We start from the raw sequence: 288,358 nt of genomic DNA, 5'->3' as shown, positions 1-288,358 counted from the left end.
ACTGTATTATTGTTGTCTAATGTCAGGCAAGACACCACCAGGATTCTGACAAATACAGGAAAACTAGACAGAGTCTAGTCAATGTTTCCTTTAAAGATAAACATATTATGAAAAGTGAGGACACTGACAAACATCCATGAATCATATAGTTTCTGAAGTTGTTATATTAATAGTATTTGACCTAATTAAATACTAATTTAATTCATTCAAATTAAATCCAAATTTAACTGAAAGAAAGCTGAGTATATCATCTGATTTGGTGACTTTTCCCAGGAAATTTTACAATAGTAGCATATCAAAAAAACCTAATTATTTCTAGCATCTCTCTTTTTATAAGGTGAAAGAACAAATCTTTTGTGATTTTCTAGAGGCCATCTGGGAAATCTCAAAATAGATCTCAGTGTTTTATCCTGAAACATTCTTTTTTCCCTTCTGTATTTCTATATTTGGATCTGATTTGAAGAAGGCAAAATCAAAAAGGTTGTTAGAGGCAACTTGGACATTTGATTAAAATGGATAATAGTTATCCATTTAATCAAAATAGCTATAATTTTAAAAAATGGAAGGTAACATGATTGTAAAGAGCATGTAAGTTCTTTCATAACTGAGATATGTGAATTTGTGAAGGTTCTGTGTGCCTGACCATCAGGTAACCTTTAACAAAAGGGACTTGAACAGGCTCCTATCTGCATCAGTTGCTGTGGCTCTTGCCAAGTGAATTGTGTGGCATATTCCTAACAGCCTCACCCCAAATGATGGATGGAGCCATGGGGTAACTGAATATAAGGGAGGCTAAACACTATGGGGAGAGTTGGCATGAATCACTTCCCAGTACAGGCACTCTATTTGGATGGTTGCCACCTGACTCAGCCAAATTCTCTATTTTAGGAAGTATAAGTTTGAGAGCAGATCTCTGAAACTAAGGTATAAGCCAAACAGCCCAGAGCTTTTGTTCTGGTTCCCCAGTAGGTTTGTTACATTTCTCACTCTTAGCAGCACTGGACCCAGAGTGACTGGGCTCTTAGGGCTTCCCTTGTCACTCCACCAATCCTGTGCATCTTTGTACGACTTCCACATATCGAAGGGAATCTTTGCAATCACATAAAAACTTGACTGATACAGAAATTAGGATTAAGAGTGAAGTCACAAGAGCCCTTCAGTGGAGGCATGAACTGGACTGGATTAAAATTAACTAGGTGGAGGAAAGTGAGAAGATCTACATCCTGGGGTGAAAGGCTGGCAGGTCTGCGGTTTATCACAGCAAAGCCATTCGTTTGGCTCTCATGCTGCTGTCTCAGGATCCGAGAGAAATGCCCACCACAGAGGAGGCTTCGAAGCAATGGTGGGTGCCATTTCACAGGCAGTGGGGACGTCTGTGGGTAAGGACAAGTAGGCTGTTTCTAATGGCTCAGAGTAACTTCAGCTGGTAGAGGAACGCCTTCTGGTCCAAGGGTGCACCGCTCCAGGCAGCTAAAGAAATTGGCCCCATTCAGCAAGGACTATTTCCCTGTGGTTTGTCTTCTTGCAGACAGTTGCAGAATGAGATCAGAAACTGATTAGATTCAGAACTTAAGTGGAAGCTGAATTCCTAGACACAAGTGTCTGTGGTCAGTATTATGATCCTAATTGGCAAAAACAGGAATTGCGAGAACTAGATGATAACCTGAAGTCTTGGGTGATCCACGGTTTAGAAAATTCCAAACATAGCTGGAGATACTCCATATAGCTCCTCAGTTGCTCCCATTTGTGTAAGATGTAAAAATCCACCCCAATATAAGGTGTTAACTTGTGACTCCAAGGTAAATATAGATTTATCTTAGATGCTATGTAAACTGCAGACCCTGGAATTGAAAAATTAATTCAGAATTCATTGCAGGCCTGTTGAGAGAGAGAGAGAGAGAGAGAGAGATCACCAGATTCCAGGGGGGATGTGTGGACCTGGGCATTAAGATCATCTGATAAAGGTAGAGTGACTGTATATACAAGGTGATTTTAAAGGTCTAACACTGACAGCTAATGATTTTAATACTTGCTTGTCTGACCCGAGCTTTCTTTTATGTGGGTTATATGTAGAGCTATTTCCTATATTAGAAATTAGTGAGCATAGTTTCAATCTTGTGGACCCCAGTAAGAGGTCTTAGGGATCCCAAGGGATCTCCAGACTACAGTTTGAGAAGCTTTGGGGTTTCCTGAGATACCATTATGTATTGTCTATGATAAACTAGAGTTTTTGTGTACAAACACACTCGGAGTCTTCAGGAGTGCCCCCTCACAGTTGGAACAGAGCCACCACGTACCTTGAGGCCCACATTTACACTGTGTCCAGCTATGTTGGCATCACATTTTGAAGTAGTTCAAATAGGTAAGTGCCTGGAAAGTGCAGGGAAGTACAAGGCGGCTGAACTGCCGAGAAACTGGGCCCTGGCAATCAGAACCACCTTCATGGCAGAGAGGGGAGTTACTGCATGGATCCCAATTCATTAGCTGGAAAAGTATTTGAAAATAGTCAGTGAAAAAAATTCCAAGTCCAGAAATCTAATTGAATTACATGCCCATTTCAGATCTCAATAATGCTGTAATGTAGCCCTTACCTACAGATACTAGACAGCTAATGGAGTTAGCAGAGCTTCAACTAAATATAAGCCCTGATTCTCCTGAAACAAGAAATAAAGCTTGTTTTTAATATGATTTTGCATAGGGCATTCTCTGTATTATTAATATTTAAAATATAGAAACACCGTTAAGTAAAAAACTGACACGAAGATAAAACTTTTTATTGTTAAATACAACATTGACAACTTAGTTTCCATAAAACATTATCACATTAAACTAATGTGACTGTTTTATTTTGATTAATTTTGCCATTTTGTTTATATTTAACCTAGAAAAATGATTTGAGCTTTATAGCTGAGTAAGAACTGTAGGCATAAGGAGTTTATACTTTTTACTTGTGCATATTCATGTGAGATTATAATAAAAATAATTAAACTCAACACTGGGAGCCCATGAGGATTTTTCACCCTCTTGAATGTGTACACACACTACTGAAGTGAGGTAGCGAAGGGAATTTAAAATTTGCTAGAAAAAGGCATGGTAGTTGGTAGCTATTTGTGGGTTGGGATGCTCCCTGATGGTGCCCCAAGAGTTTCTCTTTCACTAAAAGCAAATATTCAGTGGATGCAATGGGCCCTGCAGGATTTGAATGCAGCTCATAGTCAACAGTGGGCTTAGAGAGATTCGGAGATGGGCGGGCACAGTGGTGGCTGTTGTAGAAGTGGAGAAGTCAGGTGGGGTGTAATCCAGTGGCTTGAGAGCAGTGACTTATCTGTGATGTTGCTGCTCTGAATGAAACGTTGGATGACTCAGGGCTGAGCCTGCCTAACCTTTGTGAGGGCCAGGCAAGAGTTCAACCACAAACACAAGCAGCTGAACAACACGCTTCCTATCTCCCTTCCCTGACAAATGTATCTTCATAATGATTAAACGGAAAAAACTTGTAATGCTGAAGGTTTCTAAGTTGACAAAATACCAAAGATGACTGAACATTATTATTACATATGTTGGGAGCTCTGTTGATGGGCCTGTGGTGTTTGGATGAGTAATAAATAAGGCATTCATAATTCATCAGTTATCGTTCTTTAAATAAAATTTGTTTTTTGCCTTTATTCTAGTAAAGTTACTAATTATGTAGCTTTGCTGAAGATTTTCATGGAATTTGTGTTTGAGGGAAAGTATGATCTAACACCATATTGTCTAGTATGAGAGCCACTAGCTAAATGTGGCTTTTTAAATTTAAACTAATTATAATGATATAAAATTAAAAAATAATTTCCTCATTTGCACCAGTCACAGTTCAGATGCTCAGTAGTCACATGTGACCAGTGGTTAAGTTACCATATTAAAGCATAGATATGGAACACTTCCACCATTATATAAAGTTCTATTACACAGCTCTGATCTAAAGGATAACAACATAAAGGTAGTCATACGTAAATTATTCAAACTTGGGTATATTTAATAAAAATATAATTACATGTAAAATGAAAAAACTAAAATTAATTTTCCATATATTTTCAATGTTGTATTTTCTAGAATATTCAAAATTATTTAAATTAAAGGACAAAATACAGATTATAATGAACAGAATATCAGTGTTTTAAAGGGAAGATTTTGCCTCAGGCAGTCCAGCTCCCGTTAAAGCTCTTTGCCGCTAGGCTGGGCAGCCTCTCACGAAAGCCCAGCAGCAATTTTCTTCTAGACTTCCTCTGGTGGGAACATGACAGGTGAATCCTCCCACCTCTCCCCAGGCAGCATAACAGAGAACTTAAACAATGGCCTCTGGAGCCACACAAGGCTGGGCTTGCATCTCCGCTCTTCTACTTACTTAGCAATATTTAGACTATTTGGGCCTCCATTTCTTCATATAAATAGATCTTTCTACTACATAAACAGTAAATAAACAGTTCTTTTCCGCTGCTGCTAATAATTGAAGATGAAGCTAAAATCCCAAGCCACTCCAAGAAGATCCAACTGTATCCTACGATTTTCATTATCACTCTAGATCTAAAAAGTCAGTACTAAATACTGTCATCTTAGGCAACATTCCATCTAAGAGTGCCCCAGCCAAGAAGGCCACGAATTCTTGAAAGAGTAGGAATCAAAACCAATTTGTGCAAATCTCTGAAACTATGAATTGGAACACAAAAAGAAGAAATGGAAGCCTAGCACTCCTGGAGATAGATACTTCATTATGCAAGAAGCTCCAAAGGAAGCATTTCATAAGTTCATCAATGTGTCTTCTTTTATATGAGGGCTTCTGTCATGCAAATGTTCCCTAGCTTTCAAAGCAGCTTCTGTCACTGTGGTGACAGTGGCACAAGGTACACACACATCTTCCCAGTGTTTGAACACAGTGGCCCTTTGTTTCAAGAATACAGGGCAAGAGAAGTGGACACCTACTTCCCTGTGTTCATCATTGGAATAGATGTTTAGGGTCAGGGTGACGCTGTGATGGTATGAGAACCAGCCGCATGCTTCTTTATGCTCGTGATATGTGGGGCCCACTAACCCATGGGACCAGGGTAGGCACCCTCCTGCTCAGGGCCAGTGGTGGTTCTGTGCCAGGGAATTGGGGTGGGCGGTTGGAGTTTTTCCTCTCACAGTACTGACCTCTTCCAATATTTTTTTTCTGGTTCTCTACACTCAGGCCCAGCTTATCTGGAAACTTCAGTGCCTGAGGAATGGACACCAGTTGCAACATTTGGAGTTTCAAAATTTACTTATTGAGTTATTTAAAAAATACATAGCCAGGCACTATACTTTATACATGTTCATTGACCTAATTCTCATAATAGCTCTGTGAAGTCCTAGTATTACCCTAATTTTATATATGAGGAAACTGAGGTACAGAAAGAGTAAGTAACTTATCCAAGATCAATTAGCTTTGTACACAGAGAGACCAGGATTCAAACCCAAGCTGTTGCCTCTGAGTTCATGATCTTAACCACCTTACCAATTTGTTCCTCTTTATACAATGATTATTTCTTTCCCATTAAAAAAACTTTATGTTTTGATAGGTAATGTATTCCTATAGTTTTAAAAAAGGCAAAATGATATTAAAAGGTATTCATTCAGTGCTGGGACAACTGGATATCGAGATGCAAAAGAATAAAGTTGCACCTCCCTACTTCACAGTAAATGCAAAAACTAACCTAAAATGGATCCATGATTTAAATAAAAGATCTAAAGCTTTAAAATCTTAGAAGAATGTAAGGGAAAATCTCCATGTCCTTGGATTTGGCAATGGGTTCTTAGATATGACAAAAGAAGCATGAGCAGCAAAAGGAAAAAAAATAAACCGAACTTCATCAAAATTTAAAATTTGTGTACATCAAAAAGCTTTATCAAGAAAATGAAGAATTCTGGTTTCCCACCTACCATGTAAGAAGCTTGGAAGTCACCAGTCTGTTCTAACAAGTAAAAAGGTTGTTAACGTTAAGGAAAGTTTTCAACAAACTGAAGAATTAACTCTTCATATCCGGAACAGAAGTTGGACTAAGCTGAACATTCTTAGACACAGTCTGAGGAAGTACCAGGGCTGGGAACAAGGCTGCAGGAAAGGAGGGCCAGATGGCCAGGGGCACTCGTAGGACCAAAGCCTTCATGGGGAAGGAGACATGCTCATGTAGGAACACAGTAAAACCCCAAACACAAGGGTTCACTGACTTTGTTTGCCAAATCTTTCATTTTAAGTAGCTAGAGACAATATAATAACTGCATTCAAATGGCATGTATTGTGGACCTACAAGTGTTCCTACTGAGCAAAGCTTTGTGGAGTATACAAAGGTGATCTCTGCCCCCAAAGGGGTAAACGTCCTAACTTTAAGGTGCTATCTGCCCAGAGGTCTGACTGGTGTTGCCCACAGGGAGCTCCAGCCTTTTTATGTTAACACCAAAAATGGGAATTCTGTGTGAAAATTTGAGGATGTCACCAGCCTTGTGCCCAGGATAGTCCCATGTTTCTCCCCTTGTGCAAAGCCCCATCCTGAGAGAACAGCTGTGTCCACAACGCCTGATTTGCAAAGCCCTCCGTCCTTGTATGGGCAGAACTATGGTTCTGAACCTGAGCACAGAGGGTCTTTTCTTCCTACGCAGAGACTACTGGTGTTCTCCTAGTTGCCCATCTGGGGAGTGAAAAGAAAGAGCCCCAGACAGGGCCCCCCAGCAGACCCCAGGCAGAAAGGTTGTCCTCAAGGCAGAAGCACAGCAAACACAAGAGATGCCTGCCTCCCCCGGCTCAGGATCAAGCCCAGGCTGAGTTATTGCCTGCAGTTTTCCTGCAAAAGGCCACTATCTTCATTCTTTCCCTGCCACCCCCACTCCCTGGCTGCACAAGCTATTTTTAAATCCCCTTGGCAACCGGAGGACACAGGCCGGGCCCCCTGTGACACTGCAGTCACCAGAGGCTGAGTGGAAAGTCTGGGGAAGGGCCTGCCTCTCCCCTCCTGACTGGACTAATGGTCTCCCAGTACAAAAAGACCCAAGTTCCCTGCCCTACCTCTACCTCCCTTCCTAACCTGGCCATCATCAGTTTATTCTGAGAAAACTTCTCAGACTCTTAGGACACCCATAATAGCGTTCAGAAACTTGAGCTAGAGCTGCAGCTGCTGGGACAGGGATGAGCTGGGTGGGGGCGGCACTAGCTGTGGGGGTGGCACTAGTGGTGGAGGCTTTTTACTAACACCTTGAGCCAGCAATTCTTTTGTCAGTGATAAGCACTCCTCAGTGGCCCCCTTCTCTTTTGTACCCCACTACTTTGCTGAGTTCTTGTCCCCTGGTCCTTTCCCTTTGCTCACACCCTGTGATGGCCCAGCTCGTGGTGCCAATGTCTGGGAAACCAAGACGTTCCTCTAGTTCCAGCAGGTCCTGCTATGGACTGAATGCTTGTGTGTCCCCAAACCTCCTATGTGGAAGGCCTAATCCCCAAGGTGGTGGAATTTGGAGGTGGGGGCCGTTGGCAGGTAATTATGTTTAGATGAGTTCATGACAGTAGGGACCTCATGATGAGATAAGTGCCCTGATAAGAAGAGATCAGAGAGTTTGCTCTGTTTCCATCCAGGCTGTGAGGACTCCGCAAGAAGGCAGTCATCTAAACCAGCAAGAAGGCCCTCACCAGGAACCCATGCCTGCTGGCACCCTGATCTCAGACTTCCAGCCTCCAGAACTGTGAAAAGTGAATGCTTATAATTTAAGCCACTTTCTATGGTATTTTTGTTCCATCAACCCAACCCATTAAGGCAAATCCCTTGTGCTGGTGCTTGGCTATGAGAAATGATGCTGGCTTGGGGACCAACATGAATTACAGTGAGCCAAACACCCAAAAGGCCTCTCCCACCCTCATAATGGTGCCTGAAAGCTGCTCGTAGAGATTCATTCCTCTGGGTCCTGAGGAATGTGAACCTCATAATTCCTCAATGAAAGGAATTACTATTTAAGCAAAAAGCACTTGTCCCTCAGAAGGGCTTAGATTGACCACAGGAGAGTAAAGATGGAGGAAGGGATGACAAATAAATCATTTGCTTGACATAAGTAAATGCAGATCTCCTCCTGCAATTTTTAGCTCTAACTGATACCAAATTTGTAAACACGATCATCCATGCTAGATGAGTGAAATCTTAATGCATGGCCAAATCTTACACCATACTCCAAAAAGATGTTTTATAAGAGCAGTGAGCTCTGAGAGCACACATACATGTGCTGAGTGGGGCCCTTTGGTAGCATTTACTCTTTAAAGGAATTATATGTTTTTTCTGCATTTTCACACTACCCTATCTGGGCCTTTTCCCTTAACCTCCCTTATATGTCCCTTAGCTGAGCTGAATTCCCTCTTACTTTGGTAAAAGCATCATCATTCACATCGAGGTGCATAAGAAGCAGGAGTTCAGGACCTTGGCAGTCTGAAAATACACTTGTGGTTTGGATTAATTTTCTTTTTCTATTTTTAATCCTCTTGGATATTTACACAGGACTTTCCTCCTCTGGGGTTCCTATTGCTTGTCAGCTGTGACCTGTTCTTATTCCCAGCATCTCCTAGAGGCAGCAAATGAGCACCTGCTGTACCACTCAGGCCCAAGGAGAATCCTTCCTCGACAGTCTGCACAAGATTCCTCCGAACTAAGAGGCCCTGGCTCACCATCCTGGGCAACCTTGGGGTAGTCTCTTCCCTCTTTACCCATCTCACTTGTCATCTTGCACTATGTTGCTTTTTAAAAACTTCCTGTTTGGTTGGGTACCTGTGTCACTTACGACCACTGTCTGAGAACAGGCAGGATAACTGAAATAGTTGACAGTCAGGAGAGAACGGACCCTGCAGTTCTGGAGCAAGGCCTTCAGAGCCAGGCATTCGCCCCTTAGGTGCTGCAGTGGGCAGAGCTCTGGGTTCCCAGTGGATGAGCCTGGGCAGATGGGGTAGTTGGTGGCACCCAAGAGGGCTCAGGCAGCAGTTCCGTACCCAAATGGTACAGAAATCTTTTCCATATTTTCAACTGGGGCAGCTCTGCCTGTGTATGTCCGCTGACTATCAGCCCTGCCAAAGAGTAAGGCCTGGAAGTCTTAGTATCTATTGATACCCTGAATGAGAACAAAGGTGATTTACTCAATTGGTTTGCTGGGTTTATACAGATCATGAGTAAATGAGAAGGAATCTTACAAACGTTTCCCCTTCAAAGAGGATCACAGTAGCCATTCTAAGTCTTTTGCCTTTGGCCCCCAAATTTATGTCAATCCTTCTTGTGCCTCCTTAAGCTGAAATCAGTTTGTATCTGCTTCCCTTCTTCGCCTCCTCTTTTCTGGGAACACAGCCAACTGAGGCTTAGAATTAGACTTAGAATGCGATGGGAGTAGACCGGGGTCTGTTACTTTATACTACTCCATGTTCTTAGCACAGTCAAGGATGAGGACACACAGGAAAGACATACTTTGTTTTCAGAAACTTCATTTTTACCGAAAGAAGTCATAGAGAGATGGCTGTCAAGACAGCTATGAGTTCAAGGTCAGCACTCCAGAAAACCAGCCGAGCAGAGCCACCAAGATGGGACCCATCCGAGATGGTGTTCTTTGCAGCCACTTCCACCACTAACCGAGCGCTGCCCACCCCCCAATGCCTTAAGCCCTTCTGGGACCATCAGGGTTTTCTTAAAAGGATTCCAAGCAAGGATTATTTTGACCGCTTAATTCATTCAGTGAGTCTAATTACAGTAATCACAATTACCTTGCAAAAGCCTGAATATGCACTGGGTTATCTTTGTTGTGAGTTCCAAGTGACTATACCACCAAATTGTTGGCTTCTGCTGCTTCTGTTCATGTAGCCTCATCATTTCCTCACAGCATTTTTACAAATGAAATTTCAAATTTCATTTGTATTGTTAGTTGCCTGAAATATCATATTCTTTTACATTCTGAGTGAGACTGTAATAATTCACGTGGGTGCTCATTATAACTATCTACATATTTCCATGGGGTCAAGAGGGTGATTAACACAGGAATGTCCACATAATGAGCAGGACACTTAAGATTTGTTTTCTCTGGACAGACAGTGGAACCACCACTGCAAGGAGGGGCTAGCACCTTGGAGCTGACTGCTCATTTTGTTAGGAGACGGACCTGGAGAAGTACATCTGCAAAAACCATTTTCCCCAAATGTATATTTTCAACTTGACAAACTGTAGCTTCTCTGACAGTATGAGATTCCTAAGAATTCAACATAAATGTTACTATTTTTTATGATCTGGTACAATGTGAAAGAAAATTTGTTTGCCTATTGGCTTCCTGAGATCAAGATAACAGGTAACCTTCCATGATATCACCCTGAAAATATCTGATTCCTTTTAATCAATGGGTGATTGAGCCCAAAAGCTTATTAGCTAATTCTTATATGAAATTGCTGAAATTATCATTCTTGATCTCTTCCTGGGGTAAAGAGAGTGGTAGCTTTAGGATCTTACTGTATATGTACTTTTTAGCTTCTCTGGTCTTCCTCTACATTCTGGCATTTTTGCAAACAAGCATCAGTACATTCTCCTCAGAATGTTAATACTTCTGTAGCTAATCATATTCCATGGGAAGCCTTTTTATTTCTAGATCGAGCCTCTTTTTTTTGTCTGACCTCATGTGGCAGCATTTCCTCCCCCTACATAAATCCTTCAGCTTAATTATGTCTTCCTTAACATTCAGCAGCCAGGATTCAGCTCACTGTTGCCTAGTCTGGAGGCCCCTGTGGTTTTATCAGATAATGTTTCTGAACCATATTCCATTTGGTGGTAACCCATATCCCATTGAGAGATGTTGCCCCAGCCTATTTTACTCTTTTTGACTACTCAAGCTCTTAGAGTCTAGAGATTACTCTTTTCGTACTGCCAAAGTTGCTGTCCTTGGTCTAACTTTTCCTTTGTCAGCCCTTCACCTTATAAATGTAATTCTGCTTACCTGAACTATCCAGCTTTATACGGATACACAGGGTTTGTTCCCATTGGATTTATACTCACAAATCAGATGCTCAGTTTCATTCTTTTCCACATGACACATAAAAATGTTAACTTAGGCCAATCCCTTCCTTGGATCTTTGTTCTTTCTACTTTATCACCCAGAAAAGGGTCCCTTTTTTATACTTTTTACTTCCTATCTCTTAGGCATGTCCCTGGACAATATGGAGAGAAACTGAATTATCACCGATATGGGGAAAATACTGTAATAAACTTTGGGCAGAATATTGTTATAAGAGTTATTGAAAATATCCATCATGCTCACTAATTTCCTCGTGAATGCGCTTTACCCCTCTGAAAGTATAGTGTATTAAGTCTGCCTTAATTTTAATTTATGAGATATGTCCTTTTATTCCTTTTCTACCCATGTGTTACGTTTACCTAAGGCTTCAATAATGACATATTGTAATCTAGCACCTATCAAATTCACCTGATGTGACTGCAACTTTTGATGTTTCAGTGTTATAGCACGATATTTCAATTTCTTGCTTTTTTTTTTCCCTGAAAGGAAGACATAGAGCACCTGGTACAAGTTTCTCACTTGAAAGATGTATAAACTGAGGTCCAGAATGCTGAAGTGACTTGATTAAAGGTGCAAAATGAGTTGTCTCCAAGATAAAGATTCTCACTAGCCTTCTAGCATTTCAATATGTCCAGTTAGACATTCAGGTGCCTGTCATTTATAAGCAAGCATCCAAACATTCTGGCTTGGCATTTCTGCCATGTCCCTTATGGGCCAGTTGTCCAAAGAGAAGGGTCAGTTACTCAGTCATCTCCATTTTAGCCTGTCATATAGCTTCTTCCTGAATACTCCAGCAGGCTCTTGACATGAATGATGAAATGATTGATTTTATGCTTGGAAAGATGACATGCAGCTTGTTTCTGCATCACATTATAGTTTTTATTGATATATGTTCCTTCTACACCAGATGACAAACATCTTAAGGACAATGGTCATTCATGGGGAGTATCTTGAATTCTAGCAGGCACTTGAGAAACACTTGAATACTGAATAATTAAAGGGCTTACCAAGGACACATAGGTAAACACCTTGTATTAGCTATATGTCTACTTAACTGTCTAATAAACCTGTGTTACAGGTCATTCAAAAGTGGTTTTGGCAATCAGACAGCCAAATGATGAAAAATGAGCAACTTGATCAATTCCTAGCATCATATATGAAAAAAAACTCAAAATGGATCATAGCCCTAAATATAAAATCTAAAACTATAAAATTTCTAGAAGAAAACAAAAGAAAAACTTTGTGGCCTTAGGTTAGAAGATTTATTAACTATAACACCAAAAGTAGGATTCATAAAAGAAACAATGATTAATTTGGACATTATCAAAATTAAAACATCTGCCCCCAAAAGATACTCCTAAGAGAACAAAAAAGATAAGACACGAAATGGGAGAACATATTTGCAAAACACGTATTTAATAAAGTCCTTGATTCTGGAATACATAATGAACTCTCCACATAATAAGAAGAAAGCAAGCAACCCAGTTTTTAACACTGACAGAAGATTTTAGCTCTATTCAAAGGAGATATGTGGATGGGAGTAAACACATAAAAACATGCTAAACATCATTAGGTATGAGGGAAATACAAAAGGGTTGCATTTGTATAGCCATGAACCTGGTATCATGTCTTAGATGGCTTAAAAAACAAAAAAATGCTGACAAAGGTGTTGTGCAACCGTATTTTCATATATTCCTGGGAATACAAACTGGTGTGGCCACTTTGGAAAACTACTGGACAGTTTATTTAATAAAGCTAAATATATACTAACAACATGATTCATCAGTCTCACTCCTAAGTATCAAAAGAAGGAGAAGAAGAAAACCTTTGTGTTTATATGAGGGGCAAATTTTTTGCTGTCACTATGAGGGTCTATGGTCAAGTGAGTGGAGTTTGATAGTAATCTTTGCTACAAGATGACAATAAGAGAAAACCTATATTCACATAATAATCATCTGTACTGGAATGTTTACAGTAGTTTTATTCATAATTGCCAAAAACCAGTAACAATGTTCTCTCACCAGTGAATGGACAAGCTCTGGTTCATCCACACAGTGCAGTACTATCAGCAAAATGAAGATACTGACATACACAACAAATTCTGGTAGAGGATTATGGTACGGGAAAGCATCCACATTCACAAAGGCTACATGATAAATGATACATGGCATCAAGGAAAAGGCAATATTTACTAGAGAGAAAACTGATCAGTGGTTGACAAGGGCTGAGAATGGAGGAAGGGGTTGAAAGACCCACAAGGTATTTTGCAGGTGATGAAAATGGTGTGTATCTTGACTATGAAGGTAGTTACACAATTGTACGGATTTGTTAAAATTCACAAAACTGTGCACTGAAAAGGTGAGCTTTCCTTTATATAAATTATATCTTAATAAATTTGATGCTAAAAACAGTATTGTTGGTTTTTCCTTTGTTCTCAGGTTCCTAGATTTTGAGAAGCTTATTTAGATGTTATTAAAATAGGAGCACCAGCACTCGGTGGTGCCCTCCCTCACCCCAGCTGACTACTTCTCTTTGGACTTCGGCAAGGCTCTTCGCCAGGTTCATGGTTATTCAAATATCTGTTAAATAATTCATACAGAAACTGTTTGTGGCATGAATCAGGCCAGCTGGTCTAGTCTTTACTAGGAATATGATTTTCTTAAAAACATGTATATTTTGGTGGCCCAAGACCTTAAACCAACTCACACCACACAAGATGCTTGCTTAACAAACACAAACCTATTAAAGCAACTATCAGATACTGGTTATAAACAAAAAATGTAGCAAAGACATAGATATCTCATATTTGTCTAATAAGCTTTTTGAATAAAGTATGAATTTGTTAATATAGGGGTAGGAAAAATAATAACATTAAAAATGTTGGTAATGCTTAAGTCAAAGTGGTAGAATTATAAATGACTTTTATATTTATAAAAACTCTAAGCATATATAAAAAAGAGCACTGTGTAATGATGTCTTGCCAATGGATTTCAGCCCTGGGCAAGTTCAGTATGGATTCAATGTGACCAAAGAAATTGACAGCAAAACATTCTTGGGGTGAAAGGGTTATACCCAATTTTATTTCCAGGTGGCAGGTCAGTCACTAGAATCCTGTTCACTCAGAGTGAGTCTGCAGGCAGCAAGCCAGTCTCTGCCTCTGGGCCCCTCTCTCTGCACAGCTGTCCTCTGGGCCTCTCTGCACAGTTTTCCCACACAGCCGTCCTCTGGGCCTCTGTCCTCGGCACTGCCACCACTCCAGCCTCTGCTCTGCTCTCCTGCAGCCTTGCCACCATGTCACGTGCAGAGCACTGGGCAGAGCTCTTTATATAGAGTCAACAGCCATGCATTGTCCACAGGTGTGCAGTGAGCTAGTCAACCAGGGCCAGGTGAGAATCCTGGCCATAGGAACTCTCATTTTATTCACAAATGAACTGCTAAAACTGCAACAGTTTTCCTTTGTTTGGGTGTCTTTTATTGCTTTTAATTTCTAAAAGTGTAATGTTTTTATCTATTTAAAATAATACACTTTGGTCATAGAAAATCCTTGAAAATACTAAAGACTCTCATGGGCACAGACATAAGTAAGTAAATATCACCACTTTAAACATTTGTTGCACTAAGTTTCACTTTTTAAGTGCACAATATATAAATATTTTTCACATTCTTTTACAAACACAGACTCATCCTACTTTACAACAAGCTCTTTCCCCTTAATGGTAGTTCCTTATCTCAGATTCCTCCCAGTGTGGGTACCCACTGAAATGGACCCGGCAGCAAGAGACTAATGTTTATTTCTGCAGCCTAATTTGATAAGCAGCCTGTGTGCTAAGCAGTCGGTCTTCTTCCAGTCAGTTTTTCAGGCTAATGCAAGAAAAACGTGTAATTGAGATTAATGTTCCAGCAGTGTTTTCCCAGAGTGTCATCAAATCTCCTAGTGGGGGAAGTGAGAGGGAAGAGGCTCTTTGTAGCTCCTGACTTACCTGTACCAACTTACCATTGATTTGTTTTTTGAGGAAACCCAGCAGCTGAAAAGCCTTGCAGCATTTAAGAACCACCTGGGGTAGCTCCCTTCATTGCTCTGCGGGCTGTTTTGTCCATACCCATAACTCACTCCTGGGGCTCTGGGAGCTATTCATAGAAGCCACCCAGCAAGGATAACCCAGGCCAAGGGGCTCCTTGGTCCTCAGTGCTAGCTCCATTCCAGCTGCGAACTCCAGTGAGCTATGGGGCAGCTCTGGAAACCACCCAGCAACACGTACCTGCCCTTCAGGATTCCTGACCTCTCCCACTTGCAGAGTCTGCCTAGCGTGTGGCCCAGGAGATTAACTGCTTGGGTAGGGGCAGGCTTGAGCACTTATATGATGAGATAGTCCTTAGCAGCAGTGTGCAGGGCAAGAGGGCTTTGAGGAAGGGGACCTTTCAGCAGTCACGGGAACAGTCCAGTTATAGGTTTACTGCAGTGTCAGCCTGGGGAGAACAAGGCACTGCTAGGAGAGAGTTCCTTTCCAGTGGACAAGAAGGACAAGATTTTAGATGTTACCATTATTGTTTTGGTATTATAAAAAATATAATACATGTTCATTGAAGAAAATCTAGAAAATATATAAAAGCAAAAAATGGGGAAGTCACTCATAACTCCACTACTTAGACGTAAGCATTGTTAATAAGTGTGAGGTCTCCTGATCTTCCTCCTCTGTATATGGGAAAGTGGATCTTGCTGTCCACATCAGGTACAACACACTAGGTTATAACTGGCTTTTACTCACTTATTCACAGGGAGAACATCCTTCTTGGTCATTAACTGTTCTACCTTGCTGAGGATGTACAAAGTGGGCACATGATGACTTCAACCGTTCCACTCTCTTCTTTACACTGAGTCCTACTTTTTAGAAAACCACATTCATACAGCTGTCAACTTGTCTCTGATAAAGTACTTCATTGCCCAAAGCCATCTGCCTTTTATAAGAATTTCTTAAAAGCAGAATAATCTCCACACACCTCAGATTAGTCAATAATGGCAGAATATCTGGATAGGAAGATTCTTGGCATTTCTCCCAACCATCTACTGTGTCATCTCTCTGGTGAAGAGGGAATCTGAAGAAAATGGGAACACCTCGGGCCTTTGGTGAGATGTAGAGATGCTGTTTTCCTAGAGCCTGACATGATGGTATAAACTGATCTACTGATGCATTAAGATATGCTGACCATGGAGGAAAACACTTGGTTATGAGGGTGGGGGGACTCATCCACAGCTTGGAGTAACAGTACGATCTGGGATTTGAGGTCACACAGCCAAGGGTTAAAATTCTAGCTCTGTAAATCTCCAGTTGTGTGACCTTGGGGAAGTTATTAGCAACTCCCTCCCTGTGCATTTCCTTACCTATAAAGGTAATAACAACTACTCCCTCACAAGGTTGTTATAAGAAGTAAAATGGGGTAATATATGTAAAATATTTAAGCTGGTGCTGAGCACTCAGCGGTGGGTATTAATTATAACAACATATAGTTTTCGTAAGAGTTTTGGCCTGCAGAGAAGTATACAGAAAATCGAGGAAATTTGATATATGAACATCCTAACTTGCATAACAAAACAAGGCTATTGTTTATATCATAAAGAATAATTTGCTTCATAAAAACTTACTCAGTCAACAAATATATTGGGTGTTTACTATGTGCCAGGTATAATATTAAGTCCTGGGTACATAGAAGTAAGTCAGGCTCTGCCCTCAAGCTCCTTACATTTGGATGGAGGACAGATAATTAACTCCTACTCTCATACTTACAGTCATAGATATAGATATAAAAATAGCATGGAGATATCTACATATAGACACAGGCATAGGCATGGATATTTTCCCCTTGGTGATAGGTATTGTGAAGGAGATAAAATAGGAAATCTGGTAGAGGATAATTGGTGTAGGGAAGCTTTAGCTACAGTAGTAGTGTCTGAGGAGGTGCCATCTGAGCTGCAAACGATGAGGAAACAGCCATGTGAAGATCTGGGGAGAGGACAAACCAAGCAAGAGTTCCATGTGCAGAGCTGCATGGGAGGGCCAAGCATGGGCAGGGGCGAGAAAGCAGGCCAATGTAGCTAGAGCATTGTTGAAGGGGTTCAGAATGGGCTTCCCTACAATGTGTCACTTTGTCATGTGGATTATTTTGAGGAGGAGACAATCAAAACTCAGAAAGAGCTTTTTATCTCCCCCTGCCTAAAAGAATCTAGATCTAGGGTCTGGTCCAGGAAGAGAGCAACCTATCACGAGATAACTACAAGGAGGATGGTCTAGTTGCGGTAAGGGGGTGGGGGAGCTCTGCAGGGCCTGTTTATTCAAATTATTCTGTGTCCCATTGCCTCTGCAGGGCCTGATACACATCTCACCACCAAACACCTGCTTTTCTTATTGACCTGTGAATTACCCTCCTCCCCTTTGAAGGTCCAGAGGGGCCCCATCCCATTCCTTAGCTCAGGGTGGCATTTAAGCCCCAACTGCCCAACTTGCTCTTGGGTTTTGTATTCTTAAAGGGCTCTATAAGGATTTAATTGAATTTGTTTTTCTCCTGCTACTCTGTCTTAGGTCAATTTAATTAACTGACCAGCCAAAAAAATCTAGAAGAGTAAAGGAAAATTTTGTCCTTTTCTACATTGTGAACAAGGCAGGCAATAAGGGGAGACCTAATGGGGGAGGCAGGCCAGGAGCCTGGTCATTTAGAGCAGGAGAAGATAAACATTTTTTATCAAGGGCCACACAGTAAATAGTTTAGGCTTTATGGGCCATACAATCTCTGTTGCAACTCCTTGACTGTCCTGGTAGTAGGAAAGCAGCCACAGAAAATTTACATATGAATGGCTGTGCATGTGGTCCAATAAAATTCTATTTATAGAAACAGATGAGAAGTGGGGGCTTATTTGGTGCAAAGGCAGCAGTATGTCCACTCTAGATTTAGATTCTTGAAGGCCTGAGGGAACTGGACTTTGTTCGAAGCGTGGGTTTTAAGCAGGGGAGTAATAGGATCTGATTTACACTTTCAAAGGCTTGCTGTGTTCTATGGAGGGTACACTGAGGAGGCAAGAGTGGAAGCAGGGACCTGGGAAGGAAGCTACTGAGATGGTCCAGGGAAAGAGGACAAGCAGCACAAAATCAGAGCAGCAGAGCTGTTGAGAAGTGGCCAGATTCTGATTACATATTGGTTTAGAACCAACAAGATTACCAGTAAATTGACTGTGGAAGATGAAGGAAAGAGAGGAATCAAACATGATTTGTAACTCCGGGGAGGGGAAATCCCAGGGCAAAATTTCTTTGAAACTGAAATCAGTCAAAGGGAGAAATAAAGTTTAAAACCAGTTTATTGCTTACAAGCAGCGGTTCCACATCTTTCTCTCTCTCTTGCAGCAGAAGCCAGTGAATCCTCCCCCCACCAACCTCTGGGGTCCAGATAAGCCCTCTATGGCCCATGTAAAATTACCCATTGATATGGAGATGCACTACTTCTCTCCACTCCTTGGAAACACCTGTTGATATGGAGATGCACTAAAGCCAGGTGAGAGATTCTGGAAATACTGCAATTTTACCTACAAGATTTCTGGAGTTTGGCTTTAGCACCTGGGTCAATGATGCTATATATACTGAGATGGGGAAGCTTAGAGAATATTTGGAAGGGAAAAAAAGCAATGGTTCAGTTTTGCCAGTGTGAAGCTTGAGACGCCTATCAGATATGCAGGTGGGCTATCAAGGCAGTGATGTGGGCACATCTAGAACTCACGGAGAGGTCCAGCTCTAGCCAGAAATTTGGGAGTCATCAGAGTACAGGGGATGGGCAACCTCTAGGTTATCTAGGAAGAGGGAAATGAAGGCAAGAGGAGTGAAGGCAGAGGCCTGGCCCCTCTAGTACTTCAAGGTCTGGTAGAGGCCAGGCGGACAGCAGAGGACACTGAGAAGGCACAGCCAGGGACTTGGAAGGGAAGCCAGGTGAGTGTGGGGCCAAGGGATCATACCTGTTTCACAGAGGCCATGGATGACTGCATCCAATCTGGCCGAGTGACTCATTTAAGAGGAAGTTCCTCCAGAGGTTTCACTAGAGAAGTTCCATAATGGCTGAGCATTTAAATGTCCAGAACATTTAAAATATGATTCAACCTACAAAAATACAAAAATTCAATTTACCCACAACTTCTTGGTAACAAATCAACTCAACACATGTTGAGTTACTACCATGACTCACTTATTTACTTAGAAATCATTGGAACAAAGGCAGTTCTGCAAAGTGTCTTAAATTAAGCAGCATACCCTTAGAGAGGAGAGAAGTCAGACAATAATTTTCCCTTACTTGCAAAACTGCAGAGGTAGAGTAAAAAAGCTTGTTTTTAAAATTATGTGTGCCAACCAGAAACAGGCAGGGTAGGGAAAATAGAACCCGTCAGTAATTCACGAAATCCACAGGTGATCTCTTCTTAGGCAAGAGTTTTCAGCTCTGCATTTAGGTTTTAAATTAGATGATGGGAAGAAAAGCTGCCTTAATATGAGCTGCTGCTTCTTTTTCCCTTGTGACTTTTAGGATGCGGGGATTATAGGAAATAAAGTGATTTTAGGGTACAGGGAAAGGAAAAAAGAGCCCAAGGCCTGTAGATGGTCATCAGTCTGTTTGTCAAGAACCGCTGGCCGTGAGGTCTACCACCCTTCCTGCAGCCTGGGAAGGCATCCACCAGGCCAGCAGCTGGCCCCGCTGAGGTAGCTTTTCACATTTTCTGATTTGCATTCAAACCACGGCTATTTCTGACCCAATATCTGGCCATTGGTGCAGGGCTTCATTGCCTCTTGCCACGTCTCAGCATCCCTTTCTCATTTCAATCCCCAACCTCCCTTGACTGACTCTCACCCTCCAGTCTAGTGAGAAGCAGGGAGGCCTCCGGAGGCCAATACGTGAAGGGACTGCCTGCTCTATGAAAAGAATTAGAAAGCTTTCCCCAGCTTTTGCCTCAGAAGGGGAGCCCAGGAAGGCCCCCCAGGGATCAATGAGCTAAAAATAGCCCAAGGCTTGTAAATGAACTGGACCTGCTTCTGCCTCATTCTTAGTTTTCACAGTCATGGGGACATAGGGTGAGGGGCACAACTCCAGCTCTGCTTATTTTTCCTGCCATGCCTGGTGGAGACCAGCACCCCCCTGTTCCCTGCTGCTTGATTGTGGACTAATAATGCCATTTCCACCCTCCAGCTCTCTCATCTCCTGTGAAGCTACAACTCATCCCATCCTGAGATGCTGCTTGGCATTCCTCCTGGAGGAAGTGGGTTTTGAGCTGCATTTCAAAAGAAATGTAATGCCACACTGATGCGCTCTGAATTAACCATCTCGCCTGGATGTCAGGATAAGTCCAATTCCCCATAGCCCCAGCTCTTCTCCCCGAGGACTCTCCTTGCCTGGCATGGTGCACCCAGGAAACAAGGTATTTATCTATCCTCTAATATTTTTTGAACGCCTGCTAGATGCTATACACTATGTAAAATACTGCTGGGTACTATGCCAGATGCTCAGAATTCACAAGTGAAGAAATGTGGTTTATTTGTACTTCCTCATTTGCCCTGGGGGATGTAGAGCAGGGGAAAGGTGTTCCCAGGGCCTTTCAGTGCAGCCCAAGACCAGGCAAGGTCGAGAGCACAGTGAGGAGGAAGCCTAGGCCATCTCCACGGGATCAAGGGAAGAGGATGTTTTCCTTGGGGTCCAAAGCCCTAAGGTTGTCCTTGGCTGCTTCCATCTTACGCTGCATTTGGCATCTAGTAGACAGTCATGAAATGGTGAGAGAGTAGTGGTTAAGAGTATGGGTTTTGCAGTCCAGCAGACCTGGGTTCACATTCCCATTATGACACTTACAGGTACTGTGTAATCTCTCTAGACCTAAATTTTCTCATTTGTTAAACAGAGTTCAAGATAGAATCTTCCTCATAGGGTGGTGGTGAGGACTGACTGAGACAATGTGTCTAAATCAGTTGTTCCCTTGCCTGGACAGAGTAAATAAACAATAAATAGTATTGTTTTAGACTATATTTATAGAAAAGTTGAGGTACAGTAAGGCCACCTGACCAGATGACAACCACTGAAAGGACAGTTTGTTACTCACAGCTCCTAAGAGCAGGGAGTCTGCTAGGCCAAAGGAGGCCACACGGGCAAGCACCAGGCTTGGTCAGGAAGCAGAGGGAGTGAGGAGAAAACAGTGGGCGAGAGCCTTTATTGTGGTTTCCTGGGAAGAACAGGGACAGCAGGGTGCGCAGGCTCAGGATTGTCACCTTTGAGCGACTGCTAGCGGTGCGGCATAGGGGCTGTCCTTGCTTGCATCTGGCCCTGGGATGATTAGGGAAGGTGGACAGTGGCCCAAAATATGGGACCCAGTAAGGGAGTTGGTTGAAGGAATGGGCTCTCCTTGACAGGTTTGCCTTTGAATGGTTACTGACTCTAGGAACTGACTGACCCTGACGGGGCCAGCAAGGCCCCAGACCTCAAAGCACCAGAATGAAGAAAATAAAGGACATGGTTAATACAGGCATCTAGTATTTGTCTATACATATGTAGAGAGTATGAAGTTTAGTCCACAAAATTGGGAAGGTCATGTTACTTTTCTTCTAAATTAAAATCAAATCTGACTTAAGAGACTTGTTTCTAATGGGGTGCAGTAATTCACTGTTTCTGGTGGGGCTCTCTCCTCACTACCTCAGCCCCACCAGGGTATACAGCAAAAGCCTCTTGATTCTTCAGCAGAACAAAAGATTCTAGGAGGCCTCCCTGGCCATCAAATCAGAATAGTTTGTGCTGAGATGGCCACTGACCAGGCCTTCCTAGTTCCTTGGGCCCAGGAAACCCAATGGGGCTGCTACTTTTGTGCCACTTGGTCATGAGGGTCACTGCGGAGGCCAGGAGCCTTCCAGGTGCACCACAAAATCATGCCCCCAAGGCCCAGGTAATGTGCTCAACCGACTGTGAAGGTCCCCAGTGGCAGAACTTAGATGTGGGTAGCAGCTCAGTTGTGACAGGGCCTGGCCCTACCCCTCTCGGTTGCCTCTTTGCTAACAGCTCCCAGAGCTGATCCTCATTCTAACCATCCCCAGTATTTTTTACCTCTGGGTGAGCACTGATGTTTGAGCCCTCCTTGCCATTCTCTCTGCCTAAAATGTACCTTTCTCTCCTTTGTCCACCTAATTGGTATTCACATTAAACTAATATTTACTGAGACCCTGCTCTGAGCCAGAGGGCCTGCATGACTCACTCTACTTGCATTACCTCTACTAATTCTTGTAAAAATCCTATAGGATAGGTACTCTTCTTGATACGCATTTTACAGATGAGAAAAACAAAGCTCAGAAAGGTTAACTGACTTGATTTACAGTCATACAGTTAGCAGAACCCAGCTTTGTCTGACTGGAAAGCTGTTGTTCTGAAAAAACATGTCAGACTGCCTTAGGTCAGTGTTACCTTCTCCAAGAGGTCTTCCTAGATCTCTCCCTCTGCCTTGAACTAAGAGTCTATGGAAAAGAGCCAAGTAGCTGCTCACCAAACTGTTTCCTCTTTTATCTGTGAAGATAGCTCAATATTTCTTGGCCTCCCTTGCAGTTAGGTATGGTCACGTAAGTGGGTTCCAGTTAATGGAATATTAGAAAATTGGTGGAAATGGTAAGGATCACTCCAGGCCAAGGTCATAAAAACCTCCCATGTGTACTCTTTCCACATCTGCAGGCTAGATGCTCCTTGCCCAGAGCAGCATTAAAGGCCACATGTTAAAGGTGGCAGGGCTATTGGCAGCCTGGGTCACAAATGACCGTGTAGAGCAGGTCACCCCTCCTCTAGCACACCTGCCCCATCTTGAGCTGTTGTGTGCGAGATACGTAAACTTCTGTTGTGTTAAGTTCCTTAGTTCATCTGTTTATTTCTTACAGGAGCTGGTGTTGCCTTAACTAATAGCTTCCTTTGAGGCTTTCTTTTATCCAAATGCTTTATAATGATTGTTTTACAAAGGATTCCAGGGCAGTAAACTGAATTAAGTTCCACTGAGTATCAAGGGCAGTTTTAAAGGGAAAAAATTTACAAAAGGCAGCCTGCAGGATATATGTCCAAAGAAGAGAGTGTATAAGTGGATCAAATTTGTGCATTGTAGACTGTTGGCTCATTGATGGCCTACTGGCCTTTGCCAACCGAGCCTGGCCCCAGGCCCATACCCACTCCATGGCTGCTCTAGGAGCTGCCAAGCCACTGAAGCAATGGTTTTTAATTCTAGGACACATAAAAATTACCTGGGGACCTTGTTATAAAAAAAGATTCCTGAGATTCCCAGCCCCAGATTCTAATTTATCAAGTTACCTGTGGGGTCTAGACATTTACACGTTCAGTAAACCTTCCCCATGATCTTGAGACAAGTGGCTGACACAGAGACTAGACGCTTGGATAACTGCTTCTCTGATGCCACCTCTAAGCCCCTGTGGTCCGTTTCCTGCCAGCAAGTCTGGGAGGCAGTCGGGGCCCACAGGCAGCATTCATGGCACCAAGGGCCTTAGACTACCATTCAGCTTCTGGACACCTACTTGCTGCATGATGTGGAAGTCTGTGTACTGGTCTGGAATTTAGTTACCTTATATTTAAGCATTTCTATGGGAAAATGAGCTCCAGTTTAATTACAAGCTAACTTTGGAAATAAAGCCACCCTTAGAGAGAAACTTCTATGCTGATGGACAAGGTTTAGTTGCTGCAACCCGGGACTAGTGTGAGGTTTTCCTCAAGAATCTGAAATAAGAGGGTCCCCGAGTGATGATGCTAAAATCAGCACATGACAGACCATCTGATGGGTGACAGGAGATCCACGGTTCAGAGATAGTCCCACTCTTCAGTCTAGAAGATTTAACTGGCATCCAACTGGATGTATCCATTCACTATTCCCCAAACTTCCATCTTTGTCTCACCTTCAATTCTTGAAATACCTGCCTATCCTCTGTGCCATTATTATGTAATATTTGCCTTTAAATCAACAAACTTCCCAACATACTTCTAAAATTCCAAATATCAAAAATTAAACTCCTGCAGAAGGGGAAAAGTGTGTATATGAAAATTAAGACAAATCCTGGGCCCAGAAAGAAAGTGATTCCCCAAAGTGAGCAGTCAGGGATCCTGCAGACTGAGAGCAGCTGATGGAGAGAGGAGACAGGTCAGCACCTGGGGAAGGGACTCCAGGGACTGGGGGAAGTATGGTGCTCAGCAAGGGGAGCCGTGGTACAGCCAAGCCAAGGGAGGCACAGGCCAGGGAGCTGAGATTACAGCAAGCTTGGGGCTTGAGGGGGGAGGACAAGTTGGAGTACAGGGGGAAGTCAAGGCCCAGGACAGGATGCTGGGCGGCATTAAGGAAAGGGAGGCTGAGATGGGGGAATACAGAGAGCTGAGGGTTCACAGTGGGGTGATGAGGGCAGGTAAAGTGCTGGGGAGCAGGGAGAGGTGTATGTCCCATTCAGTGGGCTGTGGGGGTTATCTTCCTGGGACAGGACTGGAGCGAGGTGGTGCTACCGGAAGCAGGAAGGAGAGATGATGTGTTAGTGGTTGCATTTCACCCTCAGGGAATTACTGCACTAACATACCCGAGGAAAACACCTGTGTCTCCAAAAGGGGCGCTGCTGGCATCTGTAAGAGCGAGGGGCCAAATGCCAGCTAGGCCCATTCCCAGCACTGCTGATGGGGAGCAGAATGAGGGCTTGCCTTGTTCAGTCCTAGAAAGTAAGGTTCATGAGGGTAAGAACCTGTCTGTCTTACTTCCTATCATGTTATCTGTGCCAGAACATGGGCATGGCAGGAGCTCAGAAAGAACTTGAGTGTTCAGAATGAGTGTGTGAGCACATAGGTGTAAGGCAGTAGGTATGCATACCATGAAGATGGCTGAGTCAGACTTGGCCTGACATCAGTAGCCTTTGGGTTCTGAAGAAAAACATCTGCTCGGCTGCCAAGCTCACAAAACCCTTTGGACCAGCCTACCTGAAGGAAGACAAGCCCTCCTGGAGTGGAACAGGCTTCAGTATGTAGGCACAGCCACACATTGCCTTGCGAAGTGCTCACCTGTCTTCTTACTTTAAATATAAATCTTAAGAGACAAATTCATTCTCAGTATTTTGGCAAAACCAGGCTTCTCCATCTGCCAGGTTGATACTAGGCTCTGGACCATGCACGTTGTGAAATAATGGTAATAAAATAGCTAAAAGTATTGAGTGCTTATTATATACCAGGCTTCACATATAGCCTCTGATTTAGTCCTGACCATGGTGAGAGGCTTACCCCACTAGCGGGCTTCAGTTCTTGCCTCAAGCCGCACACGACTGTGGCAACACCTGAAGTCTGGCACCAGGATGCAGACACACACATGCAAGCAGCAGCTGCCTGTCTCCTCACCTCCTGTACTGACACACACTTAGGGACACCCCCTCTGCAGTCTGTCCCCCTAATCCCATGAAAACTTCCTCAGGGTAGTAAAGGAGCAGGACTGGGAGACAGGGACCTGGATTTGACTTTTCTGTCTAAAATTTGCTGACTGTGTAGCTTTAACCAAGTCACCCAGGTTCTCTGAGCCTATTTGTTTAATTGTAAAAAAGAGTTAGAACAACATTTACTCTATGAATGAAAGAACCTTCCACCCTGCCCCCTTTGCAGCTGTTGAAGAAATCGAATAGTGTACACCCAATAACTGTCTACAAAATACCAGCCGCTGTTGTTTACTCACGAGGTACAGTTACATGACCTCAAGTTGTCACTGGGATTGTTTTGCTTCTAAGGACACAGCACCGCCTCCTTTTCCACGTGTTCTGTGCCCTCACTCAGGGCTTGTCCTTCATAGCAGGGCCCAGGGTGGCACCCCATCTCAGTGAGGACTCCATGGGAGATCTGGGCCATGCTGCTCAACACAGGTAAGGACTGCAGGACACCAGGGACAGGGAGGCGAGGAAGGAGACATACTCAATCTGAGGCAATGGTGGGGAAATCAAACTCCCCCTAGAGGAGGCAATTCTTCTAAGTAGTTGACTCCCCTATGAGGCCTCTCCCTCACGTGACCTTAGCTCCAGGTAAAGCTGTCTCTGTGGCAGCTGTGTCTGCTGATGACGTGGGCTATCCTGACTGTCTGACCTGCTCTGGTTACTGGCTGAATTAGAGACCTGGGCTGCTTCCCAAACACTTTAGAACTAGTCCATGATTTCACTTATATGCGGAATCTAACAAAACAAGTGAACAAAACAGACATAGACTCACAGACACTGAGAAGAGACTGGTGGTTGCCAGGGGGGAAGGGGGTGCGAGTGAAATAGGTGAAGGGGATAAAGAGGCACAAAATCTCAACCAAATATAAGTTAGTCACAAGGATGAAAGTACAGCATAGAGAGTATAGTCAATATTCTGTAATATCTATGTTGATAGATAGTAACTCTACTACTTGGGGTGAACATTTAATAATGTAGATAACTGTTGAATCACTGTGTTGTATACTTGAAACCAATATAATATAGTATATCAACCATACTTGAATTAAAAAAAAAAAGAAATAAAAGGCATCCAAAGTAGAAAAAAATAAAAAAGAACTGTCCCAAGTTTCCTGAAATGTTCGGCTCAGAACTGGATCTCCGAGTTGGGCACTCCTCCCAAGCTGGAGGCCCGTGTACCCTCTGGTCAGCTCCCTTCCCTGCCCACAGAGCCAGGGGAGTTCATGCTGCCCCCGGAACGTCCCCAGACCATGGCCCTTGTCTTCAGGGTGGCGGCCTGCCCCTGGAGTGGACGTGGCCATTGCCCCGGAGTGACACCACACGGGTTTGAGCAGAAACGGCAAGCTTCTTAGAAGCTTAACTTCAGCTCTTGATCTCTCTGACTGTTTTTCTTTTTCCACTTAAAGGGCAAAAAAATCTATTGCCAGGCTATTTTAGGTGAACTCACTGAGGAAAAAAAAAAACACGAAAGAAGAAAATCAACGTTGGGACGTCATAGCTATTTTTAGCTGCATCTTCTTCTCCCTCCAGGACTCGGGCTCTGTTTGGGAACCTTGTGTCTTGGTGGTCAGCCAACCTTGTGCTTTTTCACAGCGTAATCCCCTGGCATATGGCAAAGGCTCCTGGTCCTTCTCACTGTTTTTGTGGAAAGGAGTTCGTTGGTGACAGCCTAACCTCTGTTCTGGCTCTCTGCTCAGAGTCCCTGGCCTCAGCAGCTCCGCAGCCTTTTTACTTTGCAAAGCACTTTGTAGTCAGGACCACTGTTCTGCCTCTCCAGGCTTCACACACATCAGAACAGAGTAACTCTTAGCAAATTAATGAGTCTGTGTCCAAATCACATGTCGTTATGAAGAATGGTTCGTTATTTGCTAGCCTAAGAATCCTTATTAATCTAAGAACTAAAGTCATGTGGAAATGCTGTCTGGTCTGGGATCCTTGCTTCTAAATACAAACCCACAAAGTCACATGTACCTGTAATTCAAGTAGAAGGAGATATTTTAGTTTTGTGATGGATCACCATGAAAACAGGGCAGAACAAACAGAAACAGACAGGATTGGAATTCAGACCCAGGGGTTGACCTAGCAGCAGGTGGGACGTAGGTCCAGGGATGCGCAGCATTGGCTAGAATACGGTTCAGTGCTGGGAACAAGTGGGCATGACACAGTCCCAGCAAAGCACCATGGAGAGAACTAATACCTGGTTTCTTATCACCTCTTGCCACTTACTCCCAGAAAGAGCCATCACAAATGATGAAGTCCTGGTCCCTAATTTCTAGCTAGGAGCAGCTGGCATTAGGTATATCTGAGAATCAGATCTCCCACATCAGATATGGATATGGAGATAAGAGTACTCAGAAATGCTGAGTATCTGGCCAGAGGGAACAGTATTTCTTGGGATACATAGACAATTTATTTTTCCTTTCCAAATGGGAGTAGCTTTTTCTCCAAATATAAAAATAATTCATATCACTCTGAAAGTGAAAAGCATCCCAGATGCATCACCCAGAAATAACCCTAGTTACCATTTCAGGGAATAATATCTAGGCACGCACTTAGACACACATGGATTCAATTGCACCTGAACCAGCTCATGCAGTTCTTGGATGGTTTTATCCTGAAGATTTGAGAGCCATTTATCTGCTTTTGACTAAGTAAGACAGGGGACATAGATTACCAGCAAAGGGCAGAGAACAAAGTTTCCTTTTCCTGACACCATCTACTATAGGGCAGTCATGGGAAATTGGCCTCTTTATCTGCAGTTGGTCACTTTCCTTTGGAAACATACCAATCCCAGTTTAGGCCCTCCCTTGTCCTGTCTCAGATAAAACCCTACTCTTTAGCTGGAAGGTAGGACTCTCAACTCACGTTTTTCAGCAGTGGCTAAGAATCCCTCCCTTACTTAGTTACTACAGCGCAAGACAGATACCTCCCCAGAACTGGTCTGAAGGGCGCCAATATTTTTAGAGCCAATGAGCCTGAGGTTGGCCATGATTTAAGGGGCCTATTTGCCTCTAACTCTACTGGCCCTAGAGATGGAGTGGAGTTGCTTCTCTAATTGCTGTCACTCTGACTGCCTCAGCTGTGGCAGAATTTCTGGTCTTGACAAACAACGCTTCCACTTGACAGAAGTCTCATTACTGAATATATTACTGTTGTCCCTCTGTGATCACATTGCCTTGTTTGAACTATTATCTATTGGGATGGGAGTCCTGGGGTCTGATTTTAAGTCTAGACTGCTCTTCTACACAGACTCCTTTCTCCCCTTTATTGATTCTGTTGGGTAAATAAGTGACTCTCTTCTTTGCCTTAAAATACGGATAATAACTGATTATAACTTTTCATTTGTTTTGTTGGAACCAGGATGCAAATAAAGTTCATTCACAGCCATTTGATACTATCTCTTAAGTTCCTTTTAATTCATGGATTTTTTTCTCTCTCTCACCCTCTTCTGATCTTATCTGTCAAATTACTTTTTGAATAATTGGACAGAGTTCCTATAGTCTGGAATTTGCTCCCTGTCTGCCTATGATGCTCTATTTTAATCTGTTACAGGTAGTTTCTTTATTGATGCTCAAACTGGTTTTGTCATTTGTCAGTGAGAGTTTCTCCAGCTTGGCTCCTGATCCTTTTGATACAGCCTCAGTAGTCTTTAATGGCTTCCTTGTTCTCTGTATGATTAGATGTTCTAGGCTTACCTTGTATACTCCCTTCCATAGACCTGTAATCAGTCATTTTCCAAGGAGCCTTTGCGTGGGAAATGGGCTACAATTTTGGCATTAGGGATGCTCACTGCTACTGGTTGGTTGTTGTTTCTAGTCCCTTTGAGCTGATTAGGAAGCATGTGCTTCTACTGTGATGAAATACATCATGCATTCATACAGATACTTCAATTCAAATTCAGGATTACAGGGTTTTAACTTAATGCCATTGCTGTTATATCTGTGCTTCTTTCTCCCATATCAAAATTCCTCATTCTTAACAGTATCAGCATAATTACTCATTTTCTTTATCCCACATACAGCAATCTCACAATAACAATACCATCACTACCACCAACAATATGATTACTGAAAATAGTTTAAGATGTGTGTGTACATGTGTTTCTTTTTGTCTTTACCTGTCTCCCAGTTGGGCTGGAGGTTAAGGCTAAAGTTAGGAAGGAGACAAGTCCACATTTTCTACTATTTTTTTAATTATTGTACTAGCATAAACACATCAAGTATTTATGTTTTAGCTCTGTGTGGTTATGCCATCAACTTGATACACATTTATTTTATTTAGCTTTTGATTTTTAGGTTAGCTTTTTAAAATTAATTTTATTGTATAGTTGTGTAAAATATTTACATTGTTTCAAAGTCATATCTAAAAAACAAGTATGTTCAGAGAAATGTAGATTCTATTTCTGTCACTTCCTTCACACCATAGATAACCTTCATTATTATTTTAATAGTTTACCCATCCATATTTTTAATATAGCTGAGAAAGTATATACTCACTTGAGCCATGTGATAATTACCATTTTTATGAGTCAAAAACAGTCCAATATGGGTAATTTCATTTGGTTCTAAATAAAACCTTCATATGTCTTCTTAAAATCAGTAGTATACCATATATCCTTTCTCCCACCTTGCTTCTTTCACTTAATATATCCTAGAGATGCTTCTATAATACTGACACTATTTCTTGATTTAAAACACTCAGTAAAATATAAGTTACTAGATACTTTCCTAATGTGGTAAAACACATCTAATTCAACCCATGAACGAACTGTATGCTTAAATGGCAAACATTAGACATTTCCCCTAAAGTTAGGAAGAAGACAAGTTCACCTTCACTACTGTTTTGTTTGTTTTTTTTACTATTGTACTAGCCTAAATAATGAGAAAACAGAAAGAACTTAAAGCTATAAAAATAGGAAAGGATGAAAAAAAATTATCACCACTCAGAGATAATATGATTTTATACCTAGGAAATCAAGGGAATCAAAATAAATCAAAAGTTCTGTTTTTGCTTCTATTAAGTAGCAAGGTACAAAAATGACACCAGGTAGAAAATGTAATGAGGGAAAAACTTACTGTATAAAAGCAACCAAAAACATAAAACATTTAGGAATAATCTTAAGAAGTATGTGAGACCTTGATTTTAAAAAAGAACACCACTGAAAGTCACAAAATAAAATTTGAAAAAAATTGAAAAGATGTTTCAGGTTTTACATAGGAAGTCTTATAACTTTAAGATGTTATTTCTTGATCCCAGTACAAATACCAATAGTTGTTTTTTTTTATGTAGAAAAAATGATTATACAGTTCAAATGAAAAATATTTAAACACAGCAAGAATAGTCAGGGTGTAAAAAGCAATGAGGAGGAACTATCCCTACCAAATATTAAATGATAAAATGTCAGTAATTAAAATAGTATGAAATTATCCCATAAACCAAGAGAAAGGATTTCTAGATATAGACCCAAAAATATATGTGGAAATCCATATTGTGATAAAAGTAGTCTCTCAAATTAGTTGGGAAGTTAGGAACTACTGAATGATGTTGGGGCTACTGCTTTTTAGATATCTAGAAAAAAATTAAGTTGAATTCATACTACACAATGTATGCCAGGATAAATTATAAATGGATCATGGATTTAAATTTAAAAATTCAAATACTAGAAGGAAGTCTGGGAAAATTCCTTTAAAACCTTGGAGTTGTGAAGATCTTTAAAATTATACTTCAAAACCCAAAGCTGTAAAAAAAAAAATGGAATGATAAATTAACTACTTTAAAAAGTAAACAGCAAATCTCTGCATGGCAAAACAAAAACAAAAACTATTTTTAATGGCACTAGAAAAAATAATTGCAACTAATATCACAAAGATCTAGTCATCCTAAACAAAGATCTAATAATCCAGGAAATCAGCAAAAAGACCAATAATTCAATAGAAAAAACAAGCTAAGGTTATTGACAAATAGGTCACATGTGAGGAACAAATGAAAATATGTTCAACTTTATTCAAACTCAGAGAAATGCCAATTAAAACTACCTTGAACTACTATTTTCCCCATAACCAGTTTGATATTACACTCTGCAGGGGAGGCTATGAGAAAAGGTGTAACACTCGTACCCTGAAGACAGGAATGGAAGTTGGTATGATGACCATAGAGGGCAATTTGACAATATCTACCAAAATAAAATATTGGACATACACAAATGCATCTTAGAGACATACCTACACAAGTGTAAAATAACACATGCACAGTGCTATTCATTGCATTGGTGTTTGTAATAGTAAATAAATGGAAATAACCCAGATGTCCATCAGCTGGGGACTAGCTAAATAAATTATGGTTTAAAGAGAATGGTGAATATGTCTATGCTCTGATTTGGAAAAAATATTCAAGATACATGAGGCAAAAACAAGGTTAAAATTATAGGTATACTCTAATACCTTTTGTGTGAAAATGGGGGAAGGGGGGAATATATATTTAAATTTGCTCCTGTATGCTAAGGAACTCTGGAAAGCCTTATAAGAAACTGATAGTGGTTTCCTCAAGCAGGGATGGGAATTATGTGGATGATGGGTAGTGCTGGGTGAGTAACTCTTTGCTGCATATATATATTTTTTATAATATTATAAAATTTATAAACCATGTGAATGCATTCAAAAATAATATGAAAAAGAGTAAATTAGCAAGTTTAAAGAAAAGAAGTCCTAGCAAAGCTTAATTTCTGCAGCCTGTCATCATTGCCAGTCTTCAGTGGCAACCTAGTGAATGCAATATTGGCTTACCTCCACAAATGAGCCATGCCATACATAACGTACAGAAACAATTTAAGTTTGTGAAAAATGACATCATTAAGTATTTGGAGAACCTGAGGCACGTTTTTCCAAAGGAAAATCATTAGCTCATTAATTTTCAAAAGTTATTATAGTGTTAGTTAAATATCCTATTACTGAAATAAAGTTAATTTCTGAAAGATAATTGCCAAGAGGAGAACTGGAATAGTGTTAGCCCATCATCTTCTGCTGTACAAAACTCTCTGTGAGAACTTTTTTACTCTCTTGCCATTATTCTACAAGCTGATGAGCTCCAGGAAGTCTCCAGCCCTTTCCGCACAGCTTTACACTCATGACAGTCTGCTGGACGCCTCCCCCCAGATATCCCACAGACACCTCAGATCAACCTGTATGAAACTAAACTCAACACATGGCTCCAGCCTGTTCTCCATCGCTGAGGGCAGGGTCTGCCATCTCCCAGGTTCCCTAATTAGGAACCTGAGGGGGGTCATTTATTCTTCCCCACTTCCTTCTCTTCACCACTCATAAAATCCTGAAGCACTAACCTCTAGGCATGTCTTTATCCCTTGAAAAATATCCTTTCACCACTACCATGACCTCCAACCCATTCCAACCCTCTCTTATGCCATTGCAACAGCCACCTAAGTGGCCTTCTGTAGCCTGGCTCCCCTGCAATCCATCCTCCACATTGGTGTTGGAATAACCCCTAAAGAAAGTAAGTCTCATTTTGCCACCTCCCTATTAAAACCTTCAGTGTTTCCCCATAGTGTATAGGCTGAGGTCCAAATTTCTAGTGTAGACTCTAGGTGAGAGTGACTATACACTCATGTGTCCCCAGAACAGTTCCTGTTTACTCCTGCTTTCTTGAGGCCCCAGCTTGGCTAGTGCACTTTCTCATTTTCAAAGTATCCTGGTTTAGACAATAAATCATTTGGTCTCCCTGACCAGAAGGCCTTCCACAATCCAGCTCTTGCCTACCTGACCAGCTTCATCTCTTACCACTTTCATGTTCCAGTAATGCCAAGCTGCTGATCACCCACCACTGTTGCTCACCTCTGGGCCTTTCCTCCTATTGTCTCTTCTCTCTGGAGTGTGTCACAATCTTCGCTCTCCTGTACACTCCATCTTGTTTACTCCTGCTCATTCTTTGAAACTCAGCTCAGCATCATTCTTCCATAAAATTATTCTTGGCTGTCCTCCTCCTCCTCTCATTTATTCTTTCTCTCTCTCTTTCTCTCTCACTTTCTCTCTCCCTGTCACACACACACACACACACATACACAGTCAGTTTCATTTCCCTGTATCTCTGTTCTGTCTTTAGAGAGCTCTATTAATGAACTTAGTAGCTTGCATTATAATTATCTATCTCCAGGTCTGCCTCCCATCACTAAGCTGTAGATTTCTTAAGAGCAGGCATTGGGTCTTAAATGTCTGTACCTCCTCAGAACTTGCAAAGATCCTACATTCCAGGCACAGCATGCCACAAGAGCAAAAGCACATTGGTAGAAATAATCTGGGTGTATTTGAGGAACAGAAAGAAGGTTTATGTGGCTGGAGCATAGCAATGGGAAGAGCAAAGTACAGGATGAGGTCACAGTTGGAAGCAGCAGCCAGACCATGTAAGGGGCTTATGGCATAATTAGATGCCTTGACCACCCAGACTATAGAGCAGGAAACATGGGATTTGAAATCCAAGAGACTGAATCTTTCTTTGTTTTTTATAGAAGTATCATTGATATACAATCTTATGATGGTTTCACATGAACAACAATGTGGTTTCAACCTTCACCCACATTTTCAAGACCTCATCTCCACCCCCACAGCAGTCACTGTCTGTCGGCATAGTAAGATGCTATAGAGTCACTACTCAACAGACTTGAATTTGACAATTAGCTTTCCTACTTACTTAACATGGATAATTTTTTGAACTGTCTCAGTTCCTTACTTATAAAATGAACACCATAAAACTGTGCTGACAAATGAACAAATAAGGTATGTTAACCACCTAGCATAGTGTGTGGCGTGTCAGAGATGTTCACTAAGTAGGAGATACCATTATTTTCCAGCAGAAATGGAAGGAAGGGAGTCAATTTTCATAAGTCCTGAGTGTGGAGTCAACATCCTCAAGGATTAGAGAACTTCCTGTGATCCAAAAGGGCTAAGAGGTGGCAGCAAATGGGAGATTGCAAGGTCAGTAAGGTGTTGCAGGGTCACAAAGTTCTACAAAAGCAATCCCATATTCCGATAGCCAGTATGTTCCCACACAGTCCATCTCAAGCCCTGATCAGAAATGCATCCGTCAGTAATGAGCTAACTCTTCAAGGGTAATTTTGATTTTCATCATGAGAAGCAATAAGACAATAGAGCTCATTTGAAGAATATCACCATATATCTGCTTTTGCAGGCACATGTCTTTTCTGAATCATGTGGGATCCTCGAGCGAACCTTCACCAGTGCTCATGACTTCTCACTCTGCACAGACACTTCATCACAAGTTATCAAGTTATCTCTGAAAGCAAGACATTTTCTTAAGCCAGACCCAACTTAGCATTTCAGATATTGCTCAGTATCCAAGAGCCCCTCTCCCTCTTCCACAGCTTTCATTAGGTCAGGAAGGAGTGATGCCAACATTTATAACAACTGGTATAGCAGAGGCACATGATGGCCAGTCAGAGAGGACAGTGACCATAGCACAGGGGTGGCCAGAGTCCTGAGGCCCCTGATGCCTGAGCCATAGCCTTTTACTTGCTAGATTGTGAGGATGTCAGGGTGGCTGGGGTGCTGTGATGTTACTCAAGTGGCAATTTACCAATTGATCAACATTTTTTAAAATTAAAATAAAATAATTATTTTATTATATTATATATATATATACAATCTTATGAAGGTTTAACATGAGCAACATTGTGGTTACTGCATTCACTCATATTACTAAGTACACCCCATGCACCCCATTGCAGTCACTGTCCATCAGCATAGTAAGATGCTATAGAGTCACTACTTGTCTTCTCCATACTGTACTGCCTTCCCCGTGACCCTCCTACATTATGTGTGCTAGTCATAATGCCCCTTAATCCCCTTCTGCCTCCCTCCCAACCCATCCTCCTACCCCCTTCCCTTTGGTAACTGCTAGTCTCTTCTTGGAGTCTGTGAGTCTGCTGATGTTTTGTTCCTTCGGTTTTGCTTTGTTGTTGTACTCCACAGATGAGTGAAATCATTTGGTACTTGTCTTTCTCCACCTGGCTTATTTCACTGAGCATAATACCCTCTAGCTCCATCCACGTTGTTGCAAATGGTAGGATTTGTTTTCTTCTTATGGCTGAATAATACTCCATTGTGTACATGTACCACATCTTCTTTATCCATTCATCTACTGAAGAAGGACACTTAGCTTGCTTCCACTTCTTGGCTATTGTAAATAGTGCTGTGATAAACATAGGGGTACATATGTCTTTTTCAACCTGGGCTGCTGCATTCTTAGAGTAAATTTCTAGGAGTGGAATTCCTGGGTCAAATGGTATTTCTATTTTGAGTTTTTGAGGAACCTCCATACTGCTTTCCACAATGGTTGAACTAATTTACATTCCCGCCAGCGGTGTAGGAGGGTTCCCCTTTCTCCACAACCTCGCCAACATTTGTTGTTGTTTGACTTTTGGATGGTGGTGATCCTTACTGGTGTAAGGTGATATCTCATTGTGGTTTTAATTTGCATTTCTCTGATAATTAGCGATGTGGAGCATCTTTTCATGTGTCTGTTGGCCATCTGAATTTCTTCTTTGAAGAACTGTCTCTTCATATCCTCTGCCCATTTGTTAATCGGGTTATTTGCTTTTTGTTTGTTGAAGCAACAAGCAAACAACAAACATATATTTTGGATGTCAACCCTTTATCAGATCTGTCACTTATGAACATATTCTCCCATACTGCAGGATGCCTTTTTGTTCTATTGGAGGTGTTCTTTGCTGTACAGAAGCTTTTCAGCTTGATATAGTCCCACTTGTTCATTTTTGCTTTTGTTTCCCTTGCCCAGGAGGATATGTTCATGAAGAAGTCACTCATGTTTATGTCCAGTAGATTTTTGCCTATGTTTTTTTCTAAGAGTTTTATGGTTTCATGACTTACATTCAGGTCTTTGATCCATTTCGAATTTACTTTTGTGTATGGAGTTAGACAGTGATTCAGTTTCATTCTCTTACATGTAGCTGTCCAGTTTTGCCAACACCAGCTGTTGAAGAGACTGTCATTTCCCCATTGTATGTCCATGGCTCCTTTCTTGTATATTAATTGACCATATATGTTTGGGTTAATATCTGGACTCTCTATTCTGTTCCACTGGTCTGTGGCTCTGTTCTTGTGCCAGTACCAAATTGTCTTGATTACTGTGGCTTTGTAGAAGAGCTTGAAGTTGGGAAGTGAGAATCCCCCCTGCTTTATTCTTCCTTCTCAGGATTGCTTTGGCTATTCGGGGTCTTTTGTGGTTTCATGTGAGTTTTAAAACTATTTGTTCCAGTTTGTAGAAGAATGTTGTTGGTATTTTGATAGGCATTGCATTGAATCTGTAGATTGCTTTAGGCAGGATGGCCATTTTGACAATATTAATTCTTCTTAGCCAAGAGTATGGAATAAGTTTCCATTTGTTGGTATCCTCTTTAATTTCTCTTAATACTGTCTTGTAGTTTTCAGGGTATAGGTCTTTCACTTCTTTGGTTACGTCTATTCCTAGGTATTTTATTCTTTCTGATGCAATTGTGAATGGAATTGTTTTCCAGATTTCTCTTTCTGTTAGTTCATCTTTAGTGTGTAGGAAGGCAACAGATATCTGTGTATTAATTTTGTATCCTGCAACTTTGCTGAATTTAGATATTAGTTGTAGTAGTTTTGGAATGGAGTCTTTAGGGCTTTTTATGTACAATATCATGTCATCTGCAAATAGTGACTGTTTGACTTCTTCTTTACCAATCTGGATGCCTTGTATTTCTTTGTTTTGCCTGATTGCTGTAGCTAGGACCTCCAGTACGATGTTGAATAACAGTGGGGAGAGTGGGGGAAAGTTGTGTTTTTCTAGAAAGCTTTCCATTTCTTCTAGGTTATCCAATTCGTTAGCATATAATTTTTCATAGTGTTCTGTAATAATTCTTTGTATTTCCATGGTGTCTGTAGTGATTTTTCCTTTCTCATTTCTGATTCTGTTTATGTGTGTTGACTCTCTTTTTGTTTTAATAAGTCTGGCTCGGGGTTTATCTATTTTGTTTATTTTCTCAAACAACCAGCTCTTGCTTCCATTAATTCTTTCTATTGTTTTATTCTTCTCAATTTTATTTATTTCTGTTCTATTCTTTATTATGTTTCTCTTTCTACTGACTTTGGGCCTCATTTGTTCTTCTTCCAGTTTCATTAATTGTGAATTTAGACTGTTCATTTGGGATTGTTCTTCCTTCTTTAAATAGGCCTGAATTGCTGTATACTTTCCTCTTAGAACTGCCTTTGCTGTGTCCCACAGAAGTTGGGGCATTGAGTTGTTGTTTTTATTTGTCTCCATTTATTGCTTGATCTCTATTTTAATTTGGTCATTGATACATTGATTATTTAGGAACATGTTGTTAAGCCTCCATGTGTTTATGGCTTTTTGTTTTCTTTGCATAATTTATTTCTAGTTTCATGCCTTTGTGATCTGAGAAGTTGGGTAGTATACAATTTCAATCTTTTGAATTACTGAGGCTCTTTTTGTGGCCTAGTATGTGATCTATTCTGGAAATGTTCCATGTGCACTTGAGAAGAATGTGTATCCTGTTGCTTTTGGGTGGAGTGTTCTGTAGATGTCTCTTAGGTCCATCTGTTCTAATGTGTTGTTCAGTGCCTCTGTCTCTTTACTTATTTTCTGTCTGGTTGATCTGTCCTTTGGAGTGACTAATGTGTTGAAGGCTCCTTAAATGAATGCATTGCATTCTACTTCCCCCCTTAATTCTGTTAGTATTTGTTGCACATATTTGGGTGCTCCTATGTTGGGTGCATAGATATTTAGAATGGTCATATCCTCGTGTTGGACTGACCACTTTATCATTATATAATGTTCTTTGTCTCTTGTTACTTTCTTTGTTTTGAAGTCTATTTTATTTGATACAAATATTGCAATTCCTGCTTTTTTCTCCCTATTGTTTGTATGAAATATCTTTTTCCATCCCTTCATTTTCAGTCTGTGTATGTCTTTGGGTTTCAAGTGAGTCTCTTGTAGGCAGCATATAGATGGGTCTTGCTTTTTTATCCATTCTGCCACTCTATGTCTTTTGATTGGTGCATTCAGACCATTTACACTTAGGGTGATTATTGATAGGTGTGTACTTATTGCCATTGCAGGCTTCGGGTTTGTGGTTATCAAAGGCTCAAGGACAGCTTATTTACTGTCTAACAGTCTAATTTAACTTTCTTATTACACTATTATAAACAAAATCTGAAGATTCTTTTTTTTCTCCATTCTTTTTCTTCCTCCTCTACTCTTTATATGTTAAGTGTTATATTCTGTACTCTTTGTGTATGCCTTGACTTTGTGGTTAGCTGATTTAATTTTGCATTTGGTTAGTAATTAATTGGTCTATCTCCTTTACTGTGGTTTTATTTTCTCTGGTAACAGCTATTTAGCCTTAGGAGCACTTCCATCTAGAGCAGTCCCTTTAAAACACACTGTAGAGATGGTTTGTGGGAGGTAAATTTCCTCAACTTTTGCTTATCTGGAAATTATTTAATCCCTCCTTTAAATTTAAATGATAATCTTACTGGGTAGAGTATTCTTGGTTGTAGGCTCTTCTGTTTCACTGCATTAAATATATCATGCCACTCACTTCTGGCCTGTAAGGTTTCTACTGAGAAGTCTGATGATAGCCTGACAGGTTTTCCTTTGCAGGTGATCTTTTTTTCTCTCTCTGGCTGCTTTTAGTATTCTGTCCTTGTCATTGATCTTTGCCATTTCAATTATTATGTCTTTGTGTTGTCTTCCTTGGGTCCCTTGTGTTGGGAGATCTTTGTACTTCCATGGCCTTAAAGACTATTTCCTTCCCCAGACTGGGGAAATTTTCAGCAATCATTTCCTCAAAGAGACTTTCTATCCCCTTTTCTCTCTCTTCTTCCTCTAATACCCCTATAATGGTAATTCTTATCATTCTGTTTGGATTGGTCACACAGTTCTCTTATTATTCTTTCATTCCTAGTGATCCTTTTTTCTCTCTGTGCCTCACCTTCTTTGAATTCCTGCTCTCTAATTTATGTTTCACTTTCCGTCCCCTCTACCTCATCTAATCTGCTTTTAAATCCCTCCATTGTATGTTTAATTTCAGATACTGTATTTTTCAAAATTTCTCTCTCTTTCTTGAAGTCCTCCCTGAGATCTTGGATATTTTTCTGTAGCTACATGAGCATATTTATGATTTTTATTTTGAAATCTTTATCGAGAAGATTGGTGATTTCAGTTTCACTTAGCCCTCTTTCTGGTGTTTGTGGGATTTTGGTTTGTACAAGGTTCTTTTGACATTTCATATTTGTAATGAATAATATGGAATAATAACTTTGTGTAGGCAGTGCCCTCTAGTGCCCAGAAGCTCTACTCTCTGGAGCTGCCCAGCAACTGGAGCAATGGTAGTGGTCACAGGTGAATGGCACTAAGGTCTGTCAGGTGGAAAGAACACTTTCCTGCTCCCCAGTTGCAGAGCCTGCCTCCACTGCCGTCACTGGACCAAGCATGCAGGGAGGAACCTCTGCATTAAGACCTTGTAGCTGCCATAGGTGGGGCTGCCCTCCGATTGGCCTGGTGTGATGGCAGGGGCAGCAGGTTTGTGAACTGGCACCTTCCAGGAGGATGGAGTGGCAGACTGCATATTGCAGTGGGGGCCCTCAGTGCTGCATTGCCAGCCAGGGGGATGGAGCACCTGAAGCTGCTGAAAGTTTCCAATCTGCTGGGCTGAGTGTGCCAGGATGATTTTGTCTACCTGTCCATTTTCCTGAGAGCAGCTCTGTGTAATCCTTCCCCTTTAGCATCCCTCTCACTACTGGGATATCTTTCAAAGTGCCCACCTTTATTTTATCCCAGAGCAGCCGGTTGTGGGTACCTGTTCTCCACCAGTGACTTGAACCTCAGTCTCTCCAAGTATGCTCTCTGTCCTTGCTTTCCAACCCAATGAATCTCCAGAGAGCGCCATGTAATGTGTGTTCATGCTCCCAGAGCAGATTTCCAGGGGTGGGTGTTTAGCAGTCCTGGGCTTCTACTCCCCCCACTCCATTTCTCTTCCTTCCACTGGTGAGTTGGGGTTGCAGGAGGGCTTGGGTCCCACCGGATTGTGCCTTTCCTACTGTACCCTTTTCCATGAGGTCTTCTCTTTTTCCCATATGTAGGCAGTCTGTTGCAGTCTTCTTTCTGGTCACTCTTTCAGGATTAGTTGTATTTGCTGTATTTTCATGTTATATGTGGTTTGGGGAGAGATTTGTGCCTCGCTTCTCATGCCGTCATCTTTTTCCACCTCCACCTTGATCCTAATTCCAACTGGTTAACATTCAAACAGCCAGCTCAGCCTTTCCAGGGTGTACCTGCTCATAACATCTAGGCACAGGTGGGTTTGTTCATCTGCAGGAACTTTAGTCTGCATGATCATTGCTTCATTTCCCCCAAACCCATGCCATCTCCATCCAGAGTAGGCAAAATGAGCCCGCAAAGCAGCTTGTAGTGGTTGATAGGATTCTAGAGGGTACAGCAGGACCATGCTCCAGATCTGGGCTTTGCTTATTACCACCTGTGTCACATGCGGCAAGGTAACTCCCTCATCCATAATATGCAATGGCCATGCTCCCTTAGTAGAGACAGTGTGAGAACCACATAAAATAAGACATATAAATTGCCAGGCACAAGGCCCAGTACATAGTAGGTACTCAATATATGGCATCATACCTCCAAAGGGAAGTGGAAACACAAAGCTGTCCTCAGTGACTTTCATTCCAGAAGGCCCAGTGCCATCTACCCTGGGGCTGACTGCTGGGGAAGTGATTCTGGGCAGGATGATGGGGGAGGACAGCTATTCAGATCTGGCTGCAGCAGCCTCCTGAGTTCTTCCCTCCCAGCCCCAGAGGTAGACACCCACAAAATCTGATTTTTGCAGTCCCTTTGGAGGAGGATTGCAAAGCAGCAGTGCAAATAGTGTCAGGACAGAGAGCATTGCTGGAGGACTCACTGCCAAGCACAGAAGGCACTGGGGAGATGAGAGGGTTGGGGGAGTTGGCCCGGCCTTTTCACGACCCAGTCTTCCTTCCCTTATGCTCCCCACTGTTTGGGCAGTTTAATACTGTTGCCATGGGAACCCCCTGCATGGTGGAAAGAACAGAAACCAGTAGTCTGAAGACATGGATTTGAGTCCTGGCTCTGCTGTTTTCTGGCCATGCTATTTCATGCCCCCCCCACTCTCCTTCCCCCATATCATTTGCTTCCTGAAAAATAGGAATACCGTACCCGCCCCACCGACCTCATAGATTTTGCAAATTTAGCTTTGCAAATACGTACATGAAAGCAATTTGCGTAATGTACTCTCCAAACAGTTCTGTAACATGATTGTGTTTGTTTAATGTAACCTGAGTTTCCCCAGACCTGCCGGCCAGTGGGTGCCATTAGCAGTGACTACCCATGCTTCACCAGCTGCTGCCCTTGCACTGCCAGCTAGGTCCTGGCATCTGTAAAGAGCCTCTTAAGGACTTGTTTCCTGGGGATAGCCACTGGGCACCTCACACAACCTGATCCCACAGGCATAGCCTCTGCACCTCAGTTTCTCCTGGGCATGCCTTATCCTCTCCTGCTGTGAAGCTTCCCCTATGGGCATGCTGCCCATGTCCAAGGATCTCCTGCTCTACCCCCACCCCATGTCACATACTGTGCCTTGTGTGCCAACAGAGCCTTGCACAGGAGCAGCTTCTGCAGGCCCTCTTTCCCTGGGGCTTAGACCCAACTGCCCTGTTCATTACTTCACTCCTGGCAGTGGAGCCTTCAGCAAAAACCTTCCTTCTCCCTGATACCAAAGACAGGTAATTTCACAAAAATTAAATCTTTCAGGTACTATCCATAAGCTAACCAGACTTACTCAGAGAAATTTATTTCTACTTTTAGGGTAAAGGTTGTATGCTTATAATAATAATCACCATTTTTATTATTGCAAGTAGCAATATCCCCATCTGTGGTTCCTGAATTTAGTTGGAGTGATCCTCGTGGTGGCTCACCACATTCCCCAAACAGGACCTGGGAGGCAGCCCTTCTAGATCCCTCTGAAGAGAATCTAGGCAGATGAGCTCTGGCTGAAGCAATGATGGAAAAGGACATTCATGTCTTAAGGTTCCCCATGGAACAGTTAAACTGAAATTTAAAGGGAGTGGGATAAATATTCCAGAGAAGCCCAGTTACCAGAATGATTTCATATAAGACATGGTTGCTCAAACCACAGGTCATATCTCATTAGTGTGTCATGAAATCAGTTTAGTGGGTTGTGACCAGCATTTTAAAAGATGAAGTATGATAGAATAGAAATATTAAAGTACTTTACACAAACTGAGGGTAAGAATTGTTTTGTGATATTTTTTTCCTACTTTATCATACACAGAGATTGAACTATATGAAATTACCACTCTCTAGGTCAGAGCAATCAAATATCTGCAGTTTCATATAGTTCACCTTACTAGGATATTGTTTATTTGGCCATATGTAACAATTTCTTCCTATGAATCACAATTTTAAAAACTTGAAGAAGGCAATGGATTTTGGAGTCAGAACATTTGCATCTAGATTCCAGGAGAGCTCTTTACTAGCTCTTTCAGCTTTGTTTCCTTTATGCATAATGGGGATGATCAGCCCAGCTGATGGAACCAATGTCAAGAATTGTGGGAAAGAATGCATGTGCTCCTGAATAGCCAAAGCAATCCGGAGAAGGAAAAATAAAGCAGGGGGGAGCTCACTTCCCAACTTCGAGCTCTACTACAAAGCCACAGTAATCAAGACAATTTGGTACTGGCACAAGAACAGAGCCACAGACCAGTGGAACAGAATAGAGAGTCCAGATATTGACCCAAACATATATGGTCAATTAATATACAAGAAAGGAGCCATGGACATACAATGGGGAAATGACAGCCTCTTCAACAGCTGGTGTTGGCAAAACTGGTCAGCTACATGCAAGAGAATGAAACTGGATCACTCTCTAACCCCATACACAAAAGTAAATTCGAAATGGATCAAAGACCTGAATGTAAGTCATGAAACCATAAAACTCTTAGAAAAAAACATAGGCAAAAATCTCTTGGACATAAACATGAGTGACTTCTTCATGAACATATCTCCCTGGGCAAGGGAAACAAAAGCAAAAGTGAACAAGTGGGACTATATCAAGCTGAAAAGCTTCTGTACAGCAAAGAACACCTCCAATAGAACAAAAAGGCATCCTGCAGTATGGGAGAATATGTTCATAAGTGACAGATCTGATAAAGGGTTGACATCCAAAATATATGTTTGTTGTTTGCTTGTTGCTTCAACAAACAAAAAGCAAATAACCCGATTAACAAATGGGCAGAGGATATGAAGAGACAGCTCTTCAAAGAAGAAATTCAGATGGCCAACAGACACATGAAAAGATGCTCCACATCGCTAATTATCAGAGAAATGCAAATTAAAACCACAATGAGATATCACCTTACACCAGTAAGGATCACCACCATCCAAAAGTCAAACAACAACAAATGCTGGCGAGGTTGTGGAGAAAGGGGAACCCTCCTACACCGCTGGCGGGAATGTAAATTAGTTCAACCATTGTGGAAAGCAGTATGGAGGTTCCTCAAAAACTCAAAATAGAAATACCATTTGACCCAGGAATTCCACTCCTAGAAATTTACTCTAAGAATGCAGCAGCCCAGGTTGAAAAAGACATATGTACCCCTATGTTTATCACAGCACTATTTACAATAGCCAAGAAGTGGAAGCAAGCTAAGTGTCCTTCTTCAGTAGATGAATGGATAAAGAAGATGTGGTACATGTACACAATGGAATATTATTCAGCCATAAGAAGAAAACAAATCCTACCATTTGCAACAAGATGGATGGAGTTAGAGGGTATTGTGCTCAGTGAAATAAGTCAGGCAAAGAAGGACAAATATCAAATGATTTCACTCATCTGTGGAGTATAAGAACAAGTAAAAAACTGAAGGAGCAAAACAGCAGCAGACACACAGAACCCAAGAATGGGAAAGGGACTGGGGAGGATGGGTGGGAAGGGTGGGTTAAGAGGGAAAAGGGGCATTACTATTAGCACACATAATGTAGGGGGTTGGGCACACGGAGGGCTGTACAACACAGAGAAGACAAGTAGTGATTCTATAGCATATTACTACGCTGATGGACAGTGACTGTAATGGGGTTGTTGGGGGGACTTGGTGATGGGGGGAGTCTAGTAAACATAATATTCCTCATGTAATTATAGATTAATGATACAAAAAAAAATAAAATAATAAAAAAGAATGCATGTGCTGGCACATAGTACATACTTGCTTAGTATCAGCTGAATCTGGGGAGAACAGTAGATTCCAAGCATATGCCCCTCAGGACTCTTTATCTACAAATGTTAAACCCAATGCAGAGCAGGGAGAACAAAACAATGGGAGTCCAGGAGTTGGGTGGCTGCAGGCATGACTGGATGCAGAGATTCAGTTGGTGTCACCAAGTCTGTCTCTCCCTCCACCTCTTAGTTCTGCTAGCCTTTAAGGACAGGGTTCTCTTAGGAGAAGGATTGGGGAGCATTGTTGCACATGATTCAGGTCTATCTCACCCAACAATGATCTTGTAAGTGTGCCTCTGGGAAGACTGACCCAGACTGGTGGGTGTGCTGTCCCATGAGCGTGCCTCTGTGAGAGAGAGAGGGATGAAGCCACCTGGGGTCCCTCCCACCCCTGTGGCCAGAAGGTGGGAAGCTGGACCTGTTGGTCCCAGCACAGACGTGAGGGGATAGTGGGGGAGTGGGGCAATTCCCAAAAGAAGGGGAAGTTGTTATCGGCAGAAGCAGAGGAAGGAAAGAACCTCGAGTGGACCACCTCAACAAGATGGTTCAGAGAATCTGAAGTGCCTGCAGAGGGCACCAGAAACAATATTTTTTGTTACAGGTGTCTAAAATGTCTGTCCACAGCAGGGATGGTGAGCAAGTGAAACTGGTTATCTACAGGGCAGCCCACATGCTCTTGTATGGTTTTCTGAGCCACAGGGATAAAGGCCTCAATGCTGAAATGGGACAACTGAAAGACAGGAGCCATTCCTAAAGAGCATGCCCATGACCAAGAGGCCAGGGAAGAGATGGAAGTCAAGAAGCTTTAGGACTGCCTGGAAATGTACAATGCCCCCAAGAGTACACCAGGCAAAGGAGCAAGTGGGAAAACCTGAGAGGAGTGGACACGGTAAGACCTGGTCAGAGAGAGCAAATGGAGGCTGCATTTCAGTTACAGATCATAAAACTGGCCCCAGGAAAAACACAGTAAGCCCCAACTTGTACAGTTCAGATCTGTGGAAACATTGTTTGGCTAAAAGAAGAACATCTGACACATTCACACTTTGCCTTGATGGATATTTTATCTCACAAGGAGTAAAAGAAGTAGCAGATAAGCTTTTCTAGGCAAAATTCCAACCAATGAGGAAGCTGTGATGGTGAGGGAGGGGGTGGGTGGAGAGGAACTTTGGGAAAAAGCTTCCAAGCTGTCTCACAGCCAATTTGTGATGATAGGGGAGGAGACACTGGACATAGTCAAAGATCCCCCTGGACCTGGGATAGGCAGATGCCAAGCCTTCACAAAGAAAGGGTGGGATTTTATGGCTAGAGGAAGGCTGCAGAGGATTGGCAAGCTCTCAAAAGGACAGTTCTGCTGGTGCCAGAACAAAGGGTCCTCCTGAAGAGAAAACATGGTGGTATCTTAGAAAGACAAAAATGGTAGAAAATTCACATAAAAGATTAGCTTACTGGTTACAGTGGAACCAAGATTTTAAAAAATCATTTTTGCCTTCTCGTGAGTTCCCCAAGTATCTATAATCAACCAGTGGCAATGCTGACCCCCTGCACGCACACACACATACATACACACATGTGCGTGCGTGCATGCAAACTCCTATGCTGGTTCTCCAACAACTAGAGTTCTCTATTTCCATAACTCTCTCTTTTTACACTTTTAAAACTTGGGCAGTCACTATTTTATCATCACCTTACGGTTGCCATGCAATATTTGGAATATATTTATGCTAAAATAATGCTTTTAATCTGAAAATCAAATTTAACTGGGCATATGTAACATCTTTCTATGTTGACAGATAGTAACTGCACTGTTTGGGGTGAGGATTTAATAACGTGGGTAGCTGGTGAACCACTATGTTGTATACTGAAAACTAATATAAGATTGTTTATCAAGTATACTTAAATTTAAAAAAAATTTAACTGGTATCCTTTTTTGTGTGTGTGGGAGGGGAGGGGTTTTGGTGGGGTGGGGGGCTGTAGTGCTAAATCTGTGACCCTCACTCCAGCCTCGCCCTGGTGCACATCTCTGGGAGGCTCCAGTATTGGACAGGACACTTAATGAGTGAGGCCAGGGGTAGGGAAGCACCTCCAGGTCTTCAAGTCCTCACACTCTGAGCTGGGGCCGGAGCTTCTAGGCCTACCTCCCTTCCTTGGCAGTCCTCTGCACCTGAGCATAGTCACTCGCCTGCCAGGAGCAGGTGCTTCTCCGTGCTATTCAGCCACAACACTCCCTATAGAATAACTTATTTTCTTGCTCACAAACAAACAAGTGGTATGAGAAGGCTCTTGCTCCTCTCACACAGCAGGGTGCTGTTGCTTTTATCTCCCCCCTTGGAGCTTTCTTCTCTGGGAACTCCAGCCTTTCCATTACTCTGAGCGTCTCAGATCAGTTTGTGATCTGGAAGTTTTGGGATGCCAGGGCTCTTTTCTTTTCATTCATTCATTCATTCATTCATTCATATATCCATCCATTCCTTCATTCATCCAACAAACATTTATTGGGTCTTCCATGCTAGACACTGGAGATGCAACCAAATAAGACATTGCCAACAAGTCATCAGACTCATGCCAGGTCCTTTCACCTTAGTGGTGTCAAGGATTTAGGGCATCAGGTTTTCAAGGTCTTGACTAATGTATGGATAAGGCACATCAGTAACTCAATTTAAGGGGACTAGGAAAGAAAGAGTTTACATACATAAATCCTCCCTGGGACCATTGACACCTTCCCCCACTGCTCCCTGTCACACAAAATTAGAGAAAACACTGGGAAATGTCAGAGGTAGCAAAGGCCACAGAAGATCTCCCAACCTGTCTTACTTGTACTTCCTAAGGACTATATTGGTATCACTAGGGATCTGCCTAGGGTTGTGCCCAGGAAGCAGGTTTGATGAGAAATAATAAGGGTACATTGAGCTTTAAAGATAACTAACTGCCCTTAAATCCATTCTGTCATCTAGTCCTAACATGGCAATGAGCTAGTCAGGGATACCATTCCCATTTTACAGATGAGAAGACAGGCTTGGAGAGGTTAAGTCTTCTGCCCACCGCAAATAAATAATGAACTGGACCTTCATTGTTTACCTCCAAGTCTGTGGCTTTTTCATTACAGCCCGTCTAGTGAGTCCAAATGGCCCCAGAACCACAGGGAAGATAGCAGCCCAGGGCACACTCAGAACACAGGGTGTGCATGCAGAATGGCAGGACTACTGGGGGCAGGATGAAGCTGGGTGTGTTCATTTTCTATTGTTGTAGTAACAAATTACCACAAACTCGGTGCTTTAAAAACAATAGAAATTTATTCTCTCACAGTTTGGGAGGCCAGATGTCCAAAATCAGTATTAGTGGGCAGAAATCAATGTGCTGAAGGGCTGCACTCCCCCTGAAGGCTCCAGGGGAGAATCTGTTCCTCATCTCCAGATTCTGGCATCACTTAGCTTGGGCTTGTATCACTCGCTCTGGTCTCCAAGGCCAGCATCTTCAAATGGTCTTCTTGTCTGGGTCAGCTCTCCCTCTGCCTCTCACTTATAAGTATATATGTGATTGCATGTAGGACCCATCTGATAGTCCCAAATAATCACTTCAACTCAGAATCCTTAACTTAATCATACCTGCAAAGCCCCTTTTTCTAAATAAGGTAAGCTTTACAGGTTCCAGGGATTTGGACCTGGTATCACTGAGAGATAGCATACCTTGGACTAGGGGCTTGCACATTAGTGACCTGTTCCACCCTTTGGTAACTGCATGGTAAACATGTGGGAATGAACAGGAAACATGGTATTGTGACAAAAGAATTTTGGGAGGACTACACAGATGAGGGTAGGACTGAGACAGCCTTCTGCAAGTAGCAGTTTGTTTATTGATTCTGTCTTTAAATCTGCTGCCTTTTCCCATGGTCCTGCAGAGTTAGCTCATGTCCCCAGACTCCTAACCTCCTCTCTGTCCATCCCAGTCCTGGGAAAAGGCTGGTCCTGAAAACCTGGGATGTCAGAGCTGCACAGATCACCTTGGTGTCTCCACTTCCTCCTTTACCACTGACAGCCTGAGGTCGAAGTGAAATCAGACTTGCTGAGCCATCCTCAGAAACCAGTACTTCCAGATACTTGAGTCTGTGTTTCTTAGGAGGCAGCACACTATCCCCCAAGGAGGCTTCAGGTCAGGGACACAGGCTCAGGGCAGGAGGAACCAGGACTGATTGAATATGTGGAAAGCATCCTTTTATGCTCTTTTGGAGCCTGGCTATGGTTCTTCCTGATCATCCTCTCTGGGTCTCTCAACCATTTCCTTTCATTGTCCATCTCTTCTCCCCACCTGATTCCGCGTCTGCCTCCACTTCTTCCCCTCTCAGCCCTTAGCCCTAGGTCCTTATCGCCCTGGCACGATTACTTCCCTCTTGCTCGCGCCTCCCCGGTTATCCTCCCTTCTCAGCCCACCCTGTTCTGGCATCCTTGGCAGTAACTCTTTGTCAATTTCAAGGCCAACATGATGAAATAGAGAAGCATAGTGGCTTCTAGAGGCAAATAATTCTTTTTTGGAGGTGGGGTGGGGTCTAGTTTAAGGCCTCTAAAACTAAGAGAGATAATGAGGAAGGAAGTGGGGTTATGAGAGAGGGAGGTTTGCCTTTGCTTGTCTGTTTGTGGGTGTCATTAGCATGAATTTTCTTGTCACCAGGATGATGAGTGGATATCTAGACATCTACTTATATAATTGCTCAGTTGAAGCTTATGTATATGAGAAAAACAGACCCCCAAAGTTAGGACATCCATTACTTGGATGGCCAGACTGAGGCTTCTCCATTGTACCAATGTTCCAATATCATATTAGCCATGTGACCTCGGGATTTGCTTTCTCATCTTTGAAAATCACAGAGATAGTATCTACTTCACAGGGTTTTTGTAAAGCACAAAAGAGATAATTCCTGTGAAATCCTCTTGCAAATTAGTGCCAGTTGACAGTCAATAAATATTTGTGGAACTGATGTCTGGGTCACTTCCCTTGTGAAGATTTTTCTAACCTCCTATTTCCAGGAGACCCCTCTTTCCTTAGTGTACCCTTTACACCCTTTGTGCCCCTGTCCTAGAACCTATAGTACTTCATTACTCTTCTCAGTCCCCACCTGCCCCACTCCGCCCCTCTCTCAGGCTCTAAGCCTCTCCAGGACAGAGACACCCTTACTCATCTTTGTAACCCCAGTGCCTAACTCAGTGACTGGCTCAGGGAAGATGCCCTATAAATATTGGTTGAATTGATTTGAAGCAGTGAGGCTTTCTGAATGAGTCTTTCAGGCCAAGATTGTTTTGGATTTATCATGCCAGTTGTTGCCTCCTTGTATTTATTAAGATCGATGGCAAAACCCATTGGAAGGCATCTCACCCTAGAAGCCCCAGGAGAGCCTGTTGGCTCTAGTCACTCCAGGCAGAAGGGCCTTATTAAGAGAGATCAAACTGTTTACTATGCTGGCAGTGCCCAGACTTGCTTCCCTCCCAGGCTGCATGGTTTGAGGCTCAAGCGAAAGTCATGTACCTCCCCACCGTTCCCAAAGGGGCTGCCTCATGGATTCACTTTCCCTGGGGACAGTCTTCTCTGGCTGCAAGCAGTCTTTCAAAGGCTTCAGGTGGGCCTGCCTGTCTGTGGTGGATGGCAGTGCAGTCTAGGGAGCCACACCTAGACAGGAAGAGTCCTGGTTCCTGGAGGTGCCAGAGGCCAGTATCTAAGAATGTCTGTGGGACCTTGTCAGGAAGAAGTACCACATGTGGTATAACTGGGGAAAGAATAATCTGATGTGGAAGCCCCGTAGAAGGAGTTGCAAAGACATAGTTGTGAGTCTCTGAAATAGGTCACAGAAGGAAGTAGGGAACTGGCTGAATGGTTACTAATAACTAAAGCTGATTACCAGGTACTGGGAAACTACTAATGTGCTAGGCACAGCCATATACTTCGTCTTTTAAATCATCATGGCAACCTATGTAGCAGACTTACACAAAAAGACATTGAGATTCAAAGGACTGAGTGACTTGCTTAAGTTCACACAATAAGCAAGTGGCAGAAATGGGGTCAAACCCAGGCAGTGGGCCCCAGTCTTCTGCTCCTACCATGCTCCACTACCAATATGGGAATGGAGGGCATGTGCTGTAACATCTCTTTATGTTATGTTCAGCATGTGCTGTGGAGGCATGGGCCCACCTGATTTGGGGGTCCATGCTAAGTAGAGAGGCATGGCACACTGCATATCTTGTAAAGAAACAATCCTCTTACTGTCTCCCTTATGGCTGATTTCTGGCTCTGTACCCGTGCTGTGTCATTGTATTGTACTGGGATGGGGATTCCTTCTCATTCATTATTTAACACTATTCATTGTAGCTATTGTGGCCTCAAATAGGGCCTCCTCTTAGAGTTGAGAAATGTGGCCTTTCTCAAGTCAGCCACTATATGAAGAGATAGGACCTGATATGGGAAACTGAGAAAGTGAGAGAGGAGATTCTTTTTTCCACTTGAGGTCTTTCCTTCACTCTCAGACAAGGCATCAAAGAGCATGAATTTCTAAGGTGTGGCTCTCAGATGATAGGTAGTACACAGCATAAAAGACTGAATGAAAAGCAAAGCCACAAACTGAAGAAGACCAAGCCATAACCATATCTCAAGAACCAGAGTATCTAGTACAAATTACTCACTAAGCTTATTTTCCTGATACTATCTCTGAACACTGCATGAAGGCTTATTTAAATACCCTACGTAGTCTGACCTCTTCTCTAAAGAGGAATTTTTAAGAGAAAGATTGTGATTAGGGCATTAAAGAGAAGTGGTGGCCTCAGGTCATCATGCAAAGTGACCCTTTAGAAACAAGAGTTGTATTGTTTTACTGCCTCTCTCCACATGGAGAGTCTTCCTGCCTGGCCAGCCTTGCCGTGAATATCACTTAGGATTCTTTTGGCCACAAGAAACAGAACATATTGAATCTAATTGGCATGATGTAACTGATGTGACCAGAGGCCCAGAGCAGAGCAGCCCCAGGCATGATATAAACCATGAGCAATGATGGCATCAAACACACAGGTTCTCTCTGCTGCCCCACTCAGTGGCCCTCTGTGCCGGCTTCTACCAAAGCTGGTTTCCCTTGTGGTTTTAAGATGCCTGCTATCATAATCAGGGCTACATGCATCCTGTGCATATCAAGAAGTATGATGCTTCTTCAACCATGACTAGATTTCTCAGTATGAACGAAACATTTTCCATATTCCCACACACAGTCCAGTTATAACAGATGCCCTTTGGAATACCACAACCCAGTAATGGGTGGATGCCTAAATAAAATCAGGATTTAGCTGGGAAGTTCAGTTGGCAACCAACAGAATCTACTTCAGAGAAGCTCGGTGTTATTTTATCAAGAAAAATGGCAATTTCCTTCAAACTGGCCTTTCCTTCTGTGATTGGCTAGAATTTGGGGGCCTTGTAGCCAGGCTGGGAGCCAAGTGGAGTGGCAGGGACATTGTTGCCAGGTACACACAGTGCCTAAGAAGCCTTGAGCACATAGATGTTTACGGCTTATTTATGTCTAATCTCTGAGTCACTCTCCAGAGTTTCAAGGACTGTAGCTGCAAGGGCTGTCCCAGTCCTCATGGAGGCAACCAAGATACAGAAGAAATCCTTAAAATTGAGTCTCTGGAGAACTGCCAGGTACCAGCATATGCTGTTGTCTTGTGCAAACCTGCCCACGCAAAGACTTTGCCTGTGGCTGTCTTTACAGCCTGTGGTCCTAGGAAATTGTATTTGTGGTCTGACAATGTTGGCTGGGCCCTCTGCTTCCTGGAGCAGCTTTGTCAAAGCTTTGAGTTGACTCTTGAAGTTAACATGGCTTGAACAAACTGAAGGGCTTCTACACTTGTACCCCCAGCTCTCATTTCCATCACTAAATGCTCATTTCCTAAGCACTTCCAAAGAATCAGGCACTAAGATGGAGTGATATATGCATCCTCTTCCACCTTCTTGCTCTAGAGATTATTTCTCACCCTACTTGAGGAATAAAGGGTCATATTAAAGTAGACACATTAGTGAGTCTGTGATTTGGGTGGTACCACTGGGAGCATGGGTGGTGACAAACAGAGGAGTGAATGGAGTATGAACTACATATGCTTTTGGGGGAAAGAGTGCCATGGAGCATAATAAATGGCTGGAGTCATTATGGGTCAAGCTCCGCTAAGCCAGCTTGAAAATATTACTTGCCAAGGGAAGCCAGTAAGCCATACCAGTTAATACAGACAATACAGAGTAGGGGTTTCCTCTGTCAAGTACCCCATATGTCACTTCTGACAAGTGAGAGAGCTGTTAAAATCAAACAGGTGTTTGGCCTGGTATTGATCTGGGGACCCCTGACAGCTGCTGTCTAGGCCATGCTCTGTGACTCTTCACCTGGTGCGCTCTCACTCCAGAAAGGCAAGCACATACTGACTTTCTTCACTGGTTTCTCAGTGGCTAAGTTAGTGGCAAAGCCACCAGCGCTGTGTAACCAGCCCAGATCAGGATGGGGGAGGTGGGCATGTGGCCCATTAAGCCCAAACTCCATTCTGTATATACCAGTTTTTAAAGACAAACAGCATGAGCTTCTGCAGAAACTGTATGAGTGTGTGAGGTGCATGTGAGTGTGTATGTACCTACCAGAGGAAATGTATTAGAGTGCATGGACCTGATGTTACCATGAGGACTCTTTCCACAGAAGCCTCACCAATTCTGCCAGGCCTCACAGCCCTGTTTTCTGGCTCCCTGCAAGTGGAGAGTACAGGCTTTGTCTGGCGGGATTCCAACCTGGCAGGCCCCAGAACCAAGCAGCACCTGAGTGGGGTGGGCCAGGACAGAGTGATGGACTCCATGCTGCTCACAGTGATGAGCTGTGCCACAGCAACCTGGGCAGGTGTTTGGTGTCCTGGGAAGGAACCTACCCTCTGCCAGGACTGGGCCTGGGCTGCACTGTGTTCACTGGCTCCTCAGGCTTTGGGGTGTTCACCTCACCCTGCATCTTAATGTGTGAAACCATCACTACCACCACCACTTCACCCTTGTCCCTGCCTCCTCTGTACCACCTCCCCATCCATCTCTAATCACTATCACTGCTGCTACCACACCCGATCCCCTACACTCCTCTCCCACCAGCACCTTCCTCTCCAACCACCACTACCACCACTTCCACCATCACTGGCCACCATCATCTCCTCTGCCAGCATTGCTTCAGCCACCACCCTCACCTCCACTGCTATCACCATCACCCCCTCCACCCACTCCATTGCTACCATCATGCCATCTCCTCTTCCACTACTGTTGTCATCATTGTCCCCACCTCCATCCCAACTGCCTCCACTCCCTCCACTATTACCAACGCCTCCAGCAGGACCATTACTACCATGTAATCTGGCTGCTTACAGCATAAGCCTGGGCACTGCTGGAGTCTCCTCACTTCTTACTATTTCTTACAACAGTTTCTCCCTTTGTAAAAATTCTCACAGTCTAAATCTCCAAGCACAAACGAGAACACTTCAGTTTAGGTACTGGAACTTGAATCCATGAATCAGGGTTTGGAGTACATGACCTACAAATACTCTTCCACCTCCAGGCTTCCTTGGTAGGTGTGTGTGTTGTGTCTGACTCTGTGTGCACACCCATCCATGCCCACATGCAAGGGGGTAGCCAGTTCAGTCTAGCATTCGTCTTCCTGTGAGTATTTCTGATAGAATATAGATTTAGAATGTGCAGAAGGAGACGAGGCACAGTGACCCACTGTGCACGGGTAAGCCCTCCAAGCTCACAGCATTCATCACTGCCTTGTAAACCAGAGATGGAGTGCAGGAATTTAGGCTCATGGCAAAGCTTGGGGGCTGCATGGCATGAAGAGTCATCATAGAGAACTAGGAAAGACTTCTGTTGAAGACCCATCAGGCCTCTTACTCCCTGAACCACCTTAAGTGAGTCACTTTCATCTCCCTTAACTTCAATTTCCTCTCTCTGTAAGTGGGGGCAATTTTACCCACTTCCTACTATTCCTGAGGGGATTAAAGGAAAAGACAATATGTGGTAATACCTGATGCCAGGCCTGGAACTCAGGGCTGTTGGTTCCTTCCTTCCTCTCGCCTCTGCCCAGAGACCCTGCAGGTTCCGCTGGGGGACCCTTTCTTGATCCAGTCCTCTGAGACAGTGGGCTTCCTGTTCCCAGTTCTATCTCAACAGCTCTGAAGAAGGAACACAGTGATCCTGTAAAATGTCACTGAATCAGAAGCTCCCAGCTTTGCCAACAATCTGGGGAGAGGACTGCAGAGTAGCTACAGGGAGTGAGAGGGCAATCTTGGGCTTGAGCTCCCCAGTGGGAATGGGCTCTAGGGCTTCCATTTTTCCACCTCTTCAGTAGGGGAACTCATCACACCACACACACACACACACACACACACACACACACACACACACACACACAAACACAAACACAAACACACACATGCCAACCCCATTGTGGGGCAGTGAACAAGGACAAGAAGCGAATGGGGTCAGAGCCCCCAGTAGCCCAGAACTAGTGCCCATGAGCTCTGATTGATTCATGGCCCACATCCAAATGACTGCCCAGACAGCACCTCCCACTGCAGCCTTCACAGTCAGAGTATACAGAGGAGCAGGCTGATGGCCTCCCTGTGGAAAGGGTTCTGATGGAAACATCAGGTCCATGCACTCTAATACATTCCCTCTGGTAGGTACATACACATTCATATACACATTCTGACTGTCAGAGTCTCTTGCCAACCTTTGGTCCAGGTTTTTCTCTCCATCCCATTGGTTGGTGGGGCCTCTGGATGGGAACTGCCTGGCCAGGGGCCCATGGAAGCACAGGCTGGGACTCAGGGAGCCACTGAGGGATAATGACGTGGTGACAAGGACCTCACTTCTAAGCCAGCTGTTAGCACTGTCCTCAAAAGCCCAGGGTCAGCTCTAGAATCAGAGCCAGGGAGAGAACTGCATCTGCCTCTTCAGCAGCCATGGCACTTCCTGGGAAGCGTCTTATTTTCTTTTTAGCTCACAAGATTCTGCATGGGAACAAATTCCAACAAACCGTGGGATTCATGTGTTGCATACACTAAAGCTGGAGACTTCACTAATATGCTGAGCCCTGGATTTGATCCCTGTTATACCCCATACTAGCTAGGTGACTTGGGGCAAGGGACTTACCATCTTTCTTTATGCCTTGCTATCTTAATCTGTAAAAATAGTAATAAATAACAATGTCTGTTTAAGAGGGTTGTTGGGAATTTAAATGAGGATTATTTCTGGCTCTTGAAGACTCCCAGTGTTCTGCAAATGTCAGTGAGTGCTGCTCTTACTACAACTTCCTCATCCACTACCACAATCACTGTCTGCAGCAAAGCTTGCCAGAAGAGTTCATTCCAAACCCCAGAGTTAGAATTAGTTTTTGTTACCATTTAGTTAGCACCTACATGAACACACTACTTGGTACCTTTGCTGACATTTATTAGTCTAACTCTCACAATTTGCCTGTGCAGTAAGTCATATCATTTCCCACGTATTTATGGATGAGAAACTGAGGGGTTTCCTAAGGTCCCAAGGAAAATGGGGGCAGGCAAGGGAACTTGGCATATTTTTGACCTAGGCATTTATCTAGTTATTTATGCCTTGTTTCATTCAAAAGAAGAGTCAAGGGCATCTGCAAGTCATCCACGTGCGAGGTAGCAGGGTGCCTTAGAAGGTACAAATGCAAAAAAATCGATGAGCCCTGGGCTGGAATCCCAGCTCCTCACTAGCCAAGTGAGTTGGGGATTATATAAAATTCCATGAGCTTCAGTTTCCACATCTATGAATTAGCTATACACACTGAAAGATAGTTATCATTATTGCCATTGTTCTGATGAGTAAGTCAAGATTCAGAGATGGTGACACTAAGTTTCCAAAACTATTAGGTAAACAAATAACAGAATCAGATACTGGCCCCAGGTTGATTTGATTTCAAATCTCTTCCCACAATTCTGAGCTATCAAATGGTGCCCTTCCCACATGCAAAGCTGGAATTCGGACATGGAACGGTGTTTCCTATGACATCACGGTACTGCTGGTTTTTTGGGCCATTGGTCTTAAAGGGGAAAAAATCAAAGACATTCTGACTTCCCCATTTGCACTTGCCTCCTCCCAAATGACTAAAGATCTCAAGCCCTTAAGAATAATAAAAAATAATACTGCCTTCAAAGTGAGGAGGGAGAAGATGGGCTACAGCCCAGACTTTAGCTTCATACTGATTTGATTTCCCTTCATCCCCTATTCCATGGACCGCGGCAGTCTGGCATTTGTCCCAACACACCATGGGGAAATGTTCTCCTAAGATCATCAATCATCTCATGGTGGTCAAATTATAGGCTTTTAAAATATTTCCATCATTTAGTACCAAATGCATACTGACAGTCTGCTCCACAAAGGCACTGTGATAGGTGAGTCAACATTTATAAAGGTGCCAGGCCTCAAACAGATTACAGTCTGTGTGGGAATAACAAGAAATATAACCAGAATGGAGGGCAGAGTATGAGACACGGGAGCACAGACAGCTTCAAGTGTCATCCTCACCCATCATCTCTCCCACCCGTCTTCACCTCCCCATCATTGTGTGATCTTTCCATTCCCATGAATGAAGCTACCTCCCTGGGAACCACTCCCCATTCAGTTTCTCGGCCCAGGCCTCTCTCCCTAATCAAGGCCTAATCACTCAGCTGCCACTTTGATGGCCTTCAGAACCATCACGTTCAGAGCTACACTTCCCGTCTTCCTGCCACCAGCAATACCTTTCTGGTGAAAAGGCATCATTGTCCACTCTTAACACTTTTCTCTCCCTCATCACCCAAATTGAATCAGTCTCCAAAATCCTTTCAGATCCTCCTCCTGGATAGTCCTTGCATATTTTCTGTTCTCCATAGTTAGATGGTTTAATCCAGGCCACCCTGTCTCTTGACAGATCATTCAGTCAGCCTCCCAGCTGATCTCCTTACACCACTTCAGCCCACCTCTCATCTGCAACCACACTTTATCAGAGTGATCATTTTAAAAGCCAAATCTGGTCTTGTACTTCCATGTATAGAATCCCCTTCACCTTCAGCATAAAATCAAAACTCTGTAGCCTGACCCACAAGGCTCCTCCAAGTCTGACCTGCTCTTCCCTCTCCCTCCTCCCCTTCTCCCACTCCCCGTTCCATTAAGGCCCATAATCAGGGTGACTGAGTATGTTCTCATCCAAACCAGAATACTTATGAGAGTGAAAGGAGGCCCTAGTCATAATCATACTATGATAAACTAGGATTCCCCAGGGCACACTGAGACGTATAATCATCTAATCCATAATGGCAGACACAGACCCCAAATCTACGTACATTTTTCTCTCTTCCCAAGAGCTAACTGGCAACTTCTCTCTGTGTCTCTTGGCTCAGATTTTTAGAGACAGAGAATTCGTTTCTCCCAGCTCATCTTTTCAAGGCAAACCCAACTTACAGGCCCTGGCTGGTCTGCAGACTGGTGGGCTGTCCTACGCCAGCTGTCAGGCGGGCGGCCCCACAGCACAGCACAGGTCACTCACTGAAGCAACACCTGTGGTTCTTAATAGAGGCTTGACTGACATGGAACCACGACGGACAGGACCCGCTCATCTCCAGGACCCGCATCAAATGTTTGAAGGTGGGCCAGCCCCCTACCTGATTCTGTCCATGGCTCAGCCCACGGCCCTGTGTGTAGCCTGAGGGTTCAGTGGAGCTTATGGGGGCCACGTGGAGCTTTGCCTTTGTTTTACTTTTGGGCTTATCTGTAAAGCTTAATGTGAACAAAGGATTGTATAGTTAAAAAATATTTGGACACAACTACCTTTGATTTCTTGAATCAGAGCCCATGTTGTGTTCATTGGTGTTTAGAATAGACCATAGCGAACAGTGGCATCAATAAAAGTTAGATGAATAAACGTATTATTACATTCAAGTTCCTTCATCACCCTGGCCACTCTCCTCTAAAGGCACTGGCCTCTAGGTCACCTGGGTCTTCATATACACTTTAATGACCTCCCCACTTCCTTGGGAACACTTGCCAGGAAGTGATGGGCCTGACCCAGATGCCACCCAGGCCCCAGCCAGTTCCTCCTCCATCTCCAGCCATACTGCACCACCCCTCCCAACACAGCCAACCCTTAGCTTGCTAATTTGGAGGATGTCCTTTCTCCCCAGCTGAATTTTCTTTTCTCTCCCTTTCAAATCCTGCTGCGCTGTTATTCAGTAATGGAAACAGCAGAAATCACTTTAGAAAGGAAGCCAGCTGGTTCATTAGTCTGATTAAACTCAAGCAATAGGATCTGAGCACAGTTCATATGATGAATGGTATGCCTTCTCCTTGGCCACAGTGAATTTTGTGATGATTATGAATATTGAGGCTCAGTCACCCCTCATATCTGCAAAATCATGTGGGTCTGAGAGAAAGGACAGAGCTACGGCAAGATAATGTCAGGACTTTCTGAGTAGAAGTGGTTCAGTCTTCCCACTCTCTCCCATTGTAGGTCTGGCTGATCTACAAATTGAGTCTGTTGGAAAGATCCTGTCTATAAGATAGCCAGACTTGTTTTTAAAATCAGATTTCGCCACTTACGAGCTGTGTGTTTCAAAGCTCTTCACCTAAAAGAGGGTATAAAAATATGTAAGTTTTAAGGGCATCACAGGGCAAATTAATACTTAAATCTCCAAATATAGTGGTTGAGAATGTCTGGAGTACAGGCAAGAGTGGACAGAAGTGAGAAACAAGTTGGAACAAGGTAAGCAGGGCCAAATCACAAAGGGTCTTAGAGGTTGGGCAAAGGAGTTTATGATTTTATATTGTAAGTATGGGGAATATTATAAAATAAAATTACTGGAGAGTGATGTGATTAGACCTCATTTTGGGAAGCTCACTCTGGCAGCAGGGCAGAAGAAGGTATGAACTGGACAGGCATTGGATTGGTGGCATGGAGAATGGCCAGACGGTTATCCCAGGAGAAGTGATAGAGTCTAAGCAAAGGCAAAAAGTGGAATAACAAGGACTCTGGCTATCTGGCAGCAGATTTGGAAATCAGTAAGGAAGAAAAAAAAAATGTCATTGCTAAGGGACTGAAAATGGAAAAGGGTACCAAAGAGGGGAAGTCCTGGCTCATCCCAAGGTTTCTGGGTTAGATGGCTTTGCAGAGAGTGGGAGCCAATCTCTATGGAAAAAAACACAAATGGAGAAGCACACTTGTGAGACGTGAGAAGACAAACTGAGTATGGGGCATGTTAAGTCAGAGGCAATATTTCAAATGTTCCATTTAATGGCATGGAATCCAATCTGCTGTGGGTACACTACTAGACAGACCCTGTCTGGAGAGCTCACCTCCCCAGGCCCTATTTCTAGGAAGATAAATGGCCAAACTAGCCAACACCAGTCCGTTTATATCTCTAGTCTGAAAGTTTTCCTGGCAAGTGCTTTTGGAGGCTGTAGCAGCCTTGGCTGGGTCTAGAAATGCTTCCAACTTTTCTATCAAGAAATCTCATTTATTGTGCGGAACACCAAAACCTACCATTTCTTATTTTGCCCTTCTCCTCCAAGTATGTTTCATGTGAATATATCTTTTCTCTGCTGGTTCCAGATGTGGGAGGGGGAGGGTAGCAGCTTCAACTGGAGGGAACAGCAATATATCTGTGCCCCTTCAGAAAAAGGTCAAAGATGACCCCAGGTGATTGGTGCTCCTAAAGGAAATCATGTTGTTGGGAAGAGTGTCAGGGCAAAGCAGATAGACCACTGTAAGCAGGGACAATAACAAAAGACCAAAAGATGACAAACACCCTATGTACAAAGGAATCCCAAAAGTAATCTGCAATGGGAGAGAAAAAGAACGTGAACCTTAGAGTTGCCTGCAAGGGATGGCCTGGTGTAATGGAAAGAGCACAGGTTTCGGGGCTCCCCAGGCTTGGGTTCAAAGCTCAGGTATAAGCCAAGTCATGGTGGCTCCCTGAGGCTCAGTTTCTTTATCTGTACAATATTTGGAACAATACCTGAAAGGATCAGGATGAGAATTGGCCCTCCCCTCCAGTGCTGGGGAGGCAGTGAATTAAGTTTGGTAGTTGTTAACGCCATGATTGCCTCCATCCCCTCCCTCCAGCTGTCCTCGGGCTGCTTCTCTCTGCTTTGCAACCACAGACACAATCCTGCCCCTGTGGGCACCAGACTTGAGGGACACCCTCTGGTCAGATGCCCACTGCCCAGGAGGACACTAAAGGGCATTCCCTCAACACATCTTCACCCAAGCAGCTCTACAGGCCCCTCTTGGTTTGTGAAAAAGTGGGGTTTGGGCTCAGCTTCTCTGGAGTTTGAAGATATCTGGTGATTATGAAGACACACGGTTAGGGGAAAAGAGCCTGGGTCCTGGTGTCTGGCATAACGGTGTCACTGTCACTGACACTCCGGCTGTGTGACTTGCGCAGCTCACCTAATTCCTATGAGCGTCAGTCTCCTTGTCTCTTCCTTGGCCTGCCCTGAAGAGCTATGAATTGGTACAACCCATGAATGAATGCAGGCACACAGCAGAGAGGGGAGGCACACAGCAGAGAGCGCAGGCACACAGCTGAGAGAGCACGGGCACACAGTGGAGAGAGTGCGGGCATACCGAACGTGGACACACACCAGAGAGGGTGTGGGCACACAGCAGACATGTGCATGTGCTCTCCTCTCCCTTCATGTCCTCTCAATATTGAGATTCTGGAGATTAGAAATTAAGCATAAAACTGCATAGGACTAAATTATACCAATCAATCTTTTAAATTACTATTAAATGTAATTGTCAGCAGAAGAGAACAGAAAAACAAGCACCCAGAATCTAACAAAATAAGCTGACTCTGCCTTTGTGGATTGATGGCAAACTGGCTGAGCTCCTATTCTTCCTTTTTTTTTTTTTTTTTTTGATGCTTCAGAGATGAGGGAACACCATTACCCAGGCTGCAGAAGAAAATGTCTCAATGTATTTGTTTTGGGTTTAATCCTTTCAAATGCAAGAAACAGATAGTCATCTAGGACAAAGTAGCCCAGTGACACTTTGTGGTTATACAGCAGCTCAGCTTTTGGAATTCCATTCCCATTTATCCCCCTACAGCAAGGGGGCTTACAGCATATTTCTCTTGTTTATTTCTATATTAAAAAATCATGAAAAGATTATGGAGTTGAAGTCTAAATTTCTATATAACTTAATGATCAAACATGAGGGCAGTAAAGAAATCTGAAGCTTTTAGTGGTGTGCCTCGAGACCTGAGGAGGAGGAAGACACCAGTTCACTCCCCGGTGACGGCGGCACTCTAGGGGAACACTGGAGAAGAGCAGCCTCTTCCTTCCCTCCCTATCCTTAGAGCCACCGTCAGGAACAGCTCGCTGATTCTCAGCACAGGGACATGCTCATACTCCTAGAGACCCAGTGTGGCTTCTGTTGACAGAGCCAAAGAAGGGCAGGGGTCACCGTGAGGGTCCCCAGGGAGTGTTTACCTAGGTGCCAGGGAGAGGTAGGGGTGGGAAGGCAGACTATCCACGTGTTAGAACTGGAAGCTGAATTGTATCTCTTCCTTGCCCCTGTTAGTTTCTACCATGGCATGAGATGTGGGGTGCAGGAACGATGTGCCACTAGACATCTGACAACCAGCTCTGATGGGAGTCAGGTAGGGGTGCCTGATTTATACCAACTGTAGATTACTGTGGTGTAAATGCTCCCACCATGGCTGATTCCATACTACCCACATGACGTCACGAATGCAAAACTGGGAAGAGGTGCACATCATTGTCTCCAGCACACCACAGGGTAGGGCTCTGGGACCACCACTGCCTACAATTGTCAAGAGGTCCCACATGCTACAGAAGAGCACTGGAAGGCTCCAACTTGCCTTCAAAACACACATAAGACCTTGCCACCTGCTTCTGAGAAGTCTCCCTCCTGCCCTACCCTGGCTGGACACCCTATGCCCCTCTTTCCTAGATCACTTGTGAGGCCATGATGTCTTCATTTGTCCACACATCAGTCCTTCCATTAAACCCATTTTCATTTCCATATCCCCGGTGCCTAGCAGAATGCCTAGGAAAAGTAGGCTTATAAGGAACACTGGGTAAACATTTACTGGATGGACACCAGAATGAATGATGAGCAAATGTTCCGGGAGGTGGGATGCTGCCACCAAGCATCTGCAAAGATGCCATATAAAAAAAATGCCATACACATATTCTTACATGTACCAGGACCAACAAGAGGAAGGGAAATAGACTTAGGGTCTCTTTGAAAAATAAAGAGAGATCCTGGCCCCTACAAAATAGAATTCAGAGTCCTCCCTGTCTTGTGCCTCTAAGTTAGCATCTCCTGCCCTTCATTCGCTTCAAAACTGGCTCTAGTCTATTCCTCCTGCCTCTAGCTCTGTTTCCACACCCCAGCACAGGGAAAAGGAGTTTATGCTATCACCACAAATACTGAAGGAAATTGCCTGGTGTGCATTGCATAGCCCAACAGAGGTTGGGATCACTCAAAGTAATGAAGGTCACAGTCCTGAGTAACTCTTTGCAGTATATAAATGAACAAAAAGAACTTCTGGTGGGTGCTTCAGGATTTCTCTCTCATCCCTCCTCCACTGACTCTTGACTCTCTCCCCTTTAGGCATTAACCCCACGGCACCCTTCTCACCACCAACTACTTGCCTGTGTGTTCTGTAAATTTTGCTCCACCTGTTAGACTTTGAGCCTATCAAGGACAGAGAGTGAGATTCCTGTCTGAATCCCCATTGCCTAGCACAGCATCTGGTACATTGGAGGTCCCCAAGAATGTTTGTTAAATGAACAAATTCAGAAATGATGAAAAAAGGTCCTCTTCCTACACCTTTAATTTATATGTTCCAAACTGGCAAAATTCCCAGGAACATCTAGAAACAATTTGCAGATCAAGTAAGCTACAGAGTGAGCCAGAGTTCTGTGAGAAGGCAATTTGGGAAAACTGAGTCTGTCTTCCTCCCCATCTACATCCTTCTAGAGCCAATTGTAAAAATCTTTTTCTCAGAGACAAATAGCTACCAAAACTTTAAAATACAGACAGTTCCCTACTTAGGAACATGTTGTGTTCTGAAAGTCTATTTATGAAATTGTTGTTTGAAATTCAGAATACACTTTCTCACAGAACCATGTTAAGAAGAGTAACTGACAATGTAGGTCTAACTTGAGACATTAGCACAGGAAAATAATAGGAAGCAATGAAGCTACACTGTGAAGGCAACTTTTTCTTTTAAGCATCATAAAATAGACATATGGAATGTGTCAAACTGCATAGTAGCCTTTGGACAAGGGAGAATACTAGGAAGCAATGAAATGAAATTTTAAATGGTTTCTTTTTATTTATTATGGGTGCAGCTATTTGAGAAAAAGCCAGGTTTATTTGGAACAGTCACTGAAGTTAAAAGGAAATCCCTCAGGGGAACTTAGCACAGGCTGTGGTGCTCAGACTTCTGGGTCCAGAGACTAGTTTAAAATTCAGATTTCTGGCCTTTGGATTCAGTGGGTCCTGGATAGAGCCCAGGAATATGCTTTTTAACAAGCATTCAGGAGAGGCAGACCCAGGAGATTAGAGGACCACACCTAGAGACTTGCAAGCCTGGAGAGGAGGCCACCTCACCTCTACTGGGCTGAAGCCTCATCTCCTGGGACTTTCTCCAGTTGGTATAGAGCCATGCTCCTCCGTTTGCCACCTGTTCCTTTCACTGATGGGAGAAGGTGGCAGTGACTACCTGTCACTCCATGGGATACATATGGATCAGGGATTTACCATCAAGAGTATAGATCGAGAGATGGAAAACATTCCATCATTTACTCATCAAACATTTAGGGCTCAGGTTCAGTTGGTATGCTGGTGACTAAAATAGCAAAACATTTTGTACCTCTTGGAAAATAGCCTCTGCCCTGGTATTTCCCAACTCAACACTCCCCTGCCAGGAGCAGCTCCGATTGAATTATCTGTAGAATGGGATTGATAACATCTCCTTTGTAGAATTAGTGTGTGTGTGTAAAGTGCTAAATATATGTGTTTAATAGATGGTTATTTATTTCTATTACTATATTGCTGTACAACTACTTGGAGAATCAAGACAAAGACATTAACAAAAAATACAGCCAGGAAGCAATAAACAGTTTTATATAATTGAGGTCAATTTGTTCACAAGTGTTACAGAATGAAAATTAGAGCCTGGTGTGGAAGAAGCTCCCTTAGAGGAAGGGAGACAGAGACGGTGCACACGGAGGCTCTGGTCTCTGACACTGACCGCACCGCTTGAGCAATCAACATCTGTGTAAAATGAGGCTGGTGGCACTGTCCTCACATGGCTTCTGGAGGAGTGGCTGGCTCATGGTAGGTGCTCAGTGAATAGCTCTTTAGAAGATTTTAAAAATAAGAATAAACCTTCCCTCAGTGGTAGAATCTCAGAGCCAATAGTGACATTTAGTGTCTTTTAAAAATTCAATCCAATGTTATTGATGCCTGAGTATGTACAATACACCATGGGTCAGAGGAAGATGATTAAGATACGGTCTAAAGAAGGTCAGCTCTGGTCCTAGGGATGGGGCAGAGTAGGGAGTGTGAGGCACACACAGATAACCATTATTGAGGTAGCCTGTTTAAATACTAGAATAAACTATACACAAGTTTCAATAGGAGTACAGGAGAGAGGAATAAAAAACTTCAGTGGGTAGCTTCAGAGGTGGCACTATAGAAGGAGCAAGAGAGAAAAAAAGGCAGCTCTCCTGGCCACCAGAGCAGCCCAAGTAGGATACAGAGAAGGGTGGGTGCAGTGTGTGCTTGGCTGATGAAGCCAGTCCACCATGTACCAGATCCTTGCAAGACTCATGGAAGTGTGAGTGGATGAGTAAGTAGGGACTGCAACATGGAGGGCCTTGAATGCCCTTTAGGAAACAGCAACTTGATTCTGAAACCATAATAACAATAACCCTATTAATTGAGAACTTGCTACGTGACTGACACTGTGCTAAATGTTTTATAAGTATTTCTCCTATACCCTGCAGAAACCTATGCTTGATAAGTATTCCTATGGCTACCTCGTGGATGAGGAATCTGAGACCTTGAAAGCTTTTAAGCCAAGGGATGGCTCAGGCTTTATACTTTCAGAAAGAAATTCTGGCAGCAGCAAACAGAAAGAATGGGTGAGAAAAATGCCAGCACTTAGGGGCTCCCTTCATTTTTAACATATTTTGACGGTTTCTCCCCTCCAGATTGGTTAACAAGAGAGAAGAAGTGACCAATATTTCTAAGAATGTACTGATCCCTCTCAAAAGTTCTGGAGTTGGGCAGGCTTTGAAGCATAGGGCCATTTATGGAATTAGAACCTTTTTCTCCTTGTGGTTTTTCCCAGGGGTCCCCAGGAAAGCTTCCCCCCCACCAGTGGCAACAGTGAAGAAGTCCACAGCAGTGTCTCCTGACCAGGCATAGCAGAAAACAGATCCAGAGTGATGTGAATGATCCAAAATTAGTCTCTTTACAAGCTCATTAAAGCAGTAAGTTTAGCATCCATTGCCCAAAATATATCAGGAAGGCAAAGGCTTTTCTCTTTCTCCCTGCTTCTCAGACTTCCTTTTTTCCACCATCCCTTTCCTGATAGGCAATAATCAAAGTAGGATCTTGGATGGCTGGGTGTCTCCTTCATTTTCAAGTAAACTCAGTCAAAGTACCTGAGAATTACACTGTGAGCAACTCGAGTGACATTGCAGAGTTCTAGGCAGGGGGAACATTTGCAGCCTGTGAGTCAGTCCTGAGGTCCACTAGCTCCTTTATTAAGTTTTCAGGTTAAAATATTACTATCCTTAGGAGCATGGAGACAGTTGCTGACCTAAATTGTTGCTTCCTAGGAAGCAGACAAGTGAATAAGTAATATAATTGGGTTTTTTTTTCTCTTAACAGACTGTCTTAGGGGAGCAGACTATTTTTAATAATAATCTTTTTTGCATAGCACTTCTATATATACCAAGCATTTTTACATATGCTTCTTCATTTTATCATTATCCCACCCAGTTTTACAATCCTCATTTTACAGAAGAGGAAACTGAGGCTTACAGACACAGACCCAGGTCTTTCAACTCCATCTAAATGGTCTGTTTATTGCTCTTAACTTCATGGCTTCTCTTTTGTGCTTTTCCCCCCAAGCCTATCAGTTGGCATCATGGGAATTTTCCCAGCTTGTCTTGTGAGGGGTCCCACCCTAGTGATGGGACAGTTCTTAAAAATTGTTCAGTTGACAGTACTTAACAGAGTATCAGAGCCAGAAAGGGTATCAGAGATCAATTTCCAAACTCCTTGTTTTACCACAAAGAAAACTGAGGCCCACAGAGGGAGCAGCCTGCCTACATTCCCAGGGCTGGACCACAAATCTGGTTTGTGACAAGACTGGGACCAGGAGCTGAGCTTCCTATTTCTTCTGTCCCCATCCCACAGTCTCACAATCTCTTTCAAGCACAACCTTCACAATCAAAGCCAAGAGGAAAGTTAAGGTTGGGACTTGGCTAATATCAGTCCCCTACCTATACTTGTTTCATAAAATGGAAAGATTCTATTCATTATGAAATATTAGGTTGAAGGCAGTGTGGAAACAATCTGGTGCGATCTTTTCGTTTTGTAGATGAGAGAAGTGAGTCCCAGAAAGGTGAACTGCGTCCCCGAGCAAGGATTTGAGCCCAGGTCTCCTGGTCCCCAGTCACTGACCCACCACTGCGACCTCAGCTGTGCAGTGTCACAAGCTGTTCATGCAGCTTGCCAGAGATAGTTTGACTTAAAAATTTCCAGACACAGGTGCCTGACTCAGCCCTGGCTTTGCCTTGGCAATGGAGAACAGGCATCAGCTGCCAGCTTGGATGATGTGTTCCCAGAGCAACATGGCAAGCGTGAGCTGCCAACATTAAAGTCTCAGAGAATGTAAAGTGTCAAGCCAGTTAAACATCCAAAAATGCCCTGTCTCTCAGAAACAAGGGTGACTCACCAGAGCACTTGGGCTATGACTGGGAATGGCATTAGAGTGGTCACAGGAGCTAAAAGTCCAGGCTCAGAGGCCTCCAGCTTCCCTGTATCCATCCCTTTGTTCTCAACTCTGTTCTCTAATCCAGAGCCAACACACGCTCCTCTCGGAAGCCCAGATGTCCTCACACCTGAAACCTTCCTTGACTGTTCAAGCCCAGAGAAGTTCTTCCTTCTCACACTCTAGGAATCTTCCCTGTGTAATTTAGCACTTGATTTTCTATTGTCTTTTGTTGCTTCTTAATTGTTTTTTTTTTTTTTTTTAATAATTATTTTTTATTGAAGGGTAGTTGACACACAGTATTACATTACATGAGTTTCAAGTGTACAACACAGTGGTAGAACATTTATATACATAATTCTAGGTTCCAGCTATCACCCTACCAGGCTGTTACAATATCTTGACTATATTCCTTATGCTATACATTACATCCCGGTTACTAATTTATTTTACCATTGGAAGTCTGTCCTTTTTTTTTTTTTTTTTTTGTGAGGGCATCTCTCATATTTATTGATCAAATGGTTGTTAACGACAATAAAATTCTGTATAGGGGAGTCAATGCTCAATGCACAATCATTATTCCACCCCAAGCCTAATTTTTGTCAGTCTCCAATCTTCTGAGGCATAACAAACAAGTTTTTACATGTAGAACAAATTCTTACATAATGAATAAGTTACATAGTGAACAGTACAAGGGCAGTCATCACAGAAACTTTCGGTTTTGCTCATGCATTATGAACTATAAACAGTCAGTTCAAATATGAATACTCATTTGGTTTTTATACTTGATTTATATGTGGATACCACATTTCTCTCTTTATTATTATTATTTTTAATAAAATGCTGAAGTGGTAGGTAGATACAAGATAAAGGTAGAAAACATAGTTTAGTGTTGTAAGAGAGCACATGTAGATGATCAGGTGTGTGCCTGTAGACTATGTGTTAATCCAAGCTAGACAAGGGCAATAAAACATCCACGTATGCAGAAGATTTCTCTCAGAACGGGGGGGTGAGGTTCTAAGCCTCACCTCTGTTGATCCCCATTTTCTCACCTGATGGCCCCCCTGCGACTGTGCCTGTCTTAGGTTGTTCCTCCCTTGAGGAATCTTACCCGTCTCTGGCTAACCAGTCATCTTCCGGGGCCATACAGGGAAATGTGAAGTTGGTAAGTGAGAGAGAAGCCTTATTGTTTGAAAAAGTTAGCTTTTTACTTCTTTGCATATTTATGCCTGCTTCTTAATTGTTTTGCATGTTTGTTTTATAGCCAATGGGATTGTGGAGTTCTGAGGGGACAAAGTAAGCTTCCTCCTCTGCACCCCATAGGACATCTTGGAGTGTCAGCAAAGAGCAGAGATACACTCAGGCTCATAGCTACTCCTGACTTCAAGACTCTTTCACTTTACCCTTGCTTTGCACACACAGCAAATATTCAGTAAATCTGCAATTGCTCACTGTTGCTTCATCAGCCAAAGTTCCACAGCCAGGGTCTCTGTCAGCCCAGCTCAAGCCAAGCCTCTGTGCAAATTAGAGAAAAGCCACCCCTTCCTGCAGGCAGATGGGGCTCTGCCAGGCTGCATGGCTGGGCTAGTGGAGTGTGGGCTGGACTTCAGCCCTTTGGCTGGGCTCCCTGTGAGTGAGCCACCTGCACTACCTGGGCTCTGGCTCCTCGTGAGGGCAGCAACAAGATCTCTCCCTGCTCTCCCTTCTGGCGGGAAGGCTTCGCTTGGGAAAGCTGGCATCAGAGGCTTGCCAGCTTGTTTCCCAGCCCCTTTTCTGTCAAAACCAAACCCAAACAACCAAAAATGCATGTGACAGCTCCTCGGTACTCAGAGCCTGAAGTCTACACTGCTGGCAGGGACCCTGGGGGCCTTCCATAATATGATCCCGGACCTTCCTTTCTCCTCCCGATCGCCCAGATCTCACCATGGGTTGTCCTCCTTTAGTGTTCTGTTTTTCCTCAGCGTGGAGTGCCCTTGTCCTCTGGTCTTTGTGTCAGACCCCTCCTCACCTTTCAAGTCCCTCACAAGCCTTACACACTCCGTGTCTCCAGCCACCTAACTGTGCGTGATGCCTCATCCCTTCCCAGTGCTCCCTGCCTTCCACACAGCTTCCGCCTTTATTACAACCCTTTCTTCCCATGGTATTAGCATGGAACTTAGTGGCCTCTCTTCACTCAGGCTTCTCTGTAACTCACCCTGCATCAACCCAGATGCTGAACTCAGCAGCACCCTCAGTTCCCCAAAGGCATCAACTCACAAACAAATTGGGGAACAATACTGCCTTTACAAATGATTTATTTCATAGGAAGGGTGAAGAGTGGGGACTTCATACACCCCCACCCCAGCCTCAGCAAACTATTTACCAATCTTTGCAAGCACACCCGTCCTCCAAATCCTTGCGTGACAGTCCTGTTCTGGGAGTTTCTCTCATTACTCTTCCTCAATGCATGCCCAGGAAGGTTGCATCTCTGCACTATATCTCTGTGTGCTTTCCTCATTCCTCCCATCCAGTTTATTTCCTTACTGTTCTAGTTCAATACTGCCTCACCCACTACCTGCAGGCATGCAACTCCAAATCCATCTCGATGTTCAGCCCAATATAGATGCTCCCTCAGTTTCACCTTCTTTAGAAGGAGTCAGAAGTGGATTGAACCGGAATTTTTTTTTATGACATGTATGTGTTTTCCTCCACCTAACAGAGGATAATAGTTCAGAAAGCAAGGATTATGTCTTCTACATTCATCCAACCTAGCACAGCAAAGCTATGCAAAGTGAGCCTGTGACCAGCCTTCTTCTCTACTGGGTACAGGGGCAGCTCTAAGCCTTTCTGTCTCTTGCCTTTCCTTTCTTCCCAAGTAAGGCCCAGGACTAGGGTCAGGGGAAAGTGCTTGAAGACATTGTAGGAGCTTAGTAGGTAGCTGTGAAATGGTGAGTCAGTAAGTGAAAGGGGAACAAAAAATGATAAAAGAATAACATTGACAGCATCCTCACCAGGATTATTTCAGTCCAGCTGAAGGAAACTTTGAGCAACAACCCAGGGTGACAGAATGAATCCTGAATGGTAAGATGAACTGTGAACATGGGGTTCTGGTACTGGCTCGGCCTTCATTGCCAGGTGGAACCCTGGGGAAATGTTTGAGCCTCAGGTTCTCATCTGTCCCATTAGTCTGCCTGTAGATGGTCCAATATGGACACTGACCATCAGGGTCCTCGGGGCTGCTTGACATTCATGTTTGAGACTTCGTCCCCAAATGCCCAGGCACCCAGGACCCCTTGGTGCCTCTATATCTGCAGAAAGCTTTCCTTGGCTGCAGTCCTGACCTGGGGAAACTGGTAAACTCCACATATTTTACAGATGAGAGTCCACACTTCCAATGACTCTAAAGTGGTGTGAAATGGACAGAAGTCATCCCCTGATATGACATGCCTGAGACAGTGTCACCACCACCACCACCCCTTGCAGGATGTACTTCATGGAAAGAGAAGCAACAAGTCACAGTGCCTTGGCCAATGTTGGCCTTCATCCCTTGCCCCTCACCCCCAGCTTCGTTCCTGTATTTTTCCACATTTTGAAAATACAAAGTGGTCTGTTTGCTGTGAAGTAAAACAGTCCATGTTCACCTGAATGCAAAAAAAGAGAGGAAATTAACAACCCTCAGTCCTGAGACCTGATCCAGAGATCAGAGCCCAATTCTGGTGATCTGTGATGGTCCCCATTATACCTGTGGAGGGGGAAATATTTTCAAGTTTAGCACTCTCCAATCCCTAGCCACCAGGGTGAGAGCTGTCAGAAATATGCCCCTGGGCAAGGGCAGTGATTGGAGGCTATAGAGACATGGAGCTCCTGGAAAACGGAAAGAACTTGCCGATTTTTTATTTTTATTTTTTGTCTGATTTGGTCAAGGTATTAAGGCAGCCTACACCCTGGTTGGATACGGAAATGCCCGGTGGGTATTTTATTTGCCAAACAGTTGTCCTCCGTCTCGGAGTGAGCTGGTCTCTGTGCCTGCCGAGCTCACCACTGCTGCACCCTCTCCTAACCCCTAAACCTTGAACAACTCCTCCCAAACTGAAGCCCTATCTGTGAGACGTGCCCAAACGATGCCCGCGCCCAAGTCACACCAAAAGGGCGCGGGTGCCAAAGGAGCCGATCAGCATTCGTGTGCGCGCGCGTGTTTGTGTGTGGCGCGTGTGTGCGCGCGCACGGGTGTGTGGCGTGGGCGGGCTCTGCGCCCGGGGGCAGGGCTCGCGGTGAGAGTGGCAGCTGGACCTACCAAGCGGCTAGGGGCAGGGCGCCGCAGTGCCGTAGTAGCGGACGGCCGCTACAGACTGCTTTTGAGCCGTGGCGACCGAGCAGGCAGAAGACCCCGGCGCTGCCTAACCCCAGCCGGGCCACCCGGGCTTGCTGGCGCCCGCTCTGGCTGCCATCTCCCTCTCTGAGAGGGCTGAGGGAGCGGGAAGACGCCCGGACGACAGCTTTGGTCCCCTCTCTGTCTCTCGGTTCCTCTTTCCTCCCAAGTAAGGGAATAAGCTCCGAGGAAGGAGCGCTCCGGGAAACCGCGCAACCAAGTGTTGCATGACGAGGTAAGACAGTGGCCGGCGCAGCGGAGAGGGTCTCCGGCTGGGGGACGCGGGCTGCAGCAACTTGAAATTTAGGGCAAACGGGAGGCAGTACTGTGGCCAGAGGAAGCGGCTGCAGCCGAGGCCACTGCGCCCACCCTGACGGTGCCACTTGCCCCAAAGCCCCTGCAGAAGGAGATGCCCCTCTGGAAGGGTGAGGGCACGGGAGCGGCACAGGGTGGGGCATCGGCTCCCTCTTCGATTGGGAGGGCCTTCCAAACCGCAAAGGTGTGCGGGCGGGAGGCCGCTTTGCTCCAAGCAGTTTGCTGAAGCAACTGGTCAGATTTCTCCCCGCCTAGACTTACCTTGGCTTTTTGGTATCCAGTTCGCGCTCCAGGGTGCACAGGGCCGCAAGCAGTGGGGGATAGTTTTCCTAACGTCTGGCCGCCAAAGCTTCTGGCCGTCCCACAGGGTTCCAGGACTTTGGGGCAGTCCACGAAGCCCCGGAGCTCAGAGCCTAAAGGGCAACTGAAGAGAACAGAGACACCTTGGCAAAAATAAGCTAGGAAAGGAGAGGAAGATCAGGGAGAGAATGTAAACCTGACCTGTTTAGTCTCGGGGTCACAAGATGTGTGTGTGTGTGTGTGTGTGTGTGTGTGTGTGTGTGTGTGTGTGTGTGTCTACAGCGGTGCGCGTCTAGTATCACCTGTTGGGCTTTGAAAACTCCAACAGTCCACTTCACCCTTCCTAGTCTGGGATTTTCTTCCTCAGGACAAGTGGACTAGAATTTGGGGAGGGGGCTGCGGAGTTTGAGAAAGCCCTGCAGGAGATTGTGCTGCGCCGCCCCCTTCCCCGCCAACGCTGCAGTGGAAAGCACGGGACTGGAGCGAGGAGGCATCTAGCAGTTGTGAGCTATGCAGCTGCGGAACTCAGAGTTCCGGGCACGGCTCCTTCCCCTCCCCACCTACCCCCTCAAGAGGGTCTGCGGTAGCGCGCCTTGAGAGGTGGCTGCGCCGCAGTGGCGCGCGCGAGAGGCCGATCCGCTCGCGCGCTGAAGGCAGACGGGCAGGCACGGCGGTCTCCGCCGGCCCCTCCAGCTTCATTAGCATATGATAACCTAGCAGTGCGGAGGAGGACCCGCGAGGGCTGTTTGTCATTCTGTCATTTAGCGGGCTTGGGAGATCGCACCTTGGGTCTTGGAGGTGTGGCCCCGAGGAGTCACCGGTGAGCGGCAGCGGTCAGGACACAGGACCAGGAACTGCCCCTAAGGTTCGAATGCGGGGGACGACTTTGTTTTTTCAGTGCCTGGGATTCTTTGTCTAAAATACAACCCACAGAGCCACTTGCTGGATCCTAGTTGTCAATGAAGGACATTAGATCACAGGGGGCAAATGCCTTCACTGTTTGGTCACGTGTACACGCGCGCGCGCGCGCGCGAACTAACACACACACCCCTTTGTGCTTTATGCCCTTCTCATTCCAGGGACAAGTCCTAACGTGGAAAGGGACGAAGTCTTTTGCCGTTTTAAAAAGGGCTGAATCTGCCAGCCATTCTGTTTAAAATATAAACTGTACTAACTAAATAATGCGGCTGCAACCAAGCTAACTTCCTGTTGCACCGATGATTTGTCTTTTCTTTGCCAATCACCTTGTACGTTTATGTAAAGCACTGTAGGCGTTATCACAGGTATTTTCCTAGGATGGGCTTGGGGTGGGTAGCAAGTAGATTAATCTTTACCACCTTACTCTTTTATGTCAGTCTTTGGTTCAGATCAACCAAGAAAGGGGAAAAAATGATAAACATGAGAGCACCTTGGAATCTAGTCTCTCAGAGACAGGAGACACTAAGGGCATCTGTTCCAACTTCCCCCAACTGGCAAAGCCCCTTCAACAAGCAGTGGAGGATTCTGCCAACCCCGTTATCCCAGAGGTCTCCACCCTGAGCTTGTGAGGCCAGAGGAAGAACCCCTAAAGCATCAGGGCTTCCCTCTCCTCCTCATCCCTGGGGGAGGAGGCCTCCCCCAGCTCTTCCCCTGCAGGGGAAGGGGGAAGAGGAAGGGGAAGTATTGTCTTGTTGTGGTAAAACTATTTTTAAAAAATACCTTATTGTATTATATCACCGTGATATCTTCTTTTAGTATAAAAATAATTCATGTTTAATGTAGAAAATTTGGGATGTTGAGGAAAGTATGCAGAGAATCAAACTACCTGCAATTCCACCACACAGTTTCCACACTGTTAATATATTGGCATATTTCCTTTCCATCTAGTTTTATGCCTTGAAATCATACAATTTAAAGAGAGCCAACATTTATCCAATACCTAATAAATATACTTTGCAAGTATGAAGTATTTTATATTCAGTGTGTCATTTAATCCTCAGAAGATTCTCTGAGGCAGGACCACAGACTTCAGTTGACTTGCCCAAGTCACACAGCTAGCCAGTGGCAGAGCCAAGATTAAAACCCAGGTTTCTGACTACTGGGTAATTAGTTGCTTAGCCTCTCTAGCTACTATCCTCTTTTTTCCATAGCAAAAGTCCTTCATGAACATCATTTTCATGGCTGCATATTATTATGCTGTTACTGATTCAAAGTGCTTCCTGTCTCTAGCAACTACAAATAACTGCACGACATCCCTGGTCAAAATCTTTGCTGCACACATGTCCCAGTACTTCCTCTGGATAGATTCCCAGAAATAGAATCACTGGGCCAAAGGACATGAATGTTTCAAGACTCCTGATATATATGACAAGCTGCTTTTTGAAAAGGCTAATGTATACTTCCATCCACCAGAGGCAACTCTACCACAGTCAAATCAGGGACTCTAATAAGGACTCAAACAGACCAGAGACTCACATGAGCAAGCCAGACCGCATGAGCATCCTCCTGGCCTCATAGAGAAGGAATCACACATATCATCCAGCTTTATACACACACAGGGTGATTATGGAAACCATACAGTATAAAGCTGTACCTGCTTTTATCTGAATGTGTGTCACTTGCAGAATTCTCTGGCTAGACATTACATATTAACTTTGAACAATGAAACTATTGCCTGAATATGTAAGTGGACATAAGATCCCACTGCTCCACACATGTGATTAGAATAGCCCTCTCTCCTATGAATGTGCATCACTACTCCACCCAGCTTCAGCCAGCCCAACCAATCAATGACGGCTTCTTCACATACTGGCCATATTCATAGAGCTGTTCATTCACACCAAGTATTGGAATTCCACAACCAAACCACAGTGGGCGTTGATGTCACCTGATATGTAACAGAGTTCATCTGCCCACAACGCCATTCCCCACACCCCACAACCTGCAATCACTCAAGGTTAGTGACTACTAATAAAACAATAAAAAATACACATTATCATAAAATGTCTACAGGTGAAGAAAGTGTGGCTGCAGGAGAGAAACTGGATTAGACAATACAGAAAGACACAAAGGGAAATTTTTCCAAGAAAACAAATTGGTCCTAGCTATGAGTTTCCCCCAAGGCCATGTTTGCCTTGTAGCCACCTCTGCCATCCACACTGAACTTGGTCACCCTGGAGTACAGTCTGTTGTTGCAATGGAGTATCAACTGAGCCCCCACTATGAGATCTACTTAGTCAAGGTTTGGCTCAGGTCTATTCCAATCATCCTTCTTAGAAGCCTTTCCCAACTGCTCCTCTGAGTTATGGTGCACACATAGTGCCTGTGTATATGCTCACCTTGGGGCAGTGAGCTTACTTAGCTTTACAAGCCCCATTAAACTGTGAGCTCCCTGAAGGTCCAGCTGGTGTTACACCTGAGGTGGACCTTATGCACAACAGACTTTGAAATGTGATGAATGACAATGAAGATAATTTTGCAGGTAATGCACTGAGTGCTTCATGTGCATTTCCCTTTTGATGCATCTTTTTTTTCTCCTCAGTCAGGTCAGTCTCAGAAATGGAACTGAAAGGTGTCCAGAACTGTGCTGTTTTCACCGGGAGCAATTGCTATTTACATTTAATTCTTTGAAATTAACTCAAACTTAAAATTCAGCTCCCCAGTCATGCCAGTCAGATTTCTAGTGCTTAATTGCTGCATATGGCTTTGGTCTACCATACTGGAGAATGCACATAAAGAACATGTCCATCATTGCAGAAAGTTCAACTGAGCAGTGCTTAGCTTGTAAGCTTGTGCAGGCAGGGGATGTGAATCTTGTTTTCTACCATATTCCCTGCAACCAGCACAGTGCCTGGCCCAGAGGAAGATGAGGGAGAGAAAGAAAGAGGAGGGATGGTGGTAATAAATGGAGAAGTAATATTAGCTCTACCATTTATTGGGCCCCTACTTGGTGCCCCACATTGTGCTTTATTTGGTACATGCTTTGTCTCACTTAATATCCACATCACTATGAGCCTGAGAGTCACAGAAACGGAAACTGAGTCTCAGAAAGTTTAAATAAGTGGTCATAAAGTGAGCGGAGAGGCTATATTTTAACTTAGGCCCCTATGATTTCAAAACCTATTCTTTTAGGCCTTTTGCTTTAGTACCTCAATCAATGTCATATGTAGTAGTGGAGTTGTGAATTGCCATCATATTCTTCCCAGGAAATCAGAGAAAGGGTGCTTTTAAAGGATTCCCAAGTGAAATAATTGGTACAACTTATGAATGCTAATGGCTTTAAAGAGCGCAAAATTTTGCTTAGGAGGCTCAAGAGGCTTTATCCCTGGATGGGTGTGGTAGGGAGGAAGGAACCCCTGTAGTGTGGCCTGTCCAGAGGGACATGACCTAGAAGAGCAGGTCAGTCAACCACTACTGCAATGGTTCTCCTAAAGGAGGGCCTTCACCAGCTTTGGGAGACACACTGACTTGCCCAGGATCTCACAGCCAATTCGTGATGTAATGTGGCTTCCAACTCCCTGGTCAGTGCCCTTTCCAAGGCTCCAACCTATCTCATAGGCCTCTGGCTCCAATTCCTCACTATCATTATCACTCCCTCTCTACTTGTCTTTAATTTCTTTATTCTTAAAGAATAAAATACAAAATTTCAAGGGAAGCCTAACAAGCATCAAGTAGAGTAAGATTATCACCTCCTTCCATCTACATTTCATATTTCTGTTAAAATTCTGTAAAGTTGAATTAGGAATCTATACCAGGAATACCTGTTGAGCTTAACACCAACTAGAAAAATCCAACTTTTTTTAGCTTGCTCTTGAACTGTACCACATGGCCCACACCCCCATGCTTATACTGATGCTATCCCAGACCCAAATACAGAGCCCTTGCATTTATTCCCATATTTATCTTGTTCAGTTCAGTCTATCCTGCCAGCCTGCCCAAATAGTTCTGGCTTTGATTATGTTGTCTGGTGTAGTTATTGTCCTTTCCATCTGGCTTCCCATCATCCCCAGGTCTGATGAGTGTGACCTCTTCAACTAAGTCATCAATAAACATGACGAACATTACAGGATTCTGAGGCATTCCACATATGCTCCCTAAAGATAGATGTTAATTCAATAAGTAAACAATAGTCTTTTAGAAAACGTATTCAACTTCTTGTATTATTACTCAGCCCATATTTCTTCATTTTCAAAAGATTATCAGGAGTATTATCAGAGGTCCTGATAAAGTCCAGATTCTCTTTATCACTGGTATTTCCCTAATCTGTCTGCCAATAATGTTGTCAAAGAAGCCATTAGCCTGACATAAACTACTTTCAATTAACCCTTTTTGGTTCTTAGAGATCATGGCTTCAATTGTAAAAGTTCATTCCACATCCTATTCCAGATTGTTTTCTGGGATTAACATCAGCTCCCAAGTTAAGCATTTTCATAAATTATTTTTCCCACTTTTAAAAACAGAACTGTCTTTGCCATGAAGTGGTTGTGGTGGCGATAGTGATGGTGATGGTGGTGGTGAGTGGGGATGGCTGTTGAGGTAGCAATGGCGCTGGTGGTCATGGCGATAATGTTGTTGGGAGTCATGGCAATTGTGGCAGTGGTGACGGAGATGGCAGTGATGGTGATGATAATGGTGGTGGTGACAGTGGCAGTTGTGGTGGGGATGGCAATGTATAGTGGTGGTAGTGCCTTTCTTAATGATTCTGAACAAATTAAGAGGAGTAGTGATCTCAGTTGCATGTTTTCTTAGCATCCTGAAGTATTATTCAGTTAGGCCAAAGACATTTTAATTTGAGGTAGATCTAAGAGTCTCTAGCATCACAGAAGATGAGATCAGGGAAGGAGCCTAAAGAGTATCTGGCATTCATCTTAAAATGAAGAATCCTCTTTCTAAAGTAGATGTGCCTTACATGGGGTCGCATATCCAGGACAGACCCCAAGGTCTCCCACTCTTTCCCAAAGCTTTCCCAGGGCATAACTCCTTTTCATTTTCATTTCTGAAGAAGCATAGGCTTTGTTTTATGTATAAATGTTCAGTTTCCTTTTGGAATTAACCTCTTAAGTCATTGATGCCTAAGTGAAAATTGAAGATTCTTTCCTGGCATCATGATTTAAAAGGATAAAGAAAGAGAAAAGACTAGAAACAACAAATGCTGGCAAGGATGTGGAGAAAGGGGAACCCTTCCTACACTGCTGGTGGGAATGTAAAACAGTTCAACCACTGTGGAAAGCAGTATGGAGGTTCCTCAAAAAACTAAAAATAGAAATACCATTTGACCCAGGAATTCCATGCCTAGGAATTTACCCTAAGAATGCAGGATTCCAGTTTGAAAAAGACACATGCACCCCAATGTTTATCATAGCACTATTTACAATAGCCAAGAAATGGAGGCAACCTAAGTGTCCACCACTAAATGAAAGGATAAAGAAGATGTGGTACATATACACAATGAAGTATTATTCAGCCATAAGGAGAAAACAAATCCTACCATTTGCAACAACATGGTTGGAGCTGGAATGTATAATAGTCAGTGAAATAAGCCAGACAGAGAAAGACAAGTATCAAATGATCAAAGTATCATCTGTAGAACATAAGAACAAAGCAAAAACTGAAGGAACAAAACAGCAGCAGATTCACAGAACCCAAGAATGAACTAACAGTTGCTAAAGGGAAAGGGACTGGGGAGGGTGGGTGGGAAGGGAGGGAGAAGGGGAATAAGAGGCATTACGATCAGCACACATATTGTAGGGGTGGGGCACGGGGAAGGCAGTATAGTACAGAGAAGACAAGTAGTGACTCTATAGCATCTTACTATGCTGATGGACAGTGACTGTAATAGGGTATGTGGTGGGGACTTGAAAATAGGGGGGAATCCAGTAACCACAATGATGTTGCTCATTGTATATTAAGGATACCAAAATAAAAAGAAATAAAGGAGAAAGAAAGAGAGAGCTTAAGGGCTCTTATTCTACAAGTAGGAAATTAAACCAAAAGGTCTTCAAGGCAAGGCAGGAGCACAGAAAGAAAAGGTTTAAGTAAGAAACTATTTCTAAAATAATGTCACAACAATAACTATCTTTTGCATATGTAGTACACTTAGAATATAACAACGTGTTCATATCCATGATCTCTCCTGATTCCCGTCACAGGTGTGTGACAGTGAGTGTGGATATCACCAGCCTTATTTCAGTAGTGTGATTTCACCAAAGCAGAGGCTGTGGGATCTAGAAGAATCTGCTCTGGCAAGAAACGGGACGCAGGATGAAACTCAATGGCGCAGAGCAGATGCCTGCTCAGCTAGCCATTTGGTCCCATCGCTCCTTTCTGTGTGATCTGAATGAAGAGGTCTCTCCTCAATTAAGGCATAAACAGTATCCTCTATAGAAGAACTGAGTTTTCACTTTCCTGATCTGGTGTGAAAGTCATAAAGAGCTGGAGGTCAGCAAAGCCACTTTGACCCTTACATGCTGAAATACTTGAAATGTTTGGCCTTTAATATTTTCATTCCTTGCTGAATTTCTCTACCTCTCTTCTCCGGGACAGGAGCCTACAGCACTTTACCAGCTGCTCGGTGCCCCTGCCTTTCAGTTAAAGTAAAGGAGCTAGAGAAGGCTCTCCCAATCTCCCAAAGGCCCAGAGTGCTCCTTCCAGAATTCTTGATGGCCACACAAGTGGAGACTCTCATCCAGTAACACCAATCCCCATCCCAAGGTATCACTGAAATGGATGTCCATGATCCCCCAAAGCTGGCCCTGGGATACCCACTGGTGATGTTGGTCTCCTCTCTTTTCTCATGCCAGGATGTCCAGCAGGCTTTGGCTAATACCAAGGGATCTTTCCCCACCATTACGAAGCCAGTAGCCATATGTTCCAATAGCTGGGGAGATTTCCTCCCTGCCCCAAAGCTCCCACTCTTTCTAGTCCCTAAATCGTGCAAATCATGTCAAATGCACTCCTAAAGAGACTTACTTAGTCATTTGGCTGTCATTATATAAGTAGATATATATTGAGCACCCCTTCTGTGCTAGGCATAGACTAGTTTCTGGGGGTAGGACCAACTGGGTTTCCAGAAGCTGGGTGGAAAACAACCAGAAAGAATTATCTCATAGCATTAACTTTAGATGAACTTCAGAGGAGGATCATCCTCCCAGCCTCAGTGGTATCGGACCAAGGAGGTCAAGTAATCATCTCTGGAGTAGATGAGCTTTAGCTGAAACTTAAAGGATGGGTAGATATTTAGTGAAGAAGTGAGTGTTGGTGATACATTCTAGGTAGAGGGAACTATAAGCAAAAGCTCAGAGGCAGTTCTTGGCTACCATCCAATGACTGCCAGTCAAGAAGTGATGGGTCTGGAAATGTGGGCAGCAGGATCTTGTCTGTTAAGTCAAAGGGTGTGGATCTTTTCGCATAGACAATGGGGCACCACTGAGAAATGTTAAGAGGGAACTGACATGGTCAAATTTTAACATTAGAGCAATCCCTCCAACTGCAGTGTTAGGAGGGGAGAAGACAGGAAGCAGGGCCTCCCATTGGGAGGCTTTTGTGGGAATTTGGATAATATGAGGGGTAATATGTGGTGTAGATGGAGGGAGTGACAGAATCAGATGCAAAGGTCATGAGGGAGGTGGAGGAACCAAGGGTAGATTCCAGACTTCTACCTCATGTTTCTGGGAGGACAGTGGTCCCACTGACCTTGATAACCAAGGAACAGGAGCAGGAGGAGATAATGATTCAGTTTGGGCCATATTATATTTCAGGTATCTGTGAGAGATCCAGATGGAAATGTGGTTGATAGATGAGCTATGTGGCTAGAGACCCAGATTAGGGAGTCATCCGTATAACCACGTGCGCTATATGAGTATGCTAGAAGCTATAAGCCATGTGAGTATAACCATCAATGAAACCATGAGAGCTGATAAAATCACGGGAGTATCTATTTTCATTTATCTTCATACATGTATTGTCAGTATCTGTAAGATCCATGACTGCTTAATAAGGGGAAGCAACTTCTTACAGAGTTGAGAGTCTGGGCTTGATAACTGAGCAGTAGAAACTTGGTGAGTCAGCTATACCAAAGTTACTTCTGCTAGGTGAACGGTCAAGCATGCGGTTTGTTACCAGACCACTTGTATTCCTCTTCCATATTAGAGCTTCACAAATTTGTAAACAGGGTCCTTTTCTCCAGACCACTGGTTTTCAACTCTGGTAAAATGTTAAAAATCATCTAGGAACCTTTGCAAAAATACTAACTGTGGGTCCCACTCCTGGAGATGTTAATTTAGTTGGTCTGGGGTCAGGGCCTGGGCCTGAGTATTTTTAATGATCCCAAGGGACCAAGACATATCCGGGAAGATGATGTGTTTCCCACCAGCTACTGCCTAGCACTCCTACAGGCTCCTGCTGTATGTCTACTTTAAAAGCTAAGAACCATTGCTAAACAAGAAGTGCCTTCAGTGATTCCTCAGAACAAAGGTTTTTAATTTTTAGTTCCTCTGGCAAATCTCTTATCAGGGCATTATATATATAAAGCAAAATAAACCAGTCACAAAAGGACAAATTCTGCATGATTCCACACACATGAGGTATTTCATATAGTCAAACTTATAGAGACAAAAAGTATAATGGTGGTTTCCAGGTCTTAGGGAAGGGGAGAAAAGGGGATTATCATTTAGTGGTACAGAGTTTCAGTTTTACAAAAATGAAAAAGTTCTGTGGATGGATGGTGGTAGTGGTTGCACATATGAATGTATTGAATGCCACTGAACTGTATGCTTAAAAATGGTTAAAATGGTAAATGTCCCGTATATTTTATCATCATAAACATAAATTTTATGTATATTTTACCACCGTTTTTAAAGTAGACATATAGCGGGGGCTTGTAGGAGTGCTAGGCAGTAGCTGGTGGGAAACACATCTCAGTCACATTAGTGCCTCCCGGATATGTCTCAGCCAGGACATGAGGCCGTGAGCCATGGGACTCACTCTCAGTCAGTACATGACAGAAGCTCATATAAACAAGATTTAGTAGTTCAAAAGAACGGTGACGTCTAATAACATAAAACGAATTTTTCCCTAAATAAGAGACACTATTTTTAAAAAAGGGAGAAACCTTTACAAAAATCTCCAAATATGTTTACAGAGATTCAAGAGGATGTGGCAGGAACTATTGAAAGGGAGCAATCTAAAATTAGGAAACTTTGCCTCCTTTAAAATGAAAAATATTTTGCAGAATTAAAATCATGTAATGGATGCATGAACATTTGACCATTGCAAAAAACTAAAAATGAGTATAAATTCTCAAAGCACCGGTAGAAAACATAAAAACTTAAATAATGAGTGAAAAAATGGAGACTATAATTCAACACCTTAAATATTAAAATATCATATTTTTCAGGAGAAGAGGAAATGCAAGACGAGTTATAATAAAAAAATATAAGAAATTACTTTCCTGATATCAATTAAAAATATTCATTGTGTACCAGGGAAAATTAAAGATATAGTTTGGTGAAAGTTGCTAATTTATAAGGATAAACAAAAAATCTATTGGTGTAAAATCAGAAAAACAATTTAAAAAAAAAGCATGTGCCAGACATTCTGTAACACTAAATGTCAGAAGGAAGTTGGTAAATGGCTATAGAATTTTGAAGTAATAAGACTGTGATCAGAATTCTGTATTCAGTAATATGTGAGGAAGAAGGCAAATATTCTCTTACAAAAGAAGTACCCAGAAAGTGGACCACTGTAATCCTTTAGTGAAAAAAATATTTACCCAAAACATTCTGATCTATGGGAGAATTAATAAACATTAAAATTTGAGAATGAGAAGATATGATATAAAAGATAGGAGGTGAACAATGAAACCAGTCAAACACAGACTTAGTGTTTAAATGTTATTAATATGTTTATGAAACAATGCAGTTGTCAAAAATCATTCTTACTAAAAAAATATATAAGAAATGTAATACTAATAATCTGGGCCTAAAAACTCAAATACTCCAGAAAAAAACCATGAACTACTAAATTTCTAATTTTGTACTGCAGGAGACGTTGAATATTAAAGACATTTTTAAATAAGAATGAGAACAGATGAATATAAAACTAGAAATGTCATGTTTAACTTCAAAATTAGACAGAAGATTTGGAATGTTACAGCCAAGGTCAAAAACTAATAAAGAAAAGAGCAAGAGTAAAAAAAGAAAGTATAAAATAAGATGATAGAAGTGAGGTCAAACATATTATCACATTAAGTGTGAATGGTTTAATTGTTTCTATTAAAAGACAGAGACATGGGTTGGGCAGAAACTAATTCTAAATATATACTGTTCTAAATGAAATGGGACAGAAAGGAGCAAAAAAAAGAGAGTATAGATATACCAGGAAAATTAAGACCAAAGAAAGGAGAACAATATTAATATTAGACAAAATAGAATTTAATGAAGAATGATGCATTATATGTAGCTAAAGGGTATAACCCATTAGGAGACATACCATCCATGAATATTTTATTCTGAATAATGTAAATATCAAAATATATAAAATAAAATTGTCAAAATACAATCAGTATTTCCAATCATAACGTATGTCAACCAATCTTCAACATACTGACAAAAACAAGTATATAATCTTATAGATATAAGGAACTTGATGTAATAGTTATATACTGAGTTTCACATCAAGAATAAAAAGAATATATGTCTATTAAAATAATTATGAAATATTGAGAATTTTTTATTACACTGTAAAGAAAATTACAATATATTCCAAGAGGTAGAAATTGTTCTGGTGGTAAGAGGAAAATGAAGCTGAAGTAGAGTTACTCTAGGATAATATATTCTAGAAACTTGATATATCCTGGGATCGGTGCACATCCACCTGCCACTGCTCATTCAGCATTCAGTGAAAACAAGACCTAAAACCTGTTATTTGACAAGCATCAAGTTTATAGAATGCTTCCTTCTTTAAGAATCAGTAAAGAGTAAAACAGATAGGAACTCAGGAAAATGCAAGATAAGGGAGTAAAGAATAACATACAGAATGAAATTAAATAAACTCCTCCAACTGGACCTAAAAGAACATTTTAGGAGACTAGAATCCTAAGCGGGCAAGAAGCCATGGTTTTTACAAATCAGAAGAGAGTGAGAACAGCCAAGATGGAAATGAGATACGCAAAGATATGAATGAAATAGGGAAGGGTTGCAAGGAAGCTAAAACAACAGCAAAATTAAAATCTACTAGGTGAAACTAATTAGCAGAGTTTATTCTATAGAAAATCAAATCAAGTATATGGAGGAAGTAATGTTATAAAGGATAGGCAGTTAGCCCTGAAGCCAATTAAAAAAGAGATGTCTAAATAATCCAGTTTTAAAATTGTATGCAAAAGTAAAATATATTCAAAGAGAAGATATGCATTGTTACAAAAATTATGAAGCAACAAATCTGGATTCAAAACTCCAGATTACATTTTTAAAAGCCTAAAAAGATTAGTGTTTGTCTGGAGTCTGTGGGAAAGGATGGGATGGTAGATAGTAATGTTCTGAATTCCTTGGTTCAACTATAAAGGAGATATTTTATCCTTGACATTTAGATTTAGAAAATAGTAGTTAAAGAATTCCTTTTTCCACTAATCTGTCTTCCAAACCAAGGGGTCTAAGAAAACATTTCATATGACAAGCAAGAGAAAATAAAGGAGATGACAAGGAAGCATTAAAATAAATTAAGAGGAGCATGAAAAGGATGAGATCAAATACCTCAGTTATAACTAACACAAATGAACTAAATGACCCATTTTTAATGAAGGGCTTCATATTGTGTCAAAAACGAAAATTTGACCAGACATTGTTTACTGTGATCATCCCTAAAACCAAATGGTGTGCAAAGATTAAAAGTAAAATGATATGAGAAAAAGGATAGCAAACAGTTAAACAAACACTAAAGCAGAAGTTATGATATTGATATAAGACAAAATACAATTCAAGGCAAATATCATTAAATATGACAATGAAGGTTGTTTTGTATAAATGAAGAGTCCAATTCACAGTGAAGATATACTGTCATGGAAATTCATGCATCAATAAATATTGATACATACAAAACTAATGTTGTACCCATAACCCATTAGCAGTGAAAGATTTCAAAATGCTGTGCTTGAGCTTCCATATATCAAGTAAACAAAAAAGAAATAATATAAATACAGAAATTGTGTAACATAATGAGTATGATTGAATGTATGCTGCATACTACCCAAAATACAGAGAAATGAAATTTCTTTTCCAGGATTCATGAAACATTTACAAAAATTAATTATATGTTAAGTTACAAATAAATCCTCAGCAAGCTCCTGAAAGCAGAAATAGTGAAGATCATAGCCTCTAACCATTAGAAATGAATAGTAAAAAAATAAACAGCATGGGAGACAAGTAATAAGTTATGGTCCATTTATAAATACTATGTAGCCACGGAAAAAATATTGTATGTAGATGAATGTTTAATAACACTAAATAATGGTCACCACATGCTGTCTAAATGAAAGAAGTCAAGAGGAGATCAAAAGGAGTTCAAAATTTTACATAAAAGAAATGCATACATCTTTACATGGGAAATTCTAGAAAGAATTTACAGCAAAATGCTAATTGTGGTTATAGGTAATGAGATTATATATGTGATTGTTATTTTAAAACCATTTTAACTGGATTTGGAGTCTTGGCTAAGACTAAGATGCTCACACTGCTTATAGTTTGTAGAATCTCTATTCTTCCATTTTTTTTGGTAATGAAAATAAGATCAGAGTTGCTTGTTTCTAAACCTTTGGTTTTGTGGTGGTGTTCTCCACAAATCTCCAAAGACAAGGAAAGTGGTTTAGTGGTCACTGAAAGTTCTACTGGTCATCCTTACAGACACCAAACAGTAGACCAAACTGTTCTTTGCTCTTCTTGCTCTAAAATTAACCAGTTCACTTCCCAGACTTCCCCCAACCTTTTATGGCCAAAAATGGTTTGGTGGGTTGGGGAGGGGAATTGGTTATGGTTGTTCTTTATTGTCACTTAGTATCTTAAGATCACTTTTTACTTTTCATAATTTGACTCAACAAGTCTGTGCCAACTTCTTACATATTCCTTGACTGTGTGCCTTTTTTTTCCTTTATTCTAAATATCTTTTTCAGATACAAACCCATGGTTAGTCCTTGGGTTGTTTTTTTTTTTTAGAACCATTCCTTTTTCCTCCTCTGCCTTAATCTAGAGTCCTGGCTATTTCTTACAACCAGACTTCTCCTTCTTGACAATCACGACCTCTGAGTTCTGTCAAGATGTCTGTCCCACCTGCTTCACCAGGCGAGGTGTGTCTGTTGGTCAGAACGGGGGTCAGGGGAGTTTATCCAGTTAAGCTTCTTTACTCCATGTCAGCAAGGGAAATAAAACCACTGGTCTGATTCTCTACTTTTAGCCAAATGCGGCTTTCTACAAACATTTAACCAGTACAAGTTCCTTTTCCTGCTCCAGCTACCCATGTGCCAGAATAGTAGTGGTGAGGAATACACCCTCCACGTCACCTGTGGCTAAGTGGTCATGTAGAAAATGCTCATGGTAAAGTGTTCCCCACCCTTTCGCTCACTCATGAGATATTCCAGGTGCTCTATCTTTAGGGTTATGAATTCCCATCATAAACCAATTTTGAATCTAAAATCATGTTGCTGTGTAGACATGTCAACCCATAAATGCAATTTCTAGTACTCTTTGTAATCATATATACATATGTGTATATGTGTACGTGTCATGAGGCCCCTCCTCTCTCACGTTTGACTTTGCTTTACCAGCATTTCTACACTTAGTAGTATTCATGGTATTATTCCAGCTCTTTGTTCTTCTTCCCCATCAGTCTCTAGGCAAATACATGACCCTCATGCTCATGAGATGTAAACTTTTCATTGCTAGACATTAGCTTCCCCTTTGGGCATATGGTAAATCATGGCCTAAAAAGCTATAACCAGTGTCAACACCATTTGTTTCCTTTTTATCCCAGAATCTTAGTTGTCAGCAGAAGGAATAGATGACAATACCCCCCGAATTCCCAAGTGTTTCACTGTCTTGCCCCAAACTAGAGAGAGATTGGCTCAGATTAGATGGTAGAGGATCTTGAATGCCTGGAAAAGGAATTGGACACCAACTGATAGTCAAAAAGAAGCAAATAATTGGGAAAGAAAATAACTGAAACTAATGGGTTTTATAGGCTAAAGCAGTCGTGTGCAGAGTAGACAGAAATGGAGTGAAGCATTTATGAAGACTAGAAGCAGACGCTGGAGCCAGTTAGGAGTATGTTGTCCAGAAATTGGAGATTCTGTCACAAGGAGAGAAACTGGGTTTGCTGTCATAAGGAAGGAACGGAGCTGAGAGATAATATAAAATAAAACCTGTTAAGTTGGTTTCTGATTTGGTATTAAAATTTGGGGAGGAGAAAAGGAGGTCAAAATTAGGTAACGCCAATCATCAAGCTCACTAATTGTGGAGAAAGACATTCCCAGTGAAAAAATGAGGAAAATCTCTGTTACTTAGTTGTGGAGGTGGAGGTGGAAGAAAGGTAAGTTTGAGAGTAGATCTATTTATATATTAAAAGTCACACCTACTAAATGGTAGGAGCACTGAATAAATGCATGTGATTCCATGAGCAACAGGATGTCATTCTGATCTAACTAAACTCAGCATGTGATTTCACACTCCGATCAAAACAATGTCAGTCAATCAAATCAAACGATTTTTTTTCTTTTTTCTTCTTTAGTGAGGTTGGTTTCTGTTGGCTATTTTTATCTAGTTAAAACTGATTCACCCAGGGAGGCCAGTCCTTCTCCAACTGGACTATAATTTCTTAAATACATTCAGCCAAATGACTAACTGCTCTCTCCCAAACCCTTTAAGTATCCTAATCTAGCTCATGCATCTAGCTGTTCCTAACCCCTGCAAACAGAAGTTGCCACCAAGTTCCCATGCCGTAGTTTTCTGCTGTATTCTTAAACTGCTTCTAGGGCTGAAGATGAAAATTTATACCTTTCTTTTCATATTTTACAGCTCATTCTGAAAAGCATCATTTTTCCCTTCCATCCTCTTCCTTTAACTGAGGTTTAAGATTTTTCATCCCTAAATTTATACCTTCCCTCATCTTAAACCCCTTTCTTCATTTTATGAGGGCCATCAAGGGATCAGGGAGTCTTGGCACATTTGCCTGTCTTTGATAAAGAAGAAGGGAAGGCAGTTAACATCTATTGAGCTTCATGCACCAGGCACTAAGAAATCTATATTCATTATGTCTAATCTTACTCTGTAAGGTGCTACTACTATTCCCATTTTCTAGCTGAGGAAACCTGGCCTCAGAGAGATAAAGTAAGAATAAATAATGTGCTCAAGACCACAAATCTAGGAAATACCATGGATGAGATGTTGACCAGGTTTGCTGGACTCGAGGGCATACTCCCTGTTTTCTGACAGATGTAGATGTCCAGGTGTGGGATACTGATATTCTCTACATCAGAAACCCACGATACAGAGGAGCAGTTGAGGAGGAGCTCTTTATTCCTCCCAGGCCCCAGTGTGTGGGCCTCTTGACATCTCACCCACTCCCAGGCCATGCACATGCTTGAGTGATCAGAACTCATGAGTTTCAAAGATTTGGAGAAAATGAAATGGCACACTCCTAATTAGTTTGAATTGGCAAATCCATTAACTGTTATTCTTGTTGAAACTGAATATACAAGAAATAATCTCAGAGCATGAAGAAACGCTTCGAAGTTAGACCCAATGTAGGAGTCTAGAAGTTCTGATTTCAGCAGTTCCTCCCTCTGGTGCAAACATGTTGGGTCCACTCCATATACAAGAGTCTTTTCTCTCCTCTGCCCTTCCTTTTCAATCAACCATATGAGCATCACCTGCACTGAGCTCTCCTATCTCTGAGCTCTGTAGCCCTGAGCACACACAGCCCAGTACTACAACTGTTATGGAAGCTCTGAGCTATTCCCAGTGCCCTGTCAGTTCACTGAGGGCAAAGACTAGTCATGATTCATCCCTGCAACCTCCATAGTATTTAACACATACAAAGGGGTGGGTAAACGTGCAAGCTTTTTGAACATCACTATCTTAACCAGACTTTATAGAAAAAAAGAAGATAAACAGAAGATAAAATAGAATTTCAAATCAGAAAAATCCACTATAATGTACAAAATAACAATTCTGGTGTAGGAGAACTGCAGATAATTTATTTATTTAACTAAGGTATACATTTATGCAGAGTTAAGAAATAATTAATCCACATATACACATATAATACTCATAAAGTACCAAAAGACATGTAATGCACATTATTCATGTCTTTTCACTGTAAGCCCATACACAGTATATATGTTACTATGTAGTATGAACACCTTTATCTACCTTCAGGTCAATATTCTCCAAGATCCAATCTCTAACCAATGCAAGTAAACTTTGAGAAGATTGATTAGAGTTGTGCCAGAAAAAAAATACAGTAAAGCAGACCAAGATGGTGAAAATAAGGAAATTTCCTGTAGATTTTTAATTTTATAAATAGTACATTCCTCTTTTTAAAAAGAATTAAAATATTACAGATCATGGAACCTCAACTTCAAATTTCTATTGTGTTCTTTGGAGGTAACGATAGATGTATGCATCCTTTCATAGGTTTCATTTTTGCAGTTACATACATATATTTGCACTACTAAAAATATTGCTCTGATTTAGAATTTTTTTTAATGTTATTTACTTCTACTAGTTCTAATAGTCACAATAACTGCATAAGAGAGGTTCCCTTATTCTCATTTTACAAATGACAACACTATGGCTTAGATAGATTAAGATTTAAGATTTTTCCCAAGGTCACATAGCCAATATGTACCAAACTAAACTGAGCCTTCCTTACCATGGATAAGATATTTCTCCATTTATTCAAGTTTTCCTTTATGTCCTTCAGTAAATTTTTATAGATTTCTCTACAAGGACCTTGCATATTTCTTGTTAGATTTACTTCAGGTACATGCTACTTTTCATTAAAATTTTGAAAGAGATCTTTTTCTATTATGCCATATTTCCTAATCAGCTATTGCATGTGTAGAGAAAAGCAATTCATTTTTAAATTTTGAGTTAACTTATATATAGTCACTTTGTTGAAATTTCTTGATAGTTATCTTATTCTCTTGGTCTTTCTAGGTATATTATCATATCATTAAAAACTGTGAAAGTTTCATCTTTTCTATTCTAACACGTATACCTCATTTCTTCTTATTAAATTTGCTGCCTAGGATCTCTAGCAGAATGGTGAATAGTAGAGATTATAACATACATCCTTATCTTACCCTTGATTTTAATGATAGTGCTTCTAATATTTGCCACTTAAGTATGAATTTGGCTATGGGGTTTTAGTAGATAGCTATTATGAAGTAAAGGATGTTCCATTTACTTTCTAAAGTTCTTAGAGGTGTGTTTGCTTTTACATCATATTTGGGTGTTGAATTTTTTCTATTTTTTCTTTTTTATTTCTTTTCTATTGTTAATATAGTGAATTATATTGATAGGTTTGTAATCTTGATCCATCCTTGCTTTCCTAGAATTAATACTATACTAGGTTTTGCTATTATGGGGGGCGGGGGGGGGTGGTGTTTAGTTTAGTAAAGAGATTGATCTATAGTTGGTTTTTATTTGTGCTCTCCTTATTCAGTTTTTATAGCCAGGTTATTCTGGCTTCATAAATTAAGCTGTAACTTAACATCTTTTTCTATGCTCTGGAACATCTTATCTAAGAGGAGAATTATCTGTTCCTTGATGCTTAGTACTTGACTGTGAAACTGTCTTGACCAGGAGGTTGGGTCAAGTAGCCTTTGAATATTAATTCAGTTTGTCTGTGTTATTGGACTAGTCAGGCTGTTCTACTTTTTGAGTGACTTTTTATATTTTTTATTTTTTCACAAATTCCCATCTCATCTAGTTTTTCAAATGTAATGCTATTGAATATCATATTCTCTCATAATTTAATAAAATCTCATGCATTTATGATTGTGCCCCTTTTCATTCCTAATATCACTGGTTCTTCTCCTTATCCTCCTCCTTCTCTCTCTCTATTTTTATCTTCCCCCAAGGAATTGTCTTCTTTATTGGTTTTTTTCAACAACAATGAAAAGCTTTTTATTTTATATCCTAACTGTCCGGTTGTTTTATTTTATTTTGGGTGCTAGCTCATTACTTTCTGCCTTTATCTTCTTCAATACTGGCCCTTTCAGCCTTATTTAGATTTCCTTTTTTTCTTTAGCTTCTTGAGTTGAGGCCTGTTTTGTTTTTTTTTCATCTTCCTTGTTTTCTAAGAAATTAAATTGATTTAAGCATCTTTAAGCACTGATATTACCAGCTTACTAAACTGTTATGTAACACTTCCACATCTTAATTTTCTTTTTAAACTACAACTCACTTAAGAATATGTGTGACTTTTTTCTTATTTTCCATATGGTTGCAAGTCAGATTTTCTGGGAAGCAGATCTAAGGTAGAGATTGCAGTGCAGGAATATTCTTAGTTTTAAAGGGAATGCTCTTGGGATCACCACTTGTGGAAGGGAAGGGGCAGAGCAGGATTTGGCAAAACGAGAAGTTGGGCTGGAGTGGTCCTGCCGAGTTGTTCCCAGTTGGGGTGAATAGACCAAGCCTTTACACCTGCTCTCTTTGTATCATTGAGTATTTGTGTGTGGTGCACCCAGAAAGGGGGCATGACCCTGGGCAAGGCAGATCTTTCCAGATAAGGCAATTCCTGAAAAGGGTTTGACAGCTGAGACCTGTCTGCCAGTGCATGCCCAAGCATCTGGGGGAATTGATACTTCTTTCCAGAAGGGGATCTGGTTGACACAGTTTTGCACCTACTACAAATATTTATAGTTTAATATTTTAGTTAACTTTTGGCTGTTGACGTTTAATCTGCATAAGACATTTCCCTATGGATTTGGATTTTTTTTTTTACTGAGTTTCAGTGATTGCAGAGTGTTTAATTAAATGCATGTCCGAAGATGTATTTAGCCATCCCATATTGTGAGACATTTAAATTGTTTGGCGTTTTTGCTATTATGAGCAGTGCTGCCACAGTTATCATTGGCATTGAAATCTTGTGGAAGTACTAATAGTAGTCACAGAGATAGTGCTATTAATGTCCAGAGTTACTTTCTTAAGACAAACTTACAAAAGTAAAATAACATGGAAATGTACATTTTGAGGCTATTGATAAATAGTGCTATTTTGGCTAAATTACTTCCACACCAGCAGCATTGGAGAGTTTCCCTTTCCTCACATTCTTACAAACAAGAATATTATCTATTTTTTAAATAGATAATATTTAAATATTATTTAAATATTTATTTATTTAAATATTATTTAAATATTTAACAATTTGGTAAGTTGGCAATAATATCTTGCTACTGTTTCTATCTAATGAAGTATGACTTAAGCGAGTATAAAAATCATTGACACCTCCTAGCCTAAAATAATGGAAGCAGGCACTATGTGGTAAGAGCAAACATTTCTGGAAGGAAAATGGAGTTACTGTTAGAAGAAATCTTAATTGCTTCACTCTCTGAAATTGTCAGATGAGGAACTTGAAGTCTAGAGAGTAGAAGTGACTTGCTCAGTCACCTAGCTACTGAACATCACGAGGATTTGACCCACGGACTCCAGGCCATGCCACTCCATCTTCTCTAATTTGTTTGGGAAATGAATGTATCTTTCTTCCCAGCTTCCAAAACTCCATCAAGCTGTGTGTTTCTGAAACTGGAATTCAGGAGCCCCCCCCCCCCAATGAAATGTCCTACCTAGATTTTGTGCTTTAATCAAATAAGAATATTTTTAAATTATTATAAATATGTTTGTATCTTCTTGATGACTATCTTATGCCAAAGACTGCTATGTGATTTCAGTGCCCCTGTTATTTTGTGTCACGTGGCACTATGGTGAAGAACAATCCCCAGAGTCAGATTACCTAGATTTGAATCCTGAATCCATCACTTAATAGTGACATGACCTAGGACAAGTTACTTAACCCTCTGTGCTCCACTATCCTCATCTTTAAAATGGGTATAGTATTTATATCTACCTCATAACGTTGTTATGGGTAATCAACCATATAATTCACGTAAAATGCTTAGGACAGTGTGGCATATTGTAAAATTAGCTATTACTAATGAGGTGTTTTTCAAACTAGGACTAAACACCTCAGGGGCAGAGGGGGCCATCCAGAGCATATTGTCTAGGGTTGGAACAAGGTGCTGTTGTCTGTGTGCAGAATCATCATTGAATGACTTCCCATAAGGACATTGTTGTTCTATGGAGTTGGTGGAGGAAGAGCACTTGACTGTCCAGCACCTTCTATAAACTAAATCCTGGGCTCCTAAAATGAGACAGAAAATTGATCCTCAAGCAGTTTATAATGTAGAGACTGTGTTATAGGTTGAAAATCAGCATGGACTGTGAGCAGAGTATGGGCTTTGCATTCGGGCAGCAGTCAGCTGTCTGCAAAGAGTCTGATCCTAGGAACTGAGACATAATAATGCTTACCTTGGAAGATTGTTTTGAGGATAATATAAATGTAGAACAGGCAGCAGATTCACAATAAATGGTATTGTCTACAATGTTATGGGAAGCAGAGGTGGGAGGAAGGGAAAGGAAAAGAGAATTAAAGAATGGGAGATGGAGGGGTAGCAGAGGAGGGAGGGGGACGAACACAAGATGTTCATGAAGTAGAGGATGCTCACAGCCAGCTCACCACACTCCTCCTGGAACTTGTCAAGCTGAACATGGTTTTGCACACTGTCCCAAACTTGAATATTGTCTCTTTGGTGTGGTTTGGTTTTGCTGCGGTTCTTGTTAAATACACATATGCACACAAGCATACACCATACCACTGCCACCACAGTACTTGGTATTTTTATGGTGTTGTCTTTTTCTAGACCTTCCCAAGCCTCATTCTCATGCCAGTGAGGTGTCTCATCTCTGATAGTTCCATTTCTGACACAGAAATGAGCTGCAGTGTGAATAGAGCTGTCATTTTCTCACCCTCTCAGGCTTTTCTGTGTGTTGGTTTTTGCCCTTCACTCTATGATAGGAAACTCCTATTACCTATCTGTGCCTTCTTGAGATTATATGTCTGGCACAAAATGGCACAGGAAGAATATGAAACACAGATCCAGAATGTAAGGAGAGAAAAATTCTTCAAGAATACAAGTCATCCATAACATGAGTATTTGGGGAGCTAGGTAGGATGACAGGCATCTGGCCGTCATGGGGCTCTGGCTTCCCTACAATATTTTCCTGCCTCAAGAAAGTGGGACTGACGTGAGAGATCAAGAATCTGTCTACTTTAGGGCCCCCAGAAGGAGAAGGAGCCACTCCGTATATCCCAAGGTCCTCTTCTCAGTCCTTTCCCTTACATAATGTAAAGCAGAGGCCCCAAAACGCTGACACAGATTGCTGGGCCACCCTGAATTTCTGTAGGTCTGGGTGGGTTGTAAGAATTTGCTTTTCTTACATGTTCCGGGTAATGCCAGTACTGCTGGTGTGAGCACTGCACGTGAAGAACCATCGCCGGTAGGAAACTTTACTTGCTGTGACTCTCATAAACAATATGCAAAAATTCTTATAACAACCCTGTTAAACATGTACTACTATTAATATCATTCCCATTTAGAGATGAATAACAACTTGTTTAATGTCACATAGTTGTAAATGGTAGAGCCACGATTTGACTTCTGGTCTATACCAGACTTGTGCTTGGCGCTTTGCGAAGAAAGCTTCCTGACAGTGGATGTGAGTCATTTTCCTCAGGTAGTAATTTCATGAAAGAGGCCTCCTCTCACCATCCTCTTCCCAGCATCAGCTCCTCAGTGAGGCGTCCAGAATCATACTTCGGTGATGCTATTTACAACCCACTTTTTTTTCTCAGTACTTTCCATGTAGCGCCCCTAGTGGCAACGCCGAGTAAACGTTCTCCCTGTTGAGAGAACAGTTAAAGGCGCCCTGGGGCAAGAGCAAGTTTAGTCTCCTGAACCACAAACTTCCGTATTTGGCATTCTATTCCATTCTGTGTTTATGTTTAATATATTGTAGGTTTCTTTCCTCGGATAATGTTACCCTCCCAGGAGCATGTCATAGTTTTTCCTCTGGCTTCTTATTTACCTTACAGTTTGAAGAGGAGAGCTTAGACCTCCATAGTTGGCTTGGTGGTGTTATCAGCACCTAGCACTGGGCCTGGCACTTGGGTGCTCAGTACTTACTCATCCAGAGGTGTTTTGGAGAAAGGAAAGACCATGGGCTTTGGAACTAAACAGACTTGGGTTTAAATACCAGTTCTGTCACTTGTGGGTGGTGAACTTGGGAGAATCACTCTAGAGCTGTTTTCACAGCTGTAAAATGGACGTGAAAAATACCTTCCTCACAGGTTTTGGTGACTGCAGCAGATGAAGAATATAAAGCTCCAGATGTGTTGTAGTCTATGAATGAACACTGCAGCTATGGCTTGTTGTTATAAAGATTTGTTGAACAGGTCAATACATGAACGAATGACCCACACTCAAGCTGAGGAGCCCCTGGGCTGTAAATACTCCCCCTTCTGACACTGCCTGCTTGTGCCAAAGGCAGCCGCTCCAGTAGCAGGTCCCAGCCTCTCCCAGGAGCCCTCACACCTTTCCTGGGTACCAGCACCCCCACACCTGGGCAGCTCCATTAGACCTGACATTTTCACACCTCCCCCAGAGCAGGGATTTTTTCGTTCACTCTGGCCACTAATGAGATACAAGTCCTCAATGCAACTCCTCTGTATATTCTTATGGGTAGCACACAATATCAGACTTAATTTTATATTGGTGCAAGGACTATATGCTGGTAATTCACTAAATGAATTATTAGCGCTCACTCATATTTGCTATTCATAAACTCAAATTAGCTCATTACTAAGTTCCCCAGGGGCTCTAATTCGGTTATCTACAATCAGCCTGCTTCAACATGCTCAGCAACTGGGTCCTCCTCACTCAGCAGGGTGGTTAGAATCCTGCAACCTGAGGGAAAGTCACGTTGTGACCAGTGCAGTTGTACACTTGCTTTGCACTGGGAATGATATTCAGCAACTGCTATTATTGCTTTTTAATTAGAAATTATGTTTCACTTAACTTCATCATTATTGTACTAATTTATGGAGGGTATTTGTTTAACCCAATAGCATGCAATGATATACACTTGCATCTTAGGTATTTTAGGCCTATAATTTTCCAATTACTAGATTTTAAGACATAATCAAGTATAGTTCAAGCATGAATCATTGATATGATGAGTTGTAAGAAGTATATATTAGGTCAGACTAAATATATATTTCCCAGGTGTTTTGGTCTTCACAGTTTCAGAAAACACTTCAGAACCTTAAAGTTTCAATGGGTGTCTTGTCATGTTAGTAAGAGACTTTTAGACCCCACTCAACTGTGGAAGCTGAACATTGCATCAGTCAATGGCCAGTGATTTAGTCAATCATGACTATATAATGAAACCCTCACAAACACCCCTGAGAAGAGCATATTACTCTCTTGCATCCCTCTTCTCTGTCAGAGAGAGAGTTTTTACGCTTGGGGACCCAGAATGCTTCCACGTGTCACTGAGCCAGGCTACAAGCTCCACGAGGAGAGAGGCTCCTTTATTTGGGACTTGCCCTGTGTATCTCTTCATCTGGCTGTTAACTTGTATCCTTTATTAAACTGATAAACTGTAAGTGTTTTCCTGAGTTCTGTGAGCCACTCTAGAAAATTAATGGAACTTAAGAGAGGTGTCTTAGGTACAGCCCAAAATTAAGAGAGGGGTCTTTGGTACTGCCAATCTGTAGCCAGTAGGTCAGAAGCACCGGTAACAGCCTGGAGCTTACAACTAGTGTCTGGAGTTGGGGTGGAGGGCAGTCTTGTAGGACAAAGCCCTTAACCTGGGGAATCCAGTGCTGTCTCCAGGCAGAGTCAAAATTGAGTTGAGTTCTTGGACACCCTGCTGGTGTTTGAGAATTTCTTGGTGTCCTGTGTGGGACATTCCCCCCTGACACACACACCAGAACCTGAAAGGAATTACTGTGTAATTCAAGCATGCATATCCTCCTGCTAAACAGATATATATGTAATGTAGCTTATGTAACTGTTTTGGTTATCTATGACTGCGTAATTACCCCAAAACCTAGTGGCTCAACAGTCATTTTATTATTCCGCATGATTCTGTGCATCAGGAATTCGGGCAGGGCTCAGCAAGGACAGCTTATCTCCACTCCACATCATGTCTACTAAGGCTGTAAAATCTGAAATAGTTTCTTATCTCCCATGCCCAACACCACAGCTAGGATGGTTTAAATGACTGTGCTGGCTAGAATGGCTTGACAGAAGGGGCTTCAGTTTTCTTCATTAGCTGGGTTGCTCAGTTCTCGTCTATGTAATGGTAAACCTCCCTCTGTCCACACGGTCTCTCTGTGATCTCTCTTTCCAGCAAGGTGGCTGAACATCTGAGATGGCAGTTCAGTGCTCCCAAAACACAAAGAAGCTGCCAGGCCGTCTTAACATTCAGGCCTGAAACTGGTAATGTCACTTCTACTGCACTCTCTTGGCTAAAGTAAGTCATAGGCATGGCCCATCCTCAAGGGAAAGGGACTAAAAAGGGCATGAATATCAGGAGGCATGGTTTTGGGGGACCACTGATGTAACAGACTGGTGCAATAGTGTTCAGTGATTAATTCAAGCAACTTACATAACTCCTAATATACTCTCAGGTTAAGCATAATAAAGTGATTATTGTAAGTTTATAGATTATAGTTTATAGTTATAAATTTATAGGTCAATATTTTAATTAAACTTTTAATTAGAATACATGCACTGATTCATGTATTTTATTAAAAAATAAGTGATTCATAAATGATATTACCTACAAGATTCCTCAAGGGAGGAACAACCTAAGACAGGCACAGTCGCTGGGGGGTCATCAGGTGAGAAATTGGGGATCAACAGAGGTGAGGCTTAGAACCTCACCCCCCCTGTTCTGAGAGAAATCTTCTGCATATGTGGATGTTTTATTGCCCTTGTCTAGCTTGGATTAACACATAGTCTACAGGCACACACCTGATCATATACATTTGCTCTCTTACAACACTAAACTATGTTTTCTACCTTTATGTTGTATCTACCTACCACTTCAGCATCTTATTAAAAATAATAAAGAGAGAAATGTGGTATCCACATATAAATCAAGTATAAAAATCAAATGTGTATTCATTTGAACTGACTGTTTATAGTTCATAATGCATGAGCAAAACCAAAAGTTTCTGTGATGACTGCCCTTGTACTGTTCACCATGTAACTTATTCACTATGTAAGAATTTGTTCTCCATGTAAGAACTTGTTTGTTATGCCTCAGAAGATTGGAGACTGACGAAAATTAGGCTTGGGGTGGATTAATGATTGTGCATTGAGCATTGACTCCCCTATACAGAATTTTATTGTTGTTAACAACCATTTGATCAATAAAAATGAGAGATGCCCTAACAACAACAACCAAGAAAAAGTACACACTTCCAATTGTAAAATAAATAAGCAACCGGGATGTAATGTATAGCATAAGGAATATAGTCAAAATATTGTAACAACTTGGTATGGTGATAGCTGGTACTTAGAATTATCATGTATATAAATGTTGAATCACTGTGTTGTACACCTGAAACTAATGTAATGTAATACTGTGTGTCAACTACCCTTCAATAAAAAATAATTATCTAAAAAAAAAAAAAAAAAAAAAAAATGATATTACCTACAATTTTATGCTGACCTACGTCATTTGTTCTTCTCCAAATCTGTTGTCAAACCTTTGTTCTTTCTCTACTGGGAACTATAAGTGGGTGGTAGGATCTTCTGCTCCACCCAAATGGGCTCAGTCAAAAAAGGTTGAGAACAACTTTTCTAGTGGTCAAGAAATGAACCCTTAGACATCTTGCAGCAACTGGAGCTATAAAGCAGGCAGGACACTGTTTCTGCCCTGAAGGAGCTCAGAATCTCACAGGGAAGCATTGGCCAATACACTGCAGGGGGTAAATGCCATAGTGGAGACAATCCTAAGAAGCTATCGGAGAGCAGGGAAGATATGACCAGCCCCATCCAGACAACTCAAGGGAGCTTCCTGGAGGAGATGACACTGGATGTGAGCACCAAAGGCTGCAGAGAAGTTACAGAGTTGGAGAAGGATGGGCAAGAGCAAACACCAAGAGATGGGACCTTGACCAAGCTGCAGTGTGTCACAAGTCTGGGAAGAGAGAGGGGTTCTTATTTCTCTAGCTTTTAGTCATTCTTCACTTAGAAAAATATACTCATTATGGGTGTGTTAAGAATCATCAGATTCATATAAATAAGCTCCCCCAATCTAATGCCATATTCATGAGTTAATGTTTTTATGAGAGCAAAGATGAGAGGAAGAGGTGTTTGTTCCTGGGTAATTGGCTATGGCTGATTCATTCAAATGAATAGAGAGACCTGGGGTGTGATTCAATACCCATTGAATTTGCTGTCTTCCCTCTGACTTGTGATTTCCATGCTGACATCTGTACAGAACAAACAGACTTTGATCCAGTACATAAAATTGTAGAGCTAGAAAACGTGTTAGAAACCATTTTCCCACCCCCTCATTTTATAGACAAGAAAACTGAGGCCCAGGGAGCTGAAGCAAATGCTCAGAGTGGCATAGTTAGAGGGACATAAAACAGTCTTCTCCCACCCAAGCCTGACAATATCCAATCTGAGTGTTATTTGGAAAACCCTATTACATTTTTTTCTGTCAGGAAAGATGCTCAGAGTGTAATAAGCAGCTTGTTCATGCTGCAGAGAGCCTCTGAGTGGGGAGCGATGGATCAGGCTGCCGAAATGGAGGTGCCAAGTGGTGGCGGCTAGAGCAAGCCCTCGCATGTGGTAGCTATCCTCTCTACCAGAGGGCAGAAAACCAGCGGGCCATCATGGGGAGCAGAGTCAGCAGTTACCATCTGGAGAGTCAGGCGGTGCTTCAAGCAGCTGACTTTTCCTGATGGAAACAAAGAATGGTGCAGTTTCTTCCACTATGGAGCCAAGAACTGGGTTAAAACAGAACAATTGTAATACGAATATTTGTTGGGTCATTGCAAAATATATCCCTTTACCTTGTTACTCCTCCTCAGCTCCGTCAGGAATCTTTTTCCAATCCTGTTGCCTGCTACAGACACGTTAGATGGCCCCATAGTTCCCCATCTGTACCTGTCTGTACCACGACTCTTACCAGCTGTGTGTTAATTTTCTGTTTGGATGTCTGTCTCCTACACGGAACCGTCAGCTACCACAATAAAGAAATATAGAGGATCTATGTGTTCAATGGGAACACCACTGGGAGAACAACTTAGTTTTTTAAAGAGTTCACAAATGCTATAGAAAAGAAGTGACCTTTTTATCGGAACCAGACATATGAGTAATGGCTTATTATGAGAAGAAAGGCATGAAGGGCATTGGTAGATTAAAGGCATGGTGTGTTTGTCAGTCCATTAACTAATGTTTATGAGGTCCTACCATATGCCAGCCACTTTGCTAGGTGCTAGGCATAGACAGTAGGTTGATTGAGCTGAAATGTGGAACATATGGGCAGGAGGTAATTGGAGTAAGGATGGAGAAGGGAGCTACAGGTCAAAGACCCTTAGGAACTGTCTTCCAAACCTGCCCTTTATCCTAGAGGCCAAGAGAGGCCTCTGAAGGGTTTTAAGCAAGTAAGTGTTGGAGTCAAATTTGTTCTAAATGACGACGATCTGTGTAAACATCTGTATGAATGCTCTGTATGAACAGAGTGCTTCATGGGATGAATTGGTAAGTGAAAAAAAATGTGCAAAAGATAATCCATAATGTGCTACCTTTTATGTAATAAAGAAGGAGAAATAAATATCTATATGTCTACTCACTGGTGCAAAAGTAAACAAGAATGATAAACTAGGAACTCTAACAGGTGAGTGGGTATAAGATGGAAAGGAAGGGGATGGGAGCAGAGTAAAGGAAGGGGGAAAACAGGGCTTCTCTGCATATACCTTTCCACGTTGTTCTGACTTTTCAAACTATACTGAAAAAGATTCAATGGGAATGGACAAAAAACCCTACGGTGAAATACAAATAGAAATGAATGGGAGTGGGAAAGAACTAAAGTAACTTTTGAAAATAATATTTTGAGGATGACAAGACAAGTTCTTGTCTGAAGACAAGAACTGTAAACAAATCTTGAACTTTTTTTTTCCCCACAGAGATGTGGCTGGCAATTCTGAAACTACTTTCTGTGTATTTTAGGCTTGAGCAAATAAGTATATTACATACAATGGAAACAAAGTTTATTAGAGAAGGAAGTTTAAAAAATATGGAAGGAAACGAGGGCTACAGTTGGCACTGCAGCAATGGACTGTAATAGGAGGTGTGTGTATGAACTAGGGGTTTTTAACATGGATGGATGAATGGATGGGTGGAAAAATAGAAAGATAGATGGATAGATAGATGATAGATAGATAGATAGATAGATAGATAGATAGATAGATAGATAGATAGATAGCCAGAGATGAGATGTGTGTGTATACATGCATGTATTTGTTAGCCCTGTCCCTCATATGGCTGCGGAGCAATGATACCCCAGTAGCAGGAGCACACTGAGTGCCCAAAGCTTTGTTTCAAATGCCATTCCTCACTAAAAGGAATCAGCACTTCAGAAAAATGACTGATTTCAGGACTAGAACTGAGGAAATACAAGATGAGACTGAAACCTTTTGTATACCAGAAAATAAAGATGTGCTCAGAAAATGATGGGAATATGTCTAAAGAACAAGGAATCATCTTGAATGAGCTTCCACTGGTCAAATCTGGGACAATTTGAGAATCAAGGTAAATAATGATAGTAATTATAACCCACTGAATAAAATTAGAACCATTAATATAAATAATGTATTATATATAAGTGTATTATATATCTATACATGTTTAAGTATTATCTGTCTTTATTACATTTATATTTTATAGTATATACAGTACTTAGAGTGTGAATAAATGTATATAAATAAACTGATATAAAGAAACAAAGGAGAAGGGAAAGCTCTTCCTTATAGTAGAAGCTTCCTATACTAAATATAGAAGGAACAGTGGAATTAAAAGTTCACTATCATAATAATAATTAATCCAGGCAAGAATTATCAGTGGATGCTAAAACTAGTAGACAAAGGTTTGATGAATCATTACAAAATTACAACAACCTGGAGCAGGATAAGATCAATTTCAGATATGTATGGCATAACACAAAGACTTTGCAACCAACTGCTATCAGCTGACTGTTCAAGTCATATTGCTAAGTGTATCTGCAATAGATTGATAACAATAATTATTTATTGAGTGCCCACTGTGTGACAGGCATTGTGCTAAGTGAGGTTTGGGGGAGAGGTGTTTGTTTATGTTTTGCATATAGTAACTCACTTAATCCTAACAGTAACTCAGATTTTTTTTAGTAGTACCCCATTTTTGAGATGAAGAAACTGAAGTTCAGGAAACAAAAAATTTGTCTAGAGTCAAATAGATAATAAGAAGCAGAGCCAGAATTCAAATCCCTATGCATTCTGATTTCGAGTTCCATGGTGTTCCCATTCAGTGTGTCTCTGGGCCCCCTTAGAACTCTGTTCTCCTGAGAGTCTGCAGAATGATATGATGAGAGAGGCATTCTTCAACAAAAGCATTGGGGGTTCCTTCTTTCTCCTCACCATTATTTACTAAACACCTTGCCTCATTTTCCTCACCTAGAAATAGGGAAGACAATGCTTAATTTACATGGTTGTTATGAGGACTAACAGATAATATATGTAAAGCACATAGCACAATGAAAATAAGTGTCGATTAAATGACAACAGCAGTGATGATAATACCGGTTGTAATGTTGAATTCCCTGGTATGATGGAAAATGTTTCTAAAGGTCACACCTCATTTTTGGACTGAATTGATAATCAGAGGCCAGATCATAAAGAGCTTTGTGTATCATGAAAAGATTACATTTTATTCTACAGGCAATAGAAACCACTGAAAGAATTTTATTACCAGGAAAGATTTGATCTAGTTGGCAGTTTAGAGTGGATCAAGGGAAGGAGAGAAAAATCCAAGACAGGAAGACCAGCAGGAGGCTGTTGTCAGAGGCCAGGCGAGAGGACAGGAGGGTCTGAGTTAATGACCTGGCTGGCATGATGGAGAGGATGGAACACACAGAGGATGGTCACGCTCCCAGACAGGTGCCTGGGTTTGGCAGGAGAGAGAGCAGGACAAGCTTAGGCTGAGCCTCGGGCTTCTGGGGCAGTCTAGGGGCCATGGAAGCTGCCAGTTTGGGGTGGTTCGAGACGTACAGGTGATGGCAGTAGATGGTTGAAAATTCAGATCTGTACTGAGGAGAGAGTGCAGGGCTGGAGCAGCATGCCTGGGAGCCACTGGGACTTGGAGGTGGATGAGATCCTTCAGAGAAGGGCTATGGGGTGCAGAGGGGCCTGTGGATAGGATTTGAGAAGGACTACTATTTAACAATGGCTAAAGAAAGAGGAGGAGGAAATGGCAAAACTGAGGAGGAAAACTCAAGAAGATGAGATTGCAGGAGGTTGCTTTCTGCCAGGGCAAAGGCTGCAGAGAGAGTAGATGAAACAAGGAAGGCCTGATGGTTGTATTTGAGAATGTGGTCAATGGGCACCTTGGCAAGAGCAGGTGCTGACGAGCAGAAATCCAATGGGCTGGCAGATTAAGGAGAGAACTGGACATTTAAGGAAATAAACTAGAATTTGGATGTTCCCAGGGATGCAGGCGTCTCACTCCTGTGTCATGCATTCCCATCTACTGTTGGAGAGCTCTGACTGGTGGAAGGTCCTCCTTGTAGAGCCAGAATCTCCCTCAGGCATCTGCCCTCAGCTCAGATTCAGCCCTCCAGATGCACACCAACCAAGTCTACAGGCCCCCCCAGAGAACTGTCCAAATCTGCCTCTTCACTGGCTGGTCTCATCTCACATGCTGGTCTGCATGGGCTCCAGGCTCCCCAACTTGCCTTAAGACTGACTGTTCACAATTTTATTAAAACTGACTTACTCTTTGGTAACATTGATCTTTATTTTTCCTCTTTTTAGGTTGGTGGCTTTGCAACTTTTTTTTTTTACTTCAACCCAGAAAAGAAATATATCTTATATTATAATCAGTGTACACATGTATATATAACTGAAAGGAGATGCACTCTTATATTCAATTCCATTTCATTCCATTCCATTCTATCCTATTTTATTTCACATTTTTAAATGCTGGTCTTGGCCCACCACATTAATCTCACAACCCACTAAACTGATTTAAGGACTGATGGTATGACTAACAGAGTCACTGTTCTAGGAGGGGCTCATAGGAAAAGCTAAGCATCTGTCTGACTCCGTCCCCTTTCCCTCTTTCAGGTTCCTCTGCCCTGGGGTCCGCAGGCCCTCCCTCCAATCACTTATTTGTGGTTCTGAGAGAAAAGAAAACTGCTTTAGTCTAGGATGTTAGCCAGCCTTGGGGGGTGTTTGAATTCCCAGTGTGACTCATAAGAGGAAAGTAAGCAGCTTTAATGGTGGAATTTAGATATCAGTAGAGAGACGGGCTTACCTTCCAAATCATACCACGTAGGCTACTGTCCCTGTACTTACTTACTCATGAGGCATCCAACAGCCGAAGGCATTTTCATGCCTTAAGGTTGGCCGTAGGAGGTCCTATTACCACCTTTCATGTGAGACAGTTCAACTTTCCCAGAGTTTAAGAGTATGACCACCTATTCATACAGGCCACCTGACCCCTACCTACCCCAGCCGGACAAGTGTCTGGAGTTGTGCTCTTCTGGTCTGATGCCCTCTTCAGATTCCCTGAGGGGACATCCCCTCCTTGAAAACCATTGCCTCTTATAAATCTTTAAGCAAAGAACATTTGGGGATATTTTTCAAGTAAGAAAAGGTGACTTATGTATTCTAACACTCATTCACAATGTCTTTTCTGATTTTACCTTGACAAGCAAGGATTTCTGAATTTACCTTGACTACAGACAGAAGGATGTTGCCTGAGGAATAACAGAAGTCTTCTCTCATCTGCTGAAAGGTGCCTCCTGCTGCCATAGACAGTTGGGTCCTCGAGAAATCTCCCGAAGAGTTTGTCCATCACATTTCTGCAATGAGCCAGGCCCTGGGCTGGGCTTTGGCTTCGCCCTGGTGAACAAAACTCCATCCCTGGCCTCAAGCACTCACACCTGGCTTAAAGATGAATGAAGAACAGTGGGTCTCCCTCACTCCAGAAGAATTTGACCAGCTACAGAAATATTCAGAATGTGAGTAACTGGATTTCCCCATCTGGGGTGGGATTTCCTCTTGGTTCGGAAGAGCATTTCTGGAGAGCAGAGCAGTATGATCATTTTCCAGTAGCAGAGAATGGCCACACCTGACAACTATGTTTCCTCATCAGCACAGAATTAGTGTCTTAAAACATAAAAACACAGTTATCTTTATACTCTGTAAATGATACATACTCACCATAGAAATCCTAAATATGCAAGGGAAAAAATAGTCAGTTAAAACTCACAGCTAACCTCTGAATATTTTAGAATACTCCCCTCCTATGCATAGTGCTATACATGGTTGAGCTCCACAGTCTACCACACCTTTTTTTCCTAGTCTGCATTTTTCACCTAACATAGTATCAAAAGTATTTTCTCAGGTCATTAAAACTTCTTTATAGCATAATTTTTTAGGGCTGCAGGCTGCATGGTTACAATGGTACTCAATCATTTGCTTTAATAACTCTCACATTTGGACCCAATGCCTTCTTTCAGTAAGATACAGAATTCTGATGCCTGTCTCTTTCTTGACTTTGTTCTGGAAAAGCCTGGGCTTTCACGTGGAGCTCTTGGTTTCCCATTAGTTGCACCCAGAAAAAATTTCAGTACTTCCAGACATAGTGGTGGCAAGGCCCAGGTTCACAGGAGCCACACAGCTGTACCTCGCAGGGGCCACTCCCAACTTGACATGATGGGAATCTGCCTGGGCTGTGGCAGAACACTAACTGGCCACTGCACCCTGCACGTGCAGTGACCATCATGGCTGTGCAGTAACACCAGCTTTGTACAGAGGCCTTCATCTGGCAGAGCCCTCAGCTGCATTGTGTGCCCCACCCCTTTGTTCTCATCATCTCTCCCTTTCCACTGATTGGACTGGTGCTTTTGTAAGTCACTAAGCTTACTTATGGCCTGTTGACCTGCCCTACAGAGCTTGCCCTGGTGGCCCTCTGAATGCCCTTTTGGCAGCCTGCCCCTTACCACAGGACAGACACCCCTAGTCCACAGTACTGGTCTGGGAGTCGAGGGATTGGGCTCGTGTGCCAGCACTGGCTCTTGCTCTCTGTGATGTGACAGCCCTTGAGCTCCCAGAGCTTCAGGGTCCTCTTCTGCAGAACAGGAGATCTCTCTCTGTGCTCCCTCCCAGGCCTGACATCCCATGACTCCATGTGCTCCCCATGGCCAACAGAAGCCCCATATGGCTACTGCTCAGTCTGCCTCCTGGTTTCCTGGTGCCCATGGCCCCTTGTCTGACCTCCATGGGCTTGGAGAAGTGCTGTAATATAGTGATAAGAAGCAAGGAGCCACCTTTCAGGGTAAATTCCATTTAATTCATCCTGCTATGTAGTCAGCAAAGTACCAGACACTGTCAGGGATGAAAAAGAAGCACAAATAAATGGCTTGCCCCTGGGGGATCAGGATCCTGTTAGGGAGTCAGAAATGCACTCGTGACACAAGTGGAGAGCAGGTGCACGGCAGCGGGCAAACACCTCTGGCAGAGGAGGCTGGCTGAGTGCGGCAGTGAGAAGGGAATTAAAAGCTGGGGAAATTGATATGGCAGAGTGTACTGGTTTCCTAGCCTGCTGTGACAAAGTGCAACAATTTGGGCTGTTTAGAACAACAAAAAGTGTTCTCACAGGTCTGGAGACTAGACTGAGGTGTCAGCAGGGTGGCTTCTGCTGAGGGATATGAGGGGAGGATCTGTTCCAAGCCTGTCTCCTTGATTTATCAATGGCCATCTTCTCCCTGGGTCTCTTTGTACTATGTTCTCCTCGTGTGTGTCTCTGAGTCCAAATTTCCCTTTTTATATAGACAGAGTCATATTGGATTGGACCTGCCCTTCCAGTATGACTTCCTCTTATCTAATTACATCTGGAACGACCCCATTTCCAAATAAGGTCACATTTTTGAGGTACTGGGGGTTAGCGCTTCGACATACACATTTGGGGGAGATACAGTTTAACTCATAACAGGATTTAGCTGAGTCAACTCTATGCAGGAAAGAAGTTTAGAAAGTGAGTAGTAGTAGGTGGTGGAGGAGGAGTAAAATCAGTGGAAGCAATGGTAGAGGGGCACATGGGGTCCTGAGGAGAGCTTATGGCCTATATGGAGATAGGAGAAGGAGGGCAGGGAGGAAAACACGGGAGGGGCCGGGTAGCAGGAGGCCTTGCGCCCTGCTGTCAAGCTATGGGCTTTAGACTGAGGTGGCAAAATTTAGAGCCATCAGTCTGTGTGCAGGATGGCCTGGATGAGGAAGGTGACACTTCAGGGAGGCCAGGCAGGGTCCTCTGGATGAAGATTAGTCTGAGCTGAGGAACAGGGTGAGCTTGGTGAATGTGGCAGTAACAGAGGCTAATTTGTGGAAAACTGGTGGAGGTATCATCAAAACTTATGGAATGAAAGGAAACCAGCAAAAATATCCCAAAGACTGTGAATATGTGGAAAATGCCAACATTAGGATGCCAGGCTTGGGGGACAATTTGGGAATGTTGCTTTTGGAATGGTGGTGACAGGTCTACTGAAACATTCGTATGTGGGATAGTCCAGGGAACCAGAGGTGAATGAGTCCACCGATGATGTTCCGTGTGACAGGTGCGGTGGAGTGGCGAGCACGGAGGAGGGGACCTAGCCCAGCCTGGGAGGCTCCCTGACGTAGGCTTTGTTTCTGGAGTCCAGCTGGTAGGCGGGATGATGGGGAGGGCATTCTAGGCAGAGGAAGGGGCTCGGGCAAGGCAGGGCATTGAGGCAGTGACTGTGGCAGCTTCTGAGAACCACAAGCAGGACATGGGCCGGGAGCCTCCAGCATGAGGCAGCTGGGCTGAGGAATAGGACCCCAGTGTGGAGGGTACTGCTGTCCAAGGGGGTGTCCTGTGTGCCCCAGAGGGGTGGATGGTGGAATGTGAGTAGGAATGAGGGTCAGGCTGCAGCTCTGACTTGGGGATCATTGTGGGGAGACATCAAGGAAAGGAAAAAAGAAGAATGCAACACTTCAGAGCAAGAACAGGGGGAGAGAACGGGCCTTAGGTATGCCTACGGCAGAGGCTCAGAGAAGGAAAAAGAGCCAAAGGACAGGGAACAGAAAGACAACAAGGGAAAAAAGAATACAGGGTCGAGGTCGCAAAGGCAAGGAGGGTCCCCAAATGGCAAAGCAATCGACGAGGCAGGGGGTGAAAAGAAACCAGAGAATCTGTAGGAAGGGGTTCCTTTGTGGTCTGGATCCTTTTTTCAACCATCAGCTTTGTCCTCTGGTCCTTCCTCATTTTGTCCTTGCCAGGACTGGACAAGGTACTCGGAAACCATTGTTTTAACAGGAGAAGAAAAAAAGATACAATTCTTGGAAAATGATTAATTCTCAGAGGAAACCCTGAAAAGGCACTTCTACCAGTTTTAGACACATTCTGGTATTGTCAGATTGTATTGCCATAGTAACCACCCTCCCATAACCACATAAACAGAAGCTTTACAATAGCAAATAACTGAAGTGCACAGCTGAGAACTGAGAACTTTCTCTAGTGGGGTTACCAGGTAGTAGAAGCCAGAATTTCAAGACACGAGGCTCTCAGTGTGTTCTGTTTATGTAACACAAACCCTACAGCTTCTTCTATAAGGCGAGAAGCCATAAAAAAATGCCCTTGGAAACAATTATATTTTATATGTACATATACATACATATACACATGTATGTGAATAAATATATATTGGGTATATATATAGTTGACAGTAAGCTTAATGTTAATAGTGTAAAGTGCTTATCATAAAAGATAATGTGATATTAAGAAATATTTTGTTATGAAATAAAAACAAGTGTAAAAATTTTGAAAAATGGGAAGATGAAATTTAAAGCTACCCATGAGCCTATTCCCTGTGATAACCACTCTGTAATGTTTGTGAATAATCATCAATATTAATATACACACACACATATACATGTATACGTATACTTTTTAAAAACTGAGCATGCTAGGTTATTTTGCGTCCTCGTTTTGTTTTTTCCCATAATTCTGTGGCTCAGAAATCTGGTCAGGGCACAGCAGGGATGACTAGTTCCCACTCCACAGTGCTTGGGGCTTCAGGTAGGATGGCTCATGTGAGCTGGCATGGCTCATTCACTCGCATGCTGGTACCTCGGTGCGTTTTCTCATCTCCCAGGGCCTCTCCATGTGGTCTGTCTCACCAGCAGGGTGGCCTGGACTTCTTACAAGTTGCTCAGGGCTCCAAGAGTATAAAATCAGCCATTTTATCACCAGGCTCAGAGGCCCTGGAGCAGAGCTCTTGCCACAGTCCCCTGGTCAGAGCAGTCATGAGCCTGGCCCAGATTCAGTGGGCTGAGGCCTGGACTCCGCAGCTCACCCAGGGCATGCAGAGCTTGATGGTGGCAAACTAACCAGCACACAGTGTATCATGAAGTGTTCCCATATCACTCTACTTTTCAGAAGCATGGATTTTAGTGCTTGCAGAGATTCCTTTTGAATACAAGTGCATTATTCTATTTAACCAAACCACTTATTGTGATCTTAGGATGTATTAATAGACTCTGTCTAGGAAGGCAAACTGTTATCCACATTCTATCCTACCCTGATCAGACCTCTCTAGAGAATTGTGTTCATTTCTGGGCACCACAGTTTACCAGGTATGGTAATAGATGTGGACAAGGCAGAACTTGAGAATTGCCACCAGCATAGTGATGAAGAAATGGCTCAAAATACTGGTGGGTATATCCTGGGACAACTTAGGGACAGGTGAGGGAGAGCTAGTTGTATTAAAAAAGCTTCAGTGCTATTGAAGGAAGGCAGTGTTAAGTTAAATTGGAATGGCTTCGAGAAGGAGCCCTAGGACTAGTGGGAGGAAACCATCAGAAGAAAGACTTAAGTTTAAAGTAAGGGATACATTGCTTCCTCATGGTCAAACCTGTCCAGAATGGAACAGAACTCACTTAAGAGCAGCTAAGTTTCCCTAAAACTGCAGAATTGGCTGAAACACCACAGGGGAGGTTAGAGCTTCATATGTCCAGTTGATTAAATGACCTTCATCAGCCCTTCCAGTACTTATTTGCTATGTTTAAACAGGTTTCTTTTCAACCTCAGAGGGAATAAGATGTGGGGATGCCTCCTACTGACCCACCCACTAACAGCTTCAAACAGAGATATCACTGGTTTATTGTCCTTCTAATCCTGATATTTGAAGGGAGGGGATTGTTTTCTCCAGTTTTTTCCATGATTTATCAAGGACAGAAACTATCAGCTTATTCAGAAAGGGAAAAACCTGATAAAGTATCAGTTTTTACTATTAATTCTCTAAGAAATTAAGCCAGACATTTCCTACATCTGCCAGTGGTTGCTTGATTTTGTAGACTTTTTAAAGCTGGGAGAGATCTTAGCCACCATCAAATCCAACTCTTACCCATTTTACATTTGAGAACTCTGAGTCCAGAAGTGCTCAGGGACTTGTCCAAAGTCACACAGAGGGTCAGTGGCAGAATAAGAATTAGAACCAAAATTGTCAATTCCAGGTCAAATTCAATGTGCTTCAGTTCAGTTCCAACAAATTAAATAAAAAGTACCATTGGAGGTCAACCATATACTGGTTTTAAATAGGTAGATAATAGATAACATTACACACATACATGTCAATTAAATTACAATAGAGCAAAATTTTTAAATACATTGAATGAGAACAAATCAGTAAATTGTGCTATTCAGAAATATATTGCATCAGAATCAGATCAAAGCAAAGTGTCTGACTTTAAGATGTAGGTCATTTACAGCTTCAAACATGTCAGTGTTAATATGGGAGTCAGAGAAAATGTTTAGGGCTGATTTGTGGAACAATGTTAGGCTTACGTGACTTCTTTGAAACCTTGCCATTTATATGGCCAGGAGAGTTAATCAAATGTTAATGCAGCTCTGGGCCCAGAAGGGTCTTGCCTATCTCCTTCTCTCTTGACAAGGACAGCCACAGCTGTTTCTCACCCCTGTCCCAGCACACGGGCCTTCTTTTCATTATGATAACTGGGACTCTGCCCACAAGCAGTCACAGATCTATGGAGAGAGAGAGATTTCTATGAAATAATGCCACTCAGATTTAAATAGACACATGAATCTCCCAGAAATCTTGTTAAAATGCAGATTCTGGATTCTGCAGGCCTGGGGTAGTCCTGAGATTCTGCATTTCCAACAAGCTCCCAGGCAATGCCAGTGTTGCTGGGCCAGGTCACAATTTTAGCTGCAATTGGGTACAGGTTACCTGACCTAGTCCTCCACCTTTACTTGGAATGTGACTGATGAGGCCTAATTATTTGGGGGCAAAGTGGGAAATTTTGCTAGCAATGCAAATTTTAATTATACAAATAAGCCAGTCCAGCCATTTAGGTCATTTATGATGAATCAGAAAATCTTAGTATCCTGAAGAGGATTTTCTTATATTAGCCCAAATTTCCTCTCCTTCAGTGTAGTCTTTTTCTCTTATCTGTATGAAACACTGGCAGAACCATCACTTCCACACATGCCCCCCAGCAGTTAGCTTGGTGGACCTCAGGGTCCTCAGCCTGGCTGCACATTGGAAATACAGGGCAGGCACTGAATGCTACTGATACTTTACCCACACGTCCCCTCACCGCCGGACCATTCAGTCATAATTTGTAGGTGTGGGACTGAGGCAGCAGTAGTGTTTAAAGCTCCCTGGGTGATTCCAACATGCAGTCGAGGTTGATGACTACTGACCTGCCTTTTCTCCCTGTGCCCCTGGGAACATAGGACATATGGGACAAGTGTGATGAGCCCAATCCCTTTTCTAGCTCTCATTAATTTCGTATTTATTTATTGAACATCAATTTTTTGCCAGGCAATGAGCTACATGCTGGGGATAAACAGTGAACAGGTAAAGAAGTGTAACTGGGGGAACTTATCAATGCTTATGCAGATGAACTTCTTACGCACACTTCCCATGTTCTGCCCTGGGTGCTTGATTCCTCCTGTCTGAGCAAGTGGGCCTTTGGCTGCATGGCCTTTGGCCCCGGCATCTCTGTCCTGACATCATCCTCCATCTTCCTAGGACCCTTGGAAAACCTCACTCTTGCTTTTGTGCATCTCACTGGAGTATTTAGAAAACTTACTCATTCATCACAGCCTTCATCCGAAGAAAGAAAATCTAGGGTTTGGACTTTTTTCCCTCATCTGCTGGCTTCCTTTTCCCCTCACTCTGCATCTTTCCCCTCCTGGGTTGAGAGTCATTTATGGTTTCTCAGTCTGTGGAATGTATTCCTCTAGCCTCAGCATCATGTCTTTTCTTCTGTCTTGTGATAGGCAATTTCAAACACAGACGCCTTACAGCAGAACAATCATACCCATCACAGCACTTACATCTGGTTTGGCATTTATACCACAGAATAATAGTCCAGTGAAAATAGGCCTAACATTTGGAGAAGCCAGTGTGGGGTGGGGACAGATTTAAAGAGACAATTAATTTGTCCTATAAAGTCTTATGGCCAGAGTTTCTCCCACAGCAATACAACTCTGGCTTGCAGGCTGTCATTCAACCTTGTCAGGTTCCGAAAGTAAAGGTGGTCACTGCAGGCATATAACTTCACCCTTCTGGGCATCTGGTATGCTTTTGCTAAGAGATACTATTCTCTTGCTCTGAGCCCCTCTCAAAGCATTAACAAAATGTTGGGTTTCCCCCATTGCATCACCCACTTATTCATCCCTTTACCCTCAGCTATAATTTCTCCCTCTCTGCATTTGTCATTTATCTTTACCCAGACTTTTCCTTCTGTGGAAGGGATACTAGGTTCAGCTGCTGTGCTGGTCCAGATTGCTGGCAGCAATACTAGTCTAGTAAGTGCCTCCCCCTCAGTTCACTCCCACTCATGTAAGGCAGGGTTACACAGGTGCAGAACCAGCAGGCTGTCCTGGCCACTAGGCAGCAGAGCTGCGCTCACTGTCAGCCCCAACCTGGCTGGATGGGGTGAAGGCACAATCCGCCCCATCAGGCCCTTACAAATTTTGGCATAAAGGTTTAAGGGCAAGGTTACACTTTCTTGCTTGGTAACCTTCCCTTGCTTCTGGTGCCCACAGTTGCAGCATTGGACCTGGGACCACTGCATCTGGTAGGAAAAAGGAAAATTGCGGTGATGTGGGGAAGAGTTGAATGGTTGCACCAGCATCTTCCCCCACCCCCTCTGCCCCAGATACCCCAGAAAAGCGGAGAATCTATCTAGAGGGGACCCTCCCTTAGGCTGCCTCATGTTAAGTGTGATCACACACTCCTGAAGACGTATAAGCCAGCCCCTCATACATTTATCTCCTCCCGTTTTAAACAGCAAATGTTTCAGGTGCCCATTCCAATTTTCTATTAAACCATTGCTCTGAGGATGATATACAACATAGCATGTCCATCTGATGTGAGGTCTCTTGGCCCACTGTTGGACACCATGGACTGTGAAACGCATCTCTTGGTCTGAAGAGATGTAACTTGGTGGTCCAAATTGGTACAGAATCTTCTGTTTCAATCCTTTAATGGTATTTTGAGCATTTGCATCTATCACTGAGTATGCAAAGCCCAGTCCAGAATAAGTATCTATTCCAGTTAGGACCCATTTATAGCCCCCAGGGGTTACTGGCATTGGTCCAATGTAATCCACTTGCCAGCTATGTGTGGGGCCTTCTCCCCTGGAAAATTTCCCCATAGCCTGCTGCAGTCTTTGTCTCTCTTATTGACCCATGGAACAGTTCTTGTTGGCACTCTGTGCCTCACAGGATGCAAGAAGAATATGTCTATATTCAGCCCATCTCTGCATTGTTGCATCTCCCCATGTCCACTCATTTCGTGGACCCGGTGGCCACCTCAAGGGAACACACCAACGGGTCCACTCAGTGGTTCCCATCACCTTCTGATCCAGGAGGGGAGTCCTTCTGATGGGCATCGACATGTCCTACTTTAATGCACTCCTTAAATTCTATGTGATTTCCATAGGGCTGTACCATACACAGGTATTCCTTTAGTAGTCCAGTTTTCCACAGCCCATCTACCTGACCATACAGCCAGGCCACTGGATAGAACCCCACAAGTCAGTAAAAATCCAAACATAGGGGTTTTATGACTGTTCAATTCTTCCATCACTTCCAGGAAAACAGCATGCAGTTCAGCCCACTGTGCTGATTTGTTCTTACCTTCCACAACCAGAGTCTTGCCATCGCTGGTCTTAATGCAGCAGCTTTCCAAACAGGATATTGTCCATTCACCATGGAACTGCCATCTGTAAACCAAGCAGCTTTTTGCTGTTCAGCTGAGAGCTGTTCTAAGGCACAGCCCATGTGGCAGTTGGTTCTGGCAGCTCAACAGGTGGCTCCAAAGTCAGTCCTAGAGGAAACGAGGCCTCCTGCTCATGGGTACAGGGTGGGGCTCCTTGCATTCCCCTGGCTACATGGTCCTGTATGAACCATTTCCATTTTATGGAACTCTTCTGGGTACTGCCTTCCTTATTAGTGTTTCTCTGACATCACCCAAAACATTATGGATAAAGCATTTACAAGGTCCATCACTGAGTGCCAGCCTCCTTCAGCCTGCTGTATTTTCAGCATGGTTGAGACCATGTCTGGAATTGCTGAGGCTATGGGAGGTACAACTTTATTTAAATTTTGCTAGTCTACTGTTAGTCTTCATAAGCCATCTGCCTTTTTCACAGGCCACACAGAACTACTGTACAACAAATTCATGGACACCAGTACTCCAGCTTCCAGCATGTGACTAACTAAAGGGTTGATCTCTTTTTTGGCCACCAGGTGGTCCATACTGCTTCAAGTTAACCACCTGTGTGGGCTCGGGCAGTTCTAGTGGTTCCCATTTAACCTGTTCAATTAAAACTGGCCTGAGGGTAGGCTTACATGCCTTCTGTTTTATAGCATTAGGTAGGGCAAGCAGCCCCCAGTCACACATAATATCCATCCCAATAATACATTCAGGTAAAGAAGATGCAACCACCTCATACAAAATCTGCTCAGATACCTCAGTTTTTCATCCAACTTTCACTTTAATACCATCAACCTCCAGCCCCTGCCCTTGGATGAGAAGGGGAGAGGTCCAAAAGTCTCTCATTAACATAACAAAACACCCATTTCACCTTTAAGACTCTGCAGTGTTTTCAGGAACTGTAGATGAAGACCAAACATACCTGGGAAATAAATATACAGAGTCATATGAATGACCAAATATATGTATTTCTTATGGTTCATTATATCACAGCAAGCCATACTAGTCAGCCACACACGTACAGGAATGCTGCTTAAGGCCTGCTCATCAAAAGTGACATCCATGGACCTGCATTATTGGTGTCACCTGGGATCTATTAGAAATGCAGAATCTCAGGCCCTGACACAGACCTACTAAATCAGAATCAGCATTTAAACCTGATCCCCAGGCAAGTCAGATGCCTGTTACTGCTTGAGAGTGTTTCAGGGAACTTTGAGGAATGGAGAGGTACAATGCACCTTAGAATCTCATTCTCATCTGTAGGTTTTCAGATTCACTTTTTTTTTAAATCAAATGTACGTCACGGTAGTTCAACAATTCGTCGTCCCTCCCCTCCTCCCCTCCAACCCCCTGCCCCCTCCCCTCCCCATTGATAACCACTGGTCATTTTTCAGTGTCTATGAGTCTAATACTGTTTTGTTCTTTTGTTTTTATACTCCACAAATAAGTGAAGTCATACAGTATTTGTCTTTCTCCACCTGGCTTATTTCACTGAGCACAATACCCTCTAAATCCATCCATGTTGTTGCAAATGGCAGGACTTCTTTTCTTTTTATGGCTGAATAATATTCCATTATGTATATGTACCACATCTTCTTTATCCATTCATCTGTTGATGGACATTTAGGTTGCTTCCATATCTGGGCTATTGTAAATATAAATATAGGGGTACATATACCTTTTCAAATCAGGGATTTTGTTTTCTTTGCGTAAATTCCTAGGAGTGTAATTACTGGGTCAAATGGTATTTCTATTTTTAGTTTTTTGAGGAACCTCCATACTGCTTTCCACAGAAGTTGCACCAATTTGCAGTCCCACCAACAGTGCAAGAGGGTTCCTATTTCTCCACACCCTCACCAACATTTGTTGTTTCTTGGTTTTTGGATAGTGGCCTTTCTAACTGGTGTGAGGTGATGTCTCATTGTGATTTTAATTTGCATTTCCCTTATGATTAGCACTGTGGAGCATCTTTTCATGTGCCTGTTGGCCATTTGTATTTCTTCTTTGTAGAAGTGTCCGTTCAGGTCCTCCACCCATTTTTTGATCTGGTTATTTGTTTTTTGGGTGTTAGGGCGTGTGAGTTCCTTATATATTTTGGATGTTAACCCCTTATCAGATGAGTTATTTACAAATATATTCTCCCACAGACTCACTTTTGAAAATGTTGCCTTATAGTTATTTCAAAGTTTAATGGTCTGGCTAGTGCTCAAATACTCAGTGTCCCTAACTAGAAGATAGCCCATAAACTTGGGATTCCAGTTCAGGCAGTACAGCTTGCCTCCTGCTGCAAATACTGAAGCACCTGATTTGTCTGTTCAGATAGAGGGCATCCCTGTCCCACACAAAAGTGGCAACAAAGGTTCCTGTGAGTAGAGCTGAGTTTTTTCCTTAAGACTTTGAATTTGTTCCAGTATTAGGAATGAGTGTTTGCTTAAGGTGCCAGAATCCTTAGCACATAAAGCATAAAGGGACAATTTTGGATTGAAATTTCTAAGGGTAGTTGTTACTAGTGACCTTGACCCATTTTGGGGTGAAACTGCATGTTAATGGTCCTGCCAGTGTGGGCTAATGCAAATCGTATCTGTACCTTGACAAGCAGCTGGGTAAGGTGACCTGTTAGGTAGAGTTCTTTAATGGTGTCTACTTCAACAACAGGGAAAGTCTGCCAAGCATAATGATTTTATATTTAGCAGAGTTACAAACTTGTTTCCTTTCACAATAATTATCCAACAAGTTCAGCTGCTTCTTAAGATAGTCTTCATTTCTAACAATAAAATCACATCAAAGAATACAGTTTTCAACCTTGACTGTACATTTGAACCTCTAGGAATCTTTAAAATATTCTGATTTTTGGGTTCCCCAAGACAAGCTGACTTAATTGGTCTGGGTTTCAACATGTGTAGGGTTCCCTGGGTGACACTAGCATGCAGTCAGGTTTGAGAGCCACTGTCAGAGGGGAAGGGCCTTATATTCTAATTTACCAGGGTTCATGTATCCAAATACTCTAATAGCTATGGCACATTATTCAGTATATTAAAAATCGGTTACTCAGTAGAATGTGCCCTTGAAAGAGTAGTTTAAATTCTATAAACCTCAGTTTCCTCTTCTCGAAAATAGAGATAACCATTAAATTAAAGGGTAGTTGTAGAAATTTAAATAAAATGCATAAGATGACTAGGAGAGTGCCTAGCATATAGTAAGCACTCAACAAAATAGGAGCTGTTGCAAAGGATTCTGGACATGGCCCTACTACGTACACTTAGAAATGGAACTCAGTCAAGTCTGGTGGTGTATGATACAGGCTTTGACACAGAGTTCTCTACTGAGGTTGTGCCATTGAGGCCACAGATGGTGCCTTAAGTAAGATCAGGGAATGCTCTGAAGAAGCCTCTCATTGTTTTGGACTTTCTTAAGACAAAACCGAAAGGAGCAGTACTGCCCTATTCCTCAGTGAAAGAAACCCAGCCCGGAAATCTGTTGAAAAGAAAACCATGATAAAATATCAGACACCCCAGGAGAAAGTAATCAGTCCCAAATTTGACAATTAGATTGTTTCCTGTTTTTAAAAGAGAAAGGTGTTGCTATTATGAGCATATTAAAACCCATAAAACAAACTGAAGTAAATGTGTGGTGAGGAACACCCCTCCTAGAAATCTAGTAGCCAGCAATCTCTTGGATTGTCTTTTTTTTTAATTTAATTTTAGACTGTTAATCAGAGACTTTTAAATAAATGCCTTCTCTATTTTTCCTTTTAAAACCTGTTCACTTTAATGTGAACATATGATGAATATATGTATATACACACACATATATCATATATTTAAATATAAATCCAGATTATGCAAATAGATCTATAGCACTTTAGAACCAAAGGATTTCTGCCAAGATGAACTAGGGAATCTCCAAAATGTGACAATAATATCAAGAGTGTAAGTTCAAGTGACATTACTTCCTTGGTTCTCAATCAAAATGCTGGTTCTGTGCTAATCTAGCAGAAGCCTCACCAGGGATACCTGTGCTCCCAAATTCACACCTTTAAAAATTTGGCCACTCTGAGCTGAAATTTCCCATTAAAATAGATTTTTAAATGTAAGTTTTTTTCTAAATAATTAAACTGCTCATAGAACAATTTGAATAAAATGTATGTATAAAGTTAACTGAGCTCTGGCCTAATACTGAACTCTCTTCCATTCTGTTGCCAGAGTGGCCTTTAGAAAACAGAGACATGTGGTTATATTATTCCAATATTCAGAAGATCTTTTACTATTTGAAATTGATGTCCTTAACTTAGCATTCAAAACCCACCAAAATATGGCCCCACACTACCCCCTGGTTCTGTCTTTTCCTAAATGCCCTGTGGTACCTATATCCACATCTTTGTTCACCTTGTCCTTTCTGAAAACACCCCTTCCATTTCAATTCTGCCTCTCAAACCCTTACCCATTCTTCACACCCCAGCTCAAATGTCAATGCCCTCCTGGGGCATCCCCCATCCCCATTCCAATGCTACTTTCATCTTAATTTTATTTCTTCCCTGTTCATTTTGCTTCTTCCCCAATCTGTGCTTCCTAGAGCTTCATATTATTGGTACAGCATTTCTTACACTTTTCCTTGTGTTAGCAAACATTTGGGAAGTAATAGTGACTAGTGCTTAAGGAAAAGTAATGCAGACTTTTGAGCCAGACTAGACCTGAGTTAAAACTCTCCTAGGCAAGTCACTTAATTCTTCTGAATTTCAGCTTCTTCATTAGTAAACAGAAAAAAAATATTATCAAATTTGCATGGATTGGTAAGGGAGAGTATATGAGAATACTCAGAAAAGGTCCCCAAAAGAGAGTGCTATTAGTACCACATGTATTCAGATCATCCCCCCACTAGTTCATCAGCAGTACCTTGCAGCATCTTACCCTCCATAGGGTTTTCTGAATTGAATGGAAGCAGCAAAAATTGATGACATCTGCTGCCTGGCTCTCACTGAGCTATTAGTTTTTCAACATCTGTTCTGAATTTCAGAAAGAAATGTCCATTTTTAGGCAACAGCAGCATCTCTCTGTGACATCTCAATGTCTCAATCCTGAAATGATTATAACTCGTGTTTGATTCAATCCAAGTTGACAAAGCCTTGGAGAATAGCCCAGCCCATGAGCATGTCTACTTTACTTAGGCTTAGGAGAGCATAGCCTTCTGTACAAAGAGCCTGAACTTCAAGGAACACTATGTTAGCTTTTAATGACATTGTCCCTTGCTCAGATGTTTACATAGAGGAAATAATGGATCTTGGGAAGCTCTTAATTATCCAAAATACTGTGCAATAAGAAAGGCACAGAAACCCTGGTTTTCTTTAACATCTAGAGTGCTGGTAACCACACAGGATGCTCTCAGGATGTGTTTATAATGACAACCCTTGAGTCCTTTCCTTGACTCCCAATTCCCTCATAAAACTAAAAAAAAAAAAAGAAGCCACCATTTTCTCTGGTAATTTCTGAATTATTTCCTATGGAAAGCTGAATTTTCTAAACCACCATGCTTCATGAATCCTGAGTGTCGGTTTCAGCACCAAGGACAGAGCCTCTCTAGGCTTAAGGCCCACCCATCCAATTTCATTAACAAAATCTTAAATGTGTTAAAGTTTCTGTTCAGATGTTCATGTAATATATTGTTTCTCTAAACAGTAGTTATGTATTAAACCTTAGTATGATATACAAAGACTCAGTAGCAAGTTTCAGCTTTCAGAATAGAACTAAGGCAGGAGATGAACAAGAGAGGCAAGTTAGTCATTGTAATGCTATATGATAAGCACTATTACAGAGTTCTGTACAAGTCATGTAGGAGCCATGGGAGTGAAAGATTAAGCCTGGCTGACAAAAGAAGGCTTTACAAAGGAGTTGACATTTGAGCTGGATACTGGGAGTTGAATGAAATTTGCAGTATAGTGAAGAGACTCCATCCATGCAAGAGTACACAATATATTCAGAGGTTTCTGGAAATGCGGTTTGATGTGTCTGAAAAGTGGTGTGAATGGAAGATTAGGGTAAGAGATAAGGAATAGGCTAGGTCATATCTCCTCATACCTGTATACTAAGCTCTGGAGGTTACACTTTATCCCAGGAAAATTGGGAGCCATAGAAGGGTTTTGAGTAGGGACACAATCTGATCAGATTAGTGTTTTAGAAAGATAGTTCATATAGCAGTAGAGAGAATATACAGAAAAAAAAAGAAATGAGAGGGTAGTAAAGCAAATAAGAGTAACATCTGTCCATATGGTCCTGGGAATGAAGGACCATTCCATCATAATCAAGGTCAGACAGGGAGAATTTACTTGGCCCTATTCACTGCTCATCAATGTTTCACATGTGTATTATATCTCACCAGATTCTTCCAAGAAGATAAAGGATGTCTTGGCTGAATTTAATGAGGGTGGGAGTCTCAAACAATATGACCCACATGAGGTAAGAACATTTCCATTTCAAGACTTTTTAAAGCCCTATGTTCCAGCCTTTCCATATTCTCCTCTTATAAGTTTAGCTCAACTTGGAAAACTTGCTTCTCCACACTTTTTCCTCCTAAATTTCAAGTGAGCCATTGCTGCTACCCAGAATTATGTTCCCCAAGTTCATTTGCCCTCTCACTGTCCTAGGAGTCTACATCATACCTTCTCCCCTCCTCAGATCTCTCACTGCTCCTCCCTTCCTCATTCTCAGACACCAGCTGTGTTTTCTACTTCACTAAGGAAATAGAAACAATAAGAAGAGATATTCCACAAGTCCTCACCCACCTACATACCTTTTTTCCTATCACTAGGGATGAACTCTTCATGCTCTTATTAAGTCCAGCTCCTCCATATGTACTCAGTCCCATCCTCTTTTTGACCTACCAACAGGCATTGCTTCAGCAATGCATTCTCTCTCCCTTTCTCTCTGTTGTGTATATCTTTCACATCAGCTTTCTCCTAAATATTGGCTTTTTCTCATCAATATATAAACATACTGTTATTTATCCTATATTAAAAAATGTTCTCCTGACTCTACTTCTCCCTCAAGCTACCACATCATTTCTCTCCTGTCCTTTATAGCAAAGCTGAGCAAAAGATTTATCTATACTCATTGCCTCCAATTTCTCTTCTTCCCAGTCTTTTGACAGCCCTTCAGTCAGAGTGTAATCCCCACCCCTCCACTAAAATACTAGTCAAGATAACCAAGGACCTCCATGTGGCTGAACTCAATAGCCATTTTACTCAATAGCATTGGACTTGGTTGGTCAAATCCTCCTCCACCTTTTTCACTTGATTTTCAGAAACTACATTCTCCTGGTTTTTCTTATACCCCTCTACGTGACATTTCTGCTTAAAAATCAAATAGGCATCTCAAACTTAACATGAGCTAAACTAAGCTCCTTAATCTTCCCCTATAAAACCTGTTTTTCCAGCACTCTTCCTGCTTTCAGTAAATGACAACTCTATTCTTCAAGTTATTCATCCTAAAACCATGGAGTCATCACTGACTTTTCTCTTTCTAAATCATCATCAAACTTGTCACTGCTACTTTCAAAACACATCCAAAATCAAGCCACATCTCAACACCTGCACTACTTCCACCCTGCCCTGAGGCACCACCATGTTTTGCCCAGATTTTTGCAATAGTCTCCTAACTGGGCTCCTGATTCTGCTCTTGAATTTTAAAATCTATTCTTCTTACAAATCCTGAACAATCTGTTAAAATTTAAGTCAGATCATGTCACTGATCTCTCATAGTCCTCCTACCCACTACTCAGAGTCAAAATCTAGGTCATTATAATATGTACCTTCCCTTACTTTCTAACGTCATCTCTTGCTATTCTCCTTTACCTTATTCCTTTCCAGCCACATTAGTCTCCTTGATGCTGTCAAATAGGCCATGATTGCTGTGACCTCACCCCCTTTGCACTTGTTTTTGCCTCTTCCTAGAATGTTCCTCCCCCAGTTATCCACATTTTCCATTCCCTCACTCCTTCAAGTGTTTACTTAAATCACCTTCTCAGTGAATGTCACCCTCTCTATCTAAATTTTAAGTCCTCTTTCCTGATGCTTTCTGTACCCTTTGTCTGCCTTATTTTCCTCCTTAGGACTTCTCACCATCTGCCATGCTTTATAACTTATTTAATTGCCTATCTCTCCCACTAGAATGTTTTTTTTAACTCCTAGATACCCAGAACCCTGGGTACCTGGCTAATAGTAGGCACAAAAGAAATATTTGTGGGATGATTACATGACTTCAAGACCTCACCTACTTTCAAATTCAATTCATGTAATGTTTTGTAACCATCCAGGCTTGTGCTTGGTATTGTAGAAGATATAAAGATGAGGCAGCATACTTCTTGTACTTCAAAACTTAATTCCTACTGGCAGTGTCAAGTTTAAGAGCCATGATCCTGGATTCTCATGGCCTTAGCTTAGACACCTATCTTTACTGTCAACCAGCACTATGGCCTTGGATAATTTTTAACCTCTCTGAGCCTCAGTTTCCTCCCCTGTGACCTGATGATAGCAACAACCAAAGAAAGACCTTGAAGTTTGCAGAAGAGCGGGTTAAATTAGATAATTTTTGCAAAGTGACTAAGACTTTACAGGACACTTAAAAATGGTACCCATTATTATTCTGTCCCTTCTGTCCCCTTTCCCAAGAATGTTATAAACTCAACATCCTTTCCCCTTTTCCCTAGTCCTTTTATAAGGGATAATGGTAGAAGAGTGACTGATCAGCAGCACGAACTTGGAACAAGGCTGGCCACTTATTTATTCATACTGTCATTCTTTCAATAAACCTCTGTCAACTCCTTCTCTGCCCGGCACTGAGAGTGAGTCAACAAAGCCCACGCCCTCCAGGTATACCTGAGAGGGGCTTTGGATAAAATGCACCCATCACTGGGAGAATGAAGCAGGAGGAAGGTTGCTGGGTCTGGAGCCAGACTGAGAATGCACCATTTCAAAGAACATTCCTAAGGAGAAGCCATGCTGAGAAAATGGTAGAGCCACCAAAGAATTTGCTGCTCCCCCAACCCCCCACCCTCAGCTCCAAAAACACAGTAACAAAGACTGACAGAGTCTGCCTATCAGCTTGTCGGCCCTGAGGCTGACAAGTGGGAGAGAAACAATTTGGTTGGGGCCAGGGAGGGTGTGAAGGCCACAGGAGCTTTCAGAAGCCGAGCAGCTTGGCTGTTAAGAGCACGCCGCCCCCGCCTCCATCAGGCGGGCCCCCACCTTTTGTATGCCTGGCACTGCTGTGTCCCAGGAGAGATCTGTCATTGTGGTTTCAATCTCTTTCACAATGTAGTTGTCTTCTAAGAGGTGTAATGTCCCAGTACGGGGTTGGGGAAACAAGCGTTTAATTTCTCTTGAGCTTGATGGCTTACTGCAGCTAAAACATCTCAACGAGAAATGACTTAGCTGTGACAAGGGGCAGGTTGTTAGGAAAACAAAGCCAGGAATAAAAGTTTTCAGAGTGGCAAGGCTGCGTCTGGCCATGACAAGCATGTCCTTACCCTCAGCACCAAAGTGATTCTCTGGAGACTAGAGCACAGCTGAAGAGAAAGTGGACAAGGCCACGGTGGAAACAGAAAGGGCAGGGTGTCTTGGGGCACCATGACCTTAGACTCAGACACAACTGAGCACAAAGCCCGGCTCTGCCCCTTGCTTTATGACTTTGAACAAGTTATGTATGTTAGCAGAATACTTCTCATGCTCAGAGTGGCAGTAAGATTCGCACCCCACACTGTTGTTTTGAGACTTAAGTGAGATGACATATATAAAGTGCCCAATGCACAGTAAGCTCTCCATCTCGTCCTCCTCCCTTCCTGACCTGGGTAAGAATGAGCATCTCTCCTTAAACATGTTGCTGCAGCAGCATTTGCCCAGCTACCTCCTGCATGAAAGTTGCAGTCCTGGGGAAAAGCAGGTGTGAACAATGACAGTGCCCCTGATGTTACTCCAGTGCTCAGAGAATTGCCAACATGCCTCCTAGGGTTTGGGTACCTGGTTTGAGCATAGGTCCCAGCCCCTCTCTACCCATCACACATTTACTAAGCTCAGAGCCTGGCCTGTGCCTGTTGGTCACTCATAACCTACTTACCACTTCGAGAGTGGCACACAATCACATTTCTCTACCTACTGACTCAGGGTGCTTTGAAGGCCTATAGTAGGTACAGGAGCAGGAGCCCTGGACTAGGAGTCAGAAGACTTGGCTTCTTGTTCTACTCTGCTGTTAGTCGACTCAGGCAAATCACTGAACTTTCAGAGCCTTGGTGACATGAGGAGATCTAGGCTCTTCTGTTATGAATGCCCCATGTTTCTGGGCTTATTCTATGCCATCTGTTCTCCAGGATTGGGACATAAATGGTTGGACATGTGTTACATGCTTGTTTTCTAAGTTCCCATAACAGCTTGTCAGTTCTTTTCCTACAGTACTCACATTATTGACCTGACATTGGAATTATTTCAATGCCAGCCTCTCTTGAAGGTATAGACCTATGCCTAACTCACTGGTGTGTTCCCCAAGTTGTGTCTCATACCTAGGAGGCTCAGTACATACATGCTAACTAAACTGACCCCACAGTAATTGATGACAGCCAAGTGTATCAATTAGAAACCCAGCATCCATTAAAATAACTATCAGGAAATGCTGTAATAGATGGTGTGGGGAACACAGAGATGCAATAAGACATTTCAGTGCCTTCTAAGAGCTCTAGCTCTATTTGAGGAATTAAATTATGTATGTCATGAACAACTGTATATTATAGAGGAAAGCAGATATGAGTGTCACAAGATAGGAACTAAGGTGGAAAAGCATAGCAATTCATGAACAGGAGATCATACCAGGCTTCTTGGAGAAGGTGGCATCTGGGTTGGGCCTAGAATTTTAACAGGTAGGAGTTCATATGAAGTGCATGGAGGCTTGGCCAGGAAAGAAGACAAAGATCAGTGTGGACAGAGTGTAGAGGTACACACATAGGGAATAAAAGGAGAAAAAGCCAGAATGGTCTCAGATCTTGAAGTAGCTCCAAGCCTAGGTTGAAGTGGCATTATGGGAGGGCTGTGAATCCTAAAGGGTCCAGGGAGTGCACAGGATGATCTGTGGACTGTGCGAATACTACATCCTAGACCTCCCATTTACATTGATTTTTATCTCATCTAATTTCTATTTTCTAATTTCTTTACTTGTAGATGTTTTATAATGTATTATAGAAGAACACAGTAATATGTGTATATAATTCACAAGTAAAAATAAATGGGAATGCATGCTTTAAAATATCATAGAGGGGCACATGGTTTTAAGTTTGGAGACAACTGATCTCAACTCTCCTAAGGGCAGTTAGAGGCTGTGGCAAGTTTTTGAGTAGGGAGGCAATCTGATCAGAGTTGTGCTTTGGGAAGATCCACCTGACAAGGATGACTAAGACAGAAGGACTAACAGGAGGAGATGGAGGCAAGAAAGCCTTTAGAGGTAGCGCAATGGTCCAGGTAGGATGCAAGAAAACAAGTCTGAAAGCAGGAACAGTGGGGCCTTCAGCAGCCTCCTTGTCAGGGTGGTGGCAGGCAGGCAATGGACATAAAAAAGACCTAAATATGGTAGGTGTTTGGAAAAGAACAGTGAACAGAAGGGATGAGAACTAGTCTCAAAAGACTGTGAGTTTAAAGCTGAGCCTGGAACATTAGAAGAATAATAGTGTCATTGACATTACCAGAAACTTCCAGGTCAGGAAGAGGAACTGGTTTAGGGAGGAAGCTAAGACAATTTTAGGTAGGAGTTCATAAGAAGTGCATGGAGATTTGGCCAGGAAAGAAGACAAAGATCGGTGTGGACAGGGTGTGGAGGTACACACATAGGGAATATGTGTTATCACACATATTCAGTTTGCTGACAAAGAAACTGAGTTTCAAAAAAGAGGGAAAATGTGGTAGGGCTGAAACCAGTCACGAGGTCTCCTGAATCGCATACTAACCTTCCAGCTTTGGTTTTCTAAGAGCATTATGTTAGACTTTGTTTAACTGAACTTTATCTTTATTAAATCATTTAGTACACAGTCTGGTTTCCAGAAATATTTTATGTTGAGTTTTCAATTTGATGTTAACCGGAAAAAATTAACAGGACATTTTGGACCTCAAAACTACATTATAAAACAGTACTTGTCAATTTAAATAGTGCAAAGGAAAAGACAAAGCAAAAAGAGCCTTTTAAAATAAGTTAATAACAGTATCATCAGCAAATACTCAGATCAAAGTAAAGAACGAAGAGAACCAAAATAGCACACCACCATGGAAAAAGAGTCTCAAGAAGCAGAGAAGACAGAATGCTGCCGAGAAGCCGAAGGTGAGGAAGTCTAAAAAGAAACAGCTGAATTTGCGAACTTCAGGAGAGCTGGTTTAGATGTGAGGGGCTAGAATCCAAGCCAAATGGGATTAAGGAGGTGAGGAGGCTAAGGTGGTCTGTTTGGAGAAATCTGAAGTGGACGGGAAGGACAGGCTAATAGCTAGAGCAGCCAGTAGTTTCTTTGGAATAATGCCCTTGGATGTGCTTGCTGGTAGAGAAGCAGACTCCGTGAGATGCCACCGGAGGCAGGGAGGGTGGGATCAAGGGTCATCAAGGTGGGTTCCATTTGAAAAGGAAGAGGAAAAGATTTTGTCCTTGTGTACTGGGAAAAAGGAAGATGTGTGAGAAAGGACATTGTGAGGTGATGAGTCTGTGGAGATGAAGAGGGATAGAAGAAGTATAAAAGAAAGACAGGAAAGAGAGAAATTGGTAGCTGTCACAAGACGTGTCAGTCCATTATTCGCTTAGAGATCCCTTAACCTGATGACAGAAGGCATTATCCTCTGTCTTACCAAGTCAGGCTTCCCCCGCTTTGTATCACAAACCTGATTGTACACATGCAAGCCAGCTCCTGGTTCTGGAAAGTCCACCAGATCTCCCAGAAGAGAAAAGGGGTTAAATGCTATCAACATTTCAGAGGGAGAGCCAAGTAGGTCCCAAAAAGGGAATTTATTCTCATGGCCTTTATTATTCACAAAAGCCTGCACAGCAGATCTTGGAGTAGTGCTTCCTCAAATGATTTCCAGGAGCATCTGCTGATTTGATGAAGAATCTGATACCATCAAAGCATAAGGCAGTGATGACTCACTGCAAACTGTAGTTGAGTGCTGAGGAGTGCACCAGCGCTCTCTGGCACAGTCGCTCCCAGACCGGGAGAGATACAGCAGGGAGAGGTTCTCGTTTTTGGCACATGGCTTGGTTTCTACCTTCTGTCCTTGGCTTCCTGCTCTTCTCCCATTGCCTAAAACCTTCAGAAGGACATGTTTTGAGAACAGCTGAGCCAGGCACACATTCTTCCCTGTTATTTTGAGGTTTGTCCAGAGAAGGTCACTTGTGAAAGAATTGAAGGATGGAGCCTACCCTTTCCTATTTTCTGAGACCTGAATACTGAGGCATCACATCCCTCACAGCAAAGCAGAGAATGGAGATACCACAGAAGAATCTTTGCTTCCCATTGTGTTTTCAACTATATCCCTCTTCATCTTAACTAGGACTCCATGGCACTGACCTCACCCTCTCATGGGCCTGCACTCAGGCAGAGCCCTTCTCTGTGGCCTCCATCCCAGGGCTCACCCTCCATCACACCCATTTCTGCCTAAATTTAGACATGTCTCATTACCAACACCTCCTGTGTCTTCATGCCCCACCAAGCCCCAGTGTGCAGCCACCAGGTTTTCTCTTGCTTACATCCTGTCTCTACCCCTGTGCCTGTCATTCTCTGTCACCTCCCCAGCCTCTTCATTCCTGTGTGCACCAGCATCGCCACCTGCTATGCTTGCCTTCCCATTTCTCTGGCCAGCTCCCTGACTCCTTTTCCTTCTCTCCGTCCTTCTGTCACTTGGCTTCTTTCCACTGATTTTTCCCTCATTGTCCCTCTCAGCCAATTAGCTATGATGTCTTCAAGTTATTCATGAGGGCATACCTGGAGGTGGACCTTCCTCAACCACTGAGCACACACCTCTTCCTGACCTTCAGCCAGAAGCCCAGGCAGGACACCCCTGATCATGCCAAGGAGGGAACCAGCATCAGCGAGGCCAGTGGCCCAGGTACACAGACCCGCTTTCCCCAAGACAGAAGGGAAGTTTTGCATCTCTCACCTACTTGACACATGCACAAGCTGCACTCCTAGAGGGTCCCCTGGGCCTGTTAATATCCCTATAGGGTGGGCAAAGACATCAGGGGACCTGAGCTCCTTGCTGCATACACCCTCACAAGGAGCCCCATCTGATGGATCTCCCACAGGAATAAAACAGGGCATAATTCCTGCCACTCAGGAGCAGAGGGGAGGATGGGGGCAAGAGGAGACACAAACTAGAGTATGGCAGAGGGAAGAGAGCCTCCCACAAAGGCTGCTCTTCTGTGGAGGGAACATATTCAGCTCATGTGCCCAGGTTGGGACTAGCTTGACAGTGTCAGATGAAGGGTTAGGTGTGGCCACTGTCTTCCTAGAGTTTGGGATATAATGGGGGGAGACACAGCCAAACCCCAATAAGTGAGCATAAACCCTGCTAAGAGACACAGACACAATCCAGGTGATCCAAACCTTACAGAAAGACTTCTGTCTGCCTCTTTTAGAAGCTGGAGGATATGGTCTGGTCCTTAAATCTTATTATTCCCCAGATTCCAACACACAGAATGTGGATAATGCTGCTAAAGCAGATGAGGCCTGTGCTCCTGATATAGGTGAGTCTTTGGGATAAAGATTTGGGGGAGGGAGTGGGGAATGCTTCATCCATGATGGGGGGAGAAAATCTAACCAGCAGTTTTGACTCCATGTCATTGTATGCCCTTGAGCGATCTCGTCTGCTTCCATCCCTGGGGCCCCTGACATTCACATGTGCTGGGATGCTGAGGCTGGCTGAAGGTTCTTGCTTCACTTGCCCTTAAACAGGGAGATCAGCACTTGGGACAGCTCATTGCATGTTTACTTCCAATGAGTCACCTTGGCCAGAGAGGGAAAACAGGAACCTTTGAGGAGAAAGTATATGATGGGGGTTTGAGTGTGTGTGTGTGTGTGTGTGTGTGTGTGTACATGTGCACACACGCATGTGTGACAGAGAAAGAGCATATGTGAAGAAGTGGCTCTAGGGCTGAGGTACAGATGACTCTCCCAGTGGATGGCTGAAGAGGGGTAAGGCAAGAGAGCAAGAGCATGATCCTGTTGACTTCCAGCAAAATTTACATGCCTCCGGTTTGAATAAGTTGGGAACAGGAGCAAGGAGATCGGCTGACTCTGGAAGGCCTATTTGCCAGGCACCTGCTTTAGTTCCTGTTTTTTATCCTTTACAATCATACCACTTCACACACTGAGGACTGAGGCCTTCAGAGATTACATATCACTGTGTGGCATGTGGAGCTGGGGTTTTCAATCCAAAATTACCTGACCTCAAAGCTAGTGTTCTTTCCTATACCAAGAGAAGAAGCAATGGTCTATCTTCAGGCACCTAAACTAAGGTTTGCCTCCACATACAGACACCCATCTGGCTAGTTCCCGATGACTTTCTATTCTTAACTCATTAAGGTCTGCTATGATCTCCTTCAGTCTGTGCCCTCGGTCTCCAAGTGATCCAGGTGGGCATCCTATTCCCATGGAAAGAGTCTCAGGGACTCTCTCCCTTCCAGGTTGCTTTTGGAGCTTCAAATGCAAAGACTCAGAGGGTCAGGCTTTGTTTTCTATGCATTATTGTCTGGAAAAGATTAATATGCATTGGTGAATTCCAGCTGTTGGGATGTGCCCAGGAATAAAAAATGCAGTTTTGTATCTTTCAAATATAGATAGACAGATACATAGATATGTAGATGATAGATGATAGATAGATAGATAGATAGATAGATAGATAGATAGATAGATAGATAGAGAAGAGACGATACATCTGAATAAGAATCAATTATAACCTAATACGAGAGAATTTTTCATGAGGAAAAGGGCAACTAGAAGAATTGTAGAGTTTTCAGTGTGCAACCGAAGACTGAGGAGACCAAAGGCCCACTGTGGATGGAAAGCAGAAAGTGGTTAGGAAAGGCAAATTGCCTCAGGCCCATAGCTCAGCAAATTCCAGGCTTCTCATAGAGCCCCAGGAGCACGGATTGAAGAGCACTGGTGCCTTCTTGAGGCCTTCAGGCACAGCAGCAGAGCAGGACTGTACAATGTTGGGCTCACCCACCTTCCTACCCAGCATTCCACCCAGTTATACTAGGTCCATGGCCAAGTGGTTACATTGATTTAATTCATAAATAAGTCTTAAATCTCTGTGGAATAGAGGAGGCATGTTATGACATAAATCATTCTCATGATAGGAAGGAAAGGGTAAAACTGGAAGCTTTGAGATTCTAAACTCTCAGCAAGAAAATCAACCATGAAAATCAACCATCTGAACCCAAATTCTTTATCCAGAGACTTTCTTAGTCCAAGGATCTAGAACTTTAAGAGGAACCTGACAACAGATACACTTCCTTCCCTGAGGTTCCAAATTGTCTGAGCAGGGTTTGTTTCAGTGGCTCAAGTTCCTGAGGTACACAGGAAGGACTTATTGGGGATATTGTCATGTGATATTTGACAAAAGATAATAAATGATACTAATGGAAGTTGGCTGGCTTTTTAAAAAAATTTTTTATTAAAGTATCATTGATATACACTCTTATGAAGGTTTCACATGAAAAAACAATGTGGTTACTATATTCACCCATATTACTAAGTCCCCACCCATACCCCAATGCAGTCACTGTCCATCAGTGTAGTAGCATGTCACAGATTCACTATTTGCCTTCTCTGTGATACACTGTTCTCCCTGTGATCCCCCACACCATGTGTACTAAACATAATACCCCTCAGTCCCCTTCTCCCTCCCTCCCCACCTGCCCTCCCACACCCCTCCCCTTTGGTAACCACTAGTCCCTTCTTGGAGTCTGTGAGTCTGCTACTGTTTTGTTCCTTCAGATTTGCTTCGTTGTTATACTCCACAGATGAGGGAAATCATTTGGCATTTGTCTTTCTCTGCCTGGCTTATTTCACTGAGCACAATGTCCTCCAGCTCCATCCATGTTGTTGCAAATGGTAGGATTTGTTTCTTATGGCTGAATAGTATTCCATTGTGTATATGTACCACCTCTTCTTTATCCATTCATCTACTGATGGACACTTAGGTTGCTTCCATATCTTGGCTATTGTAAATAGTGCTGCAATAAACATAGGGGTGCATATGTCTTTTTGAATCTGAGAAGTTGTATTCTTTGGGTAAATTCCAAGGAGTGGGATTCCTGGGTCAAGTGGTATTTCTATATTTAGTTTTTTGAGGAACCTCCATATTGCTTTCCACAATGGTTGAACTAGCTTACATTTCCACCAGCAGTTTAGGAGGGTTCACCTTTCCCTGAATCCTCGAGTTGGCTGGCTTTTTTGACCATCATGCTTATTTGCAAAATCTGTATCATTCTGGGTCTAAGAGCAGTTTGCAGATATTTCCTCCTAGAGGAGTGATTTGTAATGCATCATTTTTCTTGTGTATGGGGAGTACCAGTCTCCTTTGGTCAAATCCTGAAAGGGCATTTATCTGACTGCTGGCACGGGCTGGAGCATAGCATTTTTAATCTTCTTTTGTGACTCAAGATTTAAAGTAGGAAATCCTTTTCCTGTTAGACCACCTTCTATGAATGTCTTAATTACACGCCCCTATTCACCAGAAACAAGAATGTAGGGACAGTCAGACACCACAGGGAGGGGCCTCTGCCAGCAAGGGAGAGCCAAGTTCTGGAATTACCTTAGGTCAGGCCATCTGTTGAAAATTCCGACTTTTCCTACTGCCCACGCAAAAGCCAGAGGTAGAAACTAGATTGTCATGTGGTATGGCCTATTTAGGCCTATCAGATCAATCTCCAAGCTCAGATGTAGAACAGCCCACTTCAAATTATTCACTTCCAGAGCATTTTTGGGTCCATAAGCACAGCAAAGAGGAGCTTTCACTGAGTCCAGACATTGGCTCAGAGCCTTAAATAACCCGTCATTGTCAGGATGTCAGCTCAGGAAAGGAGGAATTTACTCTTCCCTGACTGCCCAGGACTAAATGAGATGAGCAATGTGGACTTCAGTGTCAGTTTTTATTTAGTTCCTCAAACCACTCAGATGTTTCAGCAACTTGGAATATTGGAGACTCGAAAAGTCCCTCAATTTTTTTTCTAAGTTTTTCCCAACTATACAAGTAACACACTCACATTGTAAAAAATGTGAAGAGTACCAAAAAAGAAAAAAACTGAAGAAACAACAAAATCACCCACAGTCTACCAATGCAATCACACACACACACACACACACACACACACACTCATGTATACTTGAAGGGTTTTTCTATAAATTTTTTACATAATTGGGATCAGACTATATATGTAATTTTGGAGCCAGCTTTTTCATTTAATGTTATATTCACAAACACTTTACACGTCATTCAAGACTTTTAGTACACATCAATTTTAATGCAAGAGTCTCTTATAACAGATGAGAAAACCGAGGTTGGGTGTGGGAAGAAAGCTTACTTGTGCAACATCGCACACAATTTAGCACAAACCCAGAGCCAGAATCCCAGTCTTTTACCTTTAGCATAGTTCCTTCCTGTAGGACACAGTGCCCCACTGGAAGGCAACAAATAATACAGGGAAGAACAAAGAAGATAGAATAGGTCAGGTCTGCCTAAGAATCCCACGTGAAAGGACTTGTCACATGGTACCTGTACAGAACCTCTGTGTCCGTCTTTTATTACTGGAGGCCCTGGAGGGATGTGCTTAGATGGCTGTGGGTTAGGGGTATTTCATGTAAGGCAACATGAGGAGGAAGGACACCAGTGGACTGTGTGCCACTCAGTCCTCTGGGCTCCAGCATTTCCATGACTGAACAGTAGACCTCAATGAAGATTGGAACAACAGTTCAAGATTCAGTCACAGCTCTGGGAATCCAAGAATCTTTGTAAAAGTCTGTAATAACATTTTTGAACAACTTTGTTGAGGTGTAATAGGCATAAAATGAATGGCACATGTTTAAAGTGTACAATTGATAAGTTTGCACGTATGTATACACCTGTAAAACCAGTACCACATCAGTGTGATGATAGCCATCATCCCCAACAGTATCTGTTGTAACCCCTTTCTCCCACCCTCCTTCTCCACTCTCCCTTTCGCCATACAACCACTGATTCATTTGCTGTCACTATAGATTAGATTGCATTTTCCAGATTTTATATAGATAGAATCATACAGGATGGACTCTCTTTGGCGTGGCTTCTTTCACACAGCATAATAATTTAAAAATGCACCCATGCTGTTGTGTGTATCAATAATTTGCATATTTTTATTACTCATTAATATTCCAATATAGAGGTCCACAATTTGTCCATTCACCCACTGATGGATGATTGAGTTGTTTTCAGCTTTTGGCCATTACATAAAAACATGAACATTCTCATATAAGTCTGTGTGTGAACAGCTTTCATTCATTTTGGGTAAAGACCTAAAAGTGGAATGTTGAGGATTATCATGTTATTTTAATGAATTGGACTATTTACCATTACAAAATGATTCTCTATCTCTGATAATACTTTTTGCCTTGAAATCTATTATAATTACATTCATAGTTAATGTAGCCAGTCTAGTTAACTAGTGTTACCATGGTATATCTTTTTCCATCCTTTTACTTTTAATATATCTGCATCTTTATATTTAAACTGACTTTCTTACAGGAAGCATACAGTTAGGTCTGACATTTCAGCCTTTTCATTAGAGCTTTAGAACATTCACATTTACTCTGTAATTGGCATAGTTAAATTTTAAACTACCATCTTGCTATTTGTTTCCTTTTTCCCCATCTTTTCTTTCCTTTTTGCTCTTTTTCATCCCTCTTTTTAATTTAAAGGAGGATATATATTTTTGGAATGTTTTTATGATTTCATTTTATCTCTTTTTTTATCTTATTAGGTATAACTGTGCTATATTATTTTAGAGGTTGTTCTATCAATCACAGTCTACCTTCAAGTAATTATTATTCCACCTTGCATATACTATAAGGCATTTACAACAATGTACCTCCATTTCTCCCAGCCAGGCCTCTGTGCTATTGTTGTCATATATTTTACTTCTATGTTTATTATATTATAAACTGCACGACACATTGTTATTATTTTTGCTTGCATAGTTAATTATCTTTTTTAAAAACTTAATGAATTAGAAAAATATTCTTTACATTCACCCATGTGGTTACCAGTTTCTGTGCTCTCATTCTTGTGTGTAAATCTAGGTTTCCATATGGTATAATTCTACTGCAAGGATTTTCTTTACCATTTCTTGCAGTGCAGCTCTATACAGTTTTGCATGTCTGAAAGATTCTTTATTTGCCTGTTTTTCTAAAGGTATTTCACTGAGCAAGGAAATCTAGGTTGACTTTTTTTTTCTTTCAGTACTTTGAATATGTTGTTCCACTGGCTTCCAGCTCACTTTGTTTGCAATAAGAAAACTACAGTCGTTCTTTGTTTCATTCTACATGTCTTTTCTCTGGCTTCTTTTATGATTTTCTCTTTATCCCTGATTTTAATCAATTTTATTTTGATGTTCCTTTTTATAGTTTTGTTCATGTTTCTTGTGTTTGTAGTTCATTGAGCATCTTGGATCTGAGGATCTATAGTTTTCATCAAACATCAACAAATCTGGGAAATTTTCAACCATTATTTCTTCAATTGTTTTCTACTTTTGACCCTCTTCTTCAGGTATTCCAAGTACATGTTTGTTTGACTACTTGAAGTCATCCCATAGCTCACTGATATGATATTTTAAAAAATCTTTTTGGATAGTTTTTATTGCTATGCTTCATATTCACTAATCTTTCTGCAATGTCCAATCTGCTGTTAATCCCATTCAGTGTCTTTTTCTTTAACAGATCATATCCAGACACTTGTGTGGGCATTTTAAAATATCTCTCATGTCTGTATTTAATGTGTTCATTCTTTTCTCTAGCTTCTTGTACTTATGGAATGCAGTTATAATAAGTATGTTAAAGTTTTTGTATGTCTTTAAATGTAGTTGAGAAGAATATTGTGACAGAATATATTGGTAAATGACCAATAATTTGGAGTTTGAAATTGTATCCAAAATTACCTCTACAAATTAAATGTGTTCCCCAAAAATTAGGCTAAATGACATTTACCTGTTGGCTATTGGTATTATTAAAAAAAATCACTATCATCTTTTCTGAAATTTCACAGAGTATAGGTGAATTTCTTACAAGGACTCTTAAAAGAATGAGAATAGGGTCCATTCAGAGAGCATGAACTCCACAAGCTGGATTTCTAGGGCCACTGATTTGATCATATCTATGTTACCAATGCTTTTGTACACACTTACATAAAATTCTTATCACTATCATGAAAAATGGAAAATGGTTCAGTATTTACTAAACATTAAGTGTCCTTGACTGCTTTCCTTTTGCCTGTTACAGAATCAAAGATCACTGAGAAGCAGGTGACAACTAAAAGCCAAGTGGTTACAACCCGCCTGGGAAACCCTATTGCTCAATCTTCAGGCTCAGAATCCCCCATAGTGTACCTGAAGGACATTGTGTGTTACCTGTCCCTTCTGGAGACAGGGAGACCACAGGATAAGCTAGAGTGTAAGTACTCACCCTGTCAAGGGGCTTCAGCTTTCTCCTAAAGGGAGGGCTATGTCCTGTCCATCATTCTAAACATGCTGGAGATTGATCTGCAACCATGGGTATAGTCCTGTTCCTTGGGGGAAGTTTTTCTGTATTGTCACTGTGGTGATGTAAACATTTCTTAGTAAATGCAAACACCACACTAGTGGTGATGTAAACATGTCCACCCTGGGACATGGTTATAGAGAGTGGGAAGTGCATCTGAGACTTTTGTATTGAGCACCAGGATTTAGAAAGGGAAGGGGCTTCTACAGGGGGTCAAGACTCCCTTCCTTTGTTGGCAGGACTTTCTGAAAGCTTGCAATCAGAAAACTGCTGCCTTCTAGTAATAGATTTTTCAAGGGATGATATTCAACATCTGTCTTCCTTTCCCTATTCCGTGGCCAAGCAACTCTCTATGAGGAATTCTTTTTTTATTTCTTGAAAATCAACCTCTAGCTTGTTAAAACTTATTTCCATTTCTTTACCCACCCCTACCCCAAGTTTTTTAGTCTCTAGAGAAAGAAAGCTAGTTAATTAAGGGAGTTGAGCTTGGTTTCATCCTGCTACTAAAGTTGGTTTCAAAAACATATCTTCAGGAGGAGAGTAATAGCTGGTGGCAGAAAGGAAAACCCACAGTGGCTGAAATAGCCTTCAGTCTCATAGGTAACTCACTCCAGAGATGATCTCTCTGGCTTCTGTGAGCCTACAGATAAATTTTTAAAATAGGAGATGACATGACCTTATTGAAAAGACATATTGTTTTGCCTTTTCGTGGGAGCTTAGTAGACATTAAGGGAAAACATACACATTATAGCAAAACTCAGAGTTCCAGTAATAATAAGACTAGTCAATGAAACTTAATAATTAGCAAGGAAAAGTCTGGCACTGGTTAACCCTTGCCAAAAACAAAATGAAACAGTTTGCTCATTAGCTGAGCTCAAAATCTCCCCCATAGGTTTGAGGTGTTAACAATTGCAGGTCTTAAGTTCTATTTTAGAAGTAAATGTAGCAGATTTTTCTGTTTCTGCTGGCTGTTAAAAGTAAAATGTCAAATTATTTCCAACATTCAGCTGGATTTTGAGTTTTAGGCATTGTATTTATTCATTACTACCAAAGATGTGGCAGATTCTTCATATTAGCGGCTCTCAGACTGAGTTTTGTAATTGCAATAAAAGAAACTTCACTTTTAAAAACTTTTTATTATAGAAAATTTCAAATAAAAACAGACGACTACATTGAACTTCCAAGTACCCATCAGCCCCCTTCAGCAAGCACTTGCCAATTTATGGTCAGTTGTGTTTGATTTATACCTCACACTCATTCCCTCTGCCCCAGATTATTTTGAAGCAAATTCCAGACATCACATAATTTCATCTGCAAATTTTTCAAAATGTACCTCTAATGTAAGACTCTTTCTTAAATATAACCACAACACCATTATCACATTTAAAGACAATGATTCCTTACTATTACTAAATATTCAGTCACTATTCACATTTTCCTAACTATCTTATATATTTTTAATTGTTTGTTTGAATCAGGATTCAAGTAAGTCCTACACATTGCCATTGATTATTATCTCTCTTCAGTGTCTTTTAATCTTTTGCTTAATTTTTTCTTTGCAGTTTTTTGTTGCAGAAACTTGCTCATTTGTCCTGTAACGTACTCATCTTGCTTTCTCTTTAATTAGACCAAGTTAATTCTAATCCTCCCCTGATTTTAATGATGGAAAACAAACTAAGGTTTCTTTTTTAATAACCAAACACGTATCTTTTTTGAAATAGCAGCCTGAACTCTCACCTATCATCAGTGCAAAACAACAATAATAACTCTCATCATTGAGCACCTCACATTTGCTAAGCACTTTAAATGCATTATCTCGTTTTAACTTCACAATAACCCTAAATGGTCAGTATGATTATTGTCATTTTACATGTAAGTAACCACAGAAAGTTAAATGACTTGCCAAAGGCCTTCCTGCTAAAACATAAGATGCTTACTCCCAGTCTCTTGTTCTACTTTTCATGCACAGTAGAATCAAGAGAGCTCCATGTTAGAGAGCTGCCCAGGCCCAGCGCCCAGGGACAACATGAGTGGGAAGTTCTGTCCCTGTTTACATCATTTAACCATCTGTTTGGCAAGTCAGCCTCATATACTGAGTGCCTTTGACCAGGACATTCTGAGGACTCACAAAAAATTGGAAGCCCATGACCCTACTTTTTTTTTTTTTTTTTTTTAGGTATCATTAATCTACAATTACATGAAGAACATTATGTTTACTAGGCTCCCCCCTTCACCAAGTGCCCCCCACAAACCCCATTACAGTCACGGTCCATCAGCGTAGTAAGATGCTACAGAATCCCTACTTGTCTTCTCTGTGTTGCACAGGCCTCCCTGTGCCCCACCCAACTACACATGCTAATCGTAATGCCCCCTTTCTTTTTCCCTGCCCTTATCCCTCCCTTCCCACCCATCCTCCTCAGTCCCTTTCCCTTTGGTAACTGTTAGTCCATTCTTGGGTTCTGTGATTGTGCTGTTTTGTTCCTTCAGTTTTTTCTTTGTTCTTATACTCCACATATGAGTGAAATCGTTTGCCATGACCCTACTTATAAAGAACTTGAACTCCAAACACGATCACACCACTGAACAAACACAAGGTGCAGAAACATCAAAATATGTAGAAGGAAATGATGACAGCAGGCAGTGTAGCAGGAGTACTGTTCCCTGGCTGGTACATGCTGAGCCATCCCGAGAGGCTGCATGAGGGAAGGTCAGGCAGGGGAGGCTCCACAGGAAAAGTGGGTATCGAAGGGTTTGAAAGAATAGGAGGAAACCGAGCATGCTCAGCTCTGCTCCTCCATCCTGCTTACTTCTGAGACCACAGGCAGGATCCCTACCTTCTAGATGAATGAAATGCAACTTTACAGGTCCCATAAATGAACATTTAGTCCTTTGCCTAAATTTCTCTCCCACATCTTACTTATCCTACATTACCTCCTGATAGCTGGAACATGACAGAGATGCTTCTGAATAGCATGCTGACATTTTAGAAAAAAAAATAAGACTTCTACAATACTAACTACTTCATAGTGCTATTGAGGATTAAATGAAATAATGATAAAATGCATAGGCCAGTACACCGTACACATTAAATGTCATATGTAAATGTTCATTAATGAAGAAAAATTAAATAAATAACATCTGCTGAGTGCTTTCTAAATTCTAAGCACTGTGGATTTGTCATATTATTTACATATTAATCTTCATTTTAAAAATCAAGGAAAAAGAAACTATAATCTCCATTTTACATATAATGAAAATGAGCCCAAAGAAGTTAAATGACTTGTTTGATGTCCTTGATATGAATCTGCCTAACTCCGCACTCTTCCTGTGTGCAGTAGAAGCAATGTCCCGGCTTTAATGCCTGTGCCTCTGCCCCATCACAAGCTGGGAATTCGCTTTAGCGGTGTTCCAGTGGTGCTGAGATGTATGCGTGCTCTACAGGGAATCATACTCATGACCTGGATCTCATCAGCTGCTGAGTTATTGCTTAGACAGGCGCAGATGCCAGGTGGCTTGGCTTTTCTCTCCCTTCCTATCCTCTCTGTAAGGGGTCAGACTCTGTGCCTTGGAGGGTGGGTGGGCTGGCTGCAACAGCCTTTGGCCCAGTGGTGATTAGAACTGATCTAAAATCTGGCAGTATCAAAGACTTAGCCTGTCGCTGGTGCCTGGAGGACCCCTCAATCCTCACTTCTGTCTCTCTTGCAGTCATGTTTCGTCTCTACGATTCAGATGAGAACGGTCTTCTGGACCAAGCGGTAAGCTCTTGCTCCAGATATCTCTTCTGGATCCAAGAAAGGCTTGGGGAGAAGGGAGCAGGGGGAGGAGGAATATTAAAATTCTCAGTTCCATCTGTATAGGAATAACAATGTCTCAGTAAGAGCTGCAGAAATCTTAGTAGAACTTCCCACCTTCTACTTCCAAAGAGCCAGCCTGGAGGAAAGTAAATTCTAACTTCCCTTTTTATTCTGGAAGCCTAGGATCATAAAATCTCAGAATGGAGAAATGCTTTCATATCTCACTGAGTTTAACTTCCCAGTCAGTTCAGAAACTCCCCTGCTATATCCTGCTAGAGCCCAGGGGTGTTGGGGAGGGGGTAGGAAAGGCAGCAAGACCCAAGCAAGGGGACAGGAGGAATGTAGTTAAACTCCTGGTGTGCTTTGGCCTCATGCTTGGCCTACATACCAGGCCACTAGCTCAAGAACTCTCGTTCTTTCTATTCTGAGTACACGTTTCATCCCATTGTACCTGGGAAAGCCTGAGACTACCCCCCACCCCACCCCCGACTCCCTCTCAGGAATAGGTCAGAAATCATGGATTGAGCAGAAGGAGGGCAAAGGAAGAAGGCAGAGAGGGGGGAAGGCCACTAGAGTGAGACAGGCCCTGCCCTCAAGACTGGCAGTATGGGAGATGGGACTCATTAACAGAAAGGCCCTGAGACTGAGGGGCATGGGGCTGAGGCATAGCAGATTGAGGAAGGAAAGAAATGAGTCTACTAGACCAAACAAATCATCCCAATCCCCTCTAAACCCCAGGGTGCCTTTATGGGATCCCTACAGCCACACTGCAATGCTGTGCACTGGGTCACCCACAGGAACAGCTGGAGAATCACAGGCTCTCAAGCAATCGGTCAGCACATATTTGTTGAGTGTCCACCACATGGCAGGCACTATTCCAAGCACTGGGGATGGATACATCAGTGAAGACACTGACAAAAATTCATACCCACATGAAGCTTTCATTCCAGTGCAGGCACAAACACTAAACAGCATAGTAAAATACGTGTTAGACAGAGATGTATGCTACCCAAAAAATACAGGAGGGAAAGCAAATGTCAGAGGGGCCAAAAAAGGTCTCCCTGAGGAGAAGACCTCTGAAGGAGGCAAGGGAGTAAGTCGTGGAGATATCTAGAGGAAGCACCTTCAAAGCAGAGGGAACAGCAAGTGTAAATGTCCTGAAGTTGCCTGGAATGTTAGCGGATTAACTAGGAGGCCAGAGTAACTGGAGAAGAATGAATGAATAGATGAGGTCAGAGTGAACAAGTAATAAGAGATGAGATCAGAGAAGTAATGCAATCAGAGGAAGTCATGGAGTTTGCAAAGCATATTAAGCCTTATAGGTGATCAAAGGTGCTTAATCTTTTACACTGGAGAAATGGAGAACTACTGGGGATTTTGAGCGGAGGAATGACATGATTGAAATAGGTTTTAACAGGATCACTCTAGCTGTGTGTTGAGACTAGACTATAGGGGTGCAAGCAGAGATACCAGTTAGGAGGCCACTGAACTAAGCAAGATAAGAAATGATGGTAACCAGGGTAGAAGATTCTGGTGATAAGAAGTGGTTAAATTCCAGATATACTTGGAAGATAACTTCGGTAGGCTGACCGAATGAATCTCAAAAGAAATAACCTGATTGCATTCCCACTGAGGACCACTAGCAGAGAGATACCCAGCCTCTTTGTGAACACTCCCATAAAGGTGGGTTCGCCCACTACGTTAAGACAGCCACTCCTCTGCTGTGTGTGAGAGAGGGCTCCCTTCCTGCACAAAAGGCACCTCTAATCTGCCAGGGAAATTTTCAGCACAAAACCTGACTCCACTCTGTCCTCCCCTTCCGCCAGCCCAGCAGTGAGGCCAAAATAGGCCAACCCTCAACGCTTCCTTCCCTCCGTCCCTCAGCTTCCTGCTGCCCTCTGTAGTTGATTAGTATAATTCTGATTCTACTTAATAGGCCTTTCAGTGTTTGAAGGTACTATCACATCTCCCCTAAAATCTTCTCTAAGCTCAAATTTCCCAATTTCTACACTGCTTCTCATAAAGCAGGCACAACTCTCCACTCCGGTCAGGCTCTGGTTTCCTAATACCATTCTTAAAATACAGCACAGAACTGAACCCACCCCTCCACGCCTCTTTAAGAATCCACATGTGGCCTGACCAGGGTAGACATCAGGGGAACTGGTTCTTGAAAATGCCCACCCATTTACGCAGCCCAGGACAGAGTCTCATTCTCAGTTCCTGAGTCATACTATTTTCTCATTCAATCTTGGACCAACTAGATCCACAAACACTTTTTCGTTGGAGATTCTGTCGGGCTCTGTCTCTACTTTTCTGCCCACTTCCTTACTCCATCTCCTATCTCATCTGCAGTTTTCCAATGGGTTATTTAAAAGTTAAATGAAATACAGTTTTTAAATCCCTATTGGGTTTTAACTTGCCTGTTTTGACCCTGCATTCCACCTGGTGAAGGTAACTTTTGAACCTTGCTTCAGTTCACCAATTCAAGATAAGTCCCCCCAAATCAATCTTGCTATGAACATTGTAGATGGTACCCAAGGATGCAGATGCCTCCCCAGCCCAGTGTGTTTCAGTGGGACTCTTAGTGCACTAATTCACTAACATCCAACAATTCTATGAGGTTTTAGGTAAAGCCACACAAAAGGCTCACTCAGTAGGCTCAAACATATTCCTCATGAATTTCCTGTCCACAGAGTCCTGGGCTCGGAGCATGGACATGACACAACAGGAACAGGGAGATGCCTAAAGGAATCTGAATCATAGTGCCTGTGCGAGGACCAACTCAGTGGTCCTACACCCCGCTGAAATTGCCCCTGAGAGGGATAGATGGATTCCAAGTCACTAAGGCTATAGGAGGAGATATCTGCCTTAGTTTGTAATTGTTTCAAGGAGCTACAGTCACAAAAGAGGGGACAGGGATTCTTTCTATGTTTCTCTAAATTAAAGCACAGAATGGGGGATGGAAGATGAGTCCAGGTGGATCCCAGAGGAGGTCAGTGTTCAGTGAGCTTTCTGCCTATCTCTGGCTTGTCAGTGTTCTGTGCTTCTTCTGAGCATCTACTCTCCACTGAGCTTTGAGGTCCAGACAGAACTAAAGAGCAGAAACAAATGGTGAGCTTCTTTGTGAAATGACAGCATATTGCACCATCTGGTTCTCACATTCTGCCCATCTTCCCATGGGGTTAAAAATGAATCTTCAGTTGGTCTCTCCCTTTGGTGTTTTCCAGGAAATGGATCGTATTGTCAACCAAATGCTGCACATTGCCCAGTATTTGGAGTGGGATCCCATGGAGCTGAAGCCTGTGAGTTTCTGAAAGCAGGGGGTAACTTCCAAGTAAGCTTCCAAGATGAGAGTGGGACACACTCAAGACTTGGAAAAAAATGTTTACTGTGTAGGCTCTGCCAGACTCATCTTCTCCCGGGTCCTACACTTGACCTCCCACTTCTCTGATAGGAAAGGTTATAGGCAACAGAGGAAAACACCAACATAAATCAAATAATAATACCTAGTAACACCCCCTAACCTATTTACCAGAGCTAAATTTTTAAGCAAGGGTTCATAGGTCAAAGAATTTAGAGCTAGAAAGAATTTTAAAGATTTTTCACAATCACCATATAATAATAATTACATTTTGGGGTAGCTGTTAGTCAGGTATTACATTTGATATTTTATGTACATTTTCTCCAATCATCACTACAGTGCTGCAAATATTGTGATATTATTTCCATTTTACAGCTGGTCAAACAGAACCCAGAGAGTCAGGCTGGCTTGCCCAAGACCACACAGTCAGGTCAGGGCAGAGCCAGGTCTGGAACCCTGGTCTCTTCACCCCCACTTGCTCCCTCTCTGTTCTGCTAACTATGAATCAGAGGACAAAGGGGGTAAACCACAAGCCAGATAATACAGAGCAAAAGAGAAAGGGCAGAGGGAGGCAAAGAAGTCAAGGAGGCAAGTGGACAATTGTTGCTCTGTGGATTCCGCAGATATTGAAGGAGATGTTGCAAGGGATGGACTACGACCGGGACGGCTTTGTGTCTCTACACGAATGGGTCCATGGAGGGATGACCACCATCCCACTGCTCGTCCTCCTGGGCATGGACGACTCTGTAAGTCAGCAAGCCCAAGTTCAAGGAGCTCTTTCCTTTCAGGAACATCAGGCTCCATGTGGAAGTTAATACCTACACATTACCTTGGCTTCAGCCCTGGGCTTCCCAATAGACACACCATGTGCTCTAGGCCAGCCCAGAAGTCCTCCCTTTTGGCCTTTAGTGCCTGAAATATATTCACTCATTTGGCAGATATTTATTAAATTATTACTAAATAAAGATTTTGTTCTGAGCACTGTGGAGGGACACAAACACAATATTCACTCACCAGAAGCTTATACTCAACCAGGCAAAGGGGAAAAAAAAATTCAAGGAAGAATTCCAACTTTAACATAAATTAGGTTAAAACATGCTAAGATTGTTGGAGAAGGAAGGAAAGAAAAAATACTGATCTGTTGTGAGGTGGAGGGCATTTAATGATGCTATCTAACAATCAAACAGATAACAGTAGATTTTATTTTTCCCAATGTATACAAATGGAAAACTGAGGTTCTGAACCCAAAGAGGAAAAGCGAAGAGCCAAAATTTGTTTGTGCTTGACCCCAAAGATCCTGTACTTTCTATCTTCACACACTTAGGAGTGAGAAACTGGGATGAAATCTTCGAGGGTGTTTGCCCTGGCCCTGAGAGGTGTATGGGGTTTTGATATCTATTCTTGAGTGTAAAAATCAGGTAGAAAGACTGAGGAGGATGTTTGATCTGATTCTCAAACATGGGTATGATTTGGCTAGTAGAAGATGATAGAGGAGAGAGTTTGTGGCCAAGAAAATAGCTTGATCAAAGACTCAAATGAAAGAAAGTTCAGGATGCATCAGAGAAACCTCCTGGCTTGATCAGAGAAGGAGATACAGGTAGAGGCTTAATGTGAAGTCAGTGGTTATATATGCCTGCATCTGACCAAGTCTGCTTATTTTCCAAGTAACTTAATACATGAGGTGGGAAAAGTTAGAAGTAGGAGTACAAATGGTCACATTAACCATTTATACAGGATTTGCCGCAATACTTTGAGATTACTGAAATGTCATATAAAGAGAAACAGAACAGAAAGTTCAGCCGAGTTAGCCTGTAGCTGACTGTCATTACCTGTAATGTCTTCATCTGACCATCCTGCAGTTCAGGACCAAAGCTGAACCTTCATTTCCAACACTTGAGAACTAAGAATCCTGCAATCATCTCATAGCATGTCCAGTTCCTTCCAAGTGCTGAGTAGAAATCAAGGAAAAGAATCTATACAACTCCCTTCTTATTCTTTTGAACCCTAGAAAGCCAGAGCCAGAAAAGACTGTGGTGATCCCTAGGCCATCCCCTTCATTTTACAAACAGAGGGACAGAGAGGTAAAGGGACTTGCCCAAGGACAAATCCCTAGTTAGTACCAGAGGCCAGCCTCCATATTCAGGAACGGCAGACCCCTCTTTCAATGATCCCTTACTAAGAACCTACTATATGTAAGAATCTACATGAGCTAGAACCTGGGGTGCTCTGATAAGTAAGATACACTTTAAGCAATCAATATTCACTCAAGATTATATGCAAATCAAAGTGGAAGTTCTGCTTGGATGCTGTTCAACATACTTGCTTTTTCTCTGAAACATGGGAATGGAGATGGGACATTTTAATCATAAGGAACCAATTTCTATTTTCTATTCTGTTTTGGACTTCTAAGTCCAAAGCGCCACCAACTCTTTTCATGGAGTGGATCCACTGTGTTATGGCTGAAGGAGGGAAAGACAGACTATTTCTCCCAGTGTCTTCCCGAAATGCCAAATCAACCTTGTAGAAAACCATGATTTACATCAGGAAAGTAGCAAACAAAAAGCAAATGTGAATTTAGTTTTAATTAATCAAAATTTTCATGCATCTATTTTTAAATATACAATAAACTGTAAGTTTTCACATTTTATATTTGGGTGTACTAGAGAAAGCATCCCTCCATATATTAAAAAAAATCTCATTGCTTCGGTGGCTTCTTCAAAACCCACATATGGCCTCTGCAAAGTCTGGGGAAGGGTATATGGGAAACAATCTGTCTCCCAGTGAAATTACAGCCGCAGCACGAAACCTGGTTTGCACAAGGAAGATTACCTTCCACATCCGGCAGCCTGCAAAGAGCAGAAATGAAAGAGCCACATGATGGTGCTCTAACCCAAGGAGAAATGTTACTTTATCCCAAGTCAGGGTCCTTTGGCTTCTTACCCTATGTCTATGAAAAAAGTATCTGAGAAACTAATTGATTTAATTAATAAATGTATGTTCAGGTAAAATGACAGTCCTTTGGGCTACATGAAGAGGCTGGGTCTGCTGAAGAGTGCTGTGATTTCCCTTCTGTCCATGAATGGAAAACCCTGGTTTGTGGAGACAGGAGAGGGATAGAAAGAGCTGGGCTCTCAGGTGGTTATTACGTCACTTGTTACCTGGGTGGTCTTGGGCTATTTACACAACTTCTCTGAGGCTCTCTTTCTTCTAGTACAGGTATAAAATCTACCTCCTTACACATAAGGAAACACTCTTTACTTACTTCATGTCACTTAGTGTTTAGCATGGAATAGAAACTTAATAAATGCTTAAATTTACAATGCATCAGGCACTGGATTAGGAGCTTTATTTACATGATCTCATTTGATCCTTACCAAAATGCCTAGATAGGTGTTTATCAAAGGAATAAATGAATCAGTCTTTTAATGAATCATTTAATCAACTAATAAATCTATTTACTAAAGCAGAAAACATTAGATTAAAAGATTGCAATTCCATAAAACTCAGCTTCTTGGAAGAAGCAGGGTTTGAGGTGGTGAGAATAAGAGAACTAAACCTGCCCCCAGGAAGAGACCAGCATTTGAAAAAGCATACACATTTTTCTACAGACCTTAAGCACAAGAGTCTGGGCACAGGAGTGGACTGGTTACTGTGACCAACCCAAACCGGAGGTGCCCAGAAGTAAGAGCTGGGTTTGAGTCGGCGCGCTGTGCGCCTGACTCTAGCTCGCCACCTTTCTGCAGTAGTCTTCACTCTCCTTAAGATCCACCCAAGAGTGTTATTCTTTTGATGGAGCCTGAGAAAGTTTCAGGTACAGTACACATGGAGGAGTGTGTTCCCAGGGCCTGGAAGGTGGGAGGTTTGGTGTTCCAGGGAAGGTGTGGGATTGTATGAGGCGTGGCTCATCTAGTGGATTAGGATGAATTTGGTTCTAAACCAAGTCAGGAGGAACTGGGTCAACCCTCTATCTCTGTCTTTACTATTTTATCCATGCACAGAAAGCTAATGAGAGGAATACATTGTTTTTACTAAACTATTTTTTCCTGATTATAAACTAGTACATGCCCTTTGTAGAAAATTTGGAAAACACAGAAGAAAGGAGAAATTAGACAGCAAAATAAATCTGTGGTACTGCTAGCTATAACTAACCTCTTTAAACAGTTTAGTAACCATTCTTCCCATCAAAGATCTTATGATATAAAAGTGATCATAATATCAAATTTGCATTCTGCTATTTGGCTTAGCATTGCACCATGAACACATTCCCATGCCATTAGATATTCTTGTAAGTATATTTTTGATGGCCACCTAACATTAAGCCATACAGATATACTACAACTAACCTTTTGGTAAATTTGAGACCTTGAGAATAGTTCCAAGTTTTCATTATTCTAAATAATTCTGCTAAACTTCTGGCAGAGCAAAAAATCGTGCATCTGTCTTTCAAAAATTATTTCTTTATGACAGAACCCAAGAAGGGAAATTTTTAAGTCAAAAGTTATAAACATTTGAATAATCTCTAGATAGGTAGGTAGGTAGACAGACAGACAGATAGATGATGGGCAAATAAGCAGACAGGAGGCAGATAGAAAGCTTGTTCTCAATTTATATATCCAGAAGCCATGGAAGACAGAGCTTATTTTTTCCCACACATACATACCACCACTACTCAGATATTCCTAATTTTTAATATTTGCTAAGTTTAGAAGCACACACCCAAAGGACTTTATTTTGACTTGTGTTTATTTTAAAAGAGTCCTTAAAACAGTTAAATGAATATCTTGTCTTCCAAGTATGAGAAGAAAGTGTCTTTGGAAAGAAGAAATACCTACAGGCAGCGGCCACTGGCTCCTGCTGGCGTGGGGCTGCGTGTTCAGCCTCTCCCGTCGCTTGCTATCCCTGCAGGGCTCCACGGGGGAAGGGAGGCATGCCTGGACCATGAAGCACTTCAAGAAACCCACCTACTGCAACTTCTGCCACATCATGCTGATGGGCGTTCGGAAGCAGGGCCTGTGCTGCATTTGTGAGTAAACTTCCTTCAAACTCCTTTCCCAGGAACTGTCTTGTTCTGCACATGGCTGAGCCATTCCAGAGAAAGTCTAGATATATCTGCTCCCTCATTTGAGGGACCACCCATACTGTTCCAACAGCAAGGAATAAAGTAAGACCTTCATGTCCTGTTTTAGTTCTACCCAAATCAAATGGACAAGTATTGTCCTTTTGCTGGAGTCCTCTCATGGGCCACTGACTCCCTAGAAAATAATAATCAAGGTTTACACATAATTAAAAGATACCTCATATTAATTTTAGTTGGGTTTTGCTAGCAAATGTTTATTTCACATGGTCAAAAGAGACTGGGTTTTTTTTTTTATTAATAAGCACCTAAAAATATATTCCTGCAATGGAATGTAATGGAAATGCAGTGGAAATTAAAACTATCCATTTGCTTCACTTCATAATGCATTTGGGAAAGTCAGACAGGAATGGAGAAAACACCTGAGAAAGGACAGAGGGAGCCTGGAAAGGAGAACAGGAGAGAGATGGAAGGGAGGGAGGGAAGAAGGAGCACGGGGCAGGGGGACAGGAGAGGGCGGCATACCCTGTAGGTGCTGCAGAGTCCTGCCAACCACAGGACCATACAGACCGCAGACAATTGGCTGGAACAGAGACTGGGAGCCGCTGCCGCGCGCGGGGAGGACACTGGAGTGCGTTTTATCTAAACACACGCATGTGAGCTCAGCTGCAAGCAGGCTTGGCCACAAATATCTTAGCAGAGCGGAGCCCAAGGTCCACCAAGAGCAAGCATGAGCAGACTAAAGAAGGGGCCCCACCAGTCTCTCCAGCTCCCACTCACCCCAATTCTCACCTTTTACAGACCCAGTGTCATTCCTATTAGGCTATGGGCCTGTGGGCCTCTGCTGTTTGCATAGTCACAAGCTCTGGTAATACTGACAACAATAATTCATAGATAGCTATTCTGACTCAGACACAGTGCTTTATACATACAAATTACCTTATTTAATGCTGCAAGAGCCCTGCAAAAGGAAAAAAAGCAATTTTATTCCTATTTCATAAAAAACCTGAATTTCAGAGACATGAAGCAATGTACCCAAGATCATGTGGGTGGTTACAAATGGCAGAGCCTGAGTTAAGGCCCAGGAATTCCAAACTCCAAAGTTAGGAAGACCCCTGCCCTTCCTATACACCCCCCATCCCTGACATACAATCGGCATGTGAGGGCAATGATTCATGCTCCCTTTCAGCGGGAAGTGCCTTTCTGGGGATGTTTGCCCCCCCATGTCCACTGCCCACTGCAAAAGGCAGTGTGGGGGGCGGAGGGCACAGAAGCACATCTGGGAGATAACCATGGACTGTCTTCTCAATGGGCTGCTGGAGACTGTTTGAGTCTCCATTAGGATGTCCAGCTCCATATGCCCTGGCCCCAGACTGGCCTCACAGGGAGGCATGGGCCTCAGCTGCAGTGAGAGTGGGAGGATGACTGGACCTTTCCTGGGTGGGCACTCACAAGCACTTTCCTTATTTTTATTTTTCAGATTGTAAATACACTGTCCACGAGCGCTGTGTATCCAAAAATATTCCTGGGTGTGTCAAAACATACTCAAAAACTAAAAAGGGAGGCGAGGTAATACCTACTGCCTTGTTTTACTGCATGCTGCGTCCCAGGCCACATGTCCATCACCACAGATTCCTGGGCAGGAAGGGGCTTTGGGAGCCTTATCCAGTCCCTTCTCTGCTTCAAGGACCACCCTTAAACCATCCCATTCATCCATCAATCATTCAGCATCTCCCTTGTGCCCACCATGTTCCAGGCATTGTGCTAGGGGGTACACAAGATGTAAGATGGTCTCCAGCCTGTTCTGGAACTCTGTAGTCTAGTGGAAGAGACAGGCATGTAAGCCAAAGAAGTGAGATGTGTGGTAACAGGGCTATGTGGGGTACCCACTTGAGTACCCAAGCTGAAGAAGTCTCGAGTGTAAGGCATGGTGGCATGAATTGTTCTGAGATCAGTACTAGTTTGGTATGACTGGGATGGAGGATGCTTAAAGGGAAGTGACAGAAGATGTGCTCTGAAAGTGGCAAGATTGAGCCGGGGGAAGGTCTTTGAAGCCACTGATGAGTTGGAAAGGAATTTCCTATGCCCTTCAAGGGCCTCTGAAAAGCTTAAAGCACACAGAGAAATTATTGGGTTTGCGAATCTGGTTAATGGCCATGACTACAGTGCAGGGAGAGATCAGAAGGGGGAAAATACTCTTTCAACAGCTCAAGCAAGAGGTAGTGTGGCCCTGAGGGCCTGACTGGGCAGGGCTGCACTCACCCACTAGGCTCTGATACCTCCACAGGCATGCAGAGGAGGCCATGCTGGTTGTTGAGTGTTTTGAGTCTTCCACTCGCTAAGGCAGAGGAGCTGAAGGGAGAATTTAAGAGCTCATTTGGCACTCCCACTGCTAGGATTTGGTGACTGAGGATGTAAGGGATAAAAGAGGGGAAGGAGTTAGGAATGGCTTCCAGGTTTCTAACTTGGCCATTGGGTGGTGCCATTCACAAAGTCTGGAAATAGACTCCTTAAAATTAGCAGGGGAAAAGCACTCTGAGTTCCTGCAGAGGGAAGAGCCCACTGAGGAATGTGAGTCGGGAGATGGTTAGCAGGAGGGGGTGGTATCCAGTCCTCCCCAGAAGGACCTCTGAGAGGGCAGGGTGCTGCCCAGGACACGCGTGCATGCCCGTGGGACCCTCCGTGGTCTCTCGCCCACTCCTCCCCCCACCACACCCACGGACACACCTTTCCAGGTCCATTCCTTTCACCAGGACACATGGTGCACGTCCTGGGCTTGGGCCCTAAGCCTACACTTGTCACATACGGAATAGAGAGAGGCCCCTGAGGAGCCAGCAGGGCACACCCATGACTTTCTGAGTCTCCAGAGGCAACCCAAGTCCTTCACCATCTCTTCTGATCCCAGAAAAGGATGGAGAAAGCAACGTGGTGTTGGGAGACAACTGTGGACTTGGAGTCAAAAGACCTGGTTATGAGGCCCTGCTTAGCCACTTACCGGCTTTGGAACCTGGGGCCTGTCTCTTGACCTCTCTGAAGCCTCATTTTTTCTCTGCAAAATGGAAATAGTAAAAATCTTGGAGCAAATGCAATGTAACCGTATAGATGCAAACTGATTAGCAAACTGGATTCTTCACACCTTCAGGGATACATGGCAGGAAGTGAGAAGCTACAAAATAAATGTGGCACATCTTCTAGAGAAACAATTTCACCAAAAACTTTTTGTGGGGAAGACATAGTAACTTACCTGATAAGTAATTTAAAACTTCTTTAATACAAGCATGGATGACATCATTGCAAATATCCCATGTGTTTGCAACATTGTGTTGCAGTTGGCACTTGAGGCTATGCCTTCACATTCCCCCAGAGTGCATATCCACTTCATTTGCTTTTTGGGGTGCCCCTCTAGAATTAGCAGGGGAAGGGTACTCTGAGAAGCTCTGTAAAACTCCTGGGGGAGATCCCTGAGGGCTTAGGTTCCCAGAATTTGGTGTCATGGGTCACTTTGATTGCACTAACACACACACACAGACACATACTTCCCCATCTGTTTCCCAAGTTCCTGAGCTGCCCTGGTAGCATTTCCTGGTCAGGGAGCAGGTACAACCAGCTCTCTAGGAAACAGAAGTGGAAGTTGCTGGCTGCTGACTTACATTAATTTTTTTGGACTTTAACTTCCTTCTAGAGTACTTCTCAACCTTGGCTGCACATGATTAATGAATCACTCAGGGAACTTTAAAACATACTAATGATGGGTCCCATCTCCAGAGACTCTAATTTATTTGGTCTGCACTGGGCATGAGGACGTCTAGAAGCTCCCCAGTTGCTTCTCACGGACAGCTGAGGCTGAGAGCCACTGGCCTATAAAGACCGGAAAGGGAAGGGAGTAGAGGTGGGCTTATTATGACAATTTCTTCAGATGAGGGACTTGAGAATCAGAGAGGTCCAGGAACTGGCCAAAGGTCACTACGCTGTGAAGTGGAACATCAATGACCCTAACCAGTTTTGTCTGCTGCCCAAGCCCTCTCCTGTTTCCCTGCATCGTGCTGCCTTCCAGAAGAGGGCATACACAAGCCCATCACTCTGCAAGGAGTTCTGCAAGACAAACAGATGGACTGCCAGACAAGACACTGCTCAGCCTGCCAGGGTGAATGAGCTATTCAAAGCATGGGCAAAGTGGATTTCATCTATCTTGGTTAGCGTGATGTTGGTTAGGCAGGGAGGGATCACATCGCTGCAATTCAACAAAGTGTCCCAGCATCCAATAAGTACCTCCACTAAACAGGAAGCAGCCGTCTCTGTCCCCTACCCCCATCCCTGCCCTCCTCCCAGACCCTTCTCCTCAGGCCCAGGGCCCAGCGGTGTGGTTCTGCAGCCTTCCCTGGTATGCTTCCCTTCCCTCCTGCAGGTGATGCAGCACGCGTGGGTGGAAGGGAACTCCTCCGCCAAGTGTGACCGGTGCCACAAAAGTATCAAGTGCTACCAGAGTGTCACTGCGCGGCACTGCGTGTGGTGCCGGATGACGGTGGGTTGGTGACCAGGGTGGCCCTGCTTCTTTTCAGTGTGGTTTTTTGCTCAAATTGCAGCCAGGGAGCAGTGGACATCCCACCAGAGGGTGTGAGCAGAGCCAGGGGAGCAAGGCTGGGGGACCTAGAGCCCCCATTCAGTGCTATAAGTCTAATGGTGCCTCCAATGAATTGCCACACTGCCTTGGAAAGAGAGCATCCCCAAAACAAGGGGAGCAAGAGCTGCATAAGGAGAAACTAGCCAATCCACCACCTGTGCAGCCAGGCAGCTGTGAGCAACGACCATTAACTACGTTCACCTGGTGTTACCTGGGCCCAGGGACACTGACACCTGACTGCCTGCTCCTCAAGGCATCAGAGGAAGGCACACTCCCTACGGCAGCCCACTGCCTGGGCCAGAGGCCTGCGCCTGCAGCCACCTGCCACCACAAATGTCCCTGTCCCCCCGGACACCTGGAGCTGCCTGAGCTGCTGGCCAAAGCAAAGTCATGCCATGTCTTGTCCTCTTAACCAGGTATCAGCATCAAAAAGGACTTGTCTCCAAATCAGACTGTGGAACTCTTAAAATTCAGGGGTTGGGTCATGGGTTTTACCTCCAGCCTCTCATGAGTCTGCTCGACAAGATCTCCTTCTCCAGAGTCTCAGAAACTAGGGAGCAAATATTCCAGGGTTCTGGAATCCACATGGGGGGCCATGCAGAAGGGTCTGAGCTCATGACCATTTCACTCCCACAGTCATGGGCAGCACATGGTCTCCTTTCTCTTCCCACAGCAAACTTGGCACCCCTGACCCACACACACACACATGCTCACACTCACACACATACATGCTCATACACACACCCACACACACATGTTCACACACCCACACACATTTGCACATGCTCACACACTCACACACACACATGCTCACATTCTCACACTCACACACATACACGTGGCTGTACTCCCAAAGCCAGCAGTGTGTCAGGATTCAGGGGAGCACTAGACAGCTGCCTCCCCAGCAAACCTCTAACCCTCACAGTTGACTTTTCCTTGATCACTTTCACCTACTCTCTTCTTCATTTTTTTCTCCAGTTTCACCGCAAATGTGAATTATCAACTTTGTGTGATGGTGGGGAACTCCGAGACCATATTTTGCTGCCCACCTCAATATGCCCCATCGCCCGGGTAAGTGCTGCTGCCCCACCAAGGCTCTGGTTCCTCCCGGTTTGCATGTCAGATGCAGGCCGCACTCACACATTCACGTCCCTCAGGGGGCTTCCTCAGTAACTGTCAGGGTCTGTGTTTTCAGGACAAGTTTAAGAGTGGTCAATGCACCTGTCAGATTGTGAGAGAGAACTCCTAATTAAACGGGTTCAAACTCCTGGCCACCCAGAAAGCTCTGAAATAGCCCATCATGGACACATTCATTCTAGCACCTTCCAGGCAGAGTTGAAGGAACCTTAGCCACCTCCTTACATGATGAGGCCTCCCAGGCTTCCCTTCTCCCTGTCAACCTCTCTCCTGTGCCTAAACATGGGCCTCCCTCTGCCTTGAGTATTTCTACTTGGGTGTCTCAGCCCTATTTGGAAATGAAAGCAACAGAATTAAACTCCATTATCCACATCTGAAACTTTCTCTGCTCTTGTGTTAAAAACTCCTCTTTCAAACCAACTGCCAAACACCTTACCTGTTCCTTTTCCATCTTAAAATGTTGCTGAGTCTCACTGATTTGTCACATCTCATCCTTCACTTGACCACATGCTCCTTTTTCATTAAAAATGAAGAAAAACTACCACTCTGGAAAACCATTTGGCAGTGTCTACTAGGTTGGAAATACACAAATTCTATGACCCAATACATCCCCTCCTAAGTATCTACCTGAGAAATACGAACACCAAAAGACATGTACAAGAATGATCATATCAACTTTATTTACAACAGTAAAAAACTGGAAACAAGCTAAGTGACCATGGACAAGACAGATAAATAAGTTGAGGCAGATTCATTTAATGGAATACTACACTGCAATGGAAAAGAACTATGCTTAGATGCAAAAACATGGGTAATCTCAAAGACATGATGCTGAATAAAAGAAGTGACACTCAAAAAAAGATGCTCTATGATTTCATTTATACGACATTCAAAAGCTGGGCAAAACCCATATGGCATCACAGTCACAACAGTTATGCCTTGTGAGGCAGCACTTATAAGGGAATATATGTATGCAGAAATTTATCAAGCTATACATTTAGATTTGAGCTTTTTGCTATCTGTGAAGTCAACCTCAGTAAAATAAATAATAAATGTTAAAAACAGGACCAAAAAAACTAAAAAACTAAAAAACTCAGTATCACATCATTTAGATAGTGCTCAGTGGAGAAGCCCTCTGAGGCCTTGCTTTTCAGAGCTCAAGCTTCTGAATCAACAAAGCAGATTTCTGCCAATTTCCACATTTCCTCTCCCTGTGTCCTTTCCAGTATCTCGAAGTTGAAGTCTGATCAAACAATGACACAGGCCTGGAGAAGCCTAGAGAAACCCAGAGCAGAATGTTTCTATTTTTAGGTCCAAAGTCCCACTTTGAAAAACTCCTCCCACCCTCTACTTGTTTTGATTCTCTTTCTTGATATTAACTATTTGTTTTTCTTCTGATCTCTTTTTTTATATTAGCCATTTTCCCCCCAAATATGCTTGTCTTTCCTCTCTTCTCACAGGACAGGCAAGGTGGGAAGTCGGATGGCAGCGTGTCAGCCAAGGGTGAACTTGTGATGCAGGTACCTCAGCAGGCGGAACTGACGGCTCACTCCAAGCTGGCCCAAGGATGTGGAGGAGCTTGGGTTCTAGAGAAATACATTTCAACATTTGCTTTCTCACCTGATCACTTAGATCACACAGGAGGACACTTAATTCCCAGCCTCTGGAATTACCTTTGACTGCCACACTGTAGGCAAGTGGTGAGAAGGGAGGTTGGTGGATCCCATGGCTGGCCAAATAGGCTTTATCACCTTTGTAGGAACATGTGACATCAAACTTCACTGTGCACAGCTCCTAAATGATAATAAGGGTGTGGCCTAAAAAATGGACAATGGGTTTTCCAAGACTGCTAAGCTGTCTCCAGAATATGATCTACAAAGTTAACCATATCCAAAAGTTCCTTAAAGAATATTTAAGACATCATTTTTTACTTGGGTTCACTAACAAACATCTCTTTGTGCCTTCTCAAAGTTCCAGAATGCAGGAAAGGCAGCCTGGTGAGATGCGAAGTGTCCTAGAACAGGAGATAAGAAACTAGGGCCTCCTCCTCTGCCTCTGAGGCTTGTTTCCTTGTTTGAAAAGGGGCATAGCAATCACTGCAATGCCCACCTCCCAGGGACGCTCAGGTTAAATGAGAACAGAATCATTAGTGTGCTTTGGAAATTAAAATAAAAACAATAATGAAATAATGATGGGGAAATGTTAATGAGGTGCGAAAGTTCTGCACACCTACAGGTGAAGCGCACGCACACACACACACACACACACACACACACACACAGTGCAGGCACACACCACTTATTACAGCTGCATCCATCTGGTTATCTTGCATCTGATCTGACTGGGCAGTGCCCATGCTGAGTGGGTTGTTAAGTATTTTAATTATCATCCCAGAGGTAAAGAATTACTTCTCAGGCTCCAAGATTCCTCTGAGTGTCACACAGACAGTCACTCTGGGAATACAAGAAAATTCTTAAAAATTATGAAGACTGCTGCTGTCCATTTCAAATAACATGGGGCTGAGCTTGCTGAAATTTTTAGCTTGAGATCTGTAAAAGTAGGCATTAGATATTATATGTGGAAAGAGGTACATTTCTGTATCAGTCTGTCCTTTAGCCGAATCCACAAATATTTTTGAGTACCCACCCCTGTATCTGGTGGGTACTGTATTATGGGACCCTTGGTAGGAAGGTTTTACACACACTTGACCTGCTCCTGAAACATTTAAAATCCAGTTAATATTTAGAGACATTTACCTAAGAAAAATTTAAAAACAAATACAAACAACAAAAATTAAGGTCACCCAGAAGATATTGCATTCTTGAAGTGCAATAGTTTTAGTTGCAATGATCATGGAAAACTTCATAGAGGAAGTAGCTTTTAAATTGGCCCTGTGGGTGGGAAATTCTTTTAAGAAGTTGTGAAGAATGAAGGGGGCATTTCAAGGCATCAATGAGGAGAAGAAACCCAGGGTAGGAGGGCTGCAAGAGCAGCCCACAGGGTAGGAATGTCGGAGACAGACTCACTAGAGGGTGAGAGCAGATGTAGCTGGAACAGCAACTGAGGCTTAGATCATGTAGAGAAAAGAGTAGAATGGGGCTGCTCTGAAATGCCTTGGATGCCAAGAGACTTGGATTTTATTCTCTGGGCAACGTGGTGTCATTAAAGGTTTTTGAGCAGGAGAGGCCTGACTAATGTGATGTCCCGGGAGGGAACCACGTGGGAGCAGCACTCACCGTGGTGGGAAGGGCCCGAGCAGTGTGGGTACTGAGGCAGCTGCCAGAAATAAAGGGACATTTCAGGGAAAAATCTGGCAGCACAGGGTCCTCCCTGGATGACTGGATGAAGAGTAATAGTGCCTTTAACATAAACAGTGAGCCAAGAGAGAGGACCCATTTTCTGGGGAAAGAAGATAGGTCAGGCTTGAAGTATGTTGAATTTGTACTGATGGTGAGACATCTGGTTGAAGGTACCCATTGGACAATGAGAAATGTGGACCCAGGGCTCAGGAGGAAATTTGGGACTGGAAATGTGGGTGTGTAATATGCCAGGGTGAAAGTGATGGTTGACTCCGTGAGTGTTTTTTTTTTTTACATGTATCACCAGATGGCCATACCTTCTAATGTTACATTCAGTTGTATTCCACACAAAATATAATCTTGTGCTATGGCCACAATGCCACACCACTGTTGAATGATTGGAAGCTATGGTGCCATGCCCCATCTTTAATCTTGACCTCGAACTCTTCACCATTAACACTACTGAAGGCCACCAAAACTGAGAACACTTAGCTGCTTAACCCCTCAGAAAATGCAGCCAGGAGGCAGTACACTGCCTCCCAGCTGCCTCTCCTCCATGCCCGAAACTGCTTCCCCTCCACTGCCCCAGAGGCTGTCTTAGCATCAACTCTCATCTCATCCCTCCTATCGAATGAGAAAGAGCTAATTTCTTTTTCTTTTACCTTTTAAGTATAAGATCATCCCCACTCCGGGTACCCACCCCCTGCTGGTCTTGGTGAACCCCAAGAGTGGAGGGAGACAAGGAGAAAGGTATGTTCTCTTCTTTTTCAAAATGCAGAGGCTGTGACAACCTCACTCAACAGAGTGAGGGACAACCATCCGCTCAAGAGAGTGGGCCGTGGAGAAAGGCAGGTCTGGCTTCCACTCCCAGCTCTGCCACTTTATGACCTGGCCCAAGTGACTTAACATCCCTGTACCTTGGTTTCTTCCTCTGTAAAATGGAGATAACAGTGATTTCTCCTTTCATAGTACTGTGAGGACTAAAGCAGACATGGTGCTTAGCATAGGACCTGTCTCAGTCAGACCAAGCTCTGAGATGCCTGTTTCCTTCCTGACCTCCCAGGTCTTTTCTTGCTTTAAAGATGTGGCAGGACTCACCTGACTGGGACCTCTTGGCCTATCCAGCCCCTGAGAAAGCAGGGCACCCACCTCTGCAGTGAAAGGAATGCCCAGCCTGCTGGAAGCACTGGGAGAGGGAGGAGAGGGCAAGTGGGCTCCACCTCCCAGGCCTGCTCAGCTCTGGGGTAACGAACAGGTGACATGGTGAGCAGAATCCCAAATTTTAAAAATAGTAATTAGGGTTGGAGCAAGAGCTCTGAGAACCCCTATCTCAGTCCAAGGGACAGGGCACCCCTCCTGAACTGACCTGATTAGTCTCAAGCTGGGGCCTTGAAACCAAGCTTAGATGTGGTCTCTGCCCTCAGCCCTCCCTGCCCCAAGCCCACCTCCTGTGCTTCCTCCTGATTCTGGGATTTGGGGGCCATTTCCACAGCAGGCCCCTTGATGCCTTTCTATCATCCATGAAGAGCAGAATCACACTGTCTAGAACACAGAGAACATTTGGGAGAACGTCTCCACAAAGGAAGAAGCCTTAGGAGAGCGGAAGTTCTTGTCTCTGGGTTTCTCTGCCCTGCCTTCTCTGCAGGGGTGATAACTGTGGGGTTGGTGGTGGGGAGGCCCTTGAACCAGGAAGGGTGTGAACGATGCCAGCTGGGCCTGAGACTTCAGGGTCTGCAGGGCCTGCATACAGCCTTCTCCCCTCCTGGGTTTAAATGGACCCACATTCCCACCATCAGTGGGTTCCAGAGGTGTTTGATCTCTTGTGACTTCTCACGATGACATTCTCCTTCTCTGTCTCTCTCTCTCTCTCTCCCTCTTTTTTTTTCCATAGAATTCTTCGGAAATTCCAATATCTGCTCAACCCCAAACAAGTTTTCAACCTGGACAATGGGGGGCCTACTCCAGGGTATGGAGAAACAATCTTCTTATTTCTCCCCCACCCAGTTTAATCTCTAAATAAGATACCTTTTCTGTCACCTTTTTTGCCTCTTTGATCAGTGGACTTGTCCTTTCTGGCATTTTACTCTGTTTCTCTTCTTTCCCTTATATCCACTCCTACTTCCTCCTGAAGATACTCAGGAGCACCCATTACAGATAACTCTTGGAAGTAGTCTCCTGCACTTTATTCCAGAAAAATTTGTTGATTTTGTAAGAGGGAAAAACTGGATAAGCTATTCATTTGATTGACAGGAAGGGTGGGTTGGTAAATTATTTTAACTCATTTGCAAGGCTGTGTTAGCTACTGTCTTCATACCAAATTGCAGGGAGGAAGAAGGAGTTTTCTCACCTCTGCCAGTCAGTAGTTCAGAAATCTATATAGCTGACTTGGAGTCCTGCTGCATATTCTGTTGTGGGGGCATTTTAGGATCAAGACAAATGGTTATTCAATGGAATCACTTTTTGGGGGGGAAGGTTATCCAATTTAGAGGGGGTTGCGCTCCTCGTGGCCCTCCTCCAGTCATTTGCCTACTGGCTGTATCACTGCTCATTAGAGAGGGAGAACAAAGGCAGGAGACAAGGCAGCCCCTTTGAGGCTTACCTGAAGGTCTGGTGGAAGGAGCTGGCCCCTGTGTTTGCACTAATGTGGGGGGCTCCGGGTGCCTGTACTCAGAGGCCCCTCCAGCATGGGGGCTGGAAGAAACCCCAAGTCTGGGCTTCTCACCAGACAAAGCCGGTGCACTAGGGATACCTTCTGTCCAGCCCCGACGCTGTCTCTGTGCCAGGGCCTTAGATCTGCACCCACTAGGCTGGCTTTCCGGCACACAGCCACTTGGCCCAGCCTCCTAACCGGCATTTCTACCCTGGGCTCAGCAAGGTCCTCAGAAGGGCTGGAGTAGAGACTCTCAAAAGGGAACCTGCCCCTGTCTTTGGGTGTTTGACACAAAGCTATCATTTGTACGGCAGAGGGAGTGCTAGACAAGTTAAAAGGAGAAGAATATGAGTGTAGATACAGTACCACTGCCATGATTTACCTGTAAAACTAACTTCAAAACAGAGCCCGCTAGTACTGCTGTGGGTACCATCCTGGTCACCCCGACTGCCAGTTACTGCTGTGGTATGACCTGTGACTGAGCAGCAGCCTGCAGATCCCTTCACCAGCCCACTCCCTTCTAGGGCACTTGACTACCTGAATGCAGTACTTTAGCTTAACTAACCTCATCTCTCCTAAACTGTCCTTGCCCTGGATGACGAGCCTGGTGGCTACCTCTAGGGCTGCTGCGCCCTCAGTATCTTTGCTGGGTCAGTCTGTACTCAGACAAGCTAGCTGGCTGAAGGGAGCCTCCATTCAGAATTCACTTCCTATAGGGGAGTAGGTTCTACAAGAGATGGGGAAGAGAGGGAGTGGTGATTTGCCCACATACAGGTCAATGACTCAGAAAGCCCCAGCAGTCTTCTCAACTACCAGTTTGGGCAAAGAGGAAATACTGAGCTTCAGCTTTCATGTCCCACCCCAAGGTATCCACAGGTCACATTTATTCTAAAGCAGAGGTTTTAAACCTTTTCCTGTCAGTAACCCATTTGTCAGCCTGAAGCCTGTGGACCCCTTCTCAGAATAATATTTCTTAATGCATAAAATGAAATATACAGGATTACTAGGGAAACTAATTCTACTGAAAAACAGTTATCAAAACATTAAGGAACAAATTTGTGATACAGGAATATATGTGGTATAGTAACACATTATATAACAAGATCCAGAGGCAGGTCTAATAACCATTGTAAATTAAAAGCAATGATGAGTGTAAATGATAGTATGAGATATCTGCCACAACTGTAATAAAACATTAAAATACCTGTGATTCTGACTGCTAATAAAGTCACAGATATTGTTAGTACCTCTGATTTGTTGCCTACATTCTTAATAGAAAGAAATGCCAAATTTCGGTTAGAATTTAAGGAGGGTAGGAATATAACATTTTCTCCTTCAAGTTCATAACCCTCTGGATTCTATCCACAAACCCCTGGGAGGGTCATAGACCCCAAGTTAAGAGCCCTGCTCCAAAGGGTAATAAGCCCAAGAGAAGATGGTGCTCACTCCACTTAGGTCTGGACCCCCAGGAGAGTGGGATGAAGACACAGCTAGTTCAGTACATCTGGCATAAAGGGGAGGTTTTGGGGGGCAGAGCAGGCAGGAGAGCCCTGGAAGAGTCAAAATGTTAGGGGTTAGTTGTGTTGGTGCCAAAATAAGCAAACTCTGACTTCCTCTGCAGAGCATGGCTCTCTTTACAAATAGTAAAGAATTTCTAGAAAACTGCTTTCTATTTGTGCTGTGAATATTGAGTCAAATTCTCCTTATACAAGGATAGTTCCCGGGAATTCTCAATACTTAGTGGCATGTTAGTAAGTTCTAATTTCAGAACATTAAGTGGCCCTTTCAACCTCAAAAGGAATCAAGGTCATAACATACTCCCAGGGAACGGGGAGACCCTGATTCAAGGAGTGTCAAATGTCAGCCTGAACCTAGTACAAGACCATTTTTGTTTTTCTTCTACTTCCCAGGTTGAACTTTTTCCGTGATACGCCAGACTTCCGTGTTTTAGCCTGCGGAGGAGATGGAACAGTTGGCTGGATTTTGGATTGCATTGGTAAGAATGGGCTGGGAAGGACTTCACAGTTTATTTTGAGTAAGCTATATTTAAAGTTAGAAGAAGGCAATAAAAAAGAAAGGAATGGAGCCATGTCTCCTTAATCCTTTTTTCCACTCTTGGACCAATGTTTCACTAAGTATGTACTTTGGGTGGAAAAAAGAAAGAAGACAATGAGAGGCTTCTCATAGGTACAGATGTAACAGTTTAGATTCAGGCCTTGCCTGGAAAACATCTGTCAAGGCCAAGGTTTGGGCAGTGGCAGGATAGACCAGGTTGGGGGACTGTGGAGGAGGGGCAGCAGGACTGGGACTCCAGGCAGATCCAGGGTGTGGAGAAAGGCCAGAGAACTAAGTGTAGCTGCATAGCACAGAGCGGATCACCTTGAGATCAACAGCTGAAGCCTGAGCCCAAAAAGCAGAACTAGAAAGTGCAGCCCAGTGCAAGCAGAGAAAGGCCACGCTGGGATGTGTCCTATATGCCTAGGTCAGAAAAGCAGTAGGGAGAGCCCAGACTGGGAATCAGGAGGCCTCGGTTCTAGACCAGCACTGCCCAGCTCTGTGGGTCCTGGGACACATCAACCCCAGCAAATGATGGAGACTGACTCTGAAATTGTACAATGGAAGTATATTCAAGATCTAACCCAGGAGAACCCAGATGCACACTGGGACACGGAACATAAGGACAGGAAAGCAAAGGAGAGAACTCAGGTCAGCTGTCATCAAAGTCCAAGACTGGTGCCAGGGCAATGAGCCCTTCGGCTGCATCGGTCTTTCCATCATTCATTCCACAGAGACTGCCTGTGCACCTCCACGTGCCAAGCTCTCCTCCAGGCACTGGTGATGGAGGAGTGAACAAATGGACAAAAGTCCTGCCCTCACAGTCCTTCTCTTCCAGAGGGAAGAGGCAGGCAATAGACAAAGAAATAAGTGAAACATGCAGTGTGTCCGAATGTGATCAAAATAAAGCAGGGATGTAGCAAAGGGAACTCAGTGGTGGGTGGGGCAGGGGTGGGGGGTTGCAATCTAAAACTGAGTGGTCGGGGAAGACCTCACAGAGCAGATGACCTTTGCATGGAGACCTAGAGGAGGGGGGCGAGCTGTGTGGATACCTGAAGGAAAAGCAGTTTAAGCAGAAGGAACAGCAAATACAAAGACCCTGAGGTAGGAGCAGGCCAAGCTGCTGAAGGCTGTGGGAAGGCTGCAGAGCATGCCCAGAGTAGAGTGTGTGAGGGAGAGTGGTAGAGGATAAGGCAGAGATGGTGCAGGGCCAGGTCACCAGGGCATATAGGATGTTACACAGAAAACAGCTTTCATACTGGAAAATCCCAAGACACCAGAGAGTTTCAAGCAAAGGAGGAGCACAAGAGATTATAAGAAAAGGGTGGAAGCAGGTAGACCTGCAGTAATCCAAGCGAGGTGACTGGCTTGGACCACTGTAGAAACAGAGGAGGTGGTGAGAAGTGTGGTCAGATGCCATTTGAAGGTGAAGCCAACAGGATTGGCTGACAGACTGGATGTGGGAGATGAGAGAAAAAGAGGAGGCAAGGGTGGGCCAGGATAGAACCTGAACAGGGCTAGAAAGGCAGGGCTTCACGGGCTTGGAGGCAGACCTCCTGGGGGAGTGGGCCCTGCACCCTGGCATACCTGCCACTTTCTGCTCCCCACAGGCATTTGGTTTCCATGGACACAACCCTGCCAAGCAGCCACCCACGCTCTCCTGTCACCTCGGAGTTGTTTGTGGGAAGAGGGAGGCGTCCTCTGGGAGCCAAGGAAGGAAAAGCTTATCGGCAGAGGGTGGATGACTGCAGGATTGTGCGCCGCTCTCAGGCTCCCCTCTCCATAGTGGAGAAGGTGGGCTTTAGTGAAAAGTTTTATAAAATTCACCTGCACAAAGCACTGCTCAAAACAGAAAGAAGGTCATGTGATAGACTAGTGGCCTGAAGAGAAGAGCCAGTGGTAAAAGGAGTAGTGCACAAGGCCGTTCCCTCCTTCAGGAAATACCGATGTGCTTGTTCTGTGTTTTCCTCCCTACTTTGGGTCCCTCTTAGTATGTTTTCCTCCTGAAGCCAATGCGGTCTTTCCTAACTGTCACTGAGTTCATGATATGCATAAAGCATTTCAGTGGCTTCCCATTATTCTTAGTATACAGGAAAAAAAACTTTCAAATGATCCTCAGGACCCTAGAAGGTCTAGCGGCGGCCTACCCTCCCAGCCTTATCTCATACCTCCATCCCTCCCCTCTAGACTCCAGCTGTGCAGTCCCTCTCTCAGACCCTTACATGTACCTGTCTCCCTTCTACTGCAGGGCCTTTGCACAAGTTGTTCCTCCTGTCCGGTATGCTTCAGCAGCCTTTGCTTTGTCAGTTTCTGCTTTGAATTTCTGACCATGGTTTCATCAGGAAAACCTACCTTGACACATACCCTCAGCCTCAGTCACCTCATTATAAGACCACACTCCTTTCTTTTCCAGTATGAATGAGAAATTATGCAACATTAACATGAAGACCTCATTAATATCTGACTCTCCTTCTTGACTTTAAGCACCATGGAAGCCTGAGCCATGGTTCTTTTGCCCATTATTAGAGCCACAGCACCTAACATAGCAACATGCACACAGTAGGCCTTCAGTGGTGAAATACAGTTCCCTGGGGGAGGTTACAGTGCACCCAGGGAACAAATGAGCAGCCAATACAAGAGTATGATAGGATCATCCCTCATGCTAAAGAAACACTTGGAGAGGCACCTGGTCCAGACTAGGGTAACCAGGGAGGGCCTCCCAGAGGCAGCATTGAAACAGAAAAGAGCTTATGACTTAAGGCACTGAAAACACACCTAGAGAAAAAGGCAGAGCATGAAGGACCTAGTATGCCATGCTCAGAAGCGACTGGAGCTATCCAGGAGGTAAAGCAGTGGACTCGTGATAAGGTGCATGGCTCAAGGACTGCCTTCCTTAGTGGAAGTATGGAGAACACATTAGGAAGTGGAGCTGGAGGCTGAGAGGTCAGAGAGAAGGCAAGTGCAGCCATACCATCAGGAAAGAGTCCTGTCATACCTGAATGCAGGTGTCGCTATGGGGATAAAGAGAAGAGATGGCTTGGAGACCTATTAAATAGACAGCACATGGAACCTGACTTATGAATGGATGTGAGGGAGGGAGAGGGAAAACCTAGGATGACATCCAGGTTTCTAGCCTCAGCACTGTGAGGATAGTTGACCTGCTGAGATGAGGACAAGGAATAAGGTGCAGATGTAAGGAAACAAAGCCTTCCAGGCAAAAGGAAGAGCATGTGCAAAGGCATAAACACAGACTACCTGTTCTGGAAATAATGAGAGAGGCTGTCACTTTGCTCCATCCTCCATCTCAACCCTTCTGGTGGTAATCTCGGCCCTGGGTCTTGCCCAAGCTCAGCCACTTCTAGTATAAGTCAGACAACCTGAGGAACCTATGAACCCCGATTTTTCTGGGGCAGCCCTGGCATTAGCCTCACCAGCTGATTTCTGCATCCCACTTACCCCCTGCCCAACCCCCCCCCACCGTGACATGGCTCACATCCCTGGCACTGAGCCCTGAAGGTTATATGAATGGCAGAACTTGGAGCCCAATGGGTGCCTGTGCCTGCTTCAACTTTCCCAGCACAGCCAACGTGCTGCTGTAGATCTGCGGTCAGATTAACACATATGCGTTCAGCTGTGCTTTCTCCAATGGTTCAGTTCACAACCAGCATGGGAAATAGGTTAGGAGTCTGTGTATTTGCAAGTCTGGGAGGTGGTGGAAGTGGCAAACTGATAACTGGGTGGCAAATAACACCTGGTTTTGCTTGTTAGACATGATTATTTTTAAACATTTAAAACTGAGTGGCTTGAGGTGAGGCATCTTCAGTTTTCCAAATGCCCCACCATTTCCTAATGCCTCAGCCCTACCTGTTTTACTATCTATGCACTGGCCTACCTCCAGAAGAAAAGAAAGCTGTGGTCTTGGTGTCACAGAGATCTGGATTTGTATTCTGACTCTGGAATTACTTTCCCTCTCTGAACCTCAGTTCCTTCATCTATGAGGAGAATGATAGTATCTTATAGGGTGGATCTGAGGGATAAATGGAGTAAGTGCTAGTTATGATTAAAGATTAAAACACCAACTACTGTTATTGAGGTATATTCTGTCACCCCAAATGAAAGAATTTTGATGAAATGAGTATAAACACATGCAAGTTACAGGGAGACATATTCAGCTCAATATGAAAGAATCCTTTGTACGTTAACATGCTGGAGATGGAAGAGAGGACTTTAGAAAGTAGTAGGCTCCCCATCATGGGAGGTATTCAGACAAAGAATGCTATGGAGGGGTTCAAGCTTCAGATCGGGGATTACTAGATAACTCAAACATTCTGTAATCCCTTGGCATATGCTTCTCTCTTCCTCTGCATGGGTTGCAGATAAGGCCAACTTCGCAAAGCATCCACCGGTGGCCGTCCTGCCTCTTGGAACAGGAAATGACCTGGCCCGGTGTCTCCGCTGGGGAGGAGGTGAGTCTGCACTCACGCGACACTACTCTGGGACCAAGAGCTCCAATCTAGCAGTGGTGTTCTGCAGAGCCAGGCTGGACTTCCCTTTGAGAGATCACATTCCACAGAGTCATGTCTCCTCCATGACCAGTTTCTCTGGTCCACTCCATGCCAAGGCCTGTGCTTATCTCTCACTATACTGTCATCCAGAAACTATCAGCTTAGAACCTGCCTCCCCAGTAGAAAATAGTCAACTTTAAGATATAGTTTTATTTGTCTCTTCCCCAGGGCTCATCCCGGTAGGGGCTCACGTAAATGGGTATTTTCTGCATAAAACTCCCCCTCTCCAAATTACAGATCTTCTTCTAAATGAGGACTCAGAATGCAGACTGAAAAACCACATCAGCAGCTACTAGGGACGTCCAAATCATCCTAAGACCCCATGGCCATGGACCTCATTTTGAAATTCCCCTAAGTGGCAACTCAGAATGGTGACCAGCTTACAGGGCAAGGGGCAGGAGCAAAGGGGAATTGTGCAAACTGCAACAGTTTCCATGGAGCTGGGCATGCTCCAGAGAGTAGAGAAGTTCAGGTCAGCACATGGAATGGACAGATCGGTCTAGCAGGCAGAATTCGGCTGGGATTCCAGATGACTGATCAATTCAGAAAATGATTTAAGACCAGGCCAGGCAGCAGTTAGTGTTGAGAGATGGATGCATGGTGGACAGGGGCAGAGAAAGCAGGAGTGAGCCCTAGAAGGAAGTTGACAGCTTGGGCAGAGCTACCAGGGTCCTCAGCCATACTCCAAGGCTAGAGAAGAACCCTCTGGGTTCCTAGGCAGCATAGCTAGGAGCAAATTTCATGCAGAAAACCCATCCCAGTGCGTCCAAGTATCAAGGCCCCCAGCCCCATGGCTGCTGTCATTGCTCTCTTGAGGGACATCCCCTAAGGAGCTGACTGAAGCCCTGACAGCTTGAAAACACTCCTCGAGGTTACCCCAAAGGTAAGCAGGAGCACGGGAGTGTTATTTGAAAGAACAGTCTCTCCCACTAACCTCTCAGCACTTAAAATTTACATAACAAATTATCATAAATGCAGAGCCTTAGGACATTCATTTATTAGCCCACAGTTCTGTAGGCCAGAAGTCCTGGAACAAAGTGACTAGGTTCTCTGCTCCAGGCCTCACAGGCTAAAATCAAGATGTTAGATAGCCTGTGCTCCTCTCTGAAGGCTCAAGGAAGAATTTATTCCTAAGCTCATTCACATTGTTGGCAGAATTAGGTTCTTTGTGGCTGTAGGACTGAGATCCCTGTTTCCTTGCCACTTATAAGCTAGGACCACTCTCAGATCTTAGAGGCTTCTCACATTCCTTGCCCGATGGATCTCTCCATTTTCAAAGCTAGCCGCAGAGAATATCCCTCACATCAAAATCCCTCTTACGCCTTGAATCTATTTCTTAAGGACTCACCTGCTTAGGTCACATCCACTGAAGATAATCTTCCTTTCTTAAAGCCAATTGTGCCGTATCATATACCTAATAATGACAACCATTATCCCATCTTATTCACAGGTCCTTGAGGGTTTTGCAGGGTATATATACCAAGGAGGCAGGAATAGTAGGAACCATCTTAAAATTCTTCCTACCACACTGTCCATCTCTACATAACACAGACCTGAAACAGATCCTTTGTTCTTCCACGTGCAGCTTCCCAAGCACCCAGCCCACCAACTCTCTAGAGCTTCAGCTACATGCCCTGCCCTCCTTTGGCCAGAGATCCCCATCCCCGCAGCACCAGCTACTCTGGTTCCCAAACCTCCCTAGCTTCTTTCTGATTACTCCCTATTGTCCTCTCCTCCAGGGCTCAGGGAACCTAAGTCTCTCTGGCCCACAGACACACTGAGGAATCTCCTGGTCAGATGCCCATGGGGTTCCCTGCCCTGACAGCTGCCTGTGCATCAGCAGCAACTTAGCCTTTCTGCTCCAGGGGCAAATGCAATGCCATGCTCCACAGGTTATGAAGGGGGCAGCCTGACGAAAATCCTGAAGGACATCGAGCAGAGCCCCTTGGTGATGCTGGACCGCTGGCATCTGGAAGTCATTCCCAGAGAGGAGGTGGAGAATGGGGACCAGGTCCCATACAACATTATGAACAACTATTTCTCCATTGGTGTGGTGAGTTTGCCAGGGATCACCTTTCTGCATGGAAGAGAAATGACTGGGTGGGCAGGAAGGGTTCTAGTCCTCCATCGTCCTCCTCTGGGTCCGCACTTTTACCTTCCCCGGGTGTCCGCAGCCTTGACCTGCATCCAAGCATCCTTGCATCTGGCCTGGGCATGGACACCCTAATTGTACCAACTCCCCACCAACCCTGCCTTGATTATGGAGGAAATTCCCTACCCTATAATTTTAACTAATATAAGAAGATAAGAAATTTTTCAAAAGACACATTTACTCTTTGGATAATTTAAAGTAGTTAAAGAAAAGCAGCACAAAGAAATGACCAAGGGGCGAGGAGAAGAAGACTCTTGCATGAGCTTCCAGAGTTGGGCTTTCTGGTCTCCCAGGAAGGACTGAGTAGTCCCAAACAGGCTCAGCTGGCTTAACTCTCAGAATTCCTTCTCTCCTGTTTTCTCCCTCATCTCAACCTCATTCCCCGCATTCCAAGAGCTCAGAAACCTCTGGGGCATCTCCTCCTCCGGCTGAGCAACATGTTCCCATTGTGCTCACATCCTTCAGGTCCCACCCTGTCAGTGCACTCCTCATTAGATTGACAGGAGTGGTTTAGAGTGCTTGTTTCACACTCCCTCCAACACACACACACACACACATACAGTACAAGGACAATGCCATGTCCCTCTTTCCCTTCCCAGTCCCTAGCACATCTAGCACAACTGACTTAGTTTCGCTGAACTCAGCTTTTGGTCCAAAGATGTTTGGGGTGGACACTGCTTCCCAAATGGTGAGGGAAAAAGTGGGGGAGAAAAGGGATCTGGGTTTTGGGAGGAAGATGCAACAAAGACACTAGCATTTATTGAGCACCTACTGTGTGTTCTCCATCCTGCTAACCTTTATATATTCTAGTCCTCACAACAATCTCACAGGCATCACTGTTTCCACCATCCCCACTTCACAGATGGGGCTTCAGGACACTTGACTAGTAAGGGATGGACCCAGCCCAGTGCTCAGGGCCTTACTCTGAAGCCAGGTTCTTTCCTCTGTTTCCTTGTCTTTGGAATTCTGCTGCCCAGTTGCATATGCATATGAGTCCATCCAGACCAACCCTCTCCCCAAGACTGAGTGACACCTGCACTTGTCAACCATCCTCACCTGTGCCTCTGCTGAAAATGGTGGTGGTATTAAAAAAAAAAAAAAAAAGAAAGAGAAGAGGAAAGGATAAGTAGCTTGAGGGAAGAGCAGGTTTAAGGAAAACCTTTTGTTTTTAATAAGAACACTAAAAGGAGAACCATGGAAGAGGAAAGGATTTTTTTTTAATAATACCTTATATTTATAGGACTTTAAATTTACCATATGTACAAGATATTTTCTTGATTCTAATGACTACAGTGAAGGGCACTATTATCTGCATTTTATAGGTGAGGAAACCAAGTCAATTAAGGGATTTGCCTTCATTTTCTGACTCCTGACCCAGCATTCTTTTTCTGTTAGTAAAACTGAAGAGAGAGGCATTGCTGGACCATGATCGGGGCCGAGAGAATGGAGGCACTGGACCAGTAGCATACTCAGGGCTCTGTGCGCCCTGATCTGGTTCATCGCCCCAGCTCCTCTGGTCTCAGTTTGAGGAGACATCCTTCCCTAGGCCTCTTCCAGCTCCCCACTCCAGTGACGTAGGCAGACCGCTCCCTCCTCTCCTAGGGTCAAAGGTGCCTCCCCTCTTTGGACTACCTGCTTAGGCTCCACTTCCCCCAGTAGAAACATGCTGTCTTCAGCTATTGCAAATCAAATTGGCAGGTCTGGCATTCAAGGGTCTTCCAAGCATGGGCTTCCCACATTACAGTTTCACAAAAACTCTTGTCTTTTTTCTATGGTAACCAGAGCATAACTTGCTAACACTTTTTGAGTACATGCTGCATACCAAGCAGTTTTCCTGTTGGTAGCTACTGTCATTACCTTTTTTCATTTTATAAGAAGGCTCTGTAGCTTAGGAAGATACAAAGACAAGTCCAAGCTGGTGAGTGGGGGAGCCAGGAATCACTATCACTAGAGCCCACTGAGCTGTGGACCATGAGCCATGTGGCCTCTGCAGAGCCCTTCCCCCATCTTCAGGCTGCCAAACGCTGCAGCTTTTAGCACTGGGAGTCTCAAACTTTAGTGTGTCATGGCTCACCAGTGCCCTTTGTCAGAAATGCAAATTTCACCCCCATGACAGATCTTGATTTGTATTCTGATTCAGTTGGTCTGGGCAGGGTCTGGGAATTTGCATTTTTAACCAGCTCTGAGATCATTCTCATGCAGATGGTCTGGCCCAAGTCTTCAGTGAGTGGAGTCAACCATTAGAGCAGAGAAGAATGGTCACAGGAAATGGTTCTCACAGGAGCACAAACTAGACCTGAAATATATGGAGGATACAAAACATAGAAAGGAGGGGGAACCAGCACCTTAGCAACCAGCCGGAGGCGAGAGCTGAGGAGCAGGCCTGGGGGACCTGCCTGGGAACTTCTGGATGGAATGTTACAGCCTCAGCTGCCTTCAGAGTCTTCAGCCCCAAATCTTGTCTTTCTTAATACATCCAGCTCTGGCTGTCAAAAAAACAACAAAATTCCTGACACATCCCTGTCTATCTCTACACAGTGCTATATATAAAAAATAACACTTGCTTAGTATTTGCTGCCCCAGTGGGTAAACACACCAAAAAGGAATACACAACCTCTCCTCAACTAGACAACCAAGTCTTAATCCCGAGACAAGACTGATCATGGTTTTAATTCCTTCTTGCATGTAAGTAGAAATGAAGGAAGACCATCTAATTGTCCCCCAAGGAAATACATATAAACAGATTCTCCATCACACTCAGTGGTCAAGGAATTTATTTGCCCTGGGCTGACTTATAATAAGCCAATCTGTTCATATTTTCAGTTACAAAGAACTTCACATTATCTTCCTTGTGATTTATTTTCATGCACCTTTACCTTGTGCTTGTTTAATATTTTATTGCAAAGCAATGAGGAATCAGGACTATTTTTTATCTCCTTGGCGTACCCATAACCTTCTCTCAATAAAATGTTTGCAGGATTTGTGTGCTCACTCTTTAAAAGTTGGAAAGGGAAATTCTTGAGAAAACAACTAGACAACACGCTACCCTAACAGAATCTGGGGCTGACATTTGCAGAAGCTCTTGCTCCCTATTTGACTTCCCAAACTTTGTAAGAGGAGAAGTAGGCATGTAAACCAACCCACAGTTTTAGTTCCTTACAATGATTAGAGTCAAACACTTTTGACAAATAGAGTCTTGCAAAGTCCTTGCCTCTTGTGAAGGACCTGGAATATCTTACTCATGTCAACTGTCTGATGCCTTGCATGCATACAGGTGATGACCGTTGCTGTGGTGCCCCTAAGTGGTAAAGAATGGCCCTGACAAGTTCACCCAGTCCCCTTGGTGTCAAAAGAACCCCTTTAATAGTTGGAGGGGCTAAGAGGGCAGCCCCTCTTGGAATGTCTAGGGAGTGACTATATCCTCATTGTCACCACATTCCCGTCACCCACATACATGCCAGCTCCCCACCAGTGAAGAGTTGAAATAGTTGGCCTTCTCTGTCCCCCTAACTGACAACATCCATTGGCAGAAGATTTTAAGCAGTCATTCAGTACACTACTTCCTCTGACTTCTCTGGCCTCCTCATCCCTGCTCTTTATTTTTGGATTTGCAGAAATGTCAGGATGCTCAGGTATCAGTGACAGGAAGTTTGGCACTGCAAAATAATTCCTTGGGTATGTGTGACTCTGCCTCAAAGGCTCTGCTTTCACTGACCCTCAACAGGATGAGTGGACAGCTAATCCTTTGATTCAATGAAATCTGTTTCTGATGCTAGGGGAACCCAGGGGCCAAGGAGAGGCCACAGTCATCACACTGGCCCACACACCATTTTCCACCTTACAGATGGTACTTATCAGACTTCCACCAAGTTTCCACAATGATAAGCCTCCTACCTGTTAGGGAATCAACAGATCATCATTTGCCCTGCAAACTTCTGGATTCCCTCAGCCTCAGGTTCATGACTGTCACCTGTGAGAACAGTGGAAGTACTAAGATGAGGGGACCTACTGAGACGTATATTACACCAAGGGGTCTACACTCTTTCATTTCCAATCTGCCCAAATGTTTCGTAACAATCCACATTTCAAATAATCTAACTTATGGTCTCCTTTGTCTTTTTATCTCTGTAAGTTGCCAAAGTGACTTAGACCTGCTTTGTCCAAAATGGTAGCCATTAGCCCCGAGTGGCACTGGCCCTGGCACTGGGGCTGGTCTACACGACAGATGCTCAAGTGTAAACCATACACCAAATTTAAAAAATGTGGTATGAAAGAATTTTAAATATCTCAGTAATTTTTATGTTAACTACATGTTGTAGTGATAATATTTGTTAATTAAAATATGTTACTAAAATTAATTTCATCTGGGTTTTTTTTTTCTCACTTTTTTAATATGGCTACTAGAAAATTACACATTTATTTCTACTGGACAGCCGTGGCCTAGACATGCAAATATCTCCGAATCCAAAAGACTGCCGCTTATATTTGGAAGGGGCACAAAAATCTTGTCCAACCATGCTCTTGGAGTTTTCGTTCAGAAAAGAGTAGCTCACCATCTCCTCTGTACCCCGCACCTCACAGCAAGGACCCAGGAGAGTGAAGCTGTCAGAAATGCCATCAGCACTTCCACGGCTTTGCAATCCCCATCTCCAAGCCCCTCCCCCTTCAGAAAAGAAGTTTCATGGTGCTGTAATTACTACCAAGAAAGGGTTTGAACGTTGGCTGACACAGAGCTCAGCCACTGAGCTAAAGGCCCATCTTCACTCTCTTTTTAATCCCCAGGTAGAGAAACATGGTCAGAGCCTTGCCCATGATTGCCTTTCAAGACTGAACAGCAAAGGAATGCTCAGTTCTCCCTTGCTACTTTGTCTATTTACCAAGGGATTTGATTGTCAAATGAGGAGCCTCATGCTTAAGTAATAATATTGTAAAGACTGGTTTTTGTGAAAAGAAGCTTTGCAAAACCTAGTTATGAAAACACCAAGGATAATCAGAACCACGCAGAAGAAGGGGCCTGTGCTCTTATCCTGGAGAAGGAAAAACCCAGGAGCCAGTCACAGAAGTATTGGGGTGGGGGGCGTATAGTGAAGTACAAATCATGCAGGCAACATGTAATTGCTTTTTCCTTCGCTTTTCTTTTACTTTCTTTTCTTTTCTTTTTACCGACAGAAGAAAATTAGTACTTCAAAGGAACACAAGTATATGTAATGCTTTCCTGAGTTCTAGAGAAGCATTTGACAGATGTCACATGAATCATATTCAGTGTTCACTGAAACTTGCTGAGAGAGAGGGAGGTGGGTGCAGTCTGGGAGCATGAAGCATGGTGCCTGGGGAAACTGTGCAGGCAGTATAGGCCCAGGGGACAGAGGCCTCCCAGGCTAATCTCCTACTGTGTGTCCACAGGGCCACCTGACCAAGACCTTCAACTCTTGATGTGTCTTAAAGGAAAAACTAAAAAGCAAATTAATAATAGAGCTTAAATGTTAGATTCCCAAGACATTATTTCAGCAAGGAAGGTTGGCCAACCACAAAATAAGCCCATATCCTTGACTTGCCCTCTCTGGTTTTTGGTACTGGACTGCGAGGTGTTTTAACTCCTCTGCCAAGTGCAAATATTACAAAAGCTCCTCTTTGCCCCCTAACTTGCTTCTGGACTTTCTGTCCCCACCATCAGCCTGTACGTTCCTCACCACACACAGCACATGCTCGAGAAAAAAAAGCCTTTTTTGCTAAACTATACCTTCTTATGTTAAAAAAAAAATTCAGAAATTTTCTTTTGTAGAGTTTCCATATTTAAAAAAGAAATTAATATGCATTAGCTGAAAAAAATCTCTGTATGGAAGCTCAGTTCTCTTTTAGCCACATATTCCAATAGATGGGTTTCTGTCTTTCTCTCCTGTACATATCTGAATCGACTCCCTTGTTCCTATGTCACTAACTCCACCATAGGCCCATTCGCCTGTTGCTTTCTAAAGCCCACCACCTAAAGTGCTAGCAAGGGGTCTAAGCAGTGAAGGGGGCTTACACATTCTTCTGCTGGAAGGCGAGACCATTCACAAGGGTAAAAGACCAAGTTCAAGAAGGAAAGAGGAGTTCAGTGTTAGGTCTGAAGCTCAGGTTTGGTTCTAGAGCTGAATGTTGTGGAGACATCAAAGATGCTAGTAACAGCTGGGAGAGCTCAAGATGCCCAAGGTTTGGAATATAGGCTGTAGAGATGATCCAACCCTGGACTGTGAGGTTGGTCACAGGATGGAGCACCAGAAGCCTGGTGTCCTGAGAGCCTTCCTAATTGTGAGTTCTCAGGAGCAGGTGGCAGATAGTGCAGGAAAGGGGTGTGCTAATAGGAGGATAGCAAAGTGTCCATAGAATTCAGACTCTTATTGACCTAGGGGAGAGTTGTTTCTGTAGAGTGATCAAAAAGCAGAAGCTTAAATATTTTATTATCTGCTACATGTGCAATCTAATGTTACTACTGATTTGTACTGATATGGATGATTAAGAGTCAATATATACAGCATCTACCAACATCAGTTTTCGGCTTTGACAATGTGCTACAGTTATGTAAGGTATTATCAATGGGGGAAGCTGGGTGAAAGGGACACAGGAACTCTCTGTACTATTCTTGCAACTTCTTGTGCATCTTAAAATATTCCAATATAAAAAGTTTTTTTTTAAGAGTTAATATGGGGAGGCATTTCCAAAGCGTCGCCATCAGCCCCAGGCGTGGGCTTCTGCACTCTAACTGCTCACAGATCCAGGCACCCTCTCTCCTGCAAAGGCAGCAGGTGTCCCCTTCACTTCACTTCCCTGACCTGTGGCTGGGTGGAGAGTGAAAATTGCAAGGAGTCAAGTGGAATTAGCTCTTCCAGCTTCACTGGCACTAGCCCCTAACCTTGGACCTGGTGTTCACCCTTTGGGGCAGCCTTGGTGTTCTCACCTGGAGACTAACTCTCAGGGTTTGGGGGTTTCAGTGAGGGAGCGCTTGCTTACTTTCTTTCCACAACGTACAGTGACAACCACTAACCAGGCATCTGCTTTCTCTTACAGGATGCTTCCATTGCCCACAGGTTCCACGTGATGAGAGAGAAACATCCTGAAAAATTCAACAGCAGGTAAGAGGGCCTCGAGGCTGCAGCCAGCTGAACTGCCCACCCGGCCCTGCGCCGCCGCCCTGCCAGACCCAGGCCTACACCTGGTCTCATCCAAACTTTATTGGCCCGGCAGCCCAGGGACGTACGTTTTCTGCCACGTTGCCGAAAGGAGGGTTTCCATTTGCAGGAAGAAAATAGTGTCAGCGACCTGCTGCCGCCTGGCCGCCTGCACCCTCCCAGAGGATAGAGTGCAGAGGGAAGGTGTGCTACACCCATGTTCCACAGTCGGGTGTCTGCTCTTGGCTAACTGGAAACCCCTCCTGGGCTAGGCCACAGTCTCTGAAAGAGAACCTCCCATAACCCCAGCCTCTGAGCTTCCTCTGGAGAGGCAGGCAGGGTGGCAATTGCCTCAGCTTCTCCTCGAGGGGGTAGGTGGTGGCAGCTCGCAGGCCAGGCCCTGGATTGCCAAAAGCACAGTCACCTCCATCCCCATGACAGCAGAGAGCAGCAGAGGGAGCGCCCTGCAGCAGCAGCCAGCCCAGAAGCCCACCAGATCCCAGCCTCAGCCTGCGCTTGCAAAAATCAAACCCTTCTTGCTGGTGGGAGGGAATTTGCAAAGAAGTGAGTTGTGATTGACATATGCCTACCCATGGAATTGTTAAATTCTCTTTATGCATTCTTCCTTCTTCTCTTTCTCTACTCTTCAGTTAATTTCCATCCTTTCTCCTCTTTGTTGTGCCATTTCAAGATCACTACTGAATCCCACCCCACTGTCAGGCAGGTGGAGAGGAAGGACTCAGACTGAGCCTGAAGGGAGTGACTTAGTGAAGAGGATTCTCTTCAAAGCAGAGGTCCTGTGTTATCTAAAGACATTCATTTAAAGCCCCACACCCGTGAAGAGCTCACCATTTCCATTCCTGCTCCTTCCCCCTGTCCCCACAGCCTGGGAGGTTAACTGGAAAGAAGAAAGGCTTTTTAGGAATCAGAAACTGAACGTAATGAAGCTACTTCAGCTTCAGGAAAATGCTCTGTAGGATCTAATAGTCACTGAACTTAACCTTCTTAGGGTGGTCATTATGTCACAGGCAGGTTCCATCTTGCTGTCTCACACACAGACCATGTACACTCTTGCAACACAATTCACATGTACACTTTCAGCCGCTACGCCTACTATATTCACAAATTTACAAATCAACTGAGTCTCCTCTCACAATCTTTTTCAGTCTCCTACATCTACTACATCACTGTTAAATACTCCTTCTCTTCTACACATTCCAGACTTCTAAAATCCTCTTTTCACATAGGTACCCTTATGAATACTCATGCACATATGCTTGTTAAGGTGCCAAATCCTTGTGAAATCCATGGGGCTTCTGTTCATTCATTCCTTCATTCAACAGTATCTTTTGAAAACATACTATAGTATCAGGCACTGTTCTGTAGGTGTTTCGGATAAACACGTGTAGGAGACTCACAGTCCAGTGGTGGAGACTAGAAAGCAGATATGCACAATGCTTTGCTTTAAGTGGTCTGAATTGAGATGACCTATAGGAACACAGAGCAAGGGCATGGAACTTGGTGTGGAAAGTCTTCCAGTCACAGAGATCCCCAAACCAAGAAAACTAGTATGTATTTTCCAGGTTGACAGAAAGAGATGGGCAACCCAGGAAGAAGGAACCAAATGTCCAAAAAGATACCAAGGAATGAGCAAATGCAGCATGCCTGGGGAAGAGCAAGCTGTGTAGTGTGGTCCCTGTGAGCTCTCCTGGTGTGGAAAGAAGCAAAACCTCTGTAGTTTGTGGAGAGCAAGGAAGCAGAGGGAGGGAGAAATTTCACCATATTCTAAAAATCAGTAGATGGGTTAACATCTGACACACAGAGCAATCATCAATCATCTACATGATTAAGTACAATCAGAAAATATTGTAATGTGCATTTCACTGCAAAGTATGAGCAAATTCACTGTGATCTGAATGGCTGTTTTCCTTCCCACTCCCAGTTCCATTAACAAGACTACTCATTGCAGTTAGGTGCATATCTCACCCTTCACCTGGCTGAGGTCAAGGAAGTGTGGTCCCTGGGATGCTAGGAATGGGGATTTGCAGGTCAATGCATATGCATCCAGTCAGTGAAGACAGAGTGGTGCAGAGGGAGACCCTGTTTCACAAGGTCCCAGAACATTTCTTATTAAGAACTTTGTGTCCATGCCGCTTCTCCCTTGCCTGCTCATGTCGAAAATACCCTGGAGTGCCCCGTTTGTCCACTGAGAGGCAGGCAAGCAGCCATTTTCTCCAGGCTTCCTTATTTAGCTGTGGAGATGGTTTTAAAGAGGCAGGTGGTTGTCGCCATGGTTACCCAATTACACCAGTGGCTAAACTTAGGAAGGGCCACAAGGGATAGGAAGAAAGCTTCATACCCGGGATTTGGAAATGTAAACGATATTATCAAACAAGCCTTCGTTTTACTCAGCTGAACTTAAGTTTTCCACAGAGTAGTCTCTGCTTGGCTAGATGCTCTTACCCTTCAAGCCCGGGACTGGGCCCTAGGGGGTAACCCTGAGGTTAAATCTAGGGAGCTGTAAATGTTTTGTTTTGCTTTGAACAAGGGAGAGTGACTAGTCAAGGCTAGAATTTATCAGGAAACTTGAATCTTTCACACTGCTCATTCTGTTTTCTGGGCTTTTCTAACGAGAATTCTTAACTATACAAAGGCTGCAGGAGCTCTGAGAACACACTGTAATTATATGAAAGACTAAATAAATTTTTCGGGAGAGAATGTCCATAACTCTCAGAAGGTTCTTGAAGAGATCTATAACCCTCAAATGGTTAAAAAAGTCACAGTTCTGAAGCCTCTTTGAATCCTAAGAGGTATCAAATTATGTCTCAACTGTTGGGGTTTCAGGAAATTCCCCCAGTGGCTTTTCTACACAAGTTGTTGCCAGGGAAGGTGGTTGTTTGCACAAAACTAAGTTATGTTCCCTGGCTGAGTAACTTGGTTAATGGATTGAGAACCAGAACCAGGATGGAAGAAGATGAGCCAAATGTGGTGAACAAGGATAAAAAGACCCTCAATGGCAGAGATTCTACTTCCTAATCATTGACAGGCTAATTATTAATTGCTCATTTAAATATATTAAAATTATCATCTCATTGCTGGCATACACAACAGAAGAGAGATTTAATTCAATGAAGATCCTAACATGAGTTTGAAGATGTTTGAGGATACAAGGGTAAATAAGACATGGTTTCTGCCTTCAAGGAATTTACAGTCTAGCAAAGATAGAAAAATGATCCTCAAATATGTTTTACAAAATTATGTTCACATACAATGAGGTTACATTTTGTAGGTCATATAATATGCAGGAAGATGTATAGTGTAAGACACGTATTTGTGGTTGTATCCCAACATCACTTGTAAGTGAATTGTTTAGAGTGCAGAAATAGTGGCATAAGGGAACCCAACAAAGAACTGTCATTTCTTGAGCTCCTACTAGATGCCAAGTGATAAATTAGGCTCTTTAACTACATTAGATTATTTCTAATCCCCAAACCACCTTACAAAGTAAGTATTTGCATTCCCATTTTACAGATAAAGGCACTAAGGCTGTTAGAAGCCAAGTCACCTACCCAAGGTCATACATCTTTTTTAGTAGTGGGGTTGATATGATCCTAAGCTTGCTCCTAACTCCTCCAGAGTTCAGGCTCTGTTTTCTGTGCCTGCTGTCTCCCATAGATTTTATTTCAGACACCTATTGTGCATCAAACACTCTAGTGGGTACTTTATACATGATACCACTCAATGCTTACAATAACATGCAAGGGGAAGTGCTAGTGTCCCTATTTTAGAAATGAAGAAAGTGAGACTAGAGAGGGTACAGCTTTTATTGGCTGCATCCACCCTTATGGACTGCCTCTGTGGGAAAATGCCTGCTGAGTTCCAAAGGGGGATCCCAGGTACACCACTCACTCTTAACCTGTGTGGTATGACTCTTCTCCCTGTCTCAATGACCAAGTGAATAAGGAGGAGTGACTGCGTGATCTGCATGGCCCATTGCAAAGATAAAACGTAGGGCTCTTGTTCACAACTCAGAAACTTCGTGGGGCACTGGTTTCTTGAATATCTGGAAGACTTTAGTGGGATCCTCACTTATTAGCCAGTACGACTAACTGCCTGTTTGAGGAATTGATACTCCCTCTCCCTCCTTCCCCCATTGAAACCTTCTTTCTTCTATTCTTTTACCTTTATTGCACACTTCCCACTCTGTAAGCCCTGGAAAATGGGTCTTCTTTTTATTAGTTAAGCTGAGTTCCCCCTTTGGAACTTGGCAGGCATTTTCCCACAGAGGCAGTCCATAAGGACGGATGCAGCCAATAAAAGCTGTACCGTCTTTGGCCCCACTTTCTTCATTTCTAAAATAGAGACAGTAGCACTTCCCCTTGCATGTTATTGTGTGTTAACTCTCTATGAAGGGTTTGGCATATATGGTGTATATACGTAAAAGCTATCTAATTCCAACGTCACTGTGGGTGAGCATCCAGAAAGAGAAGTCTAGCTGCGGGATTTTTTCGCTGTTGGTCAGAAACTCAGAGCACTTGAGGAATGTGTTATTCCAAACCTGTTGAGTGCCACCCACTTGACTATGTCCACCAGCAGTTTAGGCTGAAGCAAATATTTCCTGTTAGGCCCTTCAAAGGGACCGACACAGTGCTTCATTCCTACCCAACGCAGACCACCTTTCCCAAAAGCCCTTGGGTGATTAACAGGTTCTGGAGTATTAGCTTTCTTGGAGCCAGGCTCATGGAGTAGCTGATGAGGGGTTCCCCAGAAGCCCTAATGTAGCCTGAGTCCTTAAAAGGTTAGAAATACACCTTGCAAATAAGCTCTCAATAGATATTTATAGAATGAGGCAGCAGGGTATAGTCTAAGTTGGCATCAAAACTTGGCTCTGCCACTTACTAGCTGTGCAACCTTGGGCAAGTTAATCTCTTTAATCCTTTTCTTCCTATCCTGAAAATTTTGCAAGACTGCTAAAAGTACTTACTGAGATAATGTGTAAGTTCATGGCGCATAGTAGGTTCTCAACATTTGTTGTTGAACACAGTGATTGTCAAGTCTGAGGAAAGCATCGCCTTAAGTTGCCAATGAAGCATTAACATAAAAGGCTTTTCTGATGGAATGGCAAGTGGGATTCAGTTGGTATAAGGTTTTTGCTTCATTGATGTGGTCCTTGTCCTTGAACTGAAAAGTTGGAGGAGAACTAAAAGTTGACCCCAGTTGTGATACAGTGAATCTGTCCCAGTCCCTCTCTTAGGGTGTGGAACCAACTAGGCAGGAGGGGGTTGGATTCTACAGAACTGCAGCTAGAGAGAAAATCCCCTTCACTGGCTCCATGGGTGTTCAAGAGGGAGGGTTTGACTACCAGAAATTGTAACTCCAAATGCCAAGTCCAAGCTAGAGGCAGGATCGAAGTAGGGGTCCCAGCTCCCAGCTGACGTGGTAACAGGAGGAGCAGGGTGAGAGTGAGTAAGGGGGCATTGCAGGACAAGGGCATGTGCTCCATAGAGGCTTAGGGCCTACCAGCTGGGACCATGTTGTGCAGTGGGTGGGAGGTGGGTACGTGGTAGCTGGTGGGTGGCCTAGGGCACTCAGACACAGGATGTGACTGCCCTTCCTCTGCTGATGTTCACTCTCCCCTCACCCACAAGAGCATCTCTTCTCCCACTTGAGATACACACAGAGATGGTTATGGGAGGCACAAAATAGGAGCCAGCAAAGCTCAAGTTATACAATTCTGGAAGTGAAAGGACCTCCCCTCTTGAATACCTATAGTATGCCCTGCAGTCTCAAACATAAACTGTACCACCATTTACATAAAACTGTCTTTTTTTGTCTAAAAATGAAACCATTCTAAGTTAGTCTTTCCAGGAGCCCTGTGAGGTAGTCTGATGCTACAGCCCAGATGTTTGATGTTCCCAAAGCATAAAGGTGCAAGAGCAGAAAATGCAGCAGGGTTAAAATCTATACTATTGGAGCATCCATTCTGTGCCCTGAACTGGGTTTTGCTTTTCCTCATCTTATGCTTGACACCCCAAGAGAGACTGCTGTAGGGACCCAGAGGTCCAAACTGTCTGCACCTGTTTCCCTCAATATGGCAAACTATTTTTTCAAACATTTGGGATTCAAAGAAGTCCCAAATAAAGTTGACTATGGTATTTTCTGTTTTATTCCTTCTCCTGTAGGTAGTTATAAAGCAAATGCGAACCTGCTGTTTTATGTTCAAGTACCTTTGGCTCTTTAAGTCAATCTGACAGAGCAACTTACTCAATTACTTGAATGTTCATGTACTAGCCCACAAAAAATGTTTTAGCCCCCAATCTCCCCACCCCTTCTTGGGAGAGATGCAGAGGAAAATGAATGAAATATGGGTTCATGTTTTCTTCACTAGGCTTTCACTATTATCAACTGCCAAAAGACCAGGGGTTTTTGTTTTGTTTTGTTTTGTTTTGCTCGTTGGCTGTCTTATTTATTTACAGTCAGCCCTTGATTATTTGCAGAAACAAGGGAACAGCAGCATGGATCATTTAAAGCTGTGGATGATCAAAGATTTTAGAAGGCTATTATTAATATTTACATGCAGGTCTCTCTGCCCTGAAGAGTCACAGTGTTTTCAATAATATGATGAAATCACATGTCCTTAATTTTCCTCCTGGCTCCCCAGTCCACGTTGATTGCACAACCTCTCAAACTGGTATAGGTGAGCAGCCTCTGATATCTCAAGGCTCCTTAGGAAGTTGTTGGTTCACCAGAATAGCTCCTTGCTGTAACTTAACAGGCCTTTTCTTCTAACCCCTGCCAGGCTAGAACAAGAAAGGTATGATTCATGTCAACAAAGAGTGGAATCAGTTTGTGATAATATCAGAAGGAACTTGAAAGCCAGCTATGTTCTCAAGTCTTTAGGCCAGATAATCCAAAAGTCATTTATTGATTGATCTCTAAAACTATTTCCATCAAAGAGCTCAAGATGTAGCATATAATCAAGTTCAGAAGGGTAAGGTCAGCATGATAACCTCATGGAAGAAAATCAAAGTATATAAATTCAAAGAAAGGTAAGAACTGGCTAGGACCTCAAATGTGTGTTGACAGTCTGGATGCTGTCCAGAAAGGAAAGGTCAGGAAAGTGCTGGAATTTGATACCATGTCTTATAAAAAAAAAAGGCTGAATCAAGGACTGTTTCACCCAAAGAAGAGAAGACTTAGCAAGAAGTGAGGAAAATGAAGGACATGTGGTTTCATCACATCGGCCTCAAATATTTAAAATGCATCCCATAAAGGAGGAATTAGGTTATGTTGTATGATAAATAATAAGAAAAGTGACTGCAAAGACTAATGTGAGCTCCAAATAAAGGACGTCAGCCCTGCCAGTTAGAGCCTTCCTCGGTGCAGGTGGCTACTGGGGATGATGGTGAGTTCATGTTCAGGCAGGGGCTGGGCCATCATTTTGATGCTCCAGTGGAACCAAATGCCCAGGAGTAGGATTCAAATGCTGGCATTGCCACTAACCATTTATATGTGATGTTAAGTTACTCTACTAAATCTCAGTCTGCTCACCTATAAAATTAGAATGTAATACTATACTCATTTCCTACAGTTGCTGTAACAAACCACCATGAACTTAGTGTCTACAAATCACACAGTTATGATATTACAGTTTTGGAGGTCAGAAATCTGAAGCAGGTCTGACTGGGCTACAATTAAGGTGTCACCAGGGTTGCACTTCTTTCTGGAGACTCCAGGGAATAATCCCTTTCCTTGCCTTTTCTTGTGTCTAGAGGCTGCTTGCATTCCTTGGCTGTGGCCCCCTTCTATCTGTAAAGCCAGCAGTGACCAGTCAGGTCTTTCTCACGCGGCATCCCTCTGACAGTCTCTCTTCTACCTCCCTCTTCCACTTAAAAGGACCCTTGTGATCACAGTGGACCCATTCAGATAACCGAGCATAATCTCCCCATCTCAAGGTCAGCCGACTGCCGGTTTCTTTTTTATTTTTTACTTTTTCACTCCCCAACCCTCCCCCTGCCTGTTTAAATTTCATCTGCAAACTTACTTGCCCCTTGACATGTGACCAAACATATTTATTTTTGTAACTTTCAGGAATTAGAATGTGGACATCTTCAGGATGTTACTCTGCTTGCCACAAGTACCTTACCTCATAAAATTATTTTGAAGATCCAGTGAAATAATGCATTTAAAGTTCCTATTACAGTCTTGGCACATAAATGCTTGCTATTATTATTAGGATTATTAGTATTTTTCTTATTGCAAAGACACACCCTACATCAGATAACAGTCATGTTAGATGACTCAGAAGCCCTTAAAACCCTGAGATTTGGTGATTCTCTAAAGAGGAACAGATAAATATCTATTGGTCATAGGGTCTGAGTCATCAATGTAGCAATATATGGCATGGTTTCTTTTCTTCATTTACTTGATAAATTTTTTTCAATAAAATGCTGATACATTTTTCATTCTAAAATTTAATAATAGATCATAGTATGATCATATAGTTCCTTGAAATATCATAAGCAGTAATTTGTAAAGTTCAGAAAAGTTAAAGTAAGAAAAAACAAAAAATTCATAGTTCCATTACTCAGAAACACAATTCTACCATTTTGATACATTTCAGCAGTTTACTTGATATGCATATTTTAAAGTATTTGTGATAATATGTTTTATAAGGCTTATATGCTATTTTTAACACTTTTTCTTTATATAGGTAGTTAAGGCTTATTGTAGAAAAATAAATCATACTCTCCCCCCCAAGAAATAAACACTGTTAACATGATAATATATTTCTTCTAACTTTCACTGCACAGTTTTATTTACTTGTGATCACATGTGTACGCTGGCTTACAACACTATTGCCACAGTAGCATTTACAGGCTATGAAATGAAGGTGATATAAAGGAGCTTATTGGAGTGAGTTTATCTGCCATGGTAGTTTCATTAGTCTTTTCCCGTTAAAACAACCCCAGTGATTTTGTTCAGTCAATATGAGAGTTTTAAAGATATCATTACCTGAGTCCCTCTGCAAGTAGAATATCTGATATGTTGTACAGCTTTATTCTCCTGGAGGGTAAATAAAAAGATTTGATTCTTTTAGCACAGTTCCTGGTTCTGTACATAGTTTTGCTATATCTGAATAGGACCAGTGTATGTTTTATGTGACCATTAGAGGTTATAAGAATTGCCATCTGAACTACGCAGGGGTGGAGTTTTTTAAGCATACATGACCCTCAGAGTGTTTGATCAAAGTGCTTGAAAGGTGGTGTTGCCAATATAATTAGCAATGCTCCAGCCCATAGTAACAAAGGAGCCATTAATTCTTGAATCCTTTTAAGAATTTCATATTCATTATTTTCAACTTTCAATTCTCCAAGTATAAGGTAAATCTTATTGATCCATTTTACAGGTGAGAAAATTGAGGTTCAGAAAGATTATGCAACTTGCTCAAGACCATACAGCTAGTTTGCTATTCAAACCTAGGCCTGATTCCACAGCCTCCACTTACCCTGCTACACTCCCCTGCCTCTCTGGATGCCCAATTTGGTGCCCCATGACCACAGAAACACCAGAGAAAGAGACTAGAGAAGAGCCCAGAGACAATCAGTGACCCTATGAAGAAACCTTAAATAAATAAATTAATGATTTTCTTGGAGAGGAGAAGCAGGCATGTATTGGGAATAGGCCTCAAGTGAGTGAAAAATTCACAACAGGCAATAATGGCCACATGCTTACTCTTCACCGTGGCTCAGGAGAGAATGGGGAGTTGGGGAATGGGCTTCTGAAGTGAGGAATTGCTGTTTTGCTGGGAAGGAGAATCTCCTTGCTGGGAGACACGTTAAAAGCTAAAATGAGTTATTTAGAGAGATTGTAGAATATCTTGCAAAAGTTTCTAAACACTGAAGACAGCCTCATTTGTGAAGGATGACAAACACATCATCGTCCCCAAGCCCAGGGCGAGTCCATCACAGCTATGAACGGGAGCCTCCTGCCTCCCAGCCAATCACAGGCTGGGCACCCTGTGTGGCCTCCTAACTCCTTTGTTCCTCAGTTCCCACCTTGTCCCCAGATGTCGCCTCCTCAGGATTTTCTCAGCAGCCCCCTGGCCTGTCCTAATGCTCTTCCCTCTCAGGCCCACCCTACCTGGAGCTGCCCACAAAAACCTGCTGCCATGATCCACGTCCCATTTTATAAATTTAAACTTACCTGCTTTGTATTCAGGGCCCTTACAAAACTCTCCTTCCCAATGCCAGCCCAGTCTTACTGTGTTCTGGCTCCATCACCCTCACCTTCCCCACACATGGCCTTAGCTCCTCAGTCTAGTGTGACGTCTCCTTCTGAGGTCTACTTGTCACCTATTATTTCAAAAGGCAGTCCAAAATATTTGGAACATTCCCTCCCTGACCAACTCAACCCTGGTCTCTCCTTTCTCTTAGAATCTACCTACAAGGTTTTTGACAAATTTTTTCCTGCTTTGACTTTTCCTCTTTGCCTCCTATAAATCATTGTTTTGGTGCTAATCCTTTATCTCTCCACCTCACTCATAAGCTTGCTCAGAGAAATTAACCCTTTCTGGGATCCACTGAAGTAAAAGCAGAAGGGTAGAATGGAGCACATTCCCTCACTCATCAAAAATGTGTTGAGCATCCACTTGGTGTTAGCATCATGTTGGGGCTGAGAAGAAATACAGATTACCATAGGCCCTGTTCCCATGAGTCCATGGGTCTAGTTGGGAAGATGAGTACATATAGAAGCTATTATCAACTGTATTCATTTCCCAAGGCTGCCATGACAAATCACCACAAACTGGGTGACTTAAAACAATAGAAATGTATTCTTTCACAGTTCTGGGGGCTAGAAGTCTGAAATCAAGATGTCAGCAAGGTTGGTTCCTTCTCAGCCTCTCAGGGAGAATCTGTTCCATGCCTCCCTTCTTGCTTCTGGTGGCAGAAACAAGATGCCACCAATCCCTGGCCTTCCTTGACTTGTAGCTGCATTGCTCCAATTGCAGCTTCCATCTCCCCATGACGGTCTCCCTCTGGGTCTCTGTGTCCCTCTGTCCAAATTTCCCTCTTCTTATAAGAATACCAGTCATTGGATTTGGCCCACCCGATTCAATATGACATCATCTGAATGTCATTACATCTGCCAAGGGCCTATTTCCAAATAGTCACATTCACAGGTACTGGGGTTAGGACTTTGAATATCTTTTTGGAGCATACAATTTAACTCATAACACCAAGCCTCCCTCAAGCCCTCACAAAAGAAGGAAATACAAACTAATATGGCAAGCTTCATTTTAGCAGAGGGACATGAATAATGAGCATGTTGTGGAAGCACCTAGCAGAGAACGTGGGATCAGACTTCAGAAAGGAGGTTTCATTTGAGTGTGAGTTTGAGAGAGAAATGGGAATCCATGGAGGAAAGGAGGAACTGGATGCATGCTAGGAGGAGGGAAGCAGGCTGGGCAAAGGACAGAAGAGTAAGAAGACCCTGACGGGAGAAGCAAGATGAACTGTTCCAAGGTGAGGTGGGAGGCAGCTAAGCAAGATCTTAGGGTCTGCACAGGAGTGTGCACTTACCCTGTAGGTGACTGAGTGGATGGTAAGCTAGTCAGTCAGCAAATACTTTTTGAAGAGATCGATTAAGGAAGGAATTACCTTTCAAAGTATTACCAAAGCCAAAATTTGAGCCCAAATTCAGAAACTTGGGGACATTTACATACCACGCCTTGCTGAAGTGTTAGAATAGTACAAGGAGGTTCAGTCAGACAGAGACCCAGGGAAGGAGGAGAAGAGGTAACTCCCAGAGGCGTAACAGACAGGAGAGGGTGTATCAGGAGGGAGATAAGGGGAACCAGCTCAGCTAACCTGGGAGAGTCAGTACGTATCAGGGCCAGAAAAACTATGGAAGCCAACCACCGAGCTTTCTTAAAAACCCTGAATGGTGAAGCATGCTATTTGATTGTGGAAGTAGAATTCCTTATTGAAAAACAAAATGTCATTCTCTCTTCCTTGCCACCAAGATTTCAGCTTCTCTGATGCAGAAGTTGACTTAGGTGACTTTTAAACTTAGCTTAACATGTTTTTCTGTTTGTTTGTTTCTACCTCCAGAGAAAAGAATATCAGAGTTTATTAACCCTCTATTATACTTCACTAACTAGAACTTTGGAGAATTACTATCCTGTTGCATAGGGGGCATTTCTGTGAGACATAACATCCATCTTCATATTTAGAGCTGATGTGATTAGCATATTCAGTCTGAGACATTTTCCTTAAACTGTTCATAATTGTATACTTTTTATTTAAAAGAGATTGAAAAACAAGGTGGAACAGTAATAGATATTCTCAAGAAAGATTCAGGTGATTAATTTTAGTTCCTCATCTAGCATTCACTAAAGAAAACTTTAATACACTTATTACTTGGCCAAAGGAAATTTTGAAAGCAGCCTTTTTGCTGTACATACCAGAAAACTAAGTAACTATCTTTATGAAATAAGGCACTTATTTCTCAAGAAAACCTGGGCAAATGCCTTTACAACTCCATATGTTAGGCTGTACCACCCTTATGTGGAATGGAGATACCAATATCTGAGTTTCATTGCATTCAAAATCAGAAGAGCTGTTTCAGCTCCCACCCTGCCTCTTCCTTACTCTCTGCCCTTGGGGAAAGTTACTCACTTCTCTGATTTTTAGTTTTCTGGTGCGTAAAATGCAAATTGTAACTACCTCACAAGATGCTTATGACAATTAGAGTAGAAAAATCAGTGGATTTGAACTGTTTGAGGTGTTGGTATGATGCTGTTGATCACTTAAGGAATTTGTAAGGAGAACATGCAACAGCATATAAGTGAGTGCAGTGTGGAATATTTTATCTAAATGCATAGTGTTTGATTCTTACATGAACAATAACTTATAGAATGTTAGCTTTAAGCAGGACCTTAGGTTTCAGCCCACTTCCAAGGATAAGCCCCCTCTGTCAACACCCCTTTGAGAGGGGTCATCAAATCTCTACTTTGAAGATTGAGTAGTGTTTAATTTTTTTTTTTTTTTTGCCTTACCACTTCACATTTCACTAAGAAAGCATTTTCCCAATCTTCTAATGCTCTTCAATGAAAGAGGGGCTCTCCTCATTCCAAGGATGTACTTATACCCTCAAGTTGCTAAACATCAGGTACTTACATAATTGCTGAATATTCATGTTTATTGAACGTACACTTAGAATGAAATTCCTCACTGTCTAGCGACAAGATGTTTTCTATTCTGTTGAATGAAGAGTCCCTTTAATCTTGAAAGTGGGCCTTTTTGGAGAACATTCCAAAGTGCCAATCAAGCCAAGTACCCTAACTTGCCTTTGAACTCAATGAGCTGCAAGTGTGTCTGTAATCTCCAGCTTTGGGTTACCATAGGGCAAGAGGTAGTAGGAATGTTGTGGATAAATTGAAACTCCTGTTAGTCTTAGTGGAACTTTTCTTACAGCTGTCAACAAAGAGTGTCCTGATCAATCAGATTCTCCCTTTCCTCTTCTGTATCACCTTGTCCCAGAACTTTGGCAGGGAGAAGGATGAAGGTTGCGCGTGATCCGGGTTTCTGCAGGCCTGTGCAGGGCTGGGGTGCAGATAACACAACAGGATGCACTCTGATTTGAGCTGATGGCCTGGTTCATGCTGTACTTACAATCTTGCTCCCCACCAAACTGGTGATAAGTGTCCTAAAGACAAATAAAGTGGTCAACAGTAAGCCAACGAGTTAGAGAAGAAGAGATTTGAGGACTGGATAATTTGTCCTTAATAATCAAGACATGATAGCATAATGTTAACATTCACAATAACCATCCATTTGTGCAAAGTGGAAACTTCAGGGGAAAGGTAAACATGAGCTTAAGCTAGCTACTTCTGCAGTAATTAAAGGACACGTTTATTACTCTGTGTTCTGTGACTACCAAATAGTTGATAAACCGACCAGGTTGTGCCTGACCTACAAACACAAAGCAACTGAAAATATTTTTCCCCAGAAGAATTGGACTTGGGATTTATTTCTGTGCACATGATCATTGCAAATGCCAACAGCTTCAATTCTTACCCTGCTGCAGCTGGTCAGCCCTTGAAGTCAGACACATATTAGCACTCATGACCAAAAGCACCAGTAGCTCAGATGGTAAGGATCAGATTGGGAAGGAAGTAGGGCAGGCATTTTTGAGGCAGCTTCTAGGAAAATTCCCAGGAGGAAACTATAAAGGTCTTTATGAAAGGTCACAAATCCAAATGCCAGCAGAGACCTTAATGTAAATTAATGTATATGAGGGAGTGGGAGAATGTGAGGCTTTAAGGAGTGGTGGGGACTCCAGCAAAGTGGAGATCATGTGCCCTGTGTAACGGGAGCAGCCAGCACTCAGCTCCAGCCAATTGTTGCCAGGTGAAAAATCCAGTATTAACAGATCTGATTTCTCAAAAGACGCTAGGCTCCGGATTTAAAAATCTTCCAATTTTAAAAACCATTGTGCAAGTCAAATAAACTCATTTCCAGGCCTCATAAGATCCATGGACCTCCAAGCTGTCACACTGATGCCCAAGAAACATAACCTTGCAGATGAAATTGGGGTCAATTATTTATTTTTCTTGCTTGACCTTGGTCAAAATATTGGTGGTGCAAATGTAAACTGGTCACCAAAGAGAGAATGAATGGGCTTGGGGAAACCTCAGACATCGTGTACTTGCATTGATGAAGGGTTCCTAAATGTCTCAAAAGAAATTATCCAGAAAAAAAAGGGACTCAGAAATTTAAAGATAGCATAAAGCAAGGTCAGAGTCTGATTAATAAATAGATATAACATGGAAATAAAGAAGTGCCCAGTCCCTGTTTGGGGAGAAAAAATAAAAATATGGGACTACACCCAAGAAGGATAGATTTGGATCTTCTGGAGAAGAGAAAGCAGAACAGTTAACAGACTCATCATAGGGTCTTATGAGCACCTATGGAGGTAGCTACCCAGGTTGTCCTCAAGCATGTCTCACAGTAACATTGCTTAAAGGGCTTCCACGGGATGTTAGAAGGACATTCATGGGAAGATTGGGGAGGGAAGAGTACAATAATCAAATACACTTGGGAAACTCCAATTAAATATATTTCTTTCCTTATGATATTGTAGAGCCTTTAATATAGATCCTAACCTATTAAAACCATGCAGAAGCAGGGTAAAGTAGTTTCCCAAATCTACTTGACTACAGAATCTCCCTAGCCCAGAGCATCTTATGAAACCAGTATTTTGCTGTGTTCACATGGGTGCAAACCCATGTTAATGACAAAAAGGAATGCACATACTCCTGTAACCCACAGACTATGCCTCCCCCCTGTCTGCAGATGCTGGGGCAAGGAACTGATCCAGAAGAATCCTGGGTAGTAGCTCGAGTGACTCTGGTGTCTTGAGTAGGAAACTTAGGGACATAGGAGAGATGAGATGCTTTAGTTTCTTCCTCAGCCATGAATCATAATTTGGGAAGAAACAGGCACGTCTGGAAAACACAGAGCTGCTCTATAGCTGATCTGAGAACGACTGTTCTTCTGGACCGTGGAACTCAATGCTGGAATGACAGGCCCCTGGCAAGGAATTGGGAGCTTGTCACATAAACCAAGAGGAATATTTTTGGCCAGAGACTTGAAGACCAAACAGGAGAGCTTTAAAATGAGGTTTAAAGGGGATAAAGTAGAATGTTCAAATGAAACTCTAAAATCGCAGCCCACAGAGGGACAGCAGGTGTGAGCTAGAAATAAGATGCCTGGTAGAGGTGGTGCCAAGCTTCTCCCAAGGAACTGTCAAGGCGGGGCAGAGGTTCACATCCACAGTGGGGACATGTTTGCCAATTGCCAAGTGAGGGGGCAAAGTGAGCAGGTTGTGTTCATTAGCAGACCTCCAAGATAGCAGAGACTTGGTGGGTAGAATACACAACCAGAACGTCGTGCTAGGTGAGGGTCACAGGTTCACATGATCACAGTCCCTGAAATGGGTGTTAGGAGTGTAAGAAGTCACAGATATCAGAGAGGAAGCAACACCAAAAGCATATGGATGAGATTTTCAAAAGGACAAAATAGAAAGGATTTTTCTGGACATGTTTACTACTGTCTTCTCAGACACAGTAAGGCTCTGGCTGATTCTTTCTATTTAAGATGTTTTAAACTAGTACAGGAAGAACAGGATATAGGGATAGGAAGGGGTATTTTTCTAGGCATCTGCCCCATGATGAACTGTTGACTTGCCTTGCTGACAATTTCATGATTTAAAAGGTAGAGGAAGCAAGGAGGGAACTACTTACTCTGTATTTAATTCTGGCCAGGAGGCATCCAAGTGGTTGAGGGTGTGGAAGGCACGGGAAACTTGGGAGGAAGTAATGAGATGGTCACGTGGTTTTATGACAGCAAAAGGAAGAGGTATAATGTCTGTTTACACTGCCCTTAGTCACCCTCCCACCTCAGCTACTGCTAACTTTCCCTCTGGCACTCCCAGTCCCATTCTAGTAACTCCAGCCCAGACTTTAGGGTGGTCACCAGGAATCTGGGGGCAAAAGAGTCGCCATGTTTCTCTCCTAGGAAGTTAAGAAAAGTAAAGAGTCCCCAATCCAAATTCTGCAGGAAAGACATGCTGCTGGTATTTCAAGTTAGAACTCAGAAGCCATGAGGCCACAAAGCCAGCTTTATACATGGCAATGTAGACCTATTACACCATTATGTAAGTGTATAGCATATAACCCATAAATACATAAATAACCCAGGAATATTCCCAACAATCCCTGTAAGGTAGGTAATATCATCCCAATTCAAAGATGAAGAAACTAAGAGCCAGAGACACAATACCTTGCCCAAGGCCACATGGCAAGTAAGTGACTGGCCTGTGGCTTGAACCCAGGCCTTTCTGGCTTCAGTTCCACCAAGCTGTGTCTAAAACTAGACATTGGATACCTAATGGGTTAATTGGCTTTTGTAGGTTAGCCTGGGAATCCAGTCTCAACATAACATTGTTTCTATGGGGAACTGTGCTCAGAGGGACAAACAACTGGCTTAACCAAAGAACTTTTGAAACCTGACCTATGGTAAACTGGGCACCGCCTTATGTTCAGAAAGGCTGCTTGTGGGAGGGAGAGAGGAAAGCAGGCTCATTCGGCCTGCATAACCTCAGACACAATGATACCATTCCAGTCCAGCTTTGCATTTTCAAGGAGCAAAAGTCTCAAACCTATCTATAAAATAACCACCATTGTACCTGCCCCAGAAGGTAGATGTGAGGCCCACAGGAGGGGACCTTTGCTTTGCAAAGCAGCTAGTGCAGGGAGTGGAGAGGGAGGTAAAGCTCTGCTCTCTCTCTCAGGGCCCAGCTGACCATTACAGTGGGCTGAGGGTGGGGGTCTGCTTCAGGAGTTTGCCTCTGCTCACCGGAACAGTTCCTAGTTTGTAGGCTTGGTTGGTCAGGACACAGGAAGTGGCCTTCTGCACCAAGAGCTCAACGCCAGCAGAGTGACATGCCTTCTCTAAGCATTCAGGGCTTCTGTTCTAATCAGCCACCCTTGCCCACCTGGTCCTTAACCATCCCCACCCCCTCTAATACCAATAGCCTGGGCTGATGGCAATGTGAATGCTGAGAATAGAAAAGCTAAGCAATCATTCAGAACCTTAGAGACACATGTGCCCATCCGTCTTGGCCTTTTCTCTCTCTGGGTGCAGGATTTCTTTCTGTTCCTGTATTTGACTCTGCTCTCTGAGAACTGTGAAAGCAAGCTTGTTTGGAGCCTTCTAGCCTCGGCCAAATCAACTTGAAGGGGATTTTCTTTCCCCAAATAAATCTTCAAAGGGAGAAAGGATTGCTAAAAGCAGCCAAATTGTTGGGATTTTTTTTTTTAGATGGGGGAAAGAAGCTGTTCTCTCTTGGGAAGGACAGGTACTGACTTGAAAAACACTGCAGAGACTCAGGTCTCAGGAGAGGGAAACCCTGGTGGCCTCACCTGTTGTCACTCCTGAAGGTCACACCCTAAGTGGCAGGACCATGTGGTGGCATGCATATCCCTGTGGCAGTTCTCTAAGTCGGGCTGTGGGGCTTCCGAGAGCCCCGGTGGCCTCTGAGAGGCAGTGTCTGTGAGTGTGCTCGGTACCTGCAGACCAGGTTGATGGGAGAAGCCTCCCTGGTTTGGCTTGCGTGTGTCCTGCACATGCACACAAGTGGCCCCAGATGCCACATTCGGGGAAAATCCCATTTCAGACCTTGGCAGGCTTTGTGCTGGAATCCTGCCCCTAGAAGGAGAAGCCATCAGGTCCCAGACAGAATTTGGGAGACTACCAAGGGAGAACATGTCCACAGTCCACAGAAACAAACTGTCTTGTGTGGAAGAGAAGGCATTGTTCAGAGGAAGTAGATTCTCTGGAGCTCAGACTTACCCTTGAAGGGGTGGAGAGGCTGTTCCAGATATGAGGCCAGGGGGGTTGACCCTTTGTTATTTTGGGGCAAGAGTGGAGACCAGAGACCTGTAGTGAGGCTCAGACCACAGATTGAGGTGTGAGGTGTCAAGGGGTCCTAAGTAGCCAGAGCCAGCCAAAGTACAGCTGGGATCTCACAGCCAGGACCGTGGCCTGAGTCGCAGAAGTGAGCAAAGCCAGCCCACAAGCACGAATGAGAATGGCCCACAGCTGTACAGTCACCAGCTCTGGGGAGTCTGGCTAACATTTCCTCTGCTCAGATGCCTCTGGGTATAGCAGGAGGTGCTAGAGGGAGTGAGCAGAAAGAGATAAGGACTGGAAGTTGAGAGCTGGGGTTTGAATTCCAGCCAGTACCTCATCAAGGCCTGCTCTCAGTTTCCTAGCCTGCACCATGAGAAGGCTCAGTGGCTTAGAAGAGAACTGCCCTCCAGAGCTAGAATGGAGTAGTGGTTCTGCATGTACCCTTTGACCATCTGATAGTGCACTATTTTTATTCATTCCTTGCCACCTCCCCCATGGGTGCCATATTGAATCAGACTCCTGTCAGTCATAAAGTAATAATTCATTTCCCCATTGATTATTCAACAGCACCCATTTGCCAATCAATCAGTACTTCTGGTTATGAAGAGGTAACCAATATAACTGATTTAATTCCATTCCATTTCAAAAAAATTAACACACTAGTTAGCCTATGCAGGCTTTATTATGAGTAAATGCACAAATACTATTCCACCTGAAGAAATGTTGACAGCAACTCATGGACTCTTTTCATACTTTGGAAAATTCCTTGGAACCTGCGATCTCCTGACTGGGAATCCCTGGACCCCAAAGGCCCATTAAGTGCAAATGATCTGTCATCTGTAATTTTATATGTAATTTTTAAAATGACATAAGTGTCTTCACCGGTTATTACGAGGATCCCATCTTTATACTATAAAATACATGCCAGGCAGGTTTCTCCCTCCTTTCTCAGCCTTCTTGTTTTCTTCAGCCCCTTCTTGAGCTCTCTCCGCTTTTTTGTTCCCCACATTTCTGCCCACCCTGTCCTGGTCTCTGGTCTCCAGTCCACCCTAGATTTTTCTGAGTGCCATGAACACCAGTCTTGTCCCCAGTATGGAAAAAAGCCAGGGAATACCTTGCCGCATGGAGCTAAAATACACTGAGCCAAGACAAATCTGTTGGCAGGAACAGCAGGCACAAGAGTCACATTCAGAGAACAAAAGCAGCTATTTATAAAGCCTCCTCCTGATTGCTGGGGGCTCACCTTCCCTTGTACCAAAGGGGCCACTGCCCCCTCTTGGAAAAGATTCTTCTATCCACAGATCCATGCCTGAGGGTCACCAAGTGCCCAATCCAGTGAGCAGTGAAAACAGGGGACAGCATGCAGGGTGGATTAAATGTGGTGACAAGCCCTCTGATGGGCCAGGGCAGCTGGGTGTGCAGTTGACACAGATGGCCTCTGCAGCACCTGTGAGGTGAAGGTCTGGGCCCCTTTTGGGACCTGACATCCTGGCCCTAGAATCAAACCCACCTGCCCCAGCTTTTTTTTTTTCCTTTTTAAACCTTTGGTCTAAACTTTGGTTAATGCAAAGGCACTTGGGATTCAAATAATATAAAATGTTAACAGATAAAGAACTCTCAGTATTATTACAAACACAAGTATAATTCAACTTAAGTTGCATTTGCCCTTTCTCTGTTGCCCTCATACCTATTTGATTTTGCTAGAATATTATTTACTGTAATAATCTGACTCTAGTCTCTACTATCTTCAGTAGTAGAAGCAATAACACCATCAATAACCCAGCAAGCCTGTAAAAGAATTAAGTGAGATCATTTGTTTTTTCACTGAGATGAATCTTCGACAATTTGTAGTTAACGTACGGAAGTAGCCTGTTGGGTAGGCAAAGATTTCCCCAGCTTTTGCCCTATAATACAGTGTTCTTTTAAAAAGTTGAATTAGTTGCCAACTCTAATATTCAGGATATTTGACATCAAAACACTTATTTCTGGCTTCTCTTTAAAAACTGGCAGCTCTGGCAATACTTGGGCCTGCACTCCTACGGGGCAGCAGTTGTGGAACACATGGGCACCCCACCCTCTCCTGTGTAGTGTCATCTTGAAGTGTTCAGGGGGCTTGGAGAAACCTTCAAAATCAATTGTTCCAAGCCCTTCCCTGTAGAATGAGGCAGCTGAAGCCAAGACACACTTACTGTGAGGGGGGCACTGAAAGGCAGGTCTCCCACCTGCTGCCCCCTCAGCACAGTGCAGACCAGCCTGAGGGCGGCCTCTTCACCAGCTGACTCAGCAGGCCTGAGTCATGACCTACTCAGGGAACCTGACACCGAGGTGCCAACTGCAAAGAGGAGTACCTTCGCTTCAACAGCTCCTATTTCTACAAATAGCTCTAGTGCCCTCCTCGTGGTCTTCTAAGCCCAAAAATATGTTTTCAGCTTTTGATGACTTTAAAGTCTATTACCCTTAAAACTTCCTAGGTTATCAGAAATGGGCTGTTAAAGCTTGTTGCCTTTGCTGGTAAAAATGTCCAGCAGCTATCTTGGTTTTAGTGTGGACATCCTTGAAAACAGGCTATTCATAGGCTGTCAGGATGATGACTGAATCCAGCCCTAAACTTCTGACAAATATAAAAAACATTGTTAATTAGTCTCATTTTTCCCTCATCTGTCAAATGAAAAGATTCAACTAACTAGTGTGCAATCAATGTTATTTTCTTATAAAGCAGGGGAAATTAAGAAAACCCAGAAATAGAGTCAACCCACGGTGTCACGGCTGCCGTTTGCCTCTCCTCCACGTGCCTGAGAGTCCCTTGTAGCCCAGGTGAGGGCCTTCTGCCTCACGAATGGGTTCACCTGGGTAGCGTAGAGCCTGACAGTAAACCTAGGAGTTTGTGGACCTGGAAACCAACCTCAAGACAACTGGTTAAGGATTAGTCATCTGCAGCTGAAAGGTGATTATGAGAAGGAAAGAAATGGTGGGCCAAAAAAAACTCAGGAAGAGAGATGCAGAAAAAGCATTCCAGAAGCCATTAAAACATTGTTAGTTTTGTTTTCTTCAAAAAATAGTGGCTGCCTGGGATAGACCCCCCACACTACTCCTGTCCCTCCCCCTGCACCCACTGGGGAAGCGGCTCCCAGTGACTGTGTCTCCTAGCAACGAGCAAGAGCAGCTGGGGAGCACTCACCATGCATTAAATGCTGCTTGAAGCTTCACATTTGCCTCATGAGCTTCACAACTTTGTTGGGTAGAGAATAATATTCCCATATTGTAGAAGAAATGAAGGATCAAAGAACTTAGAGCCTTTGCCTAGCCAGTAAGCAGCAGAGCCAGACATGAGCCCTAGCCCCCTCAGATCCCAAATGCCATGTTCTTGTACAACTGAGGATGAAACTGACAGAAACAGGCACCACATGCAGCAGCCGCCACCCTCCAGCAAGGGCTCCGTGAGGTGTCTGGGAAGACATCCTGAGGAGGGAGGCAGGAACCCTGGCGTCCAGGCCCTCTCATTGTCAGGGTGTGCGGGCTGCATCTCCGCCTCAAATCACAGGGCAGCATGCACCTGTAGGCTTCTACCTACGGCTTTCAAAATGTGCTGGTGCTGGTGCTGGTGCTGGCACAGGAAAAGGAGGAGAGGGAAAGTGCGGCAGTGGAAAGTTCACTTCAATCTGTGAATTTTCTTATTTGTAGCAACGGTATCTACTCATCAGGTTCTTCTGAGTGGAAGGAGATAATATATGTAAAATGTTTAGCAGAGTGCACAACCAAAAGGCCAAAGCCTTCCTGATGAGGGGCCTTCTCTACTGCCAGATCAGCAAATGCCATGCTTTACAGATCAGCTCTGACAATGGAGAAAGATTACCGCTCCCCTGGTGGTTTGGTATGCAGTGACGGTAGGTAGGAGTCTGGTTTCCTTCCTGATCTAGCAGCTGAGAAAGGAGGCAGCCAGGAGCCTGCAGAGAATCCTGCCTCAGGGAAGTCCTTGGCAATACCCAGTGTAAACAAAGAAATGTTCTGTCTTATGGTCTCTTCTGTCACGTGGCCTGAAGCCACCTCTATCTCAGAGCCCACCATTAATGGCTCAATCATGCCAGGCCTGGGAGGCATCTTTAACTGATCAGCCTTTATCCCAACAGGAGTCTCTTCCTTTCTCTGTCCCTGCCTTTGTACTTTCAACCATCATGGTGGCTAGGACAGAGAAAGCCAAAATAATCCCCTTTTACATTATCTCAAATAAAGGCTGCTGGCTACTTTTCTGAGTAACCAGGTAAGTGACCTGCATTAGGAAAGAGAGTACTTTGATTGTTGACAGGGCATCAGCAACATTCAATCAATAAACATTTAGTGTATATAGGGTGTGAGGGCCTTCTATAGACCAATACCTGTTCCACATGATTTTAAATATATCTTTTAATACTTATATCACCCTGTGAATTAAGTATTGGACTATCTGATACATAAAGAGGCTCAGAAATGTGAAAAATTTGCTCAAAGTTACATGACCCATAAAGGGCAGGGGCAGGTTTCTGAGCCCAGGCCTCCTTGGTTCTGGTCTGGGGTCTGTGCATTACAGAGGGGCTGTTAATGGCCCATGTTGAACCTGAAGTGGAAAGCGCTGAAGAGCGGTTTATATTTGTCTGCTAGCTTTCTCTGATTCCATTCTGTGCTGGGGATGATCCGCGGGCATTGCCTCTGCCTCATTTCTGGCTGAGCTCAGAGAAGGAAAGGTACAGGGTGTCTTGGGAGCATCTGGCTTGGCCAGTGGTCAATTCTAGTCTCCATGACTTTCTGAGATTTTGTAGATCCAAGACCAGGAGGTTCCGGTGACAAATCCATTTCAAATTCCCCTAGAACTCAACTGGCCACTGAGAGCTGGGAGGGTCTGGCACTCTTTATCAAACACAGCACTAACATCCCAACTAACTAGGCTCCCAAGTGCATCATCCATTTAACAACCTGGTGAAGGAGAGCTGTAGCAGTCTGGTAAGTGTAACACAAGCACAAACAGCACGCCACACAATAGGCAAAAGCGTGCCAAGGTAGGGTGGCAAGGTAGCAAACCACAGGCTCTGGGGTCAGACAGGTTTCAGTGTCCCCTCTGACCTAACTTTCTCTGCAACCTTAGGCAAGTTACTTACCCTTCCCAAGTCTTTGTCTCCTTATTTGTAGCAACTGTGCCTACCTCATAGGGTTCTTCAGAAACTGAAAGAGATAGTAGATGTAAAATGTTTAGCAGAGTGCAAAAACAAAGAGGAATAGAATGTATTTACTTCTAACTAAAACAGGCCAGAGTTAAAAGAAGAGAAATACAAGTTCTTAGATTTTGAACACATAATCTTCCATAGGTCAAAGTCAGATGTCTTGGTGAAGCTGTTAGAAGTATATAAGCTCTGTGAGGGCTGAGATCCCATCTCTTATATCCATTACATATCTCCAGGCCCTACGCAGTGCCTGGCTTATAGTAGAGCTCAATAGATGTTCTATGGATGATGAATGGATGCATGGACGCACAGATGCATGGATGGACAGATGGATCAACAAACAAAAGCTCTATCCTTCAATTACAAAGAGGACTGCCACTGAAGAACTGATCTCCCGTGCCCTTCTTAAAGTGAATGGCACCTGTCATCTCTCATGCTAAGACAAAAACATGGGTGTCACTTTGACTGCTCTATATCACTCAGTCCTTACAACCAACCAGCCCTGTCAGTTCCACCTCCTGAATTTTAGCTTGTGAATCCATTCTCTTCTCCCAAACTCTACTGTCACTACCTTTGTTCAGGCACTTCCCAATTCTCTCCTAGGTTTCTACATCACCTCCAAACTATTCTCCAGGCCTCTAGTCTGTACCCACCCCTTCCAATTCACTCTCCACATTTGGGACACAGTGATGTTTAAAAAGCACAAACCTGACCAGGTCACTACTGCCACCCCACCCCCACCCCCACTACCACCTACACTTGAGGATGGTCCATGACACACTATAGACTGTAAGATAAAGCCCAAACACCTCTAAGCATGGCATCCCCAGCCTTTACAGACTTACTCCTATCTGCCTCTCCAGCCTTACTCAGCCAGTCACCACCCCCCTCAAGTTCCCGGTCCCCTCCAGCAGGTTAATGTTCTCTTTTTCCTTTGCCATTGCCTGGGCTTCTTCCTCTGCCTGGAATGCCCTTTCTCCACTTTTTCCATCCCTTTCACAGCCTTCAGAACTCAACCCTGGCATTACCCCACCTAGGATGCTTTCACGACCCCAGCCCCACAAAGAATCGGATGTTCCTCCTCCCAGTACTCCAGTGTTGAGTACTTAGCCCATGACGTTATGATCTGTTTCCTTGTCTGTCTTTCCCAGGGGTCTGATTCATGGAATGTTGTGTTTTGTTCTTCATTATACCTAATATGCCCCTATCTAATCTGGGCACAATGAGTGTTTCTTGAATTGATACTTTGTCTCACACCAAACATGCACTTTCTCAGAAGCATATTTATAATCAGCATCATATCTTCGGACAATCATGTGACCAGTCAAGGTAATTAACTAAGAATTAGGGTGTGGTCTGTGACTCTGAGGGGAAAAAAAGCTATTAGAATAGGCATGTGGGAAACACATGTTTTTAACCAAAAGTCAAGATATATGATCTGATAAACATGATCACATACTTTGTGTCCCAGACATTTTTGAATATAGAATGTCTATGGCCGCCCAGCCTGATCTGTCATTTTGGCCTTATCCTGTTATCCAAATAGGCCTACTCAAGACAATGACTTAATAGTTAATAAGTAAGTAGCTAATATTATTGGCAAGCTTATTATGCAACAAGCCTTATGTGAAGTGCTTTGCTATAGTCTCAATCTTCTCAACTACCCTTTGAAGCACATCTTTTTATTATCTCCATTTTACAGATGTGGAAACTGAGGCTTAAAAAACTTGCTAAAGATTACACAGCAAGCAGTGGGCATCTCCCCAGCAATGGACAAATAGTCTGTTTGATCCCCTCAGTCATTCTGTGATACTGACCTAACCATGACCTCATAACCTTATTAGATCATCAGAAGAGCCATTTCTGGGCAAAAATAGCTTGTAGCTTCCAAAATTTTTTATTAAAACTCTAAATCTCCTGGCAATAACCTTCAAAAGTTATGATTCAGATCAGCAGTGATATTCGAAAATGGAATCACAATGCAGGTCTCTTGGCTACGAAAATTCCAGGAGGAACGCTCAACCCTGACATTTATGACAATTTGTATTTTGCTCTTACTGGGTCATTTGCCGTAGTTGTCTATTGAAAGGCACCGACTCTCATTCTTTCCTCCCTTTCAGGTTTGATCAGTCTGTCCTCTGCCTTGATTGTCATTTCATTGGGATCTAGAGCAATGTTTCTCAAAGTCCTGACAGCTGACCACATGCATAATGATTGATCACTTGGGCACTCATAAAAATGCATATTCCTGGGCTCCATCCCACAACTGTCACATAGAATCTCCATGGACTGGAGCCCAGGAAGCAGCATTTTGATCACATTCCCCAAGTAATTCTTATGAATACTAATATTTTAGAACTACAAATGCAGTCTCCAGATTATCACAACTCCAAGAGTGATCCCTGGACCAGCATCAGCAGCAACCAAAAAGCAAGGAATTCTTCAACCCCCATCCTGAAGTACTGAATCCAAACCTGAGTTTTAATGAATCCTCAGGTGATTTGTATTCACATTACTGTGCATACAGAGAACCAGTGATCTAGAAGAGTGTTTCCCTATTTTTCACATCATGGCATGCATAGGAAACAGGGCATTTGTCCAGCACGCAGATGAGAATGCCTGCTGTGGCACTGGGGCTGGGCCTGCCCCAGACCCTGGGGGGTGACCCTGAAGGTGGAGGAGATTAGCATCTCAGGCACACCTCTGCCACAGCACGCTGGTTGAGAAGCCCTGGTCTACTTGATGTACTAGCTTTCTTCATGAGGCATTAACTCCCAAAATCTTGCTTATTCTCACTTCCTCATCATTTATCCTTTATTTTCATGCAGACCAGGAGTCAGAAAGGTTACATCCCAATAAACTGGGTTTTAGAAATCTTTATGCAATGGAAGACTACAGTCACATCTTCAAGTTCTAGAGGGACTCTGAGAAATGCAGGAAGAGTTATGCCTGTTATTCTGAGGATTCATCTGCTGTGGCCTAGGGAAAACTAGCAAGAAATAAGAGCCTTCCTCCCTCTAAAGAATGCTCCTCTCCTCTTAGTCCACAAATCTGAGGATGGAGGATCAACAATGTATAGGGTGGCTTCCTCTCTCCTGAAGAATGTGCCAACAAGAATGTGGTTCTGTTTAATCCTTCCTTAGCAAAATTTGCCAGGTTGTAAACCAGACAGATGACCGTCTCCTAGTCAGCTCCTGATAGGGGGACAATAGTTGGGATTGAGGGAATGGAATCAGTTCAGAAGCACTTCCCAGTGAGACCATCTGATCAAAAGGACGCAGTGTCAGAACACATCATCTGACTTTGCAAAGCCCCCAGCTGCATGGGAATTCTATTTTTCCCCAGTAAGAAAAATTCTGAAAAATTTTAAAGCTCGAAAGGGTAAGCTCTTACTATGAAGCAAATACGACACTAAATGAAGGATTGCCGTGGCCTAAGCAAATATAGTGAGAAAGAGGTGGGGGGACTGTTGCTACCAAACACTCACTTTTCCTCTCTTTCCACCTTGCCTGCCAATCTGCGTCTAATGCTCTCTTCTCTGCTTCCCCCAGTCAAAGTATATATAGACAGAGTAGCACATATTTTGGCTGGTTTAGTGTGGGACTATTCCTCGTCTGTCCTGAGACTATCCATCCCTTGAATCCCAAAAAGGCATCTGGTCTTCCCTTTCCACCCCAATTATACCCAAGAGAGAACTCTGCCTGAAGTCCCTCTGCATTAGTAGTAGAAAGGACAGTGACCAGAGCATATTGTCACTAGCCACCACTGACTGATTTCCGTGGAACTCTTGCTTTGATCCAGGTAGAGAGGCAAGCAAGCCTGTCTCCTGCTCTAACCATGACATGCAGAAAGCAGTTAGTTGGAAGTTCACACAGAGTAGCTGTGATGTCTAAGAAACAAATAGGTTTTTCTCTGAGTTTGTAGCAAGAACATTTGGTAAAAAAAAATTTCCATCCTTGATCATCTGATTAACAAGTGCTGAAAAGCTAAGACTGGGGAATGCTGAGGGCCTGGGCCTGCCAGCCTCAATGGCGTAGCTATTTCACATGGTCGTTTCAAACACACAGTATTGAGCCATCTCTCTGCTTCATGGTCCAGGATGAAGAACAAGCTGTGGTACTTTGAATTTGGCACCTCAGAGACCTTTGCAGCCACCTGCAAGAAACTCCACGACCACATAGAACTGGAGGTAAGTGGGGAGAAGGCTTCCCGGACCTTGGTTCTGCTCCTGGACTGTCACACACACACCCTAAGGACGTGTCACCTTGGGTCCTTAAAAAGTGAGCCAAAGTGTAGTCCCTTTGTTGTACCTCTATCCTGTTTCCACACATCTCCACAACCTCGCTCAGAGGGGCTTTAGTCGTCAACCTGCCTTTCTCGGCCTGTCCAGGGAGCCCTTGGGGCTCTGGGACCTAGAGACCAGAGGACCCAGGACCACAGTCCTTTCCTGTCCTCTGCCCTCAGCCCTTTCCCACTGTGGCCTGCAATTCCCCTTTTTCAGAGAGGTGAAGATTCAATTGTCACCAGCTAGGTGAGAGGAGCTGTTCTTGGGGTACAAGCAATGTTCCAAGCCTGGTAAAAGTCTGAGAATTAATGAACACAGGTAGCAGGGTTGAGGGGTATGGGGGTTGAGGCCAGGGGGTGATCAGCCATCCCCCAGCTCACCAGGTCTCAGCATTTACAGCTGCTTTAAGGACCGACTCATAGGACCTAGGCTCAGCTACTTGTGCAGTTGCTCAGAAGGGCCCTTGGCTTAATGCTCTTTTGTCACCATCTTGAAATTCTTGATAAGTTTTTAACAAAGGGCCCTGCCGTTTCATTTTGAATTGGGACCCCCAAATGATGTAGCTGATCCTGCTGGTGCACTTGTGTTTTACTAACTCTTCCGGCACTTGTAGCGGCCTGCCTCAGATGGTTTGCCTGTCAGCTTCCCTCCCTTGGTTGATGAGCTGCCCGCTTCCCACTCCCTCCACTGCTGCTGGGTTGTTCTCATGAAGTCCTGAAGTCACTGCTACCAGGTCACCCTGGTCTCTGGCCACCTGAAAGCCAAACTTAGGTGCACGCCAGCTCTGTCCCTGCTCGGGAGGACCCCGGGCCTGCCGGTTCCCTTGCCCATAGTTCTCAGCTACCAACCCCACATTCCCAGGGGACTCAGGCCTCAAGTCTGATTTTCACTTGAGTAAAACAAGTGAATGAGGCAGCCAGAGAGTTCATCCAGGGTGGGCTCCTCTTAGCCCACCAGCCTTGTCCCTCCATCTGCATTAGCAGTCAAGTGGGGCCTGGACATCCCTTTGAGGAGGAGCATTTGGCCTGAAGCAGTGTGGGAAAGCCACACCACTCCCTGCCGGAAGGGAGCCTGCACTCACAGGGAATTTTCACAAGCAAAACACAAAGCCAGAGATTCTGCGCTTCTATTTGACTCATCTCCCCTCGGTTGCTGGGTTACCAGCCTCAGTGGGGGAGGAGCCAATGTGGCTAACGCCCTGAACTTGTGGCCAGCTCAGTCAGAGGGCAGAGAGGCATGGACTCGGGCGTGTCCGCAGGTGGCACCACCCACACCTGGGAGAGACTGAGGAGCCAGACATACTCTGTTGCTGCACAAAAGCACTGCCCCAGTGCTGCCTTAACAGAGAGGGCTGGCCTGGAGGGACCAAACGAGGCCGACAGAGATATATGTGTGCATTTTTCCTGTTGGCGTGATCATCTGGTGGGGTCTCTTTAAATGTATCCCAAGTGAGGGGCAGCCCTGGCCCAACCACTGCCAGCTGCAGGCACACAGCGACTGCTTGTTCTCCCTGCAGCTGGCCTTGAAACTGTGCCCAGAATAGAGCGGTCAGGTCCCCTGCCCCTGTGGCCTGCTCCCACCCCCGGCTCCAGGCTCCGGATCAGCAGTGCTGGCAGACCCCTCTGGGTCCGAGAACCACAGAGGCAGAGGGGCTGATGGCCTCATCGCTGAAGCTGCTGGTGGCCTTTGCAGGGGGTGCAGTTGTTCACTCTGTGGATCGCTGGCGGCTTGCAGGAGCACTTCCTGTTTTCCTTCTCTCCCCATAATGAGCCATTTTAGTATTTATTCATAGGGGTAAAGGGAGAAGGGTCATGTAACAGCCAGGTTTGGGGCAGGCACCATTTTTGCATCCAGAGAGTAGTGGGTGGCTGGTCCTGCACATCATGATCCAGAGAGGAACAAAGAAAGAGAAGGGGAAAGGCATGTGAGTGACAAGCATTAGGAGGCTGCTGAGAGCTACAGGTAGATGTGAGCATCCTGGGCCTCAGGAAGAGCAGGGGAGCAGCTACACAAAGAGGCCTCTAGATGTGGCTGCTGCACATAGCAGCCCAGGCTGGTGAGGATCAGCACAGGCCTGAGAATAACTCTACCTACACAGGTCATACTGCATATCACCATTTTCAAAGTCCTACTCACAGTCTTTCTTCCCAGGGCACAACACCCCTGGGAGCCTCATAGACCAGGTATTATTATTCCCATTTCATGGAAAAGCAAGCTGAGGCTCTGAGGTTTAGAAGGACACACATACAGAGAAGTAAAAGGGTGGAGGAAAAAGTCACATCTTTGACTGACTACCTTAATATGTCCTCATTTAATACAGTAATCCCTGAGCAAGCATTATCACATTTTTTAAAGGAGGAAACTAAGGCTCAGGTACATTCAGTAACTTGTCCAAGATTTCATTGAAAAAATTCTAGGTCTCCTGGAATGGGTTTGGCTTAGAACCCAATCAGTAGAGATCTACCTAACAAGGGCTAGAAACGCAGAGAATCCTTCAGCATTGATGAACTCTTTCTTCTTCCTTGACTCAGTGTGGGGCCGTTCGGTTCCCTCTTGCTTGAGGCACATGGGCAGGTCTGCTGAGAAACGCTTTGAAAGAGTGGAAGGCACAGTCCCACTGCTTATTTGAGGAAGAAATGGATTTAGTGGGGATGGTAGGAGAGAATCAGAGAGGAAGACTGCCTTAACGTTTGCAAAAGATTTTCCCACACAGTATCTCATTTTATTTTGATCACTTGTCAAACATGCAGGCAAATACTAGTGTCCTCACTCTATGCATGAGGAAACTGAGGCTGGAAGGTTCAGCAACCAAGAAAGGGCACAAAGTTCAGGGTTTCAGGGGAACAGAGAGTAGTCTGTTTAGTTTCTTCTTCTATGTGTGTGTCTATGTGTCACGCTAGTAAAAGGTTGAATGTTGAAACTTAAAGCTGAAATGAGATTATTGGGGGAAAGTGGCCAATGAAAGTCTGTCATGAAATATGGCCTGTTTCTCTGAGGCTCGTGGCTTGCTGAGAAGGACCAGGAGACTTGGTCGCTCCTCTGAAATAAAGCTTATAGCCTGCTTGACAAAGCACCACAAGCTGGTTAATATAGTTCTCACTTAACTAGTGCTAAGGAAACTGGATCCAGGGGCCCGGGAGCCACATGAGCTGGCTCAGAGACTCTGGACACTCTTTTGGGGGCTCAGAGACTCAGCTAGGGGAGAAGGTGACACTACACCTACTGTTCACCTGCAGACCCTCAGCCAGGGCTTTATGGTGAAAGGGGCCAGGCCTAGGTATGTAGGACCTGGGCTTAGCCCTGTTCTGCAATTAGGCTAAGTAACTTGTGTCTGGACCTCAACATTCTCATCTATAAAATGGGAAGAAAGGGGTTACCTACTTCCCAAGGCTATAATTCAGATTAGAGTTTTCAGGGCTTTTTTTTTTTTAAGTAACTAGCAAGGGTACTAAGTGCCCCCATGGAATCTGCAAAGCAGCCCAAGTGAAGCCCCTTTCCAGAGAAGGGGATAGAAGCTGAGAGAAGGCAAGAAGCTCACCTGAGGTCTACAGCCCATGAGTGGTCAGGCCAGGCTTCAAATCCAATTTCGCCCCAAACCCAAGAGTTTCAGGGCAGTACTGGCACTTCTGCCTAGAGCAGATTCTCAAACAGGTATGAGCCCTATCTGGCCTGTTTTTATTCACAAGCTTTTGTTTCTTTTATCATTTCGGATAACATTAAAAGCAGGCAAGAGATTTTTACGTTTATCAAAAAGAAAGCATAAAAACATATTGCAAATGCTTGCTCTAATGACTCCTTTACAGGAACACAGAGGAAAGCCTAGGAAAGCTAGTGTAGTGCCTGGAAATGGGTGCTCAGTAAATTTTGGCTAATTCTAATTAAGAGGCCAGCACGTCACCTACACGGCTATCATCATCCTGCTCTAAGGTCTCTCAGGGTCTCTGAGTCCCTGACTCCCCTTCCAAAGACATCCCACCATGCTCATTCTAATCTGATTTCTCCTGCATAAACAGGTGGGGAATGGGGTGAGGGAGGGACACAGTGAGTCACCTCCCCAGCCCCAGGCCCAGAATAGCCTTGTCAAGGTTTTCAGACATGATCATAGTGAGGTGAAGCAAACCAGGCAGGCTTCAAGTTAAACACTTATTTTACATGCTGTGGAAGTTTTTCATTCTACTTGCTAAAAATAAGAACTTCCAAGATTCCTTGATATTTTATCTACTTTAAAACAATGTTCACAAGAGAAGACTAGCCAGCTCCACTAATATGAATCTCTGCATGGGGAAAAGTGAATCCAAATTTGGAAGCTGCTCAAAAAAATCTGTTATCCAGTATATTTTGGGACTCTTCCACATCGGTTCCCCCCTTTCAATTGAGGATCTTTTAAAAAATACAACAAAGTCCTGAAAAGAGTATATCAAATTTCCCATATCAAATTGACATGTTAATATTTTATATCCCTCAAGCATTTTTTAATCAAAGGAATAAAATATTACACATAGAACTGCTCTCCACAATCCCTCTGTGCTCTGCAACTTGCCTTTTTCCCTCCCCATCACCTTCTTGAGATCCCTCCGTGTTGATCTTGGTAGAGCTATAGCTAGTTCACTGCTTTGAACTGCTCTGGGAACCCCACCCTTTGGTGGTGAGCAGGACCACCAGTGGAAACTCTCAGACACTGTGGTAGGAACATAAGTGGCAAAGCACTTTGGAGAGTAGCTTAGCAATATATGCTGAACCGAAAATGCATTTGTAGGCCATAAGACCCAGCAGGTTCTTCACAACCTAGACCTAGAGGATTCCTGCCTGTGAGCTCCCAGAGGAGGAGTGTGGAGATGGAGTGCACCATTTTTTTATTACAACGAAGTGGAACCAGTCCAAATGACTGTGTTATCCTAACACTTTAAAGAGTGTGAGGGAAAGTACTAAATGTCACTGAATTATATACTTTAAAATGGTTAATTCTGTGTTACATGAATTTCATCTCAATTTTTTTTAAATTTAATTTTACAAAAGGGAGTATGCTGGGCACAGTGCTAGGAATATTTAATCCATATCATGATATGAGTCCAGTCTATGAGAATCCTAAGTGTATCTTAATAAGTAATGAATCAGATTACTTTAAGATTGGGTGGATACCTGTACCTACTCCAATCCAATCAAGTGCCATTGTTTTTCAAAACAGAAATCAAGGACTCTATGGGTTAAGTAGCTTGACCAAGTTCACCCAGCCAGTAAGTGGCAGAAGAGAACCCATGCCACTCAAGCCCCATCTGGGGGCATTCTCTTATTCTGCCTTGGTATCCACCTGCACTACTGCAATAGACCTCTTCAGTGAGAGAGGAAGAGATCATAAGCACCTTGGCCTCTTCTGGCATCATTTAAACCTCAGCTTGAGCAGGTAGAGCCTTTCAGAGCTTGGAGTAAGAAAGGTGGGAACTGGCCAAATGCTCAGCCCATCAACCCAGCCATGGTGATTCCAAGAGAGATGAAATGAAAATCTGTTCATGGGGAAGGGGAAGTTGAGAAGGGCATTGAAGGGGATTTTGAATTATTGGAAAAGAAAAAGTGGCAGCCTGATTATGCATCAAACCCTACAGTCAGAAGAAAGCCTGGAAGGGGGCTCAGAAAGACATCCTCCTTCTCGTCTACTCCCTTCCTCAACCACGTCCAGTGGCTCCATCATTCCAGAATCATCCTCATTGTGCAGCCACCCAAGGCAGCTCTTACCCCTTCAAAGGTCTTTGTCCTACCACACCACAGTGTTCACTGCCCCAGGTACCATACCTCAGTCTCTTCCTTCTCCTCCTACTATGTACACTAAAACTCTTGTACTGATTATGAAAGTAACCCCAATTCATGTAGAACATTTTGAACTATAGAGGGGCAAAAAAGGAAAGAAAAGTAACCCACAGTCTCTCCAATGAGAGATCAGCACTATGATGATGTTGGCTTTGTTTCAATTCTGTAATAATATTAGCTGTTGTTTGTATAAAATCAGGCCTCTGGAGGACCTCTATAATTCTTTGATTTCTTAGATCCTTATCCATTTTTAAACAGATCTCCATCCTCCCTATCTTTCTACCTTTTTCAGCCATGCACTGAGTACAAGTTTTCTTTGCTGATCCTTAAAATCTTTTAGCCTAAGAGGAAATTGTTTCTGTCAATTTTGTGTTATAAAATCCCTTTGTTTGTTTACACTTTCTGACACATAACTTTTTCTCTCTTAAATGACCCTCTTTTTTATTTCCTACAAATGTGTACCCTGTATGTCACTTCAAGCCTCCATTCATCCACATGCTTTTATATTCTTGTTCTTTTCCATTTCCTTTGTTTTTTGTGAATTGCTTTGATTTTCTTTGTCTTCAGACTCCTGGCTATACATACTTCGTGTCTTTCAAGGACTTTGGAATAACTTTTAATGATGAATTCTCATGCCTACATTTTCACAAAGCAGTGGGGGGATATGCAGCACAGTGGATAGACAAGGCCCAGGGTAGGGGCCATGTGACTCAGCACACGGGGTTAGAAGGCACCCTCCCAACAGAATCCTAGAAGATTTCTAGGTTAACTTCTGCACCAACAAGCTTAACTTTTCTACCACCAAGGTCCAAAGAATAACTTACCCCAAGCAATGTCTATCCTGTCAGTGGGAAATATATTGGTCTTTTAGAATATTGAAAAAAATTTGTGATCTTCATCTCCACACTCAGGAGATTCAGGAACCTCAGAAAAAACAATCCCTTTCTGCTTCAACAACTGGTTCATGAAACAGAGAATACTATATACAAGTACATCTTCTTAGCTTATAGTGGATAGGTGTTTGTTCATCTATCCTAGTCAGTGGGTTCATAAACTTGCTGACCCTAGTATACAGAAAAGGAATTAAGAAGGTAGAAGAAATGACTCTATATGAGAGGGCACATGATCTAACAAGGGATTGGGTGAATACCAGTGCACACACAGACATGCTATATCTCTAGTCCATTAGGTTCAACAAATTAATAACAACAGTAGTCACTTCCTGAGCACTTACCTTGCCATAAGCTCTGTCCTGGCACTTTCTTAGCTTATTTTACCCTCCTAACAACTCTCCACAGTGTATATTATTCCCATTATTTACACAAGGAAACTGACTAAAAGATAAGATCTTTATCTCCTGAAGATAAATAAGTACTCCAAGATCAGATGAGTTTCAAACCCATGTGCCCCTCACAGAGCCAGAGAACTCCCCCTAGTAGATGGCCTCAGCATTACACTTCTGCTTTCCACCTAAAGCATGTGTCTATTGAGTTGGTCATAGGGCTCCAATTCAAGGCTTGACATATCTATCAGGCAGTCAGCTGTCTGAAGCAAGGACTGTTAATCATTCTGTATCCCCAAGCCTACCACCGCTCCTGAAAAGAGGTAGTTACTCTACAGTTATTCATTGTATAATTGAACCAAAGTGTGAAAATTCCCATAATTAGTGTGAACACTAATAGAAATTACCATCTGACCAGCCTCAAGTGATACCTTTTTATTGGAAGCCACCAGAATAAAAGGGACCCACTTCACTCTATCTGTAACGCAAAGGGGGAGATGGCTGAGCTTGCAGCCTGGCACTCTGGCCTTCTCCTAACTGTTTTGTGAGTGGGAAGACCTCCCACACCCATTTCTGAGCTATTGCTGGGACCTCTGAAAGGAGCAGAGGGTCTGGGACAACTGTGAACCCAGGGCAGGAAATGCCAGAGTTCTCCCACCTCTTTCCCACCAGAGTTAAGACAAGGAGTGGGTAGAGCCCATACGGCAGCAAGGGTGCCAGGCAGCTCTAGGGTTAGAGGAAGTGACCCTAAAAGGCAGAAGAAGAGGTCTCCACTATGAGCCCTCTCTTGTGGCCCAGAGCCTCCTGCCCTGAGGCCTGCCAGTTGCTATAGCCAGCAGCCCTGCTCCATCTGCAGGAAAGATTGACCCCTCAGAAAGCCCCATGCACCCCAAGTTGTCCTGAGCTCCCCAGACAGACAGCAATTCCTGTTAATCTGCATCCAGAGTAAGAATGCCTCAACACACCAGGTTTTTTTTTTTAACTTGGAGAGGGTGGAGCCGTGGATAGGAAATGGCTTTGCCCTCTGTCCAACTCTGAGGCAACCCACCACCATGGGCTCTGAGAAACAGCAGTTTTGTTTTGGAAACTGGCACCCAGTGCAGGCTTGCTCCTGGAAGTGGATTTGGTGCCCCCACCCCCCACCCCCAGCTGCAATGTTCTACTTCCAGCCTCCCTGCCAACTCCCTCTTCCAGCTGCCCCTCTCAAAGGCACCATTGTGCCCGCCTGGCACAGCAACAGAGGAGGGCTAAAGAGGAAAAAAACATTTTCTGCCCATGGGATGTCCTTAAGCAGGTTGTGGGTACACGGCTTCAATGTTGCGTTCCTTAAGCCCACACAAACCCGCCAAAACTCCATCATCCCTGTCACAGATGGAAACCACTTTCCAGCCTAACTGGCCCACCACAGCTCACTGTCAGAGAACGCAGAGCTGGGTGGGCAAGGCCAGTGGGGTGGGGGTGGGGGGTCATGATGATGCTTTTTCAGTACAGCAGTCTAGCCTGCCAAAGCACGGCTGAACGTTAACTCCCAAGCTCTGAACTGCAAAGGATTTAGTTCCACTTACCACTCAAGAAAAAGATTCATTCTGGCACATTCTGACAAGTGCACATCTAGCCACCTCCTGAATACTGTAAAGATAGGAAGCTCACTACTTTTCCAGAAGCCTGTTCCATTGCTGGCCAGGTCTGACTTTTATAAAGTTCCTTCCAATGTTGAAAAAAGATGTGTATCCCCTTCATCACCATATTCTTCCCTTGTCAGCACTTAGTACCTATGCTTGGAACAAAATAGGTGCACAATGGTTGCTTGCAAGATGCATGACTGAATCCCCCACCCACTGGGCCTATTTTACCTCTTGGAGTACAGAGACCATGCCTTCTTGCTCCTCCATGTGACTGCCCTTCATAGGGCTGAAGATCTATCTTCCATGTCATCTCCTATTGATCTTCACTGAGTAAATATCCCTTTTTCCTTACATGACTCAGTGTATGGATCCATGACTATCCTGACCACTCTTTTCTTGATAGACCTCATTTTTTCCCAGTGTCTTCACTCAAATGCAGAATCAAATCCCTTGTACTATCTAGAATATTCCAAAAGTGGTCTCTTAGATAACAAAACACAAGATTAACAGGCATCAGGTACATGCTCTGTTGGACTTGTCATTTGCATCTCATGCAGGAAAGGAGGTCCATGCAGCCTACCACAAACCTGGATAAATCTGGAAAAGAAGGACCTTCCTTAGTTTCATTGAGCCAATGTTTCCTTATCTGTAAAAACAAGGATACAAACATCTCAGGGTTGTAAAGATTAAACATAAAATATTTGAAGTGCCTGGTTCATATTAGTTACTCAATAAATGATATATATTATCATACAACATATGTATGTAAAAGTACCTAACTGCCCACAATAGACATCAGCATCTAAAATGATATAGAACAGCTCCTATGGATGCAGGGGAAGCCACTGGCCTGTAGGATTTACCTACAACTGCCAGGCCATTTTTGTTTTCTGTAGATAGTACTGGACTGTCTTCCAATAATGCCATCACCACTCATCAACAGCACTCAGTTATCGCCCTTTCTTGCCTCAGAATACACATCAGATTATTGAGACTAAAAACATTCTCTCTAGTTCTTCTCTAGGGAAAACAAACATCATTGTTTGCCCTGGCTGCTTTCCTTTCACTCCCAAATTTCTTTATTCTGGCCATAGGCCCTGCAGACGTGCAGATATCTACTCCTCCAAGGTGTGAGGGAGTCAGCTTGCTTGCTGGCACATCTCTTCGCAGCCCTGCTGTCGGCGATGTCACATTGGTAGCTTGAAAGTGGCCTTAGTGGGAGTATGTACATCATGGAACATCACACTCAGAGCTTCTTTCTGTTTTTTTCCCTGGAGATCCTGCTGTTAAACCTTTAGCGGCACACCCCTGGCTAGAGCATTGACCTGCTGTGAGCACCTTGAATACAAGGACTGTGTCCCATTTCTGTTTCATCCCCAGAGTCTAGCACAGAGTAAATAGGTTCTCATCATTCTTAATGGATAAAGGAATGCTTTTATCATCTGTCTTGTAATGTTTCCTTTATATAAATCATGCCGCACTTGCCCTATTCTTGTTACCAGCTGTTCAGATACAGATTTCCTTTACCTGTGATCAGAGGACAATGTCTTGCAGACTTGGATTAACTTTCCATATCTCTCCCTAACCTGGACATTCAGTCCTCTTTATCTGGTCAATATATTTACTTTAGGAAATTGTGGGGATTCATCTGAAAGGAAAGAAACCTTGCCAAATTTCTTGAAAGAATACCTTGGTTTACATTTTGGAATTTCTCCACACAGTCTTTCTTCCAATAACAAATAGTTACATTGGACATATGATATGGGTAAGAAATGCCAGGAACTATGGAGAAGACAGAGTTGTGCAGCATATGGTCCCTACCCACTGGGAGCTTAAAGCCTCCTGGGGACAAGCAAATACATATGCATAATACATGGCAGAATATATATTCTTTATAAGACAGAAAAACAAAGCAATGAAATTTGGAGAGGATCAATTTATAGCTAGAGCATTGGGAAAAGCCTCATAGAGGAGATAGCTTTTGGACTGGAAAGGTGGGATTTTAACAGGCATAAAAGAGCTGATTGGCAGTTTAGGCAGGGAAGACAGCAGAAACAAAAGCAAGTGGGCCTAACTCTGTGGTCTACATGTAGGCCAGTTCGGACTAACTTGACGCACCTTTGCTAGGGCCCAGCTAATGCTCTTTCTCAGCTACCCTCCTCTCTCCAAACCAAAGGGAACCTTGGATCAGTGTCAGTCTTCCTCACAGTCTAATTCATGCTCCAATCTGACAAACCAATTCATAGACCATCCTCCCCACCTACCAAAGCAGAAATGTTCCCACTGTAAATGAACATTACCACCCCCATCTTTCCCCAGAGCCCTATGGGACCCTGTAGCTGTGCAGGGTGGTGTCCCCATACTTTCCCTTCATCTAATGCCTCTTCCCTCAAAAAAATGAAGTGAGAGATCCTGGTCAAGTCTTTATGTCAGCTGTTCCTCTGCCCTTGAGTGTATGTCTGAGGCTCTGACATGGAGCCCAGGTGTCAAAGGACGCCACCCTCTCCTCTTGCTCATCCTCCTTTCAACCCATCATCCTCCTTTCAACCCCTATTCAAGTGTGTCCAGATGTTGTCCGTCTCTTCCTCAGCCTTGTCTCTTCCTCCCCACTGTAACTGAAGCATTGTTTTCCCTAGACATTTCCCAGCACTTCCCCACTTCCCTCTTCAAAAGACAACCCCCCCACCCCCATTTCACCCTCACTAAAGAAGGGAAGGACTCCAGTATCCTTCTCAGACCAATGTCCCACCACCATCATCAGCATTTTCCCTTTCACCCCATCTACTTCCCATCCTAGGCACTCCCAACTTCCTCCTGCCTCTATGCACTCACCCACCAAGTGTTCATTGAGGATCTTCTCTGCCTCAATCATCCATGAAAATGCTTTTCCTCAATCGCGCTACCATTTTCAATCCCATCTTTTCTCCCCAGCCTCATCTGCCACCAAACCACGTAGCTATTCTGACTCTGTTCCCTTACTACCACCCCTACTCATACTAGTTAAGCCCTAGCTCTTGCAAGAGATAGCTGTGAAATCTAAGGTCACTTACCAACTTTAGACTCTCACTGTTCTCATTTTAGTAATTAGAAATTACCAATCTAATGTTCCATCTGGCTTTCCCATTCTAAGATTCTATGCTTTGGCCCTCATCCAGCTGCCAAAATTTCTGTTTACAACATCACTCATGACCTCTTGGTTACCAAAGCAAATGACCAAGGTCTAATTCCAGATCGACCAACTCTAATTAGCTATGTGACTTTGGGCCATTCCTTTCACCTTTTTAACCCATATTTTTCTCATTATTTCTCATCTATAAAATGCAGTGATTCAACTGAATGGCTTTCCAAGACTCTTCAGGTCTTTAATTCCATGAGAACACAGGTACAGGGTGAGCAAGAGACCCTTTACTGAGAGTAGACAAAGAATTCATGGAGAAAATAGCATTTGTAAAGATTTAGAAGAAAAGCACAGAAGGGGTACTAGGGTGTACTCAGGGTGTCCTAGGGGACTATAATAATGGGCCTAGAAAAGCATCATGATCCACTGATTTAAGAACTGTATAAAAAAATGGAAGATTCAAGCTGACAATAACTGAGTCCACTAACCAATCTGAACATCACTAAAATATGACACAATCTATGTGCCTCCTAATGAGATACAATTAGAAATACAGAGCCCCACTGATAAAGCATTCTTGCCAAAAAGTCACCCTGAATCAAGCCCCTAGATCTGAAAGGACCAATTTTAGTGAACATACGGAATCTAGACTGTGAACGTGTTTAAAAGACACCTCATGTACACAATCAGCAAATTCTGGACTCTGGGAAACACTCAGCCTTACTTCTCAAAGCGAATGTTGTCCATCACACACAGCATCAGTAACACTGGGGACCATGTAGAAATGCTGAGTTTCAGGTCCCACCTCAGACCTGCTGAATCAGAATCTGCATTTTAATAATCCTGAAGTGATTTACATGCACATTAAAATTTGAGAAGCCCTGCTGTGCAGGACAAGTGGCCTATTTCTTTCAATAAATATTGAAAGACAAGGAAAAACAGGATGGGGAATTTATAGATCAAAAGAAACATAAGAGATACATCAATGAAATTCAATCTATAGACCTTTCAGACAAGCCAATTATTTTTTTAAATGAGACTATCTCGGAAATTTGAACAATTACTAGGTGTTTATCAATATTAAGTAATTACCATTACTTTTTTAAAGTGCTGATAGTACTGGGGTAATTCTTTTTTTTTAAAGAGTGTTATTTAAAGATACAGATAGAGGTACTTATGGATGAAATGATAGAATATCAGGGATTTGCTATTAAGTAACTCAGTATGGAAGTGGGAAAACAAACTAAGGTAGAGTTAAGACAAGAGTAGCTTCCAGTTGCTAATTGCTGAGTCTGAGATTTGAGGTATGTGGGTTTATTACTCTTCCTACTTTCCTGTATATTTGGAAATACCTATAAAAAAAGATTAAAAACAAAAAGACCAATGAGTCATCAAAGATGGGAGGGACGAATCATGATAACGCAGTGTAAGGGAACCCGAGAGAAATTTTCAGACTAAAAGGGGACAAATGCTCCCAGAGCCATTGAGGTCTGGGTCCCACCTGCGATCTGGCCTGGAAGACGACATACCAGGCAGCAGACACAGCCTAACGGCAGGACTATGAAGCAACGCAATCCGCGTTCTAAACCAGGGAAAATCGACGTAATCCGTGGCACAGTCAATCGAGGTTAGACAAAAGGAGAATTTCCTACTTGCTAAAAACTGAAACAGGTCATCAAATAAATTATGGGATCTCCTTCTCTAAGGACCTTCAGAAATAGGATCGACAGGGCTGAAATGGCAGCGGCCTCACTCATGTGGGGGTGGCGGTGGGGGCGGGGGAGGGTTCTGATCCGTCAGCTTCTCCAGGTCACCGAGGCCGGCAAGCACCCACGCCTTCCCTCACCTCCACTGCTCTCTGAACCTCTCAGGGAGCGCCAAGAATTTGGCGGGTTCTGGTTCTACCCAGAATTATGGGGACTTTAGGGATCCAAGAGAGGTCAAAGCGGGGAAAGAGGGCTTGGTAGGGAGCGGCTGAATACGAATTCCCAGCATTCTTTTCATTTGCACCTGAATGAGCTTCGGCTTCCTACCCAGTCCCCGGTTACCTGAGCGCGGGCTCTCCACCAAACAAACCTACCATCCCAGGATCAGGAAGAAACCAGAACTACGGATATTGCCTTTGCTATGCGGACCAGGGCTGAACGTGGCCGACAACTGCGGACAGGCGCAGCGGGTCCGGGAGGAGGCGGGAACGGGCCGCTCCGGGCCTGGGCTCGGGCAGATTCCTGAACCGCTTCCAGAAGGGCAGGCGCGGGGCTGACCCCAGGCACCCGGCTCCAGCCGACCCGCGGCTGGCAGCGCCGCCTCGGACCCAGGAGGCCCCCCGGTCCCTCACCTCGCCGCCCGTGTGCTCCACGAGCATGACTTCGGGCGTGTGCACTCTCGCTACCGGGACGAGGGCTGTCTGCTTCGGTCCGCACACCCAGCTGTAAATACCTGGGTCAGCGTGGCCTGGGGTTGGAGAGGAGCCTCCTAGTCCAGTGCCAGGTTAGGGGTGGTTAATGGTGTGCGCAGGGACCGCCGCCCTCCTTGCACTCTCCCCAGGAGCCCCCCAGGCCCGAGCAGGGGAGAGGGCCCGATGACGTCATGGAACTGTTGGAGGATTTAGCTCAGGAACCGCCGGAGAGGCCCTGGGACGCGTGATCCATTTAAACCGACGGTGTACTATTCTCGGCTCCATTTTCCCAAATCCCGCATGGCAGATTTCCAGCTTTCCCGAGACCTAAGCGGGCCTGGGGTTCTGAAGGAAATCAGTACGTGCCGTCTAGGCCAAGATCCCCGGAGAATGGGCTTGCAAGTATGGGCTGGCAAGGCTCACTAGCATGGGTTGGGCCAAGAGGGCATGAAAATCTCAGGTAGTGGAACAATGATTTCAGGCCGAAATATGCCTCATAGCACAGGTAATGTTATCATTAACTGTAATAACAAAGCAGACAGCTAAGGAATGCTACCGTCTTCCAGAGATCAAACCCTGAAGTAGATGCTACCACCCCTCCCCCACCCCCATTTTAAAGATGACAAATTGAAGCTCCAAAAGGTTAGGGAACTAAAGCAGGATCACGCGGCCAGCAAATGACAGAATCGAGATTCAAGCCCCATGTCTTTGTCTCCAAGCCCGGGCATGCTCTTTCTCAGACACCACGGTTGCCTCTCAGTTCAAATAGGTGCATTCCAGAGGCGGGGGCATCTTCCTCCCAGTCTCCAGGCTCCTCCCACCTCTTCTAGTCTATTTGACCCAGTCTGTCTATAACCCAGCGAGATAATGGGGGAAGGGGACAATGCGCCAGACAGCAGTGGGGCCTCTTTGCTCTTACAGAACGAGGTCGACGGTTTACAAGTTAATAACTAACAGTCCTAGCTGGTTATGACGAGATGGAGGGGACAACCTACTCTGAAAATTGCAGTCGTTTTTTTTTTAGTTACTTTGTAGAACACTGTGTGCCAAAGACTGCTGTGCTAGTCCTATGTCCTTTTTTTTTTTTTTTTTTACAGAGCTGGCACAGAGGCAATATGTAGTAATACTGATATCCAACACTGATGTGCCAGGCACTACTCTTAAGTACCCTACAAGACAGAGTGGTGGTGGGAAGATTTCAATTATTCAAAGAACAGCTGGAAGTTTAATTTTACTATAAGTCTAGCATCAGCAAAAGCTCCAATTTGCCTCACTGACTCTTTCATCTCCGGAGAGGGATGTAGCATTTGACTGCCTCGGTTTGCATCCTAGCTCTGCCAGCTTGTAGAGTGGCAAGTTGTGAAGCCTTGAGAAGACACCGTAACCCCTGTGCGACCCTCTCACTCGGGGGTAGCAATGGTGTCTCCATCCTCATGTTCATATAAGAATCCCAGGACCAACACAGTGTCCAAAGAAGCTCTTGCCAAACATGAGCTGCTAATATTATTATTACCTCTAGAAGAGAAGGAGCATTGTGACCAACAATGAATAAATTGAGGGGATGTAGAAGTAACTACAACGAAGAAGGAAAGTGGCTGTGTTGTCTAGGAGGTGATAAAGATGAGGGTATATGTGTACAAAGGATGGAAGACACTCCGACATAAATTTTTAATAATTCACTAATTCTTTTGAGAAGAAAAATAATTTTTTCTTAAACCCCCATGACAACAGCAGGGCGCTGTGGGTTGAGCCCATACTTTCAGGAGACTGCACACACACATCCATCACATGTGCAAAGACAGAGTAGGGGCATGCAGTCAGGTGGGAAGGCACAAAAGCAACTCAGCCTTGAAGCCTGGTTCAGGCAAGCTGAAGGCTACACAGAATGTTAGACAATGTCTGAAGCAAAAAAGAACAGGGAAAACATAGCTCATTAGGACTTAGCCATTCCAAAAGAGTTTTTACCTTTTCCAGAGAGTAGCCCTAATGAAAAATCAAAGAACAAATGCTCAAGGTGGGTACCAGAGCCCAAAGTACATCAACAGAGAACTGACAGGCCTTGGAAAACACACACACATATGAATGTGTGGAAAATGCACATATTTGAATAACTTGCTGGACAAACCTAAATATGTCATCCAGGGACCACTTTGAAAACTCTAGAGAACAGAGCAGGTTCCATCCAATGAGAAGCAAATAGACAAATGTTCCAAGATTCTGGAATAAATTATGAACCAAGTTTTTTCCCTTTACACACAGACATTCATGATTTAAAAGAGTTCTCTTATTCCTTTACTAGTAGAGGTTATAGGGTGGTCATTTAGGAAATGCTGTTTGATCTCAGAGCAGTGTCTTCTATTTTAGTGGAAAGAACATGGGATTGAGGTCTGGAGACCTGGATACTAGCCCTGCTCCATCTTTCATAAATTGGGTGACCACAGGCAAGTCCCTTAACCTTGCTGTGCCTCATTTGTGAAAGATAGGGCATTTTTCCTTGGTTCTTCTCCTAAGTTCCATGACTCCACAGTATGATGAAGAGTGAGGTGAGTGAAAGTCCAGACCAGAGGACGCAGCCCCAAGAAAGCAGCCACACCTGAAAGCTGTCTAATGTGTGATGTCAAATGTGTTAAACTGACCAAGGGGGCAGCTTAACAGGTTTGGTCCCTGTTTTGGCCCTTCATACACATGTATTAATGACTTAGTCCCCACTGGAGTGCTATGGCAAGGGTCATAGAATACAGATTTAAAATAAACTAGATGGACTGGAGAAGGCTTAGGCTGAATGCCAGATTAAATTAACAGACATAAATTTAAAGCCCTATGTGTAACTTATAAAGCAAAAATACCTACACGAGTTCAGGATAGAGAAGAACAGCTGAGAAGTAGATGATGGGATGAGGTCTGGGTGTCTGAGATGCCCACCCATTCAAGCCATCATCTAGTGGCTAAAAAAAGAGCTATTGCAACCATGATCACACCTACCAGCAAGGATAATGACAATGGGGGACATGTGTTGAGCATTTACATGGGTTCCCCATGCTATCTCATTTCTGGGACATGATCGTGTGACAGGCTCCCAACCTGAGGCAGTGCTGGTGCTGTGGCCGCCTGTGCCATCTGATAGTGTCAGGGGTGTTGTTTTCAATGCTGAGGCTCTGTGGCGTAGGAGAGTAACAAACCGTAGTGCATGCAGAGTAGGACAACCGAGATGGGGAAAATCTGAAAACCAGACTCCTCAGGAGGGACAGAGAGAGCTGATAGTGCTTGGCCCAGAGGAGGCACAACCAAATGGTAGTGGGCGAGGGAGGAGAAGTGAATGAGTGGCTAAGACTTCTGCTCTGACCGCCTGCCCTCAAACGTGTGCGCTGCCACTTGTAAGTTGTGTGACTTTGGGCAAGTTATGTAACCACCTCTGTGCCTCAGTTTTCCCAAATGTAAATGGGGGTAGTCATTGTAAGGAATTTGTAAGATGATTATGAAGGTAATGAGTGTGTGTAAACGCTTACCTGGCAGACGGCTATGCTTAATACATATGTTGCTGTGATTGTCATCTTGTGTCTGGTAAGCTGTCCCCACAGAGGAAGGGAAAGCCATTCTGTCTGACTTCAGAAGGAAGAATAGGACCCATAGGGGTAGCAGGAAGAGAATCTGGTTCAACATGAAGACGTTTTTCAAATGATGAGAACTTCCCAATGAAGAAATGAGTTCCCAGTTCCCAGATAAGCTCATTCGATTCCATTGTGTAGTTAGTGAAAGGAGTCATAGGGATGATAAGATACCATAAATAAAGTACTTCAAAGAAATCAAGGGATAAGCCAATATGAATGGCAATACGTCCTGCCTTTCTATTCCTCCTCTGCTGATTTCTCAAAGACAGTGAATTTTTGTTGCTTGCCTTTGATTTTTCCTGCCTCACAATAAGCAGGATAAAGAGCTTGGGCTTTGCAGTCAAATTCCCTAATTTTGAATCCCTACTCTGTTATTTAGCAGCTGTGCAACCTTGGATAACTTAGCTCACCTCTCTGGTCAAGGAGTTTCCTTCTGTAAATGAAGTAAACTACCTACAATCCTGAGGAACAAGGATCAGAGCTAATACAGTTTTTGCTGCATTAGTAAACATTATGCCAAACTGGGCTGAGCTTATAGCTATTTGAGACAGGCAAATTCAAGCCTTCTGGCCTTTTGTACCTGGCAGGGCATGCGGGTGGTGGAGGTTGGACAAAGAAACTCTGCTACATCAGCAAGCACATATGCCAAAATTGCACTTACGATACAGACACTGGAGACAGCTAAATTCTGAAACCTTTCCAAATCTCAAAGTCTCGTACTTACCACAGGAGTATAAAATCTAAGGGAGTAAAATAAAATTTTTCTGTCATTTGTTGAGAATCTACTACATGTTAAGTTCTGGACTCAGTGTCCCACCAAATCTTTGCAATGGTTAAGAAGGGGCAGAACTGATGATAATGAAGTTAGACTAGAAAACAGGTTTGCGATTGTCTTGTGAACCATCCCTAAAGGCCCTTTAGATTTACCCAGGATCCCTGGAGCCTCTATCTTCCCCAGAGCTGATCAGGACTGCATCTTGCATCTCACTACAGTGGCCGAAGCGTTGAACTAGAGCTACTTTACTCAAGATTCAGCTTCTGACAGGGGCAGGCTGGTGACTGAGGGCCTATCACATCCTTCGTGAGAGCCCCCCGACACACACACATACACACAGCCCCTTGGGGTCAGATATGCTGAGGACACTAACGGATGACCTTTTCTCTCTGTCCCTCAGTGTGACGGGGTTGGGGTGGACCTGAGCAACATCTTCCTTGAAGGCATTGCCATTCTCAACATTCCCAGCATGTACGGTGGCACCAATCTCTGGGGAGAAACCAAGAAGAACCGGGCTGTGATCCGGGAAAGCAGGAAGGTCGTCATTGATCCCAAGGAACTGAAATTCTGTGTCCAAGGTAAGCCAGGCATGAGGAAAGTCACTGTAGGTCAGCGCCCTGGTGGGAGGAGCATTCAGATGGGTGTGTTAGCAAACTGCATCAGATTCTACAGCCTGACAAGGACCCAAATATTCTGGGGGTACACTGACAAATTGTCCCTGATGTTGCAAAGCTTACAACCTAATTGAGAAAAGAAAATTAACAATAAGGGAGCCTTAAATGACAGTAGTCAAACTGTGGGATTCCATGAGGTCAGGAGTCAAATGCTGCTCCTGTTAAGGTTCCCGGTATCCTCCAATAAAGCCAACAGACAGTTCTCAACCTTGATCTCACTTCGCCTGTCAGCAGCATTTGACCCAACTGGTCACTCCCTCTTCCTGGAAATACTGTTCACTTGGCTCTAGGACTCCACAAGTTCCTGGTCTTCCTCCTACTCCCTGGTGCATCTTCTCACTCTCTTTTTGTTGATTCTTCATCTTCTCTCTAAACTCCTTGCTGGTGGGTCCCTAGGCAAGGATCTAGACCCTCTTCTCTTTTCTGTCTGTACTGACTTTCCTGATGACCTCATCCAGTCATGAGACTTTATTTAAATACTGAGTATCGATGACTCAGCATGTCCAAGACTGAACTCCTGCCGTCCCTCCGCAAACCTCTCCACCCGAAGCCTTCTCCATCTCAGCTGATGATTCCAACCTTCCCCTGCTTGAGCCAAAACACTTGGCATGATCCTTGGCTCCTCCTTTGTCTCACATCTCCTATCTAATCCATCATAAAATCTGGTGACTCTACTTTTAAAAAACATCCAGGATCCAATCACTTCCTACCGCTGCATTCCTAACCCCTTTATCTGAGCCACTGTCCTCTGCTCCCTGGATTCCTACAGAATCCTCCTAACTGGAGTCCCTGCTTCTACTTCTGCCCTGTACAGTCTGTGCTCACCCCTGCATCAGCATACCCCTGGGAAAATGTCAGACTCGGCAGGCCACTGTCCTGCTCAAAATCCTTCTGTGGCTCAGAGTAAAAGATCTTCACGTGGCCTCAGAGGGCCACAGAAGGTCTGGCCTCCTGTTACCTCTGAGACTTCATCTTCTCCTCCCCGCCGACCCCTCTGCTCTGCCACCCTGCTCCTCTAATACAGAAAGCGGTTTCCATAGACCGACTCTTCTTTCTGCCTAGAACAACTGGGTAGGGTGCCTTAGAGGACATCAGGTGGGCCTTCCCCTTTTAACCCCCCAGGGCATATTCTGAGAGAACCCTTAAAAACCACCTCCAGTCCCACAGGTTCCGGGCCATTTCCACCAATGAACCAAGTGGGGACTCAGAGTTCCTGGCAGCTCCGATTCCTCTTTGAGTGGACGAATGGCCCCCGCTGACCCTCAGGGACTCCCAATAGACTGGTCAGCTGGCCGAGAGAAGCCAGGTCTGAGGCATTGCCAAAGACACCATACTAAGAGGCAGGAGACAGGGTTGAAGTCCAAGTGCTGGCACTGACCTACTTTTTGGCATCTCTTTGCCATAAAACCAGCATCTTGTGTAAAATTTTGATAGCCGAATGGATGGGGTTTAATGGCATCATCAGTTCTTAAACCAGGCCTCAAACTTTCATTTGTTGAAGATGAAGGTTCCTGGGCCCTCACCCAGATCTACCTAATCCATCTCTGGGTTGGTTCCTGGGACTCTAAATTGGTAATGAGCTCCCCAGACAACTCTGATGGACTGCCAGGTTTAAGAAGCACTGACAGACAAGTGTCTGTGAATCTGGGTCTGTGTTCTTTGATGTCCCAGACTGTTTGTGCTAAGATTGGATATGATCCCACAGTTGAAGGAGACAAACTTGGCTGACTTTCAAAGAGAGGGGCTACTTGCTTATTTCAGACCCATCTGTTAGATTGTTATATTCTAAGGTGAGGTCATCAAGAGGGTTTGTCTCCACACCTCTGTCCTTTAAGACAGGACTTGGGAATTTTTATTTCTCTGTTGTGCTCTTAAGTCCCCTTTATTTCACACAGTAAACTTTCCAATTTGTATAAATTATTAAACTGAATAATGGGTTCCTCCTTCCTCCCTTGGCAGTGGAAGCAGAGGGTGGGGGAAGCACTGGAGGTCATAGAAAGGTTGTGCAGATTTTCCCACCCTGGTGCTCCGACCACAACCCCCACTCTGGCACCAGCCCCATCCTAACAGAAGCAGGGTAGGCTCCTCCCCCACCCTCCACCCAGGGGCTTGGGGAAGCTCTTGCTGAAGACATGTTCTAGTTTCGACTCAGGGGCAATCTTTGTCTTCCCCTTACATATCTGATCATGTATCTTCCCCTTCAAGCAAGGATGATGTGTCTGCTGATCACCCTTGACCATCATGTACAGGAACTCTTCCCCAAATCCCCCTTTCCCACCCCAAGAATGTGCTTTCAGAGCTAAAAATGAAGCTATTTCCTGTTCTTTAGATGAGGACATGAGCGGATCAGAGCAGAGGCCAAGGAGGGGGCCTGGCTTCTGGGCTTTACAGAGACACCAACACTGAGCTTTTTTTTTGAAAGGGCCATGATCTCATATAAGTTGAAATGTTAATGGGGAAAAGCTAGAGACAACCTATTTTAGCAAAAGCATTGGCCTAGGTGCCAAGAGTCCTGGGTTCCAGTCCAGATGCTGCTTCTCACTAGCAACACTGGGCAAGTCCTTTCAGTTGGGGTTTCAGTTTTCCTTATTTGTAAAACAGGCAAATCATAGAGGTTCCTATAAATCACAGGTTCCTCCTGGCTCCACAAAATTAAGGCATAGCCAGGTTTTGGTCTAGGTGAACTCCTTGAACAGAATTATATGACAGGTTTCTTTGTTCTTTCAGTGTTTTTCGTCCCACAATTTATATGCCAGCAGCTAAGAAGTCAGGGATCTCTGTCTGCAGGGCCTTTGTTTGTTGGGATTCTTTATTCTGGCAATTTCAGTGGGATTGGAAGTGAGGGAGAAGTCAGGAGACAGTAGTGGGAAGGCAGTGATTTATCATAAAAAGTATAAGAAGAAATGACAATAGAAGGGGTTACTTTCAAATCTCTCTCATCACAGATCAGTCTTCTTGCAAAAGCAATCCAAGAAAGGTTGTTCAAGATTATCATAAAATGAGTTCTATAAAAACACTGGCTGATTAGAAAACAATAAGGGGTACTGGGTAAAGCACCAAGCTTACAGTTGAATGACATGGGTTTAAATTTAGGCTTTACACTTCCTAGTTTTGCAAACTTTGGGAAATTACACAAACTCCCTAAGTCCCAGCTTCCTCATCTGTAAAATGGGCATAATAATACCTAGCTTGTTACAAAGGTGATTCATGTATAGCATAAACTCAAACTTTTTAAATATTTAGACTTACACCATCAATTGTACCTACTCTGTCCCTTCTTGATCTTTCAGATTCCAGGGATTGAGTCTGGGTGTTATTCGTCTTTGAATCCCCAGTACACAGTCCAGTGTAGTTAGTCAAACAAAGGTTGTTGGATCAAAGAGAAGTACATGGGCATTGATTCTTTTTAGCTTTTATAACACCAATGAGAATAGTGACAGACTGTCTCTTGTATTTATATTCCATTGTGGCTTGCAACAGTTTTGCATTTATTAACTTAATGTGATCCTAACCAAAAACCCATGAGCAAAGTTATATCTCCTCCCCTCCATATCACCGTTGTGTAGTTGGGGAAAACAGCTCCAGGTGGGTAGGACTTAAAGAATTTATGTCCAGTGGTGGCCTCAGAACCAGGTCCATGATTCCTGACCTAGCCCCAAGAGGCTAGTGTCCAATTAGAAAATTTATCTAAGGTCCTACTGTGTGTATTGCACAAGCCAGGCACTCAGGAAACAGGAAACATCTATGACCCAGTCCAAGTAAAGGCTCCAGATATACTTGTTGAAATTCTGCTCCCCCTGCAGGGCCTGCCCCAAGGTTCATCTCCTTCTTGGAGCCTTATTGTGGTATCTCTAGAAAGGAGTCCAGGCTCTGAATTCCTAGAGCACTTCATTTTGCCCTCTGTCTTGCAGTACAGTGATTATAGAAAGCCTTGCTGCATAGGCATGTACATCCACATCATCTTTCTCCTGCCAGTATTTGGAAAATGGGGAGCATGTGTTCTTTGTCTTGGTGTCCTTTCCAAGCCTAACATCCTACCTGGCTCACATTGTTCTGTGGAAATGTTTGTTGGAGGGAGGGACAGAGGGGGAAGGACTCTTGCCTTTGGTCTGCCAGCACAGTGGACGGTAGATTCTGGAGCTGGACAGAAACAGGCATTTAGTGAAAAATCTTGGGGGGAAAAAAAAGGGTTCTGAAGAGTTACATGTACTGTGAAACTGAGAATTCAGTTTCATAAACCACTAGAAACTTTTTGATAAGTAAGATATACCCACTATCTTCAAATAAGTAATTGAAATATAGCTTAGAGGACTTTTAATTCAAAGTCAGTGTGGAGTAAGGGACTAGACATTGAACTATAAGTTAGAAGAGTCAGGTATTCGCCTCACCAGCCAGGTGACATTGGTTGGGTCACTGAACCTTTCCAAGGCTCCATTTCAACCCTTCCTTACAAAATGGAAACAATTACAGTCTCTCTCCCTCAGCATTGTTTTGAGGGTTAAAAGAGATCATCCACGTAGAACACTTAGCAGAGTGCCTGGTATTAGCAGAGAACATGCGGAGCACTTGATCAATAGCAATCAGAATTATTGTTAAGCAGTAATTGGAAGGTGGTGTTTGGTGTATGATAAGAAAGGGGCCAAATTTAGAATTTCACTCTCTTGACCTCTGCTTCAGGAATTTGGTTTAGATTATCTTTAAATAACCTGCTGCTCTAACACCGTGTAACTCTAGGGTTCTTTGTTGGCACTGTGCTTAAATGTGTTTGGCTGTTGCTGCCAGTGTGGGGTTATACCCGAGCTGCCTGTCCAGTGAACTAAGGGGAGGGTAAACAATGCCCAGTCTTGCCAGGAAACCAGGTGAAATACCCAGGGCAGGGCACAAAGCTGGATCTGTCCCCACGGGGCTGGCGAGTGGGGCCTGGAAAGCTCTGCCATTGTTTCCCACTGGCCCCAGCCTATGTATGAATGCCGAGAGTTCCTGCACATTTTCCCAAACTCTTCCCTCAGCCTCATACCTGCCCCAATCCAGCCTTCAGCCTTGAGCCAGGAGCAGTCCGGAGGCTGCGTCACCCACACCTGCCCACCTCCAGCTATCTGTTTTAAAGCAACATTCCTCTCGGACAAAGAGCTAAAATCTCCCTAGACTCTCTCTAGATAATAGTTTTTGCACTTTCTGGTAAACAAAGATAGGGAGCAGACACCGTCAGTGGAATACATACTTCAGGCGGGAATTGAGTTGATTCCCTAGCAATAGGGACAGGCTTTCCGTCATTAGTCAGTACACTCACAAAACACCTACCAAGTGCCAGCCACCAGGGAACAACGATGAGCAAAAACAGACATAGTCCCTATAGCCATTAGGGCATGTGGGAGCCAGGCCTCAATAACATAATCCCACAGAGAGGTACAGAGTTAGGATCTGTGATAAGTGCTAAGAAGGATAAGGCTATCCAGGACCCCAGCAATGCCAGCTGGCCAGTGGGTAGCTCACAGGTATGCCTTGCTAACCTGGTGCTCAAACCAACTGAGCAAGCAGGCATTCACATGGGCACCATTCTGGCAAATGCATACCGTCATCAATCCTGCCTCCCAGATGCCAAGGTCTTGCTTGGGAAGGGGAAAATCCTCCCACTGCAAAATCACCTAACTCCATTACTTTACAGGCACATGAGGTTCAGTCTACCCACACACTGTGCCCATGTGGAATTTTGTTAATTGTACAGACCATACCTTGAATCTCAAAGCAAGAGAACGAGACACCAAGCCAGCCATTTCAGTCACACTCCCATGGCGGGAGCTAGAGCTCAGATGAGACAAAGTAATTGCGACACATGAGTTCATTGCTTTTCAGGGCTTTTGTTTCATGTGTATGAAACCCTAACAAAAAGTGGGCTGTTGGATCAGGAGCTGTCCAGGGTTTAGGTTCCCAATTTTCCCATTTGGTGGTCTGACCAGTCAGCCACTTATGCTCATTAGGGTTGAGAGAAAATAGAAGTGCTCCTAAAAAGTGTGCATTTCACAGAGGTCTCTCTGGCCCAGGTCTCTCCTGGGGATTGAGACAGAGCAATGTGAGTGACCCCTGAGGAGCCTGGGGGTACCTGGGGGTGCATGCAGTGGGACTCCCCTCAGCACTGGAAAGTAACCGTGGCAACGAACATGTCATCCCTCTTAAAACAGTTTTCAGCCTAGAGACTCCTCTTTGTTCTTCAGAGGAAATCACAGCTTTGTCATTCAGTGCTTCAAGGAATCAACATGCCCCAAATGAGTCATATCTCTCCCGCTCTTTACACACCCTCTCCCCTCTCCAAAAGCCCACTGCCCCTCCGTGTTCCCTGCTTTGTTCATGGCACCACCTGTTGCCCAGACTAGAGACCCAGAGTCACGCATTTTCCCCTCACAGCTGGCTGGTGGAGCTTTCCTATAATTATCTCTTACATGGTGTGTCTCCCACCCAACTGTGAGCTCCTCAGCTCCAGATGTCATAGTCCCCCTCTATCCGTGTGCCTGGCATAGTCTCTGAGACCTCAGAAGGGCTTATTAATAGTGGTTGACCTAAATGACCCAGGTCAGGGGCACCTGGAGTGGTGAGTTAGGGAATTGTGTTTGAGTTGATCTATCAGAAAAATGGGATTTGTATGTGATGCTCATATACAACATTCCACATTCCTGTGCCAACATCAGCCTGTACAGGAGGCCAAGAGGTCCACCTCCTGTCCTCTTCCCTTCCCCAAGCTGCTGTCTGTTCCCAGCTGACTACATCAGACTACATCAGGCAGCCACTCTCGTGGCATCTGTCAGGGCTGGGACTCTGCAGGTTAGGCAAGGTATGTTTCTGCAGCTTCCAAACAAAGGCCACAAAGCCTGGTTCTCAGATAAAGAGCCTGTTTCTATAGAAACTATGGTGTTTCCTATGTAGCACCGAAATCCCAGAATCACAGTTCTCTTAGAAATGTAGAGATCATTTTGTCCTTTAGCTAAGGAAAGCTTGTGAGCCAGCAAGGTGACGTGGCCAAAGCCCGACTGAAGTGCAGGTCCTTTAGCCCACACAGGCCAGCCCTTGATCCAACAGCGAGTAGGCTGGCAAACTTTTTCTGTGAAGGGCCACATAGTGACTATTAAAAACTTAGGCTTTGTAAGCAGTACAGTCTCTGATGCAGTTACTCAACTCCATCCGCTTAGCAAGAAAGCAGCCATAGACAATACACAAGCAAATGAGGATGGCTGTGTTCCATAACAACTTTGTTTACACAAACAAGCAGCAGGCTGGATGTGGCCCTTGAGCTGTGGTTTGCCCATCTGCACAGAACCTCATGTGGTTCACAACCAGCAACAAGGATGTCACCTGAGAGTGTCAGAAATGTAGACTCAAGTCCCAGGCCAGACCTGCTGAAGCCACGTCTGCATTTTAACAAGATCCCCTGGTGATCTTATATGTACTGAAGCTTGACAAGGACTGCATTGTGGGCCTGGCTGCTCCCCCTAAGAATGCCAAGAAGAAACTTCATGGATTAGAAAAATGAGACCAGGGAGATTAACTGACCTCTCCAAGGTCACACAAATAGGTGGATCTTGACTAGAGTCCAAGTCCTAGTATTCCAAATACTGAATTCTTTCTACACACATAAGTGCTCACCCCAGCATCTCCATTTCTGGCTATCTCCAACCCAACTCAAATGCACTAGAAATTCAAAGCAAGCAGTCCTTCATTCTTAGCTCACTGCTGAGCCAAGCTGTGTCTCCACTCCTCCCCGACTCCCAGCCCAAGAACTGGGAGGGGCCGGCGAGATAGAATTGTGCCTCTGGAGGCTGCTCTGCAGAGGAGAAACTTGCTCACACAGGTTTAAGCTGGAGTTAAACTCCAACATAATTCCTGCCTTAGGAGGTTTGCTGCTCAAAATAGAACCACAGAGAGAAGGAACCTTTCATTTTTCACATGCAAAAGAAATTTCTAGACTGACTCTTTGGCAGATCCTAGATGCCTTAGATGTTTCCCTCTTGCTTGCCCCATCTTGACCCACACACCAGCTCCTGTGCCCCTGTAGCAGCTTGTCGACCATTAATACCAGGTGCCTCCTTAGACCCAGCCCACAGCTGGCCACACACTCTGCACAGCCTGAATGTTGGTGTTCTAATTGATCTACTTCTAATTTGTGCAAGAAGTATTTCATCTCCTTAATCAATAAATATGTATTAGGCTGTTATTTACTGAGGACTTACTTCTGGACCAAGCCTATTGCATATTTAACTACAGACCTTCCTTTACTTACAACGGGGTGACATCCTGATAAATCCATCATAAATTGAAAATATCATAAACTGAAAAATGAAAAATGAGACCAGGGAGATTAATTCAGCTAACCTACTGAACATAAAAGCTTAGCCTTGCCAACCTTAAATGTGCTCAGAACACCTTCATTAGCCTACAGTTTGGAAAAATCATCGAACACAAAGCCTATTTTATAATAAAGAGTTGACTATCTCACGTAACTTACATACTGAAAGTGAAAAACAGAATGGCTATGAGCGGGTACAGAATGGTTTTAAGTTTATTGGCTGTTGCGCCCCCCATGATCACGTGGCTGGCAGAGCTGACCTGGCCGCCCCTGCACAGCATCACGAGAGGATCCTACTGCATTTCGCTAGCCCGGGGGAAAAAACAAATTCAAAATTCCAAGTATAGTTTCTACTGAATGAATATCACTTTCACACCATTGTAAAGTCAAAAATTCATAAGTCAAACCGTTGTTAAGTCAGGAACTATCTGTATTTAATCCATTTTATGGCTGAGGACACAGGAGCTGATGGGGCTAAGTGACTGGCTCAAGAACACGGACAATACAATTGAGCCTGGATTCAAACCTGCCTTCAAGGATCTGCAGAGCTCCAGGTACTGGAGAGGATGCAAGCAGAAGTGTAACGCGGTCCAGACCTCTAGTACTTCGCAGTCTACATATGAGAATGTGTAGAACAATCCTGTTAACACTGGCATGAGAGGCAAGTACCCTAGAATGGCAGAGTATGACAAGGTGAGGGCAAGAAAAAGAGGAGCTTTCCTTAGGAACTGAATCCCCAGCTGCCCGGCACTGTGCCATGCACCTAGGAGGTGATCAATAATATGTGATGTATGACTGAAAGAATGAATGAACAAGATACAATGAAAGTGTGCTAACTTGAAGTTGGTAAGGACTTAACACTGAGTAAGAGAAGGGGAACATGGACTAGAGCACTAGCACACAGAAGTAGCCAAAGGGAAGGCTGGAAAGATAGAGACCCTTGAGTAACATGCTATGGAGTTTATACATGGTCCTCTGACTAATAGGACATGAATGTTTTTCAGCAGAAACAATAGCATGATGGGAGTAATGTGCAGTCTGGATTAGAAGAAAGGGAAAAGAATGGGTGGCAAGGAGACCAGTGAGAAGACTAAAGCAGAGCACAGGCTCACAGCCCTCAGGCCTTGAACTGGGAATCAGTGGCCCAAAAGGTGCAATGGACACAAGCCAACAGGAAGTAGGGAATAGACAAAGGGGGTGCTGCTGTCACGTGGTGATTCCTCCCTCTCCCCAAACTACCCAACAGGATCCCAGCTTCTTCTACCCACAAACATAGCCTTCTGCCTGCCTCCACACCCGAACTCCTCCCCATTACCAGCAGCTTCTGTTGGCAGAATGGATGCCTTAAGCAGGGACCTATGTCTTTTCCACCTGCAGTATGCTGCCAGCGCCCATCTTTTCCAATTTTCAGGCCAATTTGTCCAATACTTGTTAAGCATCTGTGTGAATTTGGCACTAGATTCTGAAATATTTTACACTCATCATCTCATTTTAATGCCTTTGAGAGACAATTTATAATTAGATAAAAGAGGCCCAGGGAGGTTAATTGATTTGTCCAGGGCACACTAATTGGTGGACTGGGCACTAGAGCTGTGTCCTAGTATCCCAAACACAACATTCCTTCCATGCACAGCATGATACCCTCCCCTACATCCCCATTTCTGGCCAATCCTGAACCATAACTAGAAAAAAAATCCCTCTCGAGCACAACTTTCCTCTAGTTGTTTTGACTTTCTGGGTCAGGTGGGTATTGTGTGTATCTCTGAGCTGTAATTAGTTGTGTTGGTGTAGATGTCTGCAGTGGTACCTTATATGTGTCACATCTGAGAATACGGTTTGAGTTGAGCTGGAAAAAAACCTCACCACCAATTGATGCATTTTATTACATACACGGTACCTGGAATTGAAGATTCTTCAGCTCAGTGGGCAAAGTAATGACAGATAATACACCAACTAGTATTGTACCTTCAGGCCAAGAAACTCAGAATTCCATTTAATAAGACTGTGTTCCCAAGAAGTCCCTTCTGAGAGTTGAGAAGAGGCTCACTCACTTCCATGCCCTCAGACACCCTATCACTCTAAGATACGTTGTCTCTGTCCCAAGTCCTTTATTCAGAGGTTATTTTTGGAGTCAGACAGGCCTTGGTTTGAATTCCAGCTTTACCATGTACCAGCTTTGTAACATTAGACAAGTTCTTCAACCTCTCTGAGCCTCAACTTTTTAAAATATTGGGATAATTGTTTAGTATCAGAGTTGCCACAAGGATCAAAAGGCCTTGCCTAGAGTCATGCCCAGTAATGGTCATTCTCTACATGTCCTCATCGGGACCACCAAGTCAAGATTCCCTATAGCCCCCTGCCTTCCAGGCCTTATAAGACATTCTGCCCCTGGGTTTTCTTTAGAGGTGTGGTGAAGTCAGACCCTCACTTCAGAGCCATTTCCAGGGGATCATTTCTTTCTAAGAGATTCCCCAGCACACCAGTCTGCCAGCACACTGCCTCTCCCCCTGGAAAGCAACTGACCGTCAGCATAGAGAGGAGCAGAAGCCCCCGTCCCCACGGGACAGCTTTCATCTGAGCACCACCAACCAGGACGAGAAAGCCATACAGAGAAGGGCCTGCTCTTCCCTCTGCCCCGCCACACAAGCAGGCTTTCAGGAACCAGCGACAATGGCCACTGTGAGCCGGCACTTGCTCTTTCCCTTGCCTCGGTGTACAGTAGCGCAGAACATCCTGTCTTCTTCTAGTGGGAGGAGCGGCAAGGACTGCTGACAGTCTGCTCTTGATCCAGACAGTCAGGAAAGCCAGCCACCACCTTTGCTGAAGAGCTCAAATACACTTTAGGGATACATTGTCCCCACCTCCAATCAGGTAAAATGGGGGACTCAAGGAGGGAAGTGACTTGCCCAAGGTCACACAACTAGACAGACAGCCAAGACAAAAATCCCCTACCTGCTGGACCAACACATTCCCTCTCCCTCTGACCCCGCAGCCCCTCTCCTCACAAAGTGGTGGCTCAGACATCCTTCTCCTCCCTACGTGTTTCCATCTGGATTATCCAGAGTCAAAGACCATGCCATATCCTCTGGCCGCTTTATGCCCTGATGGAGTGTCACAGATCCCTGGTAGTAGAAGAAATCTGCAAGCTAGTGTGATAAAGGCAGGGCACCAAGGAAGTCCCCTCAGAGTGGGTACCCAGCTGGGCTAGGGCTGTCAAAACAGATCTCTGAATGATCTCTAGATCCTACTCTGCAAGGAGGCTTGCTCAGCCCAGGAACAGGGGAAGACAACATGGATCCTATGGGATTGTGTAACAACACATACATACATACACACACAGGCACACAAATGCAGGAAAAAGAAAGGGACTAAAGGAATTCATCTCCACACAAAAAGCTGAGTGTCCTCCCTTCTTTAGAGTGAAGACAGAAATGGGGATGCTTTACTTTCCAGGAGGGGCACTTAACCTTAAAATCTCAAGGTCACAGCACCTGCGTGCTTCCTGGTATCTCTGCTTTTCTCTTCCTCAGTACTCTGTTCTTCCCTCGCTCCCCCTCCCTCTTTCCTCACCCATCTCCCCTCCTCCTCTCCTTCTTTTCCCTCCTGCACTGCCTCCTCTGAGTGACATTCATCACCATCTGCCCAAGGCCGTGCACTTACCGTGTAGCAAAGCCAGACTTTCCCAAGGATGTCCCTGTGTAAGGAAACAAAGTCACAGTAACAGCCAGTTTCTTGAGGGCCTTCTGTGTGCTTTCTGCGCAGGGCAGGGGATGACTTCCCCTGCAACCCTGACAGAAACCCTGCCAGTGAGTTATTTTATCTGCATCTCCCAGGTGAGGGGCAGACTCAGAGAAGCTCCGTGACTTCTCCAATGTGATAGAACTAGTGGGTGCTGAGCGACAGTCTGTCCAAAGCCTGCGCCCTGTGCTTCACAACTTGTCTCAGGAGTGCTTTCCTTTGGTGGGGCTTACAGAGTGCCAGGGAAGGAGCCCTCCTGTCTGTGTGGTATGCTGGCATGGGGCCCTCTGCCTCTGCCCTGTGATGGAGTTAGGATCTCTAAGGAAAGCACTGGTCACAGATTCTTCTTCAGGCTCATTATGGTTGGGCTACCTAAGGACTGGGTGCTCTGAGAGGCCAGGTGGGAACGAGGAGGGGTGGAGATCCTATCTGCCCCGCTGAAGAACAGGGAAGAATCTCCTGGGGTTCTCTCCATCTCCCCACCCCCAGGATATTTTCAGGCTGCTATGCTTCTAAGCCAGCTTTGAAGCTCTTCAGCCAGGAGCAGTCTTTCATCTGCACAGATCTGACCCAGTGGGAAGCTTAGGTGGGCTGATCAGTGCCAGGCTTTGTTGGGCTCAGGGAGCCTGAGCTGCTAAGGGCACGTGGTCCATCTCCATGGAAATTTGGAGGCAGGAGAGGAGCCCAAGCTGACGCCTGCCACAGCCTTGGTGGGCCAAGTCTGAGAGAGGCCTGCCAGCTACCACTCACTTGTCTAGACTGTGGGGACTGAACCTGGCCTCACCACAAGGCAGAGCTGGGCTTGCATCCTTTCTTTCAAAAACGGTAAAAGGACCTGCCTCTCCCAAAGCCTGTCAGCTTCTCTATACTCAGAGGTAAGGGACACATCTAATTGCTGTTTACAGAGTACCTTCACGTTCTTTATCTCTTTTGTCCTCAGAATAATTCATGAAGTAGGTTTTATTATTGTCCCTGTCATGGGCAGGGACCTAGGAGGAATTTTGTCCCCCTGCTCCCGCCCTGCCAATTCATATGTTGAAGTCCTAGCCCCCAGTACCTCAGAATGTGACTATTTGGAGATCGGACGTTTGAAGAGGTGATTAAGGTAAATCGAGGCAGTTAGGATGAGTCTTAATTGATTGGCATCCTTATAAGAAGAGGAAATTTTGTCACAGAGGGAGAGACACCAGGGATGCATGTGCAGAAAGGAAAGACTCCATGAAGAGGCAGCAAGGGGGGCCATCTGCAGACAAAGGATAGAAGCCTCAGAGGAAACCAACCCAGCTCGCACCTTGATCTTGGCCAGCCAGCCTTCAGGACTGTGAGAAACTAAATTTGTGTTGTTTAAACCACCCAGCCTGTGGCATTTTGTTATGGCAGGCCTAGCAGACAGACTCAGAGAAGACAAATAACCTACCCTGTACGGACACAGCAATTAAGCTGTTAGCCCCAAGCTCAAGAGCTTGTGCAGAGTTTCTCAGGTTTTTTCTTGAACCCTGTGACTCCATTTGTCTATCAGAGGCCACTTACTAAGTAGAGACAAATTCCTTTTTGCTTTTCTAATTAATCAGACACATACACCTGCCAGTAAGAGCTTCAGATCAGCATTAGCTAACTAGTGTTAACCACTGTACTGATCGGAGTCCAGCCCAAAACAATAACACCTAACATCTCACTTCACCTGTGCTACTGTAACCCAAGTATAGGAACAGTGCCCACAGGTTTTATTATTACACAGATGTCCTAGGGCATAGGGCAGACTTCCCCACCACTGTGGTGGGATGGTTCAGAAACTCTCTGGGTGCCATCACATAACCAGGGTTTCGACACCTCCGTGGAGGCTTGCTGATATCCTGGGCCAGCCCTTTGCAGCCCTCGGACCTAAATCCCAGAGTGCCCATGGAAGGCGGCAACAGGGTAGGGGTGGGATGGAGATTAACAAGGCATCCTGTTAGGCTAAGGACCTCCCAGGCTTCCCCGGGGCACCACAAATGAGGAATCCAAGTTATCAATACATCCTGAGTTTTCTTGCATCTTAAATGACTGTATTTTCATTAATGTGAAGAAGCAGCCAAAATGAAAATAAACATTAAAATTATACATTAAAAGAGAGAGGCAAGAGCTACACTGTGTCATTGTTATCTGTTATATGCAGATTAAATCAAGTCATTAAATTCATGGAAAGCCTGTAACCCTGTTCAATCTAGGCAAGTAGTTGTTATGATTATTATTAATCATTATCTCTTTCTCCTTTTAAGCCAAACCTGTCAAAGTCTTTGGCACTAAGACAAATTAGACATGTGTCTTATTCAGTTTACTCAACAAACATTATTAGGAGCCTTCTATATGCCAAGGCCTGGGCTAGTTGCTAGGGATGCAAAGATAAACAAAATGAGAACATATCCCTGCCTTCAACTCTCAATAGAGTTGGGAGAGTGCCGTGCACAGGAACAATTGTGGCTGGGTGAGATCCACTATCAGGGGAAAGACAAAGCACGGTGCCTGGGGTATCCCAGGAGCATAAGCAGCAGTTCTCCAGACGAAGAGACACCTGTGCAGGGGACAAGGCCAGATAGTGAATGACCTTGCACACCTGGCTAGGGACGGGAATGTTGTCTCTGGGCTTCCAGAGCCACTGAAGGGTCTGAGGAAGAGAGTAGACAGATGGGATATGCCCCTTAAAAAGAAGGGCTTTGCAGCCTTTACCTGTGGCGCTCCAATCCTTCCTCCTGACAGTGGGCAGGACTAAGAAAATAAAAGCCAAACAGGGCTGCTGAGATCAAAGAAGTGGGAAAAGGAACAGAGTCAGGGAAGAGATTAAAGAAGGAAAAGACGGACCGAGCCAGATGCCCACTTCATCTAAAGTTCACCTTGATTTTTGGCCTCTGTGTGGAAATGTAAAATTCTGAGGAACATTGAAGGTTTTAAAAAATGTTAGCCCAAATATTATGGTTTGGGGACTCTTGTACACAGCTCTAGGAAGGCAGATGAACAGGCAGTTGGGAGTTGTCAGGGTGAATGTGGCAGGAAAGGAAAGTGAAACTAATATATGTTTGCGTCCACTCTGTGCCAGGTGTTTTCACTTACAGCTCTGCCATTTAATCTCCCACTGCACTTTGAGGTTGGTAGTATTATCCCTAACTCCTAATTTTCAAGTGAAGAAGCTCTAGATTAAAGCAGTCAGGAAGTAACTTGTTTGTATCCTTCTCCACTCTAACTCCTGCATATGTGTTGGGAAGTTTTATTGCCTAAGGCTCAAGTTCTCTAAACTTGAGTGCACCTCAGAATCTTCCAGAGGGCCTGTTAGAACATGGACTACCAGACCTAGAGTTTCTGAGTCAGTCCATCTTGGGTGCAGCCTGAAGATTGGTTGTGTTTCTAGTAAGTTCCCAGATGCTGCTGCTCTGAGATCACACTTTGAGGGCCACTGGCCTATGCAGATGACCTACCCAGTAACTTAGCCTGGTGGTTCCCAAACTGTGCTGCATTTTGCAATCACCTGGCGATCTTTAAAAATAAATACTGATGCCTAGCTCCTAGGCCCACACATTCTGATTTAACTGGTGTAGGTGCATCATTATTTGTAAAAATTCCCCAGGTACTTCTAATATGTAGCAAAGTTAAGGGACAACTGACCTAGCCTCACTTGTCCTTGACCCTAAGACCTATCACCACCCTCTTCAGCTGCCCACTCCTGGGGCTACAGGGGGAACTTGTCATCTACTAGCAGAGCTCCCAGCACCTCTTTCCAGCCCTCCTGCTCCCACTGTCTCAGTACACCTGCTCCGAGAACGCATCACGTCTCTTGCTTGCCTTCTTCTTTTTCATCCAGTCTTTCATCTCCTTCCATATTCAATAATATGGTATAATTATTGCAACCATCCCTTGCCTACAGCCAATACACCATCCTCCTTGTTCTTTCTTTGACCATATCTATTCAAGAAGGTCTGAGAAGGAGTATCTAAATCAAACTCTACACATGAAAGTCCAAGGAGACTTCTCAAAGTTGATGATGATTGAGCTGAGTTTTCATAGACAAGTAAACATGGAAGAGGGCATTTCAAGCAGGAGTACAGCATATGAAGAGGCATGAGGAGGGAAACAGTCAGGTTTACCTGGAGAACTACAATTGTTATGTATATCTGGAGCAGATACTAACCTTACTGTGTCAGGAAATAAAACTGCAGGACCAGCCTCTTGCTAGATGGGTATGGGCCTTGAGCATCAAGCCAGGGAGTTTACATCATCTTTACAAGTATGAAGAGCAGTTGATAGGTTTTTTACATGACACTTGGAAAAGCATGAAGTAGAAAATAGCAATCACCTTTAACCTAATTGCCCAGAACTTACCACTGTTAAGATTTTAGAGGATTTGTGCCTTTTTTTCTATTCATATTCTTACATAGTTGACAGCATGCTAAATTTATATCCCACCTTCATACCTAACATCATATATATGCATATTTATTGGTTTTGAGATTTTATAGTATTTTAATGCAAGCATAATACTCTATCATATGGATATTCTATAAGTTATTTACTGTCGTACAGGGGGAAGTCAGGGAGGGGGAAATTTCACTATTATTCACTATTATCATCCAGTTATGGATGTTTGTATGAACTTAGCTTCTGTTAATGATTTCTTGTGACCAATAGTGAGAATGAAATCCATCAATCATTTTCATGAATTAACCATGAAAGTTTTAAACACTTACTGTCAGATTTCTTTCTAAAAATCTTTCTGCCCGTGTACACTATCATCCTTTAAAAAGAATGTCCCTTTCTTCTTCCCTTCCCAGGACTTGGTGTTACAGTCAGTGCCACTGAAGGAGTTTTGGTATGAGGGTGACATGCAGATTTGCATTTATAAAATCACATACTAGAGTCTGAATCAAGTGGGCCAGACCGGGACTGCTATTGCTGTCCTTGATGTTCCTCCTTTGCTTCCACATTCTCCTTTTCCCATTTTTCATCTTTTTTTCTTTCTTAGCATACATTGTTAACAGCATACAAGCACAAGACTTGTTACCAAGAGCAGTGCTGAAAATCTGTGGTTTTAACAAGCTTGTGGTGAGCCCAGAGACCCTATTTTCTAGTTCTGTCAAAAAAACAACCTCTGGATAGTAATTCTCCATAGTTAGAAATATTTTTTTATATTTTCCAATGAAATTGTCAAGTGAGTTTACTCTTAAATTATTTCTGCATTCTGTGCGTATCTAAGCCTGCCCGTGATCATCCTCCCCCTGGAATGTCCTCCTCCTCCTCCTTCTTAACCTAGCAAATTACCTTGGCATTCATCCTTCAAGAACTTCTCTAAATGTCTGTGACACTTTCCTTCCATACCTTCCATCCAGTCAGCATCAGTTACTCAGGCCTGCTTCCTATAGTCCAATTACAGCATTTCCTATACCTAACACTTTTTCTTCCTCTTGGCCAAGAGTCTAGAGAGTAGAACATTTCGCATCCCCAGTTCTTAACACAGTGTCTGACACTTGGTTGCTACTCAGTAACTGTTGAAAGAATGAATGACTGAATTAACCAGTTCCTGTTTTAGTAAGGTGCGTGAACATTCCATCCTAAACACTAATGAGTTGAAGAGTGTAAAGACAATATGGAGATGATATGAATTGCCAAAACCACACTCTGAATCATTGGTACCTAGGGTAAAACAGACACCCTGTATACCAGGTGTCCTGATCCTGGATTCTAAATTCTGAACATTAATTGTTCTGTATGCCTGGACATTGACTTGCACCCTGTTCTTTTTCATTTAACTCCAAATTTAATTTGTGCATAAGTATCACTGTGCTGAAGGAAGTAAAGAGAATTAAGTGATTCCAGAATTTTCCAGTGTACGTTCAAAAGAAAACTCCCATGGACTGTTTATAGGTACCACACAAAAGAAGAGTCTCATGGTCTAAAGTTAAATAGATTTCTTTACCTCCAAATTTCCTGGTAGGCATTCTAAAGAGTTGAAAGAAAGATCAGGTAGGCAATGTAAAGAAATAGAAGAGCAGTCAAGTCTTCCTGCAGTAGTGGATTGGAGTCATCCTAGCCTCTTTATGCTAGGGAAGATTCAGAGTTCAAATTCAAAGGCAGAATAACAAGTATACCGACATCCTGGCCCCTTCCCCTACCTTTATCTCCTCAGTTCCACAGTTGTGTAAACCCCTGCCCCCAACCCACCCACCATGCTGATGAGATAATCCTTTATTACTTCTCTTCTAGAGCCAGGAAGCAAGGTAATGTGTGGGAAGTGATAACAACTTTAGAGTTAAAGACATTCAACAGGGCAATTTGTTAAAAGACCAAGACATTGTAAAAGCTGAAACCCTTGAGTCCATTAAGTCCCCTCTCCTTAGAACATTTTGTTACCAGGGAAGGAGGGAAAGCACTGTCAGAAACGAAAGCCTGGTACAAAAAGCAACATTTTACAAGACATCTGCCCCATTACCACTAGAGAAACCTCTAGAAAGTTCTGCTCTTTTCTCCTCCTTTATTCTACCCTAGTGTAACTCCCCACCCTCCTCACCCCTGGACACACTCTGTATATTCCTCTCCTCACTTAGGCTCTTCCTCCTCCTTCCCCCTCATCTCTCTCTCTCTCATTCATAACTCACGTTGGTTTCACAGTTTAAATGACACAGTAAACTGAGACTATCCAATGGTTTTTCAACACTCTTTGGTAGGAAGGGAACTAGTTAAGTAAGTGACTAGAGGTTTAGACATTTGTTGTTTATTGGATCCAAACTCCTTAAAAAAGCCTGGAACATTCTCCTAAATAAACATTGGCCTTTCATGGCTTCTCATTCCAAGTATAAAGGAGATGGAAAGTTTAAGAGGCAGTATCTCTTCACAGATGTGTAAAAGAGTACCAGAGAAGGAGAATGGGAGTGTGGATGGATGTAGAGGGGAAAGCTATGTGCCTGTCACAAAAAGACTAATGCAATTTGTGTATCTGTTGGCAGTAATTTCCATCAGTGATCATCAATGTTAGACTGCAATGATGGTGACCCATATATGGTCAGCCCAGTGGTTTGTTTAACTGTCTTCCTTAGAAGTACATGTATCAAGAGAATGTTTTTTAAAAATAGTTTGTCTTCTAAACAAAAAAAAAGACAAACCCAAATATCTCCTTTCCAATCTTAACAAACACTACTACACTAAACCAGGAGGCACCTTAGAAGACAGAAGCCATCTGTTAAATAAATAAAAGCACTAACATAGACACAATTTTCTAGTGTGTGGATGTTAATAGGGTGTTAGTGGTTAGCTATAGCCTATGAGAAAAGTACCTTTGCCTTAGTAGGCAAAGGAATGGAAGCTTTTAAAGAATCTGCCTTTTAATTTTGTTTCTGTTTTAAATAAATAAAGCTTGTGTTGTAAAAGTGAGTCTTGGGTCCAGCATCAAACTTGATCTGGCCATTGCTTTCACAGGAAATTGGGAAGCACAACCTAAGCCTCAGGAACTCTGAAAAAAGGACTTCTTCCAGAGGCTAAATCAGAAGTAAATGCCACCATGGGAGGCCATCAAGTCTATGTGACTTTGAGCCTAACACTCAGATTTTCTGTCCATCTTTTTTTTACCACAAACCCAGAATAATTTGGTGTAGGTGAAATATTTTTTTGCTTGGCTCAGATTAGGCACCTGGTGTCCTGAAAGAGGTCACTGGTTTCCCCAAGGAGGCCCAAGGAGGTTGGGTCACCACTGGTTTACCGCAGGCCACATTTGAGGTTAATTAGCCATCAGTCATTGTCAGCGCCAAGATGTTATTCAGACATTCAGCGAAGAGAAACTTGACCCAGCTATGGATAATGACCTTCATCAACACTCCTTCCTATCTTAATCCCAAACCAATGTGTCTTTAGCTGCATTGGGGGGTTGAAAATTATTTCAGAACTGGCTGGCTCATCATGTCTGTTATTCCATATGTGAAAAGGCTTTGATATTGATATGCCAACTTAATCATTGGATGCATACTAATAAATAATATTCTGAATCAAAACCTTTTTTCACTAGAACTGAGTTTCTCTTCATGAAAAGGCACATTTATTGACTTTTGGGGAAATTCCCTATTTATAATTGGTCTGAAAATGCTGTTTGGTGGGAGATATTGACAGCTTTAGGGTGGCCATCTGGAGACCGGGCCTTCTGTCTGAAACCAGCCTGAGGAACAGAGACATGTGTGTGTACTTCTCCTGCTTTTCTTACTCTGCAGACCTCAGTGACCAGCTCCTTGAAGTGGTGGGGCTCGAGGGAGCCATGGAGATGGGGCAGATCTACACTGGCCTGAAGAGTGCGGGCAGAAGGCTGGCCCAGTGCTCCTCTGTCACCATCAGGTATGCTTCCTCAAGACCCAGCAGCCCCTGAGTCTCTCCACCTCCCTTGACAGTCACACCAACAGCAGCTAGGAAGCCAACTTTGGATTTCAGTGCAGGGAGAGTGGGGACAGAAGCCTGACAACATTTGTAAAGACTGTCTTTGGAGATCTTACCCAAACTGGATGTAATACTACCATCCAGGACATCAACTAGAAGGTCCACTACAACCAGTTTGCTGTTCTCTTATAATGCATTGGTGAAATTCTCTAAACCAGAGTGGAAGAGTATGAGGTCCAGAGAACCAGAGGCCGAACTCCTTCCCTTTTTTCTTGTTACAAATAAAATGTTAGATGTATGCCAGAAGGCTCACTGATAAAAACCAGGTTCTCTGTCCAGCTCTGCTCTTTCTGGGATAGTGGCTTTAGAAATACTATTTCCTGTTTGCCTTTGTAGAACTAAACAATCAACGTCGGCAAACCTGCTATAACTGACCAGGAGGATGATATTCTTCAGGGTATGGACACATAGGTCAACCACTACAGTCTCCTGGAAGAGATGGACTGATGGAGGGGATCCTCAGATTTCAGTTGCTTCTGTTTAATCATTGCAACTAATCAGATTCTTATCCACCTGATTATTTCAGAAGTTTTTATTCCTTTCCTTTTCCCATTCAATTTATACAGATCAAATCTGTTAGTGTGCCTAGAGGGGACCACAGCATGCAGGTTTCCCAAAGCTATTTGACCACAGACCCTTTTTCTCCCAGAACCTCTTGGGTGAGTGTCCTAAGAGCACTTTTAGGGAAACTGCTCTTGGTGCTACCCTGCATCCCTCAGAAAGGTCCCCAGAGCTGGTTCCCTGATGTCTCTTAGCTGAGGGTCTATCCTACTGGCTCCTGTTCTTTCCTCCTTCTCTGTGTCTTCTCTGAATTTTCTAAGATTCCCCCACAGCTTTGCTCCTCTTTCTTTTCTCTCTGGGCTATTGTTGTGTGTGGCCCTGTTTTCCAGATTAATCTCTGTACTTCCCTCCCTGTCCATTCTCCTTGATTCTAACACTGTGTAGGTCCAGTCTATTAGCACATGGAAGCCATACCTTATGTATACCATGGAGAACATGACATCTTGATCCTGGAGGAGGCAAACAGGCCCTGGATGAGAGACTTCTTTTTCATATCCAGTAGAATGATTTCCAGGTAGAAACAGAGGAGTTGAGCCAGGAGTCCCATCCTCCTGGGTATCTCTCAGTGACTCTCCTCAGCCCCAAGAACCAAAATGCCACCCTCTCCTATTATTTGTTTCATCTTTAGGTTTATTGTTTCTTCTTATTAAATATCTTCAGGGTCAGTTAGGGGATCATCTATATCAAAACATATCTCGCTTCCCTCATTTATAGCTTCAAAAACAGGGCAGATGGCAAACCCAGGTAAGGGCTTCCTGGCCAGTCGGTGGCAACTGTCCCCTGCTTGCCCAGGCGAGATGCCTCCAAAAGGACCTGCCTTTTCTCCCAAAGGCAACATAGTACAAATGCACAACAATTCTACAGAAGCAAGTCAGAAGATCTCATCACTCTCCTTTTAAGAATCCATATACCAGAGAAGCCTCGTCCCAAAGTAAGAGGGCAACAATTTCTCCTCTCCTCTCCTCTTACCCAGGAGACAATATTCTTGATGAGCCCATTTCTCAGCTAATCCAGGCCCACAGTCCGTGCAACCACAGAGTGTACTGGTTTTCAAGAGATAAAAGGGGATGGCTAGGATCAGCGGCAAGGCAAGACACACTCAGATCTGAGCTGCACCTTGTATAGGTTGGAGACATTACCTCAGTGACATAATGCAACCTCTCACTCCACACAGTAACCAGGCCTTTGCCCTTCTCATAACCTTTCCCATTTCTCAGAGTCTTTGGCGTGGCCTCCAGGTCCATCGGCTGGTTGCTTGAGGGCCTGCTCACCAGGGGTGCTGCCGTACTGATTGGTTGCTGTGTCCCAGACTTCTAGGGACTTCACTGCTCACCCAGGGCAGTGTTCCTCAAAGTAAGGGCTGGAGCAAAAGAACCACCCACAATGCTTGTGAAAATGCATATCTCTGGGCCTGTTCCCAGACCTGCCAAGTTGGAATCCCTGAGGTGTGTTCAGAAATCTGTTTGTAGCAACCTCCCCAGGAAAGTCTAAGAGAACCACTTCTAAGTGGGCAGATAAGGTCTTCCCACTTCTGTTTCCCTGACTCCCCAACTCCATGAAGCTCACTGTGTCCTCTTGGTTACTGGATTACAGGACAAACAAGCTGCTGCCAATGCAAGTGGATGGAGAGCCCTGGATGCAGCCACCTTGCACGGTGAGTTCTGCCAGTCTTTGAGCTGAGGATGAACTTTATTTGGGGCCCCTTCTGGGCGCTGACTTCATATGAACTCACTGACTGAAACACTTGCAGGGGCTTTGGGATGGGAGATCATCTAGTGCAACCTGTCTTTCACTTTATTCATCCACCCATTTATTTACCTGCTGAGCTTTTATGGAGTACTTGCTATGTGCCAGGCACCAGGAGGCACCAGTTCCAATGATAAATAGACCCATCGGCAGAGAGTTCACAATACTAGTTGATAATATGAGACTTCAGCTACACTATGCTTTGAGAGCCTCAGCTTGAATCATTGCAGTGGCAGGGAACTTACCCCACAAAAGGAAGATTGTTGTGCTGATAAACATGCCTAATTGTTAGAAAGTATGTAGAATCCAAACCTGCACACTTACCCTGGAACTTCCGCCCAGATACTGTGACCGCTGGAGCTCCTGGGGAGAATTCCCATGGTGCAGAGATGCACTTCATCACCAGTACCCCCCACTGCAGCCCTGAGGACCTGCCTAAAAATGCCGCTGTAAGGGGAACCACACAAATTTCCTGTTTTGTTTAGGGCATTTTCAGCCAGCTCCTAGCACCATAGCTGGTTTGTATGGTTGCACAATAATATTTGTTGAGCAGTGAGTGAGGGACTTAACAAATAAATAAACAAAAGCCAAGGGAACATTCCCCATTCCTATAGGTACTTACCTTACCTATGTGAATTCTCCTTTTAGCACCACTACAGGAGCCATTGCACTCTTCCTTCTTAGTTCCTTCTTAGAAACCCAGCGAAAAACTCTATGACGAAGAGAAACCACTGTCCTCGTATACACAGCCCAGGGTCCTCACTGGGATATTGCATTAGTAATGTCCTCGATGCTATCATGAATGTCAAACCTCGGAAGACAAAGTAGTGTTTCGAAGCTTCCTCACTCTGGTGGAATGTTCAGCCATCTCAGTAACCTACTATTCTGAGCCCTTCAGAACATCAAGGTTTCTTCTACAGAGCAAGGGCTTTCATGAGATTTCTACTGGGCCTGAATTTTACGTCTATTTATATCACCCTTTGTTCTGCATGACCTCTACAAATTATAAAACTGGTCCCTAGAGACAGAGACTCTAAAGATGCCATCTTCTGTAAAGGTTATCAAGTCTTACCTCAATCTTCTGGTTTCCATGAAGACTAAGAAAAAAATGAAAACACACTAGAGCAAAAACTAATAATAGCTTACCACCTTGTAGAATTAGAAAGAATGGAGAAAATTTCTACTACTTATAACTCTGATGGAACTGAATTGAGAAAAATCTATCCAAGTTCCTCCTGTCTCCTAAAAAAAGTCGGGAGAAATCAAACCCCCTCACACCTGGCTCAGTGATATCCAACAACTCGATTGTCATTCCTCTTAATCTAAGCACTTGTTTTTGAAATAACCAAATATTCCTCCTATCCCCACTCCCACCCTCTCTCCATGCCACCCTTCAGAGACTACAACTCACTATGAAAGAAATCTGTGACCCAATGATTTTTACAGTATACAGTCCATAGAAATCCGCATGTAAAAGTGTATTATCAGCTGGGCCTGCCATCACAAAATTGCACAGACAGGGTGGCATAAACAACAGAAATTTATTTTCTCGCAGTTCTGGTGGCTGGAAGTCCATGACTGCAGCACCAGCAGGGTTGCTTTGTAGTGAGGCCTTTCTTCCTTACTTGGAGACAGCCACCTTCTCACTGGGTCCTTAATGGCCTTTTCCCTGCATGAGCAATCCTGTGTCTCTTCTTCCTGTGTGGTCACAGTCTTATTGGATTAGGGGCCCACCCTTATGGCCTCATTTAACCTTAATTACCTCTTTACAGATCCTCTCTCCAAATACAATCACATGGGGAGTTAGGGCTTCAGCAGGTAACAGAAAGTCGTTCTTAAACCTGCAAGAGTTAAAACAAAAGTACCTTTGTGGAAACATTTTCCTGAAGGCACACACCATTGAAGAATGATTCAGAATTAAAGGCTTAATGTAGGGGCATCACAACACAAAAGAACTGGTAAAAATTGAAACCAGTAAATCAGAAAAACGTAAAACAAAAACTGTTAAATACACTTGTACAACTAAATGCAAATGACAAAAATCATTCTTTGAAAGTGGAGGTATGTAATGTAAATATTAATAAGCTGGATCCCAAACCTAGGGTTATATTAACCAAGGCTGAAAGCATGTGGGAGACATTGTTGAAGGAACTGTAAAAATATGCTAAATTTTTCATTGTTTTGGCTCACTTTTGATAATTAAAAAGCATAAATCAGAGGAAAATTTTAATAATTAGATAATCACTAGTTAAACTGCAAATAGGGCACACACCTTTCACATCTGGGAGAATTTTTAATTTATGAACCTATAACTGTATCAGAAGATAGAAAGCCAATAGCAAGAAAACACTTAAAACATTTTGAAGCAAGATTAAAGAGGTTAAGACAACAATAAGGATCAAAAAATCCCATAAAGTCACTATTAAAAGAATAATACTCTTCTAGTGAGTTAAATATTAAAATCCAATGTTATGCTTCTTATGAGAAATATATCTAAAACAAAGGGACATATGTATCTTTTTGTTTTATCCCTTATCACCCTTAAGAAAAGTAAGAAATGATATTGTTAATTACATTAATTTTAGGCAAACTAACTTTCCAATATTCCAAAAGCATAAAGAAGAATAAAGAAGGTCACTTTTTATTTGATAAAAATTACACTCAATTATGAGGTGTAACAGTCATAAAATGTTAGGTATCTAATAACAGAATCAAAATATATATATATACTGTGAAAAACAGTATCGATACATAATTTGAGAAAAAATAGATATATATGAAGTTGACAGACAAATATTGAGATGCTTTAAAATATTCTTTTCTGCCTTTGAGGTCAAGAAGCATAAAACTTGGATGAAATTAAAACCTATAAACAAATATCTCATTTTTTTCAAGGATCCATTGACTATTTACTAACATAGATCATAAATAGTTCACAAAGAAAAAATATGTCTAAAATTCAGAAGCAGAAATTATAAAGGTTACTTTATTTGACCACAAAAGCAATAAAACTAGAAATTAATAGTAGAAAATCAAATGAATACACAAATTAATCCAATCACTCGGAAAGTTTTAAATGTTCCTTAAGAACATAAGATTCAAGAGGAGACCAAAACCACTATTATTAACTATTTAAAATAATAAAAATTAAAAGTTCTAATTTAAAACTCATAGAATATAAACTAAACTGCATTTGGAAGTAAATTCAAAGTGTCATATACTCCATCATTTAAAAAGGAAAAAAATGTAATGAGTAATTCCAAAATTAGGAGAACTATAATAAAACAAACTTAGGAGAAGAAGGAAGAAGAAAATAATGGCGATAAAAGTGGAAATTAAATACATAAAAAGCAGAAAAATCTAATACTAGTTCCTTAAACATGTGAAATGTTTGAAAACCTAATTTTAAAAAGAGAAAAACAGACTTCAGAGATATTAAAATATAAAAATATATAAGAAATGCAATAAATATAAATATGGTAATGGGTTTAATTATAAGACATTATTGACATATATAACCATCTTGATTCTAATAAATTTGAACATCTTATGAAAATCATAGGTAACCATTAGTGAAATGGTTTCAAAGATATACATCCAAAATGATCTTAAAACAGATAGTCTTACTGGTGAGTTCTTCCATTAGAAAGTTCTACCATTAGAAAATAAATATTTATGTAAATTCCACAGTATAAACAGAATAGAAAGCTCCTCAGTCCATCTCATGAAATTGTGACAGATAGAAAAACCTAACAAAAAGTATACCTAAAAGTAGAAAACTACTGACCAACCTCAAATATGAAGCCAATACAAAAATTCTAATTAAAGTATTATTCAATAGAACCAAACAATATATTAAAAGAATCATTCACTCTTCAAAATCATCATATCAAAGGAACAGAAGGAAGTCTTCTAATATTAGATTAGATAGAAAAATTACATGATAATATGAATACCTGACCCCAAAATATTCTGATTTTTAAAGAAAAAACTGTTAGGAAATTATGACCAGAAAAAATACTCTCTCAAAATAATAAAAAATACCTCTCTTAAACCAATAACTAATATTTTACTTACTAGTAAAACACTAGAGGAATTCTCATTAAAATCATTGACAAGACAGGTATGCTAACATTGTTTTGGAGTTCTAGCCAATGCAATACACATTAAGCAGAAAAGAAATATAACTGTTTGGAAGAATCAAAGCTGTCATTATTTGCAAATACAATAATTGCATACATAGGAAGCTAATAGAATCAACTGAACACCTGATAGGTTAAATTACTTCAGTGAAGTCCTTTGGAAAGATAGATAGACAAAAGTTAGTGGCTTTTATATATACCAATAATAACCAGTCAGGAGCATATAATAGAAAAAAGTTAAAATTTCATAACAGCAACAACTGAAACAAAATACTAAGCTGAACTGTGAAAAAAAGATGAAGAAGATTATGAGACATAAACAGTATTTTTAGAAGATTTGAATTTAGAAATCCGATGTTTCTAAACTGGGGTCCCAAACAAAATCCCAATACAATTGTTTTTATAACTTGATAAAATAATGCAGTAGCTAAGGCGTTTTATGAAAGAACTAGGAGGAAAGATGTCCCGTAAGATATTAAAATAATTACAGAACCACAATAATTGGCACAATATTGGGTAGATAAATCAATAGAGCAGAGGAGAACCCTAAGAAATCCTAGCACACATAAAAACTAATGAAGAAAAAATGAAAGATCATAAATTAATTTGAAAAGAATGGACTGTTTAACATACGGTACCCAAGAAATTGCCAAGTTGAGGAAATGTCATTATATATACCAACCTCTCACATCAGTGTATACCCCAAAAACAAAAACAAAAACAAAAAAACTCCAATTAAATCATTGTTACTAGCTAGGAGGGGAAACAGATGACTACAATCACACACTGTTAGCATGGATTTCTAAGGAAAAAGTGATATGTTTGACTATTAACAAATGTAGCATTCTGTAAGTCAAGAATCAATATAGTTTTTTGAAAAGCTAAGGACAAGATGCTTGCAATAGCTATCTCAAAGAGGAGGCTAATTCCCATAATGTATAAAGAGTTCTTGGAAGCCAGCAGGAGAAAATACTAACAATGCAACAGTGAGCAGACAATCTACAGAAGAAATGGCGTGGGCTAATAAAGCTGTGAAAGAATATTTAATACCACAAGTTGAGAAAAAAGGGGGGAAAGAATTTCAAGTTAAAACAGTGAGAAAGCCATGCCATGTTTCACTTATCAAATTGGCATAATTTGTTTTTCTTTTTAAGCTAACACCATATTCATTGCTGTCAAGGGTGTGGTGAAGCCAGCATACTCAGTGAGGCAAGAGTATAAACTGGTACAGCCGCTCTGGAAAGCATCTGGAGCCATGTATCAAAAAGAACTTTACAAACATTAATATACACTGATCCAGTGCATTTAACCCTTAAAATTTTGTCTTAATACTTCTAGGAATTTATTCTAAGTAAAATACAGGTATCAGAAATATAGAGACTGGTGTATAAGAATGTGAATTTCTGTATTATTATTGACAAAAGCAAAAAAATGAAGGAAAACTCAACATTTAGAGAAAGGGTTTAATAACTGTCTAAGATTCATCAAATGGAATAATGTTCAGCCATTGAAAATCATTTAATGAATATTTAATGACATCAGAAATGCTTGTAAAAATAATGTTAAATGAAAACAGTAGATTAAGAAGCTGATTTCAAGTTTATTAAAAACATAAGTAGAGAAACAAAAAGCTAACGCCAGTTACCTCTGGGTGATTCTGAAATTTTCCTGTATTTTCTAAATTCTCAGAAATGAGTATATATTTGTTTATGCATACAAACATATGTATATAAAATATATATTACTAAGAAAACTTGCCTCGTCCTTGCAGCACTGTATGACTTCTCATGCTTTGCCATTAGGCGGCATAATTTGAGCCTTAAAATTAAGAACCTTCTTCTCCCAGAGTTAGCTAATAGCAAGGTCTCAAAATTGAAAAGGATTCTAGTTATCTAGTCCAGTGATTCCCAAACTTGAGTAGGCATCCAAATAACCTGATGGGCTTTTAAAACAGAGCCGGCTAGGTTTCTGTTTCAGTAGGTCTGGATGCCTGAGAATTCGCATCTGACAAGTTCCCAGGACATGCTGATGCTGCTGGTCCAGGGACCATACTTGGAGAACCGGTAATCTAGTCCAACCTCTCAATTTATCAATAAAGCCCAGACTTCTCCTCCTCCCCCAGCAAAAATGTTTGCTGTTTGTCCAGCTGTGTTTGCAAGCCTCTGATGGTAGGAAACACTCTTATGAAGCAGAGTGTCCTTAGAAGTTGCAGAACCCAGAAATAACTCAGACCTGAAAGATCATGCAAGCCCTTTTTTGCTCCCCTAGACTAACATTAAGCAGGAATATTTCCTTAACTATTTTTTTAAATATCACAGAGACTAGTTGAGACCTTTTGGGTTTGTGCCTTTCTGTTTTTCTCCAGCTGAAATTAGGGAAGACTCAGATACTTCCTAGGTGATTTGGGATGGGTCCACACTTATGGTTATTGACCATTGTGCTGATCATGATCTGAATCACTTGCCCTGAGAGGGCAAAGTTCAGGAAGGAGTCATCCATTTATTACTTCTCTTGAATAATAAAAATGTGTTCATTTTCGGGAAACGGCCCCCATAACAAAGCAAACCGCACCCCCCCAACTAGTGCAATTTAAAAATGTACTCCATTTTAAAGGGGAAATTACATGCTGCAGTCGTTTTGTGAATTTGAGCTATCACACAAGAGTCCCCTGGATCGGTTTTCTCTGTAATGGAGCAGAGAACAAAGAACATGGAGCTGCTGTTCTTAGTGCTCCTCAGATGTTGTAAATGTCATGAAAGGTCTTCAAGAAAATCACAAAGATGTTAGTTAATTGCCTGACAGGCCCAATTAGCAAAGAAGTTTGAGTTCTAACTAAAGAGACGTGGGATGCAGGTTTAGCCACATTGAACTACTGGTCTACACTGAGATTCTAACTATTTAATTCACTGACCTCTCCTAATTTGGGGGTAAGGGAGTAAAAGACTGACATCTCTTTGACTGGGAGTGAGGAAATGATCTCACAGTTCTTGCGTTCAGTGTATGAACATATAGTGAGCTCTCAATTATCTGCAGTACTAGAATCCACAAACCACATCAAAATTTCATGTTACCCAGGACCTATCCCATCAAGACCTTTGTCAAAACTGCTGAAAAACCAGAGGGGAGGGATTTGAGTTTCACTTCCTCTTCTTTTCCCTGGAGATGCTAACAAGCAATAAATTGCTCAGCTAGAGGGAGAAAAAGGAGAAGCAAGGCTCCTCTATGGTCTAAAAAATGGGCTCCATCAGCGGGAAATGTAGGCATTGCACCACTTGGCACTGTCTGCCCCAAACATGATCGTCTCCACCCAGGACGCTCTCTTGCTTCTTGCACATCAGTCACTAGTTCCACAGCGTGCACTCTGAAAGGGCAGTGGGTCAGGGCATACCAACGTGAGTAAGATGAAGCTCTTTCCCTTGAAGAGTGAGGGCAGGCTCACCACAAGGAACTCTCCACAGATCGCCATCGTCAGAGAGCGCTAAGTTTCATACCACAGGTAAGTGGTGTCGGTCCCTCACCATGAATTCTGGAACAGGCACAATGCCCATAATAAGGCCCATAACACAAAACGGCGCTCGGTGTACTTCTTGGTCTACTTCTCTGGTGACCACAACACAGCAGCAGGTTTACTCCCCTTCCAGGTCTCCAGGGCTGTGGAGACCAACACAGCCGTCGCCCTCAGATTCCACCACCCAGGTTGTGCTGATTGTCTTTTGGTCCCACCTTTGTCTTTCCATATCCCAGGGCCTTATAAATTTAGACCTGGCTTGCAGTAGGCTCTCCCTGACTCCAGCTCAGCCTGACAACAGCTGTGGGATATTTTCCCTCAAACTCTTTTTTTCATCATGTTATTCTCCAGCTTAGAAAATTATCATAGTTCCCCATTAGCTCACATCAAAGCAAATCTCAGCCACCTCCCTTTTAAAGCCTTGTACCAGCTCACCCACCTGTATCCTGGACTTCATTTCCCATCCCAGGCCCACATTTAACCAGCTCATATGTGACTCCTCTACCCAATGCCATCCCCTTTCTCCTTTTACCAACACATTTCCTTCCATTCCTTGCAAATCTTAAAATTCTTCCTCAGTTGCCCTATTCAGGCTCTTCTCATTCCTTACCTAACTTCTTTTGGACACCACTTAGTTTATTCCACATTCATTTAAACTTGTTGATGGGCCTCTCTCTTCAAGAATTCTTCTGTTCTTGGTGATCACACCGTCGTTTCCAATAATGTGGTAGAAACCCTGAGAATGAGCTCATAGAGACACATTCTCCTACTCCTCCAATGTAAGATAATAATTACTTAACTGTGGGCTTTCACTGACAGTCCATCATTGATCTTCACAACCGCTTCAAGAGGAAAATAGGACAATATGTTATTATCCTCATCTTCCGGCTTAGCCAGCATAGCTTTGAAGGTAAAATGATTCGTCTAAAGGCTTACAGCAAAGGAGTAGGAGTTCTGGGACCAAACCCAGGTCTTTTCAGACCCAAACCCATGTCTTTGAATCCTAACTTCCTCTTGTTCCCACGTTATCTTCCTATCTGAACATGTGTCGTACTAGACAAATGTTGATGGACGGATCATGCAGATGGTTAAAATGGCAGTGTTACCAGGCCACATTCAATAGGAATTAAACATTTTGAAACCATGCCCTGAGGATAACGTAGGGCAAAAATGAGAATTCACCAGTCTTTCACTTCTAATTGACTTGAGGTTTGCAGGAGAAAATACTCATAAAACCTAAAATTTTTAAAAATATGCTTTTAAAAGAACATTGGGTTTTCCCTAGAAGGTTAAGAAAAGAGGAAACACCAAAGGGACTCACTTGAAAACTCTCCACATGATGTTGCTTGAGTCAGAGGCCAGAAGCCTCAGCTGTGAGTTACTACCAGTTGACATCTCTGCACTGCCTTGGCAGGAACGGCCAGGAGCAGGGGGGATTGGGAATCTAGAGAACTGGATTCTAGCGGTTCTGCCCCTCTCTCTGTGACTTCAGGCTAATGTAAGCCTCAGCAGGCCTCAACAAGGCCTCCATTCCTTTATCGGTCCTGCTAAGGGGTCAAATGCAATGGTCCCTGAGTTCTCCTCTGTCTGTGACATTTTGAGAGTCTATGAATAGCAAGGACACAAGACAGGTGCGAGCTGATCACCATGTGGGACGCTCACACCTGTCTCTCCCCAGTGTTTCCGCCCCTCACTTCCAGCAGTGCCAAACTCCAGGCCCCATCAGGGTCCAGTTGCCAATTTTGAAGCTGTTCAAGGACAGTTGTCCTTCTGCATAGACTCCTTCCAACCCAAAGCTGGCCTGCCTTCCTTTCTCTGCAACTCAGTCTGCCATAGGCTACTGGGATTTGCATGCCACTAATTCATTTCTGCCTCTACTTTTAGATTAAAATCACCCACAAGAACCAAGCACCCATGATGATGGGGCCTCCCCAGAAGAGCAGCTTCTTTTCACTGAGGAGGAAGAGCCGTTCAAAAGACTAAACAATGTGCCAAACGCCAGTTAAACCAACTGAGAAAACGAGAAACTGTAACACACACACACACACACACACACACACATTCACACACTCTTCTCTAACCAGTGGAAGCAAAGCCACCCTTCAGGAAGCAACCTTCACCTTGCCATACATTCTCTCTCTTTCAGCAATGGACACACCGAACAGAGCCAGTGCCAATGGAATTTTGAATGGACTTAGGGCCCACCACAGTGTGGCTGGCTCATGCAGCAACCTCCACATTCCCAGAAGGCCTCAAGCGGGACTTTCTGAGACTGAAGAAGAAATTCCCCTTTTTCCCACCAGCCCTGCAAGTTTCCTCACGAGGCTCACAAGGAGCAGGTTTCCTGCCTATGGCAAGATCAGATGTGGCCAAGGGAAAGTGCTCCCATTCCAGACCACTCGCACATACAAAGGTCCCTCTGTACAGAGACAAATGGCCTCCAACTCTGAGCATAACCCCTGGCAGGGCTCAGCAAGTGCACGTTGGTTTCTTGGTTGTCTTCGAGCAGCAACTTCTCCCTGAACTTGCTGAGGAGGCAGAAAGGCTGTGAGAAGCTGTGTTTCCATTCTTGGTTCTCCCCACTGTCAATGGGCACTTGCTACTTTCTCCAAGCCTTCTCCTGGTGGCGGTGTGCTTATTCAGAGACGGCTCCCAAAGCCTCTGAGCCGTCTGCGCAGCACACCTTAGATGTGTTTATTTCCTTAGTTCTGTGAACACCTGGGAGGGAAAGCAGAGAAACTGGGATTTATTTTCCAAATTGGTGTCATAATATTGTGTAAAAAGGGAAGGAAAAAAAACACCCCCAGCTTCTTTCTTTTTCAAGCCAAAGTGTGTTTCCTGTTTGAGTTCCAAGCCCTGGTGGCAGACTGTTCCTGAAGGCAGAGAAGATGGGAAGAAAGGGCCTTTTGCTGAGCAGACCAGGATACAAACCACCAGGTGATGCTCTCTTGCCTCTTGGCAACTACCACTCCCAGAGTATGACTTAGAAGCCCTTCTGATGGTCTGACATGTGTGTACATATATGTAGCATATATATTTATATTTATATATAAATATAAATATTTATTTACTGATGGACTTTTCCTGACTGGAAAAAAAAATGTAATACAGGAGCAGAAAGTGGGAAAGGAAAAGAAGGTTCTTACTCCCCTATTCTACCATTTCATTGTCAAGACACATTTCCCTATGGTGATCATGAGATTTAAGGGAAATGAAGTGGCTTCTTATCATAAAGAAACTGAGCATTCCTCTTCTAGATCCTCAAAACAACCATAAAAGATATCCTGGGCAGGATTTCTCTCCCATTTGTCAGATAGGGAAACTGAGTCTTGGAAAAATTAAGAGACTTGTCCATGGTATCTTGGCTAATGTGGTTTGAGAATAAGGTCCACTGAGAAGATATTTAATAGGGAAAAGAACACACATCTTGGAATAAGGTCATTTCTGGTCACTGAGAAATGACTCCATTTGGATCCAGATCATCAGGGGAGAATGAATGCACAGCCCACGTGTGGCTGGGACATGTCCACTGAGAAAATGAGGGCCTTAGGATGCTTCCCCGAGATTCTTTCTGACCTGACCTGGTGAGAATTAGGTCTGAGGTTGAAGGTGCCAGACAGATCATCAGATTAAACTCTCCACATTGTGGCACGTCATGGTCATCATAGTATCTTAGTCTGGAAACACCTCTGGCTGTAGGGACGGCCTGAGTGGAGAATCACAGGGGGACTGAGGCCCTTTCTGCAAGGTGCTGCCAGCCAGTACCCAGAGGGCCTTGGCACCGGTCAGTGAGCTTCATGCAGCTGGTGCTGGCGTTAGCCTCCTTTCCCGAGATGAGTCTATGTAGAGCTTCATTGGTAGAAAGAAACATTTGCCTCAGCGCTTTTGCTTCCTTGGGACTCCATCCCCTCCGAGATTTTCTCCAGAGGAAACCTGGGCCCACTTGACATTGTTCCACTGAGCTCCCACTAATCTTGCACTGAGTCAAGAGCTTTGCACAAGGAAGGGAAAATAAAGATTGTGCATACAAATTGATCTTAACTCTGAAGGAAGCAGTCATCTAGCACCAACTGGGATGGAGATCTAGGACCATCCTGCTCAACGGACCAGTGCAGAACACTGGGCAAGGGGAAAACCAGGCCACCTGAAGAATATCCTGAATGATGGAATCCTTGGTGATGGACCAACTAGCTCCAGAATGACAGCAGGTACTCTCTTGGAAGCCACTTGATTCTGAAATAAAAGTTGGTTCAGGCTTGAGGTCACTGATTTGAAGACATTTACAGAAGTTTTTGCATGTGTTTCAGCCTTAATCCTCCAAGATTGAGACTGTTAAGACATGGCAGTAGCAACAGGTAAAATTGGTTCTCAGAGATTATGAGGCAGAGACTGGCCCCAGCCTGCTCTACTCTAGTGCATGGGACTTGCAGTGTTGCTTGAAAGATGTGTCCCAAGTCCTCCTGAAAGCCACAGAGTATAACAAGCCAGCAGAAATTTACTTCTGATTTGGTGACCTCAGTAAGTCTAGTGTTGTTGTTTAACCTGACCTTGCAACTCATTCCCTAACTACTGTGACTGTGGTTTCTTCTCACAGAGTATCTCATCATGGTGGTCCTCACAGCAACCTCTGAGGTTGACAGAGACTGTATTATTATCCCAATCTTAATAATGAGGAAAATGAAGTTTAATGAGGTTTAGTGACTTCTCAAAGGCATACAGTTAAGCAGTGAGGGGAGAATTCAGTCCCTATACCTCATCTTCTGCTGATTCTGACCATGCCATAGACATGTTCCCATTTGTTCCAATGGTTCTACCCCACTAGCTACAGAAAGAATGAAGCAGGAAACTTCAGTGCATCATTTCGTCCCTGGCCTAATGAGCTAGGAGTGGCATCTCATATGACTTGATCTTTGTGGGTTTCCTCTAGTAAATTGAGAATGGAGATAGACTTAGTAAAATTATTATATTTTGGGTTATAGACCAGCTCTTCTCAAGAGAGTTCTTTCTACAGATGGAAAAGATATGTTAAAATTGCCAAATAAATTAGGAAATACTTGGCAGAATCTGGAAGATCCTCCAGACTGGCGTTACATAACATGCATATACATTATACATATGCACGTTATATAAGGTGACATAGTACTTAATGTGCTGTATATATTATGTAAATTACATATTTGTGAGTAATCATGATAAATATAGAGACCCACTAATCACTTTTTTACACATCCTCAGTGACAGATTAGGAAGTTACTTTGCCAGAGAGTCTTAAAACTTACTCTCTCCTGCTGCTTTGGTTCCAATTCCTGCCAAAAATAATTGCATCAACTTTTCCCATCTCTAGCCCCCTCTCCTCTTGGCCAAAACCCTCAGTTACCTCCTGTCCCAGTGAGGCTGTACCTTCCATGGAACACTCCCACAACTGGGATCCATAAAAATAGAATCATGAGCATGGGAAGGATCTAGTCTCCTGGATTCCTTGTCGCAGCACTCAAGGTGTGTGCCACAGCACACACCTCAACACTCCCAGGCAGGTGGGTACCTAATGCTAATATGAAAAGGAAAGAGGAAGAAGGGAGGGAGAAGGAGTCTACCAGCCCTCCAAAGAAGGGAACGTCATAGGGTTTCTTGACCACTGCTTCCCAGATCCAAAAACAACCAGTCAGGAAGTACTTCAAATGCTTGGTCTAAGTCTCCACAGCATATCTGAAACCATAATTTCCTAAAATGTGTTTCACAATAACTGGTATCCATAAAATGCTCCATGCAAAGAGTTCTATGACCAAGTACTAGATCCCCTTCTAGGAGATACAAAGAGAGCCTTACCTCTAAGAACACACAGTAAATAACCATAAAGTCCTTTATCTGTCTGTCAACATCTATAGATTAAAAACACTGCCTTAAGCCCACTATTTCTTCTTCTTCTCAGTGAAATGGGAACATACAAGTAACCATCCTCAGCAGTAATATTCCATAAAGTACTTTTGTAGGACAAAGAGTCTCCATTCATAAGATACTCTTTCTGGTTTCCTCAATGTGATTGTTTAACTACTGCTATTGTTCCACTCTATATGTTTTCAAGCAAGAATCAAGGATCTGGATTCTTTGTCCTCTGAATGGAGAAAAATTAAGGGGGAAACATGATAGCTATCAGGGGTCAAACTTCATCTGCATAGCTCTAGAGACCAGAACCAGTCTATAGAACAGTCACCTGCTCTTGTAGGAAAAACCTTGGCCTGGTTAGGTGGGAAACAAGCATTGGTTCATCTGCCTTGTTCAAAAGTGTCCCTTGTTAAGTGAAAGAGTGAAAAATGACTCCCAGAGAGATTTCTGGATCATTGGGTACTGACTGGTTAGACCACACCTACACAGGGCAGGATTAACCAGATTCACTGGCACCCTCAGTGGCAACTAGTGCTGGTGATCTCTCCTCAGTAGCTTGGAGAATTAAAGGAATGAGCTACAGTATTAAGAAAAAAAGAGACTTTCTATTTCCATTGGGATCCATATTAGTGGTTTGGAATTCTTCTCCTGTCACAAATACCAGACCTGCATCTGACTTGCAATAGCAAGGAAAAAGAAACTGTCCCACATCTCAAATATCAATCAAGTTTGGATAAAATAAGAGTCAAATTGCATAAAATTTCACATGGAGCCATTGATTTTAGCTCACCTTGATGTTTCATCATACTGGAGGACATCTTTCAACTTTCTCCTATAGAGAGAAAACAGGGAAGGGAGATCAAAAAGGGAGTTCCCATTTATTGCTAATTGGGTGCAAGGCACCGTGTCAAGGTCTCTTCCTGTGCTAACCCATTTCATCCTCAAAATGGCCTGTGATATGGGCATTGTACTTGTTTCACAGATAAAGGAATTACTGCATAGAAAGGTAAAGTACATTGTCCAATGTCAAACAGATGGCAGGTAGCCAGGCTAAGACTTGACATGGGTCTGTCACACATCAGAATTTATGCTTTTTCTACTATATTTTAATGCCTCTAACATTCTCATCTGTTTCCAACCCTACTATCATCCTATGTGTGATTACACATCGACAAATTGATAACCTACCTGGTCAACCTCTGGACAGCCATCTAGTCATATTCCTACTGAAGACCTTCCAGTGCTTTTTCAAATTTAAACTCAACAGCCTCAGTGGACAGCTGAAACCCAAAACCTCACCCTTGCAATCCAATTGGCAGCCATCCCTTAATCCTCAATGTTTCAGATTCTAGCTCAATGGAACTCATTTCCCAGGGCTACCTAATAGATTTTCTATTCAACTCTGTGAGTGGGAGAACAGCAAGCAGCCTTCTCAGACTTAAATGCCATGGTCAACAGTGACTGGCCTGCACGGGGAAGGAGGGCGAGGGTTGTTGAGGGAGCCTCCAGCAAGAAGGCTCTGCATGTGATCCTCATTAGTGATAGGCGTGGGCTGGGCCATCTGTGTTCCACAGGAGAACAGAATGGCAGGCTGCCTTTCAGATGCCAAGAGATGCTGTCTAATAGGGAGATCCAAAGAGCTCAAACAGCAGAGAGACATCTTTCCTCATGAGCATTTCTGTAGGAAACCAGGGGCACAGAAAACCAAGGGTTTTTGGAAGTAAGCTGCTAAACTTGCTGGGCATTCTTACCCTTGTCACTACTTCATTCTTCATGTCCAAGGTGTAGGGTGGCAAACAGAGCTCTAGAGCCTCAGCTGCTAGTTAAGCTCCCTTAGATGGAGCCCACGACGAAGCTCTGTTACCCTGAAATCTGTAGATGGAATGGCAGGTGCATTATAGCAAGACACCAGAGTTTGCAATTAATCCTCCAAGTTTCCCAGGGGTCAGGAAACACTGCGGGTAAGAGAGACAATTTAATTGGATGCTCAAAGAAGATTCTAGAGAAATAATCAGAACACATGGAAGACTACTCTAAATGGGTCAAATTAGGAAAATGAAATTTGGAAGCAAAGAGGATAACATCTAGCCTGGTATTGAACATATAGTAAGTAATAAGCAAATACTTTTTAAATTAATGAATAGCTAAAGTGGGTATCTGTCCTTCTACCCTGGAATGGGTAGGGGAAGGCGGGGTAGAGGGGATGAAAGCTTTTAACTAACAGCTCAGGAACTTGAAACCACAGGATGTAGAGGGAGCTCATGGGGGCCTTTAACTACCCAGACATCTGTTGAGTGATGGATAAGCTAAATATGGATCATCAAAGGGCTTTCTAGGTCACATGGAGGGCAGCTTCATGATTCAGAAAATATGAAATTCAACTTGGACAGAAAGACAGAAATATTTGCAATCTACTTCTTAAGAATCAGGTCAGAATTGACAAAGAATAAAAAAGGCAGCACAGAAGTAGAGTGACAACACAGTAAGAGAGCAGCATAATAAGATACAGATCCATGAGATGAAAAGACTTAGAGAACTGGATTTGTTAGCAAATTTATATGGGCAGCAGAGATGAGCATGAACGCTACAGTCTAAAAATGGAAGAAAAGACTAAGAAATCCTTTTTTTAAAAAAAGCTTAAAGTTGAGTTAATGAGAAATGGAAATGTCGAGGCATTAATGAAATTGTTATTAAATAACTATCGTTTATGATCTGGTCCAAAGCCTCTTGCTTATATGACCACCTTCAAACTTCACAAGAACCCTGTGAAGTTGGTGCTATATAATTCCCCATTGACAAGTGAAGAAACTGAGAAACAGAGCAAATCTCATAGCAGGAGATCCAGAATTCATATCTGTCAGTATCTGCCCTCAAAGTCCCTAGTTGTGTCTGCAGTGCCATCCATGGTTCCTCAGAGCTTCAAGCATGGTGATGGGATTTACTACCCAGAACCAATCCCCTCTGCACCACTTACTGACTTCCTTCTCGAACTGGAAGTCCAGGTCCCTCTCCTCCCCCTGCCCCACAGCTGGAGTGGGGAACAGCATTCCTCTGTCTGGGCACAGAAGCCCACTGAGGAGAGGAAGCCAATCTGGGCAGCGCAGAGGTATGTACACCTCACCCACCTCCCTTCTTCTTAGGTCCTCTGGCCCAGGCACCAGCTGAGGCCACCTCCTAAGACACAATTCAGAGAACAGACAGCTAACAAGGAACACGTGGTGAAGAACAGAACCAGCTCAGAGTATTCACATAATGTTAAAGATCATAATAAAAGATATACAAAAACCATATTAAAGATCAGGAGCAAGTGAAATGAGGTCAGGTAGTCAAACATCAGAATTTAGTAACTAATATTTAAAGGTGGAACAGAGATTCAAAATACCTTTTAAAAATCTGTTAGTTAAATTGTAATTTGGGATAAAAAGACTGCTTCTAGAATGATGAAAAATCTTTTCTTTCTGAACAAAAAATCCTTTTTAAAATGAAATCTTAGCAAGAACTACAAGGTGGGGGATAATAAAATGGTAATTTATTTAGAAATGAAGTTTAAAACCCCTCTAAATAAGCAGCAATCCAGAAGAAGATTCCAGAAAGTCTGCATTTTCTGTTGGATTAAACAATAGTACTTTCAAAGTAATTAATGAACTTACTTTTTTTTGTCTCTTTTACTTTTTTTAAGAAAACTGGTACCAGTTGGTTACCAGAAAATGGCATGATCTTCAAGAAAAGAACATTTTCCTGGTGAATATTTCCTTTCTTCCCAACATCCTAGAGGTAAAAGGATTGAGAATTAGATCTTTTAACTCAGAGAACCACATGTGCATGGAAAGCGTTAAAAACCATACATGCATGGAGGATATTAAAAATAGAGGATGTCATTGAACTTCTGTTTGGGGTTTGCAATCATCATACTCTGTTACCACCAGGCATAAAGGTAATGATGAAAAACCTAAGAGCATTAATCAATCCCCACCACCCATTCCCTCCCTGTCAGCCTCCTAAACTTCTCCACCACCAACCCCCTGTCCCAAGTCAAATGTATTTCCTGGAATCACAACATGTGGGAAGAATTTCTTTTTATTACGCACATTTTCAAACAGACAAAAGAGTCGTGAGTATGTGTATACACACACATACACACACCTGTCACTTAGATTCAACAGTTGATATCATTTTGCCGTATTTGTTTTATCTTTTTTTACACTGAAATATTTTTTTTTTGTATTAAAAGTTTAATTCACTGAATAGTCAAAACAATTGTGGGTGAGTAAAAGAAAGAAGTATTTTCCTCAATTTACTTTTCCTTAGGAAAAGCAAATACAATTCATATCATTTGATTCCTATCCTTTTTTGTCATTCAGAAATTATGCATAAAAAGGAGTTTATTCTTTTTCTCTTAATTTCTTAGTCTAAGATATTAAATGGTTCCTGAAAATAATCTTTGTTGAGATTTAATAGAAACAGATTAAGAGAAAAGAGATGACTAAGAAGAGAGAGATGGTGACAGATCAAGCCTTTTATACCAATATAATTCTCCTTTCTACAGTTACTAATTTAAATCTTTAGCAGTAACACATACATTTCTATAAATACTATAGTGAGAGAGAGGAAATAAATGGTTAGTGGAAACACATACACTAGCATAAAGCATAAAGCATAAAGCTAGTGTATTACAGGAATAAGCCTGCTTAGTGCATAGGTAATAAGCAAGAGCTGGTTGACCTCCGTAAGGATATCAAAACGAATGCAATGTTACATGATCTTATTTAGGTCCCAAGTAGTATGTCCAGACATAAAAAAAGCATCCTTTCAAAATAACCCTTCTAAAACATTTTAAAATTACCTTATACTTCTTATTTGAGAGAGAATTCCTTAGGTGTGAAGTTTTAGAAAAAAAATTTTTTTTTGAGAGGGCATCTCTCATATTTATTGATCAGATGGTTGTTAACAACAATAAAATTCTGTATAGGGGACTCAATGCTCAATGCACAATCATTAATCCACCCCAAGCCTAATTCTCATCAGTCTCCAATCTTCTGAAGCATAACGAACAAGTTCTTACATGGTGAACAAATTCTTACATAGTGAATAAGTTCTTACATGGTGAACAGTACAAGGGCAGTCATCACAGAAACTTTCGGTTTTGATCACGCATTATGAACTGTAAACAATCAGGTCAAATATGAATATTCGTTTGATTTTTATACTTGATTTATATGTGAATCCCACATTTCTCCATTATTATTATTATTTTTTTTTAATAAAATACTGAAGTGGTAGGTAGATGCAAGATAAAGGTAGAAAACATAGTTTAGTGCTGTTAGAGAGCAAATGCAGATGATCAGGTGTGTGCCTGTAGACTAAGTGTTAATCCAAGCTAGACAAGGGCAACAAAACATCCATGGATGCAGAAGATTTCTCTCAAAACATGGGGGGTGAGGTTCTAAGCCTCACCGCTGTTGATCCCCAATTTCTCACCTGATGGCCCCCCTGTGACTGTGCCTGTCTTAGGTTGTTCCTCCCTTGAGGAATCTTACCCGTTTCTGGCTAACCAGTCATCTTCCAGGGCCATACAGGGAAATGTAAAGTTGGTAAGTGAGAGAGAAGCAATATTGTTTGAAAAGGTTAGCTTTTTACTTCTTTGCAGATTTATGCCCTGTGGCTTTTATGCCCAGTATTTGTCTTGAGGTATCTTTATCACTTGGAAGAATTATGATACTCGGTAAATTCTATTTGAGGCATGAATTCTATTTAAGGGTTGTAATTAGGAAGGAAGAATAAAAGCTATAGGAGTAGCAGACAGAAGAAAACATGGGAAGATTGATTATTTCTTTGACATATCTTCTTGTAGAGTAACTTAAGCATGTGTAGGTTTTAAACTACTAATTAAATTGTGTACACACATTAACAAAATAGGAATACAGTTACATAACCAAAACAGACCTATAATTACCAGCCATCTCCAGAGAAAGCAAGAAAACCAGTTAGGCACCCTAGGCATTTGTGAAAACTTATCTATGATATGGTGGATATTGTCCAACTGAACTTGAACAGTCTGAGAGAAATCAGACAAATTAAAACAACCCATTCTTGGGGACTGTTCACATCCCATATGTTCTTTTAACAGTAGATAGTCTGTAGTTGTAAGATTTTGGAGCACTACTTGCACTTCTCCTAATTCTTGGTTGAGTTCCAACAGTATAAATCTAGTCAAATTTGTTGTTTTACTGTATGCACAGGCCAGCTTAGCTATCTCCTTCTTCATTCCAGTGGCAAGTCCAGGAACCGGTGGGATGAATGCAGCTACAACTGCAGCATTGCCTGGATCTTTGTTGAGGTTTTTTGATGATCATCTTCTGGTATGACTCTTCCAGAGAGTGCTGATGTTGGAAGTTCTTCTTCATATTGTATCTAAGTTCATATTCTGGGTAGCCAAATTACACTGAAATATTTTTAAGTAAATTATAGATGTCATGACATCAACCACCAAAATACTCTTACGGCAATATAGGGAATCCTTTCTTAAGCATTAAAGATTGTGTGTATCACATTGCTGGAGGAAGAAGATTTCAGGATGTTGTGCATTGGAGCTCAGTCATTTCTCAACTGACTGAATCCAGTTGTCACAAATAGAGGTTAATCAGGACAATCATTCTAACATTCATGAGGAGAAAGTTTTGGGTAAGGAAAGTCTTAGCTATGCTCAAACATTCCTGATTGATCTGGAAAGAAGGTAAGCAGAGCATTAGCTAAATTCTCAAAAGGCACAGATGGGGAAGGGCTCTAAGCACCAACAACATGGAAGAGTTAGAAATTTACCTGAACAATGAATGTTCTTGTTTTTGAAATAAAAATTGTTTATAGCATTAGTAGTTACAGAAAGACTGGGTGTGGGATTATTTTCCACAGGTGAAACATCATATCTGCAGATTCATTTAATCATAGAAAAAACAGTTGTAGTTATTGTCCCCATAATGTGAGGAAAATGAAGCCTGATAGGGAGTGGAGGGCAGTTAGCTACTGGGACATAACTGAACTGGAAGTGTGTCAACCCCCAAAAGAATGTCTGGAAAGCCTGGTTGAGAAGATTGTCTCCCTTATGCAAGGTGAGATACCATTTTCAGTAGGCAGAGTGTAAGGGAACCAGGTACCATACAGCTTGCTCTGTGCTTAGCTGCCGAGCTGGGATCAGGGCAGACTGACTGCAAATGTTCTGGGCAAGGTGTTTGGTTAGTTTGCTTGCAAAAGTCTCCCAGCTCAGTGATACTGCCACACAGAAGGGCAGTAGGCAAAATGAGTAACAGCAGGTTCTAGAATATTCAGCCGGCCTCAGTCAATAAGTGAAATGTTTCCTATTTAAGAACAGCCTAGGTGGCAGCAGCAACTGGGAACCAAGGCCTGATTCCCGGCTGAGGACTGGCAGAGCTAACTGAGCACCCATCTGGCTTCCCACAAGGGAGAAAGAAAAGCTTTTTTACCCATGCCCCCAGTACACATCTGCATGCCTTTGACTCATTAAACACCCCCCACACCATGGGGTTCAGAAGAACAAGCACCACTTTCTCCTCGCCTGACATTACTGCCATAACGAATACAAGCCTATGTTGATTGACTTTAAGATGGAAATTGTTTTCATCATCTTGAGAGTAGGAACATGTTTTCTGCCCAGAGCACCCCCTCTTTGGAAGAACACAATCTCTTCTGCGCTCCCTCCTCCAGCCTAACCCCTGTCCCTGAAGCCCAGGATCTGCTGATGGGCGTGAAAGCACATGAGCTCACTGGAGCTTATATAAGAGCTCTTGGCAGGCCTTCCTGGGAGCACACTCATGTTTGCCTTGTCTAGGCACTGTGATTTTCCTTTTCTCTATCTCCTCGGAACAGAGAGGCCTATCTGTACTACTGTTCTAGATGCCCGCAGCAGGGAGAGGATGCACAATGATCTGTCCTATATACCAGTGATTAAAATTGGCAGTTTTCCTGAGGGGGAAATAAGTACTCAAAAGACCAAGTTCACTGGCATGTGTTGAGCCCCCTTCACGGTGCCACTGCCCCTTTCCTGGGCTCTCTTCCACGATGAGTCCCAGGGGCTTTGGCTCACTGCAGAGGAGCAATGAGAGGAAAAAGAAGCTGGGATCGGCAGGCGGAAGCCTCCCTGCAGCCCCGGAGGTGTCTGTGCGCAGGGCGCAGGGCCCAGGGGTGGGGGAGAGACAAGAGCGGTAGGAATTCCCTCTTTCCCCAAAGGGAAAAAATGTGTGGTGCTGGGTCAGACGTTCTCCAAGGCAGGTTAGCTGAGGAAACTGACCTGCGTCCCGTGGGCCTAGGGAGAGCTCCCATCCTTTCCCAGACTGCATCTTCGGGAGGCGGAGAGAAACTTTTGGAAATTGTACTCAGGAAACTCGAAGGGAAATGAGGAGAAAGAGAAACCCAGGGAAGGCCACGAGCGCAACCTCCAAATTCAGTGGCTGTTTTACACGGCTCCCAAGAGGAAAAGAAGATTTCTGAGGAAAGGAAGGGAGTAGGAGGGGCTGGTGAGGCCTCGGCGGTGACGGGCTCCTGTCTGCTGCCTCGGACCTGCAGGGCTGGGCAGCTCGGACAGCGCCAGAGCAGACTGGGCGCTCTCACCCTCCGTCCTAGGCTTCGCAGCCACCACCCAGGGACACTTCCTGCACACACGGCGTCGGCCGGGACAACCCATTCCTCTCCCACTGCTCAGCATGGCACTGCTTCTCTCGTGGGGCCACCTTACTTCCCACCCTGACACCAGTTAGCAGTGGGGACTGGGGCAAGTCATACTTCAGTTTTCCCACATGTAAAACAGGGCTGGAGAGAATGATTAATGTATTTATTCATCAATAAATATTTTGTTATTAAACAATGTCTCTTTGCCAGACACTGGGTCCTAACTTCTTAACATGTTTCAGTGAGGTTCTCTTACCTTTTCTCAATTTTTTCCAATCTCCACCCACCCCCAAGCCTGCTCCTTCCACATTTTCTTCTTTCTTTTATTCTCAGGATGTCTCTCTTCCTTTTTTTCCCCTGTGATCTATTTTTAGAGCATTTTAATATATACATAAAATCAGAGAATCAGTGGAATCTTAAGGGGACATCTTCAGATAACCCACTTAGTTATCTCCAGGCAGGTCTGTGCTTAAAAGGCCCAGGCAAGATCAGAGTACATCATCCAGGGCCCAATTTCAGGATGCATTCAAGTATCTCACAACTTCTCCCATCAGTAAGTTGTCCTCAATGTCTAATTTAAACCCTTTTGTTCAATGCTACTCTCCTTTTTCTCTTATCTTTGAGTCTCAGGCACAAAGCATCTTTGTGGTTACAGGTGTTTTACCTGTTGAGTTTAACCCTCAGTAACCTAGTTGAACAACCCAGAGCAGAAAGGTATTAGTTTCAGTATGAAAACAGCAGAACCAGTAACAAAGAGACTGGAGGCCACAGAATTTAAGGGAGTTAGGCTTCTGTCAAATCAACAAAAACAGAATAAACAAAAACCCACAAAAAAAAAACCAAAAGGAGTTACAATTTCTGATAAACCATCTCAATTTACAAGAAAAATCCATTGAGCAGAGGGAGTTCTGGAATCATAGACCCCGCCGGTTGGAAAGGCCCTTCCTTAGATGTCGTCCAGTCCAACTTTTTTCAAGCTGAGTTGGTGGTCAACATGGCAAAATGTCTGTGCTCTGTTGACTGCAGTTGAATAACAAACAGTGGTCATTCAGCATTGGTTCCTATGTTACCATATACAGAATTACGCTCAAAGCCATTTTTCCCAGGCCTCTGGGTAGGAGGCAAGCCAGGTCTGTGCTTGGAGCCCTGTGCTCCGGATGTTGCCCATTTTGATCTGTGTGGACCTGCCAAGGTGGCTTATAGTCTTGATAGAGGCACTGTGTCTGGTGTGTAGGTCACCCAATAAGGAAGTAGATTTCAAAGCCTGCAGCATTTCTTTCTTTCTCTCTTCTCCAGATGGCAGGAGGCAGGAGACCCACCTAAAGAGAAGAGGGTCCTACAGCAAGTTGCTGAACTGGCTTATAGCACAGTTGCCCTCTTCCATAGAATGGGAAGAAGTAAACTTTTGGGCATCTCTGTACCGTCATCTTCAATACTCGGGAGATATCTCAGAGAAAGTGTTATTGTTAGCAAGGTAATCATAATTCCAAGAAGCCACTGCTAAGGGGGTTCTGATGGATGCTTTTCTCTCCCTGCAGGAAATAAGTAAGACCCTTCTGTCTTGGAAAAGTCTGGCAAATGTTCCATAGAAACTACTGTGGAAGGGTGGCATTCCATATCCTGTGATGGCAGGAGGGAAGACACCCTGCCTGGGAAACAAGAGCAGCCCAGGGAGTGGGCTATGATCCTGCCCCAGCTGCGTGGCCTTGGACCTGTCCCGTAGCTTTCTGGGACCTCTCTTTCTCTATCCACCAAACAGGGCCTCTAAAGACTTTTCCTCTTCAATGATCTTGCCTTCTTTACCTGGGGTAAATGCTTCAGCCATAGGAGAGAAGGCAGGGTCCAGATTCTCATGGGTCTTCTGCCAGGCCCGAGGCTTCCCTCAGCCCTGCTGCCCTGGAGCACTACTACTAGCTCCTCAATGGAGAATGTTCCCTTCCTTCTTGAGGACTGATCATGCTCAGAAATCATCTGATATGGGAGGCCAACATGAAAACAAACCCTATAAGGAAACTCTTTGACAAGCCCTCCACCTATACACATACTCATGCACACACATATACAGACACACATACTCAACCCCTGAAGCATAAGCATTTTCCCTTCTGTGTATCATACTTTTTTTACCCTTTCGAATTGCCAGTGTGTTAGGAGAGAATTCATTACCACGGATGGAAAAGCACTGCTTCCTCTTGGAGACCTTAGCTAAACCTCAGTGTTTGGGGGTGAACCTGGGCAACAGTTGAAGCTAGAGGTCCTACCACACTTCAACAGCTGCCGCAAATGTGGACTCTACCACCCAAGCTTGAAGCAGTACCAGGGTCCAGATCCTTCCCTTCTTTCTTGTCCACCTCCACTGCCCCCAGCCCCCACCCATATATACATTGTTCTATAATGGTGGTTGCCTGCTTGAGCCTGCCTGTATGCCTGCATAGAGTGCCGTGGACTCATTTTGTAACGTACTATGTACATGTATGTCCTGACTCTTTGGTTTACTGCAAATAAAAATGACAGCAGATGGCTGACCTCTGTCTGCCTGGTGGTTTCTGTCCACGCCATTGCTTGAGAAATCCAGATAGTTTGATCAGCCACAAAGCACTGGAGACGTGCAGGTTCCCCTAGACGATTCTGTAGCATTTCCATAGTTTTCCACTGCCAGGGGAATACCAGTGATATGCCAGGACTGGGAATAATGGAAACCCTCTGTTGCCATTTTCCTGGTGTTGAAGGAGAGGGAAAGGAAGCCAAAAATCCTGTTGAATAAGCCCTTACTAAACATTTCATATAACTCACCTCACTGCCATCTGAAAACTCCCCTATGAGGTGATTAGCATTTTATAAATGAGGAAAAAAGGATCAGAAATGGTAATTACTTTGCTCAACAAATAACACAATAAGTCACCAGTTCTATCTCCCTCAAACCCAACATTCATGCTCTTTCCTCTAAGCTAGTGTTTCAAGTGTGGGGCGTGACTGCTTTCATCAGAAACACCTGAAGTCCAGATTTCAGGAATCATGATCTGGGACCCTGAAATGTGGTATTTCACAAACTGGAATGGTAGATAGCCCCTTGTGCCCACAAAAGTTTGAGAACCACTCCACCACACCCTGCTGGGAGAACAGGACCTCTCTGGGAAGACAGAGACAAGCCAGAAGCTGGAGCCTTTAGCAGACCACCCTTAGCCTGAAGAGACCTAGAGAGAAGCAGGTTAGGGATGAAAGAGCAGATGGGAAGCAAGGCTGAGGACTTCACATCAGTGTTGGCTGCCCACCCCCACCCCGGAATTTAGCCCTAAGGACAAGTCCATCAGCTGGTTTCCAATCCTGTGCCAAGGGTTCAAGGTTCTACCCGGGTGGGGCTAGGCAAGGAGGTGAGGGCCCAATGCGGCAGGAACTGGGGCTTCCACGGGGCGCAGCCTCACAGAAAGAAGCCGCTGATGCCTTACAGCTGCTCGCAGGCTCCTGCTGCCTTTTCAGCCCCCACTTTCCTACCCAGATAACCTGGTCCCCAGGAACTAAAGAGCAACTGCTCTTGTCTCTCCAAACTCTTCTGGCCACAAATGGCTTCCAAAAGCCCCAGGGCACATGCCCTGAGCCCTCCATACTTTCTACGTCCCTGCTGTCATCCTCTGGGCTGGGCAAGGACTCTGGCCTCGGAAAACTAACTAGAAAGTCACTCGCTTCTACCCATTTCCTCCTCCTTCCACCTGCATCTCCTGAGTTCTGTTTTGTGCTTCCGAGTCTGAGTGGAGGTTTCTGAAATGATGGTGGGGATGTTTGAGGTGGGGCAGTGTGAGACAGATGCCTAATTGCTACCCAGGACAGTGCAAAATGCTGGAAATAACGTGGCTGCCCACTTAACAGGAGAGGCGGCTATGCTCTCACCCTCCCAGCAGCAACACTAACTATGCATGAAAAATATTTTCCTCAAGAAAATGGCTTTTCTAGAGTCAACAAGTTAAAAAAACACCTCTCTACAGAATTTGATGTAACCAAATCAGCAAAATACTTAAATTATAAATCCAGAAAGTAGTTTGTGATATAGAACTCTTACAGTGAGAATTCTCTTGAATCTTTGTAGCTAGCAAAAGAATTGGGTGAACAAGGAAAATGCTAGTCCGTTCAAGAACAAAGGCCTTTAACAGTTGTGTTTGCATTTTAAACAATAGGGAAGAAAAAGCCATTTGCTATAGTACTTACAAGATTTTCTATCATGTGGCAGGTTCCTGCTTCTCCCCCACTGAACAGGTTACTGTGTGTCCTGAAAAGTAACAAAACTGCCTTTGTTTTCAAATATTCTTCCCTCCTACTTTCCATTAAACTAGACTATCAATTATTACAGAAAGATTTTTTTTTTTCATCTAAAACGCTAAAGCCCTTCACAGAGGGAACAGGAAGACAAAGGCAGCAAAAATGGCAACGAGAGGAGGTCAGAAGGAAAGATCAGAAGGAGATGATGGCTGTCTGAGGACTGGAGGGACTTTCAGAGCACCAGGCCTAAACTCTCAGCTGGAGCAAGACTCAAGGGCACAGCTCCCCTCACACAGCCACCTCTGCTCATGGGCAGCCCACTACCTTCCTAGGGAGCCCATTCGGGAGAGGTATCTGAGCTGTAAATAGGCTCCTGCTACACCCAAAGATGTTTCCCATTAACTCCTATCCGTTGGGCCCTGGCTTGGCCGCTAGCAACACAAAATAAACCTCACCTCTCTCCTGCAAGACAGCTTTCAGATATTTGAAAACAGCTACCTTGTCCTAGCTAACTCTTTATTTTTTTTCTCTGGTCTCCAGACTAAACATCCTCTACATCCTTAAATCATCCCTTTTATGTCATGGCTCTCAGACCCAAAGCTATTCAACTTTCTCTGGAACTTCAGCTTGCCAAGGTCCCTCTTAAAATGTGATTCCAGGACTGAGTACAGCACAGTCCCCCTGACACGGGTGGACAAGTGCAGAGCCACATCCCTTGCCCTGGATACCAAATCAGTTTTCTTTGGCAACCATCTCACTCTGTTAACTCATCCTGCCCTCACAGCCAACAGCATCTAATAACTACCGTGGGTGTGATGCTTCACAAATCACCAAGTCCTTTCAGAAATGTAGTCTCATTTACTCCTCCCAAACAACCCAGTGAGGTTGATTAAAGATGAGGAAAAAATATGGTTTTCCAAGACCACATGGCCAGGCCTCAAGACTTGATCCTCTGACTCCAAATCCATGCCTCTCCAAAGACACCCATGTTGTCTTTGCACTTGAACCTCTGTCCAGGCCAAGAAGGTCTCCCTGGTTTCTTTTGGTAGTGTCTGTTCAGATTCTTTTTATTTTTATTTTTTTCTGTTCTTTTGTCTTGTTAATTTCTGCCCATCATTTAACCTGTCTAGATCTTTTTGACTTATAATAAAGGGAAGACACTGGGTCAGAGAGAGAAGACGTCAGAAGAGGATGAAATACCAAATGGGGAGACTGGAAAGGAGGAGCTGGGAAGGGAGCATCTCAGGAAGAAGCAGCAGTGTTCTGTGCAGATGTGTGTTGAACAGGCAGATCGGGAGACTGGCTTCCAGGCCCCTTCCATCTTGGCTGCCTCTGCTACCCTAAGCAAGCTACCTAGCCTTCAGGACCTCACATTCTGAGGAGCCCATCTGAGTAGGGTAGTCAGTTCCCAAGACCTTTTCCCAGGTTTATAAATCTAATAGGTAGAAAAGACCTTATCCTTAATGCAATGGTTCCTCTACTCTTTTAATCCAATGAAGATATCAATCAGTCATCACTCAAAATATTTCACATGGCTCTCTTTTGCTAAAATAAGAAAAAGATGGCTAAGGGCCATGACAATAAGCAACATTTATTCATCGATAGACAGCACTGTTTATTTTGTGGAGAGAGGAGGGAAGGATTACAACAATTACCTCTCAAGATGTTGAACCCAAAGATTAAGATATCCTCAAGGGAGCTGAATGAGAAACTCTGCAGCTGTCACCTGACTCCCTCTCCACATTCTCAGAGAACTGAGGGTCCCACAGTGAGCAATCCCCTGTACAGTGACCATTTACATGATAGAAGGGAGGGAAACTCCTCTGTGTTAGGCACCTCTCATCTTCCTTCTTGGGGAGGCTGCATGATAAATGTTCTTGGATCATTGTACTAAGATAGGAAATATCATCCCATGTTTTTCTTCTTCTAGACTGGAGCTGTTCAATAGAAATATCACGTGAACCACATAAGCAAATTTGAATTTTCTAGTAGCCACATAGAGTAAAAAAACAAGTAAAATTAACTTTAATAAACTATTTTAATTCAGCATTCCCCAAATGTTATCATTTCAATGTGTAATTGGTATAAAAATTATTCGTGAGATACTAACATCTTTTCTGATACTAACCCCTTAAAATCCAGTATTTATTTTACAAGACAGCACTAACCTGGCATCAGAGAAGCTCTAGGTGTTCCAGTAGCATCTGGGACACCCCCACCCAAGCACTTCTCCAACTACATCATAAATGTCTGTTTCAGGGTCTGCATCAACCACCAGACTAGAGCTCTAGGAGGGTCAGGTCTTGGAGTGAACCGGTATTTTCCTAGCTTCTAGCACAGTGCTTGACAGGGATGCAATAGGCTCTCAAGAACATTGGACAAGGAGGCAAGGAAGGAAGGAATACAAGTTCACAGAACTAACCCAGAGCTTGTGTTTGGTCCTGTGTCTGACCATGGAACACACCGTCATTGCACTGTATCATGCTGCCTCCTGACTTCAGGAAGCATTATGGAAAGAGCACAGTCTCAGTGACAAATAGACTGGGGTCCAAATTTCAGCTAGGTGACCAGTTACAGGGAACTCACTACAGAGGTTGCTGGAGTGATCTTATGCTAGTTACCCTGCCTCTCTCAGCACTAACTTCCTCATCAGTAAAATGAGGGTAATAATATTTGCCTCACAGGTAACTGTGATGATGACATGTATCTTGCAAACACGAGACTTTCTATAAACATCAGTTTGCTTTCCTTGCCTAATAAAATAGAAATAAATCATTCTTCTCTGGCCAAGCTTTAATCATGCATCATCAGCTTTGCCCCTATCAAGAGAGGGGAAAGTAATGAAAAACAACCCAAAATTCAAGTAAGGGAGCCAGCTCCTACCATCTGCCTCCTTGCTGTTCTTTAAAAAGCTCTGCAAAATGCAGATCTCGCTGGGCAGCCCGCAAACTGTGAGGAAGCGAGCAATCCCCTGGCTCTGCCAGAAAGTAGGTGCACACTGACTTCCTTCTGACCTTCACCTCAAAGATTCCAGCATTGAAACCTCCTCAGCCCCAGGCCCATGGAATCTGCTCTTGTTATTCTGAGAGCTCAGGAGGCTGGAAACTCTAAGAACTGTGCCTGGAGCAGCAGCCCAAGTGGGGAAGGAGCCCAGGAAACACCCAGAGTTTCAGCTTTGATGAGACCTAAATCTTAGCTAGGGTTTGATCTTCAGGAAAAGAGAGAGAGCTTGGTGGTGAAAAACTGCCATTTTCTTGATCAGAAAGTAGTTATCAAAGTTAAACACTCCCTCCTAGCCTCTCTCCTCCGCTCACCCTCCCCTGGCACATACCCTCTAGGGTTTTCTCACTCCTTGCCTTTGCTGGCTGGCACAGCATCTCTGCATACTGGACCCTCCTCCCCACCTGTCACCACCAGTCCTACTCCGCCCCACCTCCACTTGCCAAACCTTCCCTTTCCGAGTGGTACCACCACCACAACCAACATACACACACACCACACACACACACGGCCACCACCAGACATACACACCCGGCCCGTCCTATCCTTACCTGTCTTCCTTGCTCAAAAGCCTTCCCTACCTAATTTCTACCACCACCATGATCAGCACACACACTCCACCATAAGCAGATACACCACCACAACCACACACTCAGACCCGTATTCACCACCACTGCTTACTACACACACATATACCTACTCCCACCCCCTCACCACACACACCACATACACATGTTCCCCCCACACTGAGGCACACACACACCAGAACTGACCACACCACACGCCCTCCTCTCGGCCCCCCACCCCTACACACCCACCCCACACAGAGTAGTTACCCATCTCAGAACAGTTCATCGCCTGGGTCCTGGAGACTAGGCTCTCTCACCTTGATTAGTCATTGTATACAAATACCTTATTTCCCTTACTTGACTAGGAGCCCCTTGAGGATGGAATCTTTTTCTTTTTTTATTTTCATAAGCTGCACAGTTCTTGTTTCACGGTTGGGGCCCAATAATTATTTCTGAATGAATAATGCTTCAATCAGTCAATATAGGGCTTAAATGGGGTGATGGGGAAAACCAATCCTGTGTCCCCAAGCTTGCCCTGCCCTGGGGGCTGGGGGATGCCGTCTTTGGTGGCCGATCCTGCCTGATCCTGCTCTGCTGCCTCAGTTTCATTCCAAGAGAAATATTTGTTCTGTGAGCAAACAAAATGTGAATATGTTCTGATCTGTTGCAAAGATACACAGAGCTGCCTTCAGCCTGATGTTTAGCTCTCTGAGAGCACTTCAAAGAACAGCGAAAATAAAATGTCCACTGGCAAATGTCAGGAAAATTATAACTCTTTCCTTCCCAGAGAGGAGGACAAATGAAGACTGAATGATAAGTTTCTCCTTGAACATTTCTAAATAAAACTTCTTGTAGGCTTCTCAGGATCCCAGGCAAGATTCAGAAGTGCCAAGACTATGGAAACACATCTACACACACGCACACAGAAACCTCTTTACTGGATGTCCGTGGCTAGCCAATGGAGAAATCTACCTCCCAGAAATGCTTGAACCAAGCTTTCCCCACCTGCTTGCCCCACTGCAGCTAGGTCCCTGCCCATCCCAACAGCATGCACGCCATGGGGCTGCATTCCTACATTGTAACAAACATGTGAAATGGTTGAAGCCAGGAAAAAAATCCCTAGTGGCAGAAAATTAGGAAGAGATCTTTGTATTTTGCGTCTCCTACCAAGGAATTCTTAGAAGTTCAGAGACTTCCATAATAAGCTGTCATCGGATCCAGCTGTTTCCGAATACAGCCTCAGGTTTGACTGCAGGGTGTCTGACCCAGGAATGCAATGTTCCCTTAGCCCAGCCCTGTCCCTACTTACTTACTGGCTGGGGCAAAAGAATATAGTGTGGAACCATAAGTTATAGAAACCAAGTACGTGTAAACTGAACCACCTATTAAATGCCTGAAGAGAGATGACTTGAAATCCCTTTGGTGGATTCTGAAAATATGAGCCCAGACTTTCCATGTTCTGTAACTGTGAATCTTCTAGGTTGAGCTATTCTGAGATCAGGCACACCTATTTGAAAATCCACATCAGGAATAAGCCTCAGCCACTCCTTAGGGCACAGTCTCAGCTGCCATTTACTGATCCTAACCTAATGTTTGAATCCTCTCAACAAACTGCAGATGAAACATATTATTGTCACCATCTGCCTCAGTTTGCAACTGGGGAATCTGATGCTCCGAGAGCCCAAGCAACTTGCCCAAGTTAGCCCAGCTAGAGTCAGAATTCTGATTTCCTGACCCCAAAGCTCCTTCCCAGGGAATTGCTTTACCAAGGAAGCCAGCCTGCACAGAATTTCACCAAGCCAATGTCTTCTTATTCCTGCTAGTCTGCTATTCAAAGCAACCTCTATTCTCTACCTCATTGCATCCTGTTTTTTTAACACATGTAATTTAATTTAAAAGCCTTGCAATACTAACCGAATCGATTCAAAAGACTTCTTGAAAACCTCGGTTTCCTTTGCAAATGAATTATCCTTTAGATTCTCCCAATACAAAGTGGAATCTCAAGACCTCTCTGACGTACTTACAACCACCCCGTGCTCTCATGTTGTTCCCTCTCCCTAGAGGCAGATGAAGCCCTCCCTTTGGCTGACATTTGCCATTCACAATGGGAAGGATGCAGTCAACCCTTATTTGAAATAGGCAACAAGGCCTGGCTGATCTCCCACAGTTATTCCTGTGCTAACACACACACACAAGGATGTTCATGGTAGTGTTGTTTTTGACCTCAAAAAATTGGAAACAGCCTGATATTCAACTTCAGTGAAACAAGTAAATAAAGAAGGCGTACTAGGCAAGCCTTAAAAATGGAGTTTGTGAAGAGTGTTTAATGCCCTTAGGACATGCCTAGGACACAATTCTAGGCAAAATGCAAAGTTATATATTAAAAATTTTATCTCCATTATGTAAAGCAGCAAAGAAAAAAGGGAAGAAATATGTTTAAATGTTAACAGATTCATTTCTAGAAGTATGGGTGTGCCTATTAGTTTCTTTTAAATCATTTTTCCTATTTTCCTTATTATACACGATGGATATATAATGATTTTGTAATTTGAAATTACACATTTTTGAAACTTTTCAAAGATCAAATTCCCAATTTCAATGAATTAAGAAGACTAATAAAAAATTAACAAAAACAAAAATTTGGGGGAAATAGTACAAAAGTGAGACTATTAAATATCTGAAAACTCTGATTGAAATTAAGCCATAAATTTTAAAATTTTTCTAAGTATCATGATAGATATGCATGCCTGCCAGTTGAAAGAACAATTTCTACTTCCAATCCTACTCCCTTACAAGCAATAATGTACCAAATCTTTTAAAATAACAAATGTAACAGCCTGCAGGATTCTGTTACTTGTCAGCCCTGCGCTTGGGCTCAAAACGGCTTGAATTGACCTCTTCCATGCATTGTCAAGCTTGATGAAGGGCTGCTGGATGAAATCCCTGGTGTGGGTGGTGAGGGAGGCTAGGGCACAAGCAAATACAAGCCTCCTCCCCAGCCTGGTGTGAGCTTAGTCACCTACTGAAGGGATTTCAGACTCTGTTCTCCCTTCCCTAGGCAAGATAGCCGAGGCAGAACGCAGCAGCAGAAGGACATGCTGGGTTGTCCAATCAGTCTGAGGCACTCAGAATGCCAGTAGCCCATTGACAACACACTTGCTTCCTGTGGACCCAGTCTTACACTTTTGAGTGTTCTGGGCCTGGACGAGGAGGCATCTAATGACTGCTTTTGCTGATTCTCCCCATCTCTTAATCAGAATCTGCACTATTTCTCTCTCACCTCTCTGCTCTGATGTACTTCAAGCCACCATTCACACACATTAGATTTGTCTTTCCCAAATTTCCCCTTTTCACTTGTCATCCCTTGCTCCAGAACTTAACTTAGCTCCCTCTTGCTCAAGGAATCAGATCTAAATTTCTCAGATCTCCAACACACTGAAGGGATTTCAGTGTCCCTACCCAGCCCTCCTTCCCACGCCCTCCCCTCCTCCCTGCCCCCACCCTAGCATCCCTCCCCATCCTGCAGCCTGCACTTCAGTAGCCCTCAGAAGTCCCTTCCATTGGAAAGAGAAGTTCCTTCACTAAAATAGAATAATGGAGTCTTGTCCAAATTACATTCAATGATACAATTTTCTCAATGTCAAGTTTCCTCCCATCAAGTTTTGTTAAACCTTTGGCACCAGCAGCTCTCCCTATCTCTAGTGAGAGCCCACAGATGGCAAAGTGAAAAAACAAGTCCCTGATGAAAAATCGTGGAAAAGCCTCAGGAACAGCCCATCACGTGTCTTAAACAGCTTGTTTATTTCACAGAACATGTGTTCATGGTTGCGGTTTTATATTTACACATAAAATAAATTCCCATTTTCTACTAATAAAATTGTTTGGGTTCATGTGATAGAATTACATACCACATGCTTTTGTTAAAAAGCCTGTTAAAAAAAATCCTGGTGTTCTCTCTACTAAGAAAATCATGATTGCCACAAGCCAGGACACCCGGGTGACTTGCAAATCATTGCTTCAGACACATCACACCCTTCTTCCTCTAATGTATCACACACTCATGCACATTTGTGCCTTTATCATGCTGTTCTGCCTGTAATCTCCACAATCCCTTCTCTGCCAAAGAATACCTTGCCATTCTGCAAGGTCCCATTTAAACAGCACATTCTCCATGCAGGCTTTCTGTCCCTCTTTCCTGAGAGCCAACAGAACTCATTTAGTTCTGTAATAAATCAATGAAGGAAAAAGCACTAGACATCAGAGATAAGTAGTTAAGGAGAAAACACTAAGTGAAAACTATAAAGGAAGAAGTAATCACACTGAGAAGCAAGATAAGATCTGTTTAATTTATCTCAGGAAATACTGAAAAGGTTAGGAGTTGTCATGAAAGGTTAACACCTAGTGCCTGAATTCGTACTGACATTGTATCATGTTTCTACTCTATGACAGACACTTTGCTAGATGCTTTTTGAATATTCTGTTTATTCCTCCTTGGAAGCCTTAAGGTTTGCATTGTTATCCCTATTTTACAATAAAACTGAGATGCAGAGAGATTAAATTTGCTCAAATTCACCCACTTAGCAAATGGCAGAGCCACGATGGACACCAGTTCCTCTGCTCAGACCATGAGGCACTGGGCATCTTCACATGCACACTGACTGAAGAGTCAGATGGCTCTGTGAGGCAGGAGTTATTATCCCCATGCTCAGATAGGAGACCAGTGGGCAGAGGAGTGAAAGGAGCCACACCAACAGTCCACAGTCAGCACTGACAGAGTTGAGATATAAAATGGGACTTTGGCTCCATGTTGACCCTCTTCACCACTCAACTGAGTGTAGGTATAATTTGGTAACTGCAAGAGAAGGTGGTGAATCAGAGAAGTAAGGGGAGGTAGTTTAATCCCCTGAAGATCTTTGAATAAAGAGCTTCTTCCAGATATGAGTCTACAGAGCTATTACCATAGCACCATAAGGATTACCTCGTTACCATTTACATTTGCAAGGTGTAAACATAGTTGTAAATGAATGCAACCCACATTCCAGTCAGGAATGTGTGGGTTGGAAAGGATTAAGCATGGATCCTGTAATGAGAACTTACACCTTGTCACTGAGGGCAGTTTAACACGTAGGGAGGAAGAGGAAGACCATATATAGCTCTGATAGTCTACTGTGGTTGGGATGGCCCTGTCAGAACAGGCCCCAAGGTCAGTTACCAGGTTCAAGACGAACATTCCTAAATGAGAAGGTCCAGATGAAACCCAGATAAACATGCAAATCAATTAGGTTATGGAGAAAGGAGCCAAGAGAGTGAGGAAAGATTTCAAAGGTGGTTCAAGCCAAAGGGCATGTTAAATTCTCCCAACCAGGATGCTACCTGGTGACAAATGGTCAGACTGAAATGATCTTTCTTGGCTACCTAATGGAGACCTGCTGCATGGGCTAGGGTCTATCCCAGGAAGCTTGGCCACACGTAGGAGGGCCAGGCAGGCCAGTGGAGAAATGGAAAGTGGTTCTTCCAAGCTGTTCAACATTGCCAGCCCAGTGGCTAAGGGGGCATCTGTGGTGGAGAATCCACGTTAAATGAGTCAGTGAGGAAGCCAATTCCCTCCTGAACAAGGCCTGGATTTCTGAAATGGGGATTTGGGCATTTTGTGGCAGTATGAATTCCTCTGGGTTGTTGAGGGCTGAGATGAGCTGTAGGGTCTCACCAAGCTCCAAGCCATCCCAGTTCTGGCTGAAATGAAACTCAGCATCAAGGCCCAGGTATTGCTGTTGAGAAATGAAGCACTTCCCTCAGCATACCATGCCTACTGCAACTCATCCTTCATTTGCACTGGCAGAAGCTGGGCATGTGCAAAAACGAATCCACAAGGAAAAGGTAAATCGGTCACCCTCTTTCTCAAGCACAGTGTTTTTTGCTGTGTAGTCGAAATCCCTTGTTGCTCATTCACATATTCATTCATCCTTTAGTGACCATCTGCTAAGTGCCAGTTGCTCTTTGGAGTTGAGCAATTCAGACAGGCATCCGAGGGCGTCCTCATTAGAGGACTTCATCCTGTGGGCAGTACAGACACATGAACAATGTGATATACACTTTCATCGAGGGCCTCACAAAGGATATGATGTTGGGAGTAGTCGTTCATGTCTTTTGGTCGATTGTTTTTAAGCATCTCTGAGATGTATCCCACGATTCCAAAATGTAAATGATCACCCCTCTAATGACTGTATAAGACTCCTTACATGCTGTCCCCACAGTACCCATTCCAGCCCTTCTCAGTCATGTCTACTGGCCCTAACATCCTCTACATGCTGTTAGCCACCCATGAGCAATTGCCAGAACTCAGACATGCCAGTTACTGCTAAGCTTCCATATGTTTGTGACTGCTCCCTCTGCCTGGAAGGCCCTTCCTTTCTTGTTCTGCCTAGCAAAGTTCAAGTCATTAATCATCCAAGGACTGGCCCAAATAACAACTCTCTCTGCTGCCTTCCTTGACTCTAACAGGAGGTATTCACTGCTCCTTCGTGGGTACTCCGAGAACCCATTTACAGGCCTCTGTGGCGACACCTGCAAACATTGTATAATAGCTCTTTGTTCCTGTGCTTCTCACCCACCTCCCACCAGACCAGGAGCTCTTCTCTTATACACCCCACACTGAGGACAGCAGCCACTCAACAAATGTTTATGGAAGTGAAAATGAAATTTACTGCTGTGTAAACTCCCATGTGTCTTTCCTTAATAAGGGCCTATTAAAAGTGACAGGCCAGCCTCATCTAACAGGAGGGACAGACCACTCACCTGCCATAGTCAGACACTCTTATCCACTTATTGCTATGGGGGCAGGAGGGAGGGTGCAGAAATACAGTATAGTGAGATCCAATTTGTGGGATTTATTTAAAGGCTTTAAAGCATCTACTTAGATATGATTGTCTAGGCAATAGAAAATATCTAGAATGATACCCAAGAAACTGTCAATAGTAAATGTTTCTGAAGAACAGATATTGGCTGGAAGATGATATAGGGGCTTCTATTTTCCATTCTACATCTTTGGTGATGTTGAGATTTTTGTCATGAGTCTCTGTTGCTTTTCAAAGAAAGAGGGCATTAAAATGGATCCTCTGACTCCATCTTAAATGAACCAATTCCAATCAGGTTGATTACCAAAAGACATATACTGGAGTCTCACTAGGCTGTTCATAACAGTATCATTAGTAATAGTAAACTCTGCAAGGTGCCCAAATGTCCATTAACAGTAAAATGGATAAATCAGTTGTAATATATTCATACAGTGGGATACTATACAGCAAAGAGAATGGAAAAAACACAGTCATGCACTACCAAATGAATGACTCTTCCAAATGTAACTTTGAAGCAAGTAAGTCAGATACAGAAGAATATGATTCTGTCTATATAAAGTACAAAAACAGGCAAAATTGATGTATGATGTTAGAAGCCAGGATGGTGGCTACTCTTGTGGGGAGGAGGGTTGGGGGATTAGTGACTAGAAGGGGGCATGAGAGGGTCTTTTGGGAGCGGGGGCTGATAATGTCCTGTTCTGTAATCTGATTACTAGAATACAGAAGTGCTTGCTTTGTGAAAGTTCCTCAAGTTCTACCCTTGTGATTTGTGCAACTTTGCTGTATGTATACTTCAATAAAAAGTAAACAAGCACACAAAATAGGCCACAAGTGAGATACCTGAGCATTCCCTTGCATCCAGCTGACCATCCTTTTAAGAGGCAGATGCTGATCTTCCACCTCCTAGATTATCCAGTGATGTGGCAGTGGAGATGGGAGCTAAAGCCTGGTCCCTAATGGTTTTATGAGCACCTGTGTCCTGCCCCAAGGCAGAGTCCAAGTGTGGGGAGGAACATTCTGTACCTCCATAGTGCAGAGAAGGCAGAGCTTCCCTGGGGTGGGATGCTATTCTCATATTCTGCATTTTTAGTGAAGTGCTTTGGCTTCTAATGGGAGAAAATTCAGAGAAGGGAAAGGAACAGGGATGAGGAGAGGTTTTCAGGTGGGCTCTGGAGTAAATGGAAACTGCTTTATGCCCCAGAGGTAAGGGGCAAGCAATAGCCTGTCAGCAAGAATCACGGTTGGGAAGGGACATAAGAGGACATCTATTTGCTTTTTAAACACTGATTGTTTGGCTTCAAAGTGAATATAGGCAGGAAGACCACCTCGGGCTGAGAGGGCATGCTTGGATGCCCCATTTGAAGCCATGTGATCAAATCCCCTAATGGGTGTTTTACTGGGGGCCATTTCATCAGTTGGTTATGGTTGATCTTCCCTTTGTCCAATTCAAAATAAATATAGCCTCCTTCACAGGACTGACAGAGCCAAAGCAGAGGTAGGGACTTACCCAGCGAGTCAAGGGCTGAAAGCTTTGCCCTCCTTACCACCCACTCTCCGGCTACCACACTGAAGCAGGCCCAGGAAAGAATCCACATTCCAGCCCTGCCAGCCCCTAGCCTGCTCTGCCAGTGGGGCCAAGGGGCGATGCCAAAATGAGGCATTTCAGAGCTTGTGGCAGGCAAGGTCTGAGTTAGCCTGCTTCACAGTCTTTGGGGGCTGGTGTCTGAGGGTGTTGCAGTAAGGGTTAACCCCTGGCCATGTGAAACTCTCCACTAAAGGCATAAAAGGAAGCAAAAAGAGGACTCTGAATGGTCAAAATAGATTTTGCCAAGTCTACACATTCAAGTTCATCCACTTCCTCATTGAAGGAATGGGGTCATTTAGTTCTCACTCAGAGCCCATGGACTCTTTCTCTAACCTATTTCAAACCCACTTGGTTTGCTGGTTTCCAAGCCCATGGCAGGTCAGAGTCAGAAAATTACAGTAGACATAAGGGGCTGCTGGAGAAGCATATTCTTAATGAACTGAGAAGTTCTGATTGACAACCTGACTTGGTAAAGGCATAGGAAAACTCTGAAGACTAGGCACAGGATCCCCCAAATCCCAGCAGCCTGAGGCTCCTTCATATGAGGACAGGAGTCCTTCATAGGCCTCAGGGGTGGTGCAGGATGCTAGCATGTGACTGGCTCAAGGAACAGGTGTCTGTCCTGTGAGGTCAGACCAGAGCTCAGGAGAGACTGCAGGGTCACCTGTGCAGGTGAAGATCCCTCTGTGGACCTTACCGCTTTGGGAAGCCATGGGAAGTTTCCAAAGATTTTCACCCGATTGTTCTTCAAAGGTTTGGGGCTTAAGGAAGAAATCCCTCAGCCGTTATGACTCTGATATGACATAGCCTGCAGGTTTTCTAGAAAATGGATCTCATAAAATGTAAGAATTGAGAGTTAGAAGGAGGAGGCAGGAGAGACAATGTCTTCAAGCTCAGGAAACGAGCCAGGAGAGGGACGGGGCCCCACTCGGCCAGTGGATCAGTGGGTCAAGAAGATTAACTTGATCAGTGGCCTGGACTGCTCCTTCCTAACTGTGAAACCCAGACATGTTTTTTAACCTTTTGCTTTGACCCTCAGTTTCCACATCTACAAACTGGGTGTTATTACTACCTCTGAGAAGGATCGGGAGTATCAGATACAACAATGTATGTGAAATGTCTATCACAGAGCCTGGCGTATAGGGAATGCTCAGCAAATATAGTTTCCATTCTCTTTCTAAAGCGGCTTTAATGAAGACAAATTCTTGTTGGCTCCCGGATAGTAATTCAGAAGTGTGGCCGGAGCTGCTGGAACAAGTTCCCAAGGAAGCAGAGGGATTTTCATGGGAGTGGTAAGTAGGCAGCCAGAGTCCCTGAGGCAAGATGATGAGGGAAATCCACTGGCAGGAGGATGCAGGAACTGAGACTCACAGTAAAGCCTTTTAGAGCAAGGACTCTGTTCACAATCAGCATTCAGCTCCTAACTCCAGCTCTTACAAGTACGAGATCTTTGGCAGCTTGCCTAACTTCTCTGTGCTTCGTTTTCCTCATCTGCGAAGTAAGGCTAATAAAGGTATGTCTCCGCATCACATTGTTAGGAGGACCAAGGGGTCTGATTGAGGCAAAGCTCCTAACAGGCCTGGCACCGTGAAGTGCTCTCCCAGTGCTGGCTGTTGTCACTATGCACACATGCCTTTCCTGCGGCTGAGGCAGCCCAGTAGAGTGGCTAATGGCCAGGCTCTGCAGGGCCCCCTTGGGTACACTCTCCTTCTCGCTGTGTGCTAGCTCTGTGACCTGGAGTGATTTATGTAACCTTCCTGTACCGAACATCCTCAGCTGTGAAGAGTGGAGGTGGTAATAATAGTACCTTCCTCAGAGGGCCGGTGTTGGTACTAAATGTGCTAATGCACGTGAAGTATCTAGAAAAGTGTCTGGCTCATATTAAGCACACAATAAATGTCAGCTATTATTACTCCCTGGGTATAAGGAACCCTGAAGACAATATGGCCCCTATTCATTTAAAGAGAAATTGAATCTAAAAGATTTTCTTTTCTCTCCTCAGCTTTTAGAATATTTATATCTGAGTTTTAGAAAGGAAGGTGTGCCAGCTAGATGGAAGTTTTTACCTCTCCCTTGAAGACAAGAAAAAGGTTTCCATAACTCTTGACCCTGTCTTTGAGACCCTTCTTCCATACTCAACAGGAATGGAACAACCCTGAGACGTGCAGCCCCTACCCCAGCCTCCACACAGGGCTGCACTCACCCAGCCTTTCTAACAGGGGCACGGGAGGCATTTGCCCAGGGTGTGGACCGAGATCACCGTGCTGCCATGCTCCCCACTCCCATTTTGGTGATGAGCTCAAGGCTGGGTTGCCTCCATCACACTTGAACTTGCTTTTGGCATTTTAGGGAAAACTTTAAAAGTGGTCCTCGAAAGGGAAATAAGCTTTCAGGTTTGGGGCAAGGGACTTGTTTTTCTCTCCTTCCATGTTGTTTCCCTGAAGACACACTGCAAATTGAAGAATAAGGCACAAGTTTTTCTATTGGGATTGAAGTTTGCTACTTCCAGAGGACAAAGGCTAGACTGAATACTAGATAAAGCTCCAGAGGGCTGGCCTCTCTTTTTGTTATCTTACCCAGTCCTGGTTCTTTCCTGGAGGAGAAG

At 43.4% G+C, this 288,358-nt stretch overlaps 1 protein-coding gene and 1 long non-coding RNA gene across 10 annotated transcripts; one reads left to right on the top strand and one right to left on the bottom strand.

The window, feature by feature from the left end:
- Window positions 1–70,324: 70,324 nt before the first annotated feature.
- Window positions 70,325–74,860, bottom strand: LOC118907011 (uncharacterized). The gene is made up of 3 exons (XR_005022657.2): window positions 73,507–74,860; window positions 72,904–73,055; window positions 70,325–71,599 (listed from the first exon to the last, which is right to left on the bottom strand). It is a non-coding gene; the product is annotated as an uncharacterized LOC118907011 (long non-coding RNA).
- On the top strand, window positions 72,238–270,934 carry DGKG (diacylglycerol kinase gamma). 9 transcript variants are annotated; one of them, XR_008997165.1, is made up of 26 exons: window positions 72,240–72,562; window positions 106,106–106,331; window positions 121,953–122,029; window positions 129,522–129,687; window positions 130,262–130,324; window positions 137,112–137,282; window positions 141,075–141,124; window positions 144,391–144,465; window positions 145,148–145,270; window positions 149,430–149,547; window positions 151,079–151,167; window positions 154,004–154,120; window positions 155,198–155,290; window positions 156,817–156,876; window positions 159,326–159,405; window positions 160,547–160,621; window positions 163,216–163,301; window positions 167,737–167,826; window positions 169,791–169,978; window positions 177,125–177,189; window positions 204,995–205,085; window positions 224,190–224,367; window positions 244,756–244,876; window positions 247,130–247,190; window positions 256,817–264,749; window positions 270,791–270,934. XR_008997165.1 is itself a non-coding variant. In XM_057500870.1 (25 exons), the coding sequence occupies exons 2-25, from the start codon at window positions 106,265–106,267 to the stop codon at window positions 256,913–256,915; spliced, it is 2,403 nt and encodes an 800-aa protein (XP_057356853.1). In that variant the 5' UTR covers window positions 72,240–72,562; window positions 106,106–106,264; the 3' UTR covers window positions 256,916–265,025. The 9 variants fall into 9 exon arrangements, 7 of the variants coding, with proteins under 7 accessions (XP_057356880.1, XP_057356853.1, XP_057356872.1 ...); XR_008997166.1 differs by lacking the exon at window positions 270,791–270,934 and having other exon boundaries at window positions 256,817–259,140; window positions 264,495–265,025; XM_057500870.1 differs by lacking the exon at window positions 270,791–270,934 and having other exon boundaries at window positions 256,817–265,025.
- The last annotated feature ends 17,424 nt before the right edge of the window (window positions 270,935–288,358 follow it).

Source organism: Manis pentadactyla, chromosome 1, assembly GCF_030020395.1.
Source record: "Manis pentadactyla isolate mManPen7 chromosome 1, mManPen7.hap1, whole genome shotgun sequence".
Classification (NCBI taxonomy): domain Eukaryota; kingdom Metazoa; phylum Chordata; class Mammalia; order Pholidota; family Manidae; genus Manis; species Manis pentadactyla.
The sequence above is the reverse complement of the archived record's forward strand: the minus strand, read 5'-3'. Positions and strand labels throughout refer to the sequence as shown.

Excerpts from the sequence above, each read along its gene's own strand:
- DGKG (XM_057500870.1), top strand. The coding sequence starts at position 106,265 with ATGAATGAAGAACAGTGGGTCTCCCTCACTCCAGAAGAATTTGACCAG. Across the intron at positions 129,688-130,261 it reads CAGCGAGGCCAGTGGCCCAG|ATTCCAACACACAGAATGTG; the intron begins GTACACAGACCC and ends ATTATTCCCCAG. Across the intron at positions 137,283-141,074 it reads ACCACAGGATAAGCTAGAGT|TCATGTTTCGTCTCTACGAT; the intron begins GTAAGTACTCAC and ends TCTCTCTTGCAG.